Source organism: Haemorhous mexicanus, chromosome 15, assembly GCF_027477595.1.
Source record: "Haemorhous mexicanus isolate bHaeMex1 chromosome 15, bHaeMex1.pri, whole genome shotgun sequence".
Lineage (NCBI taxonomy): Eukaryota > Metazoa > Chordata > Aves > Passeriformes > Fringillidae > Haemorhous > Haemorhous mexicanus.
In genome coordinates, this window is record NC_082355.1 from 17,418,614 (window position 1) to 17,700,846 (window position 282,233).

General features: G+C 49.3%; 3 protein-coding genes and 2 non-coding genes across 35 annotated transcripts; all 5 read left to right on the forward strand.

Annotated features, from left to right (window-relative positions):
* Window positions 1-3,737: 3,737 nt before the first annotated feature.
* HSPA9 (heat shock protein family A (Hsp70) member 9) lies at window positions 3,738-25,196 on the forward strand. Its single transcript, XM_059859842.1, has 17 exons — window positions 3,738-4,220; window positions 5,388-5,446; window positions 6,963-7,050; window positions 7,137-7,318; window positions 7,944-8,068; window positions 9,360-9,433; window positions 9,519-9,625; window positions 10,437-10,599; window positions 11,217-11,309; window positions 12,912-13,121; window positions 15,408-15,635; window positions 16,418-16,522; window positions 17,655-17,772; window positions 20,017-20,111; window positions 21,695-21,787; window positions 23,562-23,702; window positions 24,495-25,196. The coding sequence occupies exons 1-17, from the start codon at window positions 3,768-3,770 to the stop codon at window positions 24,552-24,554; spliced, it is 2,394 nt and encodes a 797-aa protein (XP_059715825.1). The 5' UTR covers window positions 3,738-3,767; the 3' UTR covers window positions 24,555-25,196.
* On the forward strand, window positions 15,885-15,956 carry LOC132334493 (small nucleolar RNA SNORD63). The gene has a single exon (XR_009488423.1). It is a non-coding gene; the product is annotated as a small nucleolar RNA SNORD63 (small nucleolar RNA).
* Window positions 17,023-17,091, forward strand: LOC132334495 (small nucleolar RNA SNORD63). The gene has a single exon (XR_009488424.1). It is a non-coding gene; the product is annotated as a small nucleolar RNA SNORD63 (small nucleolar RNA).
* A 1,374-nt stretch (window positions 25,197-26,570) lies between the features above and the next one.
* Window positions 26,571-53,604, forward strand: ETF1 (eukaryotic translation termination factor 1). Of its 29 annotated transcripts, none has more exons than XR_009488388.1 (12): window positions 26,571-26,734; window positions 41,256-41,431; window positions 42,195-42,334; window positions 45,554-45,692; window positions 46,583-46,773; window positions 47,213-47,342; window positions 47,708-47,863; window positions 48,397-48,461; window positions 49,586-49,733; window positions 51,024-52,475; window positions 52,510-52,580; window positions 52,614-53,604. XR_009488388.1 is itself a non-coding variant. In XM_059860386.1 (10 exons), exons 1-10 carry the CDS (start codon window positions 26,649-26,651, stop codon window positions 51,104-51,106), a joined length of 1,314 nt encoding a protein of 437 aa, XP_059716369.1. In that variant the 5' UTR covers window positions 26,571-26,648; the 3' UTR covers window positions 51,107-53,604. The 29 variants fall into 29 exon arrangements, 1 of the variants encoding a protein (XP_059716369.1); XR_009488395.1 differs by having other exon boundaries at window positions 52,746-53,604; XR_009488397.1 differs by having other exon boundaries at window positions 52,510-52,542; window positions 52,746-53,604.
* A 7,960-nt stretch (window positions 53,605-61,564) lies between these two features.
* On the forward strand, window positions 61,565-119,803 carry FBXW11 (F-box and WD repeat domain containing 11). Of its 3 annotated transcripts, XM_059859793.1 has the most exons (15): window positions 61,577-61,686; window positions 69,732-69,811; window positions 72,158-72,263; window positions 95,840-95,902; window positions 96,934-97,159; window positions 100,310-100,496; window positions 101,705-101,795; window positions 109,042-109,179; window positions 109,707-109,825; window positions 110,361-110,610; window positions 111,598-111,716; window positions 112,222-112,332; window positions 112,859-112,937; window positions 114,367-114,555; window positions 117,508-119,803. In XM_059859793.1, exons 4-14 carry the CDS (start codon window positions 95,852-95,854, stop codon window positions 114,526-114,528), a joined length of 1,533 nt encoding a protein of 510 aa, XP_059715776.1. In that variant the 5' UTR covers window positions 61,577-61,686; window positions 69,732-69,811; window positions 72,158-72,263; window positions 95,840-95,851; the 3' UTR covers window positions 114,529-114,555; window positions 117,508-119,803. The 3 variants fall into 3 exon arrangements, with proteins under 3 accessions (XP_059715774.1, XP_059715776.1, XP_059715775.1); XM_059859792.1 differs by lacking the exon at window positions 72,158-72,263; XM_059859791.1 differs by lacking the exons at window positions 69,732-69,811; window positions 72,158-72,263 and having other exon boundaries at window positions 61,565-61,686.
* The last annotated feature ends 162,430 nt before the right edge of the window (window positions 119,804-282,233 follow it).

Genomic DNA, 282,233 nt, shown 5'->3' on the forward strand with positions numbered 1-282,233 from the left:
TTTGGCAGCTGCCTCAATGAGCCTTTTCACACCCGGTCACCTGAAGCCAGGCCAGCATCACTCAGGATAACTTCAGTGCATGTAGGGCCAGAAAACAGAAGCTGCTCTCAAATCCCTGCCTATGGGGAACTAGGAAGGTGGAGGAGTTACTGTGGAGTCCCCCCCACAGGCCTTGAAACACTGGCAGCAGCCCTGGCCGGCCTTGGCACTGCCAGATGCCTCTGACGTTCTGCTTACATGAAAAACTGGGGATAACTCCTTCCATTTTAGTAATTTCTAGTGACATCCTTCTGAGAGAGATGCCTGCAGGACTGACAAATGCACCCCAGTGGTTGGAGGCTTTGTAGCAATGGACTTACAGCCCTGCTGTGCTCCTACAAATGCTCTGATGGTGATCCCTGTGGGAGCAGGGATGGGACATCCCTGTGGAGCTCTGCCTTTGCCCAGGGCTGCCCTGCTGCAAGAGCAGCCTCTCCAGTGCTTCAAAGCAGCCTTGTGTCTGGCAGCAGCTCATGGGGAGGAAATTCCTTGGGTTGCTGTGGCCGTGCCCATGTCCCCGTGCCCATGCCATGCTGCAGGCAGGGGCTGCCTGGTCCTCGCTGTGGATTGTCCAAGAGGGATCACATGGCCTTGGCCTGCAGTCTCCTCCTGCCAGATTTCCCCTTTCCCCAGGAAGGCCCAAGGGCAGGGAAGTGCAGGCTCAGGAGCTGATCCTGCCCACTGCAGAGCTCTGGCTCACCTGAAGGCAGTGAGCAGCAGCTTTGGGGCTCTTGCAGGGCTGCTGAGGCTGTGAGCCCACCACCAAGGGCTATGGCTGGGTGCTTTGCCAGCACTGTGGGCTGTGGAGCTCAGTTTGGGAGCGGAGGGGACACAAGGCAGACCCCTCCTGAGGGATCAGAGTGTGTGGGAGGAGGGGCAGAGTGCAGGGGCACAGGACACTGCAAGTGGGGCAGCTGAAAGCAACACCTGAGGGCAGCCTGAAGCCCAAAGAGCAGGAGAACTTGTTGCACTTGAGGAGTGCAGGCTGAAGGTGTGCACTGGCTTTTGCTGGGGGCTCAGAGAGACCTGGAACATAGACACGCTTCATGCACTGACACCCCAGGTCACCAGACCCCAACATGCTGTGCCCAGGGCCACTGCAGGTCACATCTCACTTTGAAGCAGTCACAGGGGGATTTGGTGACCTTCACAGCACAATTTCCTTTTACTCCTCTTTTTAGCCCCTCTCTAGACTGCTGAAACATTTGCCTGTTGCTCCGTGGGCCGCTGCACGAGCTGCTCCCGTCACAGCCAGGGGCTCTGAGGGCACAGCGGCCCTGCTCCCTCGGAGGGGAAGAGCTGCAGAGCTCCCGGAGCCGCTTTCCCAGCGTGTCTGCGCTGCCATCACCGCTTTGCCAAGAGCTGGGAGCTGCCAGTGCCGGCAGTGAAGCTGTCACTCTGCCGGCTGTGACTCGAGCAGGCTGCGAGCAGCGCTAGCACGGCCGGCTGCTGCCCCTGCCTGGCGAGTGGAGAGGCTGGCACGGGCACCCTCCGGCCAGAATGGAGGTGGCCCATGCAGGACTCGGCTTTACACCGGCGGAGATGGCCGAGGGATGAGGTCAGGCTGTCGTGAGCCGTGGGGAACACTCTGGTGATCCTGCTGGAGCACTAATCCTGCCCAGTCACAGCAGCTGGGACTGACTGGCCCCACATGGGTCCTGACCCTGTGGGATGAACCTGTTCGGGCAGGGCCACACCTGGAGCAGGGGTTAGAGTGCTGGTGTCCCCAACATCAGGACACAGAAGCATTGCAGCAAGTCCAGAGGAGGCCACCAGGTTGCTAATGGGAGCAACTCTCCTGTGCAGACAGGTTGAGAGAGTCAGATCTGCTCAGCATGGAGAAGAAAAGGCTGTGGGGAGACCTCCCAGTGCCTTCCAGTGTCTGAAAGTGATGCAGCGTCCGGTCTGTGGGAGAAAGCTCTGTCAGGCTAGCTCCCTTTCTCCCCCCAAACTGTGCCACTGAGTGGCCACTCCCTGCCCAGTCACTGACCAGGGGTAGCAGAGCAGTCAGGGGTGGTTAGGAATGGTAATCCAAACATTCTTTCGTAGGGGGAAATGGCAACGTCAGCTCTCGGTTTTGTTCTTATCCTCATTAATGCTAATGGGAGACACTTTAACCAGCTCATCTTAGTTTCTTTTAGTAATTTTGTGAATGTTTCTTTTAGAGTTTGGTCATTCTTTCTACTCTCCCAGAGCTTTGGGGTCCCCACAGGGTGTGGAGCTTCCACATGATTTCCAATGCTTTAGCCACCTGATGTGGAACTTTAGCTGTAAAGTGTGGCCCCCTATCTGAATCAATAGTATTCACAATTCCATACCTCAGTATTATTTGCTCAAGTAGAGTCTTACTAACTACTTCTGCCATAGCCCTTGTAGTTGGAAACGCTTCGACCCAATGGGTTAAATGATCTATTACCACTAGTAAATACTTAAACTTTTGTACTGGGGGAAGTTCAGTAAAATCTACCTCAACATTTTGGAAGGCCCTCCAAGCTAGCTCCCTTCCCCCCAGCGGTGTTTTTCTCATCACTTTTCTATTTTTCCTTTGACAAATCATACAGTGTCTCGTTACCATTTTAGCAATTTCAAAGATTCCAATACATACATATGTTCACATGAAATGGCCACAAAGTGCTGTGGCGGGGTGGTGGTAAGGGTGCTGCGACCTTCCTGAAGAAATGTCCTAAGAAGGACGGCTCAGGGGCACAGGCACATCCTTCTCCCAGCCCAGCAAGTGATGTTCAGCTCTAGGAGGGGTATGGGTTGGATAGGAAGAGGTAATGGAGGAGTAGGATGACGGGCTGCTGGGAGCACAGGAGAAGGAGGGTGTAGGAGACAGTCCAGTGGGTTCCACTTCTTTTCAAATTCCTCTTTTTCCTTTTAGTCTCTTTGGATACTTTATATACTCTAATCTTCTTATCCCAAATTTCATTTTCTACCCAACAGGTTGAATATCTTCATTTGGAACCTCTCTTAAATGGATATGCCTATTTAAGGCTAGGCATAACCACTTCTCTTGACATGGCCAAGGAAAGCTGGGAAGCAGAAATGAGAGCCCAGCTGGAGCCACAGACACATTGTGAGCCACCGGTGTCCTGCAGCCACCAGTGTCCACCCCAGGGCTCCCAGGGCGCTGTGCCTCAGCCAGCCAGGCCAGCCCGCGCTCGGTGGCACAGGCCGTCCCCAGGAGTTCCCGTGCTCTCCAGTAGGCTCATCCGAGATGACCCTCGGGCCTCGGGCTGGTGACTAGAATCATAGGAGAGCCCTTCTGGGATAGGGGTTAAAAAATTAGGATTGCCCCAAAGAGCTGTCAAAGTGTTCCTGCTGTTCTGGATTTGACTGGGAGAGGGCTCCTTTCTTCCCAGGAACTGCCTCGGTGCTGGGTTTGGGTTCAGGCTGGGAATGCTGTGGAATTGTGAACGACCTGATTTGATTTCAAGTCCTGTTTCTACTCTGGGGCAGAGGAAGTATCAGTTTCATCCCTCACAGGTATTTTTCCCAGGTGCAGCCGGTCGCACAGCCGTTTCTGGTGCTCGCGGGGCGGCAGGGCGGCGGCTCACAAGGTTGAGGAGCGGTGCCCTGCAGGGTTCCGTTCCTGCCCTCAGGACGCTGCGGGATCCCGGCCCCGTTGCGCTCAGGGGCTCGGCGGTGAATCACGCATGCGTGCGAAGGGCGGTGCGGTACGGCCCCGGGCCGCCGGCGCATGCGGCGACCTGCGCGAGCTGCGCATGCGCAGCACGGGGCCTGACGCAAGGGCGCTGCAATCGCCGTGCGCTTTATCCTGTCCGACCTTGAGTGCGCGGCCGCCACAGGACCCGGGCTGTCACAGCCGCGCCGGTGTGCACCGCTCCTCTTCTTTGCCCGTGTCCTGCCCCGGCACGCGCCAGCCTGTACACCGAGCTGTGTATCCGTGTCGGGAAGCCACCGTGCAGCCGCGCTTCCCGTGCCGGAGTCCGAGCGGCGCGACGAAAGCGAGCGGTGGGATCAGGCATTATCGGAGTCAGCCCCCGGCGGGGGTCCTGCGGCGCGTCTCGGCCCCCCCGCGGCCCACGTGGGTGGAGGTTTCCAGAAGAGCCGCGGCCCCGCGCGTCCCGTCCTCCGTCGCCGCCATGCTGAGCGCGAGCCGCCTGCCCCTACTGCTGCCGCGCGCCGCGCCCGCGCCGCCCGCGCGCCCCGCGCAGGTCAGCGCTGTGAGGGGTCGGGGGGACAGTGCGGGCCGTGAGGGCCCGAGCGCTCCGGGACACGGAGCCGGGGGGACAGTGCGGGCCGTGAGGGCCCGAGCGCTCCGGGACACAGAGCCGGGGCGACAGTGCGGGCCGTGAGGGCCCGAGCGCTCCGGGATACAGAGCCGGGGGGACAGTGCGGGCCGTGAGGGCCCGAGCGCTCCGGGACACAGAGCTGGGCTGGGAGAGCGGCGAAGGGCGCTGCCTACGGACGAGTCCGGGCTCGGGCCCCGGCTCCTCTGATTTTATTATGAGCAAGCTCATGTTTTTGCCGGGCGATGCGGTCCTGGGGGGTGTAGAGGAGCCTGTTTTACGTGTTTGAGTCTGGTTTGCGTTAAGGAGGTTTGTAGTAAGGTCGCTCGGTTCCTCACCGTGCGTGTGACAGTGACAGTGGGGATCGGGCTGCGGAGGGCACGTGGAGGCGATTTAGGGACAAGCGGGGACCGCAAATCCCCCCGCGCTGTGCTGGCCCTGCTGCCTCTGCTCTATCGCAGCCTGAGCCGCCCATGCACTGTGCCTGGGCCTTATGTCTTTACATTTCAGCAAGGTAGTACATAGCTCGGTTCCTTTTGCATTAAGGTATTTTTTTCAGAAGTTCGCTCTTAATTAGAAAGAGGGCTAATGCTTCCCGAGCTCTCCAGTATGCTGCTTTACTCGTGCAGAGGGGCGGCCAAGCTGGGGCGTAGCTGGAGTTGTGAAGCAAAATCTCAGCTGCAGCTTCCTCAAGAGATGCCGTGGGGCTTTTGTTGCTGACCAGGCGCAAAGCTCTGAGAAATGGGGTTAATGTTTATCTGCTGCTGCTCCTGAAATGCTGAAGGTTCAGTGTTGACTTACTGAGATGTATTTTGCCTGGTAACATGCTCGCAGATTATTCTGTATGAGGGAAATACCTCAGTTCTGGTCATAGAAATCAGGGTTGTGGCAGATAAATTAATGCAGTAATTGGGGGGGCTGTTTTTGTCAGCCTGAGTCTTGCTCAAGTTATTCATTCCTTTGCAGTTAAGTGTTTAAAGAAGGTACGCTGTAGTAGGACAGTGTTGCTTCAGACATTGTCTGTCTCTGAAAGCATTGAAGATATCTTGATGTTTTAAACTAAATTCTCATTTGAATGTCTCTGTTTTACAGACATTTTGGAATGGCCTCAGCCAAAATGTTCTCAGAGCAGCATCCAGCAGGAAATATGCGTAAGTGCTCCTTGGGGTGGTCCTGTTTGGCTGTTGATGTTTATATTTACTCTCTTTCTGATACCAGAACTGGTTATTGGAGCCAGGGATTGGGTAACAGAGCCAAAACAGCAGAGTTAAACTGGAGCCTCCTCCCGTAATTTCTCTAAGGTTGTTTCTTAATATCTTGTTTCTGTCCAGGGGAGCTTTGAGAATTGGTGTTCCCTGCTGCTCCCCCCACCAGCAGTGCCCACAAAACGTGGATTGCTGAGATTTGTTTGATTAAAACCAGCCCAAAAGTAACCCAAACACTGTTGGGACAAATTATTTTACACTGACCTGATATGGATGATGTCCGGATCCATTCCCCTGCAGATAAAGTTCATTTCAAACATGCATTTGAATCACTCATTTTCGTTGTTGCAGGATAATGGGAGAAGGGAGTTGGTTGTGTGACTTACTCAGATGTTTGTGGCTGATGCTGATTCAGGCCATGGCCTGGGAAATCTGTTTGTGTTGGGAAATCTGGGTCTTTCTGGTACAGCTGAATGTTCCAAGCTCACTGCTTTGTTATTGGAACTGGAGTTAGAGCCCCTGGCAGCTTGTGCACAGAGAGGGTGACATTCCTGGAAATAAACAGTCCTGCTCAGCTGCAGAATGCCTTCTCCATCCCAGATTGTGCCTTTGTCTGTAAGCAAAGCTATGGTTCAGGGGCTCTCTGAGCCTCAGGAGGGGTAATGCACTCTTCCCACAGAGGAGGAAGGGGTTCAGATTTGTCTTGTGTGAGAACCACTCCCATTTTTCAGGACTAAATTCACCTGTTGCTCTTGAGGATCAGGAAGATGGTTTGCTTTGGGTCTGGCCCAGAGCACCCTGCAGGGACCAAGTAATTTATCACTGTGGATTCTTCTCCCCATGCTAAGCAGTGGTAACATGAATAAATTGTATTTGTTTATTTTTCACTCCAGGTGAATGTTTTCAAATAAGTTTGAACACAGGGTTGCCCAGAACAGCTGTGGCTGCCCCTGGATCTCTGGAAGTGTCCAAGGCCAGGTTGGACAGGGCTTGGAGCAGCCTGGGACAGTGGAAGGTGTCCCTGCCCATGGCAGAGGGTGGCAGGGGATGAGCTTTAAGGTCCCTTCCAACCTAAACCAGTCTGGGGTTCTGTGATCAAAAGTAACCCAAAACAGTTTCTGTCTGTAGGGACAAGGTTATGACTTTTTTATGCCAAACTCTTAAGGGTTTTTGAGAAGATAGAAATATGCATATGAAGTAAAGATATTCTGGGGAAGAATAATATTTTATATGCTTATTTTATCAAGCAAGGGTTTAGCTGTAAGTCATCTGGCTCAGAACTGAGGCACAAGCTTAAATTCCAGTGTAAGAGTCAGAGAACACCTTAGGTCAGGGTACAGCCTGGTTTTGCTTCAACATTGAGTGGAAAATCACTTTGTCCTGTCTTTGGGACTGGACATTTTTTTGCCATTAGTTATTTTCCTTTAATGGTAATTTTCCTGTCCCCTGATGTGCTGTCCAGCTCAGAAGCAATCAAAGGTGCCGTTATTGGGATCGACCTGGGTACCACCAACTCCTGCGTGGCCGTTATGGAGGGGAAGCAAGCGAAAGTGAGTAAGACAGGAGCTTACCCTTGGGTGTCCCCTGCGCGTCCCAGAGGTGAGTGTGTGGATGTCCCACCTGCCTTTGTGCCCAGGTGCTGGAGAACTCGGAGGGTGCCCGGACCACGCCGTCAGTGGTGGCGTTCACAGCCGAGGGCGAGCGCCTGGTGGGGATGCCAGCCAAGCGCCAGGCGGTCACCAACCCCCACAACACCTTCTACGCCACCAAGCGCCTCATCGGCCGCCGCTTCGACGACTCCGAAGTGAAGAAGGATATGTGAGTGAGGGGACAGTGCCACTGCCAGCACCAGGGCAGCAACACCACCTGGTCTGCTTCCAGACACAGCCCTGCTCTGGGGGAAGTTGTGCCCTCTGCTCTTGAGGTTGCCGTGCTTCTGTGTGAGGGCCAGGCTGTGTTTAGCTGCACTCATTGCTGATCACATTAATGCTTCCAGAGAAGAAGAAGAAAAAAAGGCTTGCTGGTGCTTGCAGTGCAGACTTGTCTAATTCTTTAGGGTGCTTGCAATCAGAGCTGTGTGATCACACCTCAGGCCTGTGATTAAATGAGGTGTCTGATTAAGGCAGCAGAGAACAATGCAGTGTGTAAGCTCCCTGCAGGGCTGGTGCATAGGCATGAGTCCTGTCTGTGCATTTGTTGACTTAATTCTCTTTCTTTGAGACTTAAGAAGGTGTTTTCTGACCTGTCTCAAACACCTGTAAAGTTGGTATGTGTTCATTATTTGTGTTGTATAAATGTTGGCACCAGCAATCTGTAATTGGGGCTCTGCTGGCGAGATCAGTGTTCTTTGTTTAGAGCTACACATGTTCACCTGCTGATACTCATGGTGCAGGGTTTGTGCTGCTGCTCAAACTGAGTGTGAGTTTTAATGTTTTGTTTTCAGTAAGAACGTACCGTTTAAGATTGTCCGTGCCTCCAATGGGGATGCCTGGGTGGAGGCTCATGGGAAGCTCTATTCTCCCAGCCAGATCGGTGCCTTTGTCCTCATGAAGATGAAGGAGACTGCAGGTTGGTGCAGCTTGCTCTTTGCTGTCTCTGTGCTTTGTACATGGAAGTGCTGCAGCCAGAACAGAGCTTTCTTGATACCAAACCCTCATAGAGCTGGGCTGCAGATGGGGGAAGGGAATGGGGTGGGCTCCTAGGAAGCCTCAAAGAAGATGAGTGCCTGCCTCAATCTTGGATCTTTGGCAAAATATCAGTGCTTTACTTAAAAGATACTCATAGCAGAATTGGTTGCTGACTGAGTTGACTCTGATTGAATTCGCACTCTCTCAGAAGGGGGAGCTCCATTTCCTTGGAAGCTGCAGTCCTTGTGCCTCTCTGGCTGCTGCTGAGCACAGGCTGGGGCAGACAGGCTTGCAGTGGCTTTGTTCCTGCTCAGCTGCTGGATATGTGGCACATAGGGAGAGAGGGAGTGTTCAAGGGACCACATTGTTGGGCCCTAACAGCTAATTAGCCAGTGGTGACTTTAAGTCTGCTCTAGGGGAAAATACCTATTGGGCTGGAGAAATGTTCCTCTCTTTCTCAATTCCTTAAGTGGTTTCTGGGAGAGCTAAGTGTAGTACAGAGAGGGAGCAGTCAGTAGTGCCTTTTGCACCCTCACTTGTTAAACACTGTGTCTTGTGAGTGTGAGGAGGACAGGACTGAAGCTTCATCAATTATTGAATTTTCTGTATTAGGTTCTGGGCACTTACTAGAGCTCCACCAGCAGTAAAATACAAGTATGTGGTGTGTGAGCATGTGAAGGTGATAGATCTGACTGACTGATCTGCCTTCAGCAGGGATCTGCTTCCTGGAGGGTGTTCTCTTTTGGCCTGGGTGCTGCATGGTTTCAGCAGTGGCTTTGCAGAGAGCAGTGCAGTGTGTAAGCTCTGTGCAGGGCTGCTGCACAGCCATGAGTCTTGTCTGTGCAGCCACACTGCATCGTGCACATTTGTATTTTTTAGCAGGTCTCAGTGTGCATTTGGTGACTTCCCTGTTTTGAGACCTTAAAATAGGGTGTGATAGATATTTTTCTGACTTTCTGTCTCAAACACTTATAAAGCTGGTATGTGTACATTGCTTGTGCTGTCTAAGTGTTAGCAACAGCAGATTCTATAAATAGGATGAAAATGAGTAACTTTTAAGTGCATCACATGCAGGAAAATGGAGTACAGCTTCAGTGTCACGCAATAAAAAGACAAGCTCTCAGATAATTCATTACAGTGGCATCCACTCAGGTCCCTTCCCACCCCTTCTGTGAGTGAAAACTTGGTGTTCTTACAACGATAACTTCTCTTTTGTCTCCTTTTTCTTCCAGAAAATTATCTGGGACATGCAGCAAAGAACGCTGTGATCACAGTCCCTGCTTACTTCAACGATTCTCAGAGACAGGTACTCATCAAGCTGGGAGATGTTGAGGCTCATAAATTGCATTCAGTTTCTCTCAGCAGTCAGCACTCTCCCCTTTCCTCCTCAGGCTACCAAAGACGCTGGGCAGATTGCTGGTTTGAACGTCTTGAGGGTGATTAATGAGCCCACGGCAGCTGCACTTGCCTATGGGCTGGACAAGTCTGAAGACAAAGTGTAAGTGCATAACACCAACCCTCTGAAATAAACCTGCTGGGATTTGCCTCCTCTGCTTGCTGGGTTTTTAGAGCACTGCTTGGAGTTCTGCCAAGGTGGACTCAGCTTTTAGTGAGAGCTCTGTAATGTCACCTCTGTTCTGTGCCAACCAGCCTTGTTAAAGAGAGTTCATAACTTGCTGCTACAACTTAATTATCCATCCTGAGTGTCAGTTTCATTTCCTTACCTGCTGGTGGCAGTGGTGGGTGTGGCTGAGGACATCTGGGTGACAGGCTGTCACTAGAGGTGCTGATGGCAGCACGGGAGCTGTGCTGAGCTGTGCCAGCTGTCCATAGCTTGCAGCTCCCCTGCCTGCATTCAGTCCTCAGTTGCTGTCGGGGGTGGTTACAGAAGCACAGGCTTTTGCAAGGCATTCTGTATTTCTGTGATAGTGATAATGCTGGTCCCTCATTACATTTAAAACATTTTGGAAAAAAAACCCATTTCATAATAGTTCTGGTATGCCTGCTCTTGTCATTGAATGTGACAATGTCTGATTTTGGAGAGGCAGGAGTTGCCCTCTCTGAAAAAATGGGCAAGGTCAGGCTTTGTGCAGCACGTTTCCAGGGACCCTGCCATGGACTCTGAGTGCTCAGGGGGTATGGACATGAGTGTTCACAAAATGTGATTGTTCACTGCTGTCTTTAGAGAGGCTTTGAACTTGTGTGGGCACCAGTGTGTGTTCTTCTGCATGTCATCTCTTCAAGGGAGGGAGTTCTGAGCCACTCCCCTTTGTTGAGAAAGTAACATTGTCCTGCTTCTCTCCCTGCAGCATCGCAGTCTACGACCTGGGTGGTGGCACTTTTGATATATCTGTGTTGGAAATCCAGAAGGGAGTCTTTGAGGTTAAGTCCACCAATGGTGACACTTTCTTGGGTGGAGAAGACTTTGACCAGGCTTTGCTACAGTATATTGTGAAAGAGTTCAAGAGAGAGGTAAGGTGTCTCTTGAGAGCACAATCCTGTATTACGCTGCTTTTCAACCTCACTTCTTTAGAAGAATGAGCATTCTCTTAAATTCTTTGGGCTTGTCACCTCTGGCACTGCTGGAATTTAAGGGGATTAGACACTCTGTAGCCTGGCTTTCACTTCTTTTCTTGAAGTGGAATATTGCTTTCCTGAAGACACAGAATAGCAGAACTTCTGCCTTCTTTCTCTCTGGTGTGGCAGGACTGTCCTATACACAGTCTGCTTACTTTTAAAGTAAACATGTGTGGCACAGTTGAATGTCACAGGACAGATGGAAACGTGTTGCTGGAAGGAAGCTGCCATGTAATTCCAACTCCTTTGCTAATTCAGTCCTGTCTTACTCTGTGCTGCAGCAGCCTTTGCAAGGTTCAGTCTGTAATTCACTGTATGATCACTTGAAGAGCAGAGAGGGCTGGCAGGTTGGAAATGCTGGCTATCCCTGCCAGCAGAGAGAGAGCAGCACAGTGCACATGGCAGTCTGCTCTAGAAATAGCTTTTCAGTCAAGAGCTCTGCGTTGTGAACTGCAGGGATATGACTCCTGAGCAGGTGCTGAGAGTCTGTTAACCCTGTTTTTGTCGCTCAGACGGGGGTTGACCTGACAAAAGACAACATGGCCCTTCAGAGGGTGAGAGAAGCATCAGAGAAAGCCAAGTGTGAGCTTTCATCATCTGTGCAGGTACGTGCCTGGATCCAGAGCATCCACTACAACACTAGGAGACACGGAGTTCTGCACTGGCTTTGTTTACTAAGCTCTCTGATCTGTTCTTTCTTCTGTGTAACCCAGTGGCATCACTGGCACAGGAGGTCAGTCAGCAGGGTGGGCTTTCACACCACAGAGAGCTGCTGGAAGCTGAGTTGTTGGGTGCTGGGTTTTGCTCTTTTTCTGGCACCACACCTTCTGATCTTGCAGGGAATGTGACCTTCCCAACCTGTTCTGTACTTCAGAACTGTGATGGGCATCAGGGAATTAAGCCAGTGCTGCTGGGTTACTGGAACCACTTACAGCTCTTTGCAAGCAGTTCCAAAACCCTGGTGCTGCTTATTCCACTGAAACAGCTAATTTGTGTAGTAGTTCCTATACAGAATCTTGACTTACTTGCCTATAGATAAGTTGACTGGACAATGGGCAGCAGCCACCCTCCCTCCTTTTTTCCATCAGCTTTGTATATTAATGCAGTCAAGTGTGTCTCTTATGAATTCATTACTGAATAAGGAACTGGAAAAGCAGAAAGTTGGGAGTGTAATAGTCTTGGCTAAGTAAAATTAAGGTCAATTATATAGTAATTGAAATGGGGAGTCTGCCAAGTTCTAGCTTCTGAATAAGCATCTTTAATTTTATCTGATGGTGGTCTTTTTGCTGGCCAGTGGGGAGCTCATAGCGAGGAGCTGAGGGCGGTCACAATGGCTGCATAGTTCTGCCAGAGACATAGCAAGCTCTGTTTTATGAGCTCAAGAGCTGGCAAATGCAGTGTGTTCATACCAGGAAAGACTGAATTCTTTAACTCTTTAGCAGTTAAGTGAAAACAACCTGCTTTTGGTCCTGTTTTCCCCTAATACTTTTGACCACGTTGTGTATAAAGTGAGTGCCCACCTCTAGTCAGCAGCATGGCTTTAATTCTTGTGTAACTTAATCTCCAGGGTTTAAAGCACTAATGTTTTAATTGCTTTGGATTGTAGTGTCTTTTGATGTCAGCATGACTCAGCACTTGAATCAGATGATTTCAGTATAAGATTTGCTTTAAAAATCCAGTGTGTGGCAAACAGCCATTAAAATTTGGGATTGTGGCTCCTTGCTCTAATTAACTTTGTGTTAACAGAGTGGCTGTTGAGCATGAGCTATGGGCATTTAGCAAACAGCCAGGAGGGAAGGAAATGCCTTCAAAGAGTTTACCTGGTGTGGTGTGCCCGTCAGTTGGCAGAATCTTTGGAACTCTGCAGATGGGCTTTCTTCTGTGTTGTGCTGAAGGAACAACATTAAGGCTGTCACTTCCAGTGTTTCTGCTCTTACCTCCTTGCTGTGACAAATTGTTTTGCTCAACAGTGAAAGACCTTGAAGTAACACAGTATTAAAATTGGGGTTTAACAATTGTAACCATGAGGTGTGGAACACAAGAATTGTCTTATTTCTGAAATGTCAAACATAAAAGTGTGCCTGCTGCCACTTAAACTGGGCTGGATGGTGAGCAGCCACGTAGACACCTCAATACAGGCCAAACAGAACCTGTAGGCTGATGTAAAGCCATTCCTGGTTTTTCCTGAGCCTGTTTCCGTGCCGCAGACTGACATCAACCTGCCCTACCTGACCATGGACGCCTCCGGCCCAAAGCACTTGAACATGAAGCTGAGTCGCGCGCAGTTCGAGGGCATTGTGGCTGACCTGATCAAGAGGACTGTGGCCCCCTGCCAGAAAGCCATGCAGGATGCTGAAGTCAGCAAGAGTGACATTGGGGAAGTCATCCTTGTCGGTGGCATGACCAGAATGCCAAAGGTATGAGCACAGGGCCTGTTAGGCAGGGCTGGCACAGCTGCCCTGTGCTTGCTGTTTGGGGGATCAGGACAGAGGAGCTGGGAGTGCTCAGGGCAGACTCGGTGTTGAGGGTCCCGTGGGAGCACTGCCCAGGAGCTCTTGTTCTGTGTGCTTAGCCCAGCTGGGCCCTGGGGGCTGGAGCTGAGTTGTGCTGTACAGAGAAAAGGGGAAGTGCTGGGAGGTGAAAGTCCAGCTGCAGCCTGACGTCCTGGGGTGCACTGGACACGAGCAGCATTGCTGACAAGTACAGGGCATTTCCTCTTGCTGTGGACTCAGTGTGGTAAAGGTACATTTCAGTGACAGCCACTTCTCAGCAATCTCTGCCTTCCAAGGGATTTCCAGCACTTCCAGCTATGAAGAACCTGCACAAGCAGAGCCCCTCTGGTACCTGCTGGTTGTGTGTAGTCAGAGCTACCTGTTGGAGGCTGCTGTTGGTGGGCCCATTTACCTGGCTCTTGCAGACACTCCTTATCTAAAGCCTGGCCCTTAGTTCTGTGGAGATAAGCTCAGCAGGTAGCTTTAAAGCCTGCTGTATTGACATGCACAGATGTGCAGATAAGTGCTGTCTGCAGGTGATTTACTGCTCCTGTTCTGGCCATGCTCTGTTGCTGCTCTTCCATCCCAGAGCTGAACAGGGATGTTCACTGCTCCCTCCAAGGGTACAGCCTGGCCCTTCCTGCAGAGAGCACCAAAATCTCACTTCAGAGAGATCACTCAGGCTTGGACTAGTTGTTGCTTTGTGATTTGCAGGTCCTCTCTAGGACAGTAGGTATGTACATGGTCCTGCTTCGGGTTGATTTGGGGTTTGGTGGGAGGGTTTTTCCTCCCTGCATTAATGAGCCTGGTGGCTGGAGGTGATACTGGTATGAGCAGAAGGTCACCCAGGCAGGGGAGCCAGAGCAGCAAGATAAACAGAAGCTCTTGTTCTGGCCAAAGCTCACGTGAAGTAACTCTGCTGTATGTTCCCAAAGTCCTTGTTGTTCCAGCTGGATAAAGGAAAAACGGTGTGATTCTCTATGTATAAAGTGATGACAAATACAAAAGCTTTTCCTGAAACATTATGTATCCTTCAGGGGTGGAAGACAGAACTTAAATATTGATTTTTTTTTTTATTTTTTCTCATTCTTCCCCTCTTAACCCCTAGCCATGTGTAGCTTTGGGCTGACAGAATGCTTTCCTGAGTGCCTGTAGTTACTGCTCTGCCTCTGAAATTGGTGCCAGCATGTTGTACACAGCCAAGCCTTCTCTTGAGCACCTTGTTGTGCTCTCTTCCCCCTGCTAGGAGGGAATGTGGCTTCTCTGGAGCTGTCCCATGGCCAGTACTCTGGGAGCTGGACCGTGGGTGGTTACAAGTATTGTTTTGTACTGTAAAATACACCTCCAGAGGGAAGGACTTGCATTTAATTACACGTTTACACATAGAGTCTCCTCTGTAACGAGCACTGTCAGCAGGTGACTCCTGGCTGCAGCGTAGAGTTGGGTGTTGGCTTCCAGCAATTTTCCAGGTACATCCCTCTCACCTGGGCTGGTGTGTCCAACACCTGTCCTGGGAGAGGAGGCCCAGCCCCACAGCCTTCCCTTGTAGGGCAGAGGAGGGCAGTTCTGAGCTGTGCTCTGGGGCAGACCCTCAGTGCATTCCTGTCTGGATGCTTCAGCAGGAAATCTGTTGGGATCATGAACACAGTCCTGGGGAATGGGCAGAGCTGACAGCAGAGCTCAGAGTGTTGACAAAACACATCTCTGCTGAAACAGCCCACGAAGTAAAGAGTTGGAAAATACTGTTCTTTATTCAATTCCCTTTTTTTTTTCCCCTTTACTGCACACAAAGCACATGCACTGTGCTGCTGGACTTTTTACCTTCCCTGTTCCCCTCCACAGCTGTGCTGTCCTTGGCAGTTGTGTCCTGCTCAGTGTTGGCTTGCACAGTTCCAGGGAGCAGTCCTTGACTCCCAGATAAGCCTGGAAGGATCCACTTGGAATGTGGCTGGGCTGTGTGAAGGCACTGCTGTGTGAAGGGGCTGCCTTGCAGCTGTCACACAGAGCCTCTGGAGAAGGGGCTTCCTGGGCTGGAATGAGGGCATTCAGTGCTGTGCAGGAGGGTGGGCACTGAGGGAGCAGGCACAGAGCTGAGGCCAGTGTTTGTCTCAGGCTTCCATGGCAGCAGCAGCATAGGGACATAGAGCTGACCAAGGCTGTTGTGGCCGTGGTGGTTCCCCCGTGGATGAGCTGTGCTGTGTCTCCACTCAGGTGCAGCAGACTGTGCAGGAATTGTTTGGCCGTGCTCCGAGCAAAGCAGTCAACCCTGACGAGGCTGTGGCCATTGGAGCTGCTATCCAAGGTGGGGTGTTGGCTGGTGATGTGACAGATGTGCTGCTGCTGGATGTAACTCCCCTGTCCCTGGGCATTGAGACCCTGGGAGGTGTCTTCACAAAGCTCATCAACAGGAATACCACCATCCCCACCAAGAAGAGCCAGGTAAGAGTTGACTCTGGATGGGTGGGACTTTGCTGGTGCTGTCAGACAGCTCGGGAAAGGCCACTCAGAGCATCCCAGTCGATGGTTTTGCCTCTTCATTTGACAAGAGAAGCAGTGGAGAAATCAGGCTTCATGTCAGCCACTGAGTGTCTCTGATTATCGCTGTGCCCCAGGAGGGAGGGCACTTGAGTTAACAATGACAAGACATGCCAGGAAGTTTGTGGCCTAGTGAGGGTTGTTACGGGGTGTGTGCCATGATGTCAATTGTCAACACATCATTCTGAAGAAGGATTGTGTGGAGCCCTTCTGGGACTGAGCACCACGCCCATGGGAGAGCCCTTGCTTGGCTGAGTGCCTGGGATGGGGTTATCTTTTCTCTGCATTGTAGTGTCCTCGTGCCTTGGGTGTGATCCCTTCCTTCCCTTGGCTCTGTCTGGGCCTGCTGCTGTGTGCTCTCTCTGATAACACCTGCGCTGCCTGGGGTGTGGGCTGGAGCCTGCTGCTTCAGGGGAAATTTTCTGGAGTGTGGTGGCTGCTCTGGAACCTGCTTCTGCCATGGATGGCCAGTTTTTTTGTCCCCGGATGCATACAGGACAAGAAAACATTGACTTGGCTCTTGCTAGCCTTGGTGCCCTGGAGTTTTGTCAGAGGAAAATGGGAACAAGCATTTCAAGATTTTTCCCTTCCAAGCACTTCCTTTTATTCCTTGTTCAGTCAGCTTGTAGCTGCAGATGTTTGTGTTCTAATTGGCTATACAGTAACTTCCTGTTCCTTTTCCATAGGTATTTTCTACAGCTGCTGATGGGCAAACTCAAGTGGAGATCAAAGTGTGCCAGGGAGAGAGAGAGATGGCCAGTGACAACAAACTGCTCGGCCAGTTCACATTGGTACATTGGATTCTCTATTCCTGACCTTAGATTTGACCTTCTGGGAGATGTTCAGAGCCTTCTCCATTTCAGCTGCCCCCTGAAGGCAGTGTTGAGGGGGAGTCATCTAACAGAAGGCATTTGACCCCTTTCTAGTACAAAAGCAGCCTCTAGAGGCACAGCCTGGCCCTGGGACAGCCTTTCTGTGGCTGAGGACCAACTGGCATTGAAGATGGAGCTCAGAGTTTCTGAGCACTCCCATGTAGCACTGGGGCTGTTGCTGCTTTAGGGCCTGGTCACCAGGAAGGGCTCTCTGGCTATAAAAAAGCCTGTGCAGTACCAGTACCAGGAGATAATCTGAATGCTGGCCTCTCCTCTGGTGTAGCAAAGATGGGACCTGGAGCAGCTCCAGCATACCTGCAGTCCCCAGGGAAGCCCATTTCAGCCTAGTGAGGCCCTGGGAGCAGAGCCAGTGTAAGCTGAGGTACTCCAGGGTGTGTGTTTGTGGGATTGCAGTGTGTGTGCCATGATGTTAAACTGTCAGCACATCATTCTGAAGAATCGTGTGGAGGCTTTGTGAACTGAGCCCATGCTCTGCTCCTTGGGGAATAGATGTGTTCTAGGATTGCTAGGAGCCAGAGGGGGGCTGCCCAACCAGCTCTCTCAGCAAAATGGGTTTGGTCAGTGCTGGCAAAGTTTTGCACTGCTAACCTGTCCAAGTTTGTGTGAACTTCCTAGGAAGAACCCTGCAGAAAGGAAGGGCTTTGCCCTTCTGTACTTTTGAAGGAAGCTGGGCTGCCTCTCACTGTCTTAAAATGGTTCCCCAGAGGTGGCCAGTGAAATCTATGTCCAGAACTGAGGAAACAGAGCATCCTGCCACATCTAGGGAAGATGGGCTTGTGTAGCAATAAAGCAGAGCCTTTACCACCTTGGAACCACCCCTGGCAGTTCTCTCTCGTGGTTCCTGTGCACTTTTCTGGGCAGAAACCAGATACCAGTGCACAGCATGGTGCCAACAGGTACTTAGAGGCCTCAGCTCTGAGGGTTGGTTGTTGGTTCACTCAGGATCAGCTCCCCAGGGTGATGTGCCCAGCCCTTGTCCCCTGAGCTCTGTCCCTGTGGGAGCTGACGGCCAACCCTTGTCCTTGCTCAGGTCGGGATCCCTCCGGCGCCACGGGGAGTGCCCCAGATCGAGGTCACCTTCGACATCGACGCCAACGGCATCGTGCACGTGTCAGCCAAGGACAAGGGCACCGGGCGGGAGCAGCAGAGTGAGTGCTCTGGGCATGGCAGCGACTGAGCGGGGGTGACACTGACCCCAGGGGAATGGAGTGTGCTCCAGGGCTGCCTGGGTGGTGTCCCACAGCCCAGGGTGGGGATGGAGCATGTGGCTCCATGCTTGGGTCATTGCCACTCTTCAGTGTGTTGCCAGTGCAGCACAGATGCAGCTGAAGTCATCTGAGCCTGTCTCTCCCCTGGAAAGGAGAGTGGGCAAAGGGGTAAGTGAGAGCTGAACTGTGGGTTTGTTGTAGAGCAGTGAAGCTTCTGTAAGCACACAGCCTCTGCCCTCTCCAGTAATCTGCTGCCAGTGGATGCTCTCCTTGCACGTTAGGCAGAGATGAAGCACCTGCCTATGCCAGTGTCTAGGCAGCCCTTACTAGCAGGGTTTCACCACATGACAAGTGGTTTTGCCCTTTGTGACAGTCCTGCCTTGGTGTTGCCATCTGGAATAAATAGAGCAACATGTGAGCAGAGTGCAGCTGTTTCCTGGGTTTCCTGCCTGGATCAGCTGTGTCCCAGTGCCCAGGTGTTGGGCACACAGGGTGGCTCACTGAGGGCTCCCTGGTGTTGGTGGGCTGTGCTCTCTCACCAAGGTGTTTGGGGCAGTCCCATGTGCCCTGTATTACCCTGAGGGGACAGAAGTTGGAGTTTGGGAATGAGCTCTCCTTGAGCTGTGTGGGAGTGATGTTTCTTCGGGAACACGCAGGGATTGCTGTCTTTGAGCCTGGCTGCATGAAGGTGCCAGCTTTTAAGGCAGAATCAAAGCAGGAGGATCTCTGACTCCAGGATGTGTCATGTACAGCTGAGCAGACCAGCCCTGTGCCAAGACCCTGTTTGTTATATTCCATTAAAAAGGTCTGGAGATTGGGATATTTTGAAGCAGCAGGTTTTACCTGTAACCACCTTGTCCATTTTCTTCTGTTCAAGCTGGAAGTGTCTCCAGCTGACAGGAGGCTCAGGGAATTCAAGTTGCCAGTGTATTCTGCTCTGCGGTACAGTGAAATGTTGGGCCCCATGTACTGGGGTAATTAATGACACAGTTGACAGTTTCTAAAGCTCTGTGGTGGATTCAGGATTCCCCTGATAGAAAATAAAACTCTCTTCTCCATTATAACTGGAAGCCTCTGTAGTGCCCTTCAGATCTTTCTTGGAGAGAACCCCTGAGCAGTGAAATGCTCCAGTTAGCAGAAATATTAACTGTGCACAACTGGAGGGTGTGTGCTGCTTTTAATCACACTGCTTGGCTTTTTGGCAGCAGGTTGGCACCAAACCCACCCTGCTTTTACTTGGATTTCCTTGGAGATCTTGCACGTGTGGCAGCCTTCTACTGCTGAGTAAAAGGCTCCTGGTGACAGGCAACCAGAATGACTTTTAGCTGCCTGCCTGTAGGTAGATGTGGTCCTAATTACAAAGCTGAATTGCTCATCCCACATCTGTATCCAAAGGACACATCTGTGTGTGTCTTTGTTCAGGGTTCTGTACCATTGACAAATATTCCTTAGAAAAGTTCCTTTAAATGGTGATTGTAGCGTGCACTTTTATGGGCATTGAGATATCTTACATATTGGTCCTCTTTCAATGAAATGTGACTAATTCCTGCAGTAAAGCCTGAATCTGGGCTATGATTTTTGACATAATAGAGGGAAAAGACCAAGGAGGGGATGTGTAAGAGCCTGCTCATAGAATCATGCTCTGTTCCTTATTAAGGGCAGTGTTAGGAGCTGTGTGGGAAATGTTGTCTTGCCCTGCCACCAAGCCTGTGCTTTTTCCACCAGGGAAAAGTAATCTTTAGTGAAACCATTAAACAATTCCTTCTCTTTGGATTTTTTTTTTTTGTTGGGTTTTGCTTGAGGGTTGGTTTGTTTGTTTGAGGAGTTTTAGTTTTGATTTTTTCTTTTTTAGTTTTGTGGTTCTCATCTGGGATGGATGCTCCTTTGGTTTGAGGGCTTCACACCCTCTCTTTCCAAGAGGATTAAGTGAGGACTGGCCAGAGTGACTTGCAGACCAGCAGGCAGGGAGTGTGTGGCAGAGCTGGGGAGTTGCAGATCCAGGAGATGAGGCTTTTACCTTGCCAGCAGCATCAGTGGCTCTTTAGGGAGTCACAGTCTTTGTCTTGCCCATGGGACCTCCCTGGGAGCAGAGTCTTTGAGCGAGGCTGCTGCTGTTAGGCTGGGGAGTAATCCTCTCCTCAAAGGTGAGAGCAGATCCTTTATTCCTGTTCTTCTCTGCTGCAGTTGTTATCCAGTCCTCTGGTGGCCTCAGCAAGGATGAAATTGAGAACATGGTGAAGAATGCAGAGAAATACGCGGAGGAGGACAGGCGGAGAAAGGTAACGGGGTCACGGGGCCTTCAGGAGCAGAGGACCTGCTGCTTTCCCCCCTCTGCTCCGAGCTGTGCCCACCCCTGGGGGCCCAGGGCTCTGCTCTGTGAGCTCTTGCCAAGCCTCTGCTCCTTTCCCTACACTCAGTGGACACTCCAGGGTTGCATGAAGGCGTTTGCAGAGGCATTTGGGTGTTGAGGTTGGATACCTTGCCCTGTGTGACTGCACTTTACTGCTCCCTGAGGAATTCCTGGGATGTGGAGGCAGCAGTGAGCAAACCCACCTGCCTGTTGCTCATGGCAAACAGCTTTGCAGCTCTGGTGAGGGTTTCTGTCATCCCTGCTCTCCACTGTCCTCCTTGGCTGTGCATTTGGCACCTGGAATGCTGTGTCCATGTGAGCAGTGCTGGCCTCTGTGCAGGTGAGGCCAGAAGGAGGTGATGGAAATCCTCACTCGCCTTGTGAGTAAAGACTGGCACTTGCCATGGAGGAATGACTGAACTTGTGATACACACAAGATTAATGGTTGAAACTAATTGATTTAATGAGGGTAGTAATAGTGAATTATGCAACTAAGTATAAAGCATTGATTTTTAAGCAGACACAGCGCAGGCTGACTCTGGGATGTGGCACCAGCATGTGTTTAGTGATTGCTGAAACTGGCACATGGAATTGATCCACTTTGTGTCCTTCAGCCTGCAGGAGCCTGTCTCAGGTGTCCAGGCAGTGCTATAAATCTTGCCCCCATTAGGGAAGGGATCAGAAGAGGACTGAAGGGGAGAAGGCATGGAATAAATCCCCAGGAAGCAGCACTGCCTGGCTTCAGAACCTCTAAAGCCACAGAGCAGTGGCTGATGGGCGTTTGTAGGTTAGCTGGGGAACCTTCAAAGACCTTGCTCTGAAAGTCCCACTGTTTGAACAACCTCAGCATTGCTGTGGAGTGGAGGGGGATGTCTGGCATCTAAAGAGGCTGCACTGACAATTGTTCTGCTGCCTTACTTTGTCTCTTAAATTGCTGAATAAGTTCCTCTCTCTTGTAATCCTGAAGTGGGACTCGCCCCTGTCCAGTGAGCTCACAGAGCGAGGTGTTCACTTGTATAACTGTAGTATTCAAAAATTGCCTTGTTACACTTTTCTGCTCCTGGTTTTACTGCCATAAAAGCATCAGGAATGCATAAGTGGGAGTTTTTGTCATAAGGGACCATGAGTAAAAGTACCCAGCCTTTAAGTTGTCTCTAGTGCCCCTGTTGCTGAAAAAGCTTCAGGATGTTCTTCAAAAGCTCTGCTGCTTTCCCATGGAGCAGAGTGTGCTGTGCTGCCCCTGAGGTGTCTTTTCCCATGTGCCAGCAATGCATTGGTCACGTGTAGTGACTGTGAGTGAAAGCCTGAGGGCTGGCTGGCACAGACTCCCCTTGGGGCCCTGTGAGGCCACAGTGCACCTAGAAATGGTTTGCTTGCATTTCTTCTTGCCCTGGTGCCATTAAGAAGGACCCTGCGTGGGAACTTGTGTGGAGCTTGGCAGTTTGGGGCATGACATGTCACCACTTGTCACCAGTGGTGTGGGCAGCAGCCCTGATGAGCTCTCTCCCCCAGGAACGCGTGGAGGCCGTGAACATGGCCGAGGGCATCATCCATGACACTGAGTCCAAGATGGAAGAGTTCAAGGATCAGCTGCCAGCAGATGAGGTAGGTGGTTCCTGATCCTGAAGTGCTACAGCACATGAAATTCCTCACGAAACTGTTGCTCACATTCCCACTCAACTCCCAGCTGGCTCTGGCCAGTGGCTCCAGCTCTGGCCATGTTTCTGTGCTGGGTGAAGTTGGCACAGCCCTGCACCTCTGGCTGTGGCACTCCTTGGGAGGGGTGAGTGTGGCTGAGGGGAGGATGGACAGACATCCTTAGGGGAACAGGGTTTGGGTGCTGGCACATAATCTATTGCAGAGTGCTGAGTCGGTGTCATTGAGGCTCTGAGCGCCTGGGAAGCTCCTGATGAGAGGTTTCTGACAGAGCTGTGGCCTTGGCGTGGCCTTGCCTGTGGTGATAAGGACTGTGCTGTGGCTGGCTCCTCAGAGCGGGGTTTGCTCCAAGGCTGGAGGTTGTGGACAGTGCCTGCCCTTGTTAGCACAGGGACAGAGGCAGAGCTGCTGTGCTCTCCTGGCAGTGCATGCCCAGCACCCAGGAACCTGGGGGCAACAAAAAGCAGCCCCCACTTAACTCCAGTTTTTTGGTCTCAGAAATGAAATGGGTATTTAATATCTAAGAGTGCTTTTCACACCACTCTGAGGTGGTGCATTGTGAGTTTCAAAAGTCAAGTTTAGAAGAGTGTACCCAATTACCAATTTAACAACTCTGGGAAGCAGAACTTCAGGGCTCCTGGGGGCTCTGAGGTGTCTGAGGGAGCACAACTACAGTTTGTTGGTAGCAGCCTCTGGTCAGTTAAAGGCTGTTTCTCTGCCCCAGATGGGAACAGGACAAGGGGCAGTGGTTTTAGACTGCCAGAGGGTAGGAATGGGTGGGATATTGGGAAGGAATCCTTTCCTGTGAGGGTGGGCAGGCCCTGGCACAGACTGCCCAGAGCAGCTGTGGCTGCCCCTGGATCCCTGGCCGTGCCCAAGGCCAGGCTGGACACTGGGGCTTGGAACAACTTGGTTGAGTGACCATGGCAGGGGGGTGGAATGAGATGATCTTTAAGGTCCCTTCCCACCCAAGCTATTTTGTAATTCCATGATAATAGCTGGCTCTTTGTTTGGAATTATGTGAGAGAGTTTCCTCTGACAGGAACACAGAGCCTAAATCCCTGTTGCCTGCAGGGACTGTTCCCTGTGACTTCCCTGGGGAGGTGGGGACAGCCTGTGCTGCCTGGTGCTGATGGTGGCTGTCACTCTGTGTCCCCGTCCCATGGTATGCTGCAGAGCTGTGCCCATGTCTGTGAGCCCTGCTGGCACAGCCGTGCCCAGGAGCCCTCTCCAGCAGCCTGCCAGGGAAGGAGGCAGTGCCAGCCTGTGCAGGGACTGACAGATGGCTCTGGTCCAGGCTGAGCCCACTCTGCTGGTTTGCTCTGAGCTCCTGCTCCCTGGGCAGCACTGGACTGACCAGGGCAGGAGCAGCCCTGCTCACCAGTTCCCCAGCAGGGCTTCAATTTCCATGGAAACCAGCTTGCTGTCCACTGCCCTGGCATAGCTGTGCCAGGCACAAAGCATGGCCTTGGCCAGTGGTCAGGCCCTGCAGAGTTCTGTTCTTGGCACCTCTGCCCAGACAGCAAACAGGGCCCCTTTAATGCCAACTGGGACACGGTTGGTGAAGTGGACAGGTGCCCACTGGGAACTGGGCACAGTCCTAGGCCCTGCACACTCTCTGAGAGGCTTCTGGCACGGAAAGGGGGCCAGCAGGTGGTGGAATGACAGGATGGAGATGAGTGATGAGCCAAGTGCAGCATTTCACCTTTGTCTTTTTTTGCAGTGCAACAAATTAAAGGAAGAAATTGCTAAAATGAGAGAACTTCTGGCTCGTAAAGATAGTGAAACGGGAGAGAACATCAGGCAGGCAGCAACCAGCCTGCAGCAGGCTTCCCTGAAACTCTTTGAGATGGCATACAAGAAGGTAGGTGCACGGCCAGTTCACGTTCAGAGCCCTCAGGTGGGACGGGGTGAGTCCAGACACCAAATTCTTGGGTGGGAGGTGGTGCTGAGCCTCTGTGCAGCTCCCTCTGAGTGACACTGGCTGAAGGGGCAGCTGTGCAATGTCAGGGAGAGTTGAAGGCTTGAAATCGTGACCATGTTTCCAGGCTGGGTGTTCCGTAACTGCTGCGTTCCATGGAAAGGGGGAAGCTCCTAGTAAGGAGCATCCAGAAGAGTTAAGGAGAGGGCTTTCTCCTCAGTGCATGGGCTGCCTGAAGGAGTAAATGAACTCCTGAACTTTCTTCAGGGTGATTGTAAAACACGATTCCTGTTCAGTCTGCCTAAAGCTGCAGTAAAGGCCATTGGGATTTTCTTCTCCACCCCCTTCCCAGTGGAAGGCCCTCCTGCCCCCTGGCACCTGGCCAGGCTGTGCTTGCCTGTGCAGGGTGTCCCAGCATGGCAGGGGCACAGTGCCCAGGTGACCTTGGTGCTGAGCTGTCCTTACTGGGGACAGCTGCTTTCCTGATGTCAGACCAAACCTTTAGTGCTGCAGTGTCAGCCTGTTACATCCCCTGGGGGAAGGAATAATGGGATGATTGTTTTCTCCCTCTCAGAGCTCAGGCAGAGGTGAGGGTTTGCCTTCCCAGTGGACATTGCTCCTTGCACTCAAGGGAGGGTTCTCCAGGCAGGAGCTGAAGTGAGCAGTCAGCCAGGGAAAAATGGCCAGGAGAAGCAGTTTGTTGTTACCAGAAGTAATAAACCTCTTTGTTCACAGATGGCCTCGGAGCGAGAGGGCTCTGGAAGTCCAGGAGATCAGAAGGAGGAGAAGCAATGAGTCTCTGTCTTGCCTTGATGAGAGAATGATGAAGAGGTCGATTTTCTTGATGCTTGGGAGAGAAGGGACCTTCCTGAGCAGCAAGGGGCAGAATTCAGACTTACTGTGTTTTTGCAGTATTCTATATATAAAATTCTTCAATGTATAAATTTAGTGATGTGTCTGCTAGATAAATTGTCACTTGATGAAAGTTAATTCATGCCAGGCAAAGTTAGGAGCTTGGCCCTGGCGTGTTCCCTGAGCACCTGGGGACTGGCTGATCATTTAATACTTGACACAATGGTGTAGTAAATCCGAGATCCAAGCTTGGAAACCATGTCATGAAATTGGAGGGTGGAGATGGAAGCTGTCCGGGCATGGGGAGGAGAATACAGCCTGCATGGCTCCTCTTTGTGGCTCTGAGGGGCTGGGAGCAATAGGGGCAAGGCTGGGGACATTGCTGGAGACCATTAAGCCCTGAGCTAGGCTGGTACCCTTCTTCTGAAGGAAAGGGGCTACTTCAAACTCTGCTGTAATGTTATTTCTTACAAAAGAGGCAGCGTGGAAGTTCAATACTTTGCTTGTCTAAGCCTTCTGCTCCATCCTGTGTCTGTTCTCTGCTTATGGTAAAACAATTTCCTTGATAATAAAACTGTTACTGGATCCATTCTGGATTTTTTTTTAAATAAAAGCAGAAACGTGTCCAGCGTGGAGTTCCTGGTCTCCTGGCCTTTGATGGAGAACACAAGCACATTCCTGTCTGTGACAGCTGCAGAGGGAACTTTCTGAACTTGTGCTTCATTCACAGGCAAAAAGGAGGTTTCTGGTGTCAGGTTGAGGTTGGGCTCTTCTGAGTGTGTCAGTGCTGCTCTCACCAGGTGCCCCAAGTCCTGTGACTGCAGTAGCAGTGGGACGTCACTCTCAGGTACCTTGTGCTTGGGCTTAGCCTCACAAAACAGGCTGTGCGCTGGAGCAGCACTTGCTCACTGTGCTTCCAGCAGCCCAGCCTTGCAGGGTGGTGCATAAATGTAGCCGTGTCTCCTTTTTCCCCATCTGTTACTCTGTGTCTCTTGAACTGGAACAAAACCCGTGTTAGCAGCTGCTCTGACTGCCAGCTCAAGCATTAGGGGGAGGAAAGGATTTTTTTCTGGCACTCAGGATAGTTTCCACCAGCGGGGACAGAGATGGCCCAGCGTGTGCTCAGGAATCGGCAGTGTGCGTTCACTAAAGGGAAGTTTTGTCTGACCTGCGTGATTCCCTCCCACAGCGGAGCAGCCCCTGCACGGATGAGACGACAGCAGTGGCCGTTCTCTCTCCGGGCTTCAGTGAGGCATCCTCTTGGGCAGAGCCGGGCACTGGGCTGGATGAGGGGACAGTGGGACGGGCTGGGCACTGCCTGGGGGCCATAGCCCAGTGGCCACTCCCTTGCGGTGTCCCCCAAGGTTCAGCGCTGGGCATTGATGAACTTGTCCGTCCGTGACTTGGATGGGGGGGGTCAGTGCGAGCTCTCCGGTGACACAAAGCCCCCGAGGGCGGCGTGCCCGGACCTGAGGCGATGGTGCAGAGAGGCTGTGGAGTGTCCGTCCCTGGGGCTATTCCAGCTCCGTGCCCCGGGCCGTGCCCTCAATCCCCGCTCGGTGCCGGCCACGCCCCGGCCCCGCCGCCCCTCGCGGGTCCTTTAAGCGCGCGCGGGACTTTCTGCGCAGCTCTCGCGAGACGCGCGCGCGCGCTCCCGCCCCGCCCCGCCAGGCGGCCTCCGGACTACGCGCCCCACAATGCCTCGCGCGCGCTCACGGGGAAGGGCGGTGGCCAATGGCGCGACGCCCCGCTGCCGGCTCCCCCCGGAAGTGACGTCAAGGGCCCCCATGTGAGGCGATTGCAACACATGGTGCGCGGCGCGGGGGAGCGCGAGCACCGCGTGCGACGTCAGCGCCGCGCGCCGGGGGGAGCGGGCACCGAGCGGCGGGGCCCGACCGGCACCGGCACCGCCCGGGACACACCCGGCCCCAGCGCCCCGCTCCGCGCCGCCCGCCCGTCCCGCGCCGCCGCGCCCGCCGCAGCGCCTGCCGCCGCGGGAGGAGGAGGAGGAGGAGGAGGAGGAGGAGGAGGGAGAAGATGGCGGACGATCCCAGCGCTGCCGACCGCAACGTGGAGATCTGGAAGATCAAGAAGCTCATCAAGAGCCTGGAGGCGGCCCGTGGGTGAGCGCCGGGCCCGCGGGGCCGCCGCCCCGGAGCGCCGGGTGTCCCGGCTGGAGCGGGGCCGCGGCCGGGGCGCTGCCCGGGTCCGCCCGGCGCGGGGGGCCGGGAGGCGCAGCCCCTGCCCGGCCCCGGGGCCCTTTTGTGCGGCCGCGTGGGACCCGGCGGCCGCTCGGGCCCGGGGGTCGGTCGGGAGGGCGGGCCGGGGTCGGGAGGGCAGGGCCGTGCGGGGCGCGGAGTGGAAGCGTGACCGCGCTTCCCGCACGGGAAAAGGGCCGCGGCTGCCCCGGGCTCCGCCGGCCCCGGCGCGGCCCCGCAGCTGCTCCCGGCCCCGGGCGGGGCGGTTCCCCCCGGCCCCGGCGGGGGTGGCACAGGTGCGTGTCCCCGGTGCCCGCTCCGCTCCCGGCCCGTCCGGCCGCCCCGTGCCAGCTGGCACCGGCAAAAGGCGGATTCCAGCCGGAGGAGACGCTCCTCTGTCCCCCGTGCAGCCTTGGGCTGCTCCCAAGGGACCGGCTGGGCCGGGGAAGGCGGCGGGGTAAGGCCAGGGAGGCAGGGGCTGAGGCAGCGTTTATTCAGTGCTTTCCTTACTGACAGTTGTTTGATCTTTCTCACCCCTTCTCCTCCCAGCGAAGGTGCTCAAGTAAGCTCTTCCAAAGTTTGGATAGTGGGAAATTTAAAGTCTCTAATCCCGCTTTAATCCTTGCACTTTAATTTTTTTTTTGTCCCCCCAGAATATCTGTTGCTGCAGCCTGCCCCATGCCAGAAGTGCCTGTTTGAGAGGGCAGCTTGGCAGTGGCTGGTTCCATCGTTTGGGAACCCTCTTGGGCCTGAGGAATTGCAAGACTTCAAGGTTCTGGGGCTGTAAAATAGCAAAGAAAGTGTGTCTTGACAGAGAGCCTGGTAAAATAAAAATGAAGGGTCACTTCTTAGCCACCCTTGTGGCTCAAATTTTCACAGGCTCACCTGAACAGGTATTGCTGTAGCTGGGGCAGCACTGGCATCGTTCTGTGGCCCCCCCAAAAGCCTGGGTTCCAGCTGGCAGAGGCTGAGCTGCTGTCTTGCCGTGTCCCTAGTGCTGGTGCTTGCTCTGTGGAGTCGTTCAGCTGAAAACTAACCCAGGCAGGAGGGGATCCCGAGCCACAAGTCTCCCTGAATATATTTTACTCTGATTCATGATGCAGCTGTGCAGGGATGGTGGGTGGGAGAAGGGAGTGGGGAGCCTGGGCTGCCCTCCCCTGTGGCACAGTGGACTTTGGCTGCCCCAGCTGATCACTGCTGTGGGCAGCACGGTTTGTGCTCGCAGGGGTCCCAGGAAGCTGGAAGGGCTTGGGAAGCTCCAGGCATCTGCTGGATGAGATGCCTTTAGGGAGCCTGGGTAGGTTTTGGAAATGAAGAGTTGGAGTTTTGTCTCTCCCTGGTTCTAGCTGTGCCCATTTCAGTGTCAGGTCTTGTGTTGTTTGGGTAGATGAGTGCTGCAGAGAAGGTCCCAGCAGCTGGTGGAGTGCTGCTGGTGTTGCCTGCTCCGAGTAGAAAGATACAAAACAGCAGAGTTGTTTTATGTGGTGCTTTATTGAGGGCCCTGGGGGCCTGAGGACTACTGTCCGAAGTCAGAGCCCCCCCTTGTAAGCAAATCACAGGGTTTAAATACCTTTTTGAAGTCTGATTAGCTCATCACAAATTTTGCTTCACTAAGTCTATGTGCCTGCTCCCAACACTTTCTGTGATTGATTAGTTTATTGTACCTTCAAAGACTACATTCTTTAAGGTAATTTATTTCTTGTGCTCTACTGCTTTTAAACTATAAATCTAGTATACACACAAACACACTTCATAGATAACAATTTGTTCTTAACTGTACATTCTTTAGATAAACTAAGAATTCACCTCCTCAGCAAGCTTCGCTGATTTCTTCTAACTTCTTGGTAACAGTTTCTACAACACAGGTTACAAAGTGACTACTGGGCCTACCAAAGCCTTAGCATAACTACCACTAATACAACTTAATATCTGAAATTCTGATTTTATGGCAACACTGGGAGGCTGAAGGGCAGGTGTCTCTTGTGGTATCAGCTTCCTGGGCCACAGCCCAGGTGTCTGCCCTGTCTTCCCTCTTCCAGTGATCCGTGGAACAGCTCTGCTGTGCAGCAGAGGTGCCACAGACACAGCCAGATCTGTGTAGGAGGTTTAGCTATGCCCCCTGGATCCAGCACATCTGGAGGGGGTCATGCTGCTGCTCCTTAATGTAATCTGTGCCAGCTGCTAAAGCAGCTCCTGAAGAAGGCGGTGCTGGTGCCAGCAAGTCTTCTCTGAGCAAGGTGATGCTGGTTCAGTGTCGTTCAGGGAGGCCTAGCCAAAGTTGTCCTGGTTTGGGAGCAGTGAGGAGGAGAAGTGCTGCAGCCTCAGCTCCCAGCAGGCTCAGGCTCCCTGGCACAGGAGGTGTGGGGCAGTGGAACAGGCTTTTCCGGCCTTTGGAAGTGTTGCTTCCTCTTCCTGTGGAGTAGGAAGACCTGTTCTGGGGTGGGTTAGGGGGCAAAGCCTTCCAGCAGGGTGATGTGGAGGGCCAGGATCTCGCTGGGAAGGTGTCCCCACCTTCTCTTACTCATGTGCTCCTTTAGTGACCCAGCAGCAGTGTCCCAGTTTTGTGTGCTGGCTGTTCCTGCAGGGGATCAAAGGACGGGAAATGGTGGAAGCTGGAGTTAGACATTCTCTTGGCATGTGGTGGTTGGGGCACCTCTGCTCTGATCCAGCTCATGTGGTAAAATCTCAGTGGAGTCTGCAGGGAGTTAACAGAAGTCAGGAGGGCGAAGAAGTGCCTTTATGGGATTGTTGAGGAAGGGGGCAGTGCTTGGTCAGAGCACCCAGGGGAAAGATTAAAACCTCAGCTTTCCCAGAAGCTGATCAGTTGGAGGCCAGCAGGGGTAGGTCTGCCTTGCAAACCTGGAGGTAACATCCTAGTGGGAATGCCCTGTGTTGTTTTCCCAGCCCTGCTAAGGAAATCTGGCTTTCTCACTGGTCTCTATAGCAAGAATCTGTCAGTTCAAAACAATGAAAAACAATTTTTAACTCCCCAACCCCACCTCAAACCCTGTCTCTGCTGACAGGGGCTAGAAGGAGCTGTTATCTGTGTCTTGCTTCCTCAACCAGAAGTTATCTCCTTCCAACTCTCCAAAGTTGAGTTGCAAATTGTGTGATCCTGTAGAGAGTGGCTGAGTTGGTGTTTTTGATTTGGTGAGGTGGAGGGGGTAGCTGGGCTCTGCCCAGGGTGTGAGGAGAAGCAGAGGGACCAGTTCAGCACTGCAGGCAATTAACCTTTGTGGCCAGAAGAAGGTGGGAGTAAGAGGCTCCTGATGGGCCAGTTGTGGCCTTGTCAGAAGTTTGCCCTTGTCATGCATCTCTGAGAGCTTGGAGTGCTCAGGCTTTGATCCGACATCTCTGCTTCTCCCCTACTGAGAGATTCATTTTGCTTTCAGTACACAATTCAGTTTTGTAGAACAGATTTGGAGAAACACTGGGCCCCCCAGAAGCTGCAGCTGTGTCTTTCTCTGTGGAGCTGCAGCAGCCCAAGTAGAAGCAGCATTAGCCACTGTGTTTTCCTTTCTTCTCCTCTCTCTCAGGGCTTTTCTGCTGTTGCTTCGTGCAGTTTTTCAGTGTCAGTGCTAAACTGACAATCCCTCTTTGTTCCTTTGGTCTCTGCAGTTCTGAATAGTTGGTTGGGCTATGGGCAGGGCTTTCTGCTAATCTAAGCTGTAAATGCTTGGCAAAATCAAGTATCAGCAACAACAGGCAGTTTCTTTGCTGGGAGAGGACCTGAGATGTCACATTGGAATCATGGTTGGGAACTTCTCCATATCTTAGAAATGCCTTCTTCTGCAAACATCTCTGCTTACAAATGTACTGACCCCTCCCTGGCCAGAGGGGCTTCCAGACCCCAGGTGAGAGTGCAGGGTGTGGAGCTCCCTTCCAAGGGGAAGACTTTCAGGAATGTGCTCTCTGGAGACATCTCCCCTGTCCTGAGTTTGCTCTGTTGGGAGCAGAAGCCCTTGTTGATTATTTTACTGAAACAGGAAAAAAAGAGGTGAAGATTGAGGTGTCACTGAAGGCACTGACTGCAAATACAACTGAGGCTGGTGTTGGGAAGAACATTTTTCCAAATTATGTGCTCTGGAACATGGGTCAAACAGGGCAAATGCAGAAGCAAAGTCTGAACAAGTAACTTATTCTGCTTGTAACTGGAAGAAATGTTTCAAAGCTGGAGGAGGGAGAAATGGCAAGAGAAGGGGGCATCTTGGTGTCCCCAGAGTCTTGGGAGGAAAGCAAAGTGTTGCAGTTCCTGCCTGGGTTTGCATTCTGCTGTGTTGAGACTTCCATCTGCTACACGGAAGGAACAGAAAGTGAGAGAAATAAAGTCACCTGAAGGACAGAGGCCTGTCTCTGCTGCAAAGAGAGACATAGTTCTGCTTGAGTTCCTGGAAAATGGAGTACAGTTCTGCTTGAGGGTGAGCAAGCTCACCTGTTGCTTAGACAGGAAAGATTTGCCTGCATCATTTGCAGCTGGGTTCTCTTGAAGTCTGTCTGGAGTCTTGCTGGTCCTGATGGAAGAGCCCAGCCTTGGAATTAGGTTCAAGCTGCTGCTTTTTCCCAGCCTTGTGGAACAGGAGGCTGCACTTCTCAACACCTTCTTTTGGGATATGCTGGGATGGTGCTGCTCTGGAACTGGGCAGCTTGGCAGGGCTGAGATGTGCTTGGACAACCTGATGCTTCTGAGGAATAAGGTAGTCTTAAGCTGTTCCACTGTGAGGATGCTGGGCCTTTCCAGAAGTGGTCTGAGAGCCCACCTGGCTGTGAGTTAACAGCACTGTGGGTGGAGCTGCAGCAGCTCCACTGCTGGGGGGCAGTCAGGGGATCACTGGGGTCAGTGACAGCCATCTCCTGTACAGCTTTGCCTCGTTCCCAGTTTCCTTTGAACAATGTCCTGGGAAGCCATGGTGCTGGCATTCTCTCAGGCTGCCTGAGCTGTATTTCAGTTCAGCAGAGCTCCTGCAGTACTCTCCTGTGAGTGGATTGTCCTGCTGGTGGTGCTGAAGGTGGAATTGTGCTGGGATAACTGTGGGACAGTGTTGTAGCTGAGTTAACTCCAGCGTGGATTCTCCTGTTCCATACAAGACACGGCACAGCAGATTTAGGGTGTGCTCTTGCTTCAGTGTGACACCACCACCATGCCCAGGCAGGTACCAGAGCAGCTCTCTTGGCTCAAGGGGGTGTCACACACCAGGAGGAGCATTTGGTGGGATCTGTCAGCACTGACTGGTGTCTGCCTGCACTGGCAGAGATGTGTCAGTCCAGAGGCTCTCTTCCCTGCTCCCAGCCTGGCAGCAGATCTCTTTCCCTGTCTTTATCAGGAAATGTTTGTGGCTGTGCCTCGGGCCTGAGCTCTGGGTCAGTTTAACTGTTGATACAGGAGCTGTTTCTGCAGCTTTCACCTTAGGATGGGGGGTGTGATGCAGGCCTTGCCCCGGGCCTGGGTGAGCTGCTGCATCTGGCAAGGGCAGAGCCAGGCCAAGGTGGTCCTTAGCTTTCCAACTCGTGCTGTGTATTTAGGTTGCAGCCCTGTTGTGTTGTGCTAGTGCCAGTCATGGGAGAGGCTTGAGGATCTCTCCTGTGAGCTGGTTGGGCCATCTCTCTAGTGGCCCTCCTTGCAGGAAAGTCCTGCTCCAGCTGGAATTGAGCTGGGCTGTCCCACTGGGAAATGTGAGGCATTGGGTGGGACAAGGGCTGGAGGAGCAGGTGGGTCTGCAGGAGTTGTGCTTTACTGACAGTGAGTTTTCTGCTTTGACTTGGTGATCTGACCTTAGTGTGGAGTGTTCAGGGAAGAGGTCGTGGTTTAAGTTCTTACCCAAGGCAGATTGCTTCCTCCAAGCTGTGCTTTCTCATCCTGCCTGGGGCAGGGGGAGTTCCTGAAGGAGGTCATGTTTCTGAGCAGAGGCTATAATGCTAATACTGCCTTTTGCTTCTGGTGGTGTGAGGACTGGGAGGAGGTGTTTGCAGAGAGGCTGGAATAGAAACAGTCCAGGGCAGAAGGGAGAGCTGAGGGCACTGTGGCAGGAAACCACGTGGGATGAACAGCAGCTGCTTCCACACCATTTCCCTGCTCTGTTGGAGCTCTTCAGGCTGCCAGTGTTCCCAGTGCTGGGGTAGAAACTGAATGTGGATTTCATGTAGGCAGGGCTGGTCAGACCTCTCAGGACTAAGCAGTGTGTCTCGTGTTTCAGTGGTGCTCAGAGTGGGAGGTCTGAGAAGGCTGTGCCAGGTGGGAAGAGGAGCCAGGGAAGTTGAAGCCAGGGACAATGTCCAAAGGGTTGCTGACATCTTGCTGGTTGCCTCAATCTAATAGTTGTAAAACATTTCCTGGGCTCTCACCTGCTGCTGTACCTGTTCCTTTTGAATTGCAGTGACAATTAGGAAGTGCTTTTTGGAGAGAGCTCACTAGCAGGTGACTGAGGAGGACCTGAGCTGGAAAAGTGGCTCTAAATCAGAACTCCAGCAAGTGCCTGACAGCCTGTAGCTGTGCACAGCCTGGTATGTCTTTTACAACTGTGTGAATCATTAGTGAGCAGTGTGATTCATGCACAGATCATCATTCACTTGGAGCTAATGAATGAGCCCTGAGGAATGATGTGGTAGGAGATGGGAACAAGCACCTCAAAAGAGGACAGACTTTTTTGGCTTTGTGGCAACTGGATTTCTTTTCCCTCCTGTTAGCCACCTATTCCCATGTAGCTCTGGGGCATTAGCATCTTAATAAGCAAATCTGGATTTGTTTCAGTCCCTCAGTGTACGTCTTGTACCCAAATGGCCCATTAGCATAATGCAACAAGTCTTTTAAACTTGGAGCATTAATAATTGGAGAAGGAGGAGGGAGAGCAGGGCAGCTGTGGCAAAACTGAGCCTCCCAATGAGTCACAAATGTCTGAAGTGCAGAAATGTCTGTTCCACTTCCCAGTAATTGGGCATCCGGGCTTTCTGCATGAGGTCAGATGCAGCCAATAAGGCCTATTCAAAACATGCCTGTGCAATTATGTTTTGTGGTGTGTTGCCTTTGATCCGAGGATTTTGGAGAGGCATTGATTCACCTTCTCCGAGGGGTGTGCAGGATGCACTTGTGCTGATTCAGTGCTTGGGATGACATTGGGCTCTGCTCCTGGAGCTGCAGGGATGTGGGCTGGGGGTGCTGGTGGTGGCCTGAGCAGCAGTATCAGAGCCAGCCCCAGTCTGGGGACAGAGCTGGCCCCAGTTTGGGCATGGAGCTGCTGCCATGTCCCTCTGGGCAGGTGGTGCATGGTGGCCAAGGGCTCACACTCACCTGCTACCTCTGCAGCCCTCAGGCACAGGAGAGCTGCCAGAGCGTGCAGTGTGGAGGAGTAGGAGTCCCTGACCTGCTTCTTGTCTCACCTCCTTTGTGTCCTGGGAGTGAGGGAGGCTGAGCTCAGGAGGCAGCTCCTGGCAGGCGGCCGGCACTGCCTCCCTCACCTGACCCTTGCTCAGGCTGTGGCCAGGCTCGCCTCTGCTCCTTTGCTGTGCAGCCATCTGCTGCCTCCCTGTGGGGAGCTTTCCCTGGCTGCTGGAGCCAGGGGTGCCCTGAGGAAATGAGGCTCGCTTGTGTTTTCCAGGGTGGGTTCTGGCTGGGTGCTTTTCTCCCTGGCTGGCACTCAGAGCTTGGTTGGCATCTGGAGGCCTTTCCTCTCTGAGAAGGGGGGTGGGTGAGGGGAGGAGGGCAGGATACTCTTGCAGGACAGTCTGAGTGTCTGCTTGAAGCTGGTTCTGGTAACATGAAGTGCTTTTTCTATCCAGTCTGCCAGCATTAGAGGAGAATGATGTACAAGATTCCTGTTGAGGGCTTTGGAGCAGGACTACAGCAGGAGAGCCTGGCATTGTGTGAACCATGGTGGAATAGCTGCATGGTCTCATGCTGTGCAGTTAAGTGGTTTTCCTTTGTTCAGGGGAGAGGTGGCATTCAGAGGCTGATGGAGGAATTCAGTGTCAGGGGTGTTTCTTCAATTCGCTGGAGGGGGGGTGCAGGCTTCAATTTCTCCAGTTGATGCTTATGCTGAAAAGGATTCCTGAAGAATTAATTACTTGGTCTTCTGACTCTGCAAACCCTCTCCTCATAGCCACCCTGCCCCCATCTTGTCCTTTTTCTCTGCTTCTGAGGTATCAGTAGATCCAGAGAGGTGAACTCTGCCTTACTTTTCCTTGGGAACTGGCCCCTTCTATACCTTTACACCCTTCTTTGGATGACATGGAAGCCTTTGAGGAATGACTTGTATTCATGTTGCCTTTTAGGAGATGATCCAGAGCTCTGCTGCATGCTGGGGTGAAATGCAGGATGCCTCTGGGGGATTGTGAGGTTCCTGCTGAAATTGTGCTGTACAAAGTTCTGCCTGGCTTTTGGCTCAGCTCCACATTAAACCTCAGAGGAGCTGTGGTGGGTCCCACTGAGCTCCCCAGTGCTGTGTGCTCTGGCTGGGTGTCTGTGCAGTGCTTGTGTCCTGCTCCATGTGCTCAGAGCCCATGGGCTGAGCAGGGAGGGGAGTTCATCTTCTTCTGGTGGAGGCATCACAAAACCGTGGTGCCTCCAAGCAGCAGTTAGGCTGAGGGTGTTTGCTGGGTTTATTTCAGATGTGTTTATTGCAGGTGATGTGGCCTCTGAGGGATCCTGGACTCTGGAGATTCCCTGCTCCTTCCTAGCAGGTTTTCCAGGAAAAGTAGTGCAGCTCTTTCATCTGCTGTTGTCTCTCCAGATCTGGCATCTCAAGTGGACTTGAGCCACTTTTTGTTTGATGAAGGCTTTGTCTTATTAAAAGACATTAAGTCTTTAATGGGTGCAGCTGTGACCTGTTTGTTTTCAGAGCCATAAGTTGCAAGAGTGTGTGTAGAACTTCCCTCTGGCAAGGTCAGTGCTCTTGCACTTAGGGCAGGATGAGTGGGGAGTGCCTGATGGCCTGGCTGTTGGAAGGGAACCCAAACCAGCAATTTTGTACTTGCCTGCACCAAAGGACACTTCCCTTTTTATAGCACTCCATTCAGCATCTCTGCTCAGGTACAGCATGAAAACCCTCAGGTATTCTTTCCTCACATCACTGATTCTGTGTGCCCTGAGTGTAGTCCTTCACTGAAGTGCCTCGTGCCTGCAGCACTGTGGGTGTTGGTTCAGGCAGCTCTTTGGCACCTCTGGGATATCCCCCATGGAGTTCTGCCTTGGATTGCAGCAATATGCTGGCATCTGCCTTGCAGCTGGCTGCACGTGGAACTGCTTTAGCCACCACATAGTTTGGGTAGCCTTGCCTGTCCAGGCATCCTGGGCTCCTTGGGATATGTTGTGCCTGCCCAGCAATGCACAGTCCTGGATGGAGAGCAGCAGAGGTTACCTGGGGAAGGCACCATGGCTTGGAGCAGTGTGTGGCAACAGTTGTTTCATAGAAAGCTTCCTAGCTGTGGAATGTGGTTGGGATCAGATTATCTGGGAGCTGTTGGCTCTGTGCTCCTGCCAATCTCTGGCAGTCACACACAGGCCTGGTGCTGCCTTTGGTTCCTGGGGAGAGCAGGATGCTCATGAAGCTGTGCCCTGTAAAAATAAGCCCATTTTGAGTCCTAGGGAATGACTGCCCTCCCTTACCTCTGTATCCCACATTGCACAGTGTGCTGTTAGTGTGAAGTGTTTCACTGTGGAGCAGCTACAGCTCAGCTGCTGTTTGTCAGGTCTTCTCTGACAGCACAGGGCAGCCAGTCACTGCTATTTATGTAGCAGGCAGTGAAATTAATGCTCTCCCGTGCCAGCTCATAGCCCAAATTGCAGGAGACAGGTTGATTGACTGCTCCTCCTCAGAGTGCTGGTGGTTGTGTGCCTGGTGGAGGGGAGTTGTGGTGGGTGCTGCTGCTTTGGGCTGTGGCAGTGCAGGACCCATTTCAGGGGCACGGTGCTGTGTAAGGTGGTAGGAGCCTTTTGGAAAACCACTACATTGCTGTCTGGTGCCAGCTGAAAGCTGAAGGTCTGAGGATCTGCTCAGCTGTTCCTTCTGGTGACGGGATGGTAGGAACGTGGTGACAGAGCCCTGCAGGTGGAGATGGCCACGCAGAGCAGGAGGCTCCTCTGGCAGCCGTCATGGAAAGCAGCCACGGGGTGCCTGTGGCAGCCCATCCCAGATGGGTGCAGTGCCTGCTTTGTGCTCTGGGCTCCTGCTCTGGTGCCTCCCTCGTGCTGGGGCACAGAGCACGTCCACAGAGAGCCCTGCTCCTGGTACCGAGCGTGGCGTGGGCTGGGAGCAGGGACCCAGCCAGTGCCAGCATCCTCTGGGCCATTCCTGCTCCTGGAAGGGACCCAGCCATTCTCCTGGCCTGCACACACAGCACGGGGAGGGCTCCTGGGGGATCCCTCCTTTCCTGGCAGGGAAAGGAGCTGCTCAGGTGCCACAGCAGCTGCTTGCAGGCGTGGCTCCGCTCCCGTGCAGCTCTGGGGACTGGCTTAATGGCAATGCAGGGCTGCCCACACTGCCACTCCCTGTGATCACTTGTCAGCTGTTGCTCTGAGGTCTCTCTGTGTCTGGGAAAGCTGTTTGGTGGCACAGTTGTCTGAAATTCCAACTGTAGTGACATTGGAGTTTTAATAATAGAAAGGCTGTCCTGTCCACAAACCTTGATTTTCTGAGGAACTTGCTTATTTTTGCTTCCCCTCTTCCCTCAAACAGCCCTCCAGGACCCTGTGGGAGAAAGCTAGAGCTCACCTGCTATGGTGTGGGAAAGCTGGAGCTTTGATCCTTGTCCTCTCTCTTAGAGATGCCTAATGCTGCTCATGGCAGGTGCTGATAAATCTGAGCTAATTGTCCATTCCTGGCAGGGCTGGCACCGTGAGCAGTACCCACAGTGCAGACAGTGCAGGCCTTCTGCCTCTCCAGAGCTGGCACTGAACTGCCTCCTTGGTTCTTTGCAGTGTGTGGGCCGGTGCCCTCATGCTCCTGATTGTTTCCTCTGCCCCTCTCCCCTGAGCAGTGGCACTTGTGCTGCTGGCCTGTGGCCTGGGATGCTGTTTCCCTCCATCACAAACATCTTGAGCAGCTCGCCCTTGGATGGCACTGGCAGCTCTTTGGCCAGAACAGGGACAGCAACTGGCTGGAGCTCTGCAAGCCCCTGGCTCAGCTTGGCCCAAAAGCATCAGCTCCCAGCTGCTCTGGTGGAACCTGGGTGTGCTGAACCAGGGGAAAACCTCAGCAGTGCTGTGAAATCAGGATATAGCCTGGCATGGGGTCCATGCTTCCTTCAGGAGTGCTGTGGGTGATGCAGGGCAGACCCAGCTCCTGGCACCTTTGACACCCAGCTGCCAGTGTGAGCAGTGCCCCTGATCTCACTAGATCACTTGGTGGTGCCCCATAGCAGGGGTGTGGTGCAGCTGTGCCCTCTTTTGAGAGGCCTTAGGATGGTTATGGGGAAATTCCTTCCCTCATTCCCAGGTAGTGTACTCTGGAACCCTTAGCTCCAGAGGGACAGGGTGGGATTTCCAGAAATACCTTTTATCTTGTTGAGGCTGCAAAGACCCCAAGGAGACTCAGAAATTGCCTTACTCTGCAGAATAACGTATTTTTTTCTGAGTGTTTTTGAATTGCAGCTTTTTTAGAAACTCTTTGCTGCGTTTTGTCTCCTTAGGGTGAGTTTAGCAGATGCACCACAGGGTTTTTAGACCCTGCCATGCTGCATTAGGGTCACAGACAGGTACAAGCTTGCTTTGAAAGAGGAAAGCTGCTCTTGCATGGTTGGATAACAAGATGTTGGCAGCTTGTGAGGGAGTTCTGCAGCCACCCTGGGTGCTGGTGCCCATCTGCTTCAGCTGGTGTCTTGCTGGTCTCAGTCTTTGGTTGTTTGCTTGTTTAGTGATCCCGTGGAGTGCTGGGTGCGTGGGAACATGGGTACAAGCTGGCTGGTTCCTTGTGCTCTAGGCTTCCAGCAGCCTGGAAGGTTGCTCCTGTGGCAAGCTGCATGCCAGCTGTTTTGCTGGGTTCTGCAGGAATTGGTTAGAGCCTGAAATAGCTCTGACAGTGTAAATAGTGGTGGAGCATGCCAAACCTGAGAAGTGCACTTGATGTTGGTAGTGGAAGGTGCTTTTGGATACAAATCCAGACTGGAATTTGCTGAAGGATTGGCCCAGGCACAGTACTGTGCTGTGCTGAACTAGTTGGAGATTTAAATGTGGGGAGTGTATCCTCTGAGACCCTTTTGTTTGTTTGCAGTGATGAATCACCAAGGCTTGTGAAGGCTGGGGTGTTCCTGAGGAGCAGTGCTGTGACCCTGCCTGATGGATGAGGTGCTGTGTGTAGGATCAGTAACCCCTAGTAGGATCCAGTGCATGCTCTGTGCTGGCAGCAGTGTTTCTGGGGCACTGGAACACAGCACAAGGCCAGAGGCTGGCATCTGAGGGGGGTGGCTTGCATTTGAAAACTGATGGGGGCTTTTTAAATGACTTTTTACTGAGGAAATGCTCTTGGGAGTGCACATGCAGCCTTCCTTCTTGTGCACAAAGCTGGGGAAGCATCTGGAGAGTCAGTCCTGTGAGGAGCAGCTGAGGGATCTGGGGGGGCTCAGCTTGGAGAAAAGAAGGCTCAGGGGGGCCTTCTTGTTCTCTGCAAATTCCTGTGAGGAGTTTGTAGGTGGGGGGATTGGGCTCTTCTTCCAGACAGCTTGTGACAGGACTTGCTCCCTGCTCTTTCCCCTCTGTCCTCAATTCAGGAAAAATTGTATGCAATCTCTTGGTAGCAGGAGAGCCATGGAGTGCCCAAGGGGTGTAACAGTCCCACTCCCACCTGCCACACTGGATGCCCTTAGAGGATGCAGGAAGTTGGGTGTGATGGGCAGAGCTTTCTAATCCCTGGGAAGTCATAAGACTTTCTTCTTTGAGAGGAGAAGTTAACTCAGGAGTGCTCCTTCCACAGAAGTGGGGAAGAGTTGCTTTCATTCTGATCAGCCTCATGTCAAAGGAGCCTGCTGGAAATGATAGCCATTATCTGTCCCCTGAGGCTGGTGCCATTCACTGGGGTGGGTAACTGCTTTAATTGAGTGGGCTGTGGAGTATTCTTGGCTGGGGTGACCTGGAAGCCTGAGAGCTGCCAGCATGGCTCAGAGCTCCTCCTGGGAATAACACAGGCCAGTGTGGCTTTGTGACTTTGGCTGGTGTGTCAGGGAGCTCAGATGGTAAAACCAATTAGTTGTCTTTAAGGTCAAGGACTTATTTGACCTACCAGCCTCCATTTCAACTTGGCCTGGATTGAGTATCTTTGGGACAGGGCTGTACAACTTGTGTAAAGAAGCTAATGAAGTGATGCTTTTTAAAGCACTTCCCTGCTGCCTCTGTAGCCCAAACACTTCAGCAGGACACTGGTACGTGACAGCCTGAAACAGCAGCAGGCAGGGGCTGGGGTAGGCTCCTTCCATAAGAAATGTAAAAGAGCAAAACCCTGGGGTTTGGTGTCTGAAAAGCACTTTGTTGGTGCTCTGACTCAGAATCCTGAGAAGAGGCTTTTTCACAGAGCTTAGCTGGTTTGCCCTTGAGAGAGCTGGAGGATACGATGAGGGATTTGATTTTTATGCCATTACTCTAATGGGAAGCATGAGGTCTGGATTAAAGCTGAGACAATGCAGAGGCAGCACTTCAGACATCTGGGATACTTCAGTGGCAAATGGGAGGTACCTGCTGGAAGGTGGATGGGAGCTTCCCCAGTTTTCCTTCTGGTTTTGGGTGGATTTGAACCACAAGGCAGCTTAGGGGATTAAGATTTCTGCAGGACCCACCCGAAAGCCCTAGGAAAAATGAACATCAAATTTATTTTCCTTTAATTTAAGCCTGTTCTATGATTTGTGGGGTCTTATCTTCTCTGGGGCTGGCGTTGGTGCTGGTGAAGCAGCAGTGTGTGCTTAGCACAGTTCACTTAAAGCAGCTGCCAGAGCTGATGAGCTGCTCTGGGGAGAAAAGTGATAGTGGGAAAACAGAAAAGACTGTGACAAAGGGATCCTTCCAGTTCAGTTTTCTGTGTTAATCTGAGGAAAACAACATGTTAAGACAGTACTTGGGCTGCTTAGTGCTCCAGCTGTCTGAGAACAAATTAAATGGGCTCTAAGATGTCCTTGAAGTATGTGGCTGCATTGTTTTAAATAATCTCTGCTGGGAGCTGCTTCCATTCCTTCTGCTCACAGCCCTTGGTCTGTACACGTGTTCTTTCTTCCTGTGAAGTTCTTCCATGTGTTCTGTCATACCCCAGAGTAAACCAGCAGCTTTTGGAGGACTTGCTTGGTAGAGGCTGAGCACTGAAGAAGAGCCTGTTTTGGTTTTGTTTTCTTTCCCTCTGTTGTCCAGCACAAGGGGAATTACACCAGTGGCAGTGAAGAAGTGTCCTTGGGGGAAGGAGGAGAGAGCTGTGGACGTGGGATATGATGTGAGGGTGCTTGTTGCTTTGCTGCCTGCTCACATCCCTTTTTTTCCCCCCAGCAATGGCACCAGCATGATCTCGTTGATCATTCCCCCCAAAGACCAGATCTCGCGAGTGGCAAAAATGTTAGCGGACGAGTTTGGCACTGCCTCCAACATAAAGTCCAGAGTGAATCGCCTTTCAGTGCTGGGAGCCATCACATCTGTACAGCAAAGACTGAAACTCTATAACAAAGGTAACTTCTAGCTTGTATGGATGCTGGCACACTTCCCTTTCTTGGAAGCAGCCTTAAGTTCCTGCACTATGCAGTTTTCTGCTAATCAAATCTGTTGGCCTGTGCTGCTGTTTTGCACTGATATTCCAGGTATGTTGCCCTTGGATGGCTACTTCAGGGGTGGACTTTGGGACTAGGATAGTAAGGTGGTCCTTGTCTTTAAGGAGTGGGGTCATGATTCTGTCCTTAGTGCTGACTCTGCTAAACTTGGCCAGGCTTAAGAGGTGGATGTTCTGCAATAGTTCATTTGTGTTAAAGTAGCAATTTTCTGTCAAGCAGAAACTTCTGGGTGCCTTAAGCATGGCATTGAGCAGCTGCCATCATTCTGGGGGGAGCAGACCCAGGCCATCTCAGATGAGCCCTGGGAGAGTTCATTGTTACTGCTTTTGCACTGGCCTGTGGCCTTCCCTGGGATGGCCACTCTGAACATCCCTGTGTGGGGACCAGCAGAGCTTCAGGGGCTGCTCAGCCTTTCTCTGGGGGCTGTGAGCTTGGAAACTCAGGGGTTTAAGAGGCAGGTGCATGTCTACTGCAGGGGCACTAAATGAGTTTGTTTCCCATTGTAGAGACCTGGGAGGGAATGAGGTGGGGAAAAGGGAAAATGAAAAGTTTGGGATCTTGAATTTCAACTCTGCTACAAGTCTCAAGGGCTGGCAGTCAGTTTTTGATGGCTACAGCTTGCCACATTCCTTAATGTTCTAAACCTGCATTGTGTTGTTTGTAGTACCTCCAAATGGTCTGGTTGTTTACTGTGGAACAATTGTGACAGAAGAAGGAAAAGAGAAGAAAGTCAACATTGACTTTGAACCTTTCAAACCAATCAATACGTCGTTGTATTTGTGTGACAACAAATTCCACACGGAGGTAAGGACTCCCCATTGCAGGAGCCAAGGTCTGGGCACAGCCTGGCTGTGCTTGAGCCAGGAGGGCAGCAGGAACATGCCCTGGGGAGGGCACTGGAGGGCTTGGCCTGCCAGAGATGGGGAATGCCTGCTGAGGGAGCTGAGGGACTGCCCAGCTCCTCCCAGCCCTGAGTCTGTGTAAGCCACAGACAAGAGCTCCTCTCTGTAACTGGAGGAAAGGTGGTTTTTTCTTAACCACAGAGGCCCATAGATACTATTCCAAGTCAGGCTTTAAAATACTGCCAAGATAACATCTGTGTTGCCAGTCTTGCTATCAGATGTGTTAACTGAGAGCCTTGGTGGAGAACTGGCATGTGCCTAATCTGTCTAGGGGAAGTGGGATTATTTTTATCCAACACCTAATTAAGTTAAATGAATGGTTTGAGGCATATTGAAAGAAATGTGGATTACAGCAGTCAGTGTATGGCCTCTGAGGCTGTTTTGGCTCTGGCAGGTGCAGAGGTCTCAATGTTTGCAGTGCCCCTCATGTCCTTGATGTTTCCCATGATAAATGTATGGCCTGAGACTTAATTGCCTGTTGTGAGACCCATCTGACATGGGCTTGGCAGGCCCTCCAGTGATGTAGTTCTGCTTGTCTGTTTGGGTCTGTGGAGATGTGATCCATAAGTGGCTTCCAGAGGGCAGGAGTGCAGCAGGGAAAGGTGTGCTTGTTGCACAGGTGAGGTCCATCCCTACTATTCTGTCTCCCCACAAAGGATGAAATCCCAACATGCCTTTGACCTCCCAGGAGCAAAAATGTGTGCACAGGCACAGGTCTGGAGTTCTGCTGGCTCCCTGTGTCCATAGATGAGTGAAAGCAAGAGCCAAATCAGAGAATTCAGTAGAGAGCAAGGATGCCAAGCCCAGGGAGGTGTTTGTCCCTGCTGCTGTGGCCGGTGGGAGGGTGCTGGGTTTCCTCCTGCCCTGTCAGGACATGGATTCATTTGGTCTCCTCTGCAGCTGCTGCCTCAGGGCACTGATTCCATACAGAAGTGCCCAGCAGGCTGTTCCCAGGAGCAGCTGCAAATCCACTGATGCTGGTGTGTGGCACTGCTCACCACGGGTGGCAGTGACCTGAGGGGAATTTGTGGGAATTGCTGCTCCTGATGATGGGGTCACTGCCAGCCCCTCCTTCTGTGGGCTCTGTGCTCTCCCCTGGCTGTGGGGTTACTTCCCTGGGGATTGCCTGCCCTGCAGAGTCAGCTGGGGCTGGAGCAGCCTGCTGGGGGCTGTGAGCTCTGAGCTCTGCCTTTGCCCCCCTCTCTGGCTGCAGAGCCTTGAACCCCGTGGTTGCCCCAGCTGGGCTGACAGCCAGGACAGCTGCTCAGGCACCCACAACTGTCCAGGGAGGAGTGGGAGGAAGGGCTGCTCCTCACCTTTGGGCTACAGCTGCAGGCAGGAAGGGCAGTCCAGGCCGAGGGAGCAGAACAAAGGCAATGGTCCCTTGGTGCTTCACAGGTCAGACTGTGCAGTTGCTGCCCAGGCTGATCAAGGATTTGCTGATCATTGGTACTGTATGAAAATAAGAGGAAATCAAGAAATCAGAGCTGTAGTCATGTGCTGCCTGGCAAGAGCATCTGATAAGATGTCTTCTAGGTATTTTATTGCCTGTGTGAAACTGAAGTAACTCCCCCAGGGGGCTGTGAGCCCTGATGTGTGTCTGAGGGGTAGGATTTACAATGACTTACTTTGATACCTTGGCTGGAGCATTCATTCCAGTCCCACGTTTTGCTTGGCTCAGTCCCAGTTCAATAGATTGCAGTGTAATATGCCACTTCCTCCTCTCATTCATCCCACTGCTGAGGAATTAATACAGAATATTTACTTTGGCCAGGAGATTCCATTAAACATTAGCCTCTGTTTCTTCTAAGCTTGAGAGCTGCATCGTGCGTTGTGTGGATTTTGGAAGAAGATGCCTGATGGGTTTTATCCTTTCAGTTCAGCCCAGTAATCAGGCTGACAGCCCTGCAGGCAGCTCGAGGTCCCGTGCAGTAACCCAGCACCATCACTTTCGGTGTTAAACTGGTGACTTCAAGCAATCTGGAGTTTTGACAAGTTCCCCATCCTACTGATGGGGTTTTGCCAGCCAGAAAGAGGATTCTGGCTATTGCTTTTTTGGGCATGTGTAAGTGAGCAGGAGTGTGTGTGTTTGTGTGTGCTGGATGTTTCTGCCCACTCAGACAGCCCCTGAGGGAGCAGCAGCTGAGAGACTGCCTTGAGCAAGGAGTGCAGAGTTTGGGTGCTTGGGCAAAATGAACTCAAAAACCTTGATACTGCTCTGTGCTTTGGTTGGGCAACTTAAATGACCTTATGGGAAATGTTCAGCTGCTTTTTTTAAAGGGAGGAAAATTGAAGGATAACTTCATTTTGCAGCAAATGTTCTGGCTGTCTTCTCCACAGCCAGTTATGCACAGGACTATTACTGCTGCTGTTCCTGGTGCTCTGTAAGGCTGGATTTGCTACAGCTGCTGTAGATTTACTTCATCATTCTGCCTGTGGGACTTGAAGTCAGCAGGTGCAGCAGACCAGTAGTGGTGGTAGGGAGGCTGTGTCAGTGCTTTGGACTACAAAACTGAACTGACAATGAACTGAGCAAGTTCTGCTTTCCTGGCTGGAATGCCAGGAGAATTACTGCTCCAGTTGTACCTGCCAGACAGGTGAGGCAGCCTCAGAGAGGTGGGTCCATTTCACTGCACACTCTCCAGAGCCCATCTCCAGAGTTTGCTGTCACACCTGCCCATGACCTCAGGTGGGGAACTGGCAAAGCTGGGAAATGATGATGAAAATTAAACTTGAGTTTCCTCTGTGCTCTTGACAGTGTTGTATGGGATGGGATTATGTATGGAAGGAATTCTTCCTGTGAGGGTGGGCAGGCCCTGGCACAGGGTGCCCACAGCAGCTGGGGCTGCCCCTGGATCCCTGGCAGTGCCCAAGGCCAGGCTGGACACTGGGGCTGGGAGCAGCCTGGGACAGTGGAAGTGTCCCTGCCATGGCGGGGGAAGGTCTTTAAGGGCTCTTCCAACAATCCTGGGATTCTGAAGTGATCTGGATCAGTTACAGCTCCTGAATGAGCTGGTTTCCCTCCACTTTATCAATGAAAATAGAGCCATGAGCAGCTGTGAGCTGAGCCTGATGGGGCTGTGCTGGCCCGGCCCTCGCTCAGAGCCCGTGTCTGTTGCAGGCCCTCACGGCGCTGCTCTCGGATGACAGCAAGTTTGGCTTCATTGTGATAGACGGGAGCGGGGCCCTGTTCGGAACGCTGCAGGGGAACACGCGGGAGGTGCTGCACAAGTTCACTGTGGATCTTCCAAAGAAGCACGGTAACACGCTCTGGCTCTGCCGAGGGCAGCAGCCTCTCCTGGGCCGCTCTGTGGGGGTGGAAGGAGGGAACTTGGCCCGTGGGGGTTTAGCTCTGCTCGAGTCTGTGCTCCCTTGGAATCTGACAGCAAAGCCTCCAGTCTGAGCCTTCTGTCAGAATTCATGAAGCACAGTAATACTCAGTTGATCTCAGAAGTGGCACTTTTCATTTCTTGCTGCATTTGACCCTTTTCCTTGGCTTTGGGACAATTGTAACTGAGTATTAGTAGCACAAGCAGTAATCCCACTCGGTGGTCAGTTAAGGTTTGATGTGCTGGTGCTGTGTGCACCCCACAGGGAGGAGCAGCGAGCTGCTCTCTGCAGGGAGCACGGGGCCTCGTGGAGCAAGGCAAATTCGAGTTCCACTCTATGCTGCTGTCTTGTAGCCAGCCACTGATGAGTTCAGCAAATTGTCTGCTGGTTACTCCCAGCCTGCTGTCCTTTGTAGAGTGGGATGGGACCAAATGAAACAAAAGCACTGCCTCCAGTGAGGCTGTGCAGCAGAGACTGCTGGGCTGTGCTGTGTCAGCAGTGTTTGAGGCGGTGTACAAAGGAGGTGGCTTCTACTGAGGATACGGGGAAAGAAGATGCGCTCAGGTGTTCCATTTCTACAGAGCTGCAGGTCTTTATAGAAAGAAAAGAAACATTTTCCTCTGTGGAGAAAAACCTCCCGGTGGGAATGGACCCTCTTTATTCTCGGAGTGTTCCATGGCAGCCCTTGCCTCGGCTCATGGCAAGCTGAATTCAGGAGGCTGCAGCAGCCCTTGGCTGCGGTTATTCCGGGCCAGCTGTGTCCTGAGGACGCTGCTGGCGGGCAGTGGGTCCCCCATGGCTGCCCTGTCCTTCCCTGCAGGCAGAGGAGGTCAGTCTGCCCTGCGCTTCGCCCGCCTGCGCATGGAGAAGAGGCACAACTACGTGCGCAAGGTGGCCGAGACGGCCGTGCAGCTCTTCATCTCCGGGGACAAGGTCAACGTGGCCGGGCTCGTCCTCGCTGGCTCGGCCGACTTCAAAACTGAGCTCAGTCAGTCTGACATGTTTGATCAGGTGAGTGGCCACGTGTCTGAGCGTCAGTCAGTGCTGATTGTAGCAGAGGAAGGTACCTCTGGCATCTGAAGGGATTTGATCAAAACTGAAGATGTGATGTGTCCAAAGAAGTCTCCCATTCCTAATACCTCCTGCAAGGAGCTGAGAGCTCCTGTTCTTGAAACAGGGCTAATAGGAAATCTGTCCTCCCTGGTTTGGAACTGGCATTTGCATTCTTTGTGTTCCCAAATCTAAAGCAGAAGCTTTATTGGAATTTACCTCCAGTAAACCGAATCCTGGTCCCTGTAGCCTGAAAACTGTGGTTCAGTACAGTGTGTTCAGAGGTGCCTCAGGTGAAGTGCAGTAATGAGAGCAGTGACTCCCATGGCAGGGTGAGGAGTGTGCCAGCCCTGCTCTGGGGTGGATTCACCATTTCCTGTCTCCTCCTTCTCTCCTTCAGCGGTTGCAATCCAAAGTGCTCAAACTAGTTGATATTTCATATGGAGGAGAAAATGGCTTCAATCAAGCAATTGAGTTGTCAACTGAGGTCCTCTCTAATGTGAAATTCATCCAAGAGAAAAAGCTAATAGGTATGTGATGCGCTGCAGCCTCCTCCTGAGCCAGGTGTGTGGCACAGGTGCTGCTCTTGCTTTCACCCTCCTGGCAGTGCCCTTGTGCTTCCCCAGCCCTGCCATGCTGGCTGAGAGTGGCACTTGCAGTGGTTCTTTTTGCCACCTGGACCCCTCAAGTGCTGGTATGGGGGAGAGATTTGGTTGGTTTCTTTTTCCACACCAGACTTCTTGGACCTTCTCTGTCCTTCCATCAGAGATCCCCTTCGTTCCAGGTCTTCTTGTGGCAGCTGCTCCTCACAGCTCCTTGCATTGAGGTGCAGCTTGTTTGAGGTGCAGCCTGTGTGCTGTGCTGGGTGCTCACGGAGGCTCTGTGTGCCCTGCAGGACGATACTTCGATGAGATCAGCCAGGACACGGGGAAGTACTGCTTTGGTGTGGAAGATACACTAAAGGCTCTGGAAATGGGAGCAGTAGAGATCCTGATAGTCTATGAGAACCTGGATATCATGAGATACGTCCTGCACTGCCAAGGCACGGAGGGTACGTGGTGCTCTGGGACGCTGGAAGCTCTCAGGGTTTGACACCTGGGGTGCCTCACTGGGATGGGTTGGCTGGAGGAGCTCCCTGAGGACATCTGACCACAGGGAGGTTGTGTAGGTCTGTGTTACTCTGCAGGTTTCCCAGCCTCTGGGGGAAAAGCTGGAACAAGCAGGGTTCCAGTGCACAGAGGGAATTGCAGTGCCAGGGGGGCACTTGGTCCCAGGGCCAGCCTGGAACCTCCTTCCAGCTTTGTGAGTGTGATAGCAGAGGGGAGACTGAGGTGACCTTGTGTCCAGCAACGCAATTCCTGGTCCTGCAGTGGGACCTGTCCCCCTCTGTGTTGGCTCTGCAGCTGCTCTGTGCTGCTGTGCCCTGTGGGGTTGCTCACAGAGCTTTGGAGAGGAAGGAAGGCAGGGGTGGTGCCCAGACCCTCTGTGCTGTGGTTGCTGGCTGTGCTCAGTCTCCTGCTGCCTTTAAACTGCATCTTGAAGCCTTACCCAAAGTAATATTACCATTTTTTCCTCCCTTCTCAGAAGAGAAGATCCTGTATTTGACACCAGAGCAAGAGAAGGATAAATCCCACTTCACAGACAAGGAGGTATTTCAGCTTTGGGGCTTCTGGGTTTGTTCTCAGTGTGTTGCTGCAGAGCTCTGGACATGTGGGCTAAGTTTGTCCCAAACACCTGAGCAGAGTGACTTTCTGGCACTCAGTGACACCTCAGGGCAGGAACCTGGGGCTCTTCCTGTGTAACCCCTTGGATCCTACACCTGCTTTTCTCTTCCCTGCTGCCAATGCCAAGGTTGTGTAAATGGGCAGTGTCAATCTTTGAGCACTGCCAAACCAACACCTCCAAGGGTTTGGTAGCCACCATGCAGGCAAGCCCCCAGACCCATTGCTTCCTGCTTACTGGCACTGATTTGCTTGTGCAGAACCACTGTGAGGTCAGGAATGGTGACCTGGATCAGGTGCCAAGAGAGTGTCTGCTTTGGGATGCTTTGACACGTGGAACTGTCATTTGCTGCCCGAGTTTCCTGCCCGTGCAGGTCAAACAGCCCTCGGGCACCAGGGCTGTGTTACTTTGCAGAATAAACTGGGAAAAAAGTGTCCCTTGCCAAAGGGTGGGGATCTGTCCCACGTGGGCTGTGCCTGGGGGCCATTTCCAGCTGTTTTCCCTCCTGGAGGGAGGACTGCCCACCCCTGCTGTGCGTGGAGGGTTTGCAGTGTTACCTGCAGTGAGCTGTTTCTGTTTCACAATAATCACTACACTTCCTGCTTAGAAAAGGGTGCCTTTTGGCTCTGTGCTTGCATGCCTCAGTGTTCCTGCCTGAGAACAGGGCCTGCTGGATGAGGGGGCAATCTCTGCAGGGGGCAGAGCAAGTCTGAATGAGCAGTGAAGCAGAGATGTACCATGGAGTGACACTGGAGCAGAAGAGCCAAGGCAGTTTTTCTCCTGCTTCTGCACTAAATGTCATAGCAGAGGCCCAAAACTGTCAGTGATTAATTTTGTAGCACCAGGAGCTGGTGGTTCTGCCTGCCCTTGCCTGGTGCAGTTGTGCCAGGAATGCCTTCCCCCAGAATGTCCCTGTGGAGCATGAGGGCTGCTGTCCCTGCTACAGCTGACAAAGCCATGGAGCCAACTTGGGGGGGGTTTCTCAGTACTGAACTCACAGTGACTGTAACAGGGTTTTATTATTTATTTTTCCCTTCTAATGTCTCCACAGACTGGGCAGGAACATGAACTCATAGAAAGTATGCCCCTACTGGAGTGGTTTGCAAACAACTACAAGAAATTTGGAGCAACATTGGAAATTGTTACAGACAAATCACAAGAAGGATCCCAATTTGTGAAAGGATTTGGAGGAATTGGAGGTAAACTGCAAGAGGAAAATGTGTTTGTCTTGTTTAGTGGTTGGTTTGATAATCTGGTGCCAACACGATGGGATTAATCTTATTTCTGTCAATCATGAAACCAGTTGGAGAAACAGTTGTGTTCTCCAGGGTGGATTCATTCCCTGTCCAGCAGGATGGTGATCCATGTTGGGCCCTGTCACTTTCCTGCTCTGTTCCTCAGAGCCTGTGTCCTGTGCAGGGCTCAGGGCTGGGCTGTCCCCCTGTGCAGCTGCTGGAGCTCAGGGGGGCCCGAGCTGCCTGGCTCTGTCTGCACAGGGGCTTGGTGGCAGCCCCTGCCCTGCCCTGGGGGCTCTGACAACCCCCAGCCCTGTTCCTGAAGCACTTGGAGCTGTTGCTCATCTCTCAGAGCCTCCCTGTACTTCTGCTTCTTCCTCCCTGATCTTCTGCTTCTTTTCAAAAGAAAAGTGGTTTTAGTCCCTCCTCTGGAGCAGTGAGGCCTGAGGAAGCCAGTCCTGCTCTGGAGCCCACTGGGCATCAGCCACACCTGGCAGAAGGGCAGGAGGCTCCAGTGCCAGTCTGACAAACCCTGGGCAGGTGGAGCTGCAGCAGGGCTGTGCTCCAAGTCCTGCCTGGCCAGGGGCTCCAGACAGAGCTGTGCCACTGGCTGTGCTCTCTTTGCTGGATGTGAGCCAGGGAGTGGTGCATTGTGAAGGGGAATTCCTAGGGTGCAGAGAACACCCGTCGGGAGGAGAGAACCTTGGACTGTTTGGCTCCATAAGGAGCAAGGTTTCTGAGTTTCAGGGTTTGTAATTCCAGGAGTCTCTCATTTCCTGCCAGATCCAGCCTCATTGCACAGTGGGATCCTCTTTGCTCCCACGCCCTGTAGGCTGGAAGGGAAATGTCCTTGAAAATCTCCTTCACCTCACTAAGTGATTCCAGGGATACAGGATTTCCAGAACCCTGGGCTGGTGTGTTGGGCAGGAAGAGAAAAGCAGACACTTGAATCTTGCTTTTACTGCATGGTACGAGTAGCTGCAGTGCCAGCTGCCCTCTGGATTTGACCCTCTGGGTCAGGCCTGGGTCTGAGCAGTGACACTGGGAGCAGTGGGGTGCCCCTGGTGTTCTGTGGAGATGCAGCCCTAGAGCAGGCTCAGCTTTTCCAGGAGGAAGCTGGCCAGGCTGGCAGTTTCCTTTGGGCACTGAAGTCCCTGTGCCACTTCTCAGTGCACCTGCCTGTCTGCTGCCAGGCCACGAGTGGGGGGCTGGGGGAGCTGTGCCTGGGGAAGCTAAAGGCTCTTTCTTTGGCAGGTATCTTGCGGTACCGGGTGGACTTCCAGGGCATGGAATACCAAGGAGGAGACGATGAATTTTTTGACCTTGATGACTACTAGGTAGTCGAGCTGGGTCTGGCAACACGTGCCTCGCCCCTCCAGCATCCAACCCAAGGAGCAAACTCATGGTGGAAAACTCAACTGATCCCTGCCTTAGAATTGGAACATTTCCAGAACTTGATCCACGAGCATTTGGATTTAAGAAAGCAAAACCCTACACTTTGATTTGTCATAGTGTCAGTACAGCAGCAAACTACTAAGTTCCTATATGCCACTTTGGACTAATTTAAAAAGAATCCCAGTTTTTACTTTTACTCAATGGTGAAATTGGTTGCTCTTGTATTTTATGGAAATGATTTTTTTAACCTTCATGATACATTAACTGCTGTAAACCTCTTCCTTCCAAAATTAATAGAAGTAAGATCCTACTGGTTTGTTTCTTTATACTTTGATTGGAGAAATCAATTGCTGCATTTGGCAGCGCCATGACCCATTTACATGGCATTCTCAGCTTAGCCTGCAGAAGAAGTGGAACGAGGTTGGAGCCATAATTCTCTTCAAAAGCTTGAGGAGACACTGACCTGAGTGCTAGTTCATTACATGTGGCTTGCAAATTCTGATGGTTTGGGGAGGCTCACCAGCCGTGCTTTAATCTATTTGCAGAACCACTGCTCTTACAAACTAGGAAATGCACTTCATGGATTGCAATGAAAATGCTGCTGGAGTCTTGGGCTTAATTTGGATTTGAGCAGTGCAGCCTTCAGGAACTTATTTTTTTTTTTTCAGTCTTGACAAAAATAAACATGAGATTTCAGTGAAGTAAGGTACACTTGGCTTTTTGTTCCTCAGTAAGTTTTTCTTTTTGCTTTAGGACTGCGTAAGGTTTCCTTGATTATGTGAATTTGAGCCCACAGGTCTTAAATGGAAGTGGGTGTTTGACAGGAATACTGAGTCAGTGGAGTGAAGGCTGAATTAGTGCTGGGAGTGTGGAATATTTGATTTTGATCCGTGGAGCACTGGCACAGCCCTGGGAGCCCAGCCCTGGGAGCCCAGCTCCCAGCAGTGTGTGTCCTGTGGGGATGTGCCCTTCAGGAGGTAAAGGATCACCTCTGGATGGTCCCAGACTGCCCAGGCTTTGTGTCCTGCCTGTTCCATGGAGTATCCATAGATCAGGGAGCTCATCCTTGGAGTGTGCCCAGCCTGCTGGTGACACTCTGGGGGTCAGGGGCCGTGCAGGCCAGGGGAGCAGTGGCTCAAGGGCAGCTCCTGTCCCAGGGGAGCAGTGGCACAGCTCAGGTCCTGTCCCAGGGGAGCAGTGGCACAGCTCAGGTCCTGTCCCAGGGGAGCAGTGGCTCAAGGGCAGGTCCTGTCCCAGGGGAGCAGTGGCACAGCTCAGGTCCTGTCCCAGGGGAGCAGTGGCACAGCTCAGGTCCTGTCCCAGGGGAGCAGTGGCTCAAGGGCAGGTCCTGTCCCAGGGGAGCAGTGGCACAGCTCATGTCCTGTGCCAGGGGAGCAGTGGCACAGCAGAGCTCAGGTCCTGTCCCAGGGGAGCTGTGGCAGAGCTCAGGCCCTGTCCCAGGGGAGCAGTGGCACAGCTCAGGCCCTGTCCCAGGGGGGCAGTGGCACAGCTCAGGCCCTGTCCCAGGGGAGCAGTGGCACAGCTCAGGCCCTGTCCCAGGGGAGCAGTGGCACAGCTCAGCTCCTGTCCCAGGGGAGCAGTGGCACAGCTCAGCTCCTGTCCCAGGGGAGCAGTGGCACAGCTCAGGTCCTGTCCCAGGGGAGCAGTGGCACAGCTCAGGCCCTGTCCCAGGGGAGCAGTGGCACAGCTCAGGCCCTGCTCCCTCCCTGGGAGCTCTCCCAGCTTTGCTCCCGGTGCTTCCCTCAGGAGCAGCTCCTGTTCCAGCTGCAAACCTTTGCCTCTTGTCCTGGTTCACTTGAACAGAGGGAGCTTCTCTTCAAATTTCTGCCACACTGTTGTTTGAGGTCCAAAATTCCTGTCCTTGTGAGCAATACCATTTGTCCCCCTGGTCCCTAACCTGGCCGGCGCCTTCGCTGCCGTCCTCACCTCCAAGCTGGAATCTCCCCCGGGAGATGGGGCTGGGTCTGCTCAGGGCTGAGCACAGCCCTGGCCCTCACAGCAGTATGTTCTGGATTTTGCCATTGTAAATGGGTCTAATGTGACATGACAAGACCACAAAAATTGGTTGTAAATTTACATTTTTGAATATACTGCTTGTTGTTTCACATGATACATTAGGGTATGCAGCTCCTTTTTGTAGTTTTTATTTTTACTATTTAAGTTTGGAAATGATGCCAAATTTTTGTATTTCTTTAATCAATGTGTTCTCTTCAGTGATATATATTGCATTATATATTGATGTGTATATCAATATATACTGATATGTATTACACTTACACATGCAGACACACTCAGTGGGGGTGGGAGATCCTAGCCTTTGCATACTATATAGCCTCTGCAGAGAGATCCCAAGCAGTGATATCTTGGTGTTGTGATGTACAGAAATGGAGAAGAGTATTAAACCATATTTAAGAATATAGTACAGACTCCTGGTTTATTTTCTCTAGTCCAGGAAACTCTTGCTCGTTGCTCTCAGCTCCATGCCAGCCTCAGGGCTGGAGGTTGGAGGCAGCTCTTTCACAGTTTGTGTTTCTGAATGTTTCTGCCTGTGCTGGCACTGCTGAGGCCCCTGAGGGCTGTGCCCAGTTCTGGCCCCTCACTGCAGCAAGGACACGGAGGGGCTGGAACAAGTCCGGGGAAGGGAGCAGAGCTGGGAAGGGGCTGGAGCCCCAGGAGAGGCTGAGGGAGCTGGGAAGGAGCTCAGCCTGGAGCAGAGGAGGCTCAGGGGGGACCTTGTGGCTCTGCACAGCTCCTGCCAGGAGGGGACAGCCGGGGGGTCGGGCTGTGCTCCAGGGAACAGGGACAGGAGGAGAGGGAACGGCCTCAGGCTGGGCCAGGGCAGGCTCAGGGTGGGCACAGCAGGAATTTCCCCATGGAAAGGGGGCTCAGGGATTGGGAGGGGCTGCCCAGGGGGGTTTGGAGTGCCCATCCCTGGAGGTGTCCCAGGAAGGGCTGGAGGTGGCACTGAGTGCTCTGGGCTGGGGACAAGGAGGGGATGGGGCACAGCCTGGACTCGATGGGCTGGGAGGGCTTTTCCAACCTCAGTGATTCCATGGTTCTGTGTTTCTCCAACACACTCAGTTGTTCTTTGAAGCTGGAGCTTAAAACTCTGACTTCAGAAGGAGGGAGAAATCCACAAAAGAGTCCAAAGGTGGGTGGGCTGTGGGTGCTGGCTGGGTGCTCTGAACACCTGAGGCAGAAGAAGGACAGCCTGCAGCAGCAGCACCCTGCCCTTAACATCCCAATCCCAGAACTCCAGGGTTTTTTTTTAAGAAGCCTTTTCTACTCTGCCTCTTGGGCCAGTCCAAGGGTCCTGGCTCCATGGGCCTGCCCTGACCTCTGCCTTCTCCTGTGGCAAAGCCACGTGTGTCCCTGGCTGCCCAGGGAGCACTGCCTCCTCCCACAGCTGGGCAGGCAATTTGTGAGGGACATCACTAATATCATGGCTTTAAAGGATGCTTTAAATCCCCTCTCTGCAGGTGTTGCTTGGCTGAGATTCTCCAAGGCTGAGCCTCCACCTTCCATGGGAACAGCAGGATTTGGGTGTGAGGCTCTTGGCCTGTTGCTGTCACACTTGGGCTTGTGCAGAGTTATTCCTGAGGGCTGAGACTTCCAAGCTTGTGCTCTGCCTCACACAGTCTCTGATCTGCAGCTGTGACAGGTGGGACAGCCTGGCTTGTTCTCCATTCTCTGGATTCCCAAATTTTGGACAAGGGAGGTTTCTGCTGGAGCAGACATAAAAGTGATGCATAAATCTCACACTGTGTGTGACCCAGGTACACAAAGGTGACACTGTTCAGCTCTTGGTGTAGGTAAAGGCATCCAGCTGAGCTCAGCACTAAATTAAAAATACAAAATAATCCCTTCAGTTGGTGCAGTCAGGGGAAGCTGCTGCCTGCAGAGAACTGCTCCTGCAGTCTCCCCACTTGGTGCAGCCAGGCACGTGCGTGTGTATTGCTTACTAAAATCCCAAATATTTCTCAGGTGACCCTTTACTGGCAGTACCAAGCCTAGTTTCTGCTTTCCAGCTGTGCAATCCAAGAGGAAGCAGGAGCAGCGAGGCCTGGCTGCTGTGGAGGGATGCCCAGAGCTCTCCTGTGCTGTCACAGCCACCCTTGGAAGCTGCTCTTTCCCCACTGAGCTTGGCTGGTTCCTGGCTATTCCCCTGCACGTTTCAGTGAGAGCACAGCTGGGTCTGGGGTGTGCTGGGTCACCTCAGTGCCTGGCACCTGGAATTCTCCCAGCAGCTCCTCGCCCATGGAAAGGCTCTGGAGAGAGATGTGGTGAAACTTCTTCCTTTCAGCTGCCAGGATCAGGTCACTGGGTCCCTTTCACATTCAGAGAGCGGCTCTGCTGCAGCCTGGCTTTTGTTACAGGTGCACTTGGGTTGCTCTGTATCCAAAAGTGCCTTTTTTCACACCGAATATTGTGAAGCATCAGGTGGGTTCTCCCTGCCCTGTCCAGGTGGGCATCACCTGGCAGGGCTCCCATCCAGGAGCCTTGACTGCCTCCAGCATACGGGATTGCTGCTGGAATTGGGAAGGGAGTTTGATGGAGCCATGTTTGGACACTTCCAGCAGGTTTGGGGTTGGAAGCTGGGCAGGATGGGTGGCTTTCTGCTGAGGAATGACTATTTTCCCAAAAGGGATCCAATCTTGGTTATCTGGAACTGAGAGAAAAAGAGTCACTTCCAGGATATCACACAGAGCAGCTTCTGTGCACATTGGAGAGGTTCAGAGGGCCCATCCCTGTGTGCTCCTGGGTTTTGATGCGGGGCTGGAGGCTCCTTGTCACGGATCACAGCTCCTTCTGGCTGCCTGAAGGCTTTTTTTCCCTTGTGCCAAAGGCTTCAGCTTTTCAGAAAGCTCCAGCTGCATGTGCCTCCCCCCCTCAGGAATACCTGAAATTTGGGGTGTCTGTATGGTGAGGCCACCCTGCTCCCCCTGCGTTCCTTACTCAGTTTCCAGCTGGCACTGCATGCTCAGATAGTCTGATAATGCTCCTCTGAAACGCTCCTTTTTGTCTGGCTGTAATTAAAGCCAGAATTTGCCCTTTCTGAGTTGTTATTTTGGGAGCTGGAGCTCAGCCTGTGCTGTTGTCACTCGTGGGCTACAAATGCCATTGTCCCGGGCAGGCGGGCCCGGCCGGTGGCGCTGGAGGCAGCTCTGGAATTTCACTCTGCTATTTTTAGTCAGTGCTGAAAAATTGCTCTTCCGACACTTTTGAATCGCTGTCAGTGCTTAAACAAACCAAAGGGCAGGTCCTGGCTGCTGTGAAGAGCAGGAGGAGGAGGTGACCTGGAGCTGCTGCAGGGCTGAGCTGGGAATGGGTGAGGTCGGGGAGCCCCAGCCCTGCCTGGGCTGGGAAGGGGCTGTGAGGGGTCAGACCTTGCTGCCCTGCCACTGCCCTGCCACTGCCACAGCTCTGACACAGCCCTGACACAGCCCTGCCACTGCCACAGCCCTGACACAGCTCTGCCACTGCCACTGCCACAGCCCTGCCACTGCCACTGCCACAGCCCTGCCACTGCCACTGCCACAGCCCTGCCACTGCCACAGCCCTGCCACTGCCACAGCTCTGCCACTGCCCTGCCACTGCCACTGCCCTGCCACAGCTCTGCCACAGCTCTGCCACTGCCACAGCCCTGCCACTGCCACAGCTCTGACACAGCCCTGACACAGCTCTGCCACTGCCACTGCCCTGCCACTGCCCTGCCACTGCCCTGCCACTGCCCTGCCCTGCCCTGCCACTGCCACTGCCCTGCCACTGCCCTGCCACTGCCACAGCTCTGCCACTGCCCTGCCACTGCCACTGCCACTGCCCTGCCACAGCTCTGCCACTGCCACAGCCCTGCCACTGCCACAGCTCTGCCACTGCCACTGCCCTGTCACTGCCACTGCCACTGCCCTGCCACAGCCCTGCCACTGCCACTGCCCTGCCACTGCCCTGCCACTGCCACTGCCACAGCTCTGCCACAGCTCTGCCACTGCCACTGCCCTGCCACTGCCACAGCCCTGACACAGCCCTGCCACTGCCACTGCCCTGCCACTGCCACAGCTCTGCCACAGCTCTGCCATAACCCTGCCACAGCCCTGCCACAGCCCTGCCACTGCCACTGCCCTGCCACTGCCACAGCTCTGCCACAGCTCTGCCATAACCCTGCCACAGCCCTGCCACTGCCACTGCCCTGCCACAGCCCTGCCACTGTCCTGCCACTGCCACAGCCCTGCCACAGCCCTGCCACTGCCACAGCCCTGCCACTGCCCTGCCACTGCCATAGCCACCCATCTGTCCCCCCTGTGTAGGTGTCCCATGGTCACTGCTATGGTGGGGTGGCTCTGGGCTCCTTGCTCATGTCACTGTGCCCCTTTTGGGGTCAGTTCTCCCCCCTTCCCTCTGTGTCCCCAGGTGTCCCCGCTGGCTCTGCTGTAGCTGCAGCCCTGTGGCTGTGCCCTGTGTGCAGCTCTGCTCTCCCCAGAGCCACCACGGGACCCTCCCTGGACATGGCAGCTCTTGGGCAGCTGAGATGGAGGCAGGAGCTGCTGAAGGACCTCTGTAAATCCCGGTGAATGTCCCTTGTGTGGGACTCTCTGCTTCCACCCCAGCCACCTCCAGAGCTGTGAGACAAAAGCTGTTGCTCACCCAGTTTCTCATTTTCAGTGCCAGGAGTTCTCAGGAGTTTCCTGAGAAGCTGCTTCACCTGTTTGGCCAGCAGGTTCCCCCACTGGCACAAACCCCTCCTCCCCACCTAAGGGATCCTCACAGGTGAGTTTCCCTGCCTGGCTGGTCCCTGCCATGTGCCTGGAGAGGCCCAGCTGGCTGCTTTGCTTCCTTGCTCGGGCTCCAGGACTTGCTTGGAGTGAGGAACCTTCGAATCAGCTTGGCTGAGGCTCCTGGGATCTCCAGTTTCCCCTGAGCTGCTCTGCTGCCAGCCTGTGGAGGTGAGAGGGGCAGTGGCTCCTGGAAGGACCCTGGTGACACTGGGCTTGTCTGGGTTGTGCAGCTGCCAGGGGAGCTTGGCCAGCGCCAGGTCAGCCCAGTGTGGGAGGATGTCAGGAGAAATAGTTCAGCTCGTTATCCAGAAAAGACGTAGTGAGACAAAATCCAACGGGGTCACTCCCAAAATCCTGCCCCAGGTGTGCTGTGGTGGTGCCAGGGCACGTGAGAGACAGACAGAGCCTGTGTGGGAATAGAGGTGGGATGACCAGGGAGCAAATCCTTCCCTGGGACAATGAATGGACAGAAAACACGGACAGAACCCATGGCTGAGTTCCACTGGAATCAGCCCGGGGGATGGGGGTTCCCAGGGATGGGGGTTCCCAGGGATTTCCAAGCACAGGATTACTTTTGCTTGGATACAGTGAGGCTGAGGTGACCCTCAAGGAATCCCTGCCCTGTTGCACAACTCGGAGACATCTCCAGGCCGATGGTGCCGGGACTTTCCCTTCCACTTCCCCCATCCTCATCCTCACAGGAAAACTGGCAGACCAAGTTCTCTGGGATGGGAGCTGCCCCACCTCCCTGTGTGCCTCCACCTGAGCAGGGGCCTTATTAGCATTAATTAGCATTAATTAGCAGGGTGTCCCTGCGTGGCTGCTGTGCAGATGTGTGACACAGATCTGTCACACACTGGCACAGCCTTGTCTGAGCAGGGCACACCCAGAGACTGCACTTCAAATTCCTGCAGCCAGGTAGGCATGGGAATATTGTGCTTGAATCATGGAAACATTTAGGGAGGAAAATACGTCCAAGACTGAGTCCCAGCTGTGCCTGATCCCCTCCTTGTCCCCAGCCCAGAGCACTCAGTGCCACCTCCAGCCCTTCCTGGGACACCTCCAGGGATGGGCACTCCAAACCCCCCTGGGCAGCCCCTCCCAATCCCTGAGCACCCTTTCCATGGGGAAATTCCTGCTGTGCCCACCCTGAGCCTGCCCTGGCCCAGCCTGAGGCCGTTCCCTCTCCTCCTGTCCCTGTTCCCTGGGAGCAGAGCCCGACCCCCCCGGCTGTCCCCTCCTGGCAGGAGCTGTGCAGAGCCACAAGGTCCCCCCTGAGCCTCCTTTTCTCCAGGCTCAGCCCCTTCCCAGCTCCCTCAGCTGCTCCTCCCAGGACTGACTCTTTCCCAGTGAGTTTCTATCTCAGAACAAATTTATCAAAACCTGTTTTTTCATCTTATTATGCCTCGGACAGGTTGCTCAGTCCTCATGAGCTATTAAGTTGTGAGTTGGTCAGAAGCAATTTTAATTTACAGGTATAGGGGTTGATATCCCCACTCCTGCTTTCCTTGGTGTTCCACGCTAAAGGCAAAACATTTGATGTTTTTATAATGCTTTCCTTAATTAATTTCTATGTTTTTCTCCTTCTCACATCATAGGAATTGCTTTTACCATACCATTAAGAGCAGATTACAGGACTCCAATTCCATCTGACATCTCCTGCCAGAGTGAGACCCATCCTGATGTGCAACATCCATTGCTGTGCTGCAGAAACCCTTGGAACTGCCAGGATGGCAACACTGATTTGCCCTTTGTAAAAATTAATGGATTTCCCCCTCTTTTTTCTCTTTTTCATTTTCTCCTCATTTGCTTTGCCCTGGAAATCCTTCCCATACTCAGAACACCAGGCTGTGCTTTGGAAAGCACTGGGAGCCTTGTGCTGTCAGCAAATCCCTGCCCTGGGTATATTTAGACTGAGACATGCTGATTTTTTACTTTGGTGTCCCAGACAAATCTCTGCTGCCTCGGTTGATGTCCAGAGCCAACGGCTGATCCCAGGGACAGCAGAATGGAGCTGCACTTTGTCCCACCTTTCTCAGTGACACCTGTGTGGGGGTGTTACACAATGGGTATAATCCCACCTGCAGGTCCTTCCTTAGGGGCTCTGATGGGCAGGGGAAATCCAGCTCAGCTGCCAGCAGGGCCCAGGTTTGGCAGGAAAAGGGAGGATTGTCCATGGCCATGGGGTGTCAGGGTGAGGGGCACCCCGGGGGGTTTGGGTGGCCTCGCTGGAGGCACTTTGGGGCAGTGGCATCTCTGGGTTTGGCTTTTCCCCCACAAATGGAAATGGGGGAGCTTTTGGGGCACATCAATTTGTTACCCCCACGTGAGCAGCAGCAAGGGTTTAATGGGGAGAGGCATTTGCAGCTCTTGTTTTACCTTTTAAATGCTCTAAAAAGGGTTTAGACCTCATGGTAAGTATTGTTCTAAGGGATTTTGAGTGATGAAGGACATTTCTGCTGACTCCAATGTCCTGTGGAGCAGGTGAGCTGTCAGTAAGAAAGGACTTTGCACCATTTCCATTTGTTCATCCTCCACCTCTTCACCATTTGGCAGAGATTTGAACAGCTTACAGAAAAAATGCTTAGCAGGAAGCTGCAGGTCCATTTTCATGGCAAGCCCAGTGCTGTGCTATCACAGCACACTGCTGCTTAGGACAGTTTTGCTTCCAATTTCCAATGCCTATGGCTGCAGTTGGTCCCTGCTGCGTGGTCAGAGGGCAGCCTGGGTGTCCTTGGTCCCCAAAGCACTGAGCTCTGGGTGGCTCCTGGATGCTCCGTGGTTCCTGTAGCAGAGGCACAGTTTGCCAGCAGCATCCAGACCCTAAAGGCTGAATAAGCTGCTCATTGCCAAGGGCTGCGGTCAGCTACATGGAAATGCCCAGAGCTGCCAGCAAGAACAGGCCTAAGGCACAGAGCAGGACTTATTGAATAGAACTGTTTATTAAGTAAACAGTACAACCTGCAGAGCCTTCTCCTGAGTCCATGTATCACAGAATCCCAGACTGCTCTGGGCTGGAAGAGACCTTAGAGCCCATCCCAGGGCCACCCCTGCCATGGCAGGGACACCTCCCACTGTCCCAGGCTACTCCAAGCCCCAGCCTGGCCTTGGGCACTGCCAGGGACCCAGGGGCAGCCCCAGCTGCTCTGGGCACCCTGTGCCAGGGCACGGAGGGAGCCGACAGGGGCGAGTCTCAAAGGCGCTTTCCAAGCTTTCGATCCTCCAGCGTCCAGCAGCAAACCCCGGCCTTGGCCGTTCCCACACGGTTCTGCCAGCTCGGCAGCCCCGGCGGCCCCAGGCGCTTCCACCGGCCCGCGGAGGCGCTCGCTGCCGCCCCGTCCCCGTCCCCGTCCCCGTCCCCGTCCCCGTCCCCGTCCCCGTCCCCGTGAGGGCCCCTCACGCCGCCCCCCCCCGCCCCCCCCTTCGGCGGGCGCGCGCCGCTCCCGGCAGCCCGCGCGCTCGGCCTGTGCCCAATGGGCAGCGCGGGGCTCCCCAGGGGGCGGGGCCGGGCGCGCCGGGGCCCCGCTCTTTCCGCGGGCGCCGTGACGTCACGGCGGACGCAGCGCGCGTGCGTCTGCGCGTGCGCACGGCGGGGGCGGGCGGGCCGCGGCGGGGCCTGGCGGGCGCGGGGCGGCGGCGGCGGGGCCGGGCCGGGCAGGCGGAGCGGAGCGGCCGCCGCCGCGATGGAGCCCGACTCGGTCATCGAGGACAAGACCATCGAGCTCATGGTGAGTCACCCCCGGCCCCCGCGCACACCCTCCCGCCCCCTCTCGCTCCGCCGGCTCAGGCCCCGCCGGCGCGCCCGGCCCGCGGGGTCCGGCGCCAGCGCTGCGGGGGCTGTGCCGGGCCCGTACTGAGCCCCGGACCGGCCACGCTGTCCCCGCGGGGGGATCCGCTCGCTCCCGCCTCCGCCGCGGCCCCGCGGCTCGCCCGAGGCGCCACGAGCGCCTCCGTTTCATTGAAAATAAATAAATAACTACAATTAACCGCCGCAGGAGGCAGGGCCGGGCCGGGGGCACGAACCGAAAGCGAAATGCCCCGTGCCGGGTGGCTCCGGCTCCATCCCCGGCCCGGCCGGACCCTTCCACTCCCCTGGGGGCGGATCAGACCCCGCAGGGGGAGCTCGGGGGCCCCGGGCCGGAGCAGCACCGGTGCTGCAGCTCCGGTCCAGCACACACGGAATTACCTAACGAGACCTAATTGGTACATTGGTTATACCCCTAATTAACGCTTACGCCGCTAAATTCGCGTTAGTGGAGAGGCAGAGGTGGGAGTAGTAGAAAGAGGTGTTGATTTTTTTTTTTAATATAAACAAATTAGATCTCTGTAGGCAAATATCGGAGGCCCCTCGTTTTACTGCCTTTAGGTATGAATAAAATTTAGTTAGCAGCTGAGAGAGAATAGTAATCGGTAAATATATTCTAATTTCTTTCTAATAAGCTTAATTGCGTTTTCTCCTAAGCATAATTTGTTCTCCCATACAAAATTTCATACAGTTCTCCAAAACCGAGGGGCAAAATGCAAATAATCTCCCTTTAAGGCACTCTGAAGGTGAGCTGGGTTCAGTGGAGATATAAATGGGTTTTTTAGCCAGTGGAGTTGTTGCTAAACTACCTGATCCAGAAAATATGAACTTTAAGTCTGCCATCTGGTCTCAAAAAGCAGAAATAAAAAGAAAAAGGGGAACCTACAAAGCCTTTGTGTATCTTTCATTATTTTTACTGATCACTGAGGGCAGGGGCTTAAAAGTCATTCCTAGGGAGCCTCCTCCCCTGGTGCTGTGATCTTGCACCTGCCCTGGGGGACATCAGAGCCATCAGTGCCTTCAGCAGGAAAGGCAAGGCTGGGGCAGCCTCCCAGAGATGCCTCCTAAATTCCCGAGGTGGGAAGTGTGCTCTGGTGGCTTTTTTATTCCGTGGAACAGTCACCAACACTCCTCAGCTCTGGGTTCTGTGAGGTGCTCAAATAGCATTTGGAACGGGAAGGTTTGGCTCCCTCACCTTTCAGAAACCCCCACTTTTTTGTGTTTTCACAAGTGCTCTCCCATTTTAGTCTCTCCTCTTTGTGGCCAGGTTGTATCAGGAGGAAGCAAATGGGTCTTTGCTGGTGAGTGTTGTATCCTCCACTTGCTGGAGCTGGGAAATGTGTTAATCCATGCAAACATCAGTGGGGCTTGTAGGAGTTTTAGTATGTAGTAGGAGGTTTTAGAAATACACTTTTCTCTCTTTCACAAGAAATGGATAAATATAAAAATTGAATAAGATGAACAATTAATTCTGTAATTTCCAAGAGAAAATGGTGCTCTCTACAATATAGTTGGTAGTTGAATTTAATGCTCACCTTAGTAGAGACTTGCACAGGATCACTTGTGTTTGAGTGGAGATGTTTCCCTAAAAGCATTGAAAATCACTCCTAGATGCAGACTTGGAGGTTTTGCCTTCTGATGTGGTGCAGAAGGGGAGATTCTCCAGGAGATTTGTTTGAATCCACAGGGCAGAAGCTATTTGGGCTGAGTTGCCTGTTGGGGATTTCTATGTGATCTGGAAACGTGGGAGTCAGTGCTGTGGGAAACATCCCAAAGCCAGGATCATCCCTGCCTGGCAGACTTAGGGGGATGCTGCTCTTTTTAAGTGTTCCACATTCCTAAAAGCAGATGTTTTATACCTCTCTTTGATCAGGGAGATGAGGTTTGGTGCACTGCTTCCCCCCAGTGCCAGGGATGAATCTGTAGTAAATACAGGAGCAGAGTGTGATCTGAGGGTTCTGAGGAGCAAATACACCGTAGTTCTGAGGGGCTGATAAACAAGAGGTAATGTGTCAATATGTTATTTGTAAGTTTCAGAACACACTGCTCTACCCATCAACTGTGCCTTCCCTGGATTAATCATTTGCATTTATTTAAAGGAAAATCAGTCATGGAAATAAGACTGTTCTATTTTTAAGGCTGGAATCTCAGAGAAATATTTAAAGGTTTCAGAGTGACAACTTTGATTTGCTGTGTGAAGTTTTAGTGAGTGTTCCAAGCCACTGTGTCCCTCAGGAGAGCTGAAGGCTTCCCGTGCCATGTGCTGCTTCTGTGGATGCTGTCCTTAGTCATTTCCAGGGGCATGAGTGTTGGGTGCTGCCATGGCAGGTGCAGGTGGTGCCCACCTGTACGGGTGGGATACCCCGAGGGTAACTGGGACTGCCTGGGCTGCCTGGGCTGGGCTCGTGGTGTCTGGCAGGGTTGGGGCTGGTTCATTTGTGGGCTCAGGGGAATGCTGGGTGTGAGCAGGCAACTGAGGAGCTAATCCAGAACAGATGGAGGGTCACTCACTGAAAGGGCTCTTTCTGCCCCTGGTTTTGGTTTTCTCAGTGAAATTAGATAACTATGACCTTTTTGCTCTTTTAAAGAATCAGCTGCAATGCTTTGTGAAATAAGTTTTGTTGCCTGCAGATCCAAGTTGTGTATAAAATCTGTGTTCAGTTGCATCAACTCTGTGATTTGCATTTACCTTCAATATCTGCTAAAAGCCTTGTGTTCTTCATTTTCCCAGGACCCTTCCCATAATTGTTATTTAGTGTTACCAGCAGCTTTCACAGTGTGGGAGGGTTAGCTGCTTAGGTTCTACTGAGGTGGTTGTAACTGAATACATCAGTGTGGCGAGTAGTTTGGGGGTTTTTTTATACATTTGTGGGGTGAACTTTGTGCACCATGAGATGTGGATGGCATAACAAAATAAATCTGCTGCTCCTGTACCCACCAGCCACCTATGGGAGTTGGCTCCTGAGCAGGAATCCAGCTGTGTGGAAATTCTCCCACTCTCTGAGCTTATGCCCCTCGTGTTTCACTGTGGCCTTGCTGCCCAAGCTGCTCTCCAAACACAGGTCCCTGTGCTGGCAGGTTAAATTCAGCATTCACTGCTCTGTGGTAGGAGCACAAAAAGGTTTGGGAAAGTCCATGCCTGACAATAAAATGGGCAAGCACTTGTTCACACTACTATCACTTGTATCTTGAAGTTATATATATGGAAATAATCTCCCTGACACACGGCCTTCAGTGTCTAGAATGTTTTTCTCTGGCTCTCCTGAAAGCATCCAGTGTTTAAGTACCTTGGTAAATAATGAATGAAGAATTATAATTAAATATCTTGCCAAAAATCTTTCTGTTTCTCCTGGTATGACATTGATGTGAGGTAGAGGTGTTCAATTCAGAGGTACCAGTCTGAGAAGGAAGTGTTTCACACATGCCTGCTGAGCAGCAGCAGCTCCAGGGGTACCTGCAGTTCCTTGGGTTACTGCAACTGGAGATGGTTGTGCCTCCAAACTATTTAAAACTTACTTAAAGTGCAAAATAAATCCCAACATTCTGCTTGGAAGCTATAATATAACTGCTGTATATATATCTCAGTAGGGCTATAGTGCTCTGGCTTTTTTCTTCCCTGTCTCAGTCATTGCAAGCCAAGCAGGCAGTTGGATTTGTGGTATTTTTTTTTTTTTTACGTACTCTTGGAGGAATCCTTCAAAGAGTTGACTTTTGTAGCGACACACATACAGGCAATGATCATCTTTGCAGCTGAAACAAAGGAGGTACTGTTGTAGCTGAAATGTGACTGGTTCCTAATTTAAGCCTGGGAGGAGATGGAGTGTTAGTAAGGTATTTGTAAACCTGTGTGTAACCTTGATGTGCTTTATTCAGCAGGGTAACGATCTGTTTGCTTTGCTGGTATCTTTTTTGAATCTTCAGTAGCTAAATGAGCAGAGTTGAGAGCTGAATGTTGGACAGTAAAGCATGCAGGGTTTTATACATGGGGAAAAAAGCAATGGCTGGAGCATACAGCCAAAGAGGTGGTGGTGGGATGGATTTGAAGAAGGCACAGCCTTGGGATGAGCCTTGGGGCAGGGGATGTGAGGTCTCTGCTGCTGCCAGGCTCTCAGAATGACAGTCCCGTTTCAGAGAGTGCCTCGCAGAGGAAGGATGCAAATCTGAAGAGAAGAGATTGCTGTGACTTTGGCAGCAGTGCAGAAAATGGGAAGGAAGAGCTTAAGAACATGAATTAGAGCAAGGCAACTGCACTCCGAGCCAGCGGAGTGGTGAAAGGAGGGAAGTGGACAAAGGAGTGTGGAAAGTTTTATCTTTTGGGAAGGGTTAGCTGGAGCAGTGGCCTGATTGGGGAAATGAGATGGCAGAGAGAAGGAGGCTGCAGAGACACAGAGGAGTGTAAAGTTATCTGAGGTTTCTGATGATGGTGGCAGTAGCCATCAGATAACTCGGGTGGAGGAAAGCTGCAGATGTGCCGGTTGTGGGGGCACTTGTGAAACTAAATTGCTTTTGGTTCTTAATGAAAGGAAGTTACCAATTCTTGGGAAGACTAAGCCCTGGTGTTTAACCAGAGGCTTTTTAAATCTCATTCCAGACTCAGAGATTTCTCACTTCACAAGGCAGTTACATTTTCTAATATGACAAAGTTCTCCAAGCTGTGCCTGGTGCTGAGCTAGTGAGGTGCAGCAGAGGAAGTTCCTGCAGCCTGGAACACGTGCAGGGCTCATCTGGGTGGGTTTGACCGGGCAGCTTTCAGCTCCATGGGCTGCCTGGGGGCTGGCAGCTCCCGGAGTGAATCCCTGTCCAGGTGTCCGTGTGGAACGAGATCCTGTCTCTGCAGGCAGCTGCTGGGGGTGCACCTGCCCTCTCTGAAGTGCTCTGGGGTTGCTGCCTTGAAAAGCCCATCTGCCTTTGCTGCGTGTCAGACAGTGCTTGCTCTGTCCCCCAGGATACAGAGCTTTGAGCACTGCTAAGATTTGGGTCACTGAGGAGTGTTGTGAGCAGCATCACAGCAAAACAACCTGCCTTGTTACAAGCTGTACCCTCAGAGAGAGCGGGGAATGTTCTTTGAAAGATGGATGTACCTTTTCATTTCATGTTTTCTAAAACACCTCTGCTGCTTGTTAAATCAACTTGCCGTGTGTCTCTGGGTGTGCTGGGTTTATTGCCTCGCAGTTTGGAGGTCACTGGTGCTTTGGCATTTCCAGTTGCCTGGCCCTGGCAGCTCGGAGTGCTTGTGCAGCAGCCTGCTCAGGGAGATTGCTGATGGCTTTCAGATGAAATGGATGTTGCAGCAAATGTGCCAATGCAAGAGGAATGATGTGTGGGAGAGAACAAGAGACCGTGCTTGTGAGAGGGCTGCTCCGTGACAAGGAGGTTTTTTTGTTGCAGGGCAGAAAATGAATTGAAGGGAAATGAGAATATTGACTGAGTTGTTTAAATTAATGCTGATGGATAACAATTCTTTCCTTCTAGCTTTTTCCTTGGGCGACATCTTCTTTATACGGATGCCACTGTTTATGTTGTTACATAATCTGATTTTGTGGTTTGATTTTTATGGCATCATTATTCACAGAAAATCCACTTTTTCTGGAAATTCCTTTCCTTCCCCAGTTTACTGATGTATTTATGAGCTCAGTGGTGTGACATCTGACAGTCTACTCTGTTTTCCTGTACCACTTCCACACGTTTCCCAGTATGAGCAATGCATGACCGAGAGCAGATAATGCAAAAATAACGCAATGCCATTGGTGTTTTAACAATGAAAAGCATTGACTCTTCCTGAAAACTCAGTTTGCTCCTCATGCAGGCTAAATTAACAATGGTAACATTTGAAGGCATGTTGTTTCTTTGGTGCTTTGTTAATCCACATCCCTGCAGGACTTGCTTCCTTGTGCTTCCACCCCAGGAAATTAACAGTTTTGTGTGGGATCAAAGAGTAGTTCAGCTTCCTGGGCCCATTTGTAGGATGAATACAGATGGAAATTTGTAAGATGTAGGTAGGGACCTACTTGCTAGGAATAGGGAGTGAGTGATGTGTTTTCTGGGTAAAATGACAAAAAAAGCTTTTTGGGTCAACTTCAAGCTGTTGGCAACACGACAGAATTTTGGTTTACTCATTGACTTAGAGGAGAAGAGGAGAGTCACTATATATATATATATATATATATATATATATATATTTTCAGTGTTACAAGTTTGCTCTGAGTTTCATTCTGTTGAGGAGTTCTTGAATGTGGAGTTTTAGTACAAAAGTTGTGCCAATGTGCACTGTTTGCCTTTTTGAGGGGTGTGAGCTTGTGTGTTTCAGCATGGTTTACATGATGAGGCTGTTTTCATGTCTTCCAGCCTTTGCAGTGAAGCCAATTTTTGATTTTCAGACAATGCCTAAATCTCTTTGAAAATCTATTCTCAGAATTTGCAAAACTTAGTAAGCTCCAGCTTGGACTTGATAGAGAATCTTATTGGCAATTGTCTTAGGGCAGGGGAGGACTAGCCAGGGAAACTTGTTATTCAGGCTGTGTCCAGCATGCCAGGCCTTCTGGAGACAAAAATCAGACCTGTGCTGTTACACTTGCAAATAATGTTAAGGTTTGGCTTCCTGGAGAAGTGCCTCTCCTTCCAGCACCCTGCTGGCTCTGCAGTGACTTGGCAAATCGGTACATTTATATAATTTGATAGCTGGCTTCTTGCTGAGCTATATTGTACTCTGAAAATTCTGAGTCATATGCCTTGACATCCTAGCACTTTCCTTGGCAGCCTTAAAAATCATGCATTGGTCATGGTACTGGGCCTACAGTGCTGCTTTGTCCTTGAGACGCTGCCCTGGGACTGACTGCCTTTGCCCCTGGCTGGAAAGCAGGAAATCTCCCCACCATGAAGATGCTCCTTTCTTTAAGGAGCTGTGGGCAGTCCTGTCCTCATGAAGATGGTTTCTTGGCACAGCTGGAGACAGTGGCATTTTTTCCACCCTTCTGTGTGTTGCTGGAGCTTGAGATGTGGGACACAGCAGTGGAGGCTGAGGTTCAGCTCTCTGGAGAGGCTGCAGAGCAGAGAGGCTGAGAGGTGGTGGTGGTGTGTTCCTCTGGGGACGTTGCACCATTTTGTTCTCACTGCTGGAAGGGGAAGCTCCATAGGCCGTGGCCCAAAGTTTTTGAAGCTCTTGGTGAGAGTTGCATGATTTGGTCTCTGTAGGCTGAGCTTTCTGTTGCACATGGAGCACGAGTTTTCTGCAGACCCCATCTTCTCTGAGGTGTCACTTTCTAGCTGCTTTAAAGTAGTCACACTCCCACTGTGCTGCTGGCAGGACTGGCTGGAGGCCTTTTATCCCTCTCCTTAGCAAGAGGTGACTGTTTCTTGTCTCAGGAGTCGTGTGCAGTGTCGTACTCTCTTCTGGCTCTAGATTGTTTTCCAGAGACACAGCAGTACTGCAGATATACTGAATACAGTGCTGTTGTTCCCGTCAGGAGTTTCTTGACAACTCCATCTTTGTGCTGCAGATGTGTAAGGCAAACGAGGTCATTTTGAGCCTGGAAACAGGGAAATAATCATTGCAGTAAAGTGCTTTAGAGGTTGTTTATGGCAGACCAGGAGAGCTGCATCGAGCTGTTGTGCAAACCTGTGTTCCTGGAGCAGGCCTGTGAGGTGTGAGCTGGTGGTTGAAGCTTTAGGACTTGGCTTTGTTATTTGCGTTACAGCTTCTTCTCATCTTCCTTAACCTTAGCAAAGCAAGCTGTACCCAAAACCACTTGTTTGGGTGACCCAGGGTAAGGAAGGAGCAATTTCTTGTCTGTAAATGCGTTTCTCTGTCTTAGATCCACCAATCCGACGACCCCACTAACGTAGTCGGTCCCGGGCTGGGCAGGTGCCTGGGCTGCCTTGTCTCTAACAGCATTAGCAGTAATTGGGATTTCGTTCAAGAAAGAAGTAGATACACCAAGCTGAAGATGATTGGCTGCTCTCTTTTAACAGACAAGTCTGAGAAGGAAAACCCATTCGAATCCCCTTTCATTCTGGATTGGTGGATCTGAAGCCCAGAAACAAAGTTTCAGGTAAGAAGTCACCCTGTACTATATCTTGCTGCTTCTGCTTAGATGAGTTTGTCCGCACATTCAGTCCCTCGCTTTAACTGCTTCGTGTCCCCCAGGTGGTAGGGCACAGGGAATCAGCTGCTGAGCTGAGTCAGACAGGGCATGGCCAGGAGATACAGGAGCAGTACTGGAGGGAATTGCCAGTCTGCTGTGGAGCACAGGCCTGGAAACACGAGGTAAACTTTTGTGTGTGCAGGAAAGGGCACAGAGCCATTGGCTGCCACATCCTGTTTCTGGAAGGGGAGAACAGTCTTGTCAGTGACTGTCTTGGGCACCCTGTGGAGTTCAGGGAGGTTTCAGCTCTGAGTTCAATCCCTGTTCTCTGATGGATCCATCACAACTGGAGAGAACTTCTCTGGTTATGCTCCTCAGACAATTTCCTGTAGCTTTTCCTGCTGAAATGCCATTTGAAATTCTGTTGTGGGCAGCACTTGGAGTCAGTGTTCCAAGCCCTTCCTGAGCTGTCAGTGTGAAGGTTTGGCCTCAGCTGTTTCAGGACAGGTGTAGGCAGGAGAAGCCTCACAGTGACAGTGGGTTTATTTCAGAGTAGGGGAGAGCCATTGTACTCGGAGTCACATTCCTCTGAGATTTGGGATGCCTACGAAAGGCTACAAAAGGTTATCTTAGAGATGGGTTGGGAAGGTGTGTGTGCCTCAGGAACGCAAGCTGAGTCCCTGGCTGGCAGGAAAAGAAAATTATGTGTGTTCAGTATCATATCTGGTGTGAATGGGAGAGTTGTACCTCCAAGTGCCCAGCTTTACTGTAAGTTGGTGCTTTGATGGACTTGGCAGCTTATTTCTGAAGTCAGTGTGAAACAATGTACCTGGATTCGTGTGGGCAGTAAGAGCAGTAATGCTCAGCCTTTGTGTGTTCTCCTTTGTGGGCAGTTACTGCAGTGAATGGTGAGGCCTCTGTAGTTAACCTCCTGTAGCAGAAACTCTGTAGGTGCTGTTGACCTCATGCATGGTTTTAATTCTGCATTTGTTTTGCTGGTGTGGTATTTTGTGCCAAAGTTATATTTGAATTTAATTGATAAATACATTTATAATGAATTACTTGTGCAAAGGTTTCCTGTTTTGATTTTTTGAGTAGTTGAATTTTATTTGGTTAGGGTGGAGAAGTCTATTTTAGCGTGACTCTTTTAAATAAACCAGAGGGAGAATGTAAGGGAAATACTTACTAACCTTAGACTGACACATTTCTTTCATTCTCATCTAGTATCAAATTGAATTTGTTCCACACAGCCATCAGACTCACTTTGGAGTTAAAATTGTAAAATAGCGTCTTTCTGTGGAATATTGGCTGTTCAGGGTGTGCCTTTTTCTAAAACGAGAGAACAGGGAGGCAGAAGCAAACTTGGTGTCTTTAGTGATGAAAACTGAAAAGAGGAAATAATTTAAAATACACAGAGCAGGGAAAAAAAGAGGAAGCATAAATGAGTGCTCCTGCTGATCAAGATCCTCAATGTTATTTAATATTGCTTAACTTTTGGAAACATCAGCCAGCCCTACAAAGGCAGCAGTTGAGCTGAGCAGGTTGGAGGCTTTGCTCTCGCCTGTGTTTTGAATGTTACATTTCAGAAAGTGCCATGTGAGGCAGCTCTCAGAGCTGTGGCAGGATTGCTGTGCAGCCTGGGGTGTGCAGCCCTGCCTGGGAATCCTGGGTTGTTCTTGGCAGCCCTGCCTCCACAGGACCAGAACTTGTCAAGTGCTTCTGCCCTGCCTTGGCTGTCCTAGGATTTATTGTTAGCTCTGTTAGGCCTCAGCCTTGAAAGCCTGAGGGTCTGAGACAGCTTTTAACATGCTAGACAAGTTTCAGCCATGTTTTTCTCTGTGTTTGATGCCCTGCAAGTTTCTCCTGTGGAATGGGCAATGCTGGGTCTGTGTTGCCCACTCATGATTTTCCCTGAGCTGCTATCTGGAGATGTCTGTAAGTCCCTGTTCTGCTGCAGGAGAGCAGAAGAAAGTGTTTTGCTTTAGAAATGGCCTTTTTAGTGTAACACAGGGGATGTTAGTACAGAAAGGTGTATCGTACAACTGTGGGAGTTGGGGTGTATGTACATGAAGGAAGCAAGGGCTAATCTAAATGCTGTGTATTTTGGAAAATTGAGATTATTTCAGTTAATGTTCAGAGTGGCTTATGCAAACATTTTAGGATTTTCTCCCAGTCCTTTGTATCTTCTTGAAAATGAGCTGCTGCATCTCATGAGTCTTATCCTGATTAATAAATTATAATAGAGTAAGATGGTTATTCTATTCAAAGAAAGCATTTAATCTTCTCTCCACTGAACCCATATTCCTTTTGTAGCATTGACTGTGTGTAGCAAACACACTTTGATCTTCAGGAGCAGAGTGGGACAGCGTTATCCATCAGCCTCCTGTGAATTCAGTGTCCTATCTAGAGCATCGCTGTGGTAATAAGGAGAATTTCTCTGATCAATTCTTTTCTCTTGTCTTGCTTTAAATTTCCTGATTCCTCACTTAGTGTTTTTCCCCAAATGCAAGAGCTTACGAGGAGATCTCGAATGGCTGTTGGAAGGTTTTTCCATTGAGCAGTTGTAAAAACTATTCTGAATAGCAATGATTTGGCTAAATTGATTTTCCTAATGGCACTGTGATTCTGTTATTGGGTACCTATTTTTTTAGAATGATCTGATAACAGTAAAAGAATAATCAAAAAATTTCCACAAGTTAAAATTAGCTTTCCACTCTGTGGGTATTTATTTTTGAGAAATTAATTTTTGCATTTGTAGCTCATGGAAGGAGAGAAATAAATGCAAGAGTAAATTATGTCTGAAACAACTTTGTTGACTTGGGAGTCCAGTTCTGCTGAAATTGAAGCAGATTGTTGTAATGCACCTGTAAAACTCCCTGGAGTGTGGAAGTGTGTTGTTTGGATGGAGCTCCAACAGCCTTCTGAATCGCCCAGGCCCTGTGGGGTTGCATTTGGCCATGGGAAAGGCAGTGATGTGATGGCACCAATTCCAACAGATTTGTGTGGAGTACGCGGGCACAGGGCATCTCCCCGGGCACAGCCTGGCTGGGGGGTGGCAGCAGGAGGGGTCCAGGGTGCTCCTGTTGGTCAGGCAGTGGTGTCTGTGCCTCCAGAGGTGTGCAGGGGCTGTCCCCTGCCAGCCGGGCTGTCCCTGGGCAAGCTCGTGTCACCGCTCCCTGCATGTCCCACCCAGTGTTCACACAGACCCTTGGATGTTCTGCTTTCCCACCTGTGCACACTCATTCCCAGCCCAGGGCTTCACCACTGCTCTGCTTGGCACTGTTTGGAGCCTGGACAGGAAAAGCACCAGGTAAGATCTGGAGGAAATCCCAGCCTGCAAACCGGGAGGGAGTTGGAGTTGGCTGCTGTTCCTGCCAAATGTAAAATAATAATGGAGGCCTTGAAACAGTGTTACTGCTCATATTTTTTATGTCTCAGTGTGGTTAATGCTGATTTTTGAGGAGATCTGAGCTTGCCATTAAGTAGGATGTGGGAGCATAAGGCTTTCCCAGGCTGTCAAACTGCTCTCAAATCCAAGTTGGCTTTTCAGAGCACCTCTTGGGCTGCATTAAACTGAGCCCCCAGCCATGGAGAGGGGTTTAATTAGCACCACTTACCCATAAAATTATCAATATTAAGTACTGGTGCAAATAAATGCCAATTGTGTTGGTCCTGGCCACAGTAAACTAACGAGAAAGTCACCATTTTGAGTAGCATGTGAATTTCTTGTAGCTAAAAATCTGAAAAAGATTGACAGTGAAGGCTGAGGTTATTTGGTTGTACCTTTTTTGCATGTTTTTGCCTTAAGACCAGAATTTCCCAAGCTGTGAACACATTTAGGGAAATGTGGATTCCCTAAATTATCTTGTATAAATAAAATGAATGCCGTGAAAAATTTCGAGGTCATAATTTTAATATTTTATAAAACTTGCAGCATAAGTCTGGCTTATGTAAATGCTGTCATTCTTGGTTATGACGCTGCAATATTGCCATGCCTGGGTTGCAAAGGTGTTCTAATTCCATCAGAAATACAGGCTATAGGCATTTCTTGGGCAGTTTAAGGGGCTTTAGAGGATAAATGGGTGAGGGTTTTTTTTAGGGCTACAAAAGTGTGAGGATTTCTGTGTTACAATATCAGATGCACTGAAGGAAATTGTTTCTGGGCATGTTACACTGCTTTAACCAGGCCACCTGGGAGAAGTCCCGAGTGAAGGAAAACTTTAGGACGTGATAGTTAGGGCCTGAGGAGGTGTTTTTTTATACCTTCATCCTAAAAGTTCCCAAAGTTGATTGATTGGATGCACACTGCTGTGTGCTTTGCTATTAATATAAGAAGTTTTTAACATTTGAGTTTTAAAGACATTGAAGCATCTTCTTTTTTTACTGAGGATTTACAGGTTTCTCTGGGAATGCAGCATTTTGTATAGGCTGCTTAAATTTGAGATCTAAGATTGAAATGTAAAGCTTGAAGTGTAATTCCTGGGGCTAGACCACCAAAGCAGTTCTTTGTGTATGGAATTACCATCAGTCATCTAATAATAAAATTAGAGTACAAATCTTTGCTAGCACAAGGCACTGAAGTGATCAGAATGAGAGTTTCTGTGTCTGTTCCCTCCTCGCCCTGGGGCTCAAAGCCCCTCTCAGCTCTGCAGACAGGACCTCCAGGTGATCCACTGCCCTTAGGATGTGAGGCAGTTAAAGCTCTACATTGCTAATTATCTTACTCCTTAAAATCTGAGTTTCAGTTGGCCTTACCTTAACCTGTGCAGTTCTGATCTGTGTTCTCATTTAATTCTGTGCCTGTTAGCCTCAGGCACTTTCCCCTTCCCAGACTTTATTAAACAGTGCTGCACCTCCCTGGGCTCCTGGTGAAGGAAGGGCCAGTGCAAAGTGAAGCCTCTGGAACACTGTTAAGCTTTTATTCATGATAGGGTCAAGCAATAACATGTCAGGGAAGCACACAAATATTTGCACGTTCCTGTTTTGGTGTGAAGTGGGACACAATATTTAATTTGTAGCATTGTGCAATAGCAGTGCTGCAGCTGGGTGTCCAGGGAGTTTTTGCAAAGCCTTTCCTGCAGGGTTTCGTAATGCTGTGAAAAGGTTTTTGTGTGGCTTCACCTTGGCATGGAAATGGCCTCAGTGTCTAATGCATTTTGAATTAAATTTTTAAACATGTTCTCAAGTTACCCGTTTTTCTCTAAAGCACTTAAAATTCTGTTTATTTAGCTAGAGTAGTTCCTAAACTCCCCCACATGATAACCTCTAAACCAGTGATTTTTAGCTTATAATTTGTGGACATCTACGGGTATAGATTCATTATAAACATTATTCTCAGCTTTGTATGCCTAATCTGAACATCTCATGAGAGGAGTTTGCTGTGTTTTTTATCAATGACTTTTATTAAGTCACGTGAGCAAAATGACTTTTTTTAATCAGGCCTGTATGTTTAAGAATGTTTTGGGGGCTTTAATTAACACCCTGAATTTTGCTGGGTCAGTGTTGTAGAACCACCATGAAGATATTGTCCTAAATAGGAACAAAGAATAAAACAGATTGAAAAGGGAATTTCTTGAATTATGCACTCATTTTTGAGAAACAGACCTATAAAAGGGTGTATCTTCAATCGGTGGGTTTTAACAGTACATCACATCATTTTTGAAAATATGAAAACCTCTTTTTTTTGGTGTCTTCCTGAAGTTAAGGTAGTTTCCCTGTCTTAGAAGTGTCCTGGGAACTAAATTTCCAATGTTAGTCTGAGGACATGTCAAAGTTAAGTAAAGTAATAGATATAGTGAAGTAATTACTTTAAAGCTAAATCCTATTTCTCTATAAACATTAAATAAAGTTAAAAAAACTTGCAGTAATTGAAAAGTATGGGTTTGTTTTGCTATTAATGAAAGAATAATACAACAAAACATAGGTATGACTATTTTTACCCCTGTCCCTAGTGCATAGCATCCCTGTGGAATCAGCACCTTCCTGCTTCTTAAGAGAGGGAAATTCAATGTCTTTTGGTGCTGCTAGGACCATTCTTGTGCTGGTTTTGCTGTAATTTCTCTCCTTGGCATGGAAATGAAAATATGAGTCTTCCTTTTGTTTTATTCATAAGCTATGAAACAAAAAAAAGTTTTTTACCCTTCAGGTGCTCTGGGCTCTCTCCCCCTCCTTGATCCTGGCACAAACTGCTTTCCATGAGGCTTTACCTCCAGTTATTCCACTTTCAGCTTTGACCTGTGTGGGGCTTTGCTTTCAAAGTTTTGGTGTCCATTGTAACTAAATTGGAAGCCTGTGTGGAAAATAGTGAAAGCTCAGTCTGTGCCAAATATTGCAGCTGGGTTTGTGCTGCAAACTTCTTGATGCTGAGGAATTGAATCCTTTCCCCTAACTTTATCTGGTGTATGTACTGCTCTGTCCTTAAAAGGTGCTGGGAAAGAATATGGGGGAGCTACAGAAGTTTTGGGGAGTCTGTCTGCATCAAATTTCTTCAGCTTCAGAAAAGAAACAAAAGGGCTCTCCAAACTTTTCCTAACTTCTCATGTCAGCAGTGGGGAATTTGGTAGTTAAGCTCAGGTGGCAGAAGGAGTAGTAAATATAGCTAGGGGATGATTTGGCTTTAGGATATCTTCAGCTATAATTCCAACATTTTTCTCCAGGTCATTAGGATTCCTTGATTAAGCAGAACTTGGTCATGCAATTTGAACTTAGCTAAGTGTGGTTCCTCTCTAAAATGTGCTCCCTTTGTCAGGTTGTCTGTCCCAGTGCAGAATAAAGAACCACAGTTTGTTGGAGGAGGCTGAGACACTGGGGAGTGCCAAACCTTAATTCCCAAAGCTCCTCCAGGTGGATTCTAAAGCCTTGCCACCCCAATGGCCCTGGGTGAGGGCTCTGCTGCAGAAGCTCTGCTGTGGGCAGCAGTGTGGGTGAACTAAAACTCTCCTGCTGCCTGCTGGGAGTCAGTTAAAGCATTCAGCTGGGTACTAAAGCATGGGGTTACAGAGGGGGAAAAGGAGCTCAGGCCAGAGGGATGGCTTGTTCTGGACAGGCCAGAGGGATGGCTTGTCCTTGATTGCTGCACAGCATCTTCAGTGGTTATTTACCCCTGGCCGCTAACTGTGATGAATGTAGAAATAACACAGATACTACCCACGTTAACATACTAATGAGTTGCCTGCCTTGAGTGATTTGTTGTGGCATCTAACTGCTTCTTCTCTTCCTTCCTTTTTGTCACCCTGCAGTGTTCTGTGCCAAGGTCTTTGTGGCTAGGCTGCTCCAACCTGGTAGAGAGCATGTGCGCACTGAGATGCCTGCAGAGCATGCCCAGTGTCAGATGTCTCCAGGTGCCTTTCTTCTTTCTTGTTGTAAATGTTATGCTGTTGAACTTGTGTTAAACTCTCAGGACTCTGTTTAATCAAATTGTTTAGTCTGCTAAATGTTTTTTGTGCATCCTTTTCTGAAATCTTCTACTTAACTGCATTGTAGGAGTGACTCTTTAAGGCTTTCTGTGCAGTAGGGCTGGGGGGAGCTGTTGTGTTTTATTGCCTGTTTACTGACGTTGTGATATCAGTAGCATAGTTCTGCATGTTGCCTGCTACGTTTTGCTTTCTCGTTTAACTTAAAAATAACATAGTAAGCTTTGCCATTTCTCTTAAATTGCAATGAACTGACCAGCCTGTTATATTTGTGTAATTTAATTTAGAAAGGATAAGCTTTTTATTTGCTCCTAAGCGTGGGCCTGGGTGTAGCCTTACCTTAGTCTTTGCACGTGTTTGAACGCAGAATAGTGAGCATGGAGTCCTGGGGACTTTGGGCTGCCCTGTTAACTCAGTTTTTTAACTTTTAAGAAGTGAAGACCGAGGGATGTGGGTGGGGGGTTGGTCTGTATAGGAAACCACTAAATCCTAAGTTGTCTGTTGTTTTTCTTCTAGCTGTTGGAGCTAAGCCTGCATAACTTATAGATGGGGAATTACTGCTTCGTTGGTTTGGGAGGGATTGAAAATGATAAAAACGGAGTTTTTGGGACCAGTTAACAATTTTTCCCAGGGTGTTTACCTTGGAAGGAGAATGCTGAACGTGTGTAGTAACTGTGTGGCACTTCCCGAAGTGTTTCTGAATATAACATTTTTTAGCAGAAAACAAGGATTATTTAACATTAGTCTGTTTGCTTAAGAGCATTATTTGGTGGTTCAAGTCTTTCATGTGTATAAAATGAGTAGTTAAAAGAAATTGCTTTTTTGTGAATGAAAATGAGCAATTGAGTTTTGTGTCACTCCATTTGAGGTCAGCCACTGGAGAACATCAGTGTCTTACCTTAGAGAGTAACCAGTTATTTCAAAACCTCTCTTCTCACCTGCAAAATGTGGCCACTTGAAATTCCAACAAATCTGAATTTCAGAACCAGAAATTCCTTCAAACTTTTTTTTTTAAATACAAGTCTGTTTTTCCATTTGAATGCTTTACATTTCCAGTTTTGAAATAGTATTCCCAGAAAGGACAAAAACTCATGCCCAAGACAAACTCCTAGATGGGTAATTCAGTTTTGTAAGAATGAACAGTCTCATGGCCAAATCATTGCTTATAGAAGAGTGCCTACAGTCATGCCAGGGCAGAGTCCCAGAGGTTTGGTGTCTGTCTTGGCAATAATTACAAGCTGCTTCTAATTTTGACAGGGTGGGATTGTTGGGGTGTCTGCAGGGCCAGGGGTTGGACTTTGATGATCCTTGTGGGTCCCTTCCAGCTCAGGATATTCCATGGTTCAGTGAAATATTGTGCCAAAATTAAGACATTTTTCTTTTTATTAAGGTTTGATTGTTTCTGTAGAGCACCAACCAGAAGAGGCTTTGAGAGTTTTGGAAGTGTCTGTGAAGGATTTTTTTTTTTTAAAAAGTCTCCTTTTGGGTGTGTGACTCAGTGATGTCTTAAAGGGAACTTGGAAGCAAAAGTGGCACCAGCTGCTTTCCCTATTTATTATTTTTGGCACTGTGACTTGCCCTTCATAGTTTCCTGAACTCTAAGCCCACATGGAAATCAGGTGGGGCCCAGGTAGCAGGAGCTCTTGGTTCTGTAGCACACGTTAGTTAGAGTGAAATGATTAATAGGAAGTGCTGGCAGGGAAATACAGAAGCTGTTGGTGGTTCACAGAAGTTCCCTGGGATTGTGTCTGTTGTGTGTGGTGTGTGTAGAGTAACCAGTGAACAGGCCAGAAAGGGGGAAGAGCAGTCTTCACTCTGGAGCCTGGAGAATCTCTTCAGGAAGCTCTTACTCAGTCCTGAGGCTTTTTCAAACCTTTAGGCTTCAGCAGTCACCTGCCATCCACCTGAAGGAAGAAAGTAGGGATTACATTTGCTCTGCCTTTCTGTGGGGCTGTTAACAATCATCAAACCTAACAAGGCTGTTTAAAATCAAGCTGTAGCATTTCAGCAAATCCCCTCTGCCCATGGTTGGGGGTGGTGTTCCAGTTCTCAGTCTGGGTGTGTATTCTGTGCCTTTCCTCCTGCAGTAAAATACCCTCTTAGTATTTTAAACCTTAGTATTTTAAACCCTGCAGTTTACTGGAGAAATATTTGCTTTCTGCATTCTGTGAGCTGTTAGTGAATGCAGAAGAGAAGGTAATTTATTAAAAAAAAAATTATTCCTATTTGTGGTACTTGAGGTTTCTTCTCATCTACGCTGGCTTTTGGTTTAATTGATATTATTAGGAAATAAAGTCCCTGACACTTAACACCTGTTTCTGTTGCATGGAGAAGTACAGGTGAAGTGCCAGTTCATAATACTTGAAACTGCTACCAGGCCTTATTTTTATCTGCTTAGTTACCTCTAATGATGTTCTAGTACATGAACACACTGGTATCCAGTAGCTCCTGTTTTCATTTGCTTTGATATGGATTTCTCTGCAAGATTAAAACCAAAAGTCTTGTTTAGGTCTTTAGAGAAACTGGTTCTGTTAGCAGGTGTTTGATGCAACTCTGTGGATCCAGCACCTTCCAGAGCTTCATCCTTGGAGCACAGCAGGGTTTTGAGTGTGTTTTGTGGAGCTGATTGGGGAAGTGGCTCCAGCAGGGCTGCAGGCAGAGACAGGCAGGGTTCTGGGCTCTGTGAGTAAACATCTCCAGTGTGAGGTGAGCACTGCTCATTAGGCAACAGAAGATAAGAGCCCAGGCATCACTTGGAATTATTGCATAATGTAGGAGATGATGAAATAAGTCTTGGGACATTAATTATTAGAGAGATAGAAATGAAATTAACCCAGTCACCAAATACTGCCCCACCAAGTTTCTTCTCCGTTTTCAGTTACACTTTTCTACCACTTGTGTTTTTAAAAAAATAATCTAATCTCTCTTTTAAAACTCCACTTCGGTTTTGTTGGGCTTATTTACACCCTCTCAAGGTCTTTGGGGCTCTTAGGAAAGGTTCCTTCTTACACCTTTTCATCTATGCTTGAAGTTTTCAGCTTCATTGCATGCAGTGCCCTGCTGCTCTTTGCCTCTGTGTTCAGACATGTCCTGTGTGTCTGGAAGCTTTAACAGAGTTCATTCACTGCAGGAACAAGAAATGTCTCACTTCCTGAGCTGCCAGTGGGAGATCTCACCTTGTTCCTCCACAGGCCAGATCTTAATTTCATGCAATGGCCTTTTCAGACTTGAGTCTCCCCTGGTTCCTCCAAGCCCATTCTCCCAGAGGCTTGGGGCAGCACCTCTGGCTCTCCTGTCCTTTTTCCTTGGCTTCTGCCCAGAGGGGTGTCCAGCTCCAGAGGTGCTCCTGGACCTGCATTTTCCTTGTCATGGAGTCCCCATCCCCAGAGGTGGCACTCAGTGCTCTGGGCTGGGTATCCAACATAAGTTTCCCCTCTTTAAGTTTAAACAAAGAAGTTTCCAGAAGGAAGTTTATTTTTTTAATTTATTGATGTTACAATTTAGTATTAACTTGCTTAAGCTTCTGTTTTTTTTTTTTTATTAATGTTGAGCTTCTGTTGGTGTTTTTATTCTGATACCAGAGGGAAGCACAACAACAGAAAGTGTAGTTGGAAAAAACTTGTGGTTGAAAGCTAAGAATTGAACATGAAAACTACTTCATCTTCTTTTCCCAGTACAAATTCAGGCACAGACATGATGCAGTTTTCTTAAAACCACAGAGTGCTGGAGATGGGCTCTGCTCAAACCTCCTCCTCCAGAGCATGGAATCACAAATGGGAGATGATGAGTGGCCTGGAGCCTGCATCCCTTTGGAAATGTTATTCTCTGCAGCTGTTGAAATGAGTTGTCATAACCAGACAACTGCTTTGCTGCTTCTTTTGGGTCTGAAGTAATTTACAAATACCTTTTTGACATGTTTTCTGGTATTTTGCCTCAAAACAGTGGAACTGTTACCATTTCTTTTTGGAAACAGTCCAACAGCTCCATTAAAAAGAAATACATATTTGATTCCTTTTCTTTAAAGGAACAGAATGTTCTCTCCAATATCTGAAATATTTGTGCTTGTTCCCTGTGTTTAAACAGACTTTTCAGAGACACAGCTTTCAAACCAAGGCCAGCAGCATAGAAGCAATTAAAACTACCCATGGTGGGTCTGGGGGCAGTGTGGGCAGGGGGATGGCCTGGATTCCCCAGTTCCTAAATCTGAGGTAAAAATAATGGCCAGTTTTCCCTCTGGAGTCTCTTCTCAGTGAAAAGTAACACCAGTTTGGGGGTTTGTTTTCAGCAGTTTCTTGTAATAACTTTGCTTTTTTCGTTCTCAGTGTGGGTGTTACAGATTTTGAGGCCTGATCCAACAGCTCAGTTTGGTGGCAGTTGCATATACTGCAGGCATTTGCAAAGGGTAGCATTGCATTTTATTCCCCCTGGTGCTTCAGTGCTTGGCCATCCTTGTTGTCTCTACCATATCCCAGGCTGTTTCCTTTAGAGAGCCTAAACTGGATGAGCATTCTGGATGCAGTCTGGGCATCCCTTACAGTCACAGCAGCTTCTTGTGGTGCTTCCAGGTGGTGTGGCCAGCCATGGCTTGGTGCTGGATCCAGGTGCTGCCCAGGAGGATAGGGAAATGTAAAATGCAAGGATTACTTTTTCCAGGCGTGATTTATTCTCCAAGGGAAGGGTTCTCATAAGCATATCTCTGGTGTCCTTCATGTATCTGAGTGCTTTGGGCTTTATGACTTCAGTTTTTAACTGAGCCTGTTCATTCTTAGGGGCAAGAAGGGACCTTCTCTGTCTTGGGACAGGTCCTAGTGTTTGTTTGGAAATGGAAGTGAGTTGTTATTTACTGGAGTGAATCCCAGGACAGCTCTGAGCCAGAGCTCTGCTCTTTGCTTTCCTCAGCTGAGGAGCAGAAATGTGTCCCTGATGTGTGAGAACCAGCAAAATGGAGTAAATATCTGTGAGTTTTGGTTCCTGATTTGCCCGGGACATGACATCTGTCACTTGGAGCTGGCTGTGGCTCCTGCTGAGGATTCCAGCTGTATTCCCTGTGATCAGCAAAAGAGGGGTGAGGATTCCAGCTGTGTTCCCTGTGATCAGCAAAAGGGAGGTGAGGATTCCAGCTGTGTTCCCTGTGATCAGCAAAAGGGGGGTGAGGATTTCAGCTGTGTTCCCTGTGATCAGCAAAAGGGGGGTGAGGATTCCAGCTGTGTTCCTTGTGATCAGCAAAAGGGGGTGAGGATTCCAGGTGTGTTCCCTGTGATCAGCAAAAGGGGGTGAGGATTCCAGCTGTGTTCCTTGTGATCAGCAAAAGGGGGTGAGGATTCCAGCTGTGTTCCCTGTGATCAGCAAAAGGGGGTGAGGATTCCAGCTGTGTTCCCTGTGATCAGCAAAAGGGGGGTGAGGATTCCAGCTGTGTTCCCTGTGATCAGCAAAAGGGGGGTGAGGATTCCAGGTGTGTTCCTTGTGATCAGCAAGAGGGGGAGCAGCCTGTGAAATCTCATGGCAGGTTGGGGTCACCTGTGGTGGCCTCCCCTGGCTGGCACCATTTGGGTGCTGCCAAGCACTGACCTTTCTGCTTGTGGGGAAAGAGTTTTGCTGCTACAAACAACCTGGTACACATGGGTGCTTTTTTTGGACTTTGTTGTTTTCAGTGGGTTTTGGAGAGCACTAAAGGTCATACACTTCATCCCCAAGCTGCCAAGTGTGCTTGAACAGAAGAGTGACCCCTTTCAGCAGCCTGCTCCTCTTGGTGGGGAGTTCTCTCAACGTGGTCTTCTCTTCAGAAGTTGCCAGTATTCAGAAGTCAATTACTGACTTAATCACTGAGCCAGATGAGGTGGGAGTGGTGAAATGAGTCCCTCTGAGATAGATGACTGCAGAAGGGACTTCTGAACACAGCAAGAGTCGTGGGAGCTTAGAGATCCAGTCCTTACTCCTTTGGGTGACTTGCTGGCCTGCCTTTTTTGTGCTTCTCTCCTATTTCATTCAGAGATCCCAGTCTGTCTGCTCCACACGGGGCAGGACATGTCCCTGTGGAGGCAGGTTCTTCATGGTGAATTCATGGATCACCTCAAGGTACTGGCCCTTGCCTCAGCAAATCCAGTGCCTGTTGCTCAGAGCTGCAGCAGTGAGTGCCATGTCAGACATTGATTGTGTCCCTCAGAAAGCACAACACAGTCCCACTAAGCCTGAGAGATTTCACAAGTGGTGGGCAGGAGCTGTTATTGCTGATGGCTCTTCTGAAGTGTCTGCAGAAGGGATGCTGTTAGCCACAGCCTTGTGTTGATGCTTTCTCAGCCTCCTGTGGAAGAGAAGATTTTTTTCCCTCTCTGATCCTGTTATGGTGGAAAGAAATGTGTTAGGAAACGTGCCTTGCTCCCTGCCTGCCTTCTGGCAGTGCCATGCTCGTGCTGGGAGGGATGGAGGAGGGAAATCTGCCCAAGGAGAGGAGGAGATGCAAGGCAATCTGTTCTGGGTGTGTGTGACAGTCCTCTTCCTTGCAGGTCTTGTCTCTTTCCCACAGAGGAATTTTCTAGGAAGCAGAAATGTATAATCAAATATTTCCTGCCACGGTTGAAACTACATTTGTGCAGTGTCTTTGCACTGCAGACTCCTCATTAGCCCCCCCAGCAGGAGGGTGGATCCCTTGCTCAGGGGAATTCAGCAGCTGTGTGTGCACCAGTGTTGCTGGTTTTGCTGATACTGATGGTGCCACTCTGAGTCACCATCAGAAGGACACATCCTTTCCAAGTGACAGACTTCTGGGTGCTTAGCAGGCTGCCATTCCCAGCTTTCCCTGAGCCTCTGTGATTTGCATCCAGTGAGTTTTGTGGGCCTTCAAAACTGACATTGAAGAGTCTTTACATAGATGGTTGGTTTCTTGTGATCCTTTGGAATGGCAGGAGAATCCAAATACATCAAGGGAGGCATCAAAGTCAAGGGTAGCACAGCTGGCTGCAGACACAGCAGGGGATTGAGCAAATTGTACCAGTGCCCCATCTGGCAGGGCTGGAGGAAGTGCTGCAGCAGACAAAGAAGGAAGTGAGCTTTTTACTCCTCTCTGTAATATTTCTGTGGCAAAATGGTCCTGTTTGCAAAGCCTCACTGCAGAAAGGTTTGGCTTTGTGGTGCAGGATGGTCTTCCACTGCTCCCAAGTGGATTTGGGATTCCTGAGAAATTTGAGGTGAAGTTGTTGCCCTCGAAGAGCATTGTTGTAACTGATTTGTGTTGTCCTGAAGTATCTGTGAAATCCTCTTTCAGCCTTGCTGAGTTACCCTTGCCAAAGCCCCTTAAGCCCGTGGGTCTGCCCCAGGCAGCAGAGCTGGGACTCTCTGGGACTGTCCCTAGGTTCAGCAGTGAGGGCCAGCAGCTTTCCTTCCTCAGTGCCACCCTGCCCAGGCCCTGGGGAAGGGATTCTGCCTACACTGCCACGGGCAGAGGGCTGGGGTTGGGGTGCACAAGGTGTCAGCTGGTCCTGGTTTTGCCTTGCCCTGTGCCACAGCTTGGCCACCTCTCTCACACACAAGAAGCTGTGCTGTGACACCAGGCACTGATGATGTGGTGTGGATTGAAAATAATCTTCCCAACCCAGGAACCTGAGACGTGGGGCAACTGTTCCTGCTGTTCTCAAATGCTGTTCTGTAGAGTCTTACAGTGAGGTGCTTTTGTGTTCATCAACTGCATCTTGAAGTTGTAGAGAGAGAAGTGGTGCTGACCTTCCAGGTCAGGAACATTTACCATCCATTATATAAATCATGTGAAATCTAAATTATGCAATTGCACATGCCTTTGAAAAGCCAGATAAAATCAGCTCTCAAGTGCAGAGTGTCTGCCTATCTCCAGGCAAGGCTGGGTGGATATTTTTAAAAAATTATTTGAATATTTTTTTATAACTTATATTACTGAAGGCCTTTTCATTTAGCTGCAGTTAGGCTGCAGCCCTCGTGGAGATAAGATTTTCTCCACGTTTTGGGTGGCTTGGATATCACCAGTTCCAAGCCCACACTGAACTTGTGCATAAACAAAAGCTTGTGTTTCAGACAATTAGTGAGTGATTAGAATTTCCTGAGGAGTTGTGAAGATTGATCCACTTCTGTGAGCTGCCAAGTCTCGAATACACTGCTCTACATCTCTGGAGGAAACAACTGAATTTCCAACAGGACAGGATTCTTCCTTGGAGTAGCTCACTGATTCTAGGCTGCAGTTGTATTGAATTTTCATTGGGGTGGCTGCTTTTTCTGTATTTCTTTTGTGTGCAAATACCTTCTATTTTGCAAAAGATGAATAATCAAGGGTTGCTGCAGGTTTAGTATTTCAGACTGTCCGGTGGCTTTGAGTAACCTTTGTGTAGCTTTCACTGTAAAAGTTTGTATAGAAGCCTGTTCAAAACCTGCTTAAAGGTTTGCAGTGTCTGAGGCCCTTGAGTGTCCCCTCCCTCTCACAGCTCTTCAAACCCCTCGTGCTGAGGGTTGTGCTTTGGGCTGGCAATTTGAGGTAACTCCCTTTAGTTTGATATGGAAACAGCAGGAGAGAACTGAACCTAAATTCCCTCTGGGAAACCAGGAATAGCCTTTGAAGTATTTTAACTTTTCACCAGGCAGCCAAGTTGCAAATGTGTAGTTAATCTTAACAGAGGCTAATTTATTTTTGATGAATTTGAACTGATCTAATTACTAGCTTAGCCTGAAATTTGCTTCCCAGATGTTACTTATCCTACCTTGAATCTGGAATACTCTTAACATTTATTAATTCTGTGGGGCAGAGTGCTGTCTTCTGCCTTGTTTACCCATGAATGTGGCCTAGAGAAGAACGTCCATCTTCTGGAGCTTTTGGAATTTGATTGTGCCTTGCCCTAGTGCGGAGATGGCCGTACAGCCCCTGGCTTTGGAAAGGATGTTCCATGGGAATGGCAGAGCTTGTAGGAGGGGATGGGCAGGTTCTGGGCTGTGGAACAGCAGTGCTGATGGAGCAGTTGGGTGTTGCAGGGATGCATCGGCTGCCTCGGGAGCAGTTGGGTGTTGCAGGGATGCATTGGCTGCCTCGGGAGCAGTTGGGTGTTGCAGGGATGCATCGGCTGCCTCGGGAGCAGTTGGGTGTTGCAGGGATGCATCGGCTGCCTCGGGAGCAGTTGGGTGTTGCAGGGATGCATCGGCTGCCTCGGGAGCAGTTGGGTGTTGCAGGGATGCATTGGCTGCCTTGGGAGCAGTTGGGTGTTGCAGGGATGCCTTGGCTGCCTGGGGAGCAGTTGGGTGTTGCAGGGATGCATCGGCTGCCTCGGGAGCAGTTGGGTGTTGCAGGGGTGCATCGGCTGCCTCGGGAGCAGTTGGGTGTTGCAGGGATGCATCGGGAGCAGTTGGGTGTTGCAGGGATGCATTGGCTGCCTCGGGAGCAGTTGGGTGTTGCAGGGATGCATTGCTGCCTCGGGAGCAGTTGGGTGTTGCAGGGATGCATTGCTGCCTCGGGAGCAGTTGGGTGTTGCAGGGATGCATTGCTGCCTCGGGAGCAGTTGGGTGTTGCAGGGATGCATCGGCTGCCTCGGGAGCAGTTGGGTGTTGCAGGGGTGCATCGGCTGCCTCGGGAGCAGTTGGGTGTTGCAGGGGTGCATTGGCTGCCTCGGGAGCAGTTGGGTGTTGCAGGGATGCATTGGCTGCCTCGGGAGCAGTTGGGTGTTGCACGGATGCATTGCTGCCTCGGGAGCAGTTGGGTGTTGCAGGGATGCATTGCTGCCTCGGGAGCAGTTGGGTGTTGCAGGGATGCATCGGCTGCCTCGGGAGCAGTTGGGTGTTGCAGGGATGCATTGCTGCCTCGGGAGCAGTTGGGTGTTGCAGGGATGCATTGCTGCCTCGGGAGCAGTTGGGTGTTGCAGGGATGCATCGGCTGCCTCGGGAGTGTCTTGGCTGCTCCTGGAGCCCTGGAATTCAGCTGCTGTTCTGTGCTCAGCCCTCAGTCAGATGTGCTAATCTCAGCAGTCAGCAGTCAAATGCAACTTTAAATAGTTTGTTTTCCTTTTACAAGTCCTATAAATGATGAGATGAGTGGATCTGAAGAGGTTTCTTTGCATCTGCTCTAAAAGGAAGAAAAGTGAACATAAACTTAAGCCAGTATTTTCCCTTCAAGTTTTCTTTTTTGGATGCTTTTATAATACAGGAAATAAAAGCTAAAGCAGCTCCTTACTAGACAATGAGACAGTTTCTAAGGTAGTACATATGACTTAATGTTTTCATTATTTAAAAAAAAAAAAAATCCCAAAAGCTTGACATACCTAATCCTCCTAACTGCCTAACAAAATCCAGTTATTTGGAGTAGCTTTTGATACAGTTACAGGTGCAGATCTTCTGAACAAGTGTGTAACATGGTGTAGTCAAAGCTTTAAAAACTTAAGCTCTGCTTTTCCTTCAGAACTTTCAGTGAGTTTGCTGTGTAAGGGACATGGTTTGAAGTTTGCCCTGAGTTTTAAAAGTACAGAGGAAAAACTGTTCTGCTTTGGGATGGATTAAGATTGAAAGTGCAGATTCTGCCTAAATAAGTTTATGTGGAAAACAGAGGAACCATTAGTGCAAAACTACTGCTAATAATTGTAGCTGAGAACTTGTGGTAACTTCTTAATTTAAAAATATCAATTGAAAAAGCAAACCAATACCTTGCTCCTGACATCTGTGTACCTTCCTACAGCCCATTTGTCAGGGCTATGTTTCTGGTTTAAACATTTTACTGTTAAAAAAAGTTATTCACAGACATAAAGGATTTGTCTTTTGCAGTATTTGGCCTGTAGGGTAGTGGAAGTTAATTGTGAGATGTTTTAGGCAAGTGACTTGCAAGTGTTATCAGTGATAAGCTTGATGACTGCTTTGATACACAGTTTGAGTGCTGAGATTTGCTGCTCTGGCAGGAGTGGATTGGGATTCCTGCACACACCAGTGTCTGCCAAGGAAAGCTGAGTGACTGGACAGTGAAAGGCACGAACTGAGACACCTGGAAAACAAACACCACTCTAGGCTGAAGGTGGAATTAAAGCTCCTGTTGGGCTGGGCAGGGGTGGGAAAATGAATCCAGTTTTCATCTCGTTGAGCCTCAGGTGAGGCTTTGCAGGGAGCCTTGATGGCTCCTCTCATTGCTGGCTGCTCTTGTGCAAACTGGGAGATTATTATTATTATTACTGTTGTTGTTGTCATTATTATTAGTAGTAGTTGATTAAAAATTTCCCCCTGGCAGCACAAGCTGAGCTTGTGAGCACCTTAACCCCCAGCCCTGGCCTGGCTGAAGTGCCAGTGTTGTTGCCATTTCTCCTGCACTGGTGGTGCTCTCTGTCTGAGGGGCAGGTGGACAGACAGTGGCTTTTCTCTCTGGGCTCTGGTTTCCATCCAGCACGCGGGTTTGCACCATGTGGAGTTTTGCAGGCCGGGCTTTGGTGCTGGAGTGGTGCAGGGATGAGTCATCAAATTGCTACAATTACACAATTCCCTGCTCATTGTCCTTGTAAATACAACCTGGTTTTATAGGATGGGTGCAGGCAGGTTTGGGTTACTGACTCTTTACTCCAGACACTCAGAACATTAAATGAGAGTTTAGGGTGTCTTTGAAACAGTTCTTGCAAGGCAGGTGTTGTTAATGTGATCCTGCAGTACCTGCTGAGGTAAGGCTGCCCTTAAGAACTAACCAGTTTCTACGTATTTAAAAGCCAACAAAACCAAACCAAACCCCCACTGGATGTCTCTTGGGATTGCAGTAATTACATTGTTTTTCTGGTGACATCAGCTTGCTGTGTGGAAATGGAGGCATGCTGGAAAATAGCTCTGAACTTGGACAGAAGTGCAATTGTTTTGTTTCTTATGACAAGCTACACTGACCTAACAGTCAGTCAGTGAATATTTTTGATGTAAATCTTCCTGAGAACATGTAAGAAGTTGCAAAAGCCCCAGAGTGATTTTGCTGTTACAGTTCTCCATCCTCTGTGGCCCTTTGCAGGCTGGGGTAAGGATTAAATTCCTGCCCTGCCAGGTGGGCTCAGGCTGCAGTTTGGGCACACAGGTTCCTGGTAAAAGGATGTGCCATCACCAAAGGCTCGCTGGTGCAGTTGGAGTCCTTGCTTAGTGTTTCATGGAATTGGATCAGAAAAGTAATCCTGAGCTGCTGAGCTTTTCATGTGTAATTTCAGTTTTTTCAATAATTTCAAAACAAGTTACGTGCTGGGACTCTCAGTACTGCCCCCACTGACCTGATTTCTGAGGGCCACCAGGGTGATCAGAGGGATGGAGCACTTCTCCCTTGAGGAAAGGCTGAAGAAATTGGGATTGTTCAGTCTGGAGAAGGGAAGACTGAGGAGATCTAATTCTGGCCTTGCAGGAGCTGAAGAAAGAACTGACTGGAAACATGGAGAGAGATCATTTAAATGCTTTTATTAGTTTCATGTGAAGTCAGACATACTGAATACTCAGAGATACACAGTTTTGTGTGTTTTATTTATATAGATGTGTGTATATATATATATATATACAAGATCAGCGAGTTAATTTGTAATGAGTTTAAGGTGAGGACTGATACTCTCAAAGTTAACATAGTGGTACTAATTGCCAGTCATCAAAGCATTGGTGATTAAGCAGAGTGATCTGCTTAGTGACTGCTTGTAGTCTTTGGAACCTGCAGAAGTGACTGTTCTGGACCATGTAGGTGAGGAATGGCATGAGATTTTCCTTCTTTGAGCAGAGGCAAGAGCAGGCAATTCTAGTTTTGGGAAACTTATTGCTCTGGCCAAAACCTCCTGCAAAGCAAACCCTTGAGAGGTGTCAGACTGGGGTATGGAAGAGCATTAGGTATCTTCTAAAAACTTACCATCTGTAGCTTGTGGTCAAGCTTTAGTTTGTAGCAGCTTGAAACACAAACTGGGGAACTGTGGTGCTGAATTGAGCATGTCTTCCTTTTAACTTTTTGGTGGTTAGTCAGAGGCCAAATAAAAATTGATGCCCTATTTTCAGTTATGAGGGTTTTTTTCTAATTTTGCCTTCAGCTGTTGGCTCTTGGTAGACTCTTTAAGTATTTTAAGTATATTTTTGTCTGAACTCCCAGCAATAGCTGCACTAAAATAAAACCTGGCAACTGGGAGAGCAGCAAGCTAGGTAAGAACTGAAGCATGTTCAGCCTAATTTGTGCAGATCCCCAGTGCTTACATAAATAGTTTAGTTTAAACTGAAACAAGCAATTACTAATGCAGACATCAAATATAGACATGGCTATGGTCAGCAGTGTGAACCTTCTTGTTTGGTGGACAACCAGCTGTCCCTGGGGTCCAAGGAGGCCAGTGGAGTTTGGGGGCTTAGGGTTTTTGCATTTCTTCACAGACAGATCTTGAAGAGGGTGAGAAGGGAGGGATTTGATCCTTGCTGTGAGAGAGGTTCGTTCCCATCTTGTGCAGTCTAGGTTAGGGGTTCTCCAACTTAATTCCATCTTTGTGCTCCAGAGCATTTTTACTGAGAACCTCTCCATAGTTAGAAGAGGAAAATCCCCTCTTACCCCTGATCAAATATTAAGATGTTGTTAACAAACCCTGTTTAACAGGTTCCTGGGTTAGCAAATGCTGCCCATTTCTCCTTAAGGAGAGGCTCACTTCCATTTGGAAATGCTCCGAAGTGTTTGGCAGTTTCTGGCTCTATTAAAAGCAGGAAGCCATGAGGGGCATGTGCTCATCACTTTTAGCTGGTGCAGATGGCATCCCAGCTTCCTCCCTTTCTGCTGGCTCCAGCTGTCCCAGAGGATGGCAGATTTTTCACTTGCCCTGGCAAATGTGTGCTGGGGCCTCCAGCAGTCCCTGTGTGGCAGAGCTGGGTTCAGGAGGGGATTGAAGCTCCAGTGCCGTGTGCTCCAGCTGCAAGTTTGGCTCTGAGGTATCCCAGTATGTATTATTTTGTGTTGGTTCTTCAGCTTCTTCAAAGTCAGATGTGGTTTGTTAAAGGACATCAGAACCTGTTTAGCAGAATTGTTTTGATTGGTTTTGCTTATTTTGTAACTTGAACTGAAATTTCCTGGTGGTTTTTTTCCAGAGAGTGGGAATCTTCTGAAAAGTTAGACTGTTGAAGACTTAGCTGGGTCTTTAACTGAGATGGGAATTACTGGTGTAGTTTCAAGGGCAGTGAGACATAGACATAGAAATTCTTACTTCCTCTCCCTTTCATTCAAGCTCAAATATAAGACTCTCTTCTTTTTTTCAAGGCAACACAGCTGTTGTCTTGTTCTGTCCATCCATCCTCTGTATCCTGTGAATCCTTTCTTTGTCAGGCAAAGCTTTATTATCATCAGAGAAACTTAGCAGCGTTGTGAGCCTTGCTCAGTGCTGAAACTCATGTGTCCTGGCCCAGTTCCCAGGATTTCCTGCTATCACCCACAATTGCTCTCCCAGTACTGGAGCTCACAGTGGCTGCAGAACAAAGCTGCACCAGGCTCTTCCCCTGCCCAGGCAGTGAAGTGACTCAAGGTGCTCCCAGCTCCTGGAGCCCACTGCAACCCAGGCTAAGAGCAGCCTGCTGGAAATCTGGAGCAGCCTCTCCAGGTTTGATGGATTTCTGCTGGAAAAAGTGCAGCTTTTCCTGCACCTTCTGAGGGAGGGGAGCCATGCAGTGCCACTCACCTGCAGGAAAACACGGAGTGCTTTTGCCCCTCACAACTTCAGATCTGTGGAACTGCTGTGCTTGAGACATCAGTTGCTGCCTGGTATCCAAGGATCTTCATTGAAACTGTGATTTATGGAGTTTTAGAATACCTACAATATCTTTGCCTTTGGGGATCGTTCATGGTTCTTTCTATTTTGGAAGCTTTTCATAATCTCCAAAAGGAATTAGCTCGATGTAATTAGGCTTGTCAGAACCTCTTTCTGTCCAAGTAACTTGTGATCCTGTTTTTGCCATGGTTTTCTGCACCCCATAGAAATGCCATAAACTTGAGATATTGTGGAGCAGAAAGACTAAGGAAAGCCTGAAGTTTCTGTGGGACTAAACAAGGAATGTGGGATACAAATCTCCAGGAAATGAGCTTTTAAACTTGCCCAGCTTGTGGAGCTCTGTGTGAATTTTACTGCCATTTCTGGTTACAGTCAGTGGAAGTAGAGGCTGGGGCTTTGCTCAGTGTAACTCGATTCAGTTGGGTTTCAACAACTGTGAGGCAGCAACAAAACATCCCAGCTTGGACCCATTGTTATCTCTTGGCTGTTGCTGCTGTTCCCAGGAGGGATGGAGAGCACTTACTCCAGGCTGACTAATTAAGGAATGACAGCTGGTTGGAAGTAATCATTCTACTTTTGCAAGAGCCATGAGCAACTTCACAAGAATTCCTGGAAAAAATGAACCTATAAACAAGATGAATTGACAATATTTAGAAGCTCTGCTCTCACTGTGAGAAGCTGCAAGGCTCTTGTGAGGGTCGAAATCCTGCCTGGAGAATGTCTGCAGGGGCAGCTCGGCCTTGCTGGGACCACTGGGATGAGATGTCAGTGCTTCCATCAGGCCTTGGAGTTGTTCAGCAGCAGAGCTGTGGGGAACTGGGGTGAATTCCGTGGTGATGCCACTTCAAAGCCTCCTGGGAAACTGGCTGTATGTGGAGGTGGGTGGGGTGAGCAAGAGGTGCTGCTGAGGGAAGGGAAGAGCTGGACTTGGAGATGCCTCTTGGTGTTCTTGCACAAGGGCTGGAGCCCAGGAGCCAGGACTGGTGACACCAGCTGTCAGGAATTCTGAAATCCTTCTTCTGCCACGTGCTGGGAATGGACAGGACAGATCAGAGCTGTCTAATTGCTTATTCCAGCCAACAGATGATCCACCCATCACCTCCTGGTCTCCAGTTAGTAGGCTTAAGTGCTGGAGAGAGAGATTGGAGTCTGAATTGGGATGTGTGTGATGGGGGGAATGACCCCAAAATGATGAAGAGAGAAGCAGAGCAGGTTTATTAGGAAGAGAAGATCTAATAGGGAAAACAAAATATGTATTTGGGAGCAGAAAAGGAAAGGATGAAGGATTTAAAAGCTCTAGAATACAGTAAGAAAGAGTGGAATGAGTCAGGATGGGAAAAGACTGGATGTAGTAGTAGATGCCATTAAATGAATGCAGCTGTCACCTTCCTGGTGGAATATCTGAATCTGGTGTTCATTTCCAGCCTAAAAATCAAGCGCTGTTATCTGCCCCCTCAGTCATGGCTCAGATGGTGGCAGGACGTGGGAGTGTCTCTGGGCAGAGGTGCATTTGGAGTCCCCATCCCTGGAGGTGTCCAGGGAACACCTGGAGGTGACACTCAGAGCTCTGGGCTGGGGACAAGGTGGCCATGGGGCGCAGTCTGGACTCGATGGTCCTTGTGGTCTTTCCAACCTTAACGATTCTGTGGTCCTGTGAGATTCCAAGACTCTGGCCTCTCCCCAAAGCCTGCTGCCCAGTTCTTCCCTGGGCAGCAGTGGAGACACAGTGGAATTGAGTAGGGGCACTGCACAGAGGGAAACTCACTCTGCAATCTGCTGGTGTGGAAGTCTGATGGTTTTGGTGACATTTGTGTCCCTGCACTCTGTGTCACAGTGCTGCTGTGCTGTAGTTTTATTGGATGTTCCTAGAATGACATCATGTTTAGGAGGCAGTTCTTAGTCTCCATCCCTGGGAAAGCTGGCAAGGATCTCTGAGATTTTTCCTGATAAAGGGAGAAATGCAATGGCAGAGTCCCACCATAGCCTGCTGAAGGAAAGTTAGGGGGCATAGATGAATAAAACGTGGGATTTCTGCTGAATTTGCTGACCCAAGCCACCTGTTTGATATTCTCAGTGTTCTTGCTCGTAGCTCCCAGGATCCATGGGTTTATTTAGCCTTTAGCTGCCAAAGGACAGGAGATGTTCCTTACTCCTTTAAGGACACACTAATTGGATGCACAGTTAACAGCATATAATCACTCTAATGAGTGCTTTTACATATTCATATTGAAATAAAATAAAATCAAAGACACCCTGCATAGTTCCCTGATGGCACGTTTGCTTTCCAGAATGGTGTAACTGGTGTGGGCTGGCTGGGTCCCAGTCAGTGAGGGGCTGCTGTGTGTTCCCTGCTGGGGAGGAGCAACCCTTGCACTGGTTTGTGCCCCAGTGAGAGGGACTGGATAGGGCTTGTAAATAACTGGGATGGCCCTGCAGAGACCATGGCTTCAAAAACCATGGAAGGTGTGGCTGTCTGTTCTGTGGAAGTCAGAAACACTAAAATCCATGTTTTTATGGAGTCACCCCAGACATCTCCTGCCTTTATTCCTTCCTGGATTCCCCTCCAGCCGCCTCCTGGGCTTGTGCATGTCATTGTTTTGTGTGTCAAGACCAGGTGGTTGAGTCTTTCCATCACTTGTGGGTACAGTTTTTTTCCTGTCATTCAGAGCCCATGTGCCACGTGTTTTCCACACCTTCGGAGGGGGCTCAGGGTAAGCTTGAGCCAAGGCAGCTGGGCAGGGGAGGAAGGGTTGCTGTGGGCAGGACACTGTTCATTTTCCAGGTTCTTGGTTTGTGCAGCACATCCTTATGGAGGAAAGAGGAGGAGAGGAATGCTTTTGAGATGGAATTGTGTTTTGGGTGGGGGTGGATGTAGTTTCTAGGGAGTTATCCATAATCCATGATGGCAGGAGTAAGGGAATTGTGTGACTTACCCCACTGTATGTTTTACCTGGGCTCCTTGTTCCTGTTGAGACAGAAGGGAAGAAGGCTGAAATAATCACGGGTGTTTGAGGACGCTCAGTTTGTCCTGCTAACCCTCTGCCAGTCCCCTGGGGATGGGCATGGGGAGGGCAGGGCTGGGGGAAGCTGGAGCTACCTGGGAATGAGGGACTTGGGAGCAGGGAGGGGGAGATGGTGGGTGTGCCATGGACAGCAAAAGGGAGCAGCTCATCAACAACAGGGGCAGAAAGGAGAGAACTGCTTTGGGAGACAGAGGTGAGCTCAGAGAAACATTTGCAGCTGCAGGTTTGTAGAAATGCTTCCATCTTTTATTGGTGAAGGAAAGGGAGGAAAGCAATAGTGTGGAGCAATTCTGATGTGGGGAGAGCACTGCAGTAAAGGCAGGGGTGACTGCCAAGGGTTGTAGACACAGCCTGGGCAGTGAATTGCAGAGATGTCCTGCAGAGAATGATCCCTATTCCTAGAGCTGGGAAAAAAGCATATTCTGTTGCATGTAAGTAGTGTATAGTGGTTTTTTTTTGGTTTTTTTTTTTTGCCTAGCTGTACGCAATTTAACTTTGGCAGAAAGTGCTGGTTGAATACATTGACAGGTTTAATTGGTTTGGCTTGAGTAGGATGAAAGTGAATTTATTTCCCAGTGAGAAAAGCATTGAAAGGCTGCATGAAAACCTGTCAAAGGAAATTGAAGCGGGGTTGGGGAGTTATCTTTACAGTAAATGGAATTGATAAACATGTCAGTTAAAAGGGGAATTTATTTATAATACTCAGGTTTTGTGGCCAGAAGTCTTTGAGAATTCCGTTCACTGGGAAAATGAATTTTATTTGTTCAATTGATTTGCTTTTTCGTAATGCTTGTAGAGCAAGAAATTGTCACAGAGTAAAAAGCTGAAGTAATATTTGTTCTTTTTTTCCAGAACACGTCAGTAATGGAGGATCAGAATGAGGATGAGTCTCCAAAGAAAAATACCTTGTGGCAGGTAGGACTAACATGGATGCAGAAGGAGAGGTGCCTGGATTTTGTATGTTCCTGCTTTTGAGAAATGTCCAAATCGTGGGTCTGCATAATTATCCTTGGATGTTGTTGGCTGTATCCTCCTAAAATTAGCTCAGCCATTGAGTGAAGGATGATGCCAGTGAATAATCCTCAAGGAATTACCATTTTTGCTCAGATTTTATAGTTTGTGCTGACCTTAGAAGGACAGTGCTCTGTGAAAGCCTCTTTGGGATTAAAGTTAATTTATATTTCTGAGCATGTGACTGTTGTTTAGAAAGAGAAGTTCAACATGGCAAGGACTCACAACCCATTTGCTTTGAAGAAGTTTGGGAATATTTTGGAGCTGTCAATTGCTCCCCAGCAGCCCCTTGGCTCCTGAGGGGCTCAGAGGAGCTGGCATCACTCTGAGGCTGTGCTCAGTAGTCAGCAGTGGCTCCTGCCAGGGTGTTCTGGGCCATCCTGATGAGGAGCTGAAGCTCCTAGGATTTTAATGAGGTGTTCATGTGCATGCCCCAAGCATTGACTGGAGCTGTTCTGCAAAAACAAACCAAGCCCTTGATTCCAAGTTTTTATTTGTGGACAGCCAGTGCAACACTGACAGGAGGGTCTCGAATTCTTATTTTAACTGCTAGAATCTGAGCACAATATTTGTGGAGACAAACTGCAATATGCCTAGAAACCACTGCTTTGAGCTGGGAAAGGTAGTTCTAAAAACAATTACATCCCTTGGAGTTTAAGCAGTAAGAGGTGTAAGGGAAGAATTCAAGACTTTCAATGGAAGTAGTAATTTAGGAGCAAAGGCTATGAAAGACTTAAAAATGTCTTTGAATTTCATCTGATCTAACTCATTTATTGAGGAATGTGTTTTAAAATTTAGTTTTGATTATTTCTTTGCATCTTCTTACATGTTCTTTCTCCAGAGAGATTTTATTAAGCTGTTCCTATAGCTTATATATAAATACCAATATTTAAATATACACTAATATATAAATAATGTTCCTTTTCCAACCCCAGATAAGTAATGGAACTTCATCTGTGATTGTCTCAAGAAAAAGACCATCAGAAGGAAACTACGAAAAGGAAAAAGACTTGTGTATAAAATATTTTGACCAGTGGTCTGAATCAGATCAAGTGGAATTTGTGGAACACCTCATTTCCCGGATGTGTCACTATCAGCATGGACATATTAACTCCTACCTGAAGCCCATGTTACAGCGGGACTTCATCACTGCGCTGCCAGGTAAAGCCAGGGCAGCTGCTCTGGGCTCTGCAGCCCCGTGGGGACATGCTCTGCACTCCCAGGCAGCCCGTGCTGCTTCCTGCTGCAGAGAAGGGCAGCAGGGTGCCTGAATGCCTTCTGTGATTAATTGTGGTGGCCACTGGATGCCAGTGTTGTTCCACGTTAAAATGGTCGGACTGGTGTATCCCAAAGAATTAGTGCTGGGATTGGAACTGAGTTGTCACAAAAGTTGTGTATCTGCAAGCTTTGGTCTGAACTCCTTGTTCATGCAGAAAATGCTACTGCAGAGGTATTTTAGTTTAGGACCTCTTACATTTTAATGTTGTTCTGAGTTTCTGCTTAGGTGGGTGCATCTAGTTTGTCTACTCTTGTTGCTGACCTGAGAGCAAAACCCCTTGTGGATTTTTATTGTGTTGTCCAGCCCTGACTCCTCCTCTCAGTTACTCACAACCTCTTCTGACACCCACAAGTGTCAGCCTGTGTTGATCAGATATGAAATGTGTTTTTACACTTGCTCAATGAATTTTCTCACAAAAATGCAGAGCAGCTGTAGTGGATACATAGAATCTCTAGGCTGTAATCTGGTAAAGTAGTATTTATTTTTCGGTAAGTTTTTGGAAGAAATTGTATCTCTGGGTTCTAGCTGCTAGGGGCAGTGATTCGTATGATTCTTGGAAAAGGAGAAGTGTGGGCATTCTTTTCAGAGTGGGAAATGAGCCTAGGTAGGTGGTCAGTGTGTTCTGTGTGCCCCTGGCAGCCCACTGGGCAGCTTCACCCTGCAGTGTGTGAGCAGCCTCTGGGGTTATCCCAGGAATGCCAGGACGGTTCTGAACACTGAGGGTGGAAGAGGCCATGCAAAGCCTAAAAGCTAAATCCAAAAACTCCAAATCAGCTGTTCCTCCTAGGACTGACTCTCCAGACCCTTCACGTGTAAGCCTGATCTTCAATTAAAATTTGATTTTGTTTGCTTTTATACCTCAGGGCTGATACAGAGTTATACAGTTCTTTCATGTTCTATATTTCTGCCTAAGAAAATTTTGGGAGCTTTGTAAGGCGACACTAGTTTACATCACACTTGTAGATACCAAAATACATCTTTACAACTTCTGTTGCTTGTCCCCAGTGTAAATACTGGGAGTTACTCCCATGTTCAGCCTTCCTTGAAGGTGCTGTGGCATGCGAAGAACATCTGTCTAAATTGACCCAAGACCTTAATCCCAGCTGATTGAAATCAATCCTGTGTTGGGCTGCAGTCACATTGAAGAAGAATGGAACACCACTCTCAGGCACATGGAGGGATTCTTGGGGTCCTTCTGTGCAGGGCCAGGAGCTGGAGTTGGTCCTTGTGGGTCCCTTCCAACTCAGGATATTCAGTGATGCCTTTTTAAAAGGTGGATTCGCTTGTCTTGAAGTCAGATTCTTTTGTTGTAAATAGGAGTAGTTTTTGCTCGCTGTCCTGACCAGTTTTATACCTGTGAGAATGTAGGAAAAATGGAAGAAGAGTTGATGGAATTGTTTTCAGTGACAGAGTGGTAACTGTGGGATGTTTCCTGATATGTGGGACTGTTTTGTATCTAATGTTGATCACATTTAGAGGGTTGACATCCCACATTTGTGTTTTATTTTCATACAAAGTGTTATTTATACATGGACCTTTGAAATCCCTGTGAATTTTAATTGTTTGAATTTATTATTGAAATTCAACCAAACCTTCAGCTGCTCCCTCTAGTCAACAACAGCTCTTTTTCACCATTTTCTGTTAAACTGTAAAGACTCTGTAGAGTCATAAGGGATGGGTGTCATATTTTCCTTTGAAAAGTCTACCAATAGATGTCAAATCCATTTTCCTTCAGAAAATTGAAAGGCTTTAGTACCTATTTCAGAAATTTTCTAAAACAAATCCCTGTCTTTTAATGTAAAATAGGGATATGCAGCTATTTCAGGCCTTAATATGTCTTAAACTTAGTCCTGCATATTGTCTGGTATCAAATCTGTTCTCGAGATTTTTACTCCTAGCAGAAGTTCACAGGTTTAAATTGCTACATCCAAAATGGATGTCAACTGAAATATTTACCCTGATTAACATAATAGGGTCAGGTCCAAAGCACAGACACAAAGGACAGGTCCACTAGACATACGTTACAGTTACCTAAATTATGTAGAAAAAAAATCAATAAATGAGTAAGACTCACATATATTAGTTTCTGCTTTCTGCTGCAGTTCATTTTTATGAAGGCCATGTGAAATTCAGTGTGCAGTTGAGGACTGTATGAATATACTTTCTTCATGCTCTAAAAAAATAACAGTAGTTCCTTTGATTTGTCAGGACTGTTTGAAGCCTAAAGTGGGCTGTCATGAAATAAAGTGGAAAATTAAGAAGGTCGTCATCTCCTGGTTTGAAAGATTTTTTTCATGCTTGGCCAAAGGATGTATGTTACTCATGAAAATTAAGTTATTCAACATCTCAGATTCAGGGGAGTTTTGTGGAAAGCCAAATTGCAGGTCTTTGAAATAAGGAACAGACTTAGCAGTGACTTTTCCACAGGGAAGGATTTCTCTCCAGTGTCCCATCCAGCCCTGCCCTCTGGCAGGGAAGCCATTCCCCCTGTCCTGGCCCTGCAGTTCCTGATGCAGAGGAACTTTCCTGTAGCCCTTTCTGACACTGGCAGGGCTCTGAGGTCTCCACACAACCTTCCCTTCTCCAGGCTAAACATTCCCAGCACTCCCAGCCTGGTTCCAGAGGGGAGCTTCTCCAGTCCCTCTAGCAGCTCCAAGGCCTCCTCGGGACTTGCTCCAACAGTTCCATGTCCTTGTGTTGGGGACACCAGAGATGTGATCCCTGCTCCAGGTGGGATTTCAGGAGAGCAGAGTGCAGGGGAGAATCCCCTCCCTGGGCCTGTCCACGCTGCTTTTGCTGCACTGTGCTGCTGATTTCTCCCTGCAGGGCAGAAAGACTGTCCAACAGGCAGGAAAGACAAAACCTTGGAGATACTTTGGTGTGTCTGTGTGCACTCACCTGTAAGTGGTGCCCCTGACAATGGCAGTGTTGTCACGTTGCTGCCGTGCCCCGGAGCTCTGGATTCTCAATGTCTTGCAAAGCTGCTTTGGTTGTTTCTGTGCTCTCACTGACTGCTCTTCATTTCTTTGTAGAGCAAGGCTTAGATCACATAGCAGAAAACATCCTTTCCTATCTCGATGCCAGATCCCTGTGTGCAGCAGAGCTGGTGTGTAAGGAGTGGCAGCGAGTCATCTCGGAGGGGATGCTGTGGAAGAAGCTCATTGAGAGGATGGTACGCACGGACCCGCTCTGGAAGGGGCTCTCGGAGAGGAGGGGCTGGTAAGTGCCTGACTGGGGTTATTGATGGTGCTGTGGGTCCCAGGATGAGGTGAGAGGTGGGAATTGACTCCAAGTTCTTAGAATTTAGTATTTTTTGGTATTGTATTATATTAAAAGCAAATGATATACTAAAACTGTACTAGTGAAAGAGAAAGGAGACATCAGAAGGCTAGAAAAGAATCCTAATAAAAACCTGTGACAGACTCAAGGAGCCTGACACAGCTAGACTGGGATTAGTCATGAAGTTAACACAATTCACACGGAACCAATCAAAGATGCACCTGCTGGTAAGCAACCTCCAAACCACATTCCAAGCAATCAGATAATTATTGTTTACATCACTTTTCTGAGGCTTCTCAGGAGAAAAAATCCCGGCAAAGGGAGTTTTCATAAAATGACAGGAACACCTGAGCTGCCCTGGTGCTGCACAGCCTCCTGCACACGTCCTCCCATGAGCTCTGCCCAAAAGGAGCTTTACAGGAAATGGGTATTGCTGAGCTCCTGACCTCTGCTGGGGCTGGAGGCCAAAGCTGTCAGCTCCTCTTTCTGCTCTGCCTTTGTCCCTGTCCTTTTGTGCTCCCATGTCTGACACCAGTTTTTCTTGCTTGAGTCTGTGCAAATTTGGAATTTCTATATTGCGAGAACTGTCAGTTCCATCAGCTCACAAAAAACAGTGCCAGCACATTTGCAGGGCTCTTTCTCAAGTGAAGTATTTCCAATTGGACTTTTTTTGTTTGGTTTCGTTTTGGGTGGGTTTGTTTTATTGTTTGTTTGTTTGTTGGGGGTTTTTGTTTGTTTGTTTTTTCTTAAAGTATAAAATAGCAGCTTGGGCTGCAGAAGCCTCTCAAAGAGAAACCCTTATTTTCCTGTCCTTCACCAGTTTCTGGAGAGCTGTTCTGCCTCAGAAACCTGTTGCCCTGTGCTCTCTAGTGGTGTGCCTGAGCAAAGGCATGTACAGAGCAAGGGGATGGCACAAGGATGAAACCTTGTGGAGCAGGAAATCAGAACTAGAAAACACTTATCTTTTTAACCTTGAACATTCTAAATATTTGTCAAATTGCAAAGTCACAAGGGTTGTAATAGTGATACTAAAAATTCTCCCAGCTATTTCTGAGAGTATGTGCTGAGGGTTTGTTCTGGGCAGGCTTTGCCTGTGGGGTTTGGATTCTTTGTGGTACGTTGAAAATTGTGTTTCTCCTTCTTTCTAGGGATCAGTACCTGTTTAAAAACAGACCAACAGATGGGCCCCCCAATTCGTTTTACAGGTCCTTATACCCAAAGATAATCCAGGATATAGAGGTAGGTGTTCTGGTCTACCCAGTCTGCAGGGCAGATAATGGGGCTGGTTTTGGGGTTTCAGAAGTGGTGAATGTTGGAGCAATGAATCTGTGTCACTGCTGCTCTTGGGATGATGTAAAAAACACCCTCAGCAGCTCCCTGGCACAGCAGGTGCATTGGTTTAGGTGTTAACACCATCCTTTTTGCATTTAAAGAGTTTGGAACTCTTCTGAGACTATGGATTTTAATAAAATAGCAGGTTTAGGACACACTATTCCAAGATAATTCCCTGTATTGCTGAATGCTCAGTATATTGGTGATACACTCACTTAGAAGGTGACCTGAGGTTGATGCCTTTAACAGCAATTATTTAAAATGTAACTTACCACTTCTAAAGCAGTGGCTGACTGTTGCAAATACAGCTTTGGTCCTCATAGGGGATCTTTCCTCTCTCCAGTGGTTTGATGGGAACAATCATCAGTGCTATGGTGATGAACCCACGGGGCCATCAGTGGTAGATATTTTGCTTATCTTGTTTTCACATTTACAGAGCTGGGCTTGCCTTGGTTGGTGGTTTTGAAATATTTCTGGTAAATCAGGATCATCCCAGTGTTCTGCCAGCAGGAGAAAATGTATTTTGCTCTGTTTGCTGTACTCACCACAAAGCTCTGAAGTTACACCACAGACTGTCATGGATTTATTTCAGGATGGGAAATTATTGGTCTGAAATTCATTAGTGAGGAAATGTGTTTTGATGTTGAAGACAGATGTGAACTAATGGAATCACTGTGTGGAATGGCAAATAGCAATTTGTGCTTCTTGGCACTCAGAAAACAAAATTATCCTCAACTCTGAACCTAGCTGTAAAATGGTTCTGCTGGAAGTCATAATGTATTTTCCAAATTTCTTTTTATAAACCTTGCTACATTATTTATAGACATTTAAAGAACTGAGCATGAAATACACCTTAGGCAAAATATGACCAAACTTGATATTTACCTGTGAGCTGAATGATCCACTTAGTTATGGGAGGGGAGATGTGTTTCCCTGCAGGGAACAAGAGTGATGCTGCAATGATAAGAAGCCTGTGGGATTAAGAGCTTTTAGTGTGATACTTTCTTGCTTTCTGCACAATTCTGGCCTAGTTCTGCCAAGAAAATGGGCAAAATGCAGCATGAAAACATTTGCCTAGAACACTGAAACAGTTTGGCACTACTGTAACTCACAATTTTAATGTTATTCTTCTGAAACTCATTTGTTTAAGTGGAACATTTGTGTAGGCAGTGTTGTTATTAGAGATGGAAGGACTCCTTGAAGGTGTTCTGAGGGTTTTTGAATTATCCCAATCTATGCTTTAATGCTGTAGTTCTTTAGTTGCTGTGGATTTGCTTTCCAGTGCACAGAAATAAAGCTCCTGAATTGAATACTTCTTGCTAGGATGAAGCAAGTAGGAAAAACCCAAACCCCTTGTGCTTTTCTCATCCCCAATATCAATAATAAATATAAAAATTTGTCAGTCTTTGAATAGCTGTGAGTGGGAAAAGAGTAGAATTTAAAAATGTATTGAAGCAATGAGTGTTTCTGCCCCAGCAGATTTTCCCCTGCTTGCCTATTCCCTCAAGCCCTCTGAAATATTCCTGTTTGCCAGTTCTCTGACCTGGAGTGGGGTTGGTGTTTGTGCTGATAGTCAAGGGCCCAGTAATTCTTCCACTTCCAAAAGTCTTTTAGAATCTTTCAAATAAATCACCCTTTAAAGTACTTTTCACAAATTGCTTCCCTAAAGGGCTGTCAAAAGAAGCTTTCAATACTGTTTAAAATGTGGAGAGTGAGTACCAATAACAATCAAACCTAGCTTTAAGATTAACTTTTTCCTCCTCTTCCAGTTTTTGTTGCTCTTCCACAGTTTTGTACCTTCTCCATTCTTCCATATTTCACAGCAATGTGTAGAAGCTCCTAAAGGAGACTTCCATCTTAGATGTGATGAAGAATTTTTTGTCTCTGAATACCAAAATGTTTTTTCTTCAAATATTTGTCTGGATCTTAAAGATCTTCCTGTTTCTGTCAGAGGGTCAGAGTTCAGGGAGCCATATTAGCATTTATAGAATTATATAGCTGTTGTTAAAAACAAATCCAAAGGAGGGGGGTTTTAATACAGTTAAATATATTTAATGTAGCACAGAAATCTTGTCATTTGGTGTTTTACCACAGTGATTGACCAAATCCTGCTAGATTGTTTGCAAGGGTGAAAGTTAGGAATTTACTGCAGCTGCTGCTAAATTGGGCTGTGGGCAGAGATAAGCTCAAAGCAGAATGTGCTCTCTGACTGTCAGAATTCGAAAAATAATTCCAAACCTGAATTAACAATTGGAAGGAAAAATGAGGAATGATAAAACAGCAAATTTGAATTCTTTCCCTTGGGCTCTACTTGCATCGTGGGTCAAAAGTTCATGCAACCACACAGTGGTGGGAGTCGAAGGTAACACAGGCAGGGGTTTGGCAGAGGAGCTTCCCTTGCCTCTCCAGAAATGTGGTGGTGCCAGTGTCTATTTACTTCATGCCAAACACATTTTAGGAACATAATGTCACTTTAGAAGTCATTTGATTTGAAAATAAGAGGACATTTAGAGATCAGAAACCAAATTCTTGGAAAGAGATGGTTATTCCCTACCTCTGCTGTGAAACCAAATATTTAATTAGGTTTCATTTCACAAGAGGTGGTCCAGTCCCTCCGAACATCTCCAAGTCACATGTTGAACTGCCAGGGTTCTTTAGGAGCTTTTTTTAAAGGGAAAACCTTCTTTGATTTGGGGGTTTTTGCTAGAAAACCAGACCTGGTGTGAGACCTTGTTTGTGGGAGCCCCGGCCATTCCATGGGCCCTGTCCTCGGGCACAGAGCCAGGCTGGGAGCTTTCATCCTACCCACTCCAGAACCCCAAGTCCCTGGAATTTTTCCATATTATTTGTGAAGCTTGGCCAACTATTGTGTTGTCCCTTCAGGATTAGCACAAGTATCTGTTCTGGTGATGAGTTGAGAAGACTATTTCATAAATGTTCTCCTTATCTTGAGGCACATGGGGAGTGCCCTCAGTTCGTTTCCATGGAGACTTGGGTCCACCTAATTAAGATGAAAATAAAAATGTGGTTTAGTCAAAGACTTTACAAAGATGTGGTGCCAGGCCATCAGATAAACACTCAGTGTTCTTCTGATTTCTGGAAAAGTTCAGGTTTTAGGACTGGAACTGAAATTTTAAAGCCTTGGGACAATTTGAAAAGGGAAAGAAGTCAGTTTTTGCCCTAAGTCCCTGCCAGCATCGGGACTTGGTTGTTTATGAAGATTGCAGGGTGTAATTTCTGAGGGAAATGGGTTTGTTTAGTACTGCTCTAATTATGATGCTGGAGAAATTTTATGTACATGTGTGGGGAGAATCTGGTCAGCATTAGATGCCTAGAAATTTTTTCAGCCAGCCTTTAAAATCTCTAATCCACAGGCTCTTTCCAAAAAGCATTTCTTGAAAATGAAGCCAGCCAAGGAGAGGGGAGGCTTTGGAGCAGGAGGGACCAAGTTCTTGTGGTGCATGGCACAGATTGCAGCTCTCTCCTGTGAGCAGGGCAGAACTCCCCCTTCAGCTGCCCTGGCCACGGGCTGGGGCCCTGGCTGGGCTCCTTTGGTTCCCTTTGCCCACAGCACTCCTGCTTTGAGCACAGAGGGGCTGGAGAGCAGCCCTGGAAGGGGACCTGGGGGCTTTGCTTATCAGAGCCTCTTAATTTGATCATGAAGGAATTATTAAGTCCTCACCTACCCTGGTGACACAAGTTCATTTATTTGTGCCTTCCCTCTGCCTGGTCAGGAGGATTTTCCTTTTTCCCTTTGAGGAAAGCATGAGAAGAACAAAGGGTTGGATTTTCATGGCCTCATGCGTCAGGAGAAATCCCTGCACACGTCACAAGTGTGGATGTTCCTTCTGCTTTTTCCTGCCCCACTTGTCCTGCAGGAGAATTGTGTATTCAGAGGGAACAGAAACTCCTTGGTTTATGGGATTAAGATAAACCCACTTACTCTGCAATAACATTCACAAGGATAAAAATGCAATTGTTAGCCAAGGAGCTGAACACAGTGTACATTATCCAATGGTAAAAACCCTGCTCCCAGCAGATTATCCTTAACACTTCCAACGTATAGTTAATGTTCCAGCTGTTAATGCAGATGAATTGCATTTTTTTCACTGTGCATTTTTGCACCAGTGAATATATTCTGGCATGGTCTAGGCTTGGCTGCACCTCTACATCTTGGACTATTTTCTGTTTGTACTTTTCTCACTAAATGCCTTTTTTTCTTTCAGTCCATTTGTGCTCCACTTCAGCTGCCAAATGACTCTCCTGCTGTGGCAAATGCTAGGTCTTTCCCTTGTATGTCCAGATTTGTTGGTTTTGCAGCATTTGTGAGCTTCTCACTGCTGTTGCTCTGGTGAGCTTTTAGGAGAGTGTGAGAAATTGTGGGTGTGAATTCAGAGACTGTTCTGCCTTTCACTGGGGAAGCCTGAGTTCAGAGGCAGAGCAGATTTTTGAGGGCATCTGTAGAAAATGAGGTAGTGGCTTTTGGATGTCTTGGTGTTGGTTTGGAACCATAAATACACAAATAAACTGTGGGATTCTTCAGCCCTGACTCCCTGGTGCTTGTAAGAGGCCATAGACAGAGGGATCTCCTCACCCTCATACCTGCTGTCCTCCCTGCTCTGTTTATCCAGTTAGGATCTCTCCTGGCAGGAGGGTGCAGATGAAGACTTTCACTCCCTGCACCATGGAGCAATGACCAGAAATTCCCTGTAGCAGAAGCTTTCATGTGGTTGCCAGTTCTTCATTAACCATGTTCCTCTCGGAGGGTCCTCCAGTTGCCCACCCACTCAGTCTGTTCAGTCATCCCAAATGTTATTTCTCTGGATGTGCACATCTGGTTTCACTCCACTGCCCAGGGAAGTGCTGCTGTACATTCTGTGTGTCATGGCTGCTTTCCCAGCATCCCAAGAATTAAGGCAGCGTGAGGGGATTTTACAAGTTCTCCAGAACCAGGCACTTTTCCCACAGCAGCCACACCACATAATGGCTATATGGAATGACATCTCCTCACAGAACTGAAATGTGCACTTGTATGTGCCTTGCTGCCCTCACAGAGGTACACAAGACTTTAGTGTCCTTTATCTGAAGCCAGCATTTTCTTATGGGGAGCAGCTGAAGTAGCTTCCTATGGTGAACCTGTGAGGACTGAGCCAGCTCGTGTCCCCAGTGCCTGGTGAGCAAACTTCCACTGCATGCTGCTCTCTTTGGGGAGCTGTGACCAGCAGCATTTCTGATCTGGAGGGTTCCCCGTGGGTTCTGGAGCTGCTGGGAGTGTGTGGCACAGCAGGCTGAAGTGTGGATGTGCTCACAGAACTTTCACAGCTCCTCTGGCATATGCTTGGTGCAAGCTTAGTGCAGAGCTTTCTGAGAACAGGGCTTTGGGGAAGCTCTCCTGCTCTCCCTTAAGACTGTTCAGAACTGAGTATCTGAACATAAATAGTTTCTAAAACTATTTAAATTGGCTCCCTGGGATCTCTGATGCCTTATCTCCTGTGCCTCCAGTGTTACAATTACATATTTAACTCTGCTGCCTTCTGATCTGTAATGATATTGGTTCCTGCTGTTGATGCCTGCAGTCCTCTCCTGTTTCTGAGGGTCAGAGGAGTTGGTGAGCTGCAGTCATGCCCTCCTAGCCCAGATGAGATAAAGCTTGGGAACTGCCTGTCCTTCCCCTCCCACCCTGCATTGCGTGCTGAGCAAGGAGATGAGCTGGGCTGATCTCTCCAGAGCAGTGCCAGCTTTGGGCCCAGTTCCCAGTGTGCCAGTCAGCAGGGCACTGGCTGGCCAGGAAGGCTGATCCCAAACTGCACCCTCACTATCCTGATTTCATTGGTTTCCCCACCAAACTGGAAGGGAATGAGGGGGCTGAGTGATCTGTCAGCTGCTCTTCTAGAAGCCTCTCTTCATATCTGTGATTTAGACAAATTCCTGGGGCACATCAGGTTTGTATTAGGACTGGGTGTAATTCTCTCCAAATTGCATAATGGGAGACAATTTAAGCAGCATACAAGTGGAAGACAAAGTGGAAAGTCAGTTTTCCCTTGAAGCAGACGTGTTTTCCTAGAATTGGGATGTCACAGTCACACTCCATTTCTGTCTTTACTGAGGGTTCAGTCAGTTTTAATCTTGGAGGAGCTGCAGAGGTGCCTGCTACTGCTTTGGAAGTTAGGATTACATAATAAATTTGCTTTTCCAAACAAGCTGCCAGTCTGTCAGCTTCTCCCCAGGTTTCCATGCAGTATTTGGGGAGAATTCCAGGGAAATAGCTAAGCAGATGAAACAGATTCTGATGAAAGCTTCCCAGCCTGCCCAGATGCTGCAGGTGTTGGCCTGGAGTTCTGGGCACACTTTCTCTTATGGTTGTGTTAGGATCTTCCTGTCCAAAACCCCACATTTCTTTGAATCCAGCCTTGATTTTCCAACAAGGAGTAAATCTGATTAAGACCTGAAAATCATGCTGGTTCTGCTGTGAAATAGTTTGCAGCTTTTTAAGGCGTGTCAGGTCTGTCTCCTTAAAAATACCTCTCAGAATGAAAATGTTGAGAACTACTCTTCCACAGATTTCAAGTGGGGGGAGGAAAGCAAGTTTGGGTTATTTGAAAGCTTATAGTTCCTGCTGAGCTTTATTTTTATCAGGATTTTATGTACTTTCGGGAGGGTTTCATATCTCAACACCTCTTTCCAAGGTGTGTAAGTACAATTAATGGGTGATATGGCTGGGTAGGGGAAGGGAAGACCCAGAAAATCCCTTCACTCACATGTTGGAATCAGCAGTTCTGTCACATTGGTCACCAGGTGAGGCTAGAAAAGGCACCATGTGAGCTCCTGGTCTCATCTTTGCAGCTTTTGTTGGTTGGTCACATGAATGTGGGGGAAATGGTTCTGGAATGTATCTCTCTAATGGCTCCTTGTGAAATTCTCATTAAGGCTGGTTGACCTTGCTTTCCTCCATAAACACAGCTTTTGTCATGACAAATGACAGAAGTGCTAACAGTAATTCATTGGCTTGTGTGCCTTTATTGGGAGCAGGGGAAGAGATTTGTTTTATGTCCTTCAGACTCACGGATGGTGTGTGTGAATGTGGGAAGCTGGGGGGTGTGGGACAGTCCTGCTGCAGCCTGAGGCCAAACTCCTGTTTTTGCCCTCTGGTCAGACTATAGAATCCAACTGGAGGTGTGGGAGGCACAACTTGCAGAGGATCCAGTGCCGCTCTGAGAACAGCAAAGGGGTCTACTGTTTACAGTATGATGATGAGAAGATCATCAGTGGCCTACGAGATAACTCCATTAAGGTGAGCCCTTCCCTTGGTCCTTGCCCTGGCTGTGAGTGGGGTTCTGCCCTGGAAGCTGCCTGTGCTTCATGGGACAGTGTCTGGTTGGTGAGGGTGGGATGCCTGAGCCTGGCACAGTCCTCCCCTGCACTCTGCTCTGGAAGCCTGGGGCACTGCCAGGAATCACATCCATTAACTACAGAGGCTGCCCTGAAATCAGTGTTTCCCCAGGAGGGGGGAGGTCTCTGTGTGCCACTGGCCTTGGCTGTGGCTGCTTCATTGCCAGGACTTTGCTTCCATGCTCATCCTCCCTGGCACTTCTTTGGCTGGACAGGATTTGATCTCCTCATGGTGCTTGGTTGTTTTTCACTGTTCTCTCAAAAACTTACATCAAGACTTCCTAAAGCTAAGGGGAAGGACCAGGCTCACTGATGGGACAGACTCACCCCTCCTGGGTTCTGGTTTTCCTCCTTTCTTTGCAGCTGTGACAACGTTCGAGTCTTGATCCATGTTCTTGACGTTGATCTGACCCTTCTTGTTTCTAACAGATTTGGGACAAAACAAGCTTGGAATGTTTGAAAGTATTGACGGGACATACTGGCTCAGTTCTTTGTCTGCAATATGATGAAAGAGTTATTGTAACTGGATCTTCAGATTCTACAGTGAGGTGAGTGTTAAATTCTTGTACAAAAATAATTTGAGTTTCAGGGAATATTTTCAATGATCTCTGAATATCAGAAAACATCCCTAAGATTAATGTGATATTTGTATTCCAGAAGCAAGATACTCATACTTGGCAAAAGATCATATTAAATAATTTTTCTTCAAAATCTATTTTGTTCTTTTAGCATTAGGAATTTTGAAGGAATATGACCTGAGGGATTCAGGGCATATCCTGAAGTTTTGGAGTGCCTGATGGCCAACTATGCAATAATTTCTTCAGTTAGGGTTTCTTTTAGTGCCCTCTGACATGTTGCAGTCGTGACTCTTACTGAGAGGGCGTTCAGTACACATGGAGCACTGCCTGACTTGCAGTTCTGCTGGGAGTGAGGACACTTCCAGCAGCCCTCTTCCTGCCTTGCACAAGCCCTGCCAGGGGTTAGCCAGCCAGAGCTCTCCCGTGGAGCCTGGGGCAGGCTTGTGCCTGTTGTGCCCCCGCAGAGCCATCCCTTCCCTTGGGATAACGCTCCTCTCTCCCGCAGAGTCTGGGATGTAAATACAGGGGAAGTTCTGAACACGCTGATCCACCACAACGAGGCCGTGCTCCACCTGAGGTTCAGCAACGGGCTGATGGTGACGTGCTCCAAGGACAGGTCCATCGCCGTGTGGGACATGGCCTCCCCCACGGACATCACCCTGCGCCGCGTGCTGGTGGGACACCGCGCTGCTGTCAACGTGGTGGACTTCGATGACAAGTACATCGTGTCAGCCTCGGGGGACAGGACCATCAAGGTCAGTGGCAGAGCTCTGCTCCAGGGCCTTTCTGATGTCTCTCAGTGAGCAGCATCCTCTTGCTGGCTCTTGGTGGCTTTGGGCACACAGCTGCACTGGAATATTTCCATGGAAAAGCAAAGCCTGTTTGCTGTTTGAACTTTGTCTTGAGATCAGTTGCTCTGTTGAATGTGGCACATCCTGTGCCTTTTTCCAGTGGTATTTTTAATTTCACTCGGCAGCTCTGTCCAGAGATGAAGTTCCTCAGCAGGGCCTTTCCTCACCATGCCTTCCCAGCAGCTCGGCCAGGCTGTGTCATGTTTGAAGGATCCAGAGGCTGGATTTGAAGGCTGTTACATACCAGAAGATTTGAGTTACCCAGAGTGCACTAATATAACAAAGCCATTTCCACCCTGCCCTCTGTGAACCAGAGCTGCCTTAGCCTGGGCCAGGAAGTTCTTGGCAGTTCCATGTCCAAATCTCTGCCAGAGATCCTGCTGCACTCTGTGTTGGGAAATGAGCCACTTGATACTCGGCGTTACAATTTCAATTACAGTTCATTAAAAATGGGCAAAGTTGATTGAATCCTTTACGGTTAAGACCAAGCTTAAAGGCCATTTGGACCTTCTCTAACTAAGAGCTTCCTAATAATTCCTTTGGTAAAAAACGTGTGAGGGTGTTGTGTTTGCTAACTCCAGTTTTAAAAATGATTTTTAACTTATGAAGTGTAATTCAGGTTTTGAAATCATTTAGTGCAGTCTCTGCCACCTGAGAATATTTGAGATAGAACCCCCAGCTCTTCTCAGTGCCACAGCAGTGCCCGTGCCTCTGTCCCTGCTGGGTCCCCACTGGTGCCCAGGCCCTGCTCTTGGCCTCTGAAGGTGCCCTGTGGGTTTTCGCTCCTCTGTGAGCCTCAGGCCCCTCTGTCTGTGAATTCCTCGTGGCTTCTCATGCGGTGCAGAAGCGCTGTTTGCTGCCGCTCTCAGGGAGTCTGTGCCGTGTCCCCAGGTGTGGAGCACCAGCACGTGCGAGTTCGTGCGGACCCTGAACGGGCACAAGCGCGGCATCGCCTGCCTGCAGTACCGCGACCGCCTCGTGGTCAGTGGCTCCTCGGACAACACCATCAGGTGGGTGCCACCAGCTGCTGGCCCTGGGCAACGGGGGCCTTCTGTCCTGAAAAGAGGATTTCCCTCAGTTCTGATGCTGCAGAACTTCCTTGGCAGATGGTTTATGAATGGGGCTTACCTCAGTGTGGGAGTAAACATTTCACAGGCCCGTGGAAGAGTGGGACACTGAGGTTTCAGAGCGAACAAAACCTCTTGTCTGCTGCTGTATTGCCTTGTCGTCTGCTGGGAGAGATGGGGAAGACATTGCTCCCTGGTTTTCTTATTTTCTGAACTTCTAATCAATGGCTTACAGAGAACAGAAAACGCTGCTGGAATTTCCCAGAATAACACATATCTGAGCTTTACTTGCATGTGATTCTGAGTGATTACAATAATTTTAATACGTGTGCTGTAGCTGCTCTGAATGACACTTTTTAAAGCAAATTACATACCTCCCACAGCAACCCAGGCAGTAGATGCTTAACCCTGGGCGTGGGAATCAGCCTTTCTCCTGTGCTCTCCCCAGGCTCTGGGACATTGAATGTGGTGCCTGTTTAAGGGTATTAGAAGGCCATGAAGAGCTGGTTCGGTGCATCAGGTTCGACAACAAGAGGATTGTTAGTGGAGCCTATGATGGGTAGGTCTGAAAGCAGTTCCCAGAATTTAGCCTTTCTCTTGGGGGGCTCTCAGAAGTCTGCAGACCATTTCTGTGGGCTGATTGTAGGACTCCTCTCCAGAGCACTTCTGGCTTGCTTAGTGTCTGCAGTGCATTGTGGATTCGTGGCAGTTACATCCTTATCCAAAGTCTCCGTTTCTTTCTCTGCCTGGAGAGTTACTGAAAACAATTCTTGAACTGGAATTTGGCTGCTGGAGCAGCTTTTATTTGGGTCTGCCTGGGGTTGGTGGGCCCAGCTTCCTTCCCACATTGCAGAGGGGTCTGTGTGTGCTTTGTCAGCTTTTCTGTCACAGCCATCACAGAGCCATCACTGGAATGGCTGCAGCAAAGAATCTCAAAACTTCCTGGCTTTTACAAGCTTGAGCAGTAGTATTTCTCACTGTGTGCTTGATCCTGAGGAAGTAGCTGCAGGGAAAGCCTGGCAAGCTTTCCACGGCTTTGCATGTTATTTTCTGTTTTCATAATGTCTTTCTTCTCTTACTTCTAGGAAAATTAAAGTTTGGGACTTGCAAGCTGCTCTTGACCCTCGTGCCCCAGCAAGTACGTTATGCTTGCGTACGTTAGTGGTAAGTAAAAATTAATTAATTTGGAGTAGTCAGGGGTGTTTCAGTGCCTTATTCTGGAATAGGTGGGAATGTCAGGATGGTTTATGAAGTCTAGAGTGCTTAAGAATGAATAAAAATTTATTATAATATCCTGAATGATTTGCATCTGAGCTTAAATGAAAGATCAGTTTTTTCTGGTTTGATATTCTCAGATACTCTTAAAAGAAAAAGAAATCATCATGATTCTGTATCAAATCACTCTGGTTATTGGTGTTTCCCTAATATCACTGTAGGGCTGCTTTTAAATTTCCTCCTGTTAAAAAAGGGACAAGAATCTTGTGAGCCTTTCCCAAACTTTCTTCCTAACTCTTCACTTTGGAAGGAAGAGCTGGGAAGGGGGAAGGAGGCTGAGTCCAGCAGATTGCCAGAGGAACTCTCAGCCCTTCAGAGGACAGTCACATTTAAGGCTTTAGTTGCTGAAGGTGTATTTTTCTTTGTAACAAGGGCTTTGGCTTGTGACTGCAGACTTAATTAAAAATAGATGGGGGAATGGATTCCTTGTTCTTTCCACCCAAATGTGTGTGTAACTTTACTTCAGGAATCAGTTTGACAAGCCCATAGCAACTCAGAGTCCTTGACTGTAGCTGATGCATGTGCTTGGCCTTGCCAACACCTGGAGAAGTGCTTATGTGGCTGGAAATGCTTCTCCTTTTTCTTTCTCTTCAGTAGTCTTGGTATAGAGATAAGATTTAACTATTCTTTTATTTAGTTTTCATGAAAAAGGTCTTGGTTTCTATGTTCTGTGGGTATCCTGTAGCTCAGGTTGGAGTTTTGGATCACTCTGCCAGGTTGGGTTAGTTCTCCAATAAAGGCAGAGTCCTCACTTTAAATTTAATGAACGTGGATAAGCTGGACTAAAGGGAGAGCCTTTTCTGGGCTACTTATCCCACTTTGAGATTTGTTGGAAGAGCTGGTGGAGCATGTGCTCCCCTTCTTATGGCAGAGTTTGAATTCCTGGCTGCTGCTGTGTGAGCGTGAGGATCCTCTCAGCAGGGTGGAGCTGGGGTGTGCTGTTTGGGGCTGCACAGAAACAGAGTCAGCAGAGAATTCTGCAGGAGAAGGAGCCCTAGCAGAGCATCAGTGCCAGCCAGAGGCCAAAATTGCTGCTTCTTGATGGACAAACATCTTCCATCTGGAATAATCTCAGCCTGTGGCTGGGCTGGGCCTACTGAGGGAGGTTCAGGCTACAGCACTGGATTTGGGAGCCGTGTGTTTTCTGTAAAGAGTTTTAGACAAAAGCAGCTTTTCTTCTATCTGTGTATAATTATGAAGGTTTTTGAGTCAGCATAGCAGAGTTTGAACATACCTTGTGTGTCCAGATCCCTGTGTGATACCAGTGCACTGCCATGTTTCCCTCTTGCCTTGCTGACTGCTTGCCTGTTGCCCACAGGAGCATTCAGGACGTGTCTTTCGGCTCCAGTTTGATGAATTTCAGATCATTAGTAGTTCCCATGATGATACAATTCTGATTTGGGATTTCTTAAATGTGCCACCGAGTGCCCAGAATGAGACCCGCTCTCCATCTAGAACATACACCTACATCTCCAGATAACAGTCTGCACTTTACTGCCCTCAGAAGGTAAGGCTCCCTCATTGCCTGGGGTGGAGAAATGTCTGAAACATTCCCTCTGCCTGCAGCTTGGCTTAGTCAAACAAGCTGATGTTTTCCTTAAGAAAATAAAACCTTTTTATGCCACTTCTTTCCCTAGCTAGTCTTCGTGTGGTCATGCTCCAGCATGTCTGGTTGGCTTCTCCCTTCTGTAAACCCTCATGGTGATAATTGGGTGTTCAGGCATGTTAGAGAGAGCTGACATGTGATCACAGCATTGCTGGGAATTGAGGAGCCTTGGTGTATGGCCCAGACATTCCAGCTGTCCCACGAAGTGGGAGCTGGTGGGAGCTCTCTGTCTACCTGCTGGCTGTGGGGAGCTGTGCAAGGAGCAGTGCAGGATCTGAGCTTGGGGCAGGAACAGCAGCTCTGTGAGGAGCACAAGTGGCAAGGAGAGTTCTCAGAGCTGTCTGAAACAGAGCCCAGAACTCTCTGGAGTTCAGTTCCCTTTCCCAGTCACTGCAGTCAGTGCTCAAAGCCCTTTGTTGGGAGCGTGGAGGCTTCTCTCTGCCAGCAATTGCACTTCAAACTACACCTGCCTGTGAGTGCTGGGGCTTGGAAACACAGGCACTGCCTTCCAAAGCACAGCAGGCTCTGCCAGAGCTTCCCAGGAATGGAGACACCACAGCAAGAAGGCTGTGACACTGCCCCAACAGGAAGGATTTATTTTATTTTAAGTAGATAATGAGTACTTTGTTTAAACGTGGTGTGGAGAGCCTTCCTGTAAGAAGGGATTTTCATTATCTCTCTGGGGATACATTTGTCCCTGCTGTGGCAATGTATTGCTCAGGTTTTTGGGCTCCTGCAGGACCTCTGTCTGGGAAATCCCTTCCCTTGTGGAGACACTCTTTGAGGTGCTCCTGCTAAAAGATGAGTTTTCTTTCACCTCAGGAAGGGTTAGCTGCCTTCCCAGCTACTGAACTCCTTTTAAAAGTGCCAGGGCAGCCTCCTCTCTGGATCTGACACTGGGATCTGATGGACAGATTGCTCTGCAGGGTCTGAGCTGGGCGTTGGCCATTGCCAGGCTGAGCTGCCTCTCAGCATTCCTGGAATCAGGCCCTGGAATCAGGAAGAGCTGTAATGCTGTGAACATGGCCCACGTGCAGAATCCCAGCTAAACCTTCCCTTCACAGCAGGTTTTAAGAACCCTGCTGCAGGGGTAGCTTAGTGAAACTCATGGAGTGGCTCATCCTGCCTGGGGCAGGACAGGGACACCTGGAAAAGCTGCATTTAATAAGCAGTCTCCATCTGCCTTCCAGTCCTGCATCAGTGCTTGCTTCTGTTAACTAAAATGATAATTTGAGATGGACAAAATCTGTTTTTAAATTACAGCTTGGGCATGGGTCTTTAAAAGCCACACATGGGGTGTCTTAAGCACAAAAGAAACACAGAATCATAGACCATCCTGAGCTGGAAGGGACCCACAGGATCATCAATCCAGCCCCTGGCCCTGCCCAGACCCCCCAACAATCCCCCCTGTCCATCCCTGCTGTCCAAAGGCTCCTGGAGCTCTGGCAGCCTCGGGCCCTGCCCGTTCCCTGGGCAGCCTGGGCAGTGCCCAGCACCCTCTGGGGGGAGAAACTTCTCCCAAAATCCAGCCTGAGCCTGCCCTGGCCTGGCCCAGCTCCAGCTGCTCCCTCAGGTCAAGAAATGAGGAGTTGTGTGAAGTTCCTGTCACTCCTTGAGCAGCAGCGTGCTGGTGTCATTTGGCCCCGTGGCACTCACGGCTCCATCTCTGGGGCTTGCCAGGGGTTCTGCTGCTCACATCCTGCACACTTGGCAGTTGGGCACAGCTCAGTCTGCCTTGCCCAGGAGGCACAGCTGGGACCACACAGCCCCCAGTCCTGCTGGTAATGACAGTCCCTTAACAGCTATTTCCTCTACTGCAGAGATGCTGTGATGTCACTTTTTGACAGGTTTGTCTGACTGCAGAATCCAAAACCCCTAAATCTACATGAAATTATGGTCAAACAGCTAATATTTCATCATGACATTTAATGAAACAGTTTTATAAGCTTTCAAACATCACAGTCTTGCAAGTTTTGAAGCAGCCCTGCACACGATTTTACAGGCTTTGCAAAGTGAGGCTCTTCAAAGTGGATCAATTTTGACAGTCTTGGCAGTTGGCTGTGAGAGTTTTATTGCTTTCTGTTGAATTCCTGTTGTTTATTGTAACATGATAAAAATTGTTACCATATGATAGTCTCATATTCTGGTATTAAACGTTAGGCCTTGGGCTGAGGGAAGGGAATTCAAGAGCAAGTGCCTAAGGATGTTTTAACTTTTCATAGGAATGTCATACCAGAAGAGGGAAGTTCTCCCTAGTCCATTAAAGGTGGTTTTGGGAAGTGGCAGGTAAAATCAAAGTTCAGATTTAACTGCACTCAGACCTTACACTGCGTCCGAGCTGATAACAGAGCCATCAGGCTGGAAATGGGATTATCAAAGTTATAAAATTTAGGGGTTTTGTCTGTTTCCCTAAAAGCTGCTCATGCATTAAAGCAGCTGAACTTGCCTCCTCTGCAGAACTCTTCCTCTGCAGTGTGAGGAAGAAAGAACTGTCCTCTGGCCATTTTGGGTTGGGTTCAGGGACCTGAGCTGGAGGGTCCCTGGCTGTGCCCACCAGGTCTGGGACTGTGGCTCTGGGAGAGGAAACTGCCCGTGGGTCACTGCCAAGGACCAGAGCCATGCAGAGCCTGGCTTTTGCTGTGGTGGGGCTCAGAGCCCAGCCCAGAGCCCTGGGGGCTGCCCTGGGGAGCTCCTGGCCAGTAGCCCTGGCTGTCCTGCACGAGTGCCACCTCCTGCACGTGCTCTGCCCTTCCCCTCTTGGCCTGGATGCAAAGGATGCTGTGGGCCTGAGCACCTGGGGATGCTGCTTGCTCTCTGCCTCCTCTCAGTTCACTTGTCTTTTGTCTTTTTCAGGGTTCCACAGTCTTGAACTACTGGATTTTTGGCTACTACATGCCTGAAGATGATTGACAGCTAAAGTCAGAATTGGTTCTAGATGCTGTGTAGATGCAAAGCAGCACAGTTCTGTATCTAAATTTCTTAATCTTTCCTGCTCTCAGTGGTCGTCTTTGAATTTGCTACAAATTCACTGACTTGGAGTAGATGAGTTTCAGAAGCCTATCCTTCCCTGCTGTGAGAAATCCAAAGCTTCACATGTAAATTGTCCGTAGAAACTGAACTCTGATGGCTTGTTTTTCAGATAGAAATCAGAAGTCAAGAAAGGACTTGACCTAATTTATATTGCTTTGCACTTTTGTCTGACTTTAAAGGAAAAAAAACCATTCTCCAGTGAAATTTGGGTGCCAAACACATGCCCAGAATGTACAGAGCTTTGCTTTCCAGTCACCACTGTTCTTTAGGCGTTCCTCATGGCAGGTTCAGAGCCCGTTCTGTTCCATAGGTGTACATTGGACTCTTAGAAATATTTCTGAGTTGCTCAGTGATATTTTTGGGTTACAGTTTACTTGTTTCTGCACCAATAATTTCTTTTAAATTAAAGATTCCCTGTAATTCAGGCTAGGTTATCTGAACTAGTTGTATAGCACTGTCTTTTCCTTCGCGCTTCCTGATGTTTGCTGTAGTCCCCCTCCTTCCCCGTGTGCTTCCCTCATCTTGGATACTGTGTAAGCATGTAGATACCTTGTACATACAGCAGAGCCTCTGGTGCCAGCCTCAGGGTGTCCTGACACTACACACTAACACTCGGCGTGGTGGCACTTGGCAGCAGGATGTCCCGACCCCTGGCACTGGTGGTGACATGATTACCTAGACACTGTCTCTGCAAAAGGAGGTTTTCAGTATTCGTTAGTTGGTTTTTGTTTTTGTTTTGGTTTTTGTTTTGGTTTTTTTTTGGTTTTTTTTTTAATGGGAACTACATATTTTAAAATGTAATTTCTAAACTTTTTAAAAATTAAAAACTGTTTAATTTATGTTCTGTATCTTATATTTTTGTGCCGCGGGATTTGCAGCTGTGTGTCTCTGACACCAGTGGGGCCTCATGGCCCCTGCTGATGTCCTCGGTAGCATTAGTTTGGCTGCTCAGTGGAGAAGATACCATGGGCCAAAGTTCCATTATTTATGTTTGGTTTGTGACACTTGGTGACGGTGAGAGGAGCTCGTCCCAGTCACCACTCTGCTTCCCGTGCCAGTTCCGTGCTGGTGTCCCAGGAGGATCGGCTGCCGTGTCCTGGCTCCCCCATGCTTTTGTTAGGGAGCCTCCCTAGCTGCTGCTTCGGTTCTCACAGTGTCCCCTGTCACCTGTGTGGTCACACAGAGCCCCTGCCTTGTCCTGGGGCCCGGAGGGGATGTGCAGCACTGCCAAGTGGATTTGCTGTCGGGGCCCCGTGGCCTCTCTGTGCGGGAGGGCTTGGCTGCCACGGGCTGTGCTGCCATGCCTGTCTGTCTGTCTGTCTGTCTGTGCTCCCCTGTGCTGGCAGCAGCTCTGGCCTCTGTGGCGTTGTTGCCCTTCCCTGTGCAGTCCCGGGGCGGGCGGCGCCGAGGGGCAGCGGGGAGCTCGAGGTGTCCCCAGCCCAGCCCCTGGCAGGGGTCACGGCAGGGGCTCCCCTCCCCACCCTCCCCCGTGTACTCCAGCTATTTATTCATCCAGATGAGCGAATGTGATGAAGTCCAGAAGAGCAAACTCGCTCCTGAGCGTCCATAAGGTCACTTTTTGGTAAGCTTGACAGTAGTTCGTGCAAGTGTCTTACTTTACCCTTCTCATCTAATAGCTTTAATATTAAACTGTTTAAAAAACATCTGTTGCAGCCCTGAAGAAAAAGGTTCTTTGTTTCTGAAGAGCGGAGTCCTTTTTTTAAAAATGCATGTGTAAGATTTAAATTCCTGTTTTTCCTTGGGAGATAATGGTATTTGGACATGCAGTCTAAACTTCTTTGTGCTTTGTGTAACATAGCAGTGGACTTTTGTGATTGGCACCCAAGGAACTCAACTCCTGGGATTCATGGTAGTGATCCTGGCTGCACTCTGGACTTTGTTTTGCTAACCATAATTGAGCGACTGTACATTACTGCGATATTAATGTTTCAAAGCACTGAGATAGTCTAATTCTAACTTGTAATTATGTTTGCCAATTATCTGTTTGGAAAGTTGGTGTATGAACAGCTTCTTGAAACTGTTAAATTGTACAGATATCGTTCATGATCTAAAGCTTTGTACTGTGGAATGTGCTTAATAAAAAAAAGTTTGAACTTAATTTGTCACGTGAATGGATGAGTGATGTCACCTCAGCAGAGTTTGGGTGTGTTCAGGATGGGTTGGAGCAGCCTGGCTGGGGGGTCCCTGCCCTGTAAATGCCCTGCCAGCCCAATCCCAGTGGAAGGCACAGGGCATGTGGAACCCAAAGCTATCTGCCACAGCCCAGCTCCTGCTCTGGCACAGGGGCTGGCAGCTGCTGTTCCACCCTTACCTTTCTTCAGGACAAATTGGGAGGAACAGTGAGACCTGGAGCTGAGCTCGTTCACCCATCACAGAGGTCTGAACCCCACTGCCTCTGCAGGAACATCACAAGGAATGTTTCTTACTTTACCAAGAATGCAGATAAAATTTTTAAAATGCTACCCATCTCCTGGCTTGTTGAAGCAACCTCCATGCCTTGAGCTGTGCAGAGTCTTCCAGGGCTCTTACTCAGGAAATGCTTTGCCTTGGGCTTCCCTTAACTGCTGTGCAGTAATTTGTTCAGTGCTGGGTTTGGTGGGGAGACACTGACCTGAAAAGGTTTTGGAGGTGCCAGAAACTCTGCTATAAATATGAGCCGTTCTGGCTCAGCATTGGCAAATCCAGGCCTCAGGAATGACCCCAGGGCAGACTTCTCCTTGCCCCACTCCTGATTCTGGATAGGAGTGTTGGAAGCAGCGTTGCTGCTGTCAGGCTGAGGCTGCCCTGGAGCTGAGGGAGTCCAATCCCCTCTGGTGCCAGGAGTGCTCTGTGGGAGCACGGCTTGGCTGACCTTGGGACAGGGTTCTGAAGGCCTTGCTGGGTATCATTATCCAAATAAGCCACAAGAGCTCTGGGATGGATCTGCAGTGTAAACCTTGAGGGCAGGTTTAACATTCCAGCTCACCTGGGTGGCCTTTGGGTTTGGTTGTTTTGTGGGTTTTCCCTTGCAGCCTTTCACAGTTGGCTGTAATTCCCACCAGAGACCTTCCCGGAGAAGTTGTGGAGGCCCTGCTCCCCTGGGTGCTCCCACCCATCCTGGGGGGATTTGAGGCCCCTTTGGATGCTCCCCACTCTCTGCCCTGAGCATGGAGTGCCCCTGGGGCTGGGCAGTGCCCTGGGAGGGTGGGCAAGGAGGGCAGGGCTGAACTCCAGGGACCCCCGCAGGCACTGGGGTCTCAGGCCCAGCATCTCCTGCCAAGCCCTTCCCAAACTGCCTGTGGATGGGGAAAACTCCATCCAGCCTGGCCTTGGGCACTGCCAGGGATCCAGGGGCAGCCCCAGCTGCTCTGGGCACCCTGTGCCAGGGCCTGCCCACCCTGCCAGGGAACAATTCCTCATTCCCAAGATCCCATCCATCCCTGCCCTCTGGCAGTGGGAGCCATTCCCTGTGTCCTGTCCCTCCATCCCTTGGCAATTGTCTCTCTCCAGGTTTCCTGGGGCTCCTTCAGGCCCTGCAAGGCCACCCTGAGCTCAGCCCAAAGCTTCTCCTCTCCAGGTGACCATTGCCAGCTGTGCCAGCCTTTCCTCCCAGCAGAGCTGCTCCATCCCTCTGCTCATCCTGGAGCCTCCTCTGGCCTGGCTCCAGCAGCTCCAGCTCCTGCCTGGGCTGGGCCAGGGCTGGGGCAGCTCTGCAGGTGGGCTCTCACCTGAGCACAGGGGCAGAATCCCCCCTGCCCTGCTGCCCTCGCTGGGGAGATGAAGGGAGAAGGACCTTTGGAAAAGAGCCTTTTCTGCTCCCCATCCCAGCAGAGCTTTTGCTAAAAATCCCAGGCCAGGCCCAGTCTCCAGGATCACTCCCTGGCCTGGCTGTGCTGCCAGACTCAGCTGTGCCCTTCCCTGCAGTGGAAAACTCCCGTGTGATGCTGCTCGGGCACCCGGGCTCTCTGTGGTGTCTGTGTGGGCTGTCCCTGTGCCACAGTGCCAAGCACCGTCCCTGCTCTGTGACAGTGACAGGACTTGGGGCTGCCCTGCCCTGCAGCCCCCAGCTGCTGCTGCCTGACAGGGCAGGGGGATGGACCCAGCACTGGCTTCTCCAAGTTCCAGCTTTTCCCTGGATTCTTTAAACACATTTGTGCAATGCTCTGTGGTCCTGAAACAGAACTCGAGTCACTTGTTGATCACTCACACACCAGGACCAAAGTGTTCTGAGCAGTGGGTGCTCCACAGCAGAGCTCCTGCCCTCTGCAAGCTGATGTGCAGCAGAGCTGAATTCAGGGCAAGGGATAACAGAAATCAGTGGTGATTATCCGAGCCTGTAGGTAACATCTTCTTGGAACACCTCTGGGCACTGGAGCAGGATGAGGGACTGCACGGAGCTGAGGTCTCTCTGGTTAAGGCTGTCTGAGCTTGCTCAGTCTCCCTGAGTGTTTCTATCATCACCAAACACGTGGCACATGCCCTCGAAAATCTGTGAACAGTGACTGAAATGGTTCATTTTTGTCCTTAGTATTTTTGTTTTGTTTTAGTAATGAGATTCTTTTCTAAAAAATGTTGTAAACAGTAATTTAATAGGTCAAAATCGCAACTGAACCAAAGAGAGATCCCGCAGAATTTTCTTGGGCTTTGTACATCTCAGCACAGGAGCTGGGTGTATGGAGCGGGCACCGGGCACGGACCTTTTGTCTTCCCTTAGGAACGGCCCCGCTGCCTGCCCTGAGCACCGGCAGCGCTGCGGGAGCCCTAATTGGGAGTGGTAATTGAGAACCGTAATTGGTTACGGCTGCCTCTGGGAAGGTTTGCAGGGACCACCCTCTCCCTCCCGTCTCGTCTTTCCCAGCGGCTGCTGGCGGCTGAGCCCGGAGCAGCCCCGGCCGGAAAATCCCGGTGGCAGAGGAATCCAGGGATGGTCTGTGAGGTTTCTGCATCAGCACCGGGCGGCTCCGCGCCCGCGGTGACCCCGCTGCCCTCGCAGGTCTCTCTCTGCAGGTCCTGCAGTCCCCACCCTGCAGCTCCTCGGGGGTGGGTTGGGTGGGAAGAGGCACTGGGAGCGCTCTGCAGACACCTCGCTGACTCCCAGTGCCGCGGCTGCTCTGGACGCTGGCAGGGACATCCTGCTGGGACATCGGGCTGGCTCCTTCCCAGAGCCCCCGGGCACCCCGGACCCGGCTGGCTCCCAGCCCTGGCCGCAGTCCCAGCGGCTGCCAAGGGCCTGGAGCTGCGCAAGGGCAGCTCCGAACCAGCAGCGCCTGTTTGGACACAAACCCGGCCCCCCAGCCCGGGGCTGTCCGGATCGGGGAAGAGGAAAGGGGCGTTGGGAGTAACCCCAAACCTTTCCTTTCCGTGGGTACGGACAGCGCTCGGGTTCCGCACGTGGAGCCTCGGTTTTAGAGGGAGGAGGCAGCGCCTGCCCCCTCCGACCCTCCGCCCTGGCCCGTCCCGCCCGCGGCTGCTCCGCGGGGCTCCCGTCCTCTGTGCCTGCTCGGGCTCGGGCACGGCGCCGGCCGGGGCGGGAGGGAGCGGGGGAGCCGCCCTGGGCTGCCGCAGCACGGCCGGCAGCGGAGGAAGATCTCCCTGCCCTGAGCACCAGTTCCTCGGCGCTGGGCAGCCAAGGCCGGGCTCGGCACCTCCCGGTGACGGAGGCGCGGACAGCCCGGCGGGCCGTGCCCCTTCCCGAGAGCCGCTCCGGGCTGCCGGCACAGCCCCGGCCCGGCCCGGCTGCCCCCAGGCTCCGCAGCCCCTCGGGGCTCCGTGGACAGGGGATCCCTTCCCTGGGCGGTGCCGCTGCCCCTGCTCCTCCTGGGCGTCCCTCGGGAGCCGAGCCCTGGAGCCGCCGGGCGCTGCTCCCGGAGCCCCCCGGGCACGGGCGATGCTCTGCCCCCAAATCACAGCTCGGGACACATAATCCTGACTTCACACTTTTTCCCAGACAATATCTTTCCGTATAATCTTAATGATTCCTGCTGCAATAACAAATAGGCGGCCCTGAGAATAACTTCGCACTTAATTGCTCGTGCCAAGAATCTCACCGCTTGGCCCTTCTCGGGGTGTTTTCCCTCCAATCCATCTGCACAAACAGAAGTGGGCCAGTTCTGTGCCTCAGGAATGAGGAGATAAAAAGGCAATAATTTATTTTTCCACCAAAGCTAGAAGTATTTTATAGAATTTGCTAAAGTTTTTGTTTCAGGAAATTTCATCATGTCTCCAGGAAAAAAAAAAAAAAAGTACCTAATTGGCCTCAGATTTTCTAACTCCCTTTTCATTTTTGTAATATGAGGAGGTCTAGGTCATCTCAAGGTCACTGCAGTTAGTGTTGCTTTAGTGCACCTCTGTGGATACCTCGTTTCTGCAGCAGTTTTTCCTTGAAAAACAGCCCCAGCCTGCTGCTGTAACAGCCACTTTCCTTGGCAACCAGTTGCATTCCTTTAGCATATGGAAATATTTTTTAAAACACATAACATATAGGGCTGCTTGTAGGTGAAATTCTCCAACAGAAATGGAGCAAATTCTTCTAAGCCTGTTGAATGGTGCTGTAAAAAAAAAAAAAGCTTTTAACAGAAAGCTGCCATTTCCCATTATCTACACGGGGATCTTGATGTCAAAATAAAATGCTGCTGGTTATCAAATTAATAAAAATGTTTTGCTTGGGAAAAATTTAATTTTACCCCCCTCCCAAGGCTTCCTGGGGTGTTGCCATGTTGGTTTATGTGGCTTCAGGTGGTGAGGTCATTCCATCCTGGGCTTAGCTTGATTTTTTTGGTCAATCTCGGTAAAGCCGTGGATTCCAAATCTTTTGTTTTAGAAAAACTTGTTATGTAGTATCTTGAAAATGTAACAAATGCTGAGTCTGCATCTGCTGGAGAAACAGAGTTCGAAAGAAAGAAGTGTTTGTACCTTGATGAGCAGATTTTTCTGACCAGGTAAGGCCAAAAAAGAGAGGAGGCACCATCACAGAACCCCAGAATGGTTTGGGCTGGAAGGGACAGTAAAGCTCATCCAGCTGAGCTGGATCCATGCCTTGACTTACTGCTCAGGGTTTTCCTTCTGAGGGACCAGCCCAGGCTGGAATTACTCAGGGTTTCAACTGCAGATTTAAAGCAAATTTGATGCTTTCTACAACTACCCCCACTTTGCCTCCATCTGGGTTGGTGCCTTTGTGCTGCTGCTGTCAAAACCTGGCAAAATTTTGCAAATTCACCAAGGAAAAGCCCAAATGCAAATGAAAACTGCAGGGCAAGTGTGGGCAGGTGTGTGGAGGGAGAAGCTCCTGGTCCCTGATCCTTTAGACAACAGAGAATTTTAAATTTGCTGAGGAAGGGCAAGCTGCCTGGATCTGAGGGGAAGATAAACAGAGAGGGTGGAGCAGTGAGATCCTCAGGGATCTGCCACAGCCCTGGTGCATCCTCCCAGGCCTTGGGAGGGCTCAGGGAAACAGGGAGCAGCTCCCAGAGCTGGGCACAGGGCTCACACAGCTGGGCCAGCTGCAGCACCTGCCAGGTTCCTGGTGGCAGCTCCCAGCCTGCCAGGCTGGGATAGGACCCCAGAACTCGCTGGTGTCACATCCAGGAAATCAATTACGAGCAGGACTTGGAAAAAGTTGTTGTGGAAGTGGTTGTGTTCCCATAGGAGACACACACGTGCTTCAGCAGAGTGCTGGGCTGGACCCTGGGGCTGAGGGATGTCTGTGTTGGATAAAACAAAGGGAGAGCCTGTGCTGCAGCTGGAGTCTCCTGCTAGGGGTTCCTGGTTCCCTGCTCTGACCTTGCAGCCCCCCTGGCACAGGGTGGGGTGTGCCTGTGCTTGCTCATCCTGAAATGAACCACTGCCTTTTCCCTAGCAGCACCCTTACTGCTGTGGGAGGAATTGTGCCCAGGGCCAGGGACACCTCCTCCTGTCCCAGGTGCTCCAGCCCCAGTGTCCAGCCTGGCCTTGGGCACTGCCAGGGATCCAGGGGCAGCCCCAGCTGCTCTGGGCACCTGTGCCAGGGCCTGCCCACCCTCATGGGGGAATTTCTTCCTCAGTAATCTCAACCTGCTCTCTTTCAGTTGGAACCCATTCCCCCTTGTCCTGTCTCTGCAGCTGCTGATGAATTGTCCCTCTGCAGGTTCCCTGCAGCCCCTGGCAGGACAGTGGGGTCTTCTCACACCCTTCCTGTTTCCAACCCTCACTCCCAGCTGGATTTTTGGTGAGCATAGCACGGTTTGTCTGCACCTCCTGCTTCATCCTGAACATGCTTTGCCATATTAGGCAAATAATAGAACTGGAAAAGACACCAGTAACAAATCCCAAGTTTTTCTGTGGATGATTTCCTGCAAACACTCATTTCTAGGAGTCTGCTGGCCAGCACTGGCTGACCACCCCAGCCCAGTGAGCTTCCTCCTAGAGTGCAGGTGAATTATTTGCCATGACTTGCCCTTGGCTATTTTTGAGGGTGATTAATGATGTACCTTAGGTGCTCTTCTCTTGTTCTGCTTTTTCTCTCCATGACCAGGGAGCTGAAACAAGAGCAGTGAAGGGAGGAAATTCAAGTTGCCACTTGGACTTCCAGCAGGAGCAGCAGAGCCAGCAGACATGGATGTGAGAGCTGGCCAGGCTCCCTCCTTGCAGTGCCTCTGTGACCTCCTGGCAGCTCCTCAGCCTGCTGCTGAGTGTTCCACTTGTCCCCCGTGGCACAACCCAGACATGCTGGGCCCTGCTCCCTCCCAGCTCCTGCAGGCACACCAGGCAGCCCGAGGATCTTTTGAAGGAAAACCAACACCTGCAGGAACCTCGTGGGCTGGACGTGTGTCCCTTTCCTCAGCCAGGGCTGTGAGGAGAGCCTGGAATTCCTCTGGGCTGCAGGACCAGGGACTGGGGGCAATGGCAACACAAACCCAAGGCAAGGCTTGAATTCAGCTTATTCTGAGACAGGCCATGCTCACCTGTGCCACAGCAGGGCTTTTTGCTCCAGCCCTGAGGGCAGCTCTCACACAGCAGCCCCGTTCCCAAGAGCCCAACCCCGGAGGCAGCAGGGTTGGTTGGGATGTGCCTGGGCTGGGAATTGTCCCCAGCTGAGCCCCTCAGCCCCACGGGGCCCGGGGAGGGGCTGGCCACCCCTGGCTCAGGTTTGGGCTGCGAGGGAAGGCGATGCCCCCAGACCCAGGCTGGATTTCAGAGGCAGGGGCCAGAGCAGCAGTTGAAAGCCCAGCTCCTGGCAGGTTGCAGGGCTGCAGAGAGCCATGGTGGATGTGGAAGTGTTTTCCTTTTTCAGACCTGGCAGTGAGTTCCCTGCCATCCCTTTGTGATTCCAGGGCTGGTGGAGGTGTGGAGCTGCATGAGCTCCTGTCCCAGCTCCAGGCAGGGGGGAGCTGAGCTGTGTCTGCTGTTCACACCCAGCAGAGGAGCAGGTGGGGTCTGGACTCACACATCCACAAAAATGGCATTTTGGTGCCACAAAGGGCTGTCACAGCTCCTGTGAAAAGCCTGGGCTGGACCTGGAGGGCCAGAGCCAGGCTGCACACGGAAATGGGAGTGTGCAAGGCAGAGCCAAAGGAAAGGATGTGGGGGATCTCCCAGCCCAGGCTGCATCCCTGTCCCAGGTGGAGACGTGGATCTACAAGCAGAGCCACTGCAACATCTCACCTGTGGGAGCTGATTCTGCACCTGTTTGGTTAAAAGCCCTCAGCAATGCCCTTCCTGAGCCTTCTCTGTGCTGCTTCCCTTGCTGCCAAACAGGACCTGGGCCGGGGGATGTTCTCGTGGCAGTTCCACACAGAACAAAAATGCACATACCACCTGGCATCTGCTTCTTTTCCCCAATAAACTGCAGAATCAACACACACAAATGTGTTGATGTGAACAGGCCAGAAGAACAGCTGGCTCATCAAAGCAGAGGGGCACGCTCGGCCCTGCTGGGCCAGGGTGCAGCAGGCTCCCATGTATTTATAAAGTGAGAAAGTGGAGCACATTTGAGCATGCAGGTGTATAAATATTCCTGCCAGGCCTGCTGGAGTGTTTGAAGTCTCCCTGAAGCCGCTGCTCTGACTCACCCCTTCCCAGGGAGTGCTGCCCTGGGGGGAGCTGCTCTGCCAGCCTGGAGCTGGCCCCTCTGGCAGCCCTGGCCAGAGGGACTGTGCCAGGACAGCCCCAGCTCTGCCCTCCTGCCCCGGGGCCAGGGCAGGGGCTGGGGCTGCCCTGCCTGGGAGGGTTGGGGCAGCTCCCTGGGCTGCTGTGGGCAGATGTGGGGCTGAGCATTTGTTCCCTTGGCCTGGCAGCCCTGGCAGGAGGCTGCAGCTTCCCTGCCAGCCTGGAAAACCCAGCTCAGCTCTGAAGCCTGCACTCCCACGCCAGTGGGGTCATCGTTGGAAGCCCCTGTAATCCTGAGCAGGGAGAGCAGGGCAGCAGTGCTGGCACAGAGGGCAGATGCAGCACAAATGTCCTGTCAGGTGCTTCCCAGCCCTGCCTGCCTCTGGGTGCTGTCACTGCTCTGCATGGAAAATAAATCCTTTCATAATAAACCACATGCACACCTCCAGCCCAGGCACACACCTGCACAGCCAGAACCCAGCACAGCCTTCCCCACAAAGCTCCTGAAGGTTTCTGTCACTGTGGAGCAATCTGGGGCTTCATCCAAGCTGCAGCCAGCCCAGCACAGGCTGATGTGTTTCCTCAGATTTATTCTCCTTTTCTGTGTGTAGCTGGAGTGTCCAAAGCTAAATAAAACAATTATTAACATATTTTTCTCAGATAGAGGTTTGGTTTTTTTTGGTGGTTTTTGTTTTGTTTTGTTTTGTTTTGTTTTTGTCAAGCAGGTCTTCTACATGGAAAGTTTAGAGTGGAATCTTAGAATGGTTTGGGTTGGAAGGGACCTTAAAGATCACCCAGTCCCACCCCCTGCCAAGGGCAGGAGCCCCTTCCAGTGTCCCAGGGTGCTCCAGGTTCTGTCCAGCCTGGCCTGGGGCACTGCCAGGGATCCAGGGACATTTGGGTGACACGGGCTGTAAATTGCCTGAAACTGGATTTTGATGTAGCAAGTTGGGAATAATTGTTTTTGTGGTTCCTGGGGAAGGAGCTCCCTAATGTGAACAGTATTTCCAGCAGGATAAAGAAAGTCAGGAATTTTGCCTTACAATGGGAGCTGAAGAAATCACCCATGGGTGTTACCTGAGTGGATTTTCCAATCTCAGAGTTTATTTTCATTATATGATCAGAATTTTCTAATTCTGGTAAGCTCTGTGGAAGAGCTTGTCCAGCTTCCACCGACTCTCAGCAATGGAATAAAACCCCTGACCTGGATCCATTCCCACATCCTGCCAGTCCCACCTTCCTCTCGCTCATCAGGACACTGATGAGAGCCACTAGATGTCACTGCTACATTGCACTAATGAAGTTAAAATAATATTTTTTCTGGCCATAAATTTTCAGACTCATAAGGAAGTTGGTTTATAAAGCTGTGGATAGTTTGGATTCCTTCCAGTCAAAAAACAAAACTCCTTTTTCTTTTCTTTTTTATTTCACTAAAAATACTGGATCCAAGTTCAAAACCCTCATTTCACAAATAACATTGATTTGTATTTTAGAAGGAGCACTACTTTGAAGTCAATACCAAGTAAAGAAACGTGGTCTGTGGCTCTGTGAACTGAGAGGATGGGAAAAAATTCTATCTGAAGGTCTGCAGTGCTGAAGGCAGGGCTTGCCTGCAGGCAGGGCTGGAGGTGGTGAGGGATGCTGCTGCTCTGTGCTCGCAGAGCACCCCTGCAGTAACAGCAGCACGAGCAGGGCAGGGAGGTGCCCTTGGTGTCCCAGGCTCCCCCGTGCAGGGCAGGACAGTCCCCCCTTGCCCTGGGGCAGGGCTGCTGCCCCCCAGCACCCAGCAGGGCTCAGGGAGCAGCTGAAGCATTTACTGGGCCAGCCCAGGCTGTGCCCGAGTGCTGAGGCTCGCTCCAGCTCCTTCCTCTGCAAGGGAGGGGTGCTCTGCGTTTGGGGTTCGTGTTTCCAGGCTTTGGTCACTGAAAAACTGAGGTCAGCTCAGAGTTTAACTGCTGCTGGGAAGAAATTCAAGGTATCTCAAGTGGCCACTGAGAATTCCTTCCCCGAAGGAATCCTTGGTTTTTTCTCCTGATGTCACCTAGACAAGAACTGGCTGCTGCAAGGAATGACAACATCCTGAACTCCTGACAGTGGGAGATGCAGAGGGTGTCCTAAATTCTGCTGAGAAAGTACTCACCCTCATCTGTCATGGGAAGCTCTTTTTTGGAGATGAAGAATACAAAAATGGGATGGGATGGGATGGGATGGGATGGGATCCATGGGATGGGATGGGATGGGATGGGATGGGGTGGGATGGGATGGGATGGGATGGGGTGGGATGGGATGGGATGGGATGGGATGGATTGGGATGGGGTGGGGTGGGATGGGATGGGATGGGATGGGATGGGATGGGATGGGATGGGATGGGATGGGATGGGGTGGGATGGGATGGGATGGGGTGGGATGGGATGGGATGGGATGGGATGGGGTGGGATGGGATGGGGTGGGATGGGGTGGGATGGGATGGGATGGGATGGGATGGGATGGGATCCATGGGATGGGATGGGATGGGATGGGATGGGATGGGATGGGATGGGGTGGGATGGGATGGGATGGGGTGGGATGGGATGGGGTGGGATGGGGTGGGATGGGATGGGATGGGATGGGATGGGATGGGATGGGATCCATGGGATGGGATGGGATGGGATGGGATGGGATGGGATGGGATGGGGTGGGATGGGATGGGATGGGGTGGGATGGGGTGGGATGGGATGGGATGGGGTGGGATGGGGTGGGATGGGATGGGATGGGATGGGATATGGGGTGGGATATGGGGTGGGATGGGATGGGATGGGATGGGATGGGGTGGGATGGGATGGGATGGGGATGGGGATGGGGATGGGGATGGGGATGGGAATGGGATGGGATGGGATGGGATGGGGATGGGGATGGGGATGGGGATGGGATGGGATGGGATGGGATGGGGTGGGATGAGATATGGGATGGGATATGGGATGGGGTGGGATGGGATGGGATATGGGATGGGATGGGATGGGATGGGATGGGATGGGAGATGGAATGGCGTGGGATGGGTATTTTTGCCCCATGGAATTTCTTTACCTTCTCTCTATCAGTAAGTGAGCCAGACATGTTCATGCCCATTGGGAAAGAGCATTTTGGTGGGGGTATAAGAACACAAATTAGGAGGCCATTTTTGGGCCTGTCCCCACCCCTTCATGACTTTTTTATCCCAGCAGAAGGAGCTGCAGCTATTGGCAATTTACTGGGAGCTGTTTCTGTGAGTGCAGCTGAGCAGAGCCCCATCCCAGTGCCTGGCAGCAGGAAATGTGGCTGCTTTGGGATTCCTGCCCACCAGGATGGAGAAGAGCCATGCTGTGGGTACCTGTGTGAAGGAAAACAACTATGGTTCTTGGCAGGAGTGGTTTTAGCCTCTGTACTCTGTGGAATGTGGGTGTGAAAGGAGTTCACCCCATGCTCTGCCTTTTGACCCCACAGCAGCAGCTCCTTGGCTGTCTTGGAGCAGCACCAGAGGGGGTGAGGGCCTTTCTGAAGTGGCTGGGCTGGGCTCAAAGCCTGAGACACAGCCCACTGTGCAGGGGGAGTGCCTCCCTGTGCCTGCTCTGCCCCAGGGGTGCCTCTGTTTTCAGGGTAATTTGGACAGCTGGAGTGGGTGAACTTCTGTTTTGGGAAGCACCTGGGGACTAATGGTGCTGTATCCCTGCAGGCTCTAATCAATCACCTGACATCCAGCAAAAACTCATCCAGAGCAGTGCCCAGACACCCAGGTAAGTGGAACTGGAGGGAAATCTCTCCTGATGGGCAGTGCTACAGAGTGTGTGTGTTCCATGTCCAGGTAAACTCCCAGCTGGAGCAGGACTGAGACAGAGAAACACAGAAAGGCAAGAATAACTCACTTCCCTGGCTCAAGTTACTGACAAAGGCATGAAAGCCTCAGCCTGAGGATAAATTATGAGCTATCAACCCAACCAGAGCCATAATAAGAAGGGAGGAATCAGATGAGTAAGGCAAGAGGGGAAAAGCAAACACTGTGAGTAATGGCAAGACAAGGTTGGTTCCCTAGAAGTTGTCTGACCACATTAGATAGCACAGCTCAGTGCCTGGGGCTGGGCCCAGTGTCTAGAGAATAAATCAAACGGGTTTTTTGTTATTGATAAAACATGCTCTCCACAGCAGATGGATTTACTATTTCCTGGATCCATGCTGTTGAAACCCAGCAGTGGGGATGCCTTTCCAGGTCTGCACTGTTGATGGCTCTGTTTCCAAGGGGTACAGACTCCCAGAGTTCTCCCAGGACTTGTTGCTATAAACTCTGAAGGGAGGATTTTTGTCTCTCTCTGCCCTTTGATTCCTTCCCCAGTTTATTGACTTTCTTTGCTCCTGATCCACTTCACTTCCCTGGGCCCAGTGAATTCCTCCCACTTCCTTTTCTCCCCTGCTCCTTCTTTCCTGGCACTTCCATGCTCTCCCTGCTCAGGGTGTGGGGCCACAGACTGGGAAGGAACCCTTGGCTGTGGGAGAGGGAGGCACTGGCACAAGGTGCCCAGAGAGGCTGAGGGTGCCCACGGGGTTCTGTGCATGAAGACATCCTCAGGGACCCTGCAGGAAGGGAGGGACAGGCCCTGCCAGTGCCCAGAGCAGCTGTGCCATCTGACCCAGGCTCTGGGATGAAGGAGCTGCAGGGGACCCGGGATGGGCCCCCCAAAAAGGCTCACGGGAATTTGCCCATGGGAATTTGCATCCTGCCCTCTTTCTCTCAGAATTCACATTCTGCCCTCTTTCTTTCAGAATTCACATTCTGCCCTCTCTCCTCTCTCAGAATTCACATCCTGCCCTCTCTCCTCTGTCAGAATTCACATTCTGCCCCCTCTCCTCTCTCAGAATTCACATCCTGCCCTCTCTCCTCTCTCAGAATTCACATCCTGCCCTCTCTCCTCTCTCAGAATTCACATTCTGCCCTCTCTCCTCTCTCAGAATTCACATCCTGCCCTCTCTCCTCTCTCAGAATTCACATCCTGCCCTCTCTCCTCTCTCAGAATTCACATCCTGCCCTCTCTCCTCTCTCAGAATTCACATCCTGCCCTCTCTCCTCTCTCAGAATTCACATTCTGCCCTCTTTCTCTCAGAATTCACATTCTGCCCTCTCTCCTCTTTCAGAATTCACATCCTGCCCTCTCTCCTCTCTCAGAATTCACATCCTGCCCTCTCTCCTCTTCCAGAATTCACATCCTGCCCTCTCTCCTCTCTCAGAATTCACATTCTGCCCTCTTTCTCTCAGAATTCACATTCTGCCCTCTCTCCTCTTTCAGAATTCACATTCTGCCCTCTCTCCTCTCTCAGAATTCACATTCTGCCCTCTCTCCTCTCTCAGAATTCACATTCTGCCCTCTCTCCTCTCTCAGAATTCATGTTCTGCCCTCTCTCCTCTTTCAGAATTCACATTCTGCCCTCTCTCCTCTCTCAGAATTCACATCCTGCCCTCTCTCCTCTCTCAGAATTCACATCCTGCCCTCTCTCCTCTCTCAGAATTCACATCCTGCCCTCTCTCCTCTCTCAGAATTCACATCCTGCCCTCTCTCCTCTTTCAGAATTCACATTCTGCCCTCTCTCCTCTCTCAGAATTCACATTCTGCCCTCTCTCCTCTCTCAGAATTCACATTCTGCCCTCTCTCCTCTCTCAGAATTCACATCCTGCCCTCTCTCCTCTGTCAGAATTCACATTCTGCCCTCTTTCTTCCAGAATTCACATCCTGCCCTCTCTCCTCTCTCAGAATTCACATTCTGCCCTCTCTCCTCTCTCAGAATTCACATCCTGCCCTCTCTCCTCTCTCAGAATTCATGTTCTGCCCTCTCTCCTCTCTCAGAATTCACATCCTGCCCTCTCTCTTTCAGAATTCACATCCTGCCCTCTCTCCTCTCTCAGAATTCACATCCTGCCCTCTCTCCTCTCTCAGAATTCACATCCTGCCCTCTCTCCTCTTTCAGAATTCACATTCTGCCCTCTCTCCTCTCTCAGAATTCACATCCTGCCCTCTCTCCTCTCTCAGAATTCACATTCTGCCCTCTTTCTTTCAGAATTCACGTTCTGCCCTCTCTCCTCTCTCAGAATTCACATTCTGCCCTCTCTCCTCTCTCAGAATTCACATCCTGCCCTCTCTCCTCTCTCAGAATTCACATTCTGCCCTCTTTCTTTCAGAATTCACGTTCTGCCCTCTCTCCTCTCTCAGAATTCACATTCTGCCCTCTCTCCTCTCTCAGAATTCACATTCTGCCCTCTCTCAGAATTCACATCCTGCCCTCTCTCCTCTCTCAGAATTCACATTCTGCCCTCTCTCCTCTCTCAGAATTCACATCCTGCCCTCTCTCCTCTCTCAGAATTCATGTTCTGCCCTCTCTCCTCTCTCAGAATTCACATCCTGCCCTCTCTCTTTCAGAATTCACATCCTGCCCTCTCTCCTCTCTCAGAATTCACATCCTGCCCTCTCTCCTCTCTCAGAATTCACATTCTGCCCTCTTTCTTTCAGAATTCACGTTCTGCCCTCTCTCCTCTCTCAGAATTCACATTCTGCCCTCTCTCCTCTCTCAGAATTCACGTTCTGCCCTCTCTCCTCTGAACCCAGCCTTCCATTCTCTGGACAAGCTGTGGGTGCTCTCCCTGCTCTCTGCCAGGGGCACTCAGAGTGGCTGATTTGGTCTGGGATTATTTTCAGACAGAGACTTTTAATTCCAGACAGGTGTGGGGCCTGGGAGAGCCCCTGGGGGTGAGAGCTGCCCCCTGCCCTGGCCAAGGCACCATTCCCACCACAATGGGCTCTGATTGCACCAGCAGGGAATTGAAATGGCAGGAGGACTGAGTGCCTGGGAGGCAAGGTGAGCTTTGGAGGGGGAGAAAATACAAAATGGTCACTGGCTGTGAATCGTTCAAAGCCCATCTTTACACACAAAATTTATTGACCACAAATAAATCAAGAAAAGAGCAAACTGGGGCCAAGTGCCCTGGCAGGTCTGCAGGACCAATTCTGCCCCCATCCTGAGCCTAAGCTTAGATTATATTTTTCAGCAGAAAACACATTTATACAACTAAGAATCAAGTTTATCCTCCCATGCTTTTTGTTGTCCTTCAACAGTAGAAAAGGGAATCACTGCAAAATTTTTTGAGTAACAGAAAAAAACTTAGCTGCTAGGGATTAGTGGTTTATTTATTTTCTCAACTAATTCATTAAGAGAAGCTGGATTTAATGTCTCACTCAGCCTGTAAAGCCTTCCTCCTCCAGCCCACTTCCTCTGAGTTCAGCTCTTCCTGCAGGTAGATGTGGTGCTCACTGTTGTTCCACAATGACTAAGTTCTCTTGAATTGTGTTGTGGTTTAACAACAACAGGAATTAGGTTTGCTGCTACCAAAACCATTTAATATGACACATCCAAAGACACAAAACCCTCTTGTGCAATAATAAGAGGAAAAAAAGAAATCTTTCCATCCACTTGTACAAAAGAAGCCTCAAGAGATCAGTGCTATAATAAGAAGAAAACAAACATGATTCACTTCAGAAAAATGCAGCTAAAATGTCTAAAGGAAACTGCAAATACTTAATCAAGCAGGGATTTGGGAAGCAGTGTTGTTAGACATGACCTGGGAGCAATGGGAGACAGCAAATGAGATATTAAAGAGATGATTGGGCTTTGTGCTGGAATGGCACTGTCAGCGTGGGATGGGGTGCTGTGTTCAGCTGTGTGCACCCCAAAGGGAGGGGAGGTACCAGGGCACTGTGGGGATTGAGTGGCCATGGAATAAGCACATGAGGGACACAAAAAGAATTGGACAAGAAATGGGGGAAATAATTCATAAGGAAGCAAATACTGAGGGTTTGACTTGGGGATGGCACGAGGAAGGGTGAAGGAGTTCAAATCTGGGAAAGCCCCAAAGGGAACAGGAGCCACACAGGGAAACACGTGAGGGAAAAGCTGAAGGGTGTGAGGAAGGACAGTTACAGGCTGGTGAGCAAGAAAGGACTGAGACCTCTTAAAACTCATAGCAGCTACTCCATCCTTCCCTTTTATTTGGAATAGATATGTGGCAGGACCAGGAAGCACTGGGCTGGCAGCTGGAGTAACTTTGGGCAGGAGGAGGAAGAAGGGCTAAGGCAGCAGAGGTGTCCTGGGTGGCCTGCATGGTGCTTGTATCCCCAGCTGTGTGTTAGTTCATACTGAATAACAGGTTGTGCACATTGAAGACTTGTCCAGAGAGGGAAGGGGGCAGAGAAGAAGCAGCAGTTTGTTTTCAGACACTGCACTCACTCCTCCACATTCCTGCTCCTGTGTTGTCTGTGGATGGACAGACAGCAGGACAGAGCTCTCCTTTGTTTTAGTTAGTTTAGCTAGCTGAGGCAAAGGAGTTCCCTGGACTGGGTTTTTTTTTTTTTTTCCCTTTCCTTTGGCCCTGTTTAAACCTGCTCTGGACTGAACACCAGCAGAGCACCAGCAGCTCCACCTGTGGCCAGGTGAGGGCCTGGGCTGAGGCATTCCCAGCACTGGAGGGGCTGATAAGGGACTGAGAGAGCTGAGCTGCAGCCCGGGGAGGGGACTTTCTCAGTTTGTCATCTCTTCTGGAGCAGCAAGGGGTTTCATTGGTTAATAGTGTTTAGGTTTTATTGTTTAATAAACAAGTTTTCCCACTTTTCTCCAAGGAGGTATTTTATTTTTCCTGAACTGGCTGGGGGAGGGGCTGATTGAATCTGCTTTTCCAGAGGAGCCCTTTGGGGGTTCTCTCCAAATTTGCCCTGAACCAGGACATGAGGTCAGTCTGCAAGCTCAGGGCTGATCCAGTCTCACCTCCCTGATGCACTCTGGGGTTTTCAGGTCCCAGCTCCAGCAGGTCCAAGGGCTGGCTCAGGTTTGGTGGGGTTTGTTCAGTTCTCTCGTGGAAGTGCTGGGAACCTTCTAACTGGGGCAGTGGCTGACACTGGGAAGATTCCCATTTCCTCCAAAGTTTGGAAGACAGGGTGCAACCTCCCCTCCTCACCAGTTCTTCCAGTCCTGAGCTGCTCAGAGCTCTTCAGGGCTGCTGCTGCTCCAGGGGGAAGGACGCCCAAGGTGCAGGGGCACATGTGAGCAGCTTCTTGTGCCTTGGTACTGCAGCCCCTCCAGCCAGAGATCACAGATGAAGAGACAGTCCAAAGCTCTTATTATAGCAAATAGCTAAAGGAATCTTTTCAAACCTACCAGTGAAAGGTTCACTTTGATTCAGGTCTGACTCTCTCCAGCCTATTTGCACAGCTTTCCCTATTACATGGGGCATCAGATGAAAAACAAAATTGCTGATACCTGGGAGGTTTTGGGGCTGGTTGTGACCTCTGTTTGACCTGAGTGGGAGCCACAGATAGAAAACTGAAAGTTTGCAAGAGCCTGTGGAGCACGGGAGCAGAGCCATGACCTGCAAGTTCCTCTTGCTGGCTCCTGACAGTGGCACACAGGGAAGGGAATCAGCACATCCCCACACCTCCCTGGGAAGGGAATCAACACATCCCCACACCTCCCTGGGAAGGGAATCAACACATCCCCACACCTCCCTGGGAAGGGAATCAGCACATCCCCACACCTCCCTGGGAAGGGAGAGCTCCCTGGGAATCAGCACCTCCCTGCCAGGTGCCAGCCTGAATTCCTGCCAGAGCAGCCTTCCAGCCTCGGGCAGCTGCCAGTGGAGCTCTGGCACAGCCAGGCCAAACAAAGAGTTCCTCTTGAATATTAAAATTAGAAACAAGGTCTTGCTCAGCTGGACATCACAATGAGAGCTGTGGCTCGCATTGGTGCGGGGGCTCTGACAGGTTTAGGACCCTCCCCCTCCTTTCCAGGGCTGCAGGTGCCTGCCCTGTTCTGACCTGTCCCACTTGGCACTTCAGGGGCTGGCACTGGGGAGGAGCAATGCTGGCTCTGCTTGGGCATGGAAAAGGCAAGAGGGAGTTTCATTTTTACTGAAAAGCTTTTTTAACAGTGCTTTGATGGTGTGCTGGGCCTCTAAATGTACGTGTTACTTCTGTCCCTTTGGGGACAGGGATGTAAAGAAAGAGGATGAGGGGCTTGGGGAAAGCCAGGCAGCAGAGCCCGGTGTCCTGTGCAGTTGTCCAGCACAACAAACAAGTGACTTAGAGAAGAGTAAGTCCTGAAGTTTAAATTCTGTTTGCAGCACAAAAAGAGACTTTGTTCCATAACTCCCACCAGCAAAATGGAAAAGTTCTCTGCCTGGCTGGAAATCCCCTGTGTCCTCCCGTGCAGGATTTTGGGAAGAGGCAGAGGGTGGCAGGCACACACCGAGAGAGGCCCTGATCTGTGCCTGGTTGCAGAGTTCTCTACAGCATTGGTCACCACCTTCCCTCAACAACAGGCCTTGGAGTCTGCAGATGGAAATAAAAACCAGCCCTGAAGCTGAGCCTTGGGTGACTTGGGCTGCTCATGGACTTGTCCCCGGGGCAGATGAGCTGTGACTGCACCAACAGCAACATTTGTTCTTTCACAGTTCAAGTAGTTTAGCTTCGATTAATAAAAATGCAGCAGACTTTTGCATCCCAGCAGAGCCTGATTTCCCTGTCACTGTGGAGCAGCAAGCAGTTAAAGCTTCATCATCATCATCTGAGCCTGGCTTGGCCAGGGAGCTCTGCAGCTGCAGCCTGAGAGCAGCCTTCAGCCTGGCTCTGAGGCACAGCTGCAGTGGGACTCTGTGGGCTGGGAGGGGTGCTTGTTAGCTTGAAGTGCAGACTTCTGGGCTCTTTTCTCCTTGACTCTTGGTAGTGAAATGTTCTTTCCTCGCTAAGCCTTCGCCCTGCTGCAGCTCAGCCCCGTGGGTGTGCAGGGAGCTGCTCTGCCCAGCGTGGTGCCAGCTCCTCCTGCCACGGCTGGCATGCTCCTGGGCACCAGAACCAGCAGCCTTTGCCACTGAGTGAGATTTCCACATCAAAGAGCTTTATAAGCAGAACCTCTGATGTGTTTGAGGTTTGCCCATCAGTGCAGGATACTTCCCAAGAGCATATTTGCTCATTAAAAAGCAGCCAGACTTGTTCCTGCCGGCGTTCGGGTTTGTTTGGATCCCAGGCTGCCTCCAGGATCAATGGGAGTGTGCTCTTGGAAAGAGCTCTGCAGAGATGGGGAAACCTCAAACATTTTGGAGGTTCAGTTTGGAAACCTCTCCGGTTTGGAAGTCCACCAAAAGCATGTCATGAGATGGTTGGAAGACTGGGTGGGGTTTACATCTGAGGATAGAGTGCAAAAGTGAGAATTGTTTAGCTTGGAAGGAGAAAGGGTTGGAGAGTATGTGAGTGAGGTGTTTAGGAAAGGTACTGCAAAAAACTAATCCACTCCTCAAGTTAAATTTTGTCTCTAAGATGACAGCAAGGGGTCATTCAGCAAAAAATGAAACGGAAATTATTTTATCATGGACCATTTAACTGGACTACTTGGAAGTCCTGATCCCCGAAGGCAAAGGCAAGAACTGGTACAAACAGCTTGATTTAACAGAAATGCATGGAGTTTGAGACTGTTGTGTTCCCCTAAGGAGATTTCCCTCTGTGTGATTTGCCTGAGAAGGTTTTAAATGAATTGGGCTCCTCAGCACAGCAGGGCCAGGAGCTCCTGGAGCTGAGCAGGGACCTGGAGCAGCTCTGTGCCCAGGAAAGGCTGAGGGGGCTGGGGCTGCTCAGCCTGGAGAGGAGCCCCAGGGAGAGGGGCCTCAGCCCTGGGTGTCCTTGGGTGTCCCTGGGTGTCCCTGTGTGTCCCTGAGTGCCTGTGGGTGTCCCTGTGTGTCCCTGTGTGTCTGTCCCTCTCTGTCCCTGTGCCCCCCTGTGTGCCCCTGTGTGTCTGTCCCTGTGTGTCCCTGGGTCCCCCAGTCTGTCCCTGTGCCCCCCTGTGTGTCCCTCTCTGTCCCAGTCTGTCCCTCTCTGTCCCTGTGTGTCCCTGTGTGTCCCTCTCTGTCCCAGTCTGTCTCTGTGTCCCTGTCTGTCTGTCCCTGTGTGCAGAGGTCAGGGCAGCCCCAGGCTCTGCTCCAGGCCCAGCCATGGCCCCAGAGCCACGGGCAGGGCTGAGCCCAGGAGCTGCCCCTGCCCAGGAGGCAGAACTGCTGCCCTGGGCAGTGCCCAGCCCTGAGCAGATGGTGCAGAGGCTGTGGAGTGTCCCTGCCTGGGGACATTGCAGAGCTGTGAGCACAGCCTGCTGTGCCCTGAGCTCTGGGATGGCCCTGCTGGGGCAGGGAGGTGCCACCAGGTGAGCCCTGGGGTCCCTCAGCCCGACCCACTCTGGACCCTGGGATTCAGAGGGGAGAATCAGCCCTGACTGAGGGCTTTTACAGCATTTCACTCCACAGGCTTCAATCCAAACTTCAGGCTTTCCCTCAGGATCTGACCTAGCCCAGATTTTTATGTGGCTTTGACAGAAACAGCTGGGGCAGTCTTGGGACTGTTCAGACATTCAGCAATGACTTTGTGTGTCTGATGGGATTTTTGAAAGTACTTACATGACAAAATCCAGTCAGGAATCCATCACTGATGGATGGAAATGTTGACCAGGTGGGTGTTTGGGAGTCTTTATCTCAGGAGCTTATATACCAAAAATCCCAATTGTCCTCTACTTAGCCCCTGATAACCCACCAGGAAACCAGCACCCGCTCCTCCCGAGGGGACCTCGTGCTGGCAGGTTCATTTTTAAGATTGTCAGGCAGCAAGGACGACGTTAAAGTCTGCCAGGGCAGGAACAGCAGCTGGGCAATGGGTGCAGCAATGGAACCCTCCCTGGGACAGGTGTGAGATGGGATTCCCCGGGCTCATGGAAATGCCCGTGGTGAATGAACTCACCGCTGGATGTCATTGTTTCCCTGTAGGAAAGCGTCGGGGACGCTTTGATGAGGCGGTGAAATGGATTTTATTGTCTGGGTTTTCTCTCCGCGAGCAGCAAGCCCCACCTGTGGGACGCTCAGGTGTTGGGCGCCTGTCCCGCTGCGCTGCAGCAGCCCAGCACCCAGACTGCGCCCTTGTCTGGCTGGGGCGGGCCGGGCTCGCAGCCCTGCGATGGATCCGGCCTCTCCTCAGCCCCGCAGCCTCCGGGCCAGATCGTCAGCTGCTGTAAATCGTGCTGCTCGCAGGATTCCAGCGGCAGCGCCAAGACCAACAGCCGGGCACCCAGCCCGTCCTGCTGCTCTGAGTCCCCTCCAGCCCAGCCAACCCTCCCTGCTCCCTCCGACACCTCCCTCTGCTCTGAGTCCCCTCCAGTCCAGCCAGTCCTCCCTGCTCCCTCCGACACCTCCCTCTGCTCTGAGTCCCCTCCAGCCCAGCCAGTCCTCCCTGCTCCCTCCGACACCTCCCTCTGCTCTGAGTCCCCTCCAGCCCAGCCAGTCCTCCCTGCTCCCTCCGACACCTCCCTCTGCTCTGAGTCCCCTCCAGCCCAGCCAGTCCTCCCTGCTCCCTCCGACACCTCCCTCTGCTCTGTCCCCTCCAGCCCAGCCAACCCTCCCTGCTCCCCCCGACACCTCCTTCTGCTCTGAGTCCCCTCCAGCCCAGCCAGTCCTCCCTGCTCCCTCCGACACCTCCCTCTGCTCTGAGTCCCCTCCAGCCCAGCCAACCCTCCCTGCTCCCCCCGACCCCTCCCTCAGCTCTGAGTCCCCTCCAGCCCAGCCAGTCCTCCCTGCTCCCCCCGACCCCTCCCTCAGCTCTGAGTCCCCTCCAGCCCAGCCAACCCTCCCTGCTCCCTGCGACACCTCCCTGTGCTCTGAGTCCCCTCCAGCCCAGCCAGTCCTCCCTGCTCCCCCCGACACCTCCCTCTGCTCTGTCCCTTCCAGCCCAGCCAGTCCTCCCTGCTCCCTCCGACACCTCCTTCTGCTCTGAGTCCCCTCCAGCCCAGCCAGTCCTCCCTGCTCCCTCCGACCCCTCCCTCAGCTCTGAGTCCCCTCCAGCCCCGCCAGTCCTCCCTGCTCCCTCCGACACCTCCCTCTGCTCTGAGTCCCCTCCAGCCCAGCCAGTCCTCCCTGCTCCCCCCGACACCTCCCTCTGCTCTGAGTCCCCTCCAGCCCAGCCAACCCTCCCTGCTCCCCCCGACACCTCCCTCAGCTCTGAGTCCCCTCCAGCCCAGCCAGTCCTCCCTGCTCCCTCCGACACCTCCCTCTGCTCTGAGTCCCCTCCAGCCCAGCCAGTCCTCCCTGCTCCCTCCGACCCCTCCCTCAGCTCTGAGTCCCCTCCAGCCCCGCCAGTCCTCCCTGCTCCCTCCGACACCTCCCTCTGCTCTGAGTCCCCTCCAGCCCAGCCAGTCCTCCCTGCTCCCCCCGACACCTCCCTCTGCTCTGAGTCCCCTCCAGCCCCGCCAGTCCTCCCTGCTCCCCCCGACACATCCCTCAGCTCTGAGTCCCCTCCAGCCCAGCCAACCCTCCCTGCTCCCCCCGACACCTCCCTCAGCTCTGAGTCCCCTCCAGCCCAGCCAGTCCTCCCTGCTCCCCCCGACACCTCCCTCTGCTCTGAGTCCCCTCCAGCCCAGCCAGTCCTCCCTGCTACCCCCGACACCTCCCTCAGCTCTGTCCCCTCCAGCCCAGCCAACCCTCCCTGCTCCCTCCGACACCTCCCTCTGCTCTGAGTCCCCTCCAGCCCAGCCAGTCCTCCCTGCTCCCCCCGACACCTCCCTCTGCTCTGAGTCCCCTCCAGCCCGGCCAGTCCTCCCTGCTCCCTCCGACACCTCCCTCTGCTCTGAGTCCCCTTCCAGCCCAGCCAACCCTCCCTGCTCCCTCCGACACCTCCCTCTGCTCTGAGTCCCCTCCAGCCCAGCCAACCCTCCCTGCTCCCTCCGACACCTCCCTCTGCCCCGGCTCCCACCTTGCCCTAATGTTCCCTACAGCAGACTGAATCCTTTTTTTCTCCTTTCTAGCTCAGTTCACCGTTTGTAAATATCACCCAAATTATGATGTCAGTGGATTTTCCATGTTCTTTCAGCTCTTGGTTGTGTTATCTTCAAGATGCCCCTTCCAGATCCAAATCAGCCTTAGGGAGGAGGGGTCTGCTGGAAAGGTAAACAAGTCATATAAACATAACCCAGACTCTTGTCCAATTTAACATCCACCTTGGCTTTTTAGTTGTTCTGGATTTGTTTCTGATCCCACCTCACTGTCAATTTTCCACAGCAACTCCTTCATTTTCTTTAAATCTCAAAATATATCACAGAATCAGGCAATATCCTGAGCTGAAGGGACTCCCAGGATCACCAATCCAGCCCCTGTCCCTGCCCAGACCCCCAGCAATCCCCCCTGTGCATCCCTGGTGTCCAAAGGCTCCTGGAGCTCTGGCAGCCTCGGGGCCGTGCCCATTCCCTGGGCAGCCTGGGCAGTGCCCAGCACCCTCTGGGAGAAGAACCTGTCCCTGATCTCCATCCCAAAGCTCCCCTGCAGCCGTTCCCTCCTTCCCTGAGCTCTGCCCTCGGCTCCTCTGCTGCAGCTGAACCAGCCCAGTGCCCTCAGCCCTCCTCGGGTGGCCCCTGCAGAGCCTTCCCCAGCCCCGGCCCCTCCTTGGGGCTCTCTGGAGCAGCTCTGGGGCTCTGATCTTGTGGCACCCGAAGTGCCCCAGCCCTGGGGGTGAGGCTGCCCCAGCCCAGAGCAGAGCTGGACCATCCCTCCCTTTTCCCTGCTGTCCCCAGGACAGGGATGTCCCCCCTGGCTCCAGGGCACTGCTGACTCACATTTGTTCCCCTCGGGTCCCCCCTGCTCACTCCATTCCCACGGCTCTGCTGGAGCCCACTGGGGCTGCAGCATCCCCAGGCTGGCAGGCAGCCTCTGTGCTCCTGAGGGGAAAATGCAGCTCTGGCATTTCTTCTATGACTCCACCTTCCAGAGGTTTGTCTGGCTGACTCTCGATGCCATGCTGGTGTGTTTTTGGTAGCTCAGGATCACAGTAAAGTTTTCTGCAGAGCCTTTCCTGTTCAAGGGTGTTGAATCTTATATTGAACTGTGGCTGTGAGAAAATCCTGTGGTCACTGAAGCACCACACAGAAAGAGGTCTGATTTAAGACATTGTTATCCCACCCTGTACAAGAAAATTCTGAAGAAATCTGTGTGTATTTGCACACTAGATATCAGGATAACACTGTAAAAATTCTTAATTGCAATTGAATATTGTAAGACCTCTCTGGACATTTTGACATTTTGTTTGTCTAAAGCTGGGTCAGGTCTCATTCCTTCAGAAACCTTCGCTGGAATACAGGTAGGGAGAAATGAGCACTATTTGAATTTTCAGAGCAGTGCTTTGAGAAAAAAAAACCAAAAAAAGTGCTGGGGTTTTGCAGTAAAAATAGGATTAGCACAGATTTTTAGGAGGAATGGTAATGGATATATCCATCAACCAAGGAAAGATCCATATGTGTCTATCTTATGTATAAAAACACAAGCTGGAAGGGTAGTAAGAAGGTGTCTAGTATCTTGGTGTTAGATTGAAATGAAATGAAATGAAATGAAATGAAATGAAATGAAATGAAATGAAATGAAATGAAATTGTCTGAGTTAGAAACACCTTGGCTGCAGCTCTTGCCAGGGTATCAGAGTGGCTCTTCCAGCTCACCTTTCCTGGGAGGAAATGCACTTCTGTAATACCAGAAGTGGTGGTACAAATAACCCAAAGAAATGTGGATGTTCTCTCATTTTCACACAGCTGGAGGGTTTTCTCTCACATGCACAGCACATGCTCCTGCTGGAACGAGCCCCCCCAGTCAGCTGCAGCTCTGGGCCAAGCTGCATGCCTGCAGTGAGCTGCAGGAGATGCTCCTGACCCCAGGGGCTCACCCTGCTTTGGGCAGACACCAGGTGGACTTTGCTGCTGAGGACAAAGCTCTTCCGCAGGGGTGGAAATGAGGAGGGTGCTGCAAGGCACAAAGCTCAGCAGCAGTTCTGAACAAATCCCCGAGGGGTCTGTGTGCCCAGGGCACCCTCCCTGCTCCCCGGTGGCCAGCTGTGAGCAGCTGTGAGCCATCCCCCCGCGGTGGGGCTGGGTGGAGGGAAGCTGAGCAGGACGCTGTGCCCCCGTGAGCGCCTGGCACAGCCCCGCTGGCACGGCCCAGGAACAAACCTCCCTGGGCCACCAGGCACAGAGGTGAAGGCTTTAGGAAAGCTGGAGAGGTGCTCTGCAAGAGCCTTTACCTTTCCTGCTGTGGATGCCTTTCCTCACAGGATTCCCTTATGTCACTGTGCTCTGCTGAGGGGAATAAAGCAGTCACTGTGTGTTCAGCTGGGCAGAATATTTCATATACATCTGGAGGAGTTGCTTCCAGAGAGGCAAACTGAAGAAGCATCAAATAAAGTAGAAATGCTTCATTAAAATGACTAGGGCTTAAATTTTGCTGAAAAGAAAGCATTTAATCAGCTGAGAACACAGAGAGCTGGGATTTAGTTCTGCAGCAGAAGTACCTTGAAATGCCCCCGGGGTTCACTGCCAATTACAACGTGCAGAATGAGACAGTGCCTGCCTGCAGGAGCCTCCTGGCTCTCTGAAAGAGCAGGAGAAGGGCTGATGGTATTTACACCTGAAACAAGGGGAGCAGAGGCCTGGAAGAGGGAAATGAATAAAGCAAAGTTTGTAACCAGTAAAGAACTGGACCAGGAGCAGATCTCCTGCATCTCAGGATGCTGCAGTGAGCTTAGGCCAAAAGCTCATTCAGCCACTTGGTAAAGGCATTTGGATTGCTGGGAGAACAAAACATCTCTTGTCAGCCATGTACAAAAGATTTATTTTTGTGTTTTTAGGAAGTTAATAAATCAGGCTTCTTCCCTGTCCAGCCTGGCCTTGGGCACTGCCAGGGATCCAGGGGCAGCCCCAGCTGCTCTGGGCACCTGTGCCAGGGCCTGCCCACCCTGCCAGGGAGGAATTCCTCCCAGATATCCCATTTACCCAACTCTCTCTTGGTTTGAAGCCATTCTCCCTTGTCCTGTCACTCCAGGCCCTTGTAAAAATCTCTCTCCATGTGATGCCAAATCCTGAGACATCAGGATGTCCAGCTGTCTGTCTTGAAATTAGTTCCTTTCCTTTTGAAATTCTGAGTATTAATTACTGAGCAGATCAGCTGAGAATTCTTTATTAATATTTTTTATTTTATATTTATTTAATTTTAATAAATAATTTAATGCTTATTTGCTTTTATCTGGAAACCAATGCCTTGGGAAAAAAAAAAAACCAAAAAAACCCAATCAACCAACCAACCAACCAAAAAAAAATCCAAAACAAAGCAAAGCAAGACAAAACAACCCATCACCTTGGACCAGCTCTAGAGCTGATTGAAATGTGCAAACTGAAAAATGCCCACAGAAATCTGACCCTTGTGTGGGTGCTGGGATCTTTTGAAGACATAAGGCTTCTCCTACTTCATATCAGACAAGTGAGACCTCTTTTCCTAAGCAGTGCCTCCTATTTCTGAAGGTTGATGCAAAGAACTGTGCTGGAGTTTTGTTGCAGACCCCAGACTTACAAACTGTCTGAAATCTAAAGGTATATAAGAAGGTTCAAATACTTCTGTACAATATTCCTAGAAAAACAGACAGAGCAAAGCCAGTATGAAATTTTAGTCTTAAATACATTATAAATGTTGCTGGTAGTGCTGCCTGTAATTAAGCTTGCCTCACATTTCCCATTATAAGCCCCAGTTTTCAGTGGCATGAATCTGTGCCAGATTTTAACTGTTTGGGCTGAAACTTTCCATGCTGAATGTCTGCCTCCGATGAATTGTTTGGAAAGCTTCAACAAAAAATGGTTTCACCATTTCTGGGAATGAAATTAAGAGAAAAATATTTTCTTCTGCCCATGCAAACTTAATTCTGGCATTTCCTAAGCTTTGAGTGCTGGGGCTGTAACCTTGATGTTTTTATATATGTGTGTTTATGTTCCCTTCAGAAAGTTTATAAAATAATGCCTACCTGGGTACAGTTGGATAGCCAGGCAACTCTGAACTCAACACAAAAACTGTAAATGATTTATTTCGTTTGGAAACAATCTAATTACACTGATTTATTGTTTATGCCCAGGCAAATTGCTTGAGGGCTGACTTCAACAGGCCTATCTTTCCTTAGGGACTGGACTATGGATTGCATTAAAATTGGTCTCTTAATTTAACTTTGAGTTCAGTTCTTAGGATACTCTCTTCCTCCCAGGCTGTCAGGCTGATGGAAGGTTTGCAGGCCATTTTTGAGTTGATTTGTTGGAGTGAAGCCTGCTATCACCCAGTTCTAGATCAGCAGTAGGCTCAGTTGCTGGCTGCTTGAAGGGACATTGCCCCTGACATTGCCCTGTGTGTCTGCAGATCAGAGACCAACAGAAACCTGATTTTAGCCGGATCTCCGGTGATTCCCACCAGCCAACATTTGACTTGCTGTTCCCTAAGAGGAGCAAGAGCACCCCCAGCAGCCAGGACGACGAGAGAGGAGTTTTGCAGCAGTTCAGGGAAGGACCAAAGGCTGAGGATGAGCCTTGGAAAGGCAAAGCCTGGCTCAGGGCTGGCTTAGCAGCATCCCCTGCCAGTGCCTGTGCTTGGGCTGAGCAGAGCCGGGGGTCTCTCGGGGGTGGGGAAGGGCTTGTGCAGGTGTGTGAGGGTCTGTCCTCTGAGCAGGGACCCTCGGGGCTGCTGGGAAGGTGCTCAGGAGCTCTCAGAGCCACCTGGGCCACTGACAGCCAGCTGACCCAGCTAAGGACATTTATTGCTGTGCTGCCCTCGAGGTCACCTTCATTCTTCCTCCAGCTTTGACTTCACTCACTGGATAGAATTTTTTTTATGGAAAAATGAAAAAAAGAGACTTCATGTTGAAGTGTTCAAGATGGATTGTGGTTTTTGAAGAGGATTCAGGCAGGTGTGAAAATTAAATCACTAGTTGTGTTAACGTTGTTATTGCCAGGGATTTTAGTCAAATTGCCCAGGAAATTATTTTGAAAAAAAAAAAAAAAGTGGTGCCAGTTCGATCCATTTTTCTGTTCTATTGGCAAGAGCTGTGACAACGATAAAATAATTTTCTGTCTCTGTGCTGTAGGCCCAAGGCAAGACTTTCTTCTGTAATTGTCCTTCAGTAAAATTAACAGCAAATCGCTGTAGTTGGAGCAAAAGAACAGCTCTGAACAACCTTACCTTCCCCGAGGCTGAGAGTGACCGCTCCCAGCCACAGCTGCTGCTGGTGGGGCCCTTGTCCATCGAAAAGGAGAAAAAGGTCTGTGCCCCAGCCTGGCGGGCAGGAACCAGCGGGACAATGAACCGCAGCCCCACTCCAAAGGCTCTGCAGCCGCCGGGCCCGCAGCCCGTCCTGCCGGGCAGGGCTCCCAGAGAAACCGGGCAGGTGTGCTCCCGGGAAACCGGGCAGGTGTGCTCCCGGGAAACCGGGCAGGTGTGCTCCCTGGGAATCTGTGCAGGTGTGCTCCCGGGAAACCGGGCAGGTGTGCTCCCGGGAAACCGGGCAGGTGTGCTCCCGGGAAACCGGGCAGGTGTGCTCCCCGGGAAACCGGGCAGGTGTGCTCCCCGGGAAACCGGGCAGGTGTGCTCCCCGGGGAACCGGGCAGGTGTGCTCCCGGGAAACCGGGCAGGTGTGCTCCCCGGGAAACCGGGCAGGTGTGCTCCCCGGGAAACCGGGCAGGTGTGCTCCCCGGGGAACCGGGCAGGTGTGCTCCCCGGGAAACCGGGCAGGTGTGCTCCCCGGGAAACCGGGCAGGTGTGCTCCCGGGGAAACCGGGCAGGTGTGCTCCCCGGGAAACCGGGCAGGTGTGCTCCCGGGAAACCGGGCAGGTGTGCTCCCAGGGACTCTGTACAGGTGTGCTCCCAGGGACTCTGTACAGGTGTGCTCCCCGGGAATCTGTGCAGGTGTGCTCCCAGGGACTCTGTGCAGGTGTGCTACCGGGAAACCGGGCAGGTGTGCTCCCCGGGAAACCGGGCAGGTGTGCTCCCAGGGACTCTGTACAGGTGTGCTCCCCGGGAATCTGTGCAGGTGTGCTCCCGGGGAAACCGGGCAGGTGTGCTCCCGGGGAAACCGGGCAGGTGTGCTCCCGGGAAACCGGGCAGGTGTGCTCCCGGGAAACCGGGCAGGTGTGCTCCCGGGGAAACCGGGCAGGTGTGCTCCCAGAGAAACCGGGCAGGTGTGCTCCCCGGGAAACCGGGCAGGTGTGCTCCCCGGGAAACCGGGCAGGGATGCTCCCAGGGAATCTGTGCAGGTGTGCTCCCAGGGAATCTGTGCAGGTGTGCTCCCCGGGAAACCGGGCAGGGATGCTCCCAGGGAATCTGTGCAGGTTTGCTCCCAGGGGATCCGTGCAGGGATGCTCCCAGGGAAGCTGTTCACACGAATTTCTCTGGGAATCTCTTGCCCTGGTCCCAGAGCACAGTGCATTCCTCCTCCCACACCTCTGGCTGTGGCATTTCCCTGAGCTCGCTCTGCTCAGGGGCTGTTCCTGGACTTTGTTGTGCCCCAGAGCTCGGGGATTGCTCGGGGCCAGGAGAGCTGGAAAGGTTTTTTTTTTTTTGGGTGCCTGTTGGGCAGCGTGTCGGTCACAGCTGAGGGATCCCTCCTGCTGCTCCTGTTCTCCATCCTGTGCAGTACCCAACCAGTTCCGTGCCTTCACTCGCTGCACCCCAACTCCTTTTGCAAGTGAGAAGATTTGTTTTGGAAATGGTAAAATGCACCTCTTGAAGAGTGGCACGAAATGCTTCACAACACTCGTTTGTTGGCGGAGAAAAAGTGAAGGAAAATGATCTTGTAAGAGAAAGAAATGTAAGAAATAATTTTCAGCTCCACTTGAGGTTCATGTCCTTCACCCACAGCAGACCTCAAACATGAAATGATGGGGAAGGTCCCTGCTCCCCTGCTCACCTGGAGGTGCTCCTCGTTGTGCTGCTGCTCCCATCGTTCCACCCAAACCCCAGCAGCAGCTTGCTTATGTCACGGAGTTCCCAGACCCCAAAATTCACCTTGCCCTTCTCAAACCAAGCAGGAGGTCCCTGCCCCAGGCACCCCCTGCCCTGACCTGCCACTGATGCTGTTCCATCCATCACAGTCTGGCTGGGGCAGGACTGGCCTCCAGAGCAAACGGGTGTTCCCCATCTGGAGGAGGGTTTGGTTCCCCTCCTGATGGAAATCCCTGTGCTGCAGTCCAGCCCAGCACAGAGCAGCCTTTAGGTGTACACCAAGATGAAGAACGCCCTGAAAGGCAGCATCAAAGCATTATTGTGGGAGGTTTAGGCTCCAAGGGTTCCAGAATTCAAGGGGCATTTGGACAATGCTCAGGGTGGGATTGTTGGGGTGGCCGTGCAGGGCCAGGAGTTGGGCTTGATAGACCTGTGGGTCCCTTCCAATTCAGGATATTCCATGATTCCCCAATCAGTGGGCACCTCCCACACCTGTCCTTATGGTGTGTCCACTGCTCTTGAGAATTTGGGGCATGGGCTCCACGTGCTGCTCTTCCCCAGCGTCCCTGCCTGTCTGTGGTGAGGGAGTTGCACTCCTTGACAGGATTTGCTCTTGAGAAACGCCTGCTGGCCATCAGTCATCTCTGCCTCTGGCTTCAAATGTTCGTGCAATGATTTGTTCCAGCATTTTTCCAAGAACTGGAGCAAAGTGAAAAGGCAATTGCAGCAGTCTCTGGAATTTTCAGATGCCAAGCACCCCGTGACACGACGCATCTGGGCCGGGTCAGCTCCGACAGTGGATCCATTTACACACCCTCAGCTCTTCTCTCCAGAGCTAAACTGGACCTCTTGGTCTCTCTCCTTCTCAATCTTGTCACTCAAGTGTGTGGTGAGATATTTAATTGACTAAAACTGTCCCAGCCAACAAACAGCTAGGACTGATAGGAGCAGTTCAGTGTCTGACAGGAAGTGTGCAAACCTCACTGTAAATTCAGCTGGTGCAGCTTTTGGCCTCTTGTCACTGCTTATTATTGTTGGTTTGTGTTTAAAAACAAAATTACAAATTGCAAACAGAATGGGCTTGTTAACTAAGGATTGTTTTGTGGAACCAAACATCAAACAGCCTCCCTGTGTAGGCTGTAGCTGTTCCTGAACCCCATCCGTGACATACTTCTCTGCAGAGGTTGAAATATGTCAGGCAGGTGTTTCAAAAGTCCTTCTGCTGCAGGGAAATACACTCTGATGTAATCTGCCTAATTTGACTCTTTGAATTACTTTCAGGCACACTTGCTGTTTGTAATGGAAATAGCTCCCCAACCACTTCAGAGAGCACTTTGTAATGTGAGCTGGTAAAACTCTGCAGGTGTAGTGGTTTTTTATTTTATTTAACATCTTAGGTTTGTTTACTTTAATGTGTTACTGAAAAAGTGGCATAAAAGTGGTTTAACAAGTCATTTTTCATTTGAAAAATGTTTTCTTCTTAACAAAGTTAACATCCAGTATTCTGCTATAGAACTACTGACTCCAGGAAATCACATTTTGCCCAGGAGAGTTTGTTTCCTGAGGCTGAAATTCCCTCAAGACTTTTGTTTGGGATTGTACATACCTGAGGCCTTTTGGCATAAGCATCAATTAAAAAATGGGAAATGGTGTTTTCCTTGCTAATTCTTGGCTACTGAATGGAGGCTACTGAAAGCCCTGGGTTTAATTTAATTTATTTTTTGCTTTGGTTTACTCCTCTCCCCACACCCCCCTCCATCACCTCATGTGAGTTTATGAATTAACTGGGTTGTCTCAGGAGAGAGATGAAGAAAATTAGGTGTGGTGTTTTAAGGAGATGCTATTTTGCCCTGATATTTCGTTGTGGGACTTACCATGGTACCAGTTTCAGTGCATTATTTTTTAAATGGTCCCTTGCTGTATTTCATAGCTGGGATTGCTTTGAACAATCCAAGTTCACGCCTCCATGTTCTAATACAGCCTTTCCAAGGCTGCCTTTGCACCTGCCCAGGTTCAGAGCATTGCCCTTTCAGGCTCAGGAGTCAGCTTTAAACATCCATAAGCTGATTATTTCAGAACTTCAAGCACTGCTCTTGTTTTTCAGTCAAGGCCACCATTTTGCCCTTGCCAAGTTTGGAGTTTAAAATCAAAGCCATTTTTGAATTATCCCAAGCACCAAAAAAGAAAAAAGAAAAATATCTGAAAAATAAAGTTGACAGCTGTGAGGTTTTTTTTCCACATTCATCTACCTCAAACAGCTGAATGGATTTTATAAGACTTTCCAAAAATATCACTAAGGGCAGAGTTAGTTAAACAGCAGAAAAACTTAGTAAATCTACTACAACTCACTTTCTGTTTTGACAGCTCTTGTCTCTTCCTCGCTTGCCCACTGAGGTAATTTACGCCGGCGTGTTTGGTTAGTGCTCGTGTTTCAGGGGTGGCTGCTCTCCCTCTGAGGATCTCTGTTTAGGAAAAGGTTCCCTGCAATTCATTCTTTCCCAGAGCAAGGAGCAGGGTGTTAGTCAGAGGTCACAGCAGTGACTGCAGCAGTCACGACTGGTGAACGTTCTCTAGCTGAAGTTAAGCCTTGAGGAGTGAGCCACAGAGTGAAAGAAACACTCACCAAAATAGAAATTGCACCATGGCAGCTGGAGAAAAGCATTTCTAAAAAGGGTTCCCTTCATTTCGTGAACAGTAGGTACAATTATTTCCAAACGTGAAGCAGAGGGAACGAGGAACAGTTCCTATTTCCAAGGAATTGATTTGTCAGCTCTGAGTGTGCCCAAATGAGGGACAATTCTGTCCCTTCAGTTAATTCACTGGGGAGTGTACAAAGGGGTCCCAATCGAAGTTCCCACTTTGTATTCAGTGACAATTTGGGGTGTGGGAAGTGTGTTCATGGCTGGGAGCTGCTGTGCAGAGCCCAGGGCTGCCTTGGGAGGAGCAGCCAGGGGAATGAGGAGCCCCCAGCAGGCAGTGCCCCCCTGAGAGGAGCCAGGCCGTGCTCCACAGGGAACAGAGCTGGGGAGTCCCACGGAATCAGCTGGTCCCTGCTCCTGCAAGGGTGCCTTTTATTGCACCAGGCACATCTGGGGAGCACCTCTTGCTCTGCAGCATCCACAGGGAAGGATCTGCATTCCAAGCCGGGGCTTGTTTTGACTTGTAAATCTGTTTTTATGAGGGGTGTGTGTGTGTGTGCCTGCCCCAGGAGAGGGAATGCTCTTTCCAAACGGGCATTTGGACAACACATGTTTGGAAAATGCTGGCCATGGCTCAGGAAAAGTGAAGTTCTCCCTCTGTAGACCTTCCTAGTGACAGGTTTATCTCTAGAACACACTAGAGAGGCATGATGAGCCATAGATTAAAAGCTGCAGTAGCTATCTGTGAGCTGGGCTGAAATTAAGCTGTTCTTGAGGTCTGGAAACTGAGGTTCAGGGGTGTCTGAAGTATAGTCCTCCCTTGTGTTCCATCAAACCCACCCTAAAGTCAGCAGAACCATTCCTGTCTGGTCAGGTGATGTGGATTTGGGATGTATGGGCTTGGTAACTGCATGGCAGCTTCAGTGGGTCCTTTTTTAACTGAATGTAAGAGTTTCATTTGTAAACCAGAGCTCCAGCTGGTCTCCAGCTTGATTAGGAACTGTGAGATCTCAAAGAAAAGTCAAAGTAGATCTTGGGTTAAACACGCTTAGACCAGGATTTGAAATTTGCATTTTAGTTCCATCAATACCTTTGCTGTCTCTTTTAACAAGACCTGGTAACTTGCAAGGTTTCAGCATTGAGAGTCATCAAAGCAGATTAATAACACCACAGATGTTTTATTTTTGTGTGTGGGCAAGATAATGCCATGAATATCTGTCTGCCTTTGTCTGGGTCAGTGTGGATTTTGCACAGAGGACTACATTAAAAAGAGATTACCCTGCCAGGACCCACCGAGTTTCCCTTTCCCCCCCAAAAAACAAGGGAGAGAGCCAGTGTGCTTCAGTTCAGATATAAATGGATGTGCCTCACCAGTGCCCTGGAATGCTCTGTAGTTTTCAAAAGAAGATCAGAATTCCATGGAAACTGTCTGCTTCCCTGCAACACCAGGGCTGTGGCTGCCCTGGGCTCCTCTCCCCCTGCTGAGCCAAGGTTCTTCTGTGGGGCTCCCAGCCCTGTCTGAGCCAGGCTCAGCTCCTGCCCCATTCTTAGAAAGGAGCAGTCTGCTCCAAAGCAGGGGCAGAGATGGCATCATTCCTGTGTCTTTCCAGGGGCTTTGGATCCAGCTCTTCCTGAGAATGCTCAGGGTGACACCTTTGAAGGTTTCTATGCCAAGCTGAAAACCACATCCACACAAATCTGCTGTATTTGCCCTGAAGCCCAGGGAGGGATTCAGCCCTGGCAGGTGAGTGGCTGAATTCCAGGCAATGGGACACGGAGGGATTTGCTCTGGGCTGAGCTGCACTCCTGGATATTCCTGTGCAGAGCTCTGCCCTTTGTCCTCTGCAGCAGGGGGGGCGTTGGGGAAATCCAGGTTTGCCCAGCTGAGAGTGGCTCTGGGGCCTCCCTTTCCCTGTAAGCAGAACCAGCCTGCTCTGGCACTTAGAGGTGTTTGTAGTGTCAAGAGGTGTGGGATGGGTGGTGGAGACCAGAGCTGCTCACACTGCTGGGGCCACCAGACCCATCCACAGGAGTCAGGAAGGTGCCACCTTAGAGCTTTCCTGGCCATGGCAGCTCCTGGTGTTGAGTGGTGGCTTCTTATCTCCTTTTCTCTTTGCAAAACTCTCCTTGTAAAATTCTGTTTTAAGAATTTCTCCTTGTCAAACAACATCCTGTGTTCCAACAGCCTGGACAGAGATGGCAGAGGGCTGAGGGTCTGCTCTGAAGTGTTTGAGGGCCATAACAAATCAGGGACAATTAGAATTTATTATACCAAAATCCAGCAGCAAAAAATAGATTAAAATCAGCTTTGGAAATCATTCCCCAAACCTTGTATTTTGTGTCTGATGAAGCTTTTTTTACACAGGACATTGTACTGCATTTCTGTCTTGACTTTATAGAGAACAATCACCCAGCCAGCACCTTTCTGGAAGCTGGATTAGACCTCAGACATGCAGCAGTTCCAGTTTGGAGAGAATCCACTCCATAGTTCTCAAGAGCCAGAGTACAGAAAACCCCCAGAGACTCAGTGAATTTCCCATTTAGGGAGAACACCCCAGGTCTCTGCTGCAGGGCTCTGGTTGTGTGGATGTTCCCTGATTTGTCTTGGCAAGGGGGTGGGGGAATTTGAGAAGGTAGCAAATTGCAAGATTATGTGCAAAGCCTGTGATTTCAGTGCACCAGAAAGGTTCTCCTCGTTTCCTTTCTGCTCTGCCCCAGTGCCTGGTCCATGCTCTGCTGGCTGTGTGCAGGGATTAGTGTCACACACAATCCATCACCAACCCAACACGGGTTCTCTGCGATGCACCACATTTCCCTGCTTATAATCACACTTCCATAGCGCTCTCCAGCCAGAGGAAAAGCTCTTCCTCATCAATATTTGGTTGAGCAGACTTGTACCAGATGTAGATTAGTGTGGGCTTTTTTCCATCTGGGATCAATCAATAAGATACCAGTTTAGTGTTAAAGACAATGGACAGATTGTATGAGGTATTTTGTACCTGTGGAGGTTGTGGATACCTCTGGTGCTGTTTGTTCATCTCATCTCATTGGTTTTCTCTCTGAAAACTCCTTTCCTGTCAGTTTGAACATTTTAAAGTGGATGTGGAAGAACTATTGTTCTTCTTTTCAAGGAAAAGGCACAACCCCTAAAACTGTGCATGGAAATCACAGTTCTGATCTGAGAATACAGCCCTGGAGATCTGCAACAAAACAAGGTGAAAGCTCTTGCTCTACATTCAGCACTGCTTTGGAGTCTACAACTCTTGCTCTTGTATTTGCCAGTGTATTCTGAAAAGGCCCCCCCGGCTGTCCCCTCCTGGCAGGAGCTGTGCAGAGCCACGAGGTCCCCCCCAGCCTCCTTTTCTCCAGGCTGAGCCCCTGCCCAGCTCCCTCAGCCCCTCCTGGGGCACAAGTGACCTCAGTGCCTTTGGCAGAGCCATCCCTGTGCTGCGAGCAAGAGGCACCTGGGAGAACCCTGCAAGGTGGGGCTGGAGACGAGTCAGATCCCCCAAAAAACCCCAACCAAAAAAGATGCTTGTCCCTGTTTTTCACAGCATTTGGACTCGTGCTTTTACCACTCAGAGTAGAAGAGGGCTCGTCCCAGGGCAGTGAAGCTGCTTCCTCCATAGGCAGGGGCTGGGTGTGTTTGCAGCCTGAGGATTTGGGAACTGGTGGCTCCTGCCTTCCCCCACGGGGAGCAATGTCCCCACGCATGGCAGGAACCCTCTCACTGGTATTTCCACACAGTGAGCTGGGAAAGGGACCCCTGGAGTGTGGATCAGCGTGGCTGGACAGGCAGCTCTGCTGCCTGACGTGCTCCAAGACATACCCAGACATCCAAATTGCCTCTTCCTGAGGAGGCCAAGTGCTCTTCCAGTGGCTGTTCTGGGAAGCCATGCCCTGGGGTGTATAATTCCGTTTGGAATTTCAGGATCAGACACAACACTGTTATCCACTTCAGAGGAAAAGCCTTAGACAAAGGAGGGGGGAAGCTGAGTCGATATTTGGAAAAATGAAAAATGTTTAAAATACTTTTTTTTTGGGGAAAAAAACCCAACCCAAACACTCAGTGAATTCCACTGGGCTTCTGGCCAGTGTTGGAGGTTTCTCTTCCAGAACTGAGTGTCAGGGAATCGCCACATGGTCCTGGGAGCTCTGCAGGCACACCTGGGGCTCTGTGCATGGCACCACCTGCAGATGGAATGGCTGGAGAACTCAGCAGTTCCTACAGCTCACCTCGTTACAGCACAGAGCACAATCAGAGCTGGACAGACAGCTCCTGATTCCAGGGGAGGGAATAAAGCAGTGTCAAATCCACACACAGCACCACTGGAGCTGTCCTGGAAAATTGATGTATGGACTGGGCTTTGGAAGAGCTCATGGCCCAAGATAAGAGAGAAGGGAGAAAAAAAATGTAAAATGAGTAGTAGTGAGCTCTGTGGATTTGTTTGTTTGTTTTTTAAATGATCAGAACACAACTGAAGTCAACTTTGCCATTTCCAGCATCTCATTATCTCCCTGTGGACAAACATCTGAATCTGCCTAAGGATCTCCTTTTTTAACATTGAATATCAAATTCTTTGGGTAAAATTGCCTAAATACAACCAAAACTCTTTTAGAGGTTGAGTTCTTTTCCAAGGAAAGCTTGAGCAAATCCCTTTGATAAAGGGAATCTGTCCAGGAGCAAGGAAGCAATGTGCTTTCCTGGTGACAGCCTGAGCAGAAGGGTTGGGATTCCAGCCCTCTGCTCTTCTAAGTTATAGGGTTTTTTCTGAAATTAAAAAGAATTTTGTGTGTCTGTCATACCAGCTCCTTTCCTCTGAATTTGAGTGGATGCAAATGAATACAGGAATAGTCTTGTTTATCATCTGCTTAAGCAGATTTGAGATGTTTGGCTATTGTTTAATCCAATATATGGCATTTTTCTGGATTATTGGAGCAAGACGCAGAGCTTTTTGTCTTGCTGGTCTCACAGGCCTGGCAGCTGGCTGGTGGGCATTGTGGATAAATGAACACTGAGGAGAACATGAAAGCCTCAAGAAAAACACATAGTCATTTCAGCCCCTCTTCCCCCCCAGTCCAACTAGAAATCCTAACCAAAGCCTTTGAGACAGCCTTTGAATGCAGGTGCTTTAATGCATAATCCTTGTGCTTTAATGCATAATCAGAAATGTTGCCAAAGCTCAGAGAACTCCAGCCCCATTTCAGAATCCAGCCATAGGATGTCTGCTGGATGCAGTTCTGGTGATTAACTGTAGGTTGTTTGAGGTATAATGGGTCCCAGTATTAAAGGTTCATCAGCTGTGGAGCTCTCAGAGGGGTTTTAATACATTCAGCACTATGAGCTCAGAGAGTTTTGAAGTAAACATTGCCTATGACAGAATATTGAAGTAAAACCTCATAATCATTGTGGAATTTGAGCTATGAGCTGTGTCACCTTGTATGTGCCTGTTCCAGGTGAGTCCTTCCTCATTCTCCCCCTCCTGCCTGGCTTTCCCACCCTGCAGGAGCTACAAGGAACCTGGAGAGAGACAATTGCCAAGGGATGGAGGGACAGGACACAGGGAATGGCTCCCACTGCCAGAGGGCAGGGCTGGATGGGATATTGGGAATGAGGAATTGTTCCCTGGCAGGGTGGGCAGGCCCTGGCACAGGGTGCCCAGAGCAGCTGGGGCTGCCCCTGGATCCCTGGCAGTGCCCAAGGCCAGGCTGGACACTGGGGCTGGGAGCCCCTGGGACAGTGGGAGGGGTCCCTGCCATGGCAGGGGCTGAACAAGATGGGCTCTAAGGTCCCTTCCAGCCCAAACTGTTCTGTGATTCTGTGATCCAGATGAAGGGAGATGATAAATTTTAATCACACTCTGTAGAACCTAAAGCTGCCAAAGCATTTTTGGTAAGCAAATGCCTCTGGCAGATGTTTTAAGCCATTTCCAGTGGAACCAAACATCTGTTTGTTGTTTTGTGGAGCAGTGTCCCGAGGGCCAGGTTCTGCCTGGAGGAAAGGGTGTGTTTGCACACCTTGTGTGCTCTTCAGCAAGCAATTGTTCACATTGCTCCTGGATGCTCCAGGAGGGAGCAGCCAGCAAGAGGCAAGCCCAGCCTGTGGTGGGGTCCTGAGCCAGCAGGTTCCTACAGCTCTGTCTAGACTGAAGAGGTTTGGAAATCTTCAGATTAGCTTTGGATTAGCCTCTGAACTTCTGGATGTTTCTCCCAGCCAGATCAGACCTCTAAAGATTTTGAGGTTTGTCCATTGCTAGTTTCCATGTGCATTACATTAGAAACTCTGGAGTGAAAATATTTCTTATTTTAAAAATAGAAAAATTAAACCAATAAATTAGAAGGAAAAGCATGCTGAAAAAAAAAAACGTAGAAAACAGATGAAAAGCAAAAGGGGAAAGAGAACTTCGTAAAAATACCGTAAATGCCAGGCCTTTCAAAAATGATTTCCGGCATATTCCCCTTTTAAAAGCACAATATTGCAGCACGCTCTCACATGCAGGGCCAAAGCTAGGAAAGAATAAAGCCTTGTTTGATGTCGAGAGCCGAATGGATGCGATCTGACCCCTCCCCGCGGTGCTCCGAGGGCCGTGCCCGCTGAGTTTCACTGCCCTCGCTGCCCTGCTCCTGGGCAGGGCTGCAGGCACGCTTGCTGCAGCAGCCTGGCACCGCAGCGCTGCGGCTTGGGCACTGCCCTTCCAAAGCAGCCTCTGGCACAGGCAGGGAGCGTCCCGAAGTCAGTTTGGAGGCTTCCCAAAGAGACCTGCTCCAAGCAAGCCCAGAGCTTGCATTATCTGCTGTAAGGGACCCAGCTCCTTCCCAGAGCCTGCCAGGGCTCTGTGGAATGACGCGGGGCTGCGGAGGAACCCTGACAAACGCAGTGGCTGCTGAGGAAAACACAAAGCACCTCCGTGCTGGAAGGGCTCAGGGCTGTGTCTGCTCCTAATTGCCCAGAATCTGGAGTGCACCCGCTGTGTGTGTTGCAAATGGCAAAATGAACTTGTCTGGTGATTGCTCAAAGCCAGTGAGTCTGCTGGGAGCTACAGAAGGCAAAAGGGAGGGAAACTTTAAAAACAACATCTGCTTAATATGAAGAAGTTGCAGCCACTACTACTGCATCTTCTGGAATTAATGTGTCATACAATTTCTCTCTGCTTAGTGAAAGTTTGTTTAATTAGGAACTTAAAAAAAAGAGAGTAAAAAGCAGAAACACATTGTGTTTCAATGCAGAAGCAGCACTTGCCAGAGTCCTTGAGCCTATAATCATGAAATGGAGTAGTAACTGCTTTGCTTTCCTCCCAGTGACTCTCCAGATGCCTCATTTGCAGTTAGAAGCTGATTGGTTTTCTGCTCAGTGGCTCTTTTTTCACAGTCAATCGATTGAGAGGTGGCTGCTGATGACTCTGCAGTTCAGGGGAGTCAGAAATGCCCTGTGCAGGCAAGAGCTCAGGAACAAACTGAGCAGCTTTCCTCCTCCTCAAAGCCTGTTCGGCTGAAATGCCCTCCCAGGGCTGTGTTCCAGGGCTCACCATCATTCCTGCTGGGGGACTGGGGACATGGGGACAGGCCACCCTCCACTCAGCTCACCTCCTACTCAACATGTGAGCAGCAGTGGGAGAACTTGACCCTGCAGGGCTGCCCCCTCAAGAGGTTGGGTTGGTTTCTTTAAAATCCCTCAATGCACTCATTAGTTTGCCTGCTGTAAATTAGCCTGGATAAACAATTTGGGAAAAGTTGCCATCTAAGTAAAATTGAATGAAAAGCAAAGTACTTTTCTCAGTCTTCTATTTCCACTCCCTGAGTGGTGAATGGGAGAGCCAAAGTTGCAGGTTAATAAGGTTCTCTAAGGAAGTGCAGTGAGCAGCAGGTCAGCAAGGCTCCAGCCCTTCAGACCAGCAGAGCTTTATGGAGGTGAGGGACCATGTGCCACCAGGTGCACACATGAGTTCATCTGCTTTTGAGCCTGTGTTATTTGTAAAGAGGGAGCAGCCAAGGGGAAACCACAGCTCGTGGTTCTTCACCTGCCAAGGAAAGCACAAAAGGAGAAAACTCAGCAGCCAGTTGTGAGCCCCTAACTCACAGCTCTAACAGGAGGTTCTAACAGGAGAGATGACAGTAGGAAGCTCAGAGGATACCCAGGGCTGTCCTTTATCCCTTGATGGTTAAAGGCCTTGACTGTCCTTATTGCCAGTGTGGGGCTGAATGGCTATAACCAGCTCAGCAGGCTTATCTCTCTTTCCAGGCCAGAATTTCCCCCCACCCATCCTGGATGAGCCCTCTGTATCTGTCAGATAACTCAGCAGACATTAGTGTGGAGTGAGGTCTTAGCTTGGGATATTCAGCTTTACCATTGTTTAAATAATATCAACTGCTTGATCACACTGCTGGTCAAGTGATCACTCGGAAAAAAAAAGTGTTTGTGGGAAAACTCACACTTCCTTCCCTTTGAGGAAATACCACCAAAATGATCTAAAAAAATTACCTGTGCCCACAGAGGCTGTACAGATTTTTTTTGCCAGGGAACTTCAGCACGGGAATGGCTCCAAGTGTGTGTGCACAGTGGGATGTGCTGGGCTGAGTGACAGCTCTCACACACTTGTGTTTCCTTACACAGGGAACCAAACCCTCCCAGAGCACAGTTACCAAAATAACCCTTCCTGACTTCCCTTTACACTCTCAGGGCTTATTTGTGAACTTGCTTTCTCAATATTCATGAAAAATTGTCATTGTCCCAGCACTAACAGGAGCAAACCACAGTGGGGAGTTTGTTTTGAGCCTCAGGCAGTTTCCTGCACCACATTTACCCTCTGCTGACCTTCTTGTCCACACCCTTAATTCGTGTCTCTGCCGGGAATCTCTCCCAGTCTCTGCTGCACTAAATGCACCTTCCCAGCCTTGAGGCACTTTAAAATAGCCCGGCTTTGCCTTCCCTCCTTTAAAGAGCATTTTCCATTTGTTTCTTATGAAAATCTGTCATATCCTGCCACTCCATTCATTGACTGAAGTGCCTTTAACACACACCAGACCTTCTGACACGTTGTTTTTCTTTATATCTTTCTGCTTTAACATGGGGTGACCAAAACTGGCAGAAACAGGCAGAAATCTGAGCAGAGATGTGGCCAGTGGAGATTTGTCATTTTTATTCTCTGTATATAAACAACTCCCCTGAAATACCTCCTTTTTTTGAGGATAACTGAGGTGTGAATTTTTGACCCTATTTCATTGTTTCATTAAACCACGAGCAATCCCTTCTGTGGGATCTTGGACCAGGAATAGAAGAGATGCTGAACAGTGCCAGGAAATCCTGTTCCAGCCGGGATTTCCAGCCCCAGCTGGATCCTGTCCTGGTGTGCCCCAGGCAGGAGCAGCACAGGCTGTGGCTGAGCCCTGCAGGGCTGCTCACGGCAGGGGCAGACACAGCAACCCTGCTTTGCCTTTAGTCACCACTTTGGCACTGGAAAAACATTTCATACCATCTTAGCTGATGTTTTCTTCTGACTTTTCAATGAGGCTTTAGGGCAGATTAAATACCAACTTTGAAATTAAGAATCAAGGTCTTATTTTTCAGCTGACAGAGATGGGGAAAGTATAATTTTACTCAAAAATCAGTTTTGATTTGAAGGCATGTGGGCACTTTAGAAAATTTCGCTGTTATTCTTTTCAGTGCACTCTCTGTTCCTGCTCCTAAAATATGAAAACCACATTTTATTCTCTGCTGTATACATTAGAAATGTTTAATTGCTTCATGTAAGTGTAAATTTAAATTCTTTTACTGATTTGTGCAACAGTATTTTGTCTATCAGTTCTTTAGAGTTGCTTTCATTTGGTAATTCAAAATGCCTAACTGATTGAACATGTTTTTGTTTATTAAGAAGAACATAATTCTCAATGTAAAATCTCCTTTCTATGGACACACAGCAGTGTTCTTGTTTTTAATTCCCTTCAATATTTCTGGAAATAGAATACTGTGAAGAAACTGGAGGCAGATTTATTAATTGTTGTCAGGTGAAGCTTTGTGCAAATGTTTTCTTCTAAACTTGTCCCTCACTCCAAGAAAGACCTCGAGGGGCTGGAGCATGTTCAGGGAAGGGAGTGGAGCTGGGCAAGGCTCTGGCCTGTTTGCTTCACGCAGCAGGGAGGGAATTGGGACAGTACATCCCTGAACCTTTCCTGAGAGGAGAGCTGGCTGTCCTGGGGGCGACACCAGGAGGTGACAGAGCTGTGGGGTTCTGCCCTCTGCCCCCAGCTTTGGTTACAGATCATCTTTTGCTCCCTGAGTGCCTGAGAACAGCTCTGCTCCTGCATCTTTTGTTATCTCGCATTGCTTTCCAGGGAAGAAACCCCACCAACAGCCCCAAACCAACAACCCACCCCCACCCATCTGCCGTGGCATGGCCACTGCTCTTACAGAAGCTCAGCTTGACTTTTAAAGTGCCTTGTTAAACTTTTCCCCTGACTCTCAGAGGTCTCAAATGAATGTTCAAAGGACACGGCAATGGCTGGGAAAAGGGAGCTTATTTAGATAGTGGGAATGTCTTTCCTGTGCTAACAGCAGTGAAAAGCCACAGATAAGGCTGGAAGTCTCAATGTTAATTAGACAGGAATTTCCTTAATTTGTCAGTCTGTTTTAAAAGTTGTAAATCCAAGAAGCAACAGATGGCTGTGGAAAAATGAGAACAGCTTAGGACCTACATCCTCTCTGTAATGCCAGGTATTATGGAAAATATTTCTGAACACAGAACTTAAGCACTTGGATCGCTGGAGCTGTGGGGCTCTTTATCTGCTGTCTGTGCTGAGAGGCACTGGAGCACACAGACCAGCCCTAAATGATGTGTAATCCCATAACCATTCCCTGCTCTGCAAAGCTCTTAAGCGTGTCCTTCAGTCCCACAGAGATCAGGGGCTTTGAACACGTGTTCAAAGTTAAAGCACATGTTGAAGTGCTGGTTAAATTGCTGTGCATCCCTCACAGCGTGCATTTGTTTCTGCTTAACCTCTGAGCTTTGTGTCCCAAGCCAGCCAGAGAGAAGGAATAAAATGTTTGTAAAGGTGATGTCAAGTGTTCAGTCTCTACTCTCAGATAAATAGGACCTTCCCCTAAAATAAGCTCTACTCATTTGCTTGTGCTGCTTTAGTGATTCCTCAATTTCTATAATTTTTCTCATCACTCCATGAATTATGCCTTTGTAGAAACTGAAAGGCCAATTCAGAAAGATAAAAAAACAACTGTTGGGGTCAGTGAGGAAATCTGTGAAGTTCTGAGAACAGTGTCTGGGGCCTGCCAAATTTCCCACATTTGAAAAATATGGAGAAGGAATTTGAAGAAGTTCTTATCACTTCTGCAATCAGAGTCCCTAATGCTGGCAGGTTTTTTTAACAAGTTCTCATACACTGCTGAAGGCACTGAGACAGGGGAACACATGGTGTGTTTTTCAGTTGGGGAGAAGAATGCCTTTCCTGGCACTCAAAAAGAAACATGAATAGATGAGAACATATTACAGATTGCTAGCATCAGTGAGGAGCTGATAATGATCTTCACTGCCTGAAATAATAAAAACTAAACATATAGAAAAGAGAGAAAGCCCTGCATTTTATCGTATGAACAAAATCCTCTGAGATATTTGTGTGCCATGGTGAGAAGCTTTTCAATCAAAATTTTGAAAAAGAAAAAAACTACAATGGGGAACACAGGCAGATTTGAGTGGAGAAATATTTTGGGAATTTTTGTACACCCTCCTTGCAGTGAAGTGCTTCACTCAGCAAGTGGCCCCAGCAGGTGGATCCTGCAGGAACCCAGGGACTGCAGTGGGGTCCTGGTGCAGCACAGAGTCTTGGCATGGCCTCAGTGGGAAGGGACCTTGCAGCTCCTCTGGTCTCCTCTGCAGGTTCCCTCCACAGGTGCAATGCACACCTGTAAATACCTGCATCTTTAGGTTGCCGTGGGACTTCCATTGAAGGGAGGAGAGAGGGAAAATCAGAATCCTTAAGTCTAAAACCCCAAATCAAACAGGATGGTCTTTTTAAGACAACCCAGTTTGGTTGTAATGGTCTCAGAAACCTTAATGATGGAAATAATATGAATGTATGGCCGTACATAAATGCTTGACTGGATGGTTCCAGCAAGGTTTGTTGTGAGAGGCTGTTCTTTACAGGGACTGAGCCTCCAGCCAGGGAATACAGGGAGAACATCCAGGCTCCTGTGGGATCAAGCAGGGGCTCATATTTTGTCTTTTCCGCCTGCTCCACCACACCCCAGCCTGAGGTGGGACTGGAAAGGAAACTTCTGGAATACACGAGGAAGACCATTCTTGTGGGATTGCCATCTCAGCCAAAACCAGGAAGCTTTGGAAAACTTGCCAAGGAGGAAAAAAATCAGACTGCTTGTGAGAGTTTGCCAGCCTGGCTTCCAGGCCAAGGGGATTTGGAGCAGCATCTGGATGTTTCAGAGGTTATCCAAACCAGGCCAGGAGACTCTCACTCCCTGTTCACGTAGGAGTTCAGCCCTCTGAGCTGGGCTGTCAGTGAGGATGTTCCTGGACTGGAATGCTCAGCAGAAGCTCCAGCCTTCCAAGAGCAGTGACTTATTTCCCATGACCAGAGAAGCTGCTGTACTTCTGTCCAGCCAACCACAAACTGTAAGTTAAAAAGGCTTCTCCCTGAAAACAGAGGAAAACAATGCATCAAAAAGCCGTTCTTGGCATTCTTCTAGAAGTCTCTGTATCTCTCATCCTTTCCAAAGGCCATTAAAAGCCAAGCAGCTCCTGTCCTTTCTTCTTCAGCTCTTACTGGGATGTAAATTAGCATCCAGCCTAGGTGGAGGTATGGCAGCAGAAGATGTGATCCCGTGGTTACAGGACATTGTGTGAAGCCATGAGCTCCAATCCAGTAGGAATTTTTAAAGTCTTGCTGTAATGTTGTTCCAGATTGCAAGGCAAGCTGGATTCTGTTACCATCTGTATGGCAGTTGTCTTGTGTCAAGTGCAAAATTCCCCTTATCTCTCTCCCTGAGTGATCACACCCACTCCTCCCTCGGGACATCTGCTGATGACAGCTATTGAATGTCACTGCATGGCTGATAAGAGCTGTACCATCCCACTGGGAGATGCTCTGCCCAGAGGGAGGAGCCAAGCATTCCTACCTGGATATAATCTGGAGATCCTGACACACCAGCACAGCTTCTCCACTGGATTCCCCAGAGGAACAGCAGCTGCTTCCACGGATCTGAGGAGGAAGAATACACCCTTTCTCTACAGGACCCCCCTGCTCCAGCAGAACCACCCCTGACACTCCAGGAGGACTGCAGCCACTTTTCCAACTGGACTGCTACCAACACCCTGACCAGCAGGGTGTCAGCTTGAGTTCTGACTCTGTCAGGGTTGTTCTAGTGTATTGCATTGTTTTATCATTTTATTTTCTTTTTTTTTTCCCTTCCCCATTAAAGAACTTTGTTTTCCTGCTCCCATATTTTTTGCCTGAGGGCCCCTTACTTAAAAATTCATAGCAATTTGGAGGGGTGGGGAGGGTTTGCATTCTCCATTTCAGGGGAGGAGAATGCCTTCCTGCCTTCTTTAGCAGGCACCTGTCTCTCCAAACCAAGACAAATGTCAAAGCAGAGGGAATATACCTATTTAATAAATGTAAATACACCTATTCATCCCTCCCTTTGCCATCTGGATGGGACCATTCTTTGGTACTCCCAACACAGGCTAATTACATTCATTTTTTTGCATCTTTGGGTCTGCTGCCAGTCGTTATAAAGACACTGAGTGATTGGTTCATTGCCTTCATCTCCTGCTGCACACTTGAGTAAAACAGCTGCTAGCTGGAGTTAAAGAAAATCTATTGAAATTTAATAGGACTATACAATAGTCTGCTTTTATCCATGTTTACTAATATCTAGGTATTTTTTTCCATTCTTTAACAACGGTCCAGGAGGACTATGTTGTTACTGGAAAGAAAATATGGAGTGTATGGACAGGGAGCCTAGCACAGAACTCCTGCCTGCTGACAGGACCTCATGGTACTGAGGGGGCACTGGGCAAATGAATAATCCAGATCTGTCACAGGGGTGTCTTGGGCTACTCTCATGACTAAATTAAGACAAGGAGCAAAATGCCTTTGTGAGAGGAGGCTCAGTTCTCCACACAGACCTGATTTGTCCTTTTTAAACTCACCAAATGTGTTGCTAAGGCTGAGCCATGGGGAGTTTATCTGAAAATTCTGCTGCATTTAGGAGAGTGGCAGGGAAGCTGAGCTTGCTGGTCTCCCAGAAGAATTTAGGCATCCTTTATTGGAGAAGTGACACCCTTAGAACCTAACACAAGGCAAATATTTAAAGCCCTTAAGCAAGTACTTGGTTTCCTCTCTATTAATAGGTGCATTTTGAAAGCCTTTGAGATATTCTTGTTGAATTTTAGGAACTGGCTTTGGAGTTCCAAGGAGCTCAGTGGAGGTTTGGTTGACTTCAGCACGAGAAATGGAGCAGCTTGAAGACTTGACCTGGAAGTTTTCTTTGTGTTTGTGACTCAGAGATGGAAAGAAAGTGTTTATGGTTTAATTTCCATTTAATGTTCCATTGTGGCTTACGCATGCTCCATGGGCCTTGGGTTTAGAGTGGAGCACCTAAAGGCTCTTCAGAAGGCTCTGCTGTCCAGATAAAAATGTGCATTTCAGGAGCAAAGCACATCTGTGCTGCAGCACAGAGAGTTCAAAGCTGGGGAGGAGTTTTTGGGAGCAGCTGCAGGTTGTCTCTGGTAATTAGGAGCAGAACGGACTCCAGCACTTGACACAACAGGTTCACACAGAGTGATTGGGTAAAGAAACTTAATGTCTGCTTTTAATAACAGCAGCAAGTAGCAGAGGTGGCAAAGTATTTTTAATGACATCATTTGCCCAGCTGTTTTACACATCTGTAACATGCAACGTTGCTCCCATTCTGTAACACTTCATCTTTGCTCTTCTATGCCTTTGGGATGAGGGATAGGGTTACCTGTCTGGATGGAGCAGCCTGGGAAACTTTTGTGTTTGTGGGGAGCTATCAGCAGTGCTCCTGTGAAGGCCTTGGCTGCAGAGCCCTGCATTAGGTGTGGGGATTTTTTAACGTGCTAATTACTTCACTGTGAATTTGGCACTGAGGCACAGGGCCCCGTGCTCTGGGCCAAGCTTACAGCTAGGAATGAAACATTTGCAGCAGCTGCAAAAATGTTTTTACTTATTTAGGGCATGCTAATATTTTATACCCATGAATAATGACAAGCCAATAAATCATTCATTAATTTGTAATGCTGGAGCTTATCCCTCAGATGTCTGAGGCAGTGATGGCAGGGGAGGGGGAGTTTGGTGGCTGCTCTGTGTTTTTACAGAGGGACAAGAATTGACTGCAGATAGAGAATCTGTTCCAGCTCTGGGTAAACCCAGTGGGATTCCCCTTTGAGCTCCTTTCTCTCCGTTGTAAGGATGGAGAGACAATTTACAAGAGGTTGCAGTGAGAGGACTGCAGTGAGGGGAGATGGTTCAAACTGAGAGAGAGAGAGTTTAGATCACAGATTAGACAAAAAAATTCTCCCCTGGGAGGGTGGGCAGGCCCTGGCACAGGGTGCCCAGAGCAGCTGGGGCTGCCCCTGGATCCCTGGCAGTTTCCAAGGCCAGGCTGGACAGGGCTGGGAGCAGCCTGGGACAGTGGGAGGTGTCCCTGCCATGGCAGGGGGTAGAATGGGATGAGCTTTAGGATCCCTTCCAACCCAAACCATTCTCTGATTAATTCTATGATTCAATGAATAATTAAGTTTCTAAGTGCATATTTCTCTTTTATAAACCTTAGTGGAAAACGCTGTGAAATTTTCTTTCAAAATAATTTTGGGAATTGTCATCTCTGAGGATCAATGTCTCTCATGTTCCTCAGCCCAGAAGGTGAAAAATGCAGCGCTGTGAAGCTCAGGTGTGTTCCTGTCAGTGCAGCCCAGCAGAGCAGGGCTTAATGCCCTGGAGTGTTCCTGTGGCAGTGCCTGGATCCATCCCGGGGTGCAGGGGGCTCAGGGATCCATCCCGGGGTGCAGGGGGCTCAGGGATCCATCCCGGGGTGCAGGGGGCTCAGGGATCCATCCCGGGGTTCAGAGGGCTCAGGGATCCATCCCGGGGTGCAGGGGGCTCAGGGATCCATCCTGGGGTGCATGGGGCTGCCCTAGGGATCCATCCCGGGGTGCAGGGGGCTCAGGGATCCATCCCGGGGTGCAGGGGGCTGCCCTAGGGATCCATCCCAGGGTGCAGGGGGCTCAGGGATCCATCCTGGGGTTCAGAGGGCTCAGGGATCCATCCCGGGGTGCAGGGGGCTCAGGGATCCATCCTGGGGTGCAGGGGGCTCAGGGATCCATCCCGGGGTGCAGGGGGCTCAGGGATCCATCCCAGGGTGCAGGGGGCTCAGGGATCCATCCTGGGGTTCAGAGGGCTCAGGGATCCATCCCAGGGTGCAGGGGGCTCAGGGATCCATCCCGGGGTGCAGAGGGCTCAGGGATCCATCCCGGGGTGCAGAGGGCTCAGGGATCCATCCCGGGGTGCAGGGGGCTCAGGGATCCATCCTGGGGTGCAGGGGGCTCAGGGATCCATCCCGGGGTGCATGGGGCTGCCCTAGGGATCCATCCCGGGGTGCAGGGGGCTCAGGGATCCATCCCGGGGTGCATGGGGCTGCCCTAGGGATCCATCCCGGGGTGCAGAGGGCTCAGGGATCCATCCCCAGGGTTCAGAGGGCTCAGGGATCCATCCCGGGGTGCAGAGGGCTCAGGGATCCATCCCCAGGGTTCAGAGGGCTCAGGGATCCATCCCGGGGTGCAGGGGGCTGCCCTAGGGATCCATCCCGGGGTGCAGGGGGCTCAGGGATCCATCCTGGGGTGCAGGGGGCTCAGGGATCCATCCCGGGGTGCAGGGGGCTCAGGGATCCATCCCGGGGTGCAGAGGGCTCAGGAATTCTCCTGCCTGGAATGCAGCAGTGCAGTTTGCAGAGCAGGGCTGGCTGCCAGGCCATTCAGCAGGCGGCTGTTTTTGGTGAAAAGGCAGCTTGAAAAGTTAAAACCTCCTGATTTTTGAAAATCAGCTGGAGAACATTACAGTCACGCAGAACTGAAGGCAGACAACTCGTTAAAATTAGCATGGGCTGTAATTAAAAACATGCTGGAGGAAAAAGACCCTGAGAAGAAGCAGACTCTTGGAAAGCTCCTGACACTGCTAGATGTTGAAATAGAACCGGAGCTCGCTAATTGATTTCAGTAATTGCTGGGTAACTCCACCCTGCAGGAGGTACCAAAGGCCGTGGTCAGCTCTCAGTCTGGGAACAAAAGGAGGACTTGGACAGGGGAGCAGAGACTCGTGCTGGGACCAGAGCCACTCCTCCTTCCCAAAATCTTACTGGGCTTTGCTTTTCTGTGTGCCAGCTTTGCTTCTTGTGCCAGGCAGAGCTGCCATGGCACAGGAATTTGCTTGGCTGTTGGCATTGCCTCTCCACGAGTCCTGTGCCACCTTGGAGTGCAGGCTTGGCCCATGCCAGGTGCAGGGTCACACCTGGGCCACATTAAACCTCCAGGTTACACCCGGGGAAGGGATGTTCAGGGGGAGGAATCTCAGACCTGAGTTCAGCCCTGCTGTGGCTTCATGGGCTCACCACGGGTAATGCTGAATGGCTTGAGGGAAGAAATGGGGAAAAACTGGGCATTCTGGGCCTGTGCCAGCTGATGCTGGGATGGGCTGGGTCTGGCATGGCCATCCCAGTCTGTTTTCCATCTCTGCATTGCTGTCTGCAACACTGAAATTACGATTTGTCAACAAAACGTCAAAAATGCCCTCTCAGGCTGCTGCTCTCACCTGGTTGCTGAGGGTCAGCCCAGCGAGGTGTGGGGTGAGGAGCAGCCCTGGGGTGCCCAGCAAAGGCAGGGCTGGCAAGGGCTGTGGGGTCTGCAGGCAGGCAAGTGGGAATGCTGCTCATGGCTGATGCAGATGGCAGTGCAGATGCAGGATGGAGAGCCAGGGAGCACATCTGGGAGCACATCCCTGCTCCCTCTGCAGCTTCCTGAGGCTCAGGTACCCCCAAGAACAGGGAGTGCAGTCAAATCAGCTGTCAGCAGGTGCATATGAACTGTTGCTGCTAAAATAATGGGCTGCCAGCATTTATACCTGCATAAGGAATTTCTCTGCTGGGTAACAGAGTGTTTTTCCATGTACTCTAGAAAATACACTTTATTTTTACTAAAATTGCCCTCAGGAGCACCAGCAGTAACCTTTCCTCAAAATAAACACCATTATGGCTTGAAGACTCCCTCACACCCTCCTGCATTCTGCCTTCAGATGAACAAAGAGCACAAGTGAACCCCCTCCTTCCTGGGGCCTGATTTTGGGTTGAACAGCTCGGACAGATGGTCCTGGAGGTCTTTTCCAGCCTCAGTGACTCTGGGAGTCTCTGACTTCTCCCACAGCACCGGAGGGAGCAAAGAGCACTCACAGGCCAGGACTGGTACTCAGCAAACTTTGCCCAGACCTTGTAAAAAATAGAGAGATGGAAATGAAAAGTAAGAATTAACTGCTGGGTGGTGTATTCTTGTTTGGGTAATTCGTTGTTTAATGAGGGATTTCTGGGCAATGATTTTTTCAATGGACAATTATTTACCTAGAGCTGGTAGATTGCAGGAATCCAGAGTGGTGACTTCATGAGGTTGCCACCTTTATGTGGTATGCACTACATTTACACAAAACTTCTCAGTATGTTATAAATATAAATAAATTCCCTTTATTTAGTGTGTTGGGAGTATTATATTGCAAACAATGGGTAAAGATATTGAAGAGAGTGTTTGGATATTCTCTGTTGGGAAGACGGTTTGTGACCCACTCAAGGTACAGAGGGGTTGCTGTTTCCAGTTTGATCCGTGGTAGGAGGTCTGTTGTGAAAACAGGTGAATTAGGCTTCAAAAGCTTCCAATCAGATAAAATGAGGAACAGATTAAGTGCAGGAGACTGGCACTGTTTATTAGAAAATGGCCTATGAAGGAAAATTGGCTGAACTTTAAAGAGGTGCTGGAGTTGGCTCAGGGGGAGTGAATATAACTTTACATAAAACTAAACATAAAACTTTAAGCCCAATGTGGATGAGTGATAAGTTGTAAAAGTTAATTGTGAGTGAAAATAGAGCTCCAAAGCGTGCAGGGGCAGGGGAGTTTGGGCTGGGGGGTTTGTAGGGACAAAGCTGATACACAAATGGAGCATCTGAGGAGCAAATGGAGAGGGAGCAGTTCGGGCCATTCAACTCAAGAATATTCTGGTGGGCAAAGTGTGGAGTGAGGCACCGGGAATGCTCTGGGGATACTTTGTGCTCTGGGAAAAAGACCCCAGCAGCTCCCAGGGATTCAGTTCCATTTATGCTGTGCCACCACAGGGTGCAACCCTCCCAAGGAATTGTAAACAGAATAAATTCTGTTATTCGGTGTATGCACAAATTGCCAGTAATTAAGAGTCATTATTGTTCCACAGTATCTCTAGAACTGGTAGAAGGGTCACTGTGTGATTACACACTGTGTGCTTTGGGCACTGTGGGTGGGTTTGGGTTGCTGGGTGGGAGCAGAAGGAGCAGAGCCTCCCTCGAGGGCAGTGCTGGGGTCAGGGGGAACTGGAGGCATATGCAAGCAGAGTGGGTTTAGAGCATCCAGAAGTGGCAGGATGATTTTATGGAACACTTGGAAGGACAGAGGTCATAAAATGAACCATCTTCACCTCCCAGCTCACAGCTTCTTTCTCCTCAATTAGACAGGGAAGCACCAACTTTGCAGAGCAGCTAATAACTCTGAGCAGTTGCCATGGGATCCTGGACAGCCTCTAAATGCTGCAGCCACACAGAGCTGCAAAACACAGACCCAGCTGACATTAAAAGGTGCTTTGGCCAAGCTTCTGCAGCATTACAAAAATAAGGAAAATCAAACAGATGTCTGAAGTGAGGTTCCAGGAGGAGGAAGATGCTAAAACAACTGGAAGAAAATATATCTTTAATAGCAGTTTTTTCAAGAAATGTAGATAGAAAATAGCTGGGATGTAATCATATTAATTAATTGCATTTTTCCTGCCACTATGTGACACTTTGTCAGCCTTTGCTACTTCTGCTGTATATTTTATAATTATTCCAGAATCAGAAATCCTTTTTGATGTGACTCAGTTACACAAAAAATTGTACAAATAAGCAGTGGAGATGCTCAGCCAGAGCATCAGGGATGGAAAAATTTTGTACTCTGTAAAGAGAGGAGTACCTAAAAAATCCCATTCATTTGTAAGACAGAAAGGATGAAACAGAGGTGCTAGTATTTATTTATGTTATCCTTCAGCAGGAGCTCATGTTCTGCACACCAGCTGCTCGGAGAAGTGCCTGGTTGGTATCCTCAGATGGAAAAGCTGTGTCAGAATTTGCTGCTCTTTCCAACAGAGTGCTTTACTGCACAAACAACCCTATTGTAATTTATTCTTTGAGGATACTATACATGCATATATATATATAACATTTTAATGAAAATCAAGTCACTTATTAACAAGTAAGTGTATTTCTGACATGTATTTCCTCCTAGTTTTCTTCTCTGCGGCATTTCCTGAGACACCTGCACTGGTGATGCTCTAATGTGGCAAAGTGCAGGGGCCTGGTTTGAGGATTACAGAAAGGAATTTTTTTGGACTCCTATTTAACACTTGTTTCTTTTCTCAGCTCTAAATGCTCTCCAATTTCTGCATGTAATGTAATGTAATTCCCTTTCCAAGTAATTTTTTCTCCGTTTTTCTTTTTCCTTTTTACTTCAAACAAGAAGAACCAGTGATTTTTTTCCCCCCTAATGCCAGGCACTCTGATTAACCTTCAAAATGAGCACATTAAACATGGATTTGGTTGTATTCTGGTGGCTGATGAGACTTTGACTGGCAAGGGCTTTCACTGGTGTCTGAACTAGACTGGAACTACACTGGATGTTTCCTGATGCTCTTAATCCATCAATATTTTCCTTCCATGTTTTTGAATCAACCATTCCCCTGCTGTTCATTCTTTCTAGCTGCTGAAGATGAGGGGACTACACCAGACCCTGATTTATAATTCAGTCCCAGTGATTTTCAATAATTCAGATTCTTTCTGCTTTTAAGCTGAATAAGAAGGATAGCCCATTATTCTGTGTTATTATTCTGTTCTATTATTCTGTTTGTCTTGCTCCTCCTTTGTGTAAAGCCAAGGGATGAGGAGTGAGGTGCTGCAGGTTGGGGTGAGACCCCTGAGCTTCCCACTCAGCTCCCATTCCTTGTTATGTAACAGGAAGTTCTGAAACGTGGTAAAAATCCACTTTCTAACATCCTGGCACTAAAGGAATTCCCTGTGCTTCCAATCCAGGCAGTATGGTCTCACATATGTTTTTTGTCTCATATTGAAAGGATTTGTGCTAATTTGGCTCCATACCCCCACCCATAGTTTTGCACATTGTCTTCATCTTTATGGTGGGGTTGCCTGTGAAGGAGGAAGACAAAACCAATTTTGGGTGGCAGGAGCAAAGACATCTCAGAGGCTCTGTACAGGGCAGGTGTGCTGAGGTTTCTGGTGGGGTGTGATGGTATTTGGGACTCATTCAGAGCCACACATGGGTGGGGATATTACAGACCAGGCTTTTTCCCAGGATTGTTGTTTCCCTGCTGCCAGGCAAGTCTCCTTTTCTCTGCTCTCTTTTTGCCATTCGTACAGATCAGTATCAGAGAATTTCTAGGCTGATTTATTAATTTCTGGTACAGCTCGAACTGAGGGGGTCTGTCTGTGGTCTGAGCACAGATGTGGTCTGAGCCAGGGAGGGGGTGGCTTGGAGGTCATGGGCCAAGGCATGGGCTTTTCTGGGGTTTTCCTTTGTTTGGGTGTGGGGTTTTTTTGAGGAGAGTGGGGTGCTGTGGTGTTTTTTCCAACTAGAGAACCTTCTCTCTTTGCAGTTTTCTTTGCTATGTTCCCACTAATGTGTAAGATAAGATTAATTACTTTCCAAACCCTCATGTCCAGTCCTTTGCTGGAGAAGCGAGCACACAACATCATTCTCTAGTTAAAACCATCAGACTTTGCCTTAAAATAAATAATCTAGGGGTTTTTTTTATACCTCCTAGTTGATTATAGCCCCTTTAGCACAACAGCTTTATAGAACCAGGGCCAAATGTAGCAGTCTTGATTTTACCTGGTATTTGTTTCAGCTAGTTACCTGCCACTCCAGGCTCTCTGCCACCTGCTGGGACAGTGGGACAATGGAGACAAGTTTTCATGCTGGCTGGTGCAGGACCTTTCACATGCACAACCTGTCTGCTGTGGATGGTCAGCTTTAGCTGGCTTTTATCACAAAATGAGGAAACACCTCTGCAGGTTTTTCTGACAATTTATTGACTTCTTGGTGTCCCTGTTCAAGCTCTGTTGTCACAGGAAGGTTTGATTTGTTGCTGCTCTACCAAACAGGGATATCTCCAGGAAATTTCTGAGGGATGACAGTGTGCCTGTCAGAGGGAAGCTGTGCCTTGGCCCTGCCCTGTTCTGAACTCTCTCCTGAGGCAGGAGGATGCTCAGGCTCAGACCCACAGATGTGGGAGCCAGGGCTGTGCTGTGCTCTTTTCCCTCAGCCTTCATCCCTGCTCTTTTCCTTTGGCCTCCTCGCCCCGGCTTCGCCATCCAAGTTCCCTTCCTGGTCAGGGGGTGTCCTGGCTGCTTTTCCCTGCCCAGCTGCTCTCAGCAAGGTTGCCACCTTGCTCCGTGCCTCTGCTGACACCTTTACACTTTGTCCCAAGCGGTGCCACTCCCTTCTCTCCTCAGCTGGCTGGTTTTGTGCCTTTCCCCTGGATGATGATGGATGGAGGAGCAGGAAGGAGCGCGTCTGGCGGGGCCGCGCGTGCCCTGCCTGCCCGGGATTTGTGATGGGGGGGGGGGGGTCCAGCTGCAGGGCTGAGCTCACGCCTGGCCCGCAGCCAGGGCACAGCCTGAGCAACCCAAGCAGGTGTTGGGGACAGGTTTGAAGTGCCAGAGGCCTGGGCTGCCTTTGGTTTCTGCAGCAGGGCTGTGAGCGGATGGAGCACCGCAGGGCGTGCTGGGCTCGGAGCCCTGGGAGGGTTTGGCCCCTGGCACAGAGCAGCTCGTGCTGCTCCGAGAGCAGAGAGCTCTGGCCAGCAAACCCCATGGTGCCTCTGCTCTTCCACTCTGAGAGAAGGGCTGAACTCAGCCCTGCTTGGTCATTTGGTAATGGTTTTTAATTTATTGTACACTTTGCCTAAGTGAACTTCATCTCACCGAAACAAACCGGAGCAATTATTTCAACAAAGCCTGCAGAAAACACTGGCATTCACTCACGGAAATCTCCTCTGGTCCCGTTGGATTTGGAGGTGATGTGATGGGATGTGAGAGGTGTTTTTAGATGCCAGGTCCCTCCCTCTCCAGCCTGTACTGGTCAGCAGCTCCCTGCCTGAGCTGTGGTACCGCTACCTGACCCCAGCCTGTCTCCTGCTGCTGGGCACTGCTCCCTGGGAGAGGTGGCTTTCAGCCCTACTTCAGTGAAGGTGTCTACTTTACAAAATACCCTTTTTTCCCTATTTGAGAAGTTCTGAGGGCATTCACTCTAACCTCAGCCCTTGTGGAAGCCTTGTCAGTAGTGGAAGCTTGTTCGAGCAGGATTACACAAGTAATTGAGGCCCCTTCATTCCTGGCACAAATCCTTGTCTTGGCTGAGGTCTATGGGGATCTTCTCTGTGCAGGAAGAATCTGTTCTCTTGGCACAGACTGAGGGTCCTGGAGTGCAGAAAGGGCTCCAACCTCATGCCATGATATCCCAAGAGATCCCCTTTCCTCCCCTCTGTGCCTGTGAAATGGTTGGAGCTTTTGCCCTTCTGGGTGATTTTGCCCATTTCCTCAGATGGCATGGCTTATATTGGTGGGTGGCAAATTAAACAGAAACTAATAGCTGGGATGAAATTCAGCAAACATCTTCTTAGTTCACAGAGAAAAACATGGTCCCAAAGGAATAATTTCCTTATGAGAAGTGGGAGGGATTTTGCCAGTCCAATGCTTTGCTAAAAAATCTGTTTTAATAAAACTCCAAGGAATTATTTTTGCATTTTTCTTTATGCAGTTGTATTTACCTGTTGCTCATGTGTGTAAATGTTCATTTACTCAGCTAAAAAGCTGATTTTTCATGGGAAAAACTCTGCTTTTCAGTCTCAGCTCTTAGAAGCAGTGGACTCAGGGGCCATACTGGTGCTTACCCTTGCCACTGCTATTTTCCGCCCCTGCTGTGGGTCAGATTTTCACTCTGTGCTGGCTGAGGGGCAGCTCTGGGCTGTGTTTGCTCTCCCAGCTCACTCCAGGAAGGTTTTGCCACAGCTCAGGGACCCAGGGCTCTGAGCTTGGTTCAGTGCAGCTCAGGTGCCCTGGAGCTGCCCCCTCGCCCGTGGCTGCTGGGCCCTGGGAGCTGCAGAAGAGCCCAGCAGAAATGAATCTGCCTCTGACAGAGCTGGATCCAGCCCAGGCCCAGTTGGCTGCGTGGTTTTCTGGCAAAGGCTCCTTTCCCATCCATATCCATTCTTACATTGTGAGCTTTCCCCATTCAAATTTTGATCTCACTGAAATGTTTCAGTTCAATATTTCTTTCACAATACCATTTTCTGAAAATCAGTATGCTCCCCTGGAAATATTGGATCATGCCTAAAATACATTCTCAGCTGGGAAATACAGGCAGAGAAATGTCAACCAGCTTCTCTTCAGAGAGGTTCCATTCAGTGTCCATGATCTGCAAAGCCTTCTCCATTCTCAGAAAAATCTACTTTGGAAATTGGACACTCCATCTCCACTGTCACCTGAGCACCTCAAAACTTTGGAGTTTCCTCTGTCTCTCTGCCCGTGCTCAAATAAAAGCCAAGCAATTTGTTAAAATACATAAAGGCCTTAAAAATACACATGCAGATTATCCATGAGGTATTTGCCATCTGAAAGCTCAGTCTGTGCAATCAGCAGGCTGCCACACAAACTGGGAACTCCGGGATGCTGCTGGAAGTCTTTTCTTGTGGAAAAGTCATAATCCCTTCTTTAAGAGATGAGTGTCAGGATGGAGACAAGAAAGGAGAAGGATGTAGGAAAGGCATCAAGCTGAGAAAAGAAGAATGAAATGGGTCCAGGACAGAAAGCTGGAGAGGAGAGAGGGAGGAGGAAGCTCATTGAAGGTTTGTTGCACTTAGCATTAGGAACTGCTACAGAGCACGCAGGTTGTAGTGATTTTCTAATACTGAGTAATATGTCAGAAGGGCTATTCTGGATTTAGACCAATATATACAGTTTCTTGTCTAAGCAGAACCATATGCTCAAATGAGAGATTATTTTATTTTACTAGGATGGACAGTAAGTAGAAACACATTCCAGATTTCAGGAGGTTTCTTCCCCCCTTGGCAGCCACGGTGCTGCTTGTGCTTAATCTTTGGTTTTTCAACTGTTTGATAAGTGCCTGTTGCTTTACAGGATCCAATTCCCCCTCCATCCTGGTGTCTGCTGAGCTGTGACTAATGACTGTGTCAGACAGCTCGTTCAGCAGGTCAGCCTGCCTGGAGCTGGTAATTGTTGGTAATAAAACAAATCAAACTGATATGCACAATATGCAACACGCTGTACAGTAGAGATGTAGCTTTTGTGTCCTTCCTTCAGTTGAGACTTAATGTTCTATGTTCAGAGACTGACCTCATCCAAATCCTTTCTGACAGCCCAGAAAGCAGGAAAAAAAACCCCAAACATCTTTGTGGAATGTGCAAGCTGGTGTTTAATACATGAGCCCATGCACGGCAGGTTGAGCGATCAAAAGCACACCGAGATTTCTGTAATTTGCCATTGGGAAACAGCCCCACCCCTCCTGTCACAGGCACTGGTGGTTATGGCTCTGGGTCTCTGTAGATCAGGTGCCCACTTCTCCTGCCTTGGTGCTGACCTATCCCTAGCTCTCATGAGACATTTTTGGCCCCACCCAGGCTTGGGATGGACCCTCTGGCTGCTCCTCTGGGATCTCAGGGAGAAGGAAGACTGGTGCCTGCTGAGCTAGCTTCGCTCCCAGGGGCAGGGGGTCCTGTGCCCAGGGCTGTGTCCCAGGGCTGTTCCTGCCTTCCTGGGGATTCTCCAGCAGGAACTGCTGACCATGGAGTGCTCACACCCAGGGACTCTGGTCAGCCAATCTGGGGCATGTACTGACACTTTTTATGAAGGGATAGTGTCCTTCGTAAACCAAAGCAACTGGTTTAGCTGAAAAAGCCTGAATTTTATTTGGGGTCTTGAAAACAAAGACCTCATCTGTTACATGTCTTGTAAAGTGAATCCCCCCTCACTTGCTGTTCTATCACAAGCAAGGATGATGGTGTGAAAACGGCTTTTAAAGGGATTTTGTAATTAAAAAAGAAAACCAAGATAAATCATGGACATATTTGCCTCAGTCAGGAGGATAAACAGAACCGTCTACAAGGATATTCACAGGGTAAAACCCAATGTCACATTAAAGCTCTTTTACAACCTATCAGCCTCTGGGTACCATCTCTTTAGCTGTCCCCAGCATCTCTGATGTTATTTGGGTGATATTCTGTGATATTCTGACCTGCACTGAGTATGATGCCCTCACACCAGGGGGAGATGCAGAAGCCTGATACTTGCTGATGGATCTGCACACAAGCAGGGAGTGTCTGTATCTTTTTCTCATAACTTAAGGACATTTGGCTGCTGGTCTCTGACAGCAGAAATACTCCAGAGGTCACTGCAGGCCATTTTTCACTTTCCCATACTTCATCAGCCTTTCCAATCCTAACCTTAAATGCTCAACATTCTGAAAGTGGGGGAAAGACAAGGGTGTTGTGGAGGCAAATTTGTGTTTTCGTGGTACACCCACCTCACTTGGGAAAGGAGATGGAAACAGGTTAATTTAGAAATGCTACAGACTCATTTCAGTTTTTGACTTGAGTTGCCAGGTTCCCGCTGCCAGGCTCCCAGTGCACTGATGTTCACATTTGTACATACACGTAGAGCTGTACATTAATTGTGTACATTGTGCATTAATTCTTGTATACAGTGAGACAGAACAGTCAGTGCCAGCACAGCAAAATCCCCCTGATGATGTGGAGGCGTCTCAGTGACAAATATCGCGGAACATTTCTGAGACTGAAGGGTTAACACAGGGAACTGCCGGTGCCAGGGGTGTTTCTGGGAGCTCCTTTACAAGTGCCTAACACCCACTTGAGAAGTGGAGTGGTTTTGGAAAATGGGGTGTGTTCAGTGGTCTGGGTGAGTAATTGTGGTGAACAGCCGTAGTACCTACTCAGGGGTTTGCTGCTTTCACTTGTGAGGTTTGCTCTCCTCCTGTCCCAGCCTGGGATCCTGTACCCGGGGCCGTGGTGAGCAGCTCTGCTCACACACTGATCCCATGCACCAGAGCAATTCCCATCCTGATCCGCATCACAACCCACTCCAGAAAGACGGAATTTGCGGGAAAACCCATCCAAAGTGTTATGAGTAGAAAAGTTGCCCATTTTTTTTAAAGGTTGCAGAGTTCACAAGTTAAACCAATTGCTGCCAAGTTGGAGTTCTATTTGTTGTTAATAATTTCATGTTGTAATCACCTGTTGTTAATAGTTTTTCTTTAACTACCTGTGGTTGATGGTTGGAAATCCCCCTCCCTTTGTCGAGTACCACCCTGCTGCTACCTGGAGGATGGCACCCGGCACTGTGAGGAGGAGGTGACATTGGGCCTGGTATGCAAACGAGGAAACCCCTCACCAAACCTGGCAGGAAAAACCCCTGAAAACAATGAGCCAACACGGAATCAAGAGATCGAAGTGATGTCTAGACGTGAGGAACGGAATCCAGTGTTTGCTGAGACCCTGTTTACCTTTCACCCTAACCTAAAAGACGTTGGCTAGAAAGAGGACCCCGAATGTCAAAGAGATGAAAGCGGGAATGTCCTGGTGCTCTCGTAGGGATGGAAGCCCAGCTCTGCCTGCAGAGCAGCAGACAAAGCTGTGCTTTTCCTCCTCCGTGCCACTCCTGGACGCAGCGGCGGCGTGAGCGCGGATCCGTCGATTCTCCCTACCCAAGCTGATTTTTAAGAAAGGCATTGAAAAGGAGATATATCTCCTGCCTTATTTATTTCACACAGCACTCATGGTTCGTGGGGCAGAGAACTCCGGGTGTTCCAGCGCGGAGCTCTGCCTTTTGTCGCGGTGAGGACCTGCCTGTCTGTGCCACGGAAATACCACCAAAGCCTGGCAGCCCGAGGGAGTGCAGCGAGGGCTGAGCTCCGAGCTGGGCTGTGGGCTTGGCACCCGGTAAAAACAGCTCGAGGTGTGCTGACAGCAGCGGCTCGAGGTGCGCCGAAAGGCCCGGTGCACAGCCGGGCTGCGGCGGCGGCGGCTCCCGGCTTTGTCCGGCCGCAGGCCGAGGGAAGTGTCCCGGGAACTGCAGGATACTCCAGGAAGCGACTGCCGAGGGTTTCGGCAGCACTCCAATCGGTAGGAATACTCTGTTTAAAGCGGCTTCAGGGAAGATAAATATTAGTGTGTGCTATCTTGACGTATGGAGATAAACACAGTGGTTCTACACAAATATTGGTTTGACCTCAGATTATTTCATTAGCAGCAGCATGTGGGGCCCGTTCCACGTCCCTGCAAGCAGCTGCCACCTGTTGTGAGCATCCCAAGTTTGTTTTATGGCTGCTGTCGAGTGTCTAAAAGTAGCCATGTCTTACTCTGTGCATTTCCTGGCCTGCTCCAACTTGCTTTCCTGCAGAAGATCTGCTGGGATGTTCCAACCTGGGCTTCATGGGATTTTATTCTGGTTTTTAGAGCAAAGGGGAATGCCACATGCAGTGCATGAGGGTTGCACAAGGCACTCTGCAGAAATAAAAGGGAATGCTCTGTTGTGGATTGGATTAGAAGGGTTGTGGTCTCAGGGGTGTGGCAGTGCCTGTGATAGGAGAATGAGCAGAGTGGAGTGTGCTTGAGCCCAGTGCTCAAAGGAGGGACCCAGATCCCTCTCCCCAGACTGCAGTTTTAATGAATTCCCAATCAGGCTCAGTGTCTAGGCTGGCTTGCTGAAGGAGGCCATGAACATTAGAGCCTGTGGATATGAAGTACTGTGGGTTTTACCAAAATTCCCATTTCCAACCAGCACCAGTTAACTGTGGACAGCAAGGGTGGATGGAGTGGAGCCTGTCCTGAGCACGATGGAGCCTCCCAGTGTTTTAGAAAGAACAGTGGGATGTGCTGTCCTTCATTTTCATCCCTCCTCATAAATTACCCTGAGATCAGCCCCAGTACCTGACAGTGGGGCTGTAACCCAGGCTCTGCAGGCAGAAGAGGCCAAACTTGACTGAGTCAGCACGAACTGAGTTAACCCATGGAGAATCACAATCTGTACAGAATTAATTCAGCTTAAGCTTTCCCCCCTGGATTTTTATAGCAATACCAGCAGAACATTGCAGCATTTGGACAGCCATAAAACAGAAATGCTACAGCTTGAAAAATACTGCTGCACCTGAGATGAAAGCAAACCCTGGATAGCTGGGGAAGTGTCAGGCAAACCCCAGCATGGCACGGGCTGCTGCAGCACAGAGGGCTGGGGCTGTCCCACACACTCCAGGTGCTGCCCCACAGATTCCAGGGGCTGGTCAGGCCTCTTGGGAGGGTAAGTGGATCAGGAGCAGCTGTCCCAGAGTGATGGAGATGGGGATGGGCTGTCCAGTGAGCTCCTCAGCACACGGCTCCCTGCAAGGACCTGCAGCCTTGGTCCTCACCGTGTGATCAGGGCAGGAAAAGCAGTGAGGTGCAAATGAGAAATATAAGCTGAGAGCATTATTGATAGGGCAGCTGCAGTCCCCACGCTGCATGAGTCATGTAATCCACAGGCTGCTCAGCCTCACTGCACAGAAAGAGGTGCGTGGAGGATGGTTTCAATTTCCAAGCAGGGCTTTCTGACCACTCATGCTTTTGAAAAGCAAAGCAAATATCTTGGCTCAGAAGTTACTGCACAGCAGAGCTATTCTGCTCTTGGCCCCTTGCCTGCTTGCCCTCTTGGAGTGGAGCTTGTGCATTGTGATGGAAACATAACAGTTCCCCCTGCCAGGGAACAGGTCACTCCTGATGCCTGGGAGCCAGGACACACTGCTGCAAGTACCAAACCTGGACCAAACGGAATCAAAGAGGATTAATTTGGGAGAAATTTGCAATTTGGAGTTACACCTGAATTCCTTTTAATAGGAAAAATCTTTTGACTCGATACTGGCTTGGTGAAAATATTCCAGAAATGCTTATTAAAAGAGAAATTAAACCTGATTTTGAGGCAAAATGCACTTCTTAAGAGATGCTTTGCTGGTGTTTTAACCACTAACCTTTACACTCTGAGCATGTTCTCCTACAACACTGGATGCTTGATATCCCTTTGTACCAATATGTGAGGAGCACTGGAAATGAGCTCTGCAGGTTTCCCTGCTGGGCCACTGCCTGAACAGCAAAGCTCTGGTGCATGCAATAGAAAATAGAATTAATCACTTGATGCTGGATAAGTTGTGAGTTTTATTAACCACTGGGTTTTTATCAGAGTTATAATTTTGATGTGTTCATGTGTTAGTGAGGACAAAAGAGGCTCCTCCATCCCTGGCAGTGTCCCAGGCCAAGTTGGACGTTGGGGCTTGGAGCAGCCTGGGACAGTGGAAGGTGTCCCTGCCATGGCAGGGGGTGGAATGGGATGGACTTCAAAGTCCCTTCCAACCCCAACCATTCTGGGAGGCTGGGATGATTCTGTAACTCTGGACTTGAGTGTGGGAGGAACCTTTCTAGAAATACCCAGGTATGGCCCTGCAAGATTATTTGCTGAACCTTTTTTTTTCAGTAGCACTGAAGTGGTAAAGGTGGACAATGTCTGAGTTAGCTCAGCTGAAAGCCAAGGAGTTGTTCTGCAGCTGAGGGTGAGATTGAAGCCCAGTAAAGCCAGTTGGTCATTGAGTTGTGATTGGGGGATATTTTGTGAGAACCACAGAAGTTTGGCCTGTGGGTTTGGATTCTTTGCAGAAGCACTTTGAAGCATTAAGGGGAGGGGAGGTGCTGGAAAATGTGAGCCTGGAGAATACACACAGGGCAAGTTCTGCCTGTGTATCCTCAAGGAATGAGAAACCCGGAGAATGTATCTTTGAGTGGGCTCTGGAGATTTCAGTCCTGTCTAGGTATATAACAGCTTAAGGAATGCCATGGTCTTTACAAAAGGGCAATGATTTGGGGAATCTACTTAAAAAAAAAAAAGTATAAAGTGCTATAAAACATGCCTTGTTTCAAGAGAGAACTATGGAAATAGAACAAGATTCACAAGTAATTCATCTCAGGCTGTGGACTGGTGTGTATGACTCTGCAGCAAGAACATTAATATCTGTTAAATTCTCCAAATTAGCTTAAACATTCCAGAGAAAGGATGTAATTCTCAGTTGTATAGAGAAGGAATTCACCCTTCCCCCAGTCTTTCTGCTTCACAGGGACTCTAGAGAAATGCTAATATCAAGTCAACCTATTTTTGCTCCCCCCTTTAGTAATGGGGTCCAGATTGGTGGTGACTGAGAGCTGGTCCCGTCAGAGGAGTTTTGTGTGATGGATCAGGAAGGGCTGGTTCCAGCCTGGTGGTGCTGAGTGCCCAGCCCAGGCTGGCAGCTCACTCAGACTCCCCAGAGCTCCTGGATTTCAGTTTACAGGCGGTTTTGTGGGGCATCCTTCGCCTCTCACTGAGACAAAGCTTGGGATCTGCTTGTACTGCAAAAAAGAGAGATGTGGTACTACACTGAGTGAGTCTTTGATGTATCACATCTCCTTCACATTTATTAATCAGGGTATTGCCAGCCTTGATTCGGGAATCAAAAAATTTGGGGAAGATTTTAGCTTGTTTTGACCGAGGGGCTGTTGGAAGGTGAAGCAAGCGGACAGATTTGTGTTTGTGACGAAGAACAGCAAGGGATGGGGAGGGGAAGCACCTCCCCATCCCCATTTTCAGGAGCCATAAATTAGTTGCATAAACAGGTCTAAACCTGTCCTGCGTACCTGGGCTCGCATTCAGCCCTGAGGTGGTCAGCGGTGCCATCTTGTGTTAAGTGGGTGGTATTTTTGGAAAAAGATGGATACAGGTTTTTCAAAGTCCTTGGGAAGGGGGTTTGGAAGAGCCATTGAAAACTGCTGGTGTGAGTGAGGAGAGCAGTGAAGCCCACAGGTCTCTGAGCCAGAAAGGCAGAGGATGACCTGCTGTCACACATAGAAGGATTTCAGCTGAGACACTCGTGTGCAAGGAACTTCACCAGCAGATTTTTTATTTAAATTATGCCTTTGTTAATCCTGCTCCGGTAGCAACAGTGCATGTGATGGATGCATGTGGGCTCCCCTGAACACAGGGGAAGTTTGAGCATCAAAAGTTGTTCAGAGGCATTTTGGGGGGTTAATAACCAGAATAATTTTCAGCTGAACCAAAGTGGGTTTGTTTGTTGTAACTGTAGACCAAGTTAGAAATACTTCTCTAGGCTGACCTGTCATTAGTTTTAGGAGCCTTTTGGCCTTGGAAGGGGATTTCAGAGCTGATGTCCAGTCCCTGCAGTAACATTCAGCCTGGCAGCTTCCTTGAGGCAAAGTAACTCGGCCAGGCTTCAGAGCCAGAGGTTTCTGCACTGAGATCAGACCCTGCACAAATGTCTGTGCAGTGAAGCCTGACTGTAGCCTGTGAAGAAATCCGTGGACTAAAACCTTGGGGAACATGTTTGACCTTCACATAACCAAAAGGGAAATATGGAAAACACAGGGCCCTGCAGATGACTCGGGGTTTTCGGTTGGGTGGTGTTCTGGCAAGGAAAGTTTATAACTGTTCAGGGAAGGCAGCTTAGGCCATGGAAGAAGTGGGAATATCACTAAAAGATGCTGGAGGATCTATGGGATTAACATTTCTGAGTGGGGAGGGTTATTCTGGATGCAGAAGTTGCTCTAGGTACAAATAGCAAGTCAGACAACAAATCTGTTGGTGGGAGCTGCCTCTCTGGGAGCCCAACAGAACAGGATGCAGGCAGGGAGTAACAGGAAGTGAAGAAGTAAATAAACCACATAATGTTGTAATAATGGATGGGTGCTGCTGCTGCCATAGGAATGATGGGCTGCTGGGAATGGCTGGGCTTGGAAATAAGAGGGGTTTGCTGCTAGCCAGGCAACTGGGACCATTTGTTCTCTCCAAATCACTGACATGAAAGGTTTTATTTCCTGTGACACATTTAATAAAATTCAAGGCCAAATTTTAATTTCGGGGCACAAAAAGTAAGTATTTACAGTGTAAGGGGTCCACATGGACATTTTCTTTGCATAAAACCACAGAGCATCCTCCTCCATCCTCCCTGGGAGATGTGCTGGAGGCCAGCCTTGGTAGGGGGCTGCACGTCCCCCCTGTTCCTGTAGCTGCAGGGACTCAGCAGAAGTGGAGCAGAGCTGAAGCACGAGGCTCCCAGATCTGTGCAAGGTTCAGTTGGTGCCTCGTGGTGAGCCCTTCAAGAAGGAGCAGCTCCAGCTCAGGGCTGCTGTCCCTTGCTCTGGAGCAGGGCAGAGCTCCAGCTCTGTGTCCCCGGGGATCAGCTTTCCCGGGCCGGGTGCCAGCCCTGGCTGGGGCCCAGCTGTGGCCGGCGATGGAGGAGCAGCATCCCTGCCCAGAGCAAACGGCCCGGGGGAATGCCCGGCTCAGCTGCGCTGGAGATGGCTGCGATAGCGTCCCCCTGGCTGCCGGCCAGCCCAGCAGATGATTGATTGTTTTCTGTAGGAATCTGCTCTTAAAGCTTCTCCTGCAGTGTTACGGATGAGAGCACTCGGTGCTCGGCACTGACCAGACCCGCCTCAGCCTCCGACCGGCTGCAGAAATACAGCTTGGCAGAAATGCTCAGGTCCTCTCTGGTTATTGGTGAGGGTTTGGAGCTCAAACCTCTCCCTGCTGGGTTGCAAAAGTAGAATTTGGGGGTTTTACTGTGTGTTCTCCTTTCCTTTTCCTGAGTGTATCTGGGAGGGGGGATCCAGGCATTTTTATGTTCATTATAAGTTGTAAGTGCTTGCAAGTAGTGTGGAAGGATAAAAGATGGGTATTAGAGGCAAAGGGTACCCAGGGAAGTCCCCATTCCCCCAGGTGGCTATAGGGTAGAAGGCTCTGCCTCTGGGGGTCACTGCTCTGCCCCAAAGCAGGCCATGCCTCAGTGCAGCCACTCCTGTGTCTGAAAACAAAGGGGCTCTCTGACCCTTTGGATGATGAACATCACATGAAAACAAGACCTTTCTTGGGTCCTGTGATCAATGTGCATTGATCTCAGTGTGCAGGTTTGGACTCAGCTGCTGTAAGGACATTATTTGAATTTGGAAGCAGCATTATATTTTATATAAAATAAAGAAACTCTATTCAGTGTTTAGCTGCCTCCCAGTCTTTCCCAGGGATAAGAATATTATGATTATAACAGCATGAGCTGCACAACGCAAACTTTAAATCAGTGTAAAGGTGCTGTGGACTAATCTGTTTATTTCCATATGGGAACAAAATTGTATCAGAGAGCATCTTCCTACTGGTGTAATTCCAGGCACAGTGCTGTTTTCAATAATGTAATGATGATAATTGCTGGTTTAAAACTGACAAGGTCAATTTGGTTGGCAGCCATTCATTTGGCAGCCAGCTTGACAACATGAAGGATTGACACAAAAAAGGGCAGAGAGATCCTGTCCTGTTCTCAGGTCTGGGAACAGCCCAGGGTTTCAGTGCTATTTAGTCAACTCCTCTGGCTCAACAGCTTCTGACTCTGTTCGCCAGCCAGTGTGTGCCCCATGACAGGGCCAAACTCAGCTGTGTCCCCAAACTGTAAAACTCTCTAGCAGCAGGTTCTGCCAGGTGAGGGAATCAAGCAATGTGCTGCTATTGTCATTCCAGCCTGTTTCACTGGATGTGTGCAGGTTCCCAGCGGGGGGGCAAGATGATCATTTAGTGGATGTTAAAAATACAGGTCCCAGTTCAGCGGTTGCTCTGCTGGTGCTCGATGCTGAGTCCCAGACAGGAATGTTCTGGGAGCTTTCAGCTCAGAGCAGAGGGAAGAGAATCTGCCTTTTCCCATTTCAGCATTTCCCACCCTCTGCAAACCCAAACCACTGGCTCTGCACTGTTAACAGGGAGATGAGGAGGTAACAACACATTTGTATCCCAATCCACTATAAACTAGGAGCAGGTCTTGCCATTATAGGGTGACCCTGTGGTGGGAGTATCTGTACAGCTCAAACCCCAAAATCAGTAGAGATTAACAACAGTAAATCCTGCAAACCAGTAAATCCTGCAAAAAATGGCTCTAAGTAGAGCACTACCCATTTAATTTACAAAGTTTCTAAAACATCTCTGAAATGAAATTGTTTTCTGTTCTCTGCCTAAGAAATCAGCACACATTTGTACCCTTTTTGCACTTCTATGGTCAGGAGGGGAAGTGAGCCCCTGGCTCTTATAAGTAGAGATTGTTTCATCCATAGATTTTGGCCAGTAAAAAGAGATTAATTCTGGTTTTGTGTGTTAATTTGATTCAGTGTAGATGCAACACTGATTTGTTTATGGGGCACCTTGGGGCAGGGGCAGTGGTTATACTGAGCATCTCAAACCCACACACCAGCCCTCCTTCACCTCCAGGCCAAGGGGGCTCTGCTTTCATTTTTCCTCTTAAAATCCCTTCCATGGAAAGCCCTGGAGCAGCTCTGGGAATTCCAGTGCAATGAAAAATGAGCCCCAGGTTGCCCTCTGGCATTCCCTGGGATGGCTCAGCGTGGCACTGCTCCTGCTGGGTGCCCTGCACACACCTGAGCCCAGCTCCTGGCAGGGAGGGCTGTGAGCCAGGGGCTTTGCCAGCTCCCAGATCCAAACATTTTCATGAGGGGAACCCCTTTGTGTTGCCCATCTGGTTGTCAAACAGGACCTGGCTGCAGGCCTGGAGCTGGCACCAGATGAAAAATGTGCACTTTAAACATTTCATACTTACACTGATGGGAATGGGCAATTCCTCAGCACATTTTCTCAACGTTTTTAAACAATAAATGTCAACTTCAGGGCAGAGTAAGGCAGATTTCAGATTAAAGGGACAGAGTTTGCTTAATTTTTATAAATCCCTTGGTCCCAACCTCCTTCATGTTCCTCAACACAACAACCATGGAAAGGCTGCATCGAATGCAACAAGCACTTTTGTCAATGCAAGTTTTTCCTTTAACACTGGGATAGAAAGATTTCCAAAATGGATTTTCATGGTGGATTCAGGACTTGGCATGCCAGGGAGAATCTAGTATTCTCCTCAGCAAAGCTAAAGGTTTGTGTGAGAAGACCGATAATGCCAGGCAAAAGAACCTTTCGGTCCCAAGAGAGCTAAAATCTTCCTTTGTTTGTTTTTCACCCTCAATTACTTTTCCTGTCCTGGTTTAATCTGTGGTGCTGAAGCTTGTCAGCACCTATAGCCTTTCCTTTAGGATTGATTTCTTGGGAACAGAAATAAAAGCAATTTCCACGTGGTGTCTCCCTGCCATGGCTGCTGCCTGAAGCCCGGTGACTTTTCTTTCAAAAGACCCAATTCTCTGCCCATATAAATGGAACAAATCTTAATTGGAGTCAGGAGCTTTATGTTCCTTAACACCAAGGCTGAGGCTTCCATCACTGAGCCTGATGTTCTGTCACTCGCAATAAAATCTTCCAGTTTCTGTTGGGTCTCTCATTTTCCAAAGAAGAAATGTCTCAGAAAGAATTAATGCCTCGGAACACTTGCCTTGATTTTGACTTAGTAGAATCTTAAGGCTCCTTCAGATGTAAATTGTCGAGTTTACAGCTGAAGGGAGAAATTGTTCTGAGGAAGAAAATGAACCTTCTATTTGGAAAATTAGTTCTCAGAAAAAAGCATTGCTCATAGTGTTTTTTCCAAGTGAAGTGATTTCTTGAAACATGCCCTGTGTGCTTTCCGTTGTGTCAGCTGGCACTGCCACGCACCAGAGAAGTTTCTCAGGTGGCTTCCAAGAAGCTTTTCTGTACCATCTCTTGGACAGGGCTGTACAGCCGGGTTTGTGCAGCCAGAGGGGGACTTTTAGGCTTTCATTTTTTCATGGTTTGGTTCCCTGTATTGTCCTCAGCAGAAGTTTCATGGTAACTTGCAGTGGAGGGGATTTTCAAGCTCATGCCGCGTGCAGTTTCTAAAATGAAAAACTGTGAGCTTCAGTTCTGGAGAGCTCAGCTCAGCATCACAACTGGGGCTTAAGTCAGTCAGGGGGAAGACGGCTCAGGGACACCTCAGAGCTCTTCCAGAGCCTAAAGGGGCTCCAGGAGAGCTGGAGAGGGACTGGGGACAAGGGACGGAGGGACAGGACACAGGGAATGGCTCCCACTGCCATAGATCTGGTGGGTCTGGTGCTCTTGAGTGTGGAAAGACACTCGGAAATATTACACAGATGTCCTTGTTCCTTTAGTTTTTTGTATTTCTCCTCTTCACTTAAATACCCCTTTAGTTCATGCTGGCATTGACTGATGCAAACAGAGAGAGAGAGAATATAACTCCTGGAAAGCCTGTGAGATGCTGGTGCCAGACATTGCATTCTCATAATGCTCATGTAATGTATAACCAGACCTCTGAATATATTTTAAAGGCCATTTGTGAATAGTGAGGTGAGGACATTTTACATTTGGGCAGTCAGAAGTTTTAGAAAGGTGCTGCAAGGGAAGATGTCAACAAAAGCTGCTGCAAAGCTGTGCTTTCACTTCACAGGGCTTTGAGGAGATGCATTCTTGGGTCTGGTTCATGTGGGCTCATTTCTCTGACTCAAATTCACTTTGAATTTGGGCATCAAAGGGATTTTCAAATTCTAGGTCAAACTCATTAAAAACCCCGAATTTCACCTGGTTTCAGCTCTGTAAATGACAAGAAACAGTAAATCTGCTGCTCTGCTTTGGATACCAATCCATAAATCACGGGGTGGGGGTATTTGAGGCTTGGCCCAGAACCTCTCTGTCCAAGAGCCAGTTGTTGCTCCAAGAGTTCATGACTTTGTTCTAGGCAAGCTCACCGACACGGGAGGTTTAGTGGCACATGGAACACGTCAGATTTTTTGGGAGATTGCAAACATAGCACCCAGCATGTAGATTGGGGATTTTGCTAGCAGAAAAGTGCATCTCTGAGACTGAGCCCAGCTGCCTGACCAAAGAGTTTTCCAGAGGTAAAAATCCCAAGCATCCCTTCCCTGTGTCTCTGGGGAGCCAGGGAAGCACAGGGACCCCTCTCCCTTCTCCCCCCTGGCTCCTCCCAGAGGAATGGGGGCTTTCCTGGAATTCCTGCCTGCCTGTGGTTCCTTAGTCAGTCCTGCAAAAATGTATTTTTAATTGAATGTTATTCTAAGCATAAAACCTTTAAGTTGTTCAAATACTTTACTTTGTACCATAGACACCTGAGACTATGCAACATTAACAAGTAAATGTACTTTTTTTCCAACTGCTTCGATCTGCTGAGGATTTTCTTTGGACTGATCTGCCCTTGCCTTGTAGCAGAGGAAACAAGCCTGGGATCTTGATATATATAGAAATATATCAAGATGGATATCAGATCTCCTCAGTAGCTGTCTGCCCAGCTTGGAGGTGTAGGTGTGTTTTACTTTGCATTCAAAAAGAGACTTTACTCCTTGGCAACTCCTTTGCTCACACAGGATCCAGCGATGTTCAAAGCCAAGAGATACCATTTTGATTCTCCTTGAATCCTCTAGTAAGCCTCTAAGCCTAGCAGGAGTAGAGCACATATTTTAGTAAGACTCCACTGAAAGATTTCAGAAGATAGAACTCAGCCTTTTCCATAGTTATTTTATAATTAATATAATGAGCTCTTTGACTCTTGCCACCTCATGTTTGCACTTAAGCCACTACAGATGACTTTATAGTCACTATATTTTTATTATTTTTTAATGGCCTCACCTGTAATTGTCTCCCTGTTGAATTGTGTCCTAAATTGCAAAATGCAAGAGTGTTCCAAATGCAAGAACAGTTCTGAGAGACAGAAAAGGCACTGGAAGAACCAAATCCATCATTGAAGTTTGGGGTACGAGGGGGCACACCCCAAGTTTGTTCTGGATCTCATAGAAAGACTGACTTGGTAAAAGATACACCTGAATGGTTTGGTGGTCCCTAAATCAGAGACGTGATTTTTTGATGTGCTGAGCCTCTTGGGAGGCATCCAAATCAGTCCTTTTTAGAAACCTGGGAGTGCAGGCAGGTGTTTTCAGGAGTCACCTTCATGGAGGACAGGAACACAGGCAGGAATTGGGGAATTGGATCGTTATAACTGACCTTGTTTACAACAGTGACAGAGCAGGCATTAAAAACTGAGTGTAAACAAAATGACAAGAGATCATTTTAGGAAGGGTTTACTGCTCCTGGGTGCCACAGAGCTGGCTCAGAATGTTTAACAGGAGGCCTTAAGCTGAGTGTGGGAGTTTGGGTTTACCCCAGAAATCCTGGGAGATGATGAAGGTTCAGTAGATGCTGCACACGGTGTTCAGTGGTGGCCACTGCTCTTTTCTCAGACACAGGACAGGTTTAACCATGAAGGCCAATTTTTCCGTCCAAGAGAACTGGAAGTAGAGCTCTAAAGTTACACCTCAGAGGCCTTTGCAGTGTTAGATTTTCCTTGCTTTTTATTCAACTGAGGTTTTTCTATATGTTGTGTAAGAAGTTCAGTGTGTTTAACACCTGATTCACTCTGTATAACACCTGATAATTTACATTTGACTTTTTTGCCACCTCTCCAATGGGAAGTGTTTGAATTTTTTTTAATTTTTTACCAGCAATTTATTTATTCAAGTGCTACCATAACAGATAGAAACTATTGCTTCCCTTTGATCCAGGGTGGTGTTTTGTAAAGTCTGATTACAGCAAGGTCTTTAATTTCAAGCCCTACAGTCTAGGGCCTTTTACCACATAACCCTGACACAGATCTTGACACTAACCCTCTAATTATTTTTCACGCCACAAATGTTAATATTTACCAGGCAGAGTCAAACTCCAAACCACAGAGCGTGGTTTGCATTGTTGGTGGTATGAATTATACATCAGATAAATAAAAATGTTAACCTTCCCCTAACGTAATTAGATAAACAGATCTCACTCCTGAGCACGGCTCAGACAGGTCTGCAAACGCAGAAATATTTCGGAATCCCTCGCAGGAGAGAGAGCTCCGGCAGCCGGAGGCCAGGTCCCACCCCAGGTCTGCGGGCTGAGGGAAACCTCTGGGGCCGGAGAGGCCCGGCCCGATCCTCTGTGCACAGGCTCCCCCTGATGGAAATGGAAAACACTCCAGGGCGCCTTTCCCCCTCCCGGCTCGGACGGGACTCGGAGCTGCTTCGTCTGCAGGCACTGCTCGTGTTCCGACAGTCAGCGTTGGAAATGCAGAGGATTTAAGGCACTGGCTGCTGCTCCTCTGCCACACGGCAATGATCGATGGCTCGTGTGTGTTCGTGCTCAGCATGGTCCGGGCTGCTTTCATACGGCGAATTTCTTGTGGCAGCCTGTCAGCGAGGAAGGGAAGAGAAGCTCTCTGTGCTGTGAAAAGGACCGAGGTGTCACAGTGAGAGCTGCGGCCCTGCCCAGAGCCCCAGCAATCCCCCTGTCCATCCCTGGTGTCCAAAGGCTCCTGGAGCTCTGGCAGCCTCGGGCCCTGCCCGTTCCCTGGGCAGCCTGGGCAGTGCCCAGCACCCTCTGGGGGGAGAAACTTCTCCCAAAATCCAGCCTGGCCCTGGCCTGGCCCAGCCCCAGCTGCTCCCTGGATCATGCTGTGGCCAGCAGAGTGAAGAGATCAGAGCTTCCCCTCAGGAGGACGTTGAAGACCACAGTGAGGTTTCCCCTCAGTCTCCTCCAGCTGAACAAACCAAGTTCCCCTCAGCTGCTCCTCCCCAGACCCTTCCCCATCCTTTGGACACTCTCTAATGTTTCTTTATATTGTGGCACCCAACCTGTCCCAGCACTGGAGGTGAGGCTGTCCCAGCCCAGAGCAGAGCTGGACAATCCCTCCCTGGGCAGGTCTGATGTCCCCAGGACAGGGATGTCCCTCCTGGCTCCAGGGCACTGCTGACTCGTGTTCAACTGGCCATGGACCAGGATCCCCAGGTCCCTTCCTGTGGCAGAGGGGAAGAAAGTGTAATTAATACCAGAGCCAAAATATGTCTAATACAAACCTTGTTTCAGTGCAAGGTGGATAATTACTTTTCCCTAATTGTGTAGAAGTTAAAATGATTTTCAGCATTACCCTCCAGTGAGTGACAGAATGAGAGAGGCTCCTGCACCAGTGGAATTGTTCCCTTCTCCAAGCAGAGTCTGAAGAAGCCCTTGGTGCTATAAATATGGCCAGGGGTGGTTACTGGGTTCTGCAGGGAGGTATCAGCTCTGGGGATCCTTGCCCCAGGAGGGGTTTCAGGGCAGGACAATGCCAACGTGCCCGGGCAGCCAAGGCAGCCTCATTACTCCTGACATCCTTCCCTCAGCACCAATCATTTTTCCGTTTCAACAATGGCTGTTTACAGCAGCTGCTGCCTTATGTTTGGTTTGATCCTGGTCCAGATTTTGCAAGTGATTAAAATGCTGCTAATAAAGATATTTTAAGTAGGATTTGCATGTTGACTTGCCTTTTCCAGCTACAAAGATCTCAGCAACTCTGCTCTCCGTGGCTGCCTGGCATGGCTGCCTGGCCACTCCAGGGGTGACCTGGTGGCCTCCACGCCAGCAGTGCAGCCTCAGGCAGGCTGTGCTCCCCTCTCCGGGAGCAGCAGGGAGTGTGGGGAGCTGCTGGTTTCTGGATTCTGGAAGGAATCCCAGTGCCCTTGCATGTGCATGCCAGGGAGATTATCTTACACACATTCCCTCGTACGTTCCCCTGCTTTACCACATACTCAGCTGATTTCTGCTGGAGTATTGTAATTGCATTCATATGCTCTAATAGCAAGGGCAGTTACAAATATTTCCAGATAAACCCATGCCAGTGCCAAGGGCTTTGGTGCAGCCTTGTATCCCGAGCTCCAGCAGACAGCGGGTTGCAGAACAAGGAGATGGTCCTGCCTTTCCCCAGCGCTGCAGTGGTGCAGCAGGTGTGCAGAATCCCTGCAGGAGGCGGCTGGCTCACCCCTCGCTCCATCAGCCCCTGAAAGCTCGGGCGGTGCGCTGGCAGAGCGCGGGGAGCAGGCTGCAGCGAGCCCGGGTACTGCAGCATCCCTGCGGGGCTGAGAAGGGGCTCTGGTGCCAGGGGCTCCTGGCAGGGGGAGCGCAGCAGCAGAGGGGCTCTGGCTGCAGCAGCCGGGCTGCAGCCCGGGCAGAGGGTACCCAGCACAGCCAGGAGCAGGAGCAGCTCTGCATCCCGGCGAGCCACCCTCCCTCTGCCTGCTTCTCCCCAGCCCCTCCCTCCGCCCGTGGAAACTCTCCCTTCTGGACTGGGGAAAAGAAAAAAAAAAAAAGAGAGAGAGCGGAAAAGAGGGGAAAAAAGCTTTTGGGTGAGTGCCAGTGAACAGCGAGGGGCTCGTGGGTTGGCATCTGGTCGTGACACTCGAGCAAACCAGTTCCACTGTTCTCAGTGTGAGTCAGGCATTTTTAATTACTGGTACAGAAGAAAGCAAAGCTCATGGTGGGTTTTGTTCAGCCTTTCATTCATGCCTGCAGCTCCAGGGTCATGTTATTGCCTTGGCTCCAATGACCCCCAGTACACAGTCCCTGCTAGAGAAATAAACAGCTTGCTCATGCCAGCCCGACGCAGGGGGAAATGAATAAAAATATAAGGAGAGAGAAAATTCATGACCAATAAAGGTTCAAAATACTTTTAATGAACACACTGCTGATGTAACTGCTATTGGAAATTCCCGCTGAAGGCTGCATGGTTTGCCAGACAAAGCCCAGGATTAAGATTGGGTTTCTGTGGCAGATTATCTGCTCTTTTTATATCACCTCACATCTCCTTCCTCTCTTTCTTTTTGTCTGTCACACTCAGTTAGCTTGTAAACCCTTTCATTCTGCTCTGCATATATCCACAGCCTGCCTGGATGCAGACCTGACTTGAATTATGCCTTGAACTGCTCATACAGTACTAATTACATTAATAATAATTGACTTGACTGGGCTTTGGATCAACCTCTGGAGGAATACATTTGCATCTCATTACTTACCCTGGTGTTCTGCATGTGTTTGCAGAAGCTGGAGGGCCTGGAAGGGGCTGGTGCAGCCACCAGGAGGACCCCTGGGTAGTGGTGAGGGACACAGGTGCAGCCTGTGGGAAAGCTGGAGCAGCAGGACCCGTTTTGGGTGATTTGTGCTGGGATTCTGGGGAATGTTCACAGTTCCAGCTGATGTGAAACTTGTGAGGCGCCTGCCCATGAAGGGACCCAGGCAGGTTAAACAGGTTGTTTTCCCCCTTCTCACAGCAGGGTCTTCATCTCCTGAATTCTCAGAATTACAGCCAAACCCAGATGTTTTAGGTTTGCTCCATCAGGATTTGGCAGGCTGTGGGCAGCCCGTGTTGTCCTGGGTGTCAGTTAGTCCAAAGGACAATGACTACATCAATCCAGGTGAGGGATTTGTTGATTCAGTGAGTGTCTTGTTGACATGGAATTGTTGGGTCAGATACTCACACCTGAATTCTTTCTGTCTCCCTGAAATACCTCAGGCTCTGAGCTGCCTGGTGGGAACGTGTGACCCCCTGAGTGAGCAATGGAGAAGGAAACACTTCTCCAGAGACACAATGGAGAAGGAAACACTTCTCCAGAGACACAATGGAGAAGGAAACACATCTCCAGAGACACAATGGAGAAGGAAACACTTCTCCAGAGACACAATGGAGAAGCAAACACTTCTCCAGAGACACTTTTAGCCTGGTGGACACAGACTCTGTGGCAATCAAGGTGCTGCAGAGGGCATCCAGTCAGTCTTGCAGCAGCAATATCATCTGTGAGTGTCAGCAAAGGCTGGAGGTCTTTGGGGCTTGGTTTGCAGCATGCATACAAACACTGCTCTTTGATATCCACATTGGTCCAGGGGGAAAACTGCTGGGAAAAGCCTTTGATTTCAGCATTCTGAAGGAAAATATCTATGTGCCAGTTCCCAGGACAGAGCGAAAGCAGGGGAGTCAAGGCATATTACAAAAAAGACATGAGGAGAAATAAGAGAAGTAAGGAAGAAATGTGAAAACAGGAATATTTTAGCAATTTTTCTTTCCTTCAATTATACCTGGGAACCATCTCAAAGCCAAAGGGAAGGCCTGAGAGTGCACAGGAGATGTTTATGGCATAGCAGAAGGAAATAATGAGTGACAATGTTTGTGGGGAATCACTGTGCACCTCAGGTAGGTGTGAGAAGAACAAATATATGGAAGTGGAGGGGACAGCAGTGGCAAACAGCCATTAACAGGACAGAAAGTAAACAAGAACATAAATGCAACAAATGAGACTTATTTTTCTCCAATGAGTCACGACTAAGAGCATTATTTCCTTTCAGCATTAGAGATCTGAATTTCTACAGAGCTCCTTTTCTCATTCAAATGAGGACACATCAGTTAGCTCTATGCTGGAAGCATGGTCTTAAGGCCTTCTCCTGGCTATCATGGATGCTTCCTGAAGGAGTAGTCTAATCAGTGCCTCAGGGACCCAGGAGACTGGAAAATGTGTGCAATGTGATGCCTATTTTCTGTTTAATAAAATCAGAAACTTCACTATTTTAAACCTTTGAATGTTTGTGGCTGTTATTCACTAAAGGAAGGGTGCCAAAGTCTGTGAAGATGTCTCAGCACTGGTCATGTTGGTGTCTGAAGCTGAGAATTTAAATTAACAGATTTTCCCTTTTGGGGTAATTAAAAAGCATTTGTTGGTCTGGCCATCTTCTCTCATATCTTTATTTTCAAATTCTCATTAAGCTAATAAAATAGGCTGACATCCTGCCTGCTCCATAGCCAACAGGAGATACATTAAGTCTGTATTTCATTAGCTAACAATATATTGACCTTATCATATGACAATATCTGGATATTAACATTTAGCCCCTCTTATCTCTGGTACATTCTCCTAAGGATATTGATGTACTTTCAAATAGAGTCAGTTTAATCCCACTGTCCTTTTGTGTGCTAAAATTGTATTTCTATCCTTGTCACACTCATCAAAGACCTGTACATTGGAGAGCATTCTCATAACCCTCAAAATCTGTTGCAAAGCATTTTACAACATGCAGATTTTAATATCACTGTGGCATTCACTGAAATTGGAATCTACTGAAAGGTCTAAAAGTTGTTAATTAGGAAAACACTATTCAGATGAGATAAACCTCTTCATTGGGAGGTATAAACTTGTACCATGCTTTTACTGATTATCTTAAGTAAAAACTTAATGCTAATTCTTCCTGATGTCTAGCCTGACCCTCCCCTGGCACAGCTGAAGGCTGTGTCCTCTCATCCAGTCGCTGTTCCCTGGGAGCAGAGCCCAGCCCCACCTGGCTGCACCCTCCTGTCAGGGAGTTGAAGAGTGTGATGTCTCCCCTGAGCCTCCTTTTCTCCAGGATAAGCAACCCCAGCTTCCTCAGCTGCTCCTCACAGGACTTGTGTTCCAGACCCCTCCCCAGCCTTGTTGCCCTTCTCTGGAAGGAACTCTCCAGCCCCTCCATGTCCTTCCCAAATTGGGGGGCCCAGAACTAGACACAGCACTCGAGGTGCTGCCCAGCACAGGGGAAGAATCACTGCCCTGCTCCTGCTGGCCACACAATTCCTGAGCCTGAAATAATTTATTTGCTGTTTGCTCCTTGTCCCAGACTGCTTGTGGGCCAGGGAGGTGATGGTTGTACTCTGGCTGCTGCCCTGGCAAGGCTGTAGTTCATGACCTCTTGTTTTCAAATTTCAGTGCAGCTGAGTGACAGCAGAACACAGACGTGCATGCTGCAGGCCAAGCTCCTGGCCCTGCAAGGCTGCCAGTGCAGTGCCTGCAATCTGTGCTGTTTGTCTGGGCTCTGATGAGAAAATGTAACCCTATAGCCTCTGTGTGCTGATAGGAATTCTCTGCCTGTGTGGTAGGAGATGAGAGCACAGCCAGTATTTCAGGCACTGCTCCAGCAGTCAGTGAGTCATTTCCTACCATCCCTGGGAATTGCCCTCTGTGCATTCTGGGCATCTCCCTGCCCGTGGTCCTCAGAGCTAAGGACAGGCTGCAGGGAACTGCAGAAGGGTAAGTGCAGAAGGGCTTCAATCCCATCTCCAGCTAGAATGGGGATATTTTTACGGTGTATTTTAGCTCTCTTTCATGAACCAGCCATTATGGCTGCACTCACCTCATCCTTAGGAATGTCTCTGAGGCTGAATTTGTCAATTGCTTGCTGCAGGAGAGCCCTAGAGAGCATCTCCATAGCACTCCATCTGCTCCATCCTCAGGGGAATATGAGAGCATCCTGCTCTTGAAGTGACCTCTGGCCACCTCTGTGTGCCGTGTGCCATGTGCCAGGCCCCTCCTGGGGGCACTCCAGGCAAAGGGATTGGCACTGGCAGCACCTGAGCCAGGGGTGCCTCTGGAGCAGCATCTCTCATGCAGGGATGGCTTTATAAAATGTCCTCAACATTTAACAGGTGCTGCAGTCTCTCTCTTGTGCTTTTGAGAGCTGCCACAAGAGCCCTGAGAAAACTATGGGTCTTCATCTGGAGGGGTATGGATGGTCATGGTGTGATTGTTATCACAGAATCCCAGACTGGTTTGGGTTGAAGGAACCTCAATGCTCATCCAGTCCCACCCATGGCAGGGACACCTCCCACTATCCCAGGCTGCTCCAAGCCCCAGTGTCCAACCCTGGCCATAGGCACTGCCAGGGATCCAGGGGCAGCCACAGCTGCTCTGGGCACCCTCCCAGGGAACAATATATTCCCAAAAAGGACTGGGAAGGTCCGCTGAAGGGAAAAGTGACCAGGGACAGGTATGAGCATGGAAACAAAGCAGACAGTGAAGGAGGTTGAGGATGACCATGTTTTGGTTTAGGATAGAAACACTTCTATCCAGCATCCACCAGCTCTAGGCAGCCTGTTGTGGATGCAGGAGCAGGTCCTTTTTGCTCAGAGAGCAGAAGGTACAGCAGCAGGTTGCCTAGCTGGGACCTTTAGAGGTCTAGCTGGTCCCAGTTCTAGAGGTCTAGAACTGCCTTTAGAAGGCCTGATACCAAGCTCTTCTTGGCCCCAGAGCAGCAGCTGTCTCCAGCCAGCTGTGGAGCTTCATCCAGCAAAGATGAAATGTGGGCATTTCCTGCCAAGCAAATATCTTCCACCTGGCAGCCACTAAGTGCCTGCCTGTGTTTGCTGCTTGTCCTGACACAGGACCATGAGTTGTAAATGATCCTTTATTCCCCTGAGGAATTGTCCAACTCTCACTCACAGAGCTGAGAGAGAGCACCAGTGGATCCTTTTTGGGGCTGCAGGGGGTAGGGCACAGGTCTTGTTCCCCAGGCAGTGGCAGAGCTGTGTGGGGCTGGAGCACCCCCAAACCCTCCTGGATCCGGGGCTTGGTGCCGCTGTGTTCTGTGCTGCCACTGCTGGGCTGTGCTGGTCCAGCAGGGCTGTGCTGCCACAGAGTTGCAGATTGCTCCAGCAGACCCCCAGGCAAGCCACACCTGATTATGGAGCTGTTTCCCCTCGGCACAACCCGTGCGAGAGTTCACTGGGCAGCACGGAGACGTGTGACTTGCAGGTACAGAACAATGCAAAATTTGTTCTTCCAGTGTAAGTCAATTTCCATGTACAAACCCTCCTCTCCTCGTGCCACACTCTATCAGCCTGGAGCCTTGGAAATCAGGTGCTGCTAGGAGCCTGGGAGAGATTTATGCCACCGGAACAATGGAAGCCTGTTGTTCTGATGAGATGATATACGCTGAACACTTTCAGACTATATATTTAACTAGAAAAACTTTCAAAACTCTGATATATGCAATAGAAGACTCATTATGCTGTACAGATTTGTACTCTCCCTAATGTGATCTGATTGCACCTCTACATCATCTCCTGCTGTCTGTCAGTGCCTACTGGAGTGCTCGGAGCTTGGGACTAATCCAGAAGGGAGGGAGAACATCCAGGAGGGAGTGTGGGATTTTCTGCTGATTGACTGGAATGCAGCATGAGGCTGCGTGTGCTGCACGGAGGGGACAGGTTTGGAGAGGGCTTTAGATCAGCCTGGGAGCTGGGACAGGTTTGGAGAGGCTTTAGCTCAGCCTGGGAACTGTAAGTTGGACAAATGGGAGAAGAAAACCCCATTCCTCAGTGTATTTGTTTAGAATATAAATGTACATAAAGGCAGTTGCCTAGGCTGGTGACAGTTTCAAGTGCCACACTTGAGCCATTCTGTGCCTAGTCTGCCCACCTGAAGAAGTTGTTTAGCAGCTCTTAACTACCTCAGGAGCTGCTCCTGACACAGCAAACCCAAAGGGCATGAGGTATTCCAGTATCCTTGGAAAGAAGTCAGTCATTGGTTTTTCTTTTAAAAAAACTTCTTGAGAGGCTTGGCAGTGTCCTGGGACAAGAAGAAATTCTTGGCAGGTGCCTCCCAGGGCAGTTCAGTGCAGGCCTTGTTCCCTTTTGCTGCTGTGTGTAAATGACAGGTTGGATGGGGACTGCAGGGCTCCCAGGCTGATCAATGGCCATGATGTCATCCCCAGCTGGGACATATTTTACAGAGGATTGTACCTGTCCCTTCCCTCACGTTCCCAGGGTTCCTGTAATTATGCCCTGGGCCAGTAATGAGCACGTTTGAACAGCAGAGAGCCAAGCCAAGCTCTCCCAAACCCTTTGGCACCTGGACCTCATCCCAGGGGCAGCTCCAGCTCAGTCCTGGTCCTGGCAGGCACTGGAGCCTGGAGCGCTGCTCCACTGGGACACTGGGACAGGGCCATGGGAACTTTCTTTGCCTCCACAGTGTCTGCCACCAGATATCCTGGGAATATGTGGCTGAGACACCACTGAGCATTACTCAGGCACTCTAAATGGAGTGTTGTTGATAAGTTTCATCAGAAAATGCTTCTCGTATTTTAAAGGTCAATTTTCAAAAAGCAATTTTCCAGATTTGATGGAATTTTACCCTTCAGGTCGCCCATTTTGTCAAAATCCACCCGCACTCCCTTCTTCAATATGGTTTTGGTCCATCACACATGACAAGATTCAAAAGTAAGGGCCATTATTTTTTTCAAAACTAAGACTATAACTCTTATTTAATAACTGTCTTCAGGACTTAAGTGTTCTCCTTCAAAAGCCTGCTGGGAACTAACAGTGTTAGGATGACACAGAGAAATTTTAGTCCGTATGCATCCAACTGTCATTGTCCACACTATTTGAAATGAGGAATAGATCTGAGGACTCGTAGATCCCACTATTTTCACTATAACCAGAAATAATTTACTGTAAAGTTGCTAAATGTGACCTCCCAGGTTGTTCCCTGGCTGTCACTTGAAGAGCTGTAGCAGCTTTTCTCTCTCAGTAGTTTCAAATATTTTGAATTAAATTGCCTAGTTTTAGAAGCCAGCATGTGAAGATGGGAGAGCAGACTATGGCCTGTGAAATGAGGAACATTACTGGACTGGGAAGTGCAGGGACATGGGCTGACCTTGTCTGATTCTCTCAGGAGCCATTTGAAGGCCTGAGCTCTGGACACTTTCTGCTTTCCCGAGCCTGTGTGAATCAGCAGTGTGTTGGGAGCCTTATTTTTACAGAAAAGGAAAGCTGGACTTTTCAAGCAGCTCATCTTTCAGCTGAGAACACGAGAAAGGGGCGAGATTCCCAAAAATGCTGGGCAGCCTTTGGAGAGCTGAGCCGGCAAGCCCCAGCCCCGCGCTCTGACTTCATGTGGATCCTGCTGAAGAGGGGAAATTTGAGCTGAGCTGTGTTGAAAATCTGTCCAACCCAAGCATTTTAAAGATATTTAGGCCTTGTTCCACTCACTGTTGCAAGACTTGAGTAAGACAGGTTGTAGGTTTCAACTCCCTTGAAAGTGGTGGCAGGGAAACATCGAGGCCTTTCCTAAAGCTCTGCACCTTCATCAAGGATCTTTAAAACCAGGCTGGAGATTATTTGCCTAAAATCATGTGGATTCAGGGTTGTATTTTTAATTGCAAGACTGTTTAATTTCCTTATAGATAGCCACAGCATAAAATAATGGGATGAGAAATAAAAGAATTCTATGATTCTCTTTAGAAATTCTTTAAAATATGTGAATATGGCAAAGGCTGGGGTGTGACCTGTTCTGCTGTGCTTCTGAGAGATAACCAAGTCTAACAACTTGTCTTGGCTCTTGGTTTCTCCCTGAAAGCCTGGACTTTTGGTTTGGAAAAGATAATATCCTAACCATATGTCTAATGATTGATTCCTCTGGATATATATTCAGCACGTGTAATGCTCTCTTAAGGGAACAAACACGGATGTGGTTGAGTCAGCAGCATGGGAACACTCATTTAATCAGTGTTTTTTGGTCAATATTTACTAATAAAACAAAACAAATTTTTGCTCTGTGGGGAATATAACATTGTATTTCCTAATATAACAGCTTATGGATAAAATTCTACATTAAACCATTACAGTTTCTCTTCATGCATCACTAATACAAACAAAAAGTTTCTTTAAAATGTCACTTGAATTTGAGCTATCAATCCTATTTCTATAGAAATTTTCTAGTGAATAATTTTTAATCATCAATGATTTTTACTTCAGCTTAATGCTCTGGCCCCATCATTAACGTATGGTAGAGTATCATTTGTGAGGCCCAACAAGTTTTAGTTAGAGTTGGACTCCTTGGAGAGCTGTAGTGTGGGGTTTTCAAGATAATCTTGCAGATCTCATGTGTACTCCCCTCCTCTGTTCCTGGTCAGGCAGCAGCCTCTAGTGCCTTTTAGACTTCGTTCTTAACTTGCTCAGCTGTTGTTGTGAAGAAAAGCAATGTCAGGAGAACATCAGAAGGGCAGGAGAGTCCTGGTGGATCCACACTGCCCACCCTGAGAATATTGCAGGCATTGGTGACCCACTGCTCCGTTTTTGGGTTTTGTTTGCAAATTTTAAGGATCTTGGTATGTGCCAGACTGCACCAATGTCCAGCTTAGCATGAGAACTGGGGAAAGATGCATTTTACCCAGAGGTACAATTTGGTGTTTGACTCAGCCATGGCCCTCTCCTTCAGCTCTGTTACATGAGCCCTGCTCATGCTGCATCAGATGAGAAGGATCTGTCCCTTCCCTTACCCTCCCTCCCCTGTGAAAGTCACCCTGGTACAGCCCCCAAACTCTCTCTGTGGGAGGTGGAGCAGCTTATCCCTTGTGTAGGAAAATATAAAGCTGGAAATCAAGGTTGTGCCTGGGAAATAACATTAAATGTGAAAGCATGCTGGGGTAGCCAACTCAGTTTTGGATCCCTCGATCTAATCTTAGGATTTTTACAGCCAGTTGCATTCAGCAAAGCATCCTGGGATGTGCTGTGTTCAGCTCCAGTGCTGGGAAATAGATGTTTGCAGACTGAAATGAGGGCTACTGGAATGAATCTCCATGTGGAACAGGAGTCCCTGTGAGTGCTGGATTTGGGTGGTGCCATCCAGGTCTGCTGCTGTCCCCTGGATCTGGAGACATCTCCCCAGGTGCTGCAGAAGAGTGGGAGATTGGGCAAAACAATGGCAAGGCCACAGCAAGAAGCAACATGTGCTCTTGGGGAGCACAAGTCAAGTCATTCTTGTCATCAGACATCCCAGTCACCTGCCGGGATACCTGGGGGAGAAATTAGGGCAGCCAAACACATATTGTTTCTTTTGTTGGAAGTGCCAAGCTCGGTGGAGATGAATTGGCCATCTGTTCCCTCCCAGCCACTCTCTGGCAAGCCGTAAAGCTCCTTTTTATACCTTGCCACTTTCCATCAGTGCTAACAAAAGTCAGGGGGAATTGTTTGATTTTTCCTCAGAACATTCTCCCCTTTGACAGTGTGCAACCAAGAGCCTTTTTCCACAAAGCTGTTGTTCTCCCTGTGGCCCCACCGTGTTTGCACAAGGCATTCAGGTACCTTATCTCCAAGTGGGAGGGTAACCAGACACCTCTTCACGCCTGAAACCCAACCCCTCAATGGACTGGCCAACAAAGAGCTCTTGTCCAAGCAAACACTGTTCATCCTGGTGTCAGTCCTTGGCTGCCACCAGCCCCACGCCTCACCCTGCAGGACAGGCCACATCTCTCCATTAGGGCTGGGGTCACGGCCTCCTCCCACTGTGCTCCTTTCACGGCCCAAACGAGTCATTAGTCACATCCTAATTGATGCTGGGGGCTGCAGGGGCATCCTCTGACAGGCTTTGGGAGCTGTGGAGTCCCCCAGTGCCTGTATGCTCGACTCTTCTTGTGTCTGATAAAGTGTGTGTGATTCCGAGTGCCAGTCATTGTCATCCTTTGTCAGGGGATGGGTTTATCCATGTGGGAATGTGGAACTGGGCCTGTGTGCAGTGCAGCTTACAGAGCACTGTGTGTTATACACAACACACAAATCACATGTGCAATAACTGCTCCCTTACTCTGCTGAGCTGTTGTCCATGAGAACACAGAGGTCTGTCTCCATGAGATCCCCCTGTCCCCGTGGCCACTCCGGGGTAGGGAAGGGGCTCTTGGGGAGGCACAGGGGACAGAAGTGACTCTGCTTTCTGAGAAGACGAAGGTCCTGTCTGGAGAAATGGTTTTGTATATATTCAGATTTTCCAAATCCCTGTAAATTCTTTTACTAATAATTCTTTACAGTGTTTTTCCCTTCCTGAATGTCTGTGTCTGAGTGCAGGCCAGCCAGCGGAATTCTCCTGTGTTAGCTTTCTGTATGTATGGATTTTGAAGCTCTGTTTTGCTAAACAAAATGACACCCTTAAAAGACATTTCTGAGCTTTGTAAACTTGTCAGTGAAGGCTCACTGTGCTCAGCTTGATGGGGTTTTTTTTAGTATCACTGACAGAGAAAGAAATCAGGCACCGCAGTGGTTCCAATGTGATTTCTTGCTATAGAAAAACAGAAACAATTCCATTTGAATTTTCCCTCCAGATAGCTTTATTAGAGAGATATGATGGAGGGTACTAGGTTTGTGTTTCTCTTTCAGAAATTTTTACTCCAGCTTCCTTTCCTTGACAGAAACATCCCATGTCCTGGCTGCATCAATGGGGAGCACTGGGACAAGTCTGGGATTTTGGAGACCCAGCCCCTGACCAGGGGGTGTTTTTGGAGGCTAAAGCCCCCCAAATGCCCACCTTGCTCTGCCCTGCTCCCCCTGGCAGCAGCAGAGCAGCTTGCTGTCAACAGCCCATAGACTGAAGTAAGCAGCATCAAACAAATGTCCTGTGAGAGCTGTCAGGCCATGAAATGATGGAATAAATAATCCCAGCCTATTGAGATACCTAATTAACTTCTGTGTGATTACTAGAGTACAATTGAATGTTTGTGTGCTGGAAGGGAGCCAGGGAATATTTACTGCTCATCTCAGCACTGCAGATTGCTGCTGGCAGGTAACTGCATCCAGTCCTGAGCCGGGCAGGGGAAGGCAGGCCTGCTGATCTCTGTGCAAATGGGTGGTAACTGATCCCATGGAGAGATGTGTAGGAAAGACTGGGAACTGGAGGAATTGGAAACTCTCTGGCTGTGGCACAGTCCCTCCTCCCACAGCAGGAGAGCCCCTGTTCCCTGCAGCCTGGGGTGCAGCACCGAGGCAGAGGAGATGTGCTCACTGCAGGGGAATTCGATCCAAAGGCAGCCCCTCTGTTCCAGAAGGATTTACAAACCTCTGTGGCTCAGCCTTGGGCTCCCATCCTCTGGGACTCCATGGCTTTGGTGCAATTTGCATTTGACACCAGTGAAGCCACAAAGGTAACGAAGCCTCTTCAGTGGAGTTTTGTGATCTGGACTTTGTGTGTGTTACAGAAAGGAGACAAACTGTGATTCTTGCTTTGCATTGATCCATTAGGCAAAACAAATCACTCTGGGGCACTAGAAACTTGCCTGGTATTAATGAACTCCAAGAAGTTGTGCCAGAGCATTGCTGGTAATGCACCAAAATGACCCAGTTTTGTGTTTCACCCTGAAAGGTTCACAGAGCTGATCACATGGAGCTGAACCCAGCCAGCAGCTGCAGTGCAAACCTCTGAGCTGAAATCCAGCACTGACAGCAAAGTTCAGCCCCGTGGGTGGCAGGGAAAATCACTGCAGAGGAGAAGGGCTCCTCCAAAATGAGTGCTGGGCTCTAATACCGACCTGTCTGCTTGGATTATCTGCACCAGGGGCTTTGGCCAAGACTCCTGCTGTGCTCACCCCATCCTTAGAGCAGCCTGTGGGAGGGAATTTTCTTTTCTCTTAACCAGGAGCTGAGGGACTGGGGAGTGCAAAAACTTTGCTGTCCTGTTCCTCACTCCTCAGCACGGTTCCAGACATGCACATGTGTCCATGCATCGCAGAGAAACAAGTCCCTCACGTTCATTGTGCCCCTTGGAATCCTTGAAGGCAGACTCCAGCCCTGGCAGTAAATTACCCACAGGCACACACGGATTGCTGGGCTTGGATTTTTCCACTCTGTGCATTTCATTTGACTCAACAGTGTCGCCCCACTTTCTGCAGATTACAGAGTCCATGCTCTCAATCATTTCTATTGCTCCCATAAGGAGGGAATTTTGCTTTATTTCTTTCTTGTGTGCTTGCACCTGCTGTGTTTTATTGTCCTTTTTAACCCTTTCTGTGCACGGGTGTGTTCTCCCAGGCTCTGCTGTGCTGCAGGAGCTCAGGGCTTCGCATGGCTCCCCTGGGAAGGCAGGCTCAGGAGGAAGAGGAGGGAAGGCAGAGCAATCTACAGCACTGTGCAATCTGATGGCCTCCTGGTAATTCAGCCCTGGTCTAGAAATTTGGATTCAAACATATTATCTCCAAGGTGTTCCCATCATTCCTGACTGTCTCAACCCTGATCCCCAGCAGGTCCATCCTGCAGCCAGTTGGAATTGGTTCTACTGGACATGGGGGAAGCTTCCAGCAGCTTCCACCACTTCCAGGGGTGGTTCCTTCTCCCAGGAACCACCCCTGGAGCTCCCCCAAAACCTGGCCCCACAAACTTAATTACCAAATCATTAGTGCATCCCACATAGAGCAGGGCAAGGTTTGACACCAGTGGGGACCCCGGGCCCTGGCACTGCCAGCCATGAGGGACCTCAGCAACCTGCCCTGGGCAAACAGCTTTGGTGGGTGAGCCTCTGAGGGGCTGGGAGGTGGGGTCCACATTCTGGAGGAGGATTAAAGGCAAAGGATGAGGAATGCCCATTTCTCATCACCTGCAGAGGAAGGGAATTAGTGATGAACAGAGGAATTGTGTAATGATGTAGGCTGGGGAGAAGGGAAGGTCACAGTCCAGAATAAAGACAGAACCTTCATGAGATGCAGCTCTGGTGGTGTGGAAATTTCAAAACATGGCTGTATGTGCTCCCATGCTTCTGGAATGTCCCTCAGATCCTGCTGGGATCCAAAATGGAACAGTCAGAGAGCTTTCTTGGGCTCAGCTTCCTGAATATCTATGCCCCATCAGGATTCTTGCCTTCTTTCTCTTCTTGTCAGCATTTCTGGTGGTGGCTGCTTGAATTAGCACTGCTGCTGTCCATCCTGTTCTCGGCAGGTGCCCAGGCCTGCATGCTGTTGTGGTGACTCCTGCAGTCACACCCCAGAGCTCTGTGCTCCAGGCTGCAAAGCGATCACAGCATCACTTCCACCATGATGTGGTTTTCTTGGCAGCAGCTCAGCTACTGTCCTGGCTGGAAACAGATTAGATGGGAAGGCAGCAGGAAAGCTGGACCCTGCATTGGAAAGATGTGTGTGACATGGCTGCAGAGGTGTAAAACTGTCTCCTCTTTGCAGGTACAGCTTTCCCCAGGTGGCTGCAGGGGTGTCAGCAGAAGGTTTGCTTGGGTGTCTTTGTAATTCCTCACTAAATCCCCCTGCTCAACCCCACAGCATCTCAGCTGCAGCTTCTTCCAGGTACTTACTTTGAGGAAAATCCCTCAGTTTCCAGACTCATGCAACCTTTACTTCTGCTGCTGACTTCAGTGCTGTTCCTCCAGGACATCCCAAACCTAGTCAAATATTTCCAGAGGAGGAATTAATTACAGAGCATTCTTCCCGTGTTTTATGACATTAGCTGGAGTTCCCATCCAAGAACTGAAGAGCCCACATTTGTTTGATTATCCACTGCAATGTTTGTTTTTCTTCCCATCAGACAGAAATGGGCTTGTCAGAGCTGCTGTCACTGCATGGGCAGGGAGATGTGGCTGAGAGAGAGGGTGTGTGAGCACAGCCCTCCGTGGGTGAGCTGGAGCAGTGCTCCCCCTCCCATCCATCCACCATCCTGCCCACCTTCCTGGAGCCTCCCTCCAAGGCCCAGTTTCCTTCTGTGCATCCAATATTCCATCAGTGGGGAAGGAAAATGATGTCTGCAAAGGTGCTAATTGCTCATGTTTATCAAGAGCCTGAGAGCCTGCAGGAAGGTGGGGGAGCATTTCCAGCTTGGAAAGTTCTGCCTGCCCAGCTACTGGAAGAGCTCAGCCAGGCTGATTTATGGCCCCATTCACCAGAGAATGCTTCACCCAGGGCTGGGCTCTTCTTTCAAAGCTGAGTGTTTAGGACAGGGATGATTAGAAGTGACTGGCCTAGCACATGAGTCAGGCTCCAATAATGAACAAAACATACAAATAGCTGTTCATAAATGACAAAAACTGCAGCAAATTAATGCTCCACAGCTTGGCTCTACAAGAGCGAGAAAGCCAAGAGGGGACCACTCAGGTAAGGCAGGTTGGTGGGCAGACTAATCCAGCTCAGGGTTGTATCTCAGTCCTTGCAGCACTGCAAGGTGTGGGAGAAGCATCATGCACAGCCAGGGTTTATCCAGAGAGGTCAGTGGCAGGAGGCTGATGGTTGTGACATTTCATCATCCACCTCTGAATAACCCAAAACCTCTTCTGGCCACACCACTGTCTGATGAATTCCATTTAAGGGTGACGACAACAACTTTGAATTTAGTAACAAAAGGATAAGGAATAAAAAAAAGGGGCAAAATTCATAAAATTTGGATCTCCAGGTTCTAAAGCACTTGGCTGGAGGAGCTCCTCTAGGAGTCACCTCTAGTTGAGGATACAGTCCTGGACATAACTACTAAGTCTCCTTTGACTGCTGCTGGCTTAAGAACACTCCCTGTGCAAACACACAGCAGGGGAGGTCAGTGACTTTCTGCTGCAGGAAAGGTCAGGAAAACTTTCAATTTTCTGAAAATGCTTGGCCACTGAACACTGCTGCCAAAGGCACAAAGCAGAACTACATTTGCAAATCTGTCAGACAAGAAAAGTATTTAGAGGTTTTTTAATATACAGGAGTGTTTTCAAGTCATCTTATTATCATAAATAAAAGATTTCAGCAGCCTATAATTCAGGAGGACTGCTGAAGGGCTTTTGTTGGTGAGTTGGCCATTTCTCCAAGAGGCTGTGAAGGATGTTTGGCTAAAAGGAAGATGTTCTCACTCAGCATTGCTGAGGAAGCTGATTGACTGTGAGTGGGTGTCAGGTTTGGGTACAGGGGTCCTCTGTTAGGAGAGGCTGGGGCTGCTCGACAGGCAGTCCCTGAGCAATATCTGTCATGGGCAGAACAGACTCAACTTAGGGAAAATTAATTTATTGCTCATTAAAACAGGCAACCTTTTCCCCCTTTCTTCTCTGCCTGTGTGGTGGCTTTGCCCTTTCTTAAATCTGCTTTTCCAGAGGTGCCACCAGGATCTCTGCTGGCTCAGCTGTGCCCTGCAGAGTCAGCCAGGGCCAGGCAGAGCTGGGTGAGAGGGGCCTCAGCTCAGGGTGTCCCTGTCTGCAGGGAGGGCTCTGAGCAGGGCCCAGGCTCTGCTCCTCAGGGTGCCCTCAGCATCTCCTCTCCAGGCTGAGCAGCCCCAGCCCCCTCAGCCTTTCCTGGGCACAGAGCTGCTCCAGGTCCCTGCTCAGCTCCAGGAGCTCCTGGCCCTGCTGTGCTGAGGGACAGAGCTGGACACAGCACCCAGAGATGTGTTTCTTGACCTGGCCTTGCCAAGAATATTAATGAGTCTGGTTGTGAAGCACTTCCAGGAGTAGGACTGTGCTGCTCTCCTGGGAGAGGCTGTTCCCAAGTGTAATTAAAGTTTTTCGCTTGGGTAACTTTCCTTGTCTTGGAACTTTTACTGTCACTGTTATGAATGACTTTTTGCTTTGGTGCTATGATACCTTTCTGATTTTTACTGATTCACACATCTGAGGACCACTAGGGACCTCTGGCCTTGCAGCCTGGCCCCTTCCTGACACCTGTATTAATTTCTGCATTTTTCTTACACTTGTGTAAGAAATACCTCCTCTGTTTGCAGCTAAGGCAAATTGTCTTTTAAATTCCCAGTATAACAACCAGAAAAAGACTTTGGTGCCTGAGCTCAGAGCAGCTCAGACATCTTTTGGTGCCCAGCCTGCAGCTCTTGTGGGGACCAGCAGGGCATTGCTGCTCAGGTGGGGAAGCAGCTGCCTGGAAATCCCTCCTGGAGCCAGGCTTTCCTTTTTCCTCTGGCAGAGGGATTACCTGATCCCCCAGCAAATGCTCAGTGCCTGTTGGGAAGGATGAAAGTTTGACAAGAAAGTCTCACAGATATGTGTGCTTGGCAGAAAGACTTAAATGTGGAGTCTGAAGAAGGAATAGAGATGGAAGCAAGTTTTGATATAGAAGAAAAGAATTGCTGAGCCAGTCTGACTGGCTAACCAAGGAGGCAAAGGATGTGTTAGTTAGAAGGGGTTTTTGTGACTTAGAGCAAAGGATAAACCCTCCCCAAAGAAGAAGATGTTTTTACCAAGCAGGAAAAAAGCACAGGCAAACAAGTCAGCAAATGTGGCAAGTAGAAAAAAGGTCTCAGAATTTTCCACTGCAAGAAAACTGAAAAACAACTTCTAGCTTAAACTGTGATGTACTGACTGTGAGTGATTGGAGAATGGTAACATGAATATGGTAATGATTGTAGTTATGATAGGCTGTAGACAATAGTTCAGGCATAGATTGATTCTACTGGATTAAGATTTCAAGCAAAGAAAAGTAAATAATGCACTGTAACCAAAACCAAAGGGTCTCCAGGCCTGCCTGCAGCTGGAGCTGACAGCTGTGGGCACAGCTCTGCCACCCACAGCCCTGGACTGCTGTGACCCCTTGGATGGAATAAACTGCATTTTGGAGAGCCCCTGGAGTCCCACATCCCTCACTCAGGCTCTTACAAGTGCCCTTGTGCTCTGCCTGGTGCTGAGGTTTGTGGTGCTTGAGGAACATTTGGGGCTTCCTCCTTCCCCAGTGGTTTGTGGGAGGCAGGGTGTGTGTCAGGGCAGGACCAGCCCGATGTGCTGCAGCATTCCCAGCCAGCCCTGCCCTGGGAATGCTGGTTATGGGTGGCGTGGGGACCGAGCAGAGCCAGAGTGCACAAGTGCAGAGAGGTCAGGCCTCAAAGTCCTCTCTGCTGTGCCAATGGACTGCAGAGCTCCAGCCCCCAGTGCTCATTGCTGGCAGGACAACAGCAGGGGGAAAAACAATCCCTGAGCAGTAAATATGGGCAAAGCTTTCCATACAATGGAAAAACACAGATGCATCTGCCTTAGAGTGTGCGAGCTCTGTACGAGAGCTGCTTCCTCCCCCCATTTCCTGCCAGGGTGGCTTTCCTGGAAATGGATGCTGTGTCCTCAGCCCAGGGCTCGGCTGGGGCCTCTGGCTGTGCTGCTGCTCCCTCACCTGCTTGGATGCCCCTTTCTGCCTGGAACTGCAGCATCCAGAAATCAGCACTTTGCAGAGCTCCCACTGGGCTCTGTGGCAAATCCAGCTACAGAGTGAGAGAGTGAAGCACTCACTGATTTCAGTGTACATTTAATAAACAGGGCTGTTTGGGCTCAGCTCTGCAGAGTGGGCTGCTCTGGGTTATTTGTCCATATCTGGCTTTTTATGTAACATGAATTCTTAGTGTAGAGCAGAGCTGGTGGATGTTTCTAATGTAACTCTACCAAAAATCACTGGTTTTTAAATACATCTAAAATGTCCATTTGGCAAATTTTTCCTCCTCTAAAAAAATCTGGGATTAAACAAAAAATATTAATAGGGTTAAAGTACTTCAAATCTTATAAGAATGTTTTCAATTTTTTTGGGTTTTTTTACTGGAATTTTTGATAAGTGAAAGCTTCAGATTTGCAAGAGTTCTTGAAAACTGTCAACTATTTCAAAGTATCTTCAGTCCTTGTGTACTTCTTCTGTTGATCTTTGAACCATTTGGCTGATACCAGTCAGGAGGAATAGAAGCCATGGAGAAAAGTCCCAGGTTCACCCAGCCTGGCACTGCAGTGGCCCTGGGACAGGCGTCTGCACCTGAGCTGCATCCCTTTGCCACTGCCTTCCCCTGCTCAGATTCATTCTGGGTGCACCTTGGTAGGATAAATGGTAGGATTTTCTGGACAAAAAGTCATTTTCCAGTGTTTTGCAGCCCCCCAAATGCTTCCAATTTCAGAAAATTGCCACAACAAATAACAGAGCACTCACCTGATCTGTTCTTCTGGGGCAGGGATATTCTTGCTTTGTTTCCTGCTTTTCTTTTTACTACTGGTAATTCACAGAGATGCTTCCCTACAACTGTTGTAACCACTGAAAATGATGGATCTTTCCTTTTCACTATTCCTTTCCCCACTCCTCTCTGAACCCTACTCTCTGCTGGTAACACTCATCTGTATTGCAACGTTCCTTATATTTTGGCAGACCTCGGGAATTTCAGCAGCAATAAATTTAAATGGATAGAATTAAGAAAAATGACAGCTTTTTGGAACAGAGAGCAAGGCTTTTTTGGTGGTTTTTCCTTTTTATTCCTTTTTCTAGATATATCGTCTATGAAAACTCACCTGGGACAGCTTTTATATAGAAAAAAATATCATGTGCCTAAATTTGTATAGATTGAACCTGGAATTGAAAGTAGATTTCTGCTCTGGCTATATTTCTCAGTTGTCTGTCCCTGAAAGGAGCACCCAGGATCATAATTTGACCTGTCATATTTATTTCCCTGGCTTTTTTTTTTTTTTTTTACAATTAACACAATATTTAGTATTTTGTTTACAGCAACCTCTTGGAATAGGCATGAAATGACCATTTCTGGGTATTGATAATGATCAGAAAGGCCCTGTTTTGGAGTACTGCTGGCACAGATCTGCTTCCTCAGGGTTACACTCCTTTGTGCCAGCTGAAGTGTGCCCTGAGACAGGTGAGGCTCCTGAGCCCCAGGCTGCAATTTTACTGTCTTTTGCCTCTCAACCTTCCTTCAAAAGGTCCCCAGCAGGGAAACTGTGCCTGTCCCTGTGCTCCAGGCAAGGAAAAATACCCTTGGGCAGCTCTGTGATCCCCAGCAGAGCTGGAGAAGGCACCTCCTCTATGGAACAGCTCCTGCTCCTGTCACGGCTCCCCCGGGGCTCTGCCTCATCCACTCTGCAGCCCTGCCAGTGCCAGGGCACCCCTGGCTCCTTGGGGAGCCCCTGCCCTGCCCCAGCAGGTCCCACCAGCAGGAATATTTCCCAGATGTGCAGCCTGAGCTCTGCTCCTCGCTGTGCCCACTGGCTCTGAGTGTGCTCACATAGGAGGTGTCCAGGCAAAAATGCTGCAGCCTGGTAGGAAAATATTTCCACTGGTTCTGAAAAAAATTAATGGCTGAAGATAATAAAAACACAAAACAGCCCTTGGGAGGGATTGCTGTCCATGAGGACTTGGAAGCGTTTGGAGCCTTGCTCTTCTTCCCGTGCAGAAGCTGCCCTTGCCTGGCCCCTAAATCTGCTGAGAAAGCAGAGCAGAGCCCTCCTGTGTGCACTGCAGGGGCTCAGGGCATCTCCCAGGGGCCGTCCTTGCTTCTCCTTCTGGCACATCAGGACCTCACCAGGAGAACCAGTTCAATGCACTGCTGCCATCTGAGCTGGGCTGGTTTACACAGGGTCATCTTACTCCACCCCAGGCTGCTGCTGGTCCTCACCTGCCTGTGGGAAGGTCCAGGTGGTGTCTTGAGAGCACCAGAGCACCTGTCCTTGTGAATGTGCTGCACCGTCCTCGTCCCCTGCCCTGGCAACACTCAGCTGTGCTCCAGGCTGGCTGATGTTACCTGTGGGTGATGCTTCCACTAGGTGTTGTTTTTCCTGAGCTGCAGCTCACTGCTGTCCCTGGGCTGGGCTCTTGTGGGGATTGAAGAGATGGACGGGGATGATCAGGACCAGGAGATGGAGATGTAGCTTCCTGTCTCAGAGCCTTTGTCTTTGGCTACTGGTTCTGCTCCTGGTTCCCTTAAAAAGCAAATCAGAGCCTCACCCACCATGTTACCAGGTCCATTGCAACCCTAAGCCTCCAAGGGCTGGAAAAACCTATTCCTTTGTATTTAGGGGTCAAATGGAAAATGTGATGGTGTTCTGACACTGAATGGGAAATCTCCTGATGATTTCATCCTTCCAGAGGCCTGTGCCAATATGGACAGTGGAAGTCCATGGGCAGAAGAGCCCCGAGGATGAAGATGCTGAGGCTGTGTTGAACATGGGATAGCAGAGAGAGGAGCAGCTGTACAAGGTTGTTGTTGGCACCAGGAGTGCCAGAAGGGCGGGGTGAGGAGTGTGGGGCTTCCTGCCTCTCAAGGAAGTGTTGTTTTGTCAGATCTTGTTTTAATCCTGAGTGATCTCCAATCCCATCAGCACGTTTAATTAAGCATTACCCTAAAAAGTTGTATTTATCTATTTCTTCATCTGAGGATACTGAATTTGTACTTTACAGGATTGTTTGTTGTGTTGGTATTGATCCACCTAAAAATTGCCCTCAGAAGAAGAGCAAAATGTGTGCTGGAATGGGACGAAGGAGGGAGTGAGTTGTGATGCAATACCCAGAGCTCTTCAGGCTGCATCTGCAAACAGCAGCAACAAAAACAACAGCCCAACTCTTTTTGTGATATGTGAAGTGCAATTATGAGGTGAAAAATGAAGCTGGTATCTTAATATCTTAACAATACTGAATTTATTTTCAAAGCTAAGCTGTGCAGAATGAATCATTTATCAGCGGGCCATATGGAAAGGCACTTATCTAAACCCCCTTCTTAGTCCCAGGTGTGCTTCTCTGGCAAGAGCAAATCACACACAGTGCTTGGAAGAGAACTTAAATTCCAGATGCGCAATTTTAAAAGATGCATTTGCAAAAATAAAGCCAAATTTTGCAATATGTTATTTTTCTGCAGCTTCAGGGACATTATAGAACAGTTACCCCCTGCTCCTTAGGGGTAACAACCCCAGAATGCTGATCCAGGGATGCCCTTTGCTCCTGTGCCACTCCAGGGTGATGCCAGCATTGATTTCCGAGGAGCAGGGCTGGCATTGGGAATGTGTTCAATGCCTGAGTGCTTTCCTTGTCTCCTGTTCATAAATACAGAAAGGCAGCAAAGGAAGGGTTTGTCCTGAGGTTGTTGCTGATGGATCCGAGGGGGAGAGCAGCAGTTTGCCTTTCAGTGCTCCAGGGATGCAGCTCCTGCAGCTCCCTGGCATGGGGAAGGTGCAGTTCCTTCCATGGGGCTGAGAGAGCCAGGGCTTGGCTCTGCCCTTCCCAGGGAAACTGCTGTCCTCAGGAAAGCCAGGGCTACCAAGGCAATAGGTCAGGTTTGTCCTCAGTTCTTCATTGCCTTGTCACCCTGTAAAATAGAAATCACAGACATGAATTAAGTCTGATGAAAAAAATATTGACAATCACTTAAAACAATCACTTAAAAATAATTTAGAAATAATTCCTCTCTCACAGGAATTTCAGTTTTGGTGGAGCCTGGAGTCTGTGCACAGATCTGCTGCAAGGAATCTTCTTTGACCATTTTGTTTTGTAGCACCAAATTGATGTGGTTTCATCAGAAAACCGAGGTGAGGCTGTTGAGCACTTCCAAAGTGCAATCCCTGAGCAGCATTTGGAAGGACAAGAGAAAAACCTGGTTAGACATTGTGACTGAGAGCTGCAGAGTGGGCTCCAGCTGTGGAGGGAATATTTCCTCTCAGATACTGAGCAGAGCTTCCAAACTGATTGCAGTGACAGCTGTCAGTCAGAGGAGAGGTGGAACCTCATGTCTGGCAGCAGGAAATGGAGCAGAAGCCCTGGCTGTGCAAAAGCACATCTGGATAGAACCAGCTGGTGTTTAGGCCTCTAAACCTCCTCCAAATGTATTTGGGATTAATGTCAGGCTGGGATTAGCCTGGCTTCCTTCAAGAAGGAAGAACAGGGTGCCCAGAGCAGCTGGGGCTGCCCCTGGATCCCTGGTAGTGTCCAAGGCCAGGCTGGACACTGGGGCTGGGAGCAGCCTGGGACAGTGGGAGGTGTCCCTGCCATGGCAGGGATGGGAATGGGATGGGCTTTAGGGTCCCTTCCAACCCAAACCACTCCAGGATTTTGTGATTTGCTTCAAAGCTGCACTGGTGCTCTGGAGTTAAAAGCTCCTGCTGCTGTCAGTACAGGACCAGGTTCTGTGGTCTTGGTGAGCAGCTTCTAGAGTGGAAATCAGCAGATGCTGGGGTTTTGTTTCATTTAGATGCTGGATTACTGTGTGACTACAGGCAGGTTAGTAACTCAAAGCTTTTTTAACCCACTCCTGGGAGAACAGTGGTACATTGAGGCAGGGACAGAGTGCCAAAACCCTTCTGATTCAGTTCTGGTTTCAAGACTAGGTAGAAAAAAAAATCAATTCCTACTTTCGTTGAATGAGCATTAATTTAAAATATCCAAAGCAGGCAGAGTAGGATACAACAGCTCCTACTCAATGCTGGTGGCAGTGCTCAGGAGTGGTACTGCAGGAGGGCATTTGGAGAGGTTCTGGCTCTGCTTCCTGCCAGCCTCTGTTTGCTCCCAGGGACTTTGTGGAGCAGCACAAAGCGAGGGGACACCAGAGGATGAGAGCAACGTCACCTCTGCCAGAGCAGCTGCCAGCTGTGCCTGAGCTGTGGAAGGGCTGCAGCCCTTGCATCCTGCCCTCAGACAAAGCTCACCTCAGCCACCACACCCAGCCAGGCTGTGCCTCCCTTGCTGCTTGGTTCCCTCCATCCCTGCGTCAGCTCAATCAGCAGGTGGCTGCAGTTCCAAAGGCTTGAGCAAATTCCTGCAAAAAGCCTGAGGAGTAACTTGTATCCAGAGATGCTCTGGAATTTCTCCAGTTGGTTCAGAGGATGGGATGGTGTCCAGGAGCCAAATACTAAGCTAAGTGATTCAGAGAAGCCTGATGAGCTCCATATCCCAACAACACCAAAATATAATGAAAATTGAATGTCTGACTGCCTTTAAGTAATTTGAAGATCCCAGTCCTGTTATATTTATGAGACCATGCTTAGAGAGGCACCAAGCAGACTCTCCCTAAGTCCCCTTGCATTCAGAGCAAAAATATTCATTCAAAATTGTGTGCAAGGGATCAAGCTTTACTGTTGGCTGTGCCTGTGAGTTCTGGCACCATGCAAAAGTAAATTTGGGTTAAAGTGCATCTGGTTTACCTGAGTGAAGTGACACAGGTTCAGAGGGCTCTGCTGCATGCTGCAGGAGGGCCATGGCCAATCTGCAGTTGGGGTGATGCTGCCAGGAGTGATGATGATCTTCACAGCAATGAGATGATCCCGGAGTGGTTTAAGGAGCAGAGGTAGCTGAGTTCTGGTTCTATAATCTCTACCAAAGGAGGGCAAGGGCAGTGGAGATCCCCTGTGTCCCCCACACATCAGGGGCTGCTTGTTTCTGCCTCGGTGCCCAGATGAACCTGATTGCTGTTGGTCTTTCACTGGCCTTTTAAGTTTCCTTTCCCCAATTTTGAAAAAAATGCCTTTCCTGAGCCAGCTTAAAAATCCTTTACTTTTTCTTTGTTTGGTTTTTTTGTTTCTTACACATCATGTAGCTTGGAGACTGTGAGGGACTGATTTCCAAAGAAAAATATCTCTGTTGCCCAGGCTCATAATTTATAGAATGGCTCTTCTGACCAGTTGTGTTTTCCATTTCATATATTCTCTGTTTTTCAAATCTGCCCCTTCCAAGCGGAAATGCTCCTCAGAGCTGTGATGGGGGAATGCTGCTGAGAGCTCCACTCAGAGCTCAGGGGCCTGGGGGCCAGACCTTCCCTTCCTTCTGCTCTGAAAGAGGCTGGAGGCAAAGGTGAGGAGAGGAAGGGGAGGTAATTGCCCTAAGACCATAAACAGCCCCACGTGTGCAGTCCCAGGGCTGCGTCTCACGCTGTCCATCACCACACTGGGCCCATTTCTGCTCCCTCCAAACCTGAGCCACCGTTTCCCAAAGCCCTCTGCTCCCATGCACAGCACCAAATGCAGTCAGCCCTGCCCTGTCCCTGCAGCGTTTGCCCCGGGAGGAAGGCAGCACGGGGCAGGTGGCCATGGCAGGGCACACCTGGCTCTGGGGGACAGGGGTCACAAACCGGCTCCTGCAGTGTCACACCCCTGAATCCTGTGGTGTCACACACCTGGGCACTGCAGTGTCACACCCCTGAATCCTGCGGTGTCACACCCCATGTCCTGCAGTGTCACACCCCATGTCCTGCAGTGTCACACCCCTGAATCCTGTGGTGTCACACACCTGGGCACTGCAGTGTCACACCCCATGTCCTGCAGTGTCACAGCCCTGAATCCTGCGGTGTCACACACCTGGGCACTGCAGTGTCACAGCCCTGAATCCTGTGGTGTCACACACCTGGGCACTGCAGTGTCACAGCCCTGAATCCTGTGGTGTCACACACCTGGGCACTGCAGTGTCACACCCCTGAATCCTGTGGTGTCACACACCTGGGCACTGCAGTGTCACACCTCCATGTCCTGCAGTGTCACACCTCCATGTCCTGCAGTGTCACACCTCCATGTCCTGCAGTGTCACACCCCTGAATCCTGTGGTGTCACACACCTGGCCACTGCAGTGTCACACCCCTGGGCACTGCAGTGTCACACCCCATGTCCTGCAGTGTCACAGCCCTGAATCCTGTGGTGTCACACACCTGGGCACTGCAGTGTCACACCCCATGTCCTGCAGTGTCACACCTCCATGTCCTGCTGTGTCACACCCCATGTCTTGCAGTGTCACACCCCATGTCCTGCAGTGTCACACCTCCATGTCCTGCAGTGTCACACACCTGGGCACTGCAGTGTCACACCCCATGTCCTGCAGTGTCACACCCCATGTCCTGCAGTGTCACACCTCCATGTCCTGCAGTGTCACACCCCATGTCCTGCAGTGTCACACCCCATGTCCTGCAGTGTCACACTCCATGTCCTGCAGTGTCACACCCCATGTCTTGCAGTGTCACACCCCATGTCCTGCAGTGTCACACCTCCATGTCCTGCAGTGTCACACCCCCTGTCCTGCTGTGGAAGGGACAAGGGGAGGAGGGCTGTGGGGCCAGGTGTGAGCCTGCAGCCCCTGCTCCTGCTCATGGCCACTCTCTCCTCCTCTCCATGCCTGAGGGCAGCTCAGCCCAAGGCAGAAGTGCTGCTGCTCTGCAATGGCCATGCAGGACATCACCAGTGGTTACACTGCTGGACCTTTGGGTTCCTAATAAAGGCACGTGTACCTGACAAAGGATGCAAGCCGGGGAATCCTCGTTGTTTCCATGGCCTGTTTTACACTGGCACCTCTTTTATTGGATTAACAGGCCACTGGCTGACTTTTGCAAATTAGGCCAAGGCCATGTGGCCCTGTTGTGATGCCCACACAGCCGTGGAGCCACGGGGCAGGACAGGACACATCCTTCCAGACGGGACTGTGGGCTCAGGGGAGGGCCCTGCATGTGCAGAGCCCAAAGCTGCCTGAAGGACACAAGCTCTAAGATGTGACTGCAGGCCAGGCCTCCTGCTCCTCTCCCTGCTCCTGCTCCCCAGCCTGGGTGGGGTGAAACAGCCCAGCCAGCCTTTCTTTAGGAGGTCTAGCTGTGCCTCTGCTCCATTTTAGCATTTCCCAAAAGCCCAAGCAAGGGTCAGAAGAATGGGACTTGAGGGCTGGTTGGGGTATGGGGAGCGAGGCTGGGAAGGATTTTCCCAGTAAAGGCAGGAGGTGTCCTGGAGCAGCCCCAGCTCTGCAGAGTTCCCCATTAGTACAGGTGCTGTTAATCTAGTTCTGCTCTCAATGCTCACAGCGAATAAATTTATGTGGTTGGTAAGTAGAACTGATAAGGAAATTAATTTTTTTTCCTGGATGAAAAAAAGTATAAGAAACGGGCTTGGTTTTTTTTCAGTCATTAAGGTTATGTTTTTTTATAAAGGAAAATGTTTCATTGTGATTAAATTAACATTTTCAGATAAAAAGGAAAAATTACATTTGAATATTTAAGATGCAGTTGTACCTGCCACCTGAGAGGCATTGTGTAATATGATGCTGTTTTTCTGTTAAGAGCAACTGCTAAATCCTGAATCATGGAATCCCAGGCTGCTTTGGATTGGAAGGGACATTGAAGCTCATCTCTCTTCAACTGCCCTTCCATGGGCAGGGACAACTTCCATAGACCAGGCTGGCCCAAGTCCCATCCCACCTGACCTGGGACACTTCCAGGGACCCAAGGACTTCCTCAGCTTCTCTGTTTATCAGTAACTGACTTTTATTAATTTCTTGGGACAGAGCTGCCTCACAGTCCCATCATGGCAAAACCAATGAGCGCTGCCAGCCTTGAGAGCCCAGGCTTCAGAGAGCTTGTGACAGATGAAATATAGAAGAGGGAAAAGAGCAAAACCCAACATTTTTATTAATTTTTTTTTCTAGTGGCCTCTGAACTTTCAAGACCTTTTATTTTTTTCTTCTCTTTAAAACTTTCCTTTACAGCAATGAGGAATGGGAATACGTACGTTTGGAAAAAAGAAAAAGAGAGATTTGTTGATAAACACATGAATCCAGGAAATGGGGATTTAAGCCATAATTTTGATGAAGTGGTGCTTACTGCACTTTGTGAAAATACTCCCTTTGCTATTAAACAAACAGCCCAAACCAGCCATTTTTAAGGACCCTTTACATAGTCAGTCAACTATGAAAAAGGGCTTCGGGCAAATGCAGACCAGTCCTACCCATAATTTTTTGACTGATCATTCCTGACAGCTGTGTGGGAATCTCTGGGCCGAGAGGGGCGAGTTCCCAAGGAAAGATCAAACACTGGAGGGTCTGGGCCAGAACGGTGACTAAAGCTGAGTTTAGCAGGTTTGAGGGATTCCACTGGCACAGCCACCCAAGAGAGAGGTGGAACTGCTTCAGAGGGTTCAAGGAATCACTTACTGCTCCCAGCTGTGTCTGATGTGCCTACCCAGGAGGTCTCTTAGGCACTGAAATGGTTTTTCCAAGTAAAAGGTAGCTGTAGCACCAGGGCTAGTTATTCCAAACTGGACAGGATCAGGCTCCTGGGAGAGCATGGCACCAGGAATAATTCTGCTGAGAGTCAACAAAATGAACGACCTAATAGGGCTCCTTTCCACCTCTGATTTTCAGCACATGAAATGCTGTGGCTTCTGCTGCTCCCAGACTGTGACCAGATGCTCCAGGGCTGAACAAGACCCTGCTAAGTCTGGCTTACAGTTAGGCCCATCCCTGCAGCAATGCTGGAATCAAACTGCAGGATGGTTGGGTTGTTCTGACTTAGTTTGGGTTGTCTGACTGAGACCAAAGCTCCCTGCAGTGAGCACTGTGCACACCAGGGACTGGACACCTGGGAGAGAGAGGAAAAAGGAAATCACTTCACTTGCAATGGATTAATCTGGAACCCTGAGAGAGAACCAAAGCTTTGTGAGCCCGTGCCTGCCTTCTCCACCACCCCAGGCTCCCCCTGCCCCCCCATGCCAGCAGAAGAGCTCCCTGGCCACCCTTCCCAGGCCCTGGCCTGGAGTTCTGATGCCACAAGCTCTGAGCAGTCCCATCTACACAGAGCTGGCACCACTGGCTGTTTTTAGGAACAATCTCCTTCCAGAAGTGTATTTTTCTCTGAACAGTGGACTTCAGGACACTCCTCAAGGTCCCCAGGTCTCTCTCTCCCACACACGTGGCTCTAAGTCCTGGCAGCTCAGTGCCCCATGTCTGTGATGTGTTCCCACAGGGAATCTGCCTCTGGCACCTGCATCCCAGCAGGACAGGCTTCCATGCCAGCACAGCTGCCAGCACGTGCTCTGGCAAGCCCCAGTTTCCTTCTCCCAGTGCTGTGGCAGGACCCACAGCCCCCAGGGAGCTTTTCCTGGACAACCCAAGAGCATCCAGCACCCAGGTGCCATGGAGAGCTGAGCTGCTGGGACAGGCAAACCTGGCTGAAAAGGTGCACCCCACACGGCCCACAAAGGGACAGCAGCTGCCTCCCAGCTGGGAGAGAGAGCTGAGAATAATTCAAATCAGCTTGTCCTAAGTCTCTGGGAGCTCTGTGCTTTCCAAGTGCATCGTGGACATCACCCTTGGTCCTGTCTCGTTGATCACAGCTGTGCAGACACGCAGACAAACAATTTTCTTAAGGGCTTTTCAATATTGAAGCCAAGCTTTTGGCTGCTTTTTAACAGGGCAGATGTTGTTAGATACTTCAGTTAGAATACAGATAACTGTTGGGCACAAAATGATAGGCAAATTTTTACACTTAAAAGAAAGCTGAAAACAAGATTAAACTTATACAATATACATACAGTGTTTTCCCACCCAGTCTTGGATGAAAGCTTAGAGCTTTCCTAAAACTTCTTACCACACAGGTATTCCACATATCAACAAATGAGTTTGCAGACATCAAAGAGCTGCAAGGATTTGAAACATCTCAGAACCTGTGGGCAATAATTACATCCTGAAAACATTCACCCATGTTTGCAGATAGGGAAATGAAGACAGAGAGGGCCATGCACTTCCTCATTAATCCTATCAAATGGAATCACAGGAGCAATGAATCTGGCTGGGAGAAGTTCAAATTATTTGCTTAAGGTCACAGCAGATAATCAAGGATGGAGCCAGAACAGGAACCCAGGATTTTCCAGTCCTATTTGTAATGCACTTGATCCCTCTGACCTTATGATTTGTCAGCAGTGACTGCTCAGGGCTCCTGTCAGTGCTCCCAAACCTTTCTGTCACCAGGGCCTGGCACCCCCTCATTCAGAAATGCACCTTCTCCAAAATCACCTCCCAGGGAAGGTGACCATCACTACCTGCCCAGCAGAGTGACACCAGTGATCAGAACCTGATCAGCCAGTGCCTGGAGAATCAGGGCACCCCTTTGACAGCTGTGTTCCATGTCTGGTGATGCCCTCATTACAAATGTTGATTATTCAACCACTTTTTCCTGGCAATAAAACCTTGACACAAGCTTAGGAAATCTACTGTACTTGTGAGGAAAGTGAGGTAAGAATATGTTTCCATTTACTCTCTGAAAGAAAACAAAAACAAATGACCTGCTACTGAATGTTCTTTTTATTCAGAAAAATAAATCAGTGGCAGTTGTTCTAATTTATGTTTCGCTAACTTTTCCTTGAGATTATTTGAAAGAAAAAAATGGCTGTTTCTATGGTTAGCTGGGAGAACATGAAGGACTTTCTAGTCCTGTTTATTCTTGTTAAGGGCTATAAACTTCTACTTCTTGCTGTGTTCAAGTCACTGCGAGCTCTTTCAGATTTCAATGCTATTCCATAAATTAAATTTTAAAGAATATAGCAAATTATTAGTGACAACTTGATGTTAGAAAAGAAGGGGCAGTTAAAGTCATCTAGGCTTTTGACTCCTACTAAATCAACAGGCTTCGGTTTCCCTTTTCAATTCAGTCAATACCAGAATTATCTTTTCCTCTCTTAAAAGAAAAAAATTGAAATCAGACATGAAAAAATTGAAACAGGGGAGAGAATAAGAAATAGAACCATCCCATCCAGCTTCTGGTGTAATGTGAGGAACAAATGGATTCTGAGAGAGCAGCTGCAGGGAGTAAGTGCCTTTCCTGAGAAAACTCTGGGGAGGAAAGGGCAGAGGACAGGGGTGCTCCTGCAGAACAGGGGGAAAGGAACTGCAGCCTAAGTCAGACCAAGGAAAGAAAGAGATCCTAAATCAGACCAAGGAAAGCAAAAGCAAATGTAAAATTGCATTCCAAACAAATAAAAGTTACACAGAAAGTTAAATAACTTCTTCACCACTACAGATAGTGATAGGACAAAGGAGAATGGTTCAGAGATTTATATTAGATGTAAGGAATAAATTCCTCCCTGGCAGGGTGGGCAGGCCCTGGCACAGGTGCCCAGAGCAGCTGGGGCTGCCCCTGGATCCCTGGCAGTGCCCAAGGCCAGGCTGGGCTAGTGGAGGGTGTCCCTGGCAGGGAAGGGTTGAAATGAGCTTTAATGTCCCTTCCAACACAAACAGCCTGAGATTCCAAGAGCCCAGCCCAGTGCCTGTGGTTGTCCCTGCCCAGCAGAGCCAGGTTTGCACTGAGGGGACACAGAGCACAACTGCAGCACAGCTGTCCCAACAGCTCTCTCAGGACAGGGATTGGGAGGCAGCTCCCATGGGAGACACAGCAAAATGTTCCTGATATTTCATGGGCAATGAGAGTTTCCTAATCAGAGCAGCCCTGATAAAACTTTCCAATGAGGTTGTGATTTTAGGTCTAACACAGGGATGTGTAATTAGGCAGAAATCAGGGCATGGTTTTAATGCTGCCCTGGACCTCAGGGTGCAGAGGTTCAGTGCTTTGCCTTTCCCAGGGCTGTCCAGCAACTCTGAAAATGATTTCATTTTCCAGGGATTCATTTTCCTTCTCAGCCTGGATTTGTCATGGCCCTGAGGCTGTTTTGTGGTGACACTGTCACCGTGCTGTGCCCAAGGCTCGGGGCACTGTGGCACTCAGGTGACGTGCTCCAAGGTGTGATCCCAGCCCCTCCTGCCACTAGTAAAATGTTGGCTTCCAGGATGTTTCCTTACAGCTGGATTGTGTGAGAGTCCCCACCAGAGCCCAGAGCAAATCAACAAGGTCTGTGTAGACAACCAAATCCACCAGGGTCATGTTATATTTCTCTCTTGAATATCTTGAATCGCTTTCTCATGAATAATGTCTGTAGTGAGCCTGAAAATTATTCCGTGAAGTGTTTCTGCTACCAAATTATTTTTAAAAGTAGCCCAAGTGTAAGTTGCCCAGTAGAATCTGAAGGAACCGCCGCTGCACAAGAGGGCTTTGCAAAGACTCTTGCAGCAATTAGTCCCCGTCAAAGTGTGCAGAGCCAAGCCAATTTCCAGTGGGGAAGCAGAGCTGCAGCTGCACTGCAGCAGGACGTGTTGCCTTGTGCCAGGTCTGCAGTCAGCACTTTGCCTTCTGACCCCAAATCAGTCACCTGCTGGCCTGCAGGAGTCCAGACAGTGACCTGGGGGCTGGGAACGTGAGCAAGCCTTGGAGCAGGCCAGGGGTGGTGGAGCAGGGGGAGCAGCAGGAGCAGCTCCAGGCTGGGGTGGGCAGGGGGGAGAGCCCCACGCCCCAGCACGCACAGGAGCACGTGGGGAACCACGGCTTGGTGATTTTACCTCAAAACTATGTGGGCTTGGAAGCAATGCCATTTTCTTTCATGCTTCTTTTATCTGAGAGCTGGCACGTTGTGTTGTGCATAGAAATTAAGAAGATGACTCGAGGCTCTCTTCTGTCGTCACTTCCATGGTGTGTAACTCAATATTTTGTTTATTTATGGGAACATTCTTTTCTGCAGCTCCATGAAGATTGTGTGGGAGCGAAGGAGGCATGAGGAAGGAGAGGGCTGGCCCTCTCCACCCCAGAGTGAGAGCACTGAAAAAATAAAAGCTGGCACCCAGGCTGCAGCTGACTGAAAGCATCTTTCAGTCGTGCACTCGAGCCAGCGAATCCCTGGCCTCACCTCTCCCAGCCTGCCCTCAGCATGAGCCAGCTCGCCAGGGGGGGCATAGGAAAATAAACTCTGTGTGCATGAAGAACTCTGATCTACCAGCTAGGAAGCCAAGAGCCATTAAAGTGTCTCCTACCTGATGATCGCCACACATCTCTCTCCTGTCCCCTATCAGCTTTAAGTGGTCCCTTGTCACAACAAGAGAAGTTGTCCAAGTGTCTGGGTCAGTATAAAAGGTGACCCTGTCACTTTTGCCCTCCATTTGCACACCCACATGCACCTGAGAGCAGCCCAGAGCTCTGGGACTGCAGCAGTTTGGGATGTTTGGATTACCTTGCTCGAACTTGTCCTTTCCCCTGTGCAGCTGAGAGCATTTTGCCTCTCCCTGGGTGCATTCCTGTCATGGGCCTGAGCTCTGCACTGAATGTTTCAGGGAAGGAAGGTGTAGTTAAGGATGCCAAATCATTCCAGGTGGTTAGATTGTATTTCTAGGCACAAGGCTGGGCTGGTTGATGCTCTCTGAGTGTCACAGCTAGACCAGTAGTGACAGAGGCACTTTGGCAATTCCTGCTCCTTTCTGTCACTGCTTGCAATGTTGGAGGATTCCCACAAAACCTTGGGGGGATGAAATTCTTTGGCTTGGTACAAAGCCTGATACAGGCAAGTCACAAACTCTTGAGCTGAGAAAGGAATATTGACTCTACACAGAGAGAAAAGTATTTATTTAAGAAAAACATTGCCTGGAATTTCCATGTCTGATGGAAGCTTAGGTAATTTGACATGAGGGGGTCAAAACCATCAAGAAAAGGAGGATATGGACAGAACAAGGACAAAGGAGTCCCTTCCTAATGTCAGTCTTGGTCAACCTGCCCATGCTGCTCCCTTTACTCATACTTTCCTCATAGGGGACTATCACAAGCCATCAGCCACCAGAAATACACTGACAAACCCACAGCAACGCTTTAATGGAAACAAGTTTTCATTTCTGGCCAGCCCAGTTGTATAGAGCTGGAGGTGGGATTAGTGCAGGCAAGCCCCCTGTCCCACAGAGGCCCCATAGCCAGGGCAGGGCAGGGGGGTGCATGGCAGGGGATGGAGCTGTTGGACCCCAAAAGATTGGGGATGCCCAAGGCTTGGAGGCACAGGCTTGGCACACCTCCAGGTGCCCAGGTTCTCTCTCCTGGCAGCCCTGGGGACAAAGAAAACCAGCTGAGATCCCCCCCGAGCCTGCATTCCTCACCTCATCCCAGTCCTGGCTTGTTCCTGGTACAGAGCCTGATGGGGCAAGACTGCACAGGTTAAACATCAGAGGAGAGAGAGCTCTCCATGGGAGTTACAGTGGTGAGATCATTCCCCTTCTGGAAGGGCTCCTTCCCAGGATACAGGGGAGGCAGGGACACGAGGGCTCTTGGCAGGAGGAGCCAGGGAGCTGCAGGTCCCAGCCCCGGGAGCTCCTGCTGGCTTTCCCCCAAAGGGAAGCTCCCCCAGCTCCCCCAGTGCCAAGGCACATCTCTGGACAAGCTGAGGGTTGGGGTTCTCCCCTTCTCCCCCACTCCACGATTTTCAGAACAGAAAAAAACGACTGGTCTTTTGTGGGGAGCAGCTGGGAATGTGTTGGGAATAGCTGCCAAAAAATCCTCTTGGGGGTCTGGGCACACAAAGCGTCTGGGAGGCTGACAGGCATGGACACACCTGAGGAACTGTCTCAGCCCAGCCACAGCACTCATCAGAATTCCAGTGATGAAGAGCAGTGCTGGGGTTTCCCAGCTAATTTGTCTGCTGTTGGCTGTGTACTCAGGAATCCGCTCTCAAACCCCATGTGGTGACACATAATTGACTGAAGAACCAAAATGTAACCAGAAGATGAATCAGGAGGAATTATTTTCCAAACCCACCACTTAACTGCAAGGCAGTGGCAATCCACAGTGGCCCTTTTCATCTGCTTATCTTCATTAAGGCATTAGGGCTCCTCTGCTCTGCCAGGCCCCTCCCAAGCCACATTCATCAACAGCCTCACTCATTTTCCCCCTTTTTTAAAATTGAAATAAATGTGGTTTTCTACTCCTATGTTAATTTCTTAATAGATAAAACAAATAATGAATTAATGCCAGTCAATAAAAGTGTCCATAATCCTGATACTGTCCATGTGTTGAAGGTGAGAAAGGGGCAAGGCAGCAGGGGATGGAAATTTTAGTTGTTCCTAAGCTCATCTTAGCACAGCACCACTCCTTTAAATGAAGCTACACTATTCTACCTGCAACCCTTGCACTCGGCTGGGCTGTGCCAAGGCATTGATCTCTTTGACTGCAGTGACAATTGCTGGGAGCTGCCTGTGCCTGCCAGTCTGGGAATTCCCAGGTGCTGGGGCATCGCTGGTGCCAGGCTGTGTTTGGGAGAAAAGACACAATGTTGATGTTGCAGAAGCAATTCTTCCAGCTCTTGGCGTTATTTTTGGTAGCCAGAAGAATATGAAAATAATGATCTTTAGCATAGACAAAGGTAGTCAATGTGGATGCTCTTTTTTTTTCTCTTAGATGGGGAATATGTGCAAAATTTATATCTTAAATCACAAATTATTATGAAAATACATGTATTGACTTAGTTATATATAAAGCAGGCTAGTTCAGCTTAACTTGGTATCTAAGTTGAGACTTTTGAATTATCTTCATGTGCTGCCTGTCACTGTTGCTGTCCTGGGTATAATATTATGGGGGACTCACCAACACCACAAGCAGTGTCAAAGCCAAATATAATTTCTTTTTGAATAATGAATCCATTTTCTTTACCTTGAACTGCCTTGATATTTTCCCTCTCGTTCTTCTGGCCTACTCCCCAAGTGTCTCATGGGCCAGGTGCATGTATGTCTTGTCTGCCAGAGATATCTTCTCTCTTATCAGAGTCAAGGAAACACATTTGAATTTATTCCCTGTTCACATCATCACTTGAATTCCGCTATGAGTCCATTCCACACACAGAGGTAAATCCATGCAAAATTGTGGGGGAAAACAATGGGATGTTTGGAATCCAGAATTAATATTACTGTCCAATTGTACAGTTAAAATAAGTTCAGCATCAAACCCTGAATAGTTCATGGAGGCTCAGTTGCTGTGATTCATTCACTTCTAGAAGCTGTATTTATATTCAGTTTCTGTATGCCTGGCTCAGGTTTGTATCAGAATTCAGTCAGCATTTCACTGTGAACGTGTCCCCTCTCCTGACAATGTGACATTTTTGTCAGCAAAGGGAATGGAAGTAGAAAATTCTGTGGAACTGAAAGACTGGGGTTTTCTTGAGCTGCTCAGAGGAGAGTTTACTCTTTACCAAGCTCTAAACCCTGTTTGCTGCTCTGCTGCCATCTGCCTTTATTGCTCCAGCCCTCCAATGACACTGTGACACTGTGACAGCCACTTCATTGTGCCTTACACCAACCCCAGATCATGCACTGAACAACTCTGTGCTTCATTTAGTCCTTGCTTTCAAATGAGACTGAGAACATCCAGCTTTCCTGTGCTGGAGTACTTCTGGGTGCTAGAGATAGATACAGCATTTTTCTGCAGGTCTTGTTCTGTTTTGCAGTACTTAAACTTTGTTTCAGGCTGTGTAGCACCTTTGGTTCTTAATTTATATCCCCCGACTGCTGCCTTGCTGAGTCTGGAGAGCAAGTGAAAAGCAGCCCCCAGAGGTCTGAAGTCCCCCTGGTTTAGGTGTTCCACTCCAGGTGTGCCCTGAGCCCATCGAGGCTCAGCCCAGCCTCTGCTGCCAGGGCGTGTCTGGCACACGCAGGGCTTGTCCAGCCCCACCTGGGCATCCCCACGGCCCTTCCAGGGCAGTGGATGCTCTAGGGGCAGCTGTGGCTGCTGGCATGGCCCAGCAGCAGGACAGGGGCAGGAGGAGCAGTGGCCCATGGGCTGGGCCAGCCCAGTTCGTGGCATTCTCTCTGAACTGCACACGGTGGCTTTAGAAGCTCTCTCCAGCAATGGCTCTTGGAAAATACCACTTCAAACAATTTTCCTGAATTCCTTAGGGATGTTGCTAAAATTGCTAAGAAATTGTCACTCATCTGCATCCAATATTGAGAACTTTAACAAACTGTGGGATAATTTTTCCTCCCAGGTAGAGGGTGCAGAGGATCCTCAGGCTCATTTCCATCTCCTTTTCTGTAGGAACACAGACACTGACCCACGTTTGTGCAAAGCTGTCCACTTAAAATAGGTCCAGGAGGACTCTGGAACATGTGGGAAAGAATTAACCTTACTGAATGATGCCAAAAGGACAAGTCACAGGCTCCTCTTTCTGTTATGCTCCACTTGGCCCTGTCCTGCTGCATAGCCACACTCGTTTTGCTGTTTTGCCAGCAGCCAAAGGAAAGGAGGGACATGCAGGAGAGGGATGAGCTGCCCAGAGCTTCCCCTCCCAGCAAGGCCATTGAGGGGCAGCAGAGCTCACCAGCCTCAGGAGTGCACAGTTTTATAATTCTGCAGGAATTCCCTGGAGTCCTGAACTCAAGTACCATTCCTTGGGAATCATCAGGCTCTCACAGATGCTTGGGCAGCCAAGAGATTCTGGTCCTCTCCGTGGATGGATCCCACAGAAGCACTACCTCATTTCAATTCTCAGAACATGTCTTGTTGCTATTTGTAGTGGTTGAAGGGCAGAAGGATTTCAGCCTTGTAAACCTGGCTGGTTCTGCCAGCCTGGTAGGGAAGAAATTGCCTCTCGATGTGGCATCATTTCCAGACAATACAGGAACCCACCAAGTCCTTTTCACAGCTTCCCTGGCTTCACACTGAGCATCAAAGCTCAGGGGGAGGTGGCAGGATGTGTCAGGTGTGGGGTGCCACGGTGACATTTCCAGCTGGAGCTGCCCTGTATTCCTGAAATTGTTTTCTTAGGAGTTGGTGGGTTGTGTAATTCATTCCTTCTTTTTCCTTGCTGGTTATTATGGTCTCTGTTCTGTGTTTATAATGACGTGTGTTTACTAATAGTGTGGTGGCATCCACTGCCAAGCTGCTTCTGCTAACAATAAAACAAGGGAAAAGTGATATTTATGAAGGCTCGGGGCCTGGCCAGGCTGCAGAACTTGATTTTTATTGTAGCTGACTGCAAACTTCTCAGACACGAGAATCTGTCTCTCATTGTGGAGAGCTGGTATTCATTTCAAGCTGGGTCCCATTATTGGGGTTTGGTTTGCATTCTGTAAGGTTGGCCATGTGCAGATTCACACAAACAAATGTGGAATTTATGTCTGTAGCTTTCACTAGTGGGATTTAAACCTCCACCTATTTGAAATGTCTCTGGAAGGGGATGAGAGGAACTACAATGTTCCTCTTTCTAATGGAAGGATGTGTTGTGTAGCAACAAGCAGGCCAATAAAAATAGTTTGAATTAATTTCCACCCTCTCCCAAGCCACCAGGGCACGAGAGAGCTGTGTCAGGGAAGGGAACCACAGCAGATGTCACTTGCCACTTGCTCTCTGTGTCCTGTGGCTGTGCAAAGGGACCTGTGTCCAAGACTGTCATCAGCCCAACACATTTCTCCAACACTGGCTACTACTTGGAGACACCTTCCTGCCATCTGCTGAGCTTGTCAGGCTCAGGCTGTTTCATGTTTGGACAGCCTCTGCAGTGGTTCCCAAGCAATGTAAGAGAAAAGAGAAATTCCCAGAAAAGCTCTTGGTTTTTGGGAGCAAACCAATTCCACTTAAGCAAAGATTTTGCCCTGGGTGAGAGAGATGGGCTGTTGGAATCCAAGCAGGGTATGAGAATGTTGGGGTAGGGGCTGCTTTTAGAGAAGAGTTTCTAAGAAGAGCTGCATGTCTGGGGATACGAGGGGAGGCAGAGCTGCCCCTGCCTGCCCCCGAGCCAGGGCTCTCCCTGAAACAGCAGCAGGGACAGAGGGGCTGTGCTGAGCCCCAAGGGCCTCATTCTGTCCTTCCTTTCCACAAGTGGGGCTCACCTGTCCGGGGCAGGCTCCAGGTCTGTTTCTTCAGTGCTGATGCAGAGCTTGGTTCATTGCCAGACTCAAACCTATGGCTCCCATCACCTCTCAGCTATCACTAATAATGCAATATTCTATGGTTTTTTTTTTCAAATTACACACAAACAGGAGTTGTGTAACTCCTGTCTTCAGCTTTTTGATTCCCCCTGTGACTGTAATCCAAAATACTCCTAGAATAAATGGTAACTTGACATGTTACTGACCAAACAGCAGTGTGAAGGGGACAGCCTAGAAAAGTACCTTTTTCTCTGGAGGAAAATGTATTTTCATTAAACTTTGTGATAACAGGGTTTCAGGTGTAAAATCTCCTGCTTCAATGTCTACTGTCCCAAGTCAGACATGAGCTATGTCTATGTCTTAGTTAATCCTGCCAGTTAATCCACATCATTTAAGTGATGGAAACCAATTTTTTCATGCTGAAGTTATGCCAATGATATATGATTCAGTTGTGAGTTTGTTGCCCTGCATCTCTCATCTCTGGGGGGAAGAGGAGATGATATTTCAGGAGCTGGTTGCCCTGCAATGCAAAAGTGCAACCAGTGCATCTCATACCCAGGAAAGTTTTAAGAACTTAATGAATTTAAGCTGACTCCTAAGAACTTGACTGTGCAACTCTCTAGTGTCTAGCCCAAGTTCTATTACAGGAACATGTAAGCATCCTCCATCTGATTTGTCCTTTTCCAGCCCTACATTTTCTCAATTTCCTGGGTGCACAATATGTGCTCTGCTTTCAGTTCCCACACAGCTCCTGTTGAACAGCACTTCGTAGCCACCTGGAAGAAGTGAAATATGAAGTATGGCTGTGTTTGGAAAGTTTCCTGGTTTTCTTACCTGGATTCACATATAGGATAGTTGCCATATTAAAGTAATAAAAAATGAACATGAAAACCTTTTATTTGGGGAAGAAAATCACGACTCAGCCCCAGAAGAGATGAAACTTATAGTTTATGAAAGGTAGAAAAATGAGCATCAGAATTGGTTCAGAGGTGGCAGCAGCCCTGAATTTTGAATGTCCACTGTGGTGAATTGTTCTTCCCATGGTTACATGGAACCAAACAATCACAGCTTTGGCTGTCATTTGTGCTCAGACTTCAGGGAGAACTCTGCTGGAGAAGGATGCATGTCTCTGCAGTGTTAAAGGCAGTTCTGCTTATGGTCCTGGATTTTGCTTCTCAAGAGCTTTATATTTTTACTGAACACAGAATATTTTAAGAATTAACAGAGTTAAAATGCTGTGCAGGTCATAAGTCCTTTGGTGACAATGGAGGGAGGTGCTGGCACACAGGCACCCTCACACTTTGCTTGTTCCTGTTGTATAAACTGATCAAAGTATGAGCTGCTTTCAACAAATGCAGCTTCTCCAGCAGCTGCAGCCACCATGGTCCCAGAAGTGTCCCTTAGACATGCTCACCCCCTCTGGGCTTGCCCATGTGCTGGATTCAGAGGTGAGACAAAGGCAACTGGCCCTAAAAGGAAGCAGAGAGGATTTACACTGGATATAGGGAATGAATTCTTGGCTGTGAGGGTGGGCAGGCCCTGGCACAGGGTGCCCAGAGCAGCTGGGGCTGCCCCTGGATCCCTGGCAGTGCCCAAGAGCAGGCTGGACACTGGGGCTGGGAGCAGCCTGGCACAGTGCTGACATGATGTTCAGTGTCCCTTCCACCCCAAACCATTCTGGGGCTCTGTGCTTCTCTGTTCTGAGCCATCAGATGAGAGGTTTTTTCTGAGTGGAGGCCACCTCCTCCCCTTGCCTGTCCTCTCCTGCTGCACGAGCCTCTTGCTGTGAAGCCTTTTCTGGGTCCTGCTACCCAAGCTGCTCCCCGGGGCTGTGCTCAGCCCTTCAGGGCTGCTGGCATCTCCTGCTGGCAGCCAGGAGGGGGGGAAGGAGGGGAAGGGTCCTGCAGAGACCTTTCCCACAGAGCCATGGTGGAGAGAGCTCACACCAGGGACTGGATTCTGTGCTTGGGGAAAAAACAAAAAGCTTAGCTTGCTGCTAGTAATTCAGCTCACCCAGACTGTGCTCTTACTGCAGGACTTCATAAATAACATTTCATTTCAGGTTTGCAAGGATTGAATAAGGAATTTTAAGGACCAGACTGAAGGAAGCATATTCTTATCATCACTGTCTTTGATTTAGTGCTCTCTGTAAACTGGTGGGAGGTGGTGGGCTCAGGTGCTATTCATAAATACAGCACATTGAACTGGGCTGTGTTTAAACCCACAGAATTTTTAGTGCTTTAGCTCCAAAACCTTGGGACCCTCTGAGGGCTCAGTTTTCAGGAACCCAGGTAACACCTAAGTCAGATTTCTGCTGATAGACATTCTTGTGGTGGCAGAGTGACTTACCTCAGCAGATAGTCTGGTTTTTGGGGAGCAAATGGCAGCAGCTACAACTCCTGAGCTTTCCTAAAGTGGTGGGGGAGAGCTGCACCTGGAAGAGAGGAGGCAATTCAGGTGGAGTCAGAGGGGCCATAGGCACTTGCACAAGCTGAGGATTTGTGTCAAACTCGTCTTCCAGGTTTTCCATTGTGCAGCATTTTTTATTCCAGGAACTATCAGGGTAACTCCAGCTCCAGCTGCTGGGGAACTGGATTCAAGATACTCTGTAAAGCTCCTCAGGTCGCTTTGTGACAAGAGTTCTTCATTCCCACAGCTGATCGGGGTGGAGCTTTTCTCTAAAGTGTCCTCAGGAGCACGGGCTGCCCCTGCCAGCCTGGGAACAAGGACTGGGTCCATTCACCCCCAGAATCCACAGCAGTGCTGATGCCTCCTCTGCACTCCTGTGCACTGCCTGCTCCAGTACTGGGCTGGTCAGATCCTTTTACAGCCCCAGGGACCTGTCCTGCTATTGCTGTCTGAGCACATGCTGAATAAAAGCCCATTTCTGTGTCTCACTGGGAATCATTTTTCCAACAGGATTCACACCGTGTTTGGAATTCTGCAGATGTTGGTTACTAGTGATTAATGCAAATGAGGGCTTGTTGCTCCCAGGCTGGATAAAGCATAATTGTTAGGACCAAGAGAACTGGGAGAAAGCACTGAGAAAAAAGCAGACTGTCTTCCCTAGAGGGATCCAGGAAAATTAGACTAATAACAGAAGGTGTGTTGGCTGGAGAAAAGCTTAAAATAAAATTTGTGGGTTTTGCTTTCACACAATGTAACTGCATGTACATGGCTGTGCTGGGAAAGCTCTGGATGAATTCTGTCTGGATTGTTTGTCTCTGTCAGCCTGGCAGCAGCTTTGATGCAACCTGGTGTTGCATCTCATGTTGCATTTGTCGTGTGAACATTCATGTGTTAAACTCAAATATGCCTTTAATGAGTATCTGAGTGGATAGAAAATAAAACCCAAGAGCAACATAAGCCCAATCAAAATGAATTCACAGATCAGGAAAAGGAGGGGGAAGGGGAGAAACCAATGTTTGCAGTTGCTGCCATGGCTGTCACATGTTCATTTTGGTGACATGTCAAATGTAGTGGGAGCCTGCACTGAATGCATCCAAATCAGCAGGGGAGCCCTGGCTGAGGGCTGTGGGTTGCACATCTGTGTGCCAGCCTGACCTGGGGCACATCTGTGTGCCAGCCTGGGGGCACATCTGTGTCACAGCCTGGGGGCACATCAGTGTCACAGCCTGAGCCTGGGGCACATCAGTGTCACAGCCTGGGGGCACATCTGTGTGCCAGCCTGAGCCTGGGGCACATCTGTGTGCCAGCCTGACCTGGGGCACATCTGTGTCACAGCCTGAGCCTGGGGCACATCTGTGTCACAGCCTGGGGGCACATCTGTGTCACAGCCTGGGGGCACATCTGTGTCACAGCCTGACCTGGGGCACATCAGTGTCACAGCCTGGGGCACATCTGTGTCACAGCCTGGGGCACATCAGTGTCACAGCCTGGGGGCACATCAGTGTCACAGCCTGGGGGCACATCAGTGTCACAGCCTGACCTGGGGCACATCTGTGTCACAGCCTGGGGCACATCAGTGTCACAGCCTGGGGGCACATCTGTGTGCCAGCCTGAGCCTGGGGCACATCTGTGTGCCAGCCTGACCTGGGGCACATCAGTGTCACAGCCTGAGCCTGGGGCACATCAGTGTCACAGCCTGGGGGCACAGGGCAGGCTGCCAGCTCTGCACAGGGTCACTGGTGTCCCTCTCTCAGCTTGTGGAGTACCTGGGCCATCATCACTGCAACACTACAGGTTTTTTCCTAATAATCTACTGCCTGCATGGAGCTTGGGCATGAGGCAGCACAGGACAGGTCGTGTGACCCTGAACAAGCTGGCATTTTAAGAGTATCATCAATTCTCAGCAGCATTTTTAAAATAGCATCTTTTAAAATATCTTTTTACTATATGCAGTTTGTTATTGGTTCTACTTCCAAGGGACAAACAGAAAAGCCTGGATAGAGCATCCCTGCAGTTGCTGGGATTTGGTGCTACTCAGTAGTGCAGTCCTGCTGCAGTTCCACAGGGAGTTTGTTCTAAGAACCACTTGGCAGCACCCGCTGTGACTTTCTGGAAGCAGGTCCCACTGGCTCTGCAGGCAGTTCCCAGCCCAGAGAGTTACAGCCTTGGGTTGCTCCTGCCAAGCTCCCAAAACTCTCTGCTCCTCTCCATCTCTGTAGTTCTGAAAACAGCAACAATCAGTATTTGTATTTACAGCAGAGCCTCCCACCCGAGCCAAAGGGAGGATTCCCTTCTGCTGGTTGCTGGAAACACCTGGTGCTCAGCCCAGAGACTCCTCAGGGGGCTGTGGGCAGGGGCAGCATTCTCACACCCACCACTGACCCTTCCAGAAGGTACAGGTGGAAAGAGTCACCACGTTACCACCAAAACACTCCGGAACTTACGGAGTCCTGCCCTGGATAAGGTAATTCTTGTTTATGAATTTCTCTCAAATTAAATTTCCTCTGCCATTTTCACAGCTAAATGTTACCGTGATAGGCATAAACATGGAAAAACATGGTATTCTCTTGTCTTGAAAAATTCTGACTTGTGTGTTCATGGGGAAAAGCCAAGTCAGCCTAGAGTGTGCTTCCTCTCTGCCTTGTCAAAAATATTCCTGGAGGAGGGACAGTCACAGCTGCTTTCCTGAGACCTTGTGTCCAAGGAGTTGGCATTCCCTTGGCAGGGAAACAGAGGTTGGTGGCTTCCACAGAACCCAAGAATCAAATCAGGGTGGGGATTAGGGCTGCTTCAAGTGCACTATAAAATAACATTAACTCTGAGGCTGAATAAGCTGAGGTGATGGACCGTTGATCTGGAATTATGGTTATGGCAAAAATTCATTTTCATGCAGGGGGTGCTGTTGAAGGACTTGCCATCATTATGAGGGGGAGTAATCAGCAGGGAGGAAGAGATTTGGTCAATGCAGAAGAACCTACCAGAGAGGGCAAAGGATTTCTAAGATAATGGAAAAGGTATCCTTCCTTTTGGAGGCCTCCCAGGACTGAAACAAGTCCTTGGGGAGTGCGTCCTAAGGGCTCGACACGGGGACTCCAACACCTCCCTGGGCAGCCCCTTCCAAAGCCTCACCACCCTTTCCATGGAGAAAGGATAAAAGAATCATGTAGAACTTCACTTCCCAAAATCTTCCATCTCCTGTGGCAGGGGAAACCTCAGAGCTTTCACCAAACATTTCTGTTTGGTCTTTGACCCCCGCTTGGAGTCCCTGTGACAGGAGCACTGGTACCCTTCCAAATGCTCTGCTGTTAAATCCAGGGGAAATCTGGAGCTTGTTGCTTTGTGCCTACCCCTTATCTGTCTTTACTCACCCACGTCTCCATTGGTGCTGAAAGGCAAAGAGCAGGAGACAGCACCACGCTTTGATGACTGCAGGAGCTCTCCAGAGCTCCCGGGAGAGGCACAGGGACCTGAGGCAAACCAAGAACCCAAGAGCAGGAGGATCCCACCCTGGGGACACACCCAAGGGCCTGCCCAGTTCCTGTCTCTAACAGAGGGGGTGTCTTCCATGAGGATGAACATTTGAAGTTCATTTCTTTTCAGAAATAGGACATTCAGCCAACATTTTTTTTTTGTTTTATAATTCTTGAAGAATGCTTCCAAACTGTCACCCGATGCCAAAGAAAGCAAAGCAGTGTTTTCCATCAATCTGCAGGACATCTGATGGAGTTCAATGGGACAGTCTAGCTGTCCAAATTAACAGGCACTGCACTTTCCAGGACTGGAGCCTCCAGAAAAGTTCATGCTCCACAACTACAGAGATCTATGAGGACTGGGAGGGAATTTTGACTTCTTTATTGTTACTATTTTAGAAGTGCCTGAAGAATCGATTTAATAAATGTCTCCAAAGTGGCCTCCTCCCCCATCAAGGGTACTTGAACTCCCAAGGCTGGAGCCCTGCTGTAATTCTACAAACCCTGTGGTGAGGTGAGGTTGCTCCTGGCTGGATTGTGTTCTCTTCCAGACGTGCAGGCTCAGCAAGGCAGAGGGGGACACATCTGAACGCTCCTTTGCAAGAGATTGTTTTCTGCTGCAGATCCTTATGCCTCAGGCATAGAAACACCAACTTCCCAACTGGCACAGAGGGTGGAGGTTTGAGTTTGCACGTGCTGGGAGACATGATGAAAATCCAAGTAACTCTTTGAGGGCTCGAAGCTGGGCAGTGAAGGAGCCTGGATGAGAGCAGTGTTTGTCTCTTCTGCGTGTGCTCCTCCAGAGCATCTTGTTGGTAACTTCGTGGGACCAAGAACCAAACCCCCTTCTGGGTGGACTTCCCTGGTCCTCCCTCTCCTGAGAGTCACCTTTAAATCCTACAAACCTTGGGCATCACAGAAATGACATTACAACCTGAGCTGTGTCCAGAGAGCCTCTCGGCCCCTCAGGCCTCTCCATGGCTCGAGAGGGACAGCAAGGTTTTATTTTTTGGAGGGATGACTCATGTGCTTGCCATGGGCAGAGAATCAACTATTTCATCAACTAAGATCCCCTGTAAGCTGTCCAAGCAGAAAATTTGGCTGCAACTATAAAGGTAGCTGGTAGCCTGCCTTCTCTTGGAGGTAAGAGGAGTTGGAGAGCTGCCACTGTGGGAATGTGCTTCAAAAATAGGGACAGAAATGAGGAAAATGTTAAAGCAGGGAGTAAATGCCAGTTAAATAGGCTGTTATAAACAACTCTGAGGGCTCACCAGCACAGGGCTCAGAGCTAACCCTGAGAAGCAGATCTCTGTTAGCCCACAAAAGGCAGGCTGGGCAGTCAGCTCTGCAGGGAAGTTCATTAAAAAACATATTTTTAACATTCAATTACATATCAGATTATTGTCAAAACAGAGAAATTTAAATTTATGAAGCAATTTAATAACATGGCTGTATCTCTGGCTTCTGAAGGAAGTGGGAATTGCTTCCTTTGTCTAATCTCAGGGTTTGCATTTTTCCACACACCTTCCTGAGATGTTGTGAGTTTCCAACCACTGTGTGATCATCTCCTTCTCACAAGAAGATTTAGGAGTAGGTCCCCAGCAGTGGCCTGTGAACAGTGTCCTCTGCTGAGCTTTACAGGGGTGGAACTGAGGCAAAGCAGGGCTGGGGAAGAACAGGTGAAATGACCCTCAGCACCTGAGAAACTGGGGGGCAAAGGTTTTTAATTTCAATTTCTGAGGCTGCACCTCCCCTGTCTGGAACACAGACTCACAGAGAGGAAATGCTTGGATCACACACCTGCACACTGTGTGACTGTCCCTTAAGGAATCCGTCCCTGGCAGGGTGGGCAGGCCCTGGCACAGGGTGCCCAGAGCAGCTGGGGCTGCCCCTGGATCCCTGGCAGTGCCCAAGGCCAGGCTGGACACTGGGGCTGGAGCAGCCTGGGACAGTGGGAGGTGTCCCTGCCATGGCAGGGGTGGCCCTGGGTGGGCTCTAAGATCCCTTCCAACCCAAACCAGTCTCTGCCTCCAGCATCTTCAGTTTGCTGCTGCTGAGGCTGGGTTCACTGAAGAGCAAAGCATTTCAGCCCTGATTTAGCAGAAAGCATCACTGGTGGAGTGCCCTGAGCTGTGTTTGTGGTGTGGGACTTGCAGGGGGCCAGACCTGCTGCTCTTGGCTGTGGGCAGGGTCCCCTCAGTGCCTGCCATGGCAGGACTTGGTTCATTCCTTCCAACACCTTTTGGAAGGCACACGACCTGTCCTTTCACATGAAAATGTCCTTTGGGGATTGTTTCCATCACAACTGGCTTCTAGAACTAATTATCCTATAAATCACCTTTTTGAAGGTCATCATAAATTTTCTGCCTTTTTTTTTACATCCAGTTGTGTTTCAGCCTTGAGTTTTTCTCAGCTTTTAGTAATTTTTGTAGCTTTAACCTTCCACCTGCCTCGTTTCCTTCAAGGCATGCTGCAAATGTCCCAGCCATAATGACTTTAGCAGGATGTCCCCCCTGTAAGAGCAGTCTGCAGCAGTTAGACACCCAGAGACCAGGTTTTAATCAGCCTTGACTGAAGACTAAAAATGATTCACTCCTGTCAGCATTGGGCAACACAACAAACAGTTCTCCAGCAAATCACTTAAGCAGAAATATGTTGGCATGTTTCTATAGCAACTAAGGAAAAATATTTCACACAAAAGTCCATCTGCTGCAACAGAGAGGGAGATCTGGCCAAGGATCCCGTTAGAAATTAATCTTAATTTGCAAATTTTATTTTTGAAAACCTCACACAACCACTTGCACAAAAAGACAGAATGTAAGTGAGAGGCAAGAGAATTGATTTTTTGATAGGTATCAATTAATCACAAAGCTAATCCTTAATTTGGAAAGCAGTGATTGTCTGAGGCTGAAAAACCCCAGTGCCTTGGAGAGGTTCATCTCCAGGGCTGTTTACCCACCAGGCTGCATCACACCATCTTGTACTCAAAGTATTTGGAAACACAGGGGATTTTTTCGAGAGAGCCTGGTAGCTAGCATCCAATATTTTTTTAAATCATTTTGGTTTGATTTACTTGTAAAGAGTTACTCAAATTTATTCAACCATATAAAATGCTTTGTAGAAGCCATCAAAGCGAGGAGAGGGGAGAAAACCAATGGGATAACTTGGACAGCAATGCATTTTATTTTATGTGATGTCAACACTTCAGAGCCTATTGGAGCTGTGCTCAGGAGACCTGAAACATTTTGTGGGGTGCTTGGTGTCTGTGCTGCAAACCACCTCCAACTCTGAGATGGCTTGCACAACATCCACTGCCTGCTGCCAGGGGCCCTTTCTTCCTCACCTGCTGCTTTCTCTGTCACCCTTTCAACAGAGACCCCAAAGTAAGTTTCAGAAAAGAAAGATAAAAAAGCAGCAAGAAGGTTTCTTCCAGGTCAGGAGTGTGTAGCCCTGGGCCCAGGAGGGTTCCAGGTCTGCTGGGCTGTGTCCATGAGGATGGAAGTCCAGCTCATGGAGCCTCTGTCACCTGGAGCTTTGTGTGAGAGACTGGATCTGATGAACCCTCAGGAAGAGGGGAGATGTTTGTGTCTCATATCCTACAAAACAGATGGAGAGGAACTACTTGCTAACAAGTAAATATGGAGTGCCAGGACCCAGGGAATGGCTCCCACTGCCAGGGGGCAGGGCTGGATGGGATATTGGGAATGAGGAATTGTTCCCTGGCAGGATGGGCAGGCCCTGGCACAGGGTGCCCAGAGCAGCTGGGGCTGCCCCTGGATCCCTGGCAGTGCCCAAGGCCAGGCTGGACACTGGGGCTGGGAGCACCTGGGACAGTGGGAGGGGTCCCTGCCATGGCAGGGGTGGAATTGGATGAACCCAAACCATCCAGTGATTCTACACAAATTCACATGTCTCTGAAGTCCATTCTAGTTCCTCATGAAATGTTAGAAACAACCTCTCTCCAAATTATTCTCTGCATAATGGTCCGAATTTTCAGTTTTATATTAAGACTTAGTTTGGTGATTGAAATATTAAATACCCTGCTTCTGACTTCATATTCTTTGTATTTTGTTTAAAGCATTCTGTAGGTGATTTTCCTTACAGTATTCTTGTGGGTTGTGAGGGGCTTGATGAAGCCTTCTGGGAGGGTTCTGTCTAAGTTTTAGGTATTGGTTGGTCAGCTACCCTTGTAAAAACTGGGATTTGAGATCCCTTGTTTAGCAGCAATCGTGAAATCAAGACCAGAGACCCCGGGGAGGGCTAAAGTTCTCATCAATTTGACATCCCGATGGTTTTAGCCTTATTTCTGGAGTAAAAAAGCCAACAGATAACTCTGTTCTTCTGCAGTTCACTCATCAATCACTGGGTCAAGCACCCACCATGCAATGTATTGCAATGACATGTGCCAACTTTTCCAGAGGTTTAAAGTTTAAACCAGATTTTCTTCCAGAGTCAAATAGTATTGAACAGGACATTTTACTGTGTGATGTTGGGTGAGCTCAATGAGCTTTCAAAATTTTTTTTCTTTAAAAAATCCCCCAGTTTTAAAGAGACAATTGTAGTCCTGGAGTGGAGGCCACATCACCTGGCACACTTGACTGCAGCAGCTGCTTGTGTTGTCCAGAGCTGTTGTTCCTGACTTTTGCTTTGACATCCTATTTTTGCATCATCACCCCTTTCCTTCAGCTGGACAGACCTGTGGGAAAGTTCTACCCAGCCTCTGGTGACACCAGGTACCATCACCTGCCTGGCACCTCTTGGGGACCAGGACGTGTTCTCCTGCCCGGTTCTCTTCAGCAGCAGAGAAGACAAGGACATGTTCTTTCTCCCTATTCCTCAAATAAAGAGAATATTTCCTCTCCAAAGCTGAACTCCAGGAAGGTGTGAAGAGGAGAGCTGAGACACATCTGTTCCTCCTGTGCTCTTCCCCCTGCAGCTGCAGTCTCTCCCTGGCCTGGCCTGCCTGTGCCCCAGCCCTTTCAGGGGTTTCTTTCCCACAAAGACATCCAGTCTCTTCTTGAAATGCAAACTTCCAGCAGCCTTTCCCTTCTGAAGGGCTCTGAGACAGAGGGGAGGCACTCAGTCAGCCACAGATCCCTGTCACCTGGCAGGGCACTGCTGAGATTTGGGACAGGGAGGGCACTGGTGATGCAGGACAGACTGCAGAGACCTCAGGGCTGTGAGTCAGTAAAGGGGATGAAGCCACTGGTACCAGAAGGGGCTTCAAAGATTCTGTTTTGGGGGGTCTGTCTAGGAAGCAGCTTACCTTCCAAAGAAAATGGGAAATTGTGTAGATAAAATGAAGCTTTTTTGGTGTCATTTACTAGTCCTGAGAACGTTCTGGGAGGTTTGGTAGCTGTTACCATGAGCCTGGTGCCTTCAACCCACTGAGCAGGAGGGAAAGTAGCACCAATCCAGCTCACCCAGAGCTGGCTGCACCAGCATGACAAAAATCTGCATTTTGCTGCTCGTGTGCCTCGTGTGAGATCCATCCCAGCCCTGTATGGCTCCTGAAAACCAGGGCATTGAATTGATATTTTCCCACTCAGGGAGCAACTGAGGGCAAGGCCAGAGCTCAGAATCCCAATCCAGCTTTCCTGCCCACTTTTGAGGACATTTCCTTGCTTCAGGGTTGGTACCAGTGACTCAAACATTGATTGCAGCTCTGATTCCTTTGCCTTGCCATTGGCAGTTCTGCTGGGCAGCTCTCTGTCTCTCATCCCAGAGATGATAAAAGCAGTGGATGTCTCACTGGAGCTCTCATTCCCTCTTATCTCCTTCCCCAGCCCTGGTCATGTGTCATTTTTCCCGTGGCCAAGTGTTGGGTGGAAACCTTGAGTGGGCCACTGCTCCAAAGCTTTCCTGCCCAGAGGGGCTCTGGCAAAGCACAGCTGGGTTTGGAAGATGGATTGTACCGTGGGATTAACATTTGCACATATAACATGTTTGTGAATTCAGTCTCTTCTTAGTCATGATTTTGGCTGGTCTGATAGGATTTTTCTTGGGTGGATACCAGAGCTGCTGTTGAAGGATAGTTCTTGTTCCTTGGTTTAACTCCTGGGAGCAGCCAGAGGATTTCTCTATTATAATTTTACCTTTTCTGAAAATGTTTCAGGATTAACATTTTCCATTATCAGTCTATAAAAAATTCAACACCAAAACAAACAAGTAAAACCCCAAACAATCAAACAACCCCCCAAACAATCTGGCTGTGTCCTTCATTTTGGAGTTGTCTGGGCTAAATCTTCCTGTAGTAAAAATTGACACTGTTCCTTTTAGGTAGAAAACCAGCTGGAGATGGGGATACATCAGAAACTCAAGGCTCCAGTAACCTGCTTGCTGTCTTCCCAGTGGAAGGGCAGCTTCTACCTGGCTCAGGGCTTGCCCAACCAACATTGTTCCAACTTGCTGGATGTTATACCTCTTGGTGAAAAGTAGAAAATAGGGATGAAAAATAATTTTTTCACTGGATCTGAATTATGAGCCCTCAAAAATTTTTTCTGGCATGTTTATCAGTTTATTTCCCTTTAGTTTCTTTGCTCCATCAGCGTCTGAGAATGCTGGACATGGAGACACAGAGTGGAATTGGTAGTTGGTTTATCACATCGTTCTAAATTGGCTTGGAGTGCTGTGAAACACTTGCATATAATCCTCAGACAGAGGATTGGACTGGAAAGACAGAAAAATTTTCCAAATATTTTTGTACATCTACCACATCTTTGCCAATCTCTGTGCCCCCAGTGTCTCATGCCATAGAAGCACTCCAGCAATTTCTGCCTGCCCTCAATATTCAGTGCTTCATGACCCCTTATTAATTAGGATATTAATTTCCATATGTAACTCTGGAACAATGCCATGCTGGGAAGCAGCTTTTCACACATGTCTTTATTCTGGGCTTGCTCCCTGTACCCTCCCCAGGTGCTGTTTATTACAGAGCATGTCAGGTAGAGCTTGGGGAATCCAAATCTGGGTGGGAGAACAGGGGTTTGAGGAGAGTTTATACGGTGTCTGGCTGTTTGTTAAAATGCTACAGAGCCTTCTTTGTGATTTCTGGGTCCTGTATAGCAAATGATTTCCAAGCAGGTTTTTGTTTTTGCTGCTGTGGTGATGTTCTGCAAGGGTGTGTGCAAGGGCACCCTGTGCTCGCAGTGTTCACTGTGGGGGCACTCTGGGATGTGTTATTTGGTATCTATTGCATAGGGCTGGTTCCTGAAGCAATGCTGGATTTATTTCTTCTACCTGAGCAGAGAAACTAGTGACTTCAGTACCAGAATAACAAGAATGAAAATCTAACCACCAGTGCATGCAGAGACAATAACCAAATCCTTAGGGAGATGGAGAGGGACTGTTTACATGGGCAGGTAGTGCCAGGACACAGGGAATGGCTCCCACTGCCAGGGGGCAGGGCTGGATAGGAGATTGGGAATGAGGAATTGTTCCCTGGCAGGGTGGGCAGGCCCTGGCACAGGGTGCCCAGAGCAGCTGGGGCTGCCCCTGGATCCCTGGCAGTGCCCAAGGCCAGGCTGGACACTGGGGCTGGGAGCCCCTGGGACAGTGGGAGGTGTCCCTGCCATGGCAGGGGATTGGAATTGGATGGGTTTAAGGTTCCTTCCAGCCCAAACCATTCTGTCAGTCCATGATTCGATGTCTCTGGATGGCTGCACTCACCCGTATCTGACACCTTTCCCCAAAAATGTCCACAAAGGACACAGATGATGGTGTGAAAATCCCAGCTCTGGTCTGTCTGCGCAGTGCTGGCTGCTGACTCGAGGCACCAGTTCAAAGCAAACCCCTTTTCTCCACGGCAGGTTTGCATCCAGAGGTGAACTGCCATCCACATCCCTGGCAGGGCTCTTCATGGGGAGTGCTGCACAATTTCAGCACCAAAACCTGTCCCATATTTCCTATGTCAACACAAACAGCACTTTGACCCCCCGAGTAAGCAGGGGCATCCTTGCAATCAGGGGGGTTCCACATGAATTGGGGAGGATCCTCTACAGCCACAGCCCTTGGTGGGCAATACAAAACTTGTTGAGTTTTAAACTCAATTTGGCACGCTGGAAAGAGAATTAGGTGCTTCTTTGACTTTTAAGTGATTTGAAGAGGAATGTGCTTGATACAGGTGGTAAGAATTATTCTTGGGGTTCTCAGATATTCCAGGCACACCTCTATTTTCATTCCTCCCTAGTGGATCCCTGGTGAGAGGGGTGGGGACACCAATCAAGAGGAAAGCCATTTTCCACAGAAGCGTGGGACCCGAAATGAGCCATCTGAGGATTAAGCAGAACAATCTCTAGAGATTTTGCCAAACAAATTTTTCAGATTTCTTCAGGATTCTAGTCATGGCCTGTGATCTGACACATTTGCCAAGAATTCAGCAGAAAGAGAAAAATTACTGCAGGCCTGAAGGTCTGAACAGGGAGGTGGTTTGTGGGTTTCATAGGATTGCATCAGAAGTCTGATCTTCCCAGCAAAAGAGATTCTCTCTGAAACAGTGAATCCCCTAAAACCACAAGTGCCATGAAGTCAAGCAGCATGTGGCTTGGATAGCACCAGGCCAATTTGTCAACTCTGGTTCATTCAAAGAGAAGGTAATAATGAGTGGGAAAACATTGAGATAAAAAAGAAAAACCTCAGGATACTTGCTACAGATTAATTCTTCCAAAGCAGAATAACCTCACTTTTCCTCAGTGGAACTCCCCTGGATTTGTACTTAAGCAGTACTTCTAGGTGATCTGAATAATACTTATTTTTAATGTCGGGGTATTTTGTGACTGGCACAGGGAGTGTTATTACAGGTAACCCAGTATTTTGTGGGAATTTCAGTTTTGTTTCAGAATCCAGTCTAAATATTGTGATGAATTTCGAGCAGATAGTCTCAACAGACAAATACTCTTTACGAGGTGAAACTGCTGCTGTGGATCCAGGAGTGGGTGTTGGACTGCTGGGGTTGGGATGCCACGTACAAGGCTGAGGATTTTGGAGCATCCACCCCAATCCTGCCATGTCATTTGAGTTGGCCACAATATATAAAAATTATTCTTTGAAGCAAAAATATTTTCTTTACCTACTACTATTAATTAACATGCCTAACACCCTCCCTTTCCCAACAGCAGTATTAAAATCATTTGGAAAAGTATTTATCAGTTTTACTCAATTAATTTCTGGCTTTGCTCTTTGGGAGATTAAAGATGGGACTTTAAAACTATTCCAGTCTACGTCAAGAAGGAACTTTCTGAACTCCTTGTGGGTGAATTGTGGCTTCTTGAAGTCATGGAGATAACAAGAATATTTAGGTATTACCATAAGGATTTTGTAAAAGATGAACTCCACAGGAAAAGCAGAATTTCTCAGTGGCTTTGCTAAGATGGAAACAGGAAAGCATCTTTTTATTCTAAAAATAAACTGAGTAACGCAAGCCACGTTATTCTGCATGAGCAGCAATGGTGATTTCAGTCTGGAAGGTCTCTTCACAGTCTCTGACACTGAAATCTTGAAAGTCCCTCTTGCTGAACAGTCAGACTTTCCAAAACTAACCCAGCCCATTGCACAGGTGAGCATCACACTGCAGGTTCTGCTCCCAGGACTTTAACCCAGTGAATTCCTCTTCCTTGTCCTTGAATCCTTGCTGGTGTTGCCAGTTTGATTTCAGACTGTTGGAGCCTTGGGCCAAACAAGTCCCACCTCAGCAGTGAGGCTCTGGCTGTGTCCTCACAGCAGCAGGGACACAGCTCCTGTCAGAACCACTGCTCCAAACCCCTGTCAGAGTCACTGCTCTCAGCTCCAGGGTTGGCAAAGACAAACTGAAACAGAAACTCCTCCTCTAACAAGCCAAAGATATCAGGGCAATAGTCCCTGGATTTGATTTTCCCTGGAAAGAAGAGAGCCAAGGTGTCAGTCTGTGAGCAAAGGTAGATCTGCAAACCACTCTCCTTCACTGCTTCAAAACAGCAACAGCATGGAAAAAGGGATTGATGGCAAGAGAGTGGGGAGTTTCACTGGCTAACATCAATCTGCACCCCAAATCTTTTCCTCTTTAATAGAATAACTGAGAAAGCAAATCTGGAATCCATTGAGCAATGGGTGAGATGGTGACTCTCATGCCAGGACTGGCTTGTTCCCTCGGGGTTGCTCCAAACCTCTGAGGCCCCCAGATCCTGAATTTAGTGCAAACTCCCACACAGCTTGGTACTTGGGCTCACTGAAGAGCACACCTGGACAATGAGAGCTAAAAAGTTCCATTCTCCAGCAATGGGCTGTGACAGATCTGTGCTCTCCACACAGCAGCCATGGGGGCACAACGTGCAACCACCACTCCTGGGTCTGGGAAACCAAGCACAGCTTTCCTGCCAGCTTAAAACTTAGTGCTCGAACCCCTGTGAAAATCCAGTAAAGAAGCAGAAGAGGCTGGAGCCAAATTTCTCTATACATTATGTTTGTTATTTAGTTCCTACTTAAATAATGTCTCACCCCGTTTTTGAGCAGCCCAGGGAGCATGGGATGAGTCAGTGGAGGGCAACCAGGGGCTGTCAGACATCAGTTCAAGCAGCAGACTGGAGACCAAGAGCAGCCAAACGTGGAAAGTACACAGGTTTACACACAAATACAGGCATTGGCCAAAGGAACAGGAGAAAAGTGCTTTAAAAGTCACATTACCATTGGGTTGCCCCATGAAATGTTTACTTTCACTGTAGTTGCAGGCAGCAGGATGAAGCCAGAGAACAGGAGTTTCCTCAGTGTCCAGGGTGGGTCTTCTCTGTTGTGCTTTTCCTGATGGTTGTTGACAGAAGTGGATGTTTGCTGCTTTTCCTTTTATCCTTTCAGATGCAATAAAGCTCCCAAACCAAACAGCTCCTCTCCTCTGTGCAGGACCAGAACCTCTGGCTGAGGGCTTGGGAAGGGTTTACATGGCAATAGAGAATAACAAACAAACAAACAGCCTGGCATGGAGATCCTGGGCCATGTTGGGAACACGGGATGGATCATTATCGACTGGACAATTTGGTCTGGGCAGCTGAGACAATACCAGATCAAACCCTAAAGTGCTGCTGGTTGGCCCTGAGAGGAGTCATCCAACAGTCCCCACCCCCCATTTGGCCAGTGTTGAAAACAGGCATGTGGCAAGTTTGTTTAGGAAGCATTGATCCCTGTAAACTGGCCCAATATGACTTTGTTTGAAATCTGAAGTTACCTGCCCCAGCAATTTTTTAGGGAATGTGTGCCCTCCCTCTCGCCGTGCCACGATACTGGAGGCTGAACTTCTGCCCTGAAACCTTCTCTTTCCATATTTTCAGTCCCTCTTTCAACTCCCCGTCCTTCCTTCCCACACCTATTTCCAGCACCAGGCTCTATCCCAGCAGAGCCAGAAGCCTTTGATTCACTCAAAACCCAGCTATGGGCAAGCATGGAACAGACAGGATCTGTCCTTTTTTCCACAAGGTGCAAGCCACGCCTAGTAAGAAGTGAAACTTGAAGCTAGAGTTGGTTCAAAAGATAAAAGGGATGGGCCCAGCCCAGTTAAACTTGAGATGGCTCGAGCAGTGTCTGCCCACATCCCTGTAAATCATGTGGTTTGATAAGTCAGCACACCTGTGAGTGCTTTGTTTGGAGCCCAGCAACCCCAAAAGCTGCTCTCAGAGAGCTGCCTTCCATCCCTTCCCTTTTCCTCAGGGAGAAATTTGGATTGGCTCACTCTTTAATTTAAACCATTTGCCCACTGCAGCTGCTTTTACAGGCACAAATGTCTGGTTCACAAGACTCTCCCAGTCCCAGGTATCCTGTGGAAGTGCAGGAGCAGCACTGGTGCATCCCTGGCTGCAGCACACCTGGGGCTGCAGCAGTTCCCTCACTCACAGAATGTCAGGGGTTCATGCTCCTACCACTCACGCTGCTCTGACTGAGCTTTTGATCATGATTTCTCTTCAGGAACTGAGGAGAGAAACTTGAGATAACAAATACCTCAAGGAAAACCAAATTATAAGCTACAAATGAGGTTGTGGATGTTCAAGAGCCACGAGTGCTACAGTACAGCTGGCCCACATAGAGAGCTCACGTGGGTGGTGGTGGAATAGTGACAGGTTTCATTTCTTTGCCTTTTGCCAGCTCTTTGTGAGCCACTGATTTAGGATAAGACTTCCACTGTCAATTTTATTAAGCACCTTTGGCTCCTTATCTGTTCTGTCCTCCTGGTTTCCATAGTCAAAAAATCATCTTCAGAAGTGGGGGGGGTTTGTCTCAAAGTAAAACTGAGGACTTCCCAGGTGCCACACATACCCTCACAGTGAACACCTTATAACCCAAACAGACAAGAAAACTCTCTTTATTCCATTTGCACAGTACGTGGAATAAAGGCACCATGAGAGTGCAGCTTGTTGAAAGGTTTCAGAAACAAAACCCAGGTGTGGAGCCTTCCACACCAGCTCTTCACTCACACCCCTTCTCCCAGAGCACTTTTTGTTTGCATCCCTTTCCAGTTTTTGGTGCAGAAAGATAAAAAGAGTGGGATTCACCTCTCCTCACTTCAGAAGTCTGGAAGCTAAGAAACCAGCCTGCATTAATTGTTTGGGTTCCCTGCAGAGCTGGAGGCCCTGGAGGTGGTTCCCCTCTGCTGGGGTTAAATCCCCTCTGCAGGCACTCACTGCCAGCACCCCTGAGGGACCAGTGACACCAGGGAGTCTGTCCCCTCTGTCCCCTACATGGAGAGGGAGCAATGCCACCGGCAGGGACAGGAGAGGCTTGTGGGAATTGCCCATCCCACAGGAGCTGCTGGCCTGGGATTTGGTGATACTCTGCAGAAGGGTCCAAAGAGCTGGCGGGCTGCCCTCAGTGCCCAGGGGCCATCCCAGACTTTGCTCTCATGACCATTTCATCAGGAATAATGTTCTGGCTGGTATTTTGCCCTTACCTTTGCTCCCTGTCAGCTGGGGCTCCTCTCCAGGCTGAACAGCCCCAGCTTCCTCAGCCTCTCCTGGGCATGGAGATGCTTCAGGCCCTTCCTCATCATCTTTAAAAACTATTACCTGAAAATACCATCAAGAGAAAAAATAATCCCTTATGCAAATAATTTAGACACATACAGGTGACTGCTTTCAAGCAGTAATTGTTCTCTTGGGAAAAGCTTTCTTTTTCTTGGGTCTTCACATCTTGTTGGGAATAATAAAGTAACTCAGAGAGGTTCAAAAAATGTTTAACAAAACTTAGTTGCTACGTGGTGTGTATTTGAATAGTTCTTCACAAGCATACAGTCAGGTATTTCCTCCTCTTACATTAATCACCCTGTGAGAGGAGATTGTAAGGACTAAAAAAACCCACCAACCAGTCTCACCACAAAGGTATAACTTCCCTGAAACCAGGATTTTACCCTTTGTGTATTGACACCAAGAGATTATTTAGTTGCAGTATTTAATGCCAAGAAGATTCTAATCAAAACAATCCAGCCCTATTTTTCCCACTCTGAAATATAAAGCAGAAAAAGGAAACAGAAGAGAAAACCACAAAGGGAACAGGAAAGGAAAACATGTTTTTGGCATATTTTAAAGAATTCTGCTAGGCAGCTTTCTTGAGCTTTATCAAAGTCACACAGTTGGATGAAGACTTAGGAGAAATGCAAAGACTAAGGATCTGGAAATCTATTCACTAGAAATTATGTACATGATCACCTGCTGGAGTACTTTCTAAAATACTGGTCACAGGAGGAAAGAAAGTGTGCACTGGTAAAAATTACTTATCATCCTTTCATGAGGCTGATTCAGTAATGAGTACACAAAGAAGAGAATCCAGTGCCAGATAAGCAGTGAGGGTCCCATGTCTGATCTCAATGTCCAGGAAAGGGTTCTGGAGGTGCTTCTGTTACTCCTGAAGAGCTTCAGCTCACAGGCAGCCAGAGCACTTCTATTTCATAATGATGCACCTCCTCTCAGTGAACTCAATGTATCAGTCACCAGATGCAATAAGCTAAATTCCAAAATATTTTCTGTCTCTTTTTCCTCCAGAACATTTTGCTTTACTTTCATGTCCAAAGCTACAGATATGCTTTGTCCACTCTAAGCTCAGTAGTAAAATTAAAGGATAGGATATTTGATCCTCTTGACATTCACCAATAATTCAGGATTTTTTCCATGTGTTGCTTTCCCATTAGAACATGAAAAGATTTTTTTTTTTAATTGTATATTTGTATATTGGCTGGCAGCATCTCCTCCCAAGGATTCCTGTGTGGAGCTGAGGAGACAGCAGCTGTGGGGGAGAGCTGCAGACAGGAGATGAAGCAAATCACATCGTCCAGCTACCACTGCCAGTACATTTGGATACAACCAAGACCCTCCTCCTCATGGAGCTGGGGATAATTTTATATCAACAGAAGCTGCACATCTTTCAAATCATTGCCTGAAGGTGAGACAAGGGAGTTTTTCTTCAAAAGGGCCTTAAATGCTGGGTCTTAATCTGAGCTGATGTCTCTTGGCTCTTGCAGCCTTCCCTGCTCCTGTACAGACCCTAATGAGAAGCTGAGATGTTTGCTGTGAAATTTCATCACTGAAAGCATCTTGAAAAATGTTGAAATGCTGTGATCCTTGGGAAAATCTTTGCACATCTTTGTGATTTTGTTTTCTTGAGATTTCTATGCTTTTTGTCAGCAGGAAGGTACCAGGAATGGGCAGTCCATGTCCATGGGCTTCCATAAAAGTCTCTGAAGAAATGCTGGAGGATGCTTCAAGGCAGATACGCTGCCTGTTAGGCACTGTTAAGTCTGATTTTCTTCAATATCAGCTGAAGCTCTGATTATTTCCTTTTCCTAAGCAAAAGTAAGCAGACATTCCTATTAACACAACTGTAGTGTTTCCTTGTTGCCATGGTTTTGCGTGTGTAAATGATGATAAAACAAGCACTTACACTGAAAAGGGCAGTTCAGCACTAGACAGAAGCAGGCACCATGAAAAAGTTTCCCTGCTGTAGGTAAGTACTCCTTATTTAAAAGCAAGTTTTATTTGGCTGGTGTGTAGAGCTCCATCTTCATAAATGTTTAATCCCAGAGTTATCAAACCTTCCTTGACCTTGTGGTTTACAGTAAATGGGAAGGAAAAAAAAGGAGCAAGATGTTCCTTTGTAGAAAATCAAGCTTAGAGAACATGGCTGGAGCTGCAAATCTTTCACTGTCATTTTAGAAACTTTGACAAAAATTTATTAAGGTGGAACTTTTCCGGAACATTCCTGAATCTCTACAGCCAAAGACTTGAGAAGACAATAGATGAGTGTAAATCCAGGCTCTTCCAGGGGACTCCTGAGATGGCTCCTGTAATGCAGCGTGGAGGAACAGGACAAGCAAAGTGATGTCAGAGACACAGCAAGGCCAGGCTCACCCCACAGGCCAGCAGCTCCTGTCGTCTTCCACATAAACAGGTTTTAAGGTAAATAACTTCACTGCAACTTTTTTCTTCATGTTTTCTCTTCTTTGCAGAGGATTTTAATGGAATGGGTTGTGAGGCAGATCCGCCTTGGTCTGTGCTTCAGGTGATGCAAGGCTTTGCTCTCTAAAGATTTGTTTGGAATGGTGAGTGAGAGGTGAATGTCAGTGGATGTTAAGCAAGAAAGGGTTAGGGCCACATTTTCACATATCCCAAACTGTTTGAGGATAGAGTTCAAATTGCCAACAACTTTTTAATTTTTCATTAAGCACCTCTGGCTGCTTGGAAATCTGGTTGCAAGTAGCCTCCTCCATTTCCTTCATCCCTCTTTCTATATCTCCATGCATCACCTGCCCACTGTGGTGGCTCCTGCAGCCGAAGAGATGTGAGATACTGGAGAGGGTACAACTGGCTTCCAAGGGGAGCAGAGTCTTAGTGATAGTGAAACAGATGATTCCCAGGGAGATCAGACTCACTTTGAATGCCTGAACTGGACCCCGCTGGGATTTTAACATGGGAGAATTGGAGCCCCAGCTATTTTCTCTCTTTTTTTTTTTCAAAAAGGAAAACAAGAACAACAACAACAAAAAAAGAGATTTTGACAAACTGTTGGCAGATTTTAAGTTTCCTACTCTGGAATAAATTGAGGCAACTGTATTTTAGCCTGCCATATTTCCAGTTATTAAACTGTGTGTGGTCTGTCCCAGTGCTCACCACCAGAGAGCCCTTAATTGTGGGCTTCATCTGGGGCACCTGCAGTGCTGGGGAGCCTTTGAGGGGCGGGTGGGACCCTCCCAGGATGGGACCCTCCCAGGGCTGTGAGCCACATCCCTGGGCTGGTTCACAGGCACAAGGATGTGCTGGGCATGCTTGGAAGTTCAAGCTCAGTGAACTGAGACCTCGGAGAACAATTGCCCCGGCTGGCAGCGCCGTCCTGGGAAGGCCTCTGAGGCTGTCCTTCCTCAGAAACACCCCAGCCTCTCCCCAGCCACCCTCCCTTTAGACGTTCACAACCTTTCCCGACAAAAGAGCAATTACAGCCTGACAGCAACAGCTGACAAAGAGGATGGGGATGACCCCTAGGCGCAGTTTCTGCGGCTCAACACATGGCCAGTCACCGACAAAGCCGGCCCGCTCCCATTTGATCCCAGAAGAACCTCCCAGCCTGGCACGCTTGACCAAGAACTGGCTGGGTGACTCATTCGTCTGGCGGCTCTGTGATTCATGAGCCTCCAGGAGGAAGGGAGGAGGGAGGCAAAAGCTTTTCAAATCTCAAGTTAAATGCAAGAGAAACACATTCCCCGCACAGCAGACGCTGGTCTGTGTCCAGGTGGTGCTGGAATGCCCCACAGAGCCAGGGCAGCAGTCCTGGTGTGACGCACGCCAGGCCCTGGGGCTGGCCCCGCCGGCCCTGCACCTTCCCAGCTCCGTGGTTTGGAAGGCCTCGGGTGTAAAAACAGCAACAGTTCCTTACGTCTTATCCTTGTGTGCTCTGTGCGTCCTGGCCCCGGGATTTCCCCAGGAACGTCCCATTTGTCAGTGCTTTGGAGCTGATACTGAGGGCTGCTGTGGTCTGAAGCTCTGCTTCCTCCTTGTTTCCCCCCTGCCCTCTTCCTAATGGCTGTCTGTCCAGTTCCACATTCCAGCAAGGGCATCGTGGGACTGGCAGAAGTTCAAAAGATGCTTTTCAGACCTGGAGTCATTGGCCTGTCCAGGTGTCATTGTCCCCTGAGACCCTCCCCCTCCCACCTGGTTGGTGGCTCACCTATCCTCTCCCTCCCACCTCCCAGTGAGCTTAAAAGGCGTTGAGGCCATGTGGTCGGGGGTCTGTCGGGTGTACTGAGATTCAGAACTGTGTCACCTTGGAATAAACTCTGGATTTAACTCTCCAGCAGAACCCCTCTCTTTCTCTTCACCATCGCCTGAACTTTTTCCACTAGAGGTAAACTGAGTTCCTACTTCGTGTGGGCCCATTCTGAGTGCCTGCCTGCAGCTGCCTGCGAGCTAAAGGTGTCTCTGAGGAGAAGCATCCCCAGCAGTCACCTCTAGCACAGTGCAATCAATAGAGGGCTGTGATCTGACACTCAGGTCGAAAAACCTCAAGTGACTTTGTCCAGTTGAAATTAACCTTCTGGTCTGCAGCAATAATTTTGGCTCCCTCTCATATCTGTGATATGAGGCAGGAGTGCCATCCTCAGAGGTGCTCACAGGAGGCAGGACAATCTCCACGATCATGGAAGAGCCTCACCAGCTGACCGGACTGACCGTCCCTCTCTTTGGTGCCAAGGGACAGAGGAGGAGATCCCAGCCCTGGCATCAAGGAGGGCACTCCCTCCGTGTTGTCTGAACGCTGCCAGGAGCTGTGGGTGGTGCAGAGTGTTCACTGGAATGCTGGAGCTCCCAGACACCATTCCCCTCCCAGGCAGCATTTTATTTATTGTTATTTGTTGCTTCAGACATATGGGTCAAAATGCTAAATTATTGAGCAGCTGTTGTCAGAGGGATTTTAAAACAATTAACGAGTGCTAAAAATGGGCAGCTTGCTTTCTCTCTTGGATTTTGCCAAAGAAAGTGCCTGTTTTCTGTTTGTTTGCCAGCAGTTTGTGCCTCCTGCTGCCGTGGCCACGTCTGGCCTCGGAGCACGTTTGTCTCTCAGTGTGTGCCAGCCGCCCGAGCCAGGGTCCCGCTGGCCTGGGTGGGGGCTTGGAACACCCCAGGGGTTTGGGGTTGTTTTGCTTTTCTGGTGTTGTTGTGGTCCTGGGGGCACCCTGCATCACCCACCTGCCGTGGCTGGATTCCACAACTCCACATCCACGCTGGGGACACGGTGCAGGAGCTGCTAAAGCCCAGCACCAAAGGAGCTTGGGGGCTTCCCTCTCTGGGACCACCAAGACAGCTCTGGAGGATCCAGGTCTGAGCTTTTCCTTTCTGTGTTGGGGCAGATGGGAAGGCCCCACCTGAGATGGGGAGACTTGCAGAGGCTGCACTGGGGTGTCCAGTTCACTGAGGTGACCATAGCCATCAGGGTCACCTGTGTTGACCTGGGAAGGGGACAGAGTCCAGGGCATGGTGCCACTCAGACCCCTGTGAGAGACTACAAAATGAAAATCAGCTCAGAGCACAAAGGCTCGGGATGAAGCTACTGAGCTGGGGTCAAAATAAATCCAAGGTGCTGTGAGGGTGTAGGTGTGTGGAGCCTTGCCTCTCAGGGGTTTTGCAGCTTGCCTCAACCAAGAATGCAGATCCTCTGTGGAGAGACAGAGTGGGATGTGCAGTTCGGTGCCTCCCGAGGCTCTCAGCTCCACGAGATCAAAGTGATCAAGAGCATTCTCTGGCCACATTTCAGAGCTCCAGCACCCAAGCCCAGCGCACAGGGCAGACTTGGGCCACCAAGCATTTGTTTAGCTCCATCCCCAAAGCATAGGATGTGCTTTGTCCGGAGTCAAAGGGAGGGTTTGTTCCTCTGTGGAGTTTGGGGTCACCCATAAAAGCAGGTACTGTGCACTTAGGCACAGGTTTACAAAAGCAGTACTTGGCACTTAGGCTCAGGTTTACAAAAGCAGGTACTGTGCACTTAGGCTCAGGTTTACAAAAGCAGTGCTTGGCATTTAGGCTCAGGTTTACAAAAGCAGTACTTGGCATTTAGGCACAGGTTTACAAAAGCAGGTACTGTGCATTTAGGCTCAGGTTTACAAAAGCAGGTACTGTGCACTTAGGCTCAGGTTTACAAAAGCAGTACTTGGCACTTAGGCGCAGGTTTACAAAAGCAGGTACTGTGCACTTAGGCACAGGTTTACAAAAGCAGGTACTGTGCATTTAGGCACAGGTTTACAAAAGCAGTACTTGGCACTTAGGCGCAGGTTTACAAAAGCAGTACTGTGCACTTAGGCACAGGTTTACAAAAGCAGTACTTGGCATTTAGGCACAGGTTTACAAAAGCAGGTACTGTGCACTTAGGCACAGGTTTACAAAAGCAGTACTTGGCACTTAGGCACAGGTTTACAAAAGCAGGTACTGTGCATTTAGGCACAGGTTTACAAAAGCAGGTACTGTGCACTTAGGCTCAGGTTTACAAAAGCAGGTACTGTGCACTTAGGCACAGGTTTACAAAAGCAGTACTTTGCATTTAGGCGCAGGTTTACAAAAGCAGTACTTGGCACTTAGGCTCAGGTTTACAAAAGCAGGTACTTTGCATTTAGGCACAGGTTTAAAAAAGCAAGTACTGTGCACTTAGGCACAGGTTTACAAAAGCAGGTACTGTGCACTTAGGCACAGGTTTACAAAAGCAGGTACTGTGCACTTAGGCACAGGTTTACAAAAGCAGTACTTGGCACTTAGGCTCAGGTTTACAAAAGCAGGTACTGTGCACTTAGGCTCAGGTTTACAAAAGCAGTATTTGCATTTAGGCACAGGTTTACAAAAGCAGGTACTGTGCACTTAGGCTCAGGTTTACAAAAGCAGGTACTGTGCATTTAGGCACAGGTTTACAAAAGCAGTACTTGGCACTTAGGCTCAGGTTTACAAAAGCAGTACTTGGCACTTAGGCTCAGGTTTACAAAAGCAGGTACTGTGCACTTAGGCACAGGTTTACAAAAGCAGTACTTGGCACTTAGGCACAGGTTTACAAAAGCAGTATTTGCATTTAGGCACAGGTTTACAAAAGCAGGTACTGTGCACTTAGGCACAGGTTTACAAAAGCAGTACTTGGCACTTAGGCTCAGGTTTACAAAAGCAGGTACTTGGCACTTAGGCTCAGGTTTAGAGCCCCCCGCTGCCAGCCCAGCCCTCGGGCATCCCTCGGAGGGACGTGCAGCCCCTGCCATCTCCGGGGATAGGGCAGGGAGTGGAGCACATTCAGCTGAGTTTCTGTTTCTAAAAAATGTTGCACTAGGCAAAGGATTTGGACCTGAATGAAAGTGGTGGACCTAATTTTAGACAGTACCTATGAATGAAACTTGAAACAAGCTGTTCAGGAAATACCTTCCTCTGCAGCAGTGCCAGGGAGAGTATGGGATTTAATGCTAAATTAGCCAGTGCTGATGAACAGGTCACTGTGAGAATACTCCTTCCTACTTTCAGCTAAATTATTTTTTAAAAAGAAATCTTCATTTTTGTGTAGATTTCCACGTGCTTCTGCAAAAGCTGCAGATCTCAGATCTTTCCCCTCCAGGGAACAAGAGCCTTCTCTGCATCAGTGCCACATGTCACCTTTTGCTGCATGTCTGTCACCGTGGCCCCACACTGCAGAGCTGTTGGCTTCAGCTCTGGGCTTGGGGATGGCCCAAAGTGACTGGCAGGTAGGAGAAGGTTTGACAGAGCTGGAAACCTGTCCCAGAAGAGCAGGCATACTGGCTTGCAGTGCTCTGTCTGCTTGTGCCCTTTTGCTGGCCAGCATCCTTTTGGCTTTGTCTCATCCCTCAGTCAGGATCTATTTGAGATCTCAGTCGCTCTCCACAGTAAAGACAAAACCCCCTGACTGCCCACAGGGAGAGAGATCAGGTGCATTGCCTGTATTTCTGGGTGGTAAATGCCCACCTGTCCCATACCTGTGCTGATTTATTGCTGTGAGCCTTTCAGGAGTATGGAAAGCTGCACTGCCAGAATAATCCAGGTGCACTTCAAAAGATGATGGGATTCTTAGAAAGACTTTTCCCTCAAGAGAAAAGATGAGACTTGATGGTGACCCTAAGCACTGACTGAATGGAAGAGGGAACCTCCCCAAGTGAGTGAGCAAAGTTGGTTTTGAATTTGTGTCAGCTGAGTGAAGGGACACTGGGCACTTTCTGAGGTTGGGAAATACACAGACACTGGCACAGAACCTTGGTTCAATTGAAGGCACAAGAGGTTATTGATTAAAGTCAGTGGAGTGAGGATTTCCCTTGGGTTCTCTGCCCTTGTCCTGCCCAGGCCAGACCCATACTGCAAAAGCCAGTTCCTGTCCAAACACCTGATCCTGAGCGTGGTTCAGCAGCTCTCGGGAAGAGCTGACCTTGGTTTCCTCTCATGGAACAAAGGCTGTGGAAAGTGCTCAGCCTTTCACAGCTCTTAACAGAGGTATCACACCGGTCCCAGGTGCTCCACTGAAAACCTTTCAAATGCTGAGATACAAACTGGGGTTTCCAGCAGACATTTGGAGACACATGCACCAGAAATGTTTGGACTCAGGGGGAATGACATGGATCTCTCAGGTTCCTTTTGGAACCTTATCTTGGCACCTCTTTGTTGTTGAGTAAAACCAAAGGGTACATCCTGAGATTTGCTTATAATTTCTGGATATTTTAGAAATTCACAACTGCCATGAGCTGTTCCTTCTCCAGCCCTTCCATAGCAGAATTCCGGGAAGTAACACCTTTTAACAACAAGCAAATCTGTCTTAATAACTCAGAAATCTTGTGCTAGAAGTCCAGCTTTCCACTGGCAGTGGTTCTGGTTAATATTGGAAATTCTAAATATCTGATTAAACATTTCTGAAATTTCTGGGAATACATTGAGAGGCTTAATGGGCTAGTTCTTCATAAAGGTTTTCAGCAAAATATCTTCCATTGGGTCTTAAAGGAATCCCTCCAAGTAATCCATCTCCCTAAATTCTTAATGTGGTTCCTTACATTTCCTAAGCTGGCTCCTTAAATGACTTATGTTCTCCTTTGCAGAATGCATAGACACAAGTAAACCACACATATGAGGAAGGAATGTTCCTCTGTGCCGCAAAACAAATTAAATATATTGATCCAAAATCACCCCTGGAGGAACTCCTGTGAATCCCCATGAAACACATGAGTTGAGTTTATTAAGGCAGCATTTCTGATAGGGGCTGAGAACAGCGGGAGAATGGGGTTTTGCAAGAGTAAAAGGATTGTTTGTTAGTGATGAGTGAATCACAAAATGTCTGGCATGTGTGTTGATCTTAGAGAAAGAACTGAAAAAGTCTGAAACCTGATCAGGTCTCTCTGAACCCATATGTCAGCAAAACTGCCTGGAAGTGAGTCTGAGTCAGGGTTCTCATTCAGACATTCTGAAATGTCCAGGTTTGCATGGCTGGATATTGTCATATCTCAGCAAGTGCTGAGAAATTAGGGATGGTGAATTCAACTGGTAAATAAACAAGGACAAACTTGTTCCTGAATTCTGTATGACTGTGATCTTTTGGAGATGGTTACACAAATCCCTCAGCCACACCAGAGCTGCAGAAGGCAATATAAAAGCAGGGGAAACAGAATTAATTCCCAATTCAGATTTCATAAATAAACAAGGTGTGTCCAAACTTTTGTTTCACACTGTGTCAAACCACAAGAAGCTTTTCAAATGTCTCTGTATAGAAATCAGCTCTGGGGCTGGAGCAGCATGGTTCTCTTTTGCTTCTGTGGAAAATCCTGTACAGATCATGATGATGATGATGATGATGATGATGACGATGATGACGATGACGACTACGATTACTATTTTCATATGTTTAGAACAGAGCCTCACCCTTCCCTTCTGGACCAATTTACACCTTTCTGGACCTGTGTTCTTAGAACTAAGCAAGGCCAGTAATCTGGAATAAGTGTTAAAACCTCAACAAATTGTGGTCTCTTAAATCAAAGATATTTTGAGCCACAGGTAGAATTCTGGGCTTCAGCATTTCCAATCAGGGCCCTTCTGGTGCTAAACGAAATCCTTAACAACCATGTCATAAAATAAACTCTTCATCCTCCCAGAAAGTGTTGAGCCTGTGGAAGAAAAGTGCATATCTAAAGAAATATGCTTCTTAAAGCAGCAGGAACAGGAGGGCAAAGACTTATTCACAATCTGGAGAGCTGGATGAGCACCCTGGTGGGTTTTTGAGTGGATCCAACTGAGAGAGAAATTCAGGTTTAACAGGGCTCATACAGCTGAGCAGAGGGGGTTTTATTCCTATGCATCTTTTTCCAGAAATGGGAATTATGTCAAAGAATTTGCATTGTGGGAAATAAATCCCTCCTGTATTCCTCTGTATTTCGTGATCAATCTTCAGCATGGAAGGAAGTCGTGTTCCAGGCTTTCCACTGCCAGGCTGTGCAGCAGGAGGGAGGATCCCTCCCACTGTGCCTTCACCAGAGCAGAGCCTTGGAGGTGCCCAGGGGCAGAAAGGGGCTCCTCGAAGGGCTGCATGAGTCCATGTGCAGGCTGCAGGATTGGTGTCCCTGTGGCAGGAATCAGTCAGAGAGCTCCTGGTGTGGGGCACTGGGAGAGGGCCTGGCCCTCGAGGGTCTCCTGCTGGCCCGAGGCTCCTGCAATTGAGCACAAACCAATCCCTCTGAGAGGTCACAGAGCAGTTCCTACCTGCAGGAGCAGGAGCTGGGCTCTGGTGGGCTGCAAAGGGCTCCACAAACAAGCCTGGCCCTCGAGGGTCTCCTGCTGGCCCGAAGCTCCTGCAATTGAGCACAAACCAATCCCCCTGCAGAGGTCACAGAGCAGTTCCTATCTGCAGGAGCAGGAGCTGGGCTCTGGTGGGCTGCAAAGGGCTCCACAAACATCCGTTCTTGTTCTTGATTAGAGCAGCTCTGCAGAGATCCCATCGGGATGGACAGAGCTCCCCTAGCAGAGAGGACAGATTGACCAGGGTGGAATGGGAGTCAGCAGAACACAGAGTCTAAGGCAACAAGGCAGTTCAGACAGTTCTGCAGCAGCCTAAACACATGACAGACTCAGGCAGCTCCCACTGCTGCCAGCACAACTGCTCGCGGGGTCTGCCAAGAAGCCAGATGCTGCTGCTGGAAAAAATATCTTCCAGAGTTTGGCATCAAGATCCTGTGATTACCATCCAAATGGGAGGAGATGGAGTGATAGAATGTGAGTTTAGTATTTAGCACCCCAGAACTGTGCAGCAGCCTTTGAAGGCAGAGGAAAGAAGTTCAAGCAAAATATTTTTGCTAAAAATATGTTCGGAGAAATGAACTTTTTTTTTTTAAATAGCAGAAAACCAAACTATTATTAAAACAACGCAAAATATTTTATGTCCTTGTCAATTAAATGAGTAAAACCAATGAGGACTGTAGATTCTTGACTTGAGTAAATTTTTTTAAGGAATAGTTTCATAAAGGTCAGAGCATGAGCTCTTTGTCTCTGGTGTTGTTTCTAGTGGAAAGTTCCACTGCAGAGCATCACAGCGACTCCCCTACCCAAGACAAATAGAGATGGGTCGGAGCATTCCCACAGAAGTTTGGGAAGGGCTGAATTCAGATCCAGAGTCTGCAGCAAGCACTTCTCATTGACAAACAGGGGCCAAATCCCTAAATCTAAACTGACCAGGTTTGGGGGAAAGTTGAGCCCTGAAACCACCTGGGCCTGGCTCCAGACCCTGCAGTTTAAACCCGTGTTTAGAGGGGAAGCAACAGAGGGATGGGACGTTCCCTAAAGAGGTTTAAGGCCACTCCTGAGCCTCCTCCTCCCCCCTTCTGTGTGGCTGAGCCTTCAGAATCCGTGACTAAAGGAAGACTTGGAGCCCCCTGTGCAGTGAGGGTACCACCAGCCTGCCTGGCCTTGCTGAAGGTCCCTGCTGGATGTGGGGGTTAGGAGAGCTCAGCATGTTGAAAAAAGCAGGCGAGGCAACATCTGCTCCCCTGGCTGGCTGCACTCACCTCTGCTCTCCAGTCTTGTGCTTCTATATGAGTTCTGGTCCCACTCCATGACAGGGAATCCTATTATTATTGTAATAGTAGTAATAATAATAATAACAACCCAAGTGGGAACTCAGAAACTTACATCTGGAAAGTTAAGACATGAAGACTCTTTTATTTTACTTGTATTTTTGGTTGCTTATTTTTATGACAGATCTGAATTTCAACAAATGTTATCTCCTTGCCTGTTAGATCAGAAAAAAGTAAACAAAGCTATTAATCATCATCTCCCATACTCTGCTTTCTGGGCATGTCAGATCGTTTTGGAGGGGAGGTGGGCAGGGAAGGAGCTTCCCCAGGGATGCTGCCAGTGGTGCCTGTTCCTTCAGGGAGGTTTGTAAAAGGGAGGAGGATTCTGTCCCAAGCCTGTGTTTGTTCTGGAGGGCTCAGGCTGTGTCATTCGTGGACAGTGCCGCGCCTCTCCTTGGCACAGCCAGCGTCCCAGCTGCTCTGGCTGGTGATGGCTGTCTCCCTGAAGGCCACAAAGATCCCAGGTAACTGCTGACCTAATGGATTTTCCAGTAGCTTTTGACACGTCTCACTCTGGGAGCTGATAAATTCGGCTGTTAATTCTACAACCACCAAACAAGATAATCTCAAACCTTATCCTTTAAGGTCGTTAATAACTTATGGAAACGGGATGGGATGAGTCACAGAACTGGAGGGCTGCAAGGGACATTGACAGGCTCTATATGGTCAGGGGGAACCTTCTCACTCTCCACAGCTCCCTGACAGGAGGGGACAGCCAGGTGGGGGTCAGGACCTGCTCCCAGGGAACAAGAGACAGGACAAAAGGAAATGGCCTTGAGTTAAACCAGCACAGGTTTAGATTGGATATGAGGGAAAAGTTCTTCCTCTAAAGGGTTATCCAGCCCTGGCACAGGCTGCCCAGGGCAATGATGGAGTCATCACCCCGGGAGGGATTTAAAAGCTGTATAAATATGGCACCTGGGATCACAGTTTAGGGTGGGTTTGGCAGTGCCGGGTTAACAGTTGGACTCGATGATCTTTCCAACCCAAATAACTGTACTCACCCACGTGGGACTGATGTTTTAGTCCTTCCCAGATTCTGCTTGGACACTTTCCCATGAGGCTGTTTGATTTGGGAAGGGGAGGTGGGAGGTGTTTCCAGGTGAAATGAGATCAGGATGCTGACACACAGCCCTGGTGTCCCACAGTCTATCCCGGACACCAGGACAGCTCTGCTTCCGCAGCCCTTGGCCAGGCTGGGAGCTTTGATGGCAGTGAGTTCTGAGAGTCTGATCACTGTCAGGTGTGCAGATTTCTGCTATCAAAAGCTGGAGGCTGTGGGTGGCATCTTCACTCCTGGCCTCACCTCCACTGCTGGCACGTGCTGAGTTTGGGGTCTGGAGGTGTTAGGTCTGGTGATGCTGACAGTCCCGGGGGGACAGGGAGGGAGCTGGACATGCCTTTAACCCCACACAAAGAAATCTGATCTGCCCCAATTAATAGATAGGACTCTTTTTCCCCGATGCACAGCAGTGCAAACTACAATTTATTGTCAGTCTCTGCATTATCCCTTTTCTAGGTCTCCCCACTGTGTGGCTCTGCATGTGCCCTCCCAGGCTCAGGCTCAGGTTTCTGGTCTCACTCCTGCCTTCTGTAAATGTTATTTCAGTATCATCAGCAGTTGCTCTGTTTCTCCTCCCCTCTCTATGGATATCAAAATCCATAATGAATTAAAAGAATTTGTTCTTCAGGTCATCTTGAAGTCCTTGATGGTGCTGTTGTTCAGCTGATCGGGTGAACAAAGGCTCCTGGAGCTCCCTACCTCAGGAAGCCTCCCCTCAATCACTAATTTTCATCCCTGCTTGATGCAGAACATTACAATTGTTATAAGTAAAAGTTATGTTAAATTAGGGTGTAGTTCAATTATATTGTATTAATTATGTGATATTAATTTTATTATGTTAAGCTGGGGGGATTGTTAGAATGTTCCAGAAGGGTCCAGGGTTGGGCGGCAGGGCGGTCTGGCGGGGCAAGGCGAGGCCAAAGAGGGATTGGATGGAAGATCTGACCAATCATTCGAAGCCCTGCAGAAACGATTGGTCCAGAATGAACGGCGTTAACGACCAATGGGAAGCCTGGAAATGGACCAATCACCACGCGGCTCTAAAATGGACCAATCCTGGCCTCGAGGGGGCTATAAATGGGGGAAGTGCGGCGGAGTTCGGGTTCTGCTTCTTTTTGGGGCCGTGTCTTGTGGGAGAGCCCAGTGCGCTTGGAATAACGCACTGCTCTGGATTTGGCTGGCTGGCTGGGTGCTCAGCCTTCTGCGGGGAACTCTGTTCCTTGCAGCTGCTTCCATAAACGAGAACCTCTTCCTCCCGAGAAAGTTTGGCCTCGTTCATACTCACAACACAATGGATGATCTTGCATCCAATTTGTGTGCCAGCCATTGGAAAAGTGACTTGGTTGGGAAGGCTCCAGCTGTTAGGATGCTTTAAGGAAATGTCCGGGTTTCCTAATCTCTTGGAAAGGGTTTCATTTGAGCTTTGAGAGAGAAAAGAAGAGGGAGTGAGCCTTTGCCATGATGAACTGGCCCCCTGTCTCTCTAAGGACTGCCCTCCTTGGTGGCTCTGGAGGATTCTGTGCTCTCTGTGCCTTTTCCAGCCGTGCACGACATCTGGATCGTGTCTGTGACACCTCTGTTGGTGCCAGCAGGTATTGGTGGATCTCAGCTGTAAATGTCTGCAGTCCCTTGCAGTAAAATGTCTCTTGAAAACACTGCTGAAATTAAGATACTGTAAGATTTGGGTAGTTTAAGTATTAGCAAATTCTGGCCACTTTGAAGACATCCCATAGGCCAGCTCTTTCCTGGCTGGTGTTCCAACATCAGTTCAAGGATGCTGGCTGTCTTGGAGACCAGGATTTTGGGCTGGCCCTGCACACTCACATCCTCATGTGTGCCCTAGCCCTAATCTAGGGTTGAGTTACTGGGAGATTAATTTAGTTATTTATCACCAACATCTCAGCCCCCTTGGTCTTTAGCAATTGCTTTTCCCCCCAGAGAAGAAGTTTGTGAGCTTTTGTTCTCTGAGTAACAGACCAAAGTGGTGGAAACTGATTTTACACAATGGTGTAAATGTTATTTATCTCACTGTAGCTCCTTTGTGTACTCACACTCCTTAGAAGATTTCAAAACTGGATAGACCCACCAGACTATCCTAGGGCCATGCAGGAAAAGCTGAGTGTGATTCATGACGGGATTTTTATCCTCAGAGTTGGCCGATTTTACCTTTTCCCATCAGTTTACTTGGAGCACTGAGCTCCAAGCAGCAGTAAGCCAAGACAGCATGAGTTCCAAAACACCTGAGATCCAGGATACCCTGCATCAGGAACCACAGGTTTGTGTCAATATCCCAGCTTCAGATAGCACACAAGTCCAAGTTTGTCCTTTGGAACAGAAAGGTAATAGAATACACCTGAAAAATTGTCCAAAACCAAAACAAGCCACAGTTACAGCTCAGCCAAGGCACAGCCAAAAATGCCTTTTTTGGGGAGCACTGCTGACCTGGTGGCTGGCTGCCTGTGTCACTTGCTGGGAAGGAAGGGACCTCAGCTGAGGGGGTCCCCTTGAAAGGAGAAGTGCATGCAGCTTCCTCTCCTCCAAGGGTGGCTCAGGCACAATGCCCTCACCCAGCCTGTGCTGGCCTTTGAAAACTTAGGGGATTTTACTTCTAGCTCTTAAGAAGTTCAGTTCTTACTAGAGTGACCCACTCATTGCAACCATGCACCCCCTCACTGAAAGAATGCTTTATTACATATCATGTTACAGACAAGATTTGAGAACTGCTGGTCACCTCCTTTTGTCCGTCTGGCAGCATTTGGTTGCCTGCAGAAATCTCTGAGGCTCACCTCTCTGTTAAGAGCTGTTTCTCCTATTCCTGCCTGAAGAAAACACCTTTATTTTCCCTGTATGTGGAGCTGACTTAGCTTGGTTTCAGAAAGTCAGAGGCATGATTTGCTCGGGCTGTGAAACATAAGCCTTTAAAGTCCACACACGGAGCACTTGGGGCAGTTTTGGTGTCCTGGTTTCCTGGGAAGCACAGCTCCACTCATTAGGTGCAAGTCACCCAGGCTGAAAAGCCACTGGTCATTCCCTCAGGTCATGGACTGCACTCCAGCAGCTCCAATTACCTCAGCAGAATGGGATCACCCATAACAGCCTAAGTAAATCAGGAAGTCACCAAACAAGGGAAGTAATTACAGCTTCTTTTCAAACCTGAAAAAGCAACCTGTTCTTTTACGACCCATCAAAACCATGTGTTTGCCTTTAGTGGTTAAAATAAAGGGTGTGCAATTTGGGAATAATCCAGCTATGAAGTTTCCTTAGTAATTGGCAAGTCCTGAAAGGTTTTCACTTCTGCAATTTAAAGGTGGTGAGCATGAAATTAGTTTAATTTTCTTTTAGATTAGCCTTTAAGGGACACTACAAAACCAAAGAATGACATTCTCGAAGGGTGAACCCACATTTCACCCATTTGACATAACAATTATTTTATTAACTACATTTAAATTTCATTTATAATGTGATTTAGTAATGCAGTAAAACCAGAATGTCAGTCACTGTAGCTGCATCAAACATTCAGAATTCGAAAAACATTTACCCTTTTCAGAGAAAGGTCTAGAATATGACTCCACTCTAGCAGAGCTGCTATCACTTTATGTAACTCTTACACTCTTGATTTTCAGTCCTGGTTTCAATACGCCCACTCATTTGATTAAGACTCAATTGGTTGTAGGAGAAAAAACCCTTGTTTGCAATAAGTCTACTTGCATTTTTATACAGCACTTTCAAATGCTTAGGGAACCAGTGTGGAAGATTGCTTTAATGGATGGATTTTTGGAAATCTGAGCATGAGCCTCCTCTGAGCAGAGCTCCTCTCTGTGGAAATAAAAAGTCTGATGCCACACGGTCCTTGTGGCTGAGTTTAGGATGAGATATGGCTAATCCAGCTGAAATCAGGGGATGACTCAAAGTCCTTTGAAAGCTGTGCATCCCTGCTCCCGGGCAAAGACACAGGATGTTTAATTCTGAGGAACGCTTTTCACCTAAATTATACTTCATTCACTTTCTTCTCTGGAAAAGACTTTTAAAAAAGAATAACAAATATATTAGAATATTACTCCCAACTTTTGGTAGGGAGAGTGTCTAAAGATCACATCCTCTATTAAAATTGAAAAATTAATTTATTAGATCATTGTCTTACATTGTTCTGCATTTATTCAATATTTGTGTGCCAAATACTCAATACTCTTTATATCACATAATTCACTTGACCAAAGTGTCTGTTTTCTCACTTCATGAACCACCTCCAGACCTCTGCCTGTTTCTCAAGTGTGTTTATTGCTGCTGAAGCCAATGCTGTGCCATTGGTACTGGTGTTTCTGGGAAGGAATGAAAACCTGGGTTCTTCCCTGCTGAGCCCTCTCTGAGGGCCAGACCTGCACCTTTCCAGCAAATCATCCTTCTTCCCAACAGGCCCAGAGCTTCCCTCTCACAGAAAGTTTGAGATATACTGGGTGTTCCTCAGCTGCCACCGAAGTGTTGTGAGTGTTGTCCTTTAAACTGGGCCAAGATCTTTCTGAACTGAGAGAAAGGGCAGCAATGCCAGCTGCTGATGAAAATTTGGGGTGAAAGGGAAGATGATAGAACCCTCCAACACCATGCTGTTTCCACAGGCTCTGTGATCCTCTCTGCTCCCCACGTGCTCCTTTCTGCAGTGGTGTTCCAAGACCTGCTCTATGTTCACTGATTCATCCTCTCCATTGCTGAGGCACCTAAACATTTCCAAAGGAAGGCAAGAAACCAGGTCAGCAGAGTCAAAGTAACCAAGGGAAAAACCACGTATTCTTGTACTGAGAGAAAAGTCAGGAGGAAGGAGAATCCTGTAAAGTGGGATTTATAAAAGGAAGAAAAAGAAAACATCCCCAGAGTGGGTTGGAAAACCAACAGCTGACAGCTGTAGTGTGTTTGGTGTCTTACACCCCAATGGCTCAATGAGAACAGCAAAGGTGATGGCTCAGCCTCTGAAACTCCCACATCCCAGCTATCTTGGGTTTACTCAGTGTGACCATAGCATTGCAGCTGCACTCCAACTGTCTCTGTCCCTTGAACCATGGGGAGCAACCTGCCTTGGGACACCAAGCTAAGGTGCCATGGAAAAGGTGACAAAATATTCTCTGGCACAGAGCAAGAGCAGGACCTCCCTGTTGTGTGCTTCTCCTTCAACAGCCTGAATGGCAGCCACATTCCAGCCCTGCTTCCATGGGCTGGTTCTGCCCAGAAGCCTACTGGACTGATAAGAACTTCTTTTCTCTTGCTTCCTGTTATATCTTTGACCTTTCCCCTGCTCCTTTCCAGATTTTGTTTTCCAAAGCAGCGTGCATACAGCTGCTTGTTTGTAGTTCACACACTAACAGTGGTGGGTTCTGATCTCAAAATGTGGACATTTTAGGCCAAACAATAACTCCTCAAGCATTTGGTGGCTCCCCCAGGACCTGGGGGCAGCCATGTCCCCATGGACACTGCTGGTCCTGCCCCCAGCACCATCTCAGCCAACACAGACAAACTGCACTCTCGTGGAGCTCACTTGCATTTTTGCAGCTCAAGCCACCTGGGAATGTCAACCCCACTGACCAAGGAAAGTTGGGGATATTGCCAGTGAATGCAGAAAGAACAGAAAAGGAATATGGGGAAAGCCAGGAGGTAAGAACATGAACACTGTTTATTTAACACTCAACACACTGAGTCAAATGTATGTGAGTGATCTTCCCTTTGGTTGAGATTTAGACCTTGGATCAAACCTTTGATATCTGGATGGGGATTAGCTGAATGAATTGTTTGGCAGAGACACCAGGTGGCTACAAAAGGTAAAACTCACCTATCAGTGCCATCTTGGGTATGTTTGGTATGGTGCCAGTGAGGAAATCATTATTCATGTCTAGATTCAGATGTTGAAGGAATGCAAACATCTAAAATGCCTTTTCCCCAGATTTTAAGAGTGTTCAGACCCAGGGGTTGGTTTTGTCTCTATGAAGGTAAACTTAGTCCTCTAGAGGGCATGGTTACACTGATGATATATTTAATAATTAATCAGTATTACTTTGGCTATCTGCTCATTTTTACTGGTGCAAATCGGGGGGGGGGGGGGGGGGGGGGTGTCCAGTGGACTGGCATAGGTGAACTTCATTCTTTATCTTTAAACCTTGTTGTAAGGCTTTCCAGAGAATCTCTTTTCTTGAGGAGGCTGATCCTGTATGGGCAGGAAGCTTTGGGTTTGATCCTTGGGGAAGCTTCCCAAGAGGAATTTGGAATTCATTCCTTCCTACCAAAATCCAGTGTGAAAATCTATTTTTCACATGTATTTATGGTTCTGCTTTGGTTAATCCCCACATCCCTTGGCAGCAACCTGGACTGGGTCATCTGAATAGTGGAATGATGGGGGATTAGAGCCCATCCTTCTCAGCAAACATGGAGGCTCCAGACATTAGATGGAAATTATTTGTGTTTGGGCAGTCTGGTGTTGAGCTTATCCAGCCAAACTTCCAGCAACACAATCAGGCAGATGTCAGTATGGCCACCAGCTGTCTCACTGCACTTGTTTCTCTGGTGAGCAAACAGGGCAGAGGGTGGAATTTGGGACTGCACAACACAAAAGAAAATTCTGCCCAAGCTGATCCAAAAATCCACCTCTCCTCCAGGGCAGAATGAACTGTGCAACGTCCTTTTAATCTGGAAGTCACACCTTTGTAGAGCTTACACAAAGTTCACTTGTCTGTAATGGAAACACCTGCATTTTATTCAGTTTTACAACATTTAAATCCCCTTATAAAATAAATGTCTCCTTGCTGGAAAGGTACCCATGCAGGATGTCCAAGATCTGATGAATTTTAGAGTTATTTTCTAAGATGCAGTGGAGAAAGAGCAGGACTGAAAACTGCCATCAGCCACTGCTAGGAAGGGAGAAGTATTAGTCTCCTTTCTGTAGCTTCCTTCAGCTTCTGAGTGCATTCCACCCTCAAAACATGTTAAAATTTCCCTCTTGGGTCATCCCTAGCATCAAACCAACACCTAGGAACTAAAAAGAGTGTTAATTGGTTGTAATCACTGAGCTGTGGCACACACTATCCCTCCACTTCTTCAGTCACAACTGGAAGTCACCCTCAGCCATCACCTTCTCTTGGTCCTGGACCATGATGATTATGGTCTTCTGTTTTCTCAATCCCTCTACCTTTTAATGAGCTCTTTCTCATGACTGAGGGAGGGATGTTCTTAGCTGGTTTAAAAGGTATCTGCTGGCCTTTGAATGACTCTACATTTCCCAGCTCAGAGCGGATCTTGCAGGGTGGGCTGCCCTTCCCTTGCCCCTGCTCAGGTGCTGGACAAGGCCAGTGTGATGTGTTGCTTCACACAACTTTGTTGTCAGTGGGCTTGCAAGAAGAATACAGCCTAGAAAATGGTCTTGTCCCAGACATTTGATTCTGACCTGGTAATCTAACCTTTGTCTGCAAATGGATTAATGTTCTCTGGGTGACATCATAGTTATCTGTTTTACTGCCAACACCTCACTCACTGTAGGTCTGGCGTGTGAAATGACTAAAACAGGATTTGCCCCTCAAAAACACGGCTAGGTTTCTATGCATAAGTAAACTCCTTTCCATAGCCTTGCTAATAAATATTAGAATGTACCAGGTGCATCCAGTTTTATTCTCTGTTTCAGGATGACAGCCAGACAAAACTCTCCTTCAAAACAGAAAAAGATGATGTAATTTTCTGTTCTCCCTTTTTTTTGTTTGAATTCTGCTAATAGTTGGAATTGATAACAGCAAGAGTTTCCTAAGGTAGTGCAGATCTCCAGTTGGTCTCTTTGTGCTCTCTCTCTCCACATCCACTTGCTGTGGACTTCCCAGGTTCTGGGGGCAGGTGTGTTCTGTGTTTAAATCAGCAGCTCCCTGGCCTCAGCCACCTCAGCTCTGTCACAGTGACAGGGCTCTTTCAGCATTAAAAATAAGGGTAGAAACTGGTTATGCAAAGCAGGTTCTGAGGTCAGAGGCGCCCTGAGGAGGTCACTCACAGCTGATCCAGGCTTCTCTGCAGTCTGTGGTGCAGACATCCCTGACACAGCTGTGGGCTGCACACATAACTTTGCAGCACACAGGAGAGCACAGTGTGGAGGCTGTTGGAGAGGAGGGAGAGGCTGGACTGGGGTTGTGCTGGCTGCAGTGCTGGACACGTGTATCCAGATCCCTGTTACTGCAGCCACCTCCCAAGTCACCCACAGCAGCCATTTTTAGGACTTTTCAGCATTTCCCTCTTGCCATCAGCTGAGGAAGGTTTGGCCATGCCTCATTTTGCTTGGCTGGTGTGAGTGGAGGAGCAGTGACCCTGTGACCATGCCCACCTCTCCACCACGGCGCAGGCAGCCAAGCACTGCTGGCCCTGGTGGATATTGCTCAGCAGATCTTTGCCAGGCTTGTCCAAACAAGATTTGTTACCACTGACCTACCAGCTCGAAGTTCATGCTTTTGACTCCAGGATACTTCTTGGTGTTGTTTGCTCATTGAAATAATTAGTTATGGTAAGATTATCACAGTAAGGGGGATTTTTTGGTTTGTTTTAAGACAAATGGCATTCTCCTTGCTGCTAGGGGCTTGGTAGGTGCTTGATTCTTTTACTTTCCATTCCAGTGTTGGTTTGGGTTCATGAAAATGAGAGAACCTCCGCCTTGAACAGAGCCAACTCCTTTCCAAGTCTCCCCCACCCCTTGTCAGTGTCATTTATTGGTGGCTAAAGCAGCCCAGGCCTCTCTGAGTGAAAGGTGCCAATCGTGCAGAATTAGGCAGTGGTTTTGCACAAAGCCAGCTCACCTGTTTGCTGGAGTCTTGGAGCAGACCACCAAGCACATTTTCACTTCTGCTTAGGAATGAGCCAAACCCACAGAGTCAGTTCCAAATCTGGCTTCAGGCTCTCATGGTCTGATCCTGATGGACTCCACAGCTTCTTTACTTAAAACACCACGAGGAGATCAAAGAGTGGCTTCAGATGAGACTCTGGGGCATGACAGAGCATCAGTCCTGGTCTGGAGCCACCACGGGGCATGGTCTGACCAACTTTTTACTCTTTAGACAAATCTGTATTTACAGAATCTGTTCTGATCTCCTTTTGATGATTGCCAGGCTTTTACTTTACATTTCTGCCCTTCCCAGTTCACACAAGATCCCAGATAAGCTCAAACATTGCACATCCAAACTGATGGTGGCCCATACTGTTTCCCCAATGCTTTTTTTGCACACAGAGTATCATGTATTTTGGATCTGACATCTGAAATGGCTCATTTTCTTCATATTTCTTGACTGAATTCAGAGGAGCTGGCTGTGCTGGGACTGCAAGGAGGAATGTTAATTTCATGGAGTCTTTTTTGAAGGAACATTTAAGAAATAGCATTTGCTGTGGGGGCTGATAAGCAGGCATGTGCATCTCATTTGCACCCTCTGAATCTCAGGCCCAAATCTTAATGAACAAAACTCTTTACCTTTCCAGGAGGGAGGCACTATGGAGTGTCCACTCTAATGCATTAAATTATTCCATTGGACATCTTGAGAGTTTGTCTGTCATTTTGCTGGAAATACCATGACAGAACATAGAGCTTTTCATACAAGAATTTATCTTAAAGCCTTAACATTTCTGTGATCCATTAGGAAGAATTGGCAACCAGATACCCAGCACAGCATTGAGGGGTGGGAGCCATGCTGTAAAAAATTCCTTTCCAAAGTGGAGTTTGACTTCATCCAGGCCAGCACTCCGTGGAGGGGCATGTGTGGAGGTTCCCTGGGAACAGACAGCAGGAATGCAGCTATAGGTCTGGGGAGTTGTTGCATTTCCGAGCTGAAATTATTATTACTGTGTTTCCAAATTTCCTTTCACGTTCCTAATTGCCAACAGCCAAACCAAACTCACTTGAAGACAAGTCTTTGTCCATCCACAGCCCTACAGCACTGCCAAGCCAGATTCTGTTACAGTGCTTAGGAAAAATGACTTTCTATGCCTTCAACGCATTTCTGGTTTTCAGTAATACTTTTCCTTTTGATTCTGTTGTTGCTTCTTCTTCAGTGACTTTACCTCTGTGGAGCCCCCTGCCACCCCAGATCAAGGGCTAATCTTTTCAGGTCAGTTGGTGGGAATTTAAGTAAATAAGTGGGTTTTCCCATAAATCATGTGTTTTCAGAGGTCAGTGAAAGTGCTTATATTTCCATTGCCTCTGGAGAGACTGTTAGCCCTGGCTTCTTGATAAATCAATTAAATTTCTTTTGCTGACAGAAATAAGAATAGCAGTGTTTGCAAACTTATTACATCCCTTGTTTGTGAGGGAAGTTGGGAATGTGGCTGCCAGAGCTGCATCCCCCAAGAGTCCATCCAGAGCACCTCAACTTGGCCAAATTCCCACTGACTTCAGTGGCAGCTTCAGTTGGGGAAGGAAAGCCAGTGGGATCCTGGGAGCATCAGGAAGAGCATTCCCAGCAGGTCAGAGACCTCAGCCCTGGGGCACCTCTGGCTGCTGTGTCCAGCTCTGTCCCTCAGCACAGCAGGGCCAGGAGCTCCTGGAGCTGAGCAAGGGCCTGGAGCAGCTCTGTGCCCAGGAAAGGCTGAGGGAGCTGGGGCTGCTCAGCCTGGAGAGGAGCCCCAGGGAGAGGGGCCTCAGCCCTGGGTGTCCCTGACTGTTCCTGGTTGTCCTTGGGTGTCCCTGTCTGTCCCTGTGTCCTCCTGGGTGTCCCAGTCTGTCCCTGTGTCCCCCAGTCTGTCCCTGTGTGTCTGTCCCTGTGTGTCCCTCTCTGTCCCTCTCTGTCCCTGTGTCCCCCTGTCTGTCCCTGTGTGTCTGTCCCTGTGTGCAGAGGTCAGGGCAGCCCCAGGCTCTGCTCCAGGCCCAGCCATGGCCCCAGAGCCACGGGCAGGGCTCAGCCCAGGAGCTGCCCCTGCCCAGGAGGCAGAACTGCTGCCCTGGGCAGTGCCCAGCCCTGAGCAGATGGTGCAGAGGCTGTGGAGTGTCCCTGCCTGGGGACATTGCAGAGCTGTGAGCACAGCCTGCTGTGCCCTGAGCTCTGGGATGGCCCTGCTGGGGCAGGGAGGTGCCACCAGGTGAGCCCTGGGGTCCCTCAGCCCGACCCACTCTGGACTGTGTGTGATCCCATGAAAGCAGCCAGCCAACACCAAGGAAGTCAGAGGACAGGGAGCACACTCAGAGCAGCAGCAGCAGGAGAAGGAGGTTTGGTTCCAGGGTGGGTGAATTCTGCTGCTCCAGTTCTCCTTTCCTCCATAGGCAGATGAGTGCCAGCCTCCACAGCCCTCACACCTGCACATGGACACCACTGCCCTCTTGGAAAGACAGGTGACCTCCACCAGAAGAGGAATTCTTTTGGTATGAGATGGAAAGGACCTTAGTGCAGAACAAGGACAGAGAGTGAGGAGCAAGGCACGCTGTCTCCAAAATGAGTTAAAAAGCATACAGATGTAGAAACAGGTGTTCAGGATATGTCTTTCCCACCTTACATCCCTTTCCAAGCTAATCCACATTTGAGGACACAAAATACTGTAAGCATTCCTCCTTCTTCCAATACAACTGCATTCATTCTTCCATCCCACAGCTTTCAGCACCAGGCATATTCCATCCACACAGAGCATAGCTTGCATTCCTCCTCCACCACAAACACACATCCTACTCATGGTCTTCCATGCTTGCATACTCACAGCAAGTGGAGAATATTGTACTCACTGAGAGGCTGCCTGTGGCTCCAAGGTGTGTGATCCTCTGCATCTTTGCACATTCTCCTCAGCTGCACAATCCCAGGCTCCACTGAATTGCTTCTTCTCCTTTAAAAACAATTTGTGAATGCAGGGAGAAATGGTGACCAGACAGTTGTCTCAGATACTCAGACACGAGTATTAGGTGGGAAACCCCTGGCTGATCACCTGCAATCCAGCCTGGCAGTGGCTCCACTCACTGAATTAGGGGTTCTGGGACATAAGGCCAGTCACAGTGTTCACTGCAGACCATCTGATACATCTGAGCTCCTGATCCTGAGCAGAGTGTTTGGAATGAAAAATGCTGAAGGATTCCAGCCATCAGTAGTAAGGCATGCCCGTGGTTTGGTTTTGTCTTGGTGCCTGGCAGACAGACACTCCGGTGGGTATTGCAGTGTAAATTTGTGTGACCCATTCTTGGTGGTCTCAATACACTGCAGAGGAGCCAGCCAAAAGACAGGCCAGGTAAGGACCTGTAATGTCCAGAGATATTTGCACCTGGCTGGATGGGAGGATGAAGGAATCCTATTTCTCCTGAGTCACATTTCCCTAGTTCTGTATGATATCCTTGCCCCAGGGATGGGAGTCCCTGCTGCAGTCCCACCCCCCACCCATGCTCTCTTTCCAAGGGGCTTCTCTGCAGCTCTCACTTCAGTCTTCACTGCTCTGAGGGGGTACAAAGTGAAAAGGAGGAAAAAGAATTAACTTGGTGTCAGTGGAAATACTGCTGCTTCTGAGTTTGCCCCAGCTGCCAGATGTGGAAGTGGCTGGCAGGGGCAGAAGGGCTGCAGGTTTTGGACTGGAGCAGGTTTTGGACAGGAGCAGGTTTTTAGTTGTCATTGAGAGATATTTGTGGGAAGCTCTGAATGTCCAAACCTCCTCAGCCATTCTCTTGGCATCCAGCACAGCAGCTGAGGGGGCTAAAGCTGGGCTGGAAGCTGCAGCCAGGGAGTCTCACCATTAATTCTGCCATTTCACCCTGCACATCTGACCTCTTAAGAGTGATTTGATGTTTCTTTAAGAAACACCCTGTCTCTATGAAGAAATGCCAACAGAAGAGAAGTTTCAAGCTTGCTATTTTTATTTAAGCTGTTGGAACAGTATGGACATAATGTAAGTAACGGGACCAGCCAAGAGGGTGTCTGTCAGTCAGTGACTCAGTCTTCAGATCAGACAGATGCCAGCCCATATAAACAGGTTCAGCCCAAAAGTCATGATAATAAATAATTTATTTTCATGCACTTCAAAACACCAGATACAGTAAAGCGAGTGTTTTCTTTGGAAGCAGGCAGTACTGGTCGGCTGGATCTGCTTCCCACACCAGCAATAACATGTTCTGAATGAGTGGAGGGAGATTCTGACCACCATTCTGCCAGAGCCTACTTGCTTGAAGACTGCTGAGTCTTAGGAAATTGCTCTGAAAGGAATTAATTCAGCGCTTCGAGGTACGTGGCATCATCAGGATTTCATTCCATCACTGGAAGCAGCAGAGAGATGGAGTCAGCCAGGTGGGCATCTGGGAAAATGGACTTTCAAGGCATTTTTTCTCACCATTGTGGGATTGCTGAGTCACTCACAGCAAATGGAAAATGTCCCAGGACATTTAAAGACGATTTTAGATCATCTGAGCTGCCACATTAAGCTGGGAAAGTAAATACATGGCAAAGCATGGGAACACTGGAGTGCTCCAGGTGAGGACAGCAGTCGGCTCCAAGGAGCCCCTGGGAGCTCCAGTGGTCCTGCAGGGCCCAGCGGGCTGAGAGGAGCCCGAGTGACCCTACAGCTGAAGGAGTTTGGTGTCAATGCAGCAGCCTGATCTCTGCTGTTTTAGGGTTTGAGATCAATGCTGGTCCAATCAAAAATGTTAATATCTTACTCCTGCAAAGTCTCACTGCTGGTATGTGAGGTAAAAGTCAATACAGGGGCAAAAATATGTGCCCAAATGTGCAGGTAAGTTTTCCAAATATTTCAAATCCTCTGTTTAAATTGTAATTAGAAAAGAATTGATCGCTAAGCTGGATATGGCCTTGACAGGAGAAAGGAAGAATAAAGCAGGCAGGATCTTAAGCTCCATATTCCAGGGTAAGTGGTCTCTCAGTCTGGTATCCATGCATCTTACTTTGAGGACAAACCATATGAACACAAATCTTTACTCAGTATTTAATAGGATAATTTAGGAAGCAAAACAAATAAATATTTATTTTTACTATCATTTAGCTGTGCACATTTTGTATTTGTCTAAACAAGGCAAAAGTAGAAACTGCTTTTCTCACTGAGCTCCCAGGGAATTTGGCAGATTTCTGCTGCATCTTCGGGTGTCAACCTGGGGTCACACCCACCCTTACTTGCAGCAGCTCCCTTCACATATTTGCAGTTATAAGCAGATCCTGTCCTGCCTCCCTTTATAGATCAAATGCAGTAAGTTCAGCAGTGAGAAGTGAGAGTTCTCGAGCTGCTGGAGCTGGGTGGGCTCTGCAAGCCCTAGCTGCTCATGGATTGAGCAGCAGCACCAGTGAAGCCCATGGGGTTGACAAGCAGATGTGACCTCCCTGTACAGCCTGGCATTGTCTGTGAAGGTCACCTCAGACCTGATGGGCAGAAGGAGAACTCTTTAACAGTCCTGGCTTCCTCAGGTGCTGCTGCACTTCAACACCTGCAGTGGGCAGGGAGCACCTCTGCCAACTCAAACACCTCTTGTCAGAAGGATAATTAATCCCTCAGAACAGCCATGGAATATCCAATGCTGCTTTGAAGAGAGAAGGATTAGGTTCACATGTTCTGGAGGAGAGCACCCAGAATGGGTTTATTGGAGGGTTTCAAAAGAGGTGGAAGGGAAGAGGGTGTGGAGCAAATTATTTTATTGAGGTCCTTTGTCAACAGGACAGGAAGACACGTGCAGGTCAGGGCACTGAAAACTAAATGCCAAAGCAGGTACAATCACTGACAGCTGTGGCTACAGGCCAGGCTCTCTGGCTGGAGGCTTCAAGGTATCAAATACTTTGTCAGTCTCAGCAAGCTGGTAAATAAAGAGAAGGGTTTGGAGCTGGTCCTCACACAGAGTGCTTTCAGCCCCAGCTCCTACTCCAATACTCTGCAGCTGGGGGAGGGAACAGGGAGCTTCATTTATGCATCCAGCAGCAGTTTATGACAGGCTCCATCACATCTCAAGCATCTGACACAGACATGCATCATTGTCCAATTCTCAGATTCTTGCATCTAAAAGTTAAATAAGCGCTTCATTTGATTTCTTAATGCATTTCACAGAAAGTGAACATTTTTCCTGGCAGAGCAGGGATTCTGAGCTCTTTTATCTGCACCCCATAAAGGGCTGGGATGTCTCTTTGAGCTTGGCCAATAATTTGAAAGTAATCCAGATTTTGTTTTTCCTGCAATTCTAAATGAAAAGTGAATGTTTTAAGTGGAGGAGTAAGAGGTACATTGAATTTGGAAATATGACCCAAGTAGCAGCAGAGCTGTGGAAAAATTCAAGGAGTTACTAAATCTTTAAAACTCAATTGTTTAGAAATTAGGCACATAGTTTTAAAATGACATTTTGGCAAAGCTGTTTAAGTTACCCTTCCAATCATATATTTTATTAAACCTTTGCCATATGTCCAGTCTAAACTGGCCAGCAGTGTCCCCAGGAGTGTCCCCTGGTTGCCTCCAAACTCACTAAATGACCAGAACACATGTCCAGCCATTGCTCAGCAGCACTTGAAGAAGCTTTGGTGCTTGCTTCTAAATTCCTGGCAGCAAAGGTGAACTCCTGCCATTTTCCTTAGCAGTGGGTCCTCAGGAAGGGAGGCCACTGGAGGAGAGGATCTTTCTCTCCCATGATACTGCAAGTATCATAAGCTGAGCAGCTTTGAGTTTCTTAGTGCTGAGCTGCTTCTCTCACGCTGTAGGAGCAGAAGAACATCTGGTCTTAGCTACTGTTTTTCAACTGGATCATCTTGTGCCTCACTAAAATGAATGAGAAACACATGCAAGCTGTATTTTCAAAAAGTTGTATTTCATTGATGCAACTCAAGTAGTGATTTTCACATGCAATTAGATACACAGATGTAGACAAGCAACAATTTACACACACACACTGCATTTCCAACGAGGCCCTACGAGCATTCCCAGATGCTTTACGCATGGAAACAGGCACAGGGAGAGGAGGCATGGGAAAGTATTCACATGTGCAATTGTATCTTCCCACAGCAATGCCTGGGAATTAGAAAGGACTGACTGGAACAACATTTTGGATGTAAAATCTGATGACACTTTCAATTCTGTTCTGCAGGCCCCACTATAAATAATGCTAATTATTAATTATGATCTGCCTACAACAGCACTTCCCCAGGCACTTTGCAACAGGCCAGAGAATAGGAGCTGAAATTGCCCTGGTGTTGTTCTGTTTTTGAGAAGAGTTTTGGAACAGCCATCAGTGTCCAAAGCACTGCAGGAACAGCATAAAGATGCCCCCAAGTCATTGATGAAGAGTGAGAAACTGAAGAACAACTGGAGCCCTCTGCTCTGGAGCCAGGGTGGGAGAGTTGGGGCTGCTCCTCCTGAAGGGAGGACTCTGGGGAGACCTCAGAGCTCCTTCCAGTGTCTAAAGGGGCTCCAGGAGAGTTGGAGATGGATTTGGGACAAGGGATGGAGGGACAGGACACAGGGAATGCCTTTAAGTGCCAGAGGGCAGGATTAGGTGGGACATGGGAACAAATTCTCTCCTGGGAGGGTGGGCAGGCCCTGGCACAGGGTGCCCAGAGCAGCTGGGGCTGCCCCTGGATCCCTGGCAGTGCCCAAGGCCAGGCTGGACACTGGGGCTTGGAGCAGCCTGGGACAGTGGGAGGGGTCCCTGCCATGGCAGGGGTGGGATGGGATGAGCTTTAGGATCCCTTCCAACCCAAACCATTCTGTGTGTCCATGACTCCATGTCCCTGGATAGCTGCACTCACCAGCATCTGACATCTTTCCCCAAAAATGTCCCCAAGGCATCTTTCCCCAAGGACACAGGGCATGAAGGCAGTGACAACTGGGTCATGAGTCACAGCCACTGAGTTCCCAACAGCTGAATGCTTGGACCTTGCACATGGAATTACCTGCTGGAATCCTGGCTGAGAGCTTGCAACAGCCTCTGCTCATTTCCCTAAACAGATAATTTCTCTGACCCCTTCAGTCTCTGTTTCTATTAACAGGCCAAGCAAGCTCTAAGTGCCAACACACTGAAGAAGTGGAAAAGTTGGTTTATAGAAAGGAAAAAAGGGGAAGGAAAAGAAAAACAAAAGCCAAGTTATTTCCACAATGCTTGCACTCCCATGCCTTAACCCCAGCATTCCCTGCACGTGCATTTTTAGGGCGCATCTGAAAACCAAGCATGATGCAAAAGAGGCTTCAGAGTGTTTAAGGAGAGGAAAGCTGAGAGGAAAACGAGGGGAGTGAAGTCAGGCAGGGAGGAGCAGAGCATGGCAGCAGTGCTGGACTCTGCTGTCTCTCTCCTGCAGTCTCAGCCAGGACCTTGCTGTGCAGGTGACCCAGGAGAGCAGCACAAGCTCAGGACAGGAAGGTCTGTAAAACTCTGTTACTTTGAGGGTTTTCATTTCCCTTTTAGTGGGCTGAAGTAGCAGAACATGACCAAAATACCTGTAAGTGCAGTTCTTTTGTCCCCGTAGTTAAAACAAGGTGAGTCTTGGAGGTGTGGCTTTTGCCCAGGTGGGGAGAGGGAAGGGAAGGCATCCTGTGCTGTCCTTGGTGGTGGTCACAGCTGCAGGGAGGGGAGCAGAGGCGCCTGTGGTGTTACAGAGGATGTGCAGGTGTGGAACACTGCTGATATCATTTACTGGACCATGGATGTTCAAGGGATCAGAGCGCTCAGACAGTCAGTGCCGCTTTAGGCACCCCTGCAGCGTCTCCTCCAGGCACAGGGGACAGCAGCAGCCCCTCAGCCAGCGAACTCCTGTCCCCAGCAAAGCTCCAAGCAGATGCCAGGAGCCCCTTCCCAAGCAGTGAGTCCATCCTGTGTGATGGAGCTCCTTTACTCTCTGAGGATTTAGTCAACAGCCCTGTATTATTAAAATGTTGCTTTTAAGGTCAATTTCCTTTTTTTTTCCTTTGTACTTTATGGAGTGTTGCTGAAGACCCTTTCCCAGCCCCAAATGAGGATCTGTTCCAGGTTTGCAGTCATATCAACAGTAGGTTGGTGATTTATTTTAGAGGTGCTGGTGTAATTTCCCATACCTCACCACAACTCCCATTCACACTGAGTTCCCTGCAGCTACTGAGTCTTCCCAGAGAGGAGGAGGAGGAGGTCTGGTTGGTT

Excerpts from the sequence above, each read along its gene's own strand:
- HSPA9 (XM_059859842.1), top strand. The coding sequence starts at position 3,768 with ATGCGCAGCACGGGGCCTGACGCAAGGGCGCTGCAATCGCCGTGCGCT. Across the intron at positions 15,636-16,417 it reads TCCCCACCAAGAAGAGCCAG|GTATTTTCTACAGCTGCTGA; the intron begins GTAAGAGTTGAC and ends CCTTTTCCATAG. Across the intron at positions 23,703-24,494 it reads TTGAGATGGCATACAAGAAG|ATGGCCTCGGAGCGAGAGGG; the intron begins GTAGGTGCACGG and ends CTTTGTTCACAG.
- ETF1 (XM_059860386.1), top strand. The coding sequence starts at position 26,649 with ATGGCGGACGATCCCAGCGCTGCCGACCGCAACGTGGAGATCTGGAAG. Across the intron at positions 42,335-45,553 it reads ACAACAAATTCCACACGGAG|GCCCTCACGGCGCTGCTCTC; the intron begins GTAAGGACTCCC and ends TGTCTGTTGCAG. Across the intron at positions 47,343-47,707 it reads CCAAGAGAAAAAGCTAATAG|GACGATACTTCGATGAGATC; the intron begins GTATGTGATGCG and ends TGTGCCCTGCAG.
- FBXW11 (XM_059859791.1), top strand. The coding sequence starts at position 61,642 with ATGGAGCCCGACTCGGTCATCGAGGACAAGACCATCGAGCTCATG. Across the intron at positions 61,687-95,839 it reads ACAAGACCATCGAGCTCATG|AACACGTCAGTAATGGAGGA; the intron begins GTGAGTCACCCC and ends CTTTTTTTCCAG. Across the intron at positions 112,333-112,858 it reads GTTAGTGGAGCCTATGATGG|GAAAATTAAAGTTTGGGACT; the intron begins GTAGGTCTGAAA and ends TCTTACTTCTAG.